Source organism: Lygodium microphyllum, chromosome 13 (assembly GCF_053477565.2).
Source record: "Lygodium microphyllum isolate KBCC chromosome 13, Lygodium_microphyllum_v1.1.10, whole genome shotgun sequence".
Classification (NCBI taxonomy): Eukaryota; Viridiplantae; Streptophyta; class Polypodiopsida; order Schizaeales; family Lygodiaceae; genus Lygodium; species Lygodium microphyllum.
In genome coordinates, this window is record NC_141147.1 from 98,865,674 (window position 1) to 99,154,031 (window position 288,358).

A 288,358-nucleotide genomic window follows, 5' to 3' on the forward strand; every position below is an offset into this window, starting at 1 on the left:
TAGTCACCGCTTTCAGCAAGGGTTATGCAACTCCTTCAAAGTCTACAAAGCCATTGGTAGAGAAACCCATTGACAAGTCTAAGGAAGGGGTTCGTAACCCATCGTCACAACTCTCCAAACCTCAAGATGACAGGCAAATCACTAGAGTCAAAGTTGAGGCCTACGGACAAAAGCTTCAATGGATACCATAACATCAAGGCATGCCATCTAGGAGCAGGCTTCCACAACCCTGCAAGGCTAAGAACTCGCACTCGAAACCTACAAGGCCAAGACAAAACTACCGACCTCAACAAATGGTCTCCAAAACCTTATTGCAAGCTCAAGGCTATTAAGAGGGTAATGCGTGGACATGGATACCTAAATCCAAGATAGCCAAGGGCACTGCTTGAACATCACCCTCAAACTTGTCCACCCAAAGCATCAAGGAAAATGAGGCACACATCCCACAAGAGACTTAGGTTGTGACACTCATAGAACCTCAAAAGCCTAGGCTAGCAGAGCCTAAGCCAAGTTATCAATAAAAACTACTGCCAGCTACTCATCACAAGCTGCCTCAACCTGCTCCCACTTATGCCCTTAAGGCCTCAGATACATATAGTAGCATGACACCCATAGCTCCAACCAAGCCAGTCAAATAAGAGGCCAAACCAAAACCTCCGGAGGAACCTAAGCTATAACAATCACCTACTGAACTATCTAGTTCTGTCAAACCCAACCACCAATCGGCCTTAGACACTCTTATGAGCAAATATCAATTCTAACATTGGCTGCAGACCTAGCAGAGAATAGGGGGGTGACTTGGTTGCTTGCCTTAGACACTTGGATACTACCTTTATGACACTTGCTAAAAGCTATGACAGGTTGTATTTAGGTCTTTGGATGAGCCTATAGCAACAAAAGTGTGTACACTCCCTTGTTCTTGGGAAGAATAAAAATTTGTATTCATTAAGGCGTTTGAAGCAACTCAGGAGCTAATTGGCACTGAGATCCCCAGCAAAGAATGCGCACGAAACCGACATCTCATTATTACCTATCACAAGAGCACTATCCTTGCCACAAACAAAGAAATTGAGGATTTAAAATAGCTCGCTAGCACCAACTCCTCTTTCTTGAGGAAATGGTATGCTCTCCAACTTCAATGGGAGCTAGAGGGCTACCAAATCATGATTAACACTGAGCAATGACGTGTCATCAAAACCTTGGAGTATGACCATACTTATGTAGCTCCAACCTCTTATCGAGTGTTGACCACCATCTATAACCGACCCTTGGAAGAGCACCTCCTAACCCACTCGTATCTAGATCAAATCCTGACTGAGGAAGAATTACACATTTCCAATCGAGTAAACTCCGGTGACTTCCTCATGGATGTTCTCACCTACATCACTCAAGCAAGCATCCATCCTTTTGACATGGACCACTATGTTCATTTAGAATACAATCCAAATTTCTATACTTGGCTTATGTGGAAGTAAAGGCCCAAGAACACACATTGAAGGCCCTTGACCTTTCAACCTCTAATCTTAGGAAGGATTTTTCTCATTCCCAAGGTGGGAGGGGGTAAGATGAAGTAAGGTGAAATCAACAGGTGGAATCAAGAGGTAAAGTCAAACATGTAAGGGGGAATGAAACATGAAAGGGAAAATTTAAGTCTCAATCAATGCCCAAATTAGATGAAAATCAACTCGTGATTAAGGAAAAGTGTCATTAAATTTTGGAAATGAATAGAATTGCTCGAAGGAAAATTTCCTTTTTTATAATTAAGCATGTCCTTCTTTCCATAAAAGCATGATCAACTTGCGTTTATCTTCCAGCAAGACAGTGTCTTAAAAATGCTAATGGTGAACCATGGTTTTATGACAAGAGCTGAAGATGGTAGCACAACAAGATTGTGCCCACTATCTTCCATTCACGGATGAGGAAAGAGCGAAGTATCGGCTCTTCCTTGAAAATCGTGCCTACAACCAGCTGAAGTTTTGAAGCATCCATAACATTGCAAAGGTGGTGGCTAAGGAGGAGGCTGCAAAAAAGGGTCGTGGAGCAATGCAACCTAGCCAAGTACTTCGAGAAGTTTAGCAAGTGTGTGGAATTTTTGAGGATTTACAACCCTGACATGTAATGTGGGATGGTGACTGTGGAGAGGGGAGAAGGAGCTAAGCAAGTTCAAATTTAGCTCATTAAGGACTTGGTGGAGAAGGCCTTGGGTTTGGACTCTAAGGTGGAAAGGAGATAGAAGCGAGATGTATATGCCATGCTGAACATGAGGAAGGAGCAAGTCTTGAAAAATGATGGCATAAGCATTCAGGACATCCCCAACCCAGAAATCAGAATGCAGGTGAAAGTCATGCATTCCCTCTTCTCCAACCAACGATGCATTTTCCTCATGCACAAAATCAGTGTGCCCGTGCTGGAGAGCTTGGTAGCTCACACATTGGGTGGATGAAATAAAACTGGAATGACTACGTGTAGAAAACCATTGATCAATCCGCTAGGGCACTAGCCGTGGGAAGCAAGCCAGTTGTTGGTTGGAAATCCCCGACATCAAAGGGAGGTGAGAGGAAGAAACCATCATACAAAGCCTCATTCATCAAGTATGGGGGAATCTTGATTGCTCTCATCCAGGAAGCTATAAAGGAAGTGCATGATGGAGAGGAAGGAGTTGATGAAACACCTAGAAGGTCATCTTCCCATCATGAACAAGAATAGTCAAGCAAGAGAATGGCTCGCGAGGAGGAGGGAGAGCTAGAAGCCCTATCTAGCAGAAGGAAACCAAAACAGCCTAAGAAAAAGGCGATGCAGGAGAAGTCAGACCTACAGAAGGTAAAGAAGGAGTTAAAGAAAGAGGAAAGAGAAAGAAGAGTCTAAGAGACTAGAAGAATAACTGAGAAAAGCCAAAGAGGAAAGAAAAAGAAAGGCTACTGAAAAGGAGGAGGAATTGAAGAGGAAGGAAGAGGAGGACATCACCCTAGCCACGCGCTTGTCCATCAAACAACAAGGCAAACAAGATGAGCTAGGTGCCTTGAGCCAGCGAAGAGATGAAGGCCCAAGATCGAATGTGCATGTGCCAGAAATGACGCCACCAGTAATGACTGAAGGCAAGGGCAAAGCCCCTATCGACCCCATCCCACCCCTCTTGATACCCACCACCACAATAACAAGCCTACTCAAGGCACCTCGACCACAGTAGATGCCAGTAATGTCATGGCATGGGTGCAGTACTTCGTCAATAAGGAACTCACACAGGGGAGGAGTGTGGAAACCACAACCATTGGGTAGAAGAGACCGATGGTAACAAACACCGAATCAAGACAAGACTTGAAATGACAAAGAATGGAAACCTCCATGACTCCCATCTCTACAACAATGGCGCCAACTACTGACTACGATAAATATGTCAATGAGCTGCTCTTGCTATTAGAAAAAGCTGAGGAGGAGAAGAGAGTAGCAATGGCTGTGTTGGAAGCTAAGAAGGAGTCAATGGCTGTCTTCCCGCTAGAAAAGACCAGACAAGTAGCCATGTGCTAAAAAGAAATATACAAGTTGAGAGAAGCGCTCAGAACAAAGGAAGGAGAAGACGGACAGTGGGAGGCAAGGTTAGCCAAAGAAAAGCAAAGCTTCATGAGGATACAATAAAACGATGTGGATCTGGGAGAGCTATACAAAGAGCTACATGTAGAAATGGCAAATCTTAGGGATGCTACTGCAACATTGGAAGCATATAGACAAGATCAGACCCTCAGATTGCACAAAGAAATAGAAAAATTGAAACATGAGGCTTCATTGGAACAGGAGGAACAATAAAGCCTCAAAAGAGAAATTGAAGATCAAGAGCAGAGGCTCATGGTATTGGCTTGAAGGCAAGGGGAAGGCCGTGAAGAATTGAAGAAGAGAGTTGAAGGCTAGGCAAACCTCAATGGGAAGAGACTCAAAACCTTGGCGCGCCGTTTTGCTTAGGCAAAGAGCGATAAAGTGCTAGCTCAGAGTAAATCAGAGGCCTCCCAAGTACCCTTTGAAACTTAGCAACACACCTTCCTCAACTCCTTGCTGGATAGATAGAGGAAGAAGAGGCTGTGGATGCCATTAAAAAGAAGCTAGGGATTGCGCGCAAAGCCCTATGAGCAAGCCTGTAGATGCCACCGCAACCCCTGGGAGTCAACCTATCCTTGAAGAGCAACGAAGATATCTATTGCAAGCAGGCTTGATACCACAAGAAATAAATGCAATAGGTTTGTAGAGGAAGTAGCCCATGGAGACCAACAAGGAGAAGGGGCTGGACCGAACTTTGGATTGGGACCTCAAAAAGAAGAATTAGTCCCATAGCCCCCTTCCCCCCCATGGCCAGAAGATCAACAAGAAGGAAATGCCTCCACAGAAAGAAAAGCTGCAATCAAAGAAAAGAGGAAGCAGATGGTGGAGGAAGCACAAAGAAGAATGGGTGCTAAATCAGTTGTGGGGCCATCTGCACCAAGTTAGGATGACTTCCCAACAAGCTTCCACGCTGACCTGATAATCTGGGAACAATAGGAGATTGCCAGAAAACCCTTCTATCTTAATTTCCAATTCCTTGCCAACTTGCACAGGATTCTGCCAATCAAAGAGGTGGAAGAAGTGATTAACATTGGAGGGAGACTCAGGGAGAAATGGCTAGCTGAAAGAGAGTAGAACCCCACCATGTGGGGCATAGAAGACGTCGAGTTTTGGCAAAATAAAGGTTTTGATGTGCCTAGATCTGTGCCTGGCTACGAGTGCCAATTCACATGGAGAAGGCAAATCTGTGATGTAAATATGGACACTTGGCAGGCTTTTGTAACACCTTACCTTTTGAGCGGAACAACCCAACCTTCATGGCCGTACCCTTGAAGAGTAGGAATGGATTTTGACCCCTATGTCCATGGTCGATACCACTTCCCTATAATCTACAATGCTAAATGTACTAAGCTTGAAGAGGCCTTTATCTTCACACCCAAAGATTTGGAGGACTCTATAGTTCGCTTTGTAAATGAATTCTCCTCTTGCCTCAACCTTGGTTTCATCACCATATGTAATTACCTTAGACTACTTAGAATACTACTTTAGCAAGATCCCACTCCATAGGAACGCGGCCTTCCAACCCTCTATTTTGATCCCAATGCCATAAACAACTGTGCCATGACTTGATTGATTATGTGAGCTATAGCCTCTTCTCCCTTCATTTTGCTATTCCCTCCTCAAAGATATGAATGATAGCTGCTTTACGCATTGCAATCATCCATTTCTTTCTACAACCACTCTGTAAATCTACCTGAACCTCAAAGGGTACTTGTTGCAAAGTCTGCAATTCTTGAATAAATCTCTTAGGCCCCCATCTACTTGATGCTGCATGAAGATTTGTTGTGCCTGGTGTTCGTTTCTTCATTGTGATCATATGAAACATAATAAACAAGCTTGTTGATGTTACAAGATAGATTTTCTTGCAAGAGAATTTCCTTTTCCTTGGTATTCCTCTTGGGGCTCCATGTTTTTGGTGCGCAGCCGGGGAAACTTGCCATCAACAAGCACCAGAAGAGGCTGAAAATAAAGGAATTGGCATTGCCAAGAAGAGAAGAATTCAATGGATGTTTGTAAAGTTCCTTCTTCCACTGAAGAGTTGGAATTTCTCATAATCAAAGCCACTTTCCACAAGAAGTTCATCCCACAATGGTGGAAACACATCACCATCATGATGCATGCTCTATGTATTGGACAATTCCCTCTTCCTGTTGAAGCAGCAGAAACTTGCATCTTGGTGGCAAACTGTTTGGGAACAAACTGAAGAGCAGAAACAGAGAGAATGACCATACATGGAAGATTTGGCATTCATTGAAAAGTTTTCAGACATCATCAAGTGGGAGATTGTGAAGAAGCTTCAGGAGTCTTGGTCTGTGGAGGTTCACAGCGACAAGAAGGAAAAGAGTTGGAATTTGTTCGTAGATGCTCAACAGCAAGATACGTGGGATGCTTGGTGCACTGATAATCTTCTGTTTGTTCAATTGGCAACCCACTGGAAGTTGGTAGACAGAGTGTTTTTCACAACCTACACTGTTGAAACCATCAGAAGCTGGCATTACTATGATGATGGCACCACCACAATGCTCAGACGTATGCATTTTGACACCTTCAAAACCGAATACCTTCCTCTGTGCAGTGGCATGAAAGTAGAATTCAGGGACGTTGAAAAGAAAGAAGTAGAAGAAATGTTGGCAAGAGAGTCCTCCAGAGACAAAAGCCTTCTGTTAACCCTCTGTGGAGCACTAACAACATAGTGGAACCAACCCCCTGATGAATGACGCAATAAAGAGGCAAGCGTTAGAATGAGTCCAGAGGTACGTGAAAAGAGAGAAAGCAAAAATCAGAGCCGAGAACGAGCTCGCAGCAGAAGCCGCCTTTGACGCCCTTGCGGAACTCTTTACAGAAGTCTCAATGGCACATCAAGCCCTTTCTCCTCCTACTGGAGGTCCACTTCCAAGCCAGATCCATCCTGGAAATATTGATGACAGGCCAGCGAATGTAGTTTCATTGCCAGTTTTTAAGGGAGAGTACAATGAAGACCCCAATCTTCATGTAGCAGAGTTTATGGTAGCATGTGTGGCTAACAATGCCAGAACCCCTGAGCATTGGTTAGCAATATTCCCCGCCACTTTCAAGGGCGCGGCGTTTCAGTGGTATGAGAGACAAGCAACAAGAACTTTTGGCACATGGGACGACCTGAAGTTGGCCTTCCTCACTAAATTCAGGCGTGAAGGTTTTGAAGAGCAGATGGGAGAGGAATTTATGAATTTAAGTCAGTCCTCTGGAGAAAGAGTAGAAGCTTATGTCTCACGAATGGAATCCATCCTGAAGAGATGGACTAACCATAATCTAGATGATGGCATTCAGAAGGGAGTGTTTCTCAAAGGATTACAACCAGAAGTCCGTAAGTTTGTGGAGCTGCAAAGACCAGCCACATTGCAAGCAGCAAACAACAGAAGGTACAAGACTGTACGATGAAGTGGAAGCTAGATTGGCGATGAATCCAGGAAGAGGAGTTCTACCTCCTCTGATGCCAGGAATGATGTATCCACCAAATGCAGTCCCAGGGACTGTCCCCTACCCCTACCAACAGATGCCCCCAGTATCACAGTACAGTGCCCCAAATCCACAGTGGCCACAATCCATGCCTCAAATGATGGTTCAACCACAACAACAATGGTCCCAACCAATTTCCCCAATGCCAAATCAGCAACAACAGTGGAACCCTACCAACTGGAGCCAATAGCCAACAGTTCAAACAGGAGCTCTGAATTAGAATCAGAGCAGAGACCCCTCTGCACCAGCCCAACCTGTTTATGCAGTGATTACAGAGACTCCTCAAAACCCTCCTGCCAATACCTCCGGAGGAGAAAGCTTGAAGGATTACTTATCCAACTCAATTGCAAATATCAAAAAGGAGTTGATGGATGTGATTACAGAGCAGCTACAGATGCTGAAAGTGAATACCGCTAGCATATCCAATGTTGCAGGAGCAGGAAGAGATGTGATGCAGTCAAATACTTGGTGTGGTAAGTGTCATCAAGCAGGCCATTTAGCCACTGAATGTACACGAAAACCAACCATTCCTGGAGCCTTCTGTTCCTACTGTTTGTGGAAGAACCATACAGAGGACATTTGCTCTCTGAAGGAGATGCATGATAGGAGAAGGAAGGAAGAAGACGCACGATTCAACTTGCTGGAATCCAAAATGACAACACAGGATATTGGACCCAAGCCTAGAGAGTTTGATCCTAATTTCAGACCCAGAAGAGTAAAAAGCGCACCATTAAGTGTGAAAGCGCTCCCGAATCCTTGTAAGAGAGTGGCAGGCTCACTCCTGTGCAAATTGTATGCATTAGTTGGGAATAGGATAGACTAGAACAGTGGGAAATGAGAAATGGGTCTAGGCTAATAGCCGGCCATGTAAAAAAGGGAATGACCACCCATGAAAAGTAGGGCATGTATATAAAGTTGAAAAGTGAATGAGAAGCTCATTCTTGTGTGTGGCCAAAGCTTCTTCTTCTTCTTCTCTTGTTTCTTGCCTTCAACGCCATATTGGGGAATATGGGAATTTTCCATAAGTTTGGGACATGTGGTCAAATCTTTGGGTTTGTCATAACTTGAACATTGTAACTCCAAATTGAGCGCTCTATAGCTCAATAGATTCTATTTTTCAAGCACTTTCCAATGATAGGTCACATCATATGGTTTTGAGAAACTTATGGGTATGTTATCCGAGTGTCACCTTTTTAGTACTTAAAGAATGGGATTGGGAGATTTCCAAACTCACTAATATTGTGTTCTTCTTGCGTGTGCTTGAGAGAGGGATTGAGAGAGTGTGAGGGAGTGAGGGAGTGATTGTGTGAGAGTGAGGGATCTTGGAGAAAAAGCTCTTCATCTTCTCTCTTCATCTTCCCCTCTTCTCTTCTCTTCTCTTGTCTCTGCCTCAAGGATCATGGAGCTACCGATGTGCAAGAAAGAGGAGGATACTTAATCGAGCATCAAGGTAAGCTCACTAAACCCGTAAGGTAGGCATTGTGCGTCGACTATGTGAGAGATAGCCATGGCCGCTCGGTTCGAAACACTTGAGCAATAAGTGGTCCATAGGTCTCGGGGTAGAGCTTGTGGCTCCCCTTCATTTTGGTTCCGTTGCCGAGACCGATGGAATCGAGCCTTGAGCGTCACGCGCATCAAATCGAGCATAGAAGTAGGGTTTGCAGCCCGAACCGGTGCTCGAGATAGCTAGGAGATTTAGGAGGTTTTATGAAACAAGTAAGTATTTTGGTTTGTTTGAAGCATTAGTGTAGGACTACCATTCTACATCTCTGTTTTGCATTTTGGCTGCACTAGATTAAGGTTAGATTAGGTTAAGGAAAGAGAAAACCGAGGTTTTGGCTGCTGCTGAAAACAGGGAAACAAGGGACCAGATTCAAATTTCTGGGTAAAATAGGGAAAAGGGGATTGGCTTTAAGGTTTTGTAGTGCTAGGAAAGGACCTTAAGAGGCTTGGGAAGCCAGGACAAACCTCATTTCACTAGTTAGCCTTGTGAGAGAGAGGGAGAGAGAGAGAGAGAGCTTCTGGTTACCGGGAAGAGGGAGCGCTATCACGATTCTGGGTGCCATTGATTCGTGCTGCTCCAGGGATCCTCAAGTTAGGCGCGTCCGATGACTTCAGACAACTAGCTCCATCCCTAACCCCCTAGCCTTTTTTATTTCCCACTCACACGCTTAGGGCACATCAAGGGCAGGACACACCTAGGGAGGTCACACTCGCCTACAATTAGATCTATCTCCCTAAGCCACACCCACTGCACCTCCTCTATGCACAAACTGGGTCCTTAAGTGGGAAACACCAACTAAGCTTGCCTGCAATTCTTGACCCAGCTCCCAATTCCACTCGCACAAGTACAATGCACCACACGGTAAGGTAGACACACCCCTTAGGTAGCAGACTTCTTCTCTTTCAAGTAATGATGGATTGTGCAAACCACCACCATTGGAGGCCCCGCAATCCATGCAACATATTCTCAGCCTCCAACAACACAATCATTTGCCAAGATTCTCACCAATACCCACCCACACAAAGCCCATCATCACCTTGGCCCAACCACCCTTCCAAGCACCAAGCCCTCATCAATAAAGCCCCAGAAGTGCCATGGGACTAGCACTCCTCTAGGAGGGGGGTAATGTTAACCCTAGTTTGAGATGAAAGAAAATTAAGTCAAGAATGCGGATGCAATGGAAGATGCATGATGGAGAATGGCCAAATGCGCAAGGGCGGCCTTAAAAATCAAGTCAAAGGCAAAAACACATTTCTAAATGCAAGGCGCCCCTAAAACTCTTGTAAAAGAGCGCCAAGATCCCTCCTGTGCAAATTGTAAAAGGTAGATGGGCATAAGTAAAGAGAGAAGGCAAATAGGAGGAAATGGAAAAATAAACCTTGTCACAATGGCCAGTCATGTAAAAAAGGGATGATCGTCCAATAGGGATTTAGAGTTATGTATAAAATCCAAAAAGTGAATGAAGAAGCTCATTCTTTGGTGTGTGGCAAAAGTGGACTCATCTTCTTCTCTTCCTCTATTCTCTTTGCTTGCTTGTGTGTGCTTGAGAGAGGGAGTGAGTGTGTGAGGGTGAGGGATCTTGGAGGTGAAGCTCTCCATCTTCTCCTCTCTTCTTCATCTCTTCTCTTGTCTTACACACGACTATGGAGGATGGAGCTTGGAGGTGGAGCCTTGAGGATGCTTGAGCTTGCATCACGAATCATGGAGCTACTGGTGTGCTTGAGGGAGGAGGCAACTCATTCAAGCATTGAGGTGAGCTCACTACACCCCGGTAGGATCGAAGGTGCGCCGACTAGGTGAGAGATAGCCATAGGTGCTCTCTTGAAACGCTTGAAAGAATAAATGGTCCGTGGTTCTTGGCAGTTGAACATGAGCTCCCTATACAGATGTCATGTTGTATTGAGCTTGTCTTGATCAGTTGGCATTTGGCTTTATTCCAATGGGAGTTACTTAACACTTGGCTATTTACATTAAGCTTGGATTCATTATGCAATTGCCTTAAAGATGGGCATCTATGGAATCACAGAAAGAAGAAGAAAGGAGTGCCTATCTGAGTTTTAGGTAAGAAAATATTGCAACAACATGTAATGACATAGTTTCATGAAAGTTTGTGGGTTGGCCATAGAGGCATATGGGGAACCTTTATTAAACTCAAATAAAAATATTGGTGGGCAAAATGAGGGGCAGAACATGTATTGGGACATAGAGCATTTTATTGGAACCTGTTATGTGTGTCATATGTACTCTATGGTTAAGCATCGAGATGGGTTACAACCGACTTATCCCTTGTCTATACATTATAGATGGGTTATTGATCTTGTAACCATGCCTATAGGGATATGGAATATGTGGTATTTAGTGATTGCAAGATAAGATCTAATCAATTAGGTTGAAGGTAGAGCTTTAACAACTAGGACCACTCAAGCTATTTGTCTCTTTTTGCTTGAAGAAATATTTTGCAGATATGGATGTGTCGGCAAAATAATTGTAGATAGAGGAGAGTTGGATGCCGATGAGGCACGCAACTTCTTTGCTCAATTGGGTATTAAGTTGGCTTTGACATTAGCCTATAATCCTGAAGGCAATGGAAAAAGTGAGAGAGGGCAGCTCATCGAGTTATGTATTTGCTCTCTTGATATTTCTTGGATGCAGTTACCTTTTAATGGGTTGATTTGATTTATATCTTGGATGTCGACACTTATCTCTATTGTCATGATGTCAGTGATGTATACATATTGCTTGGCTATATATCGAGCTTGGTTACCCTTGCTCAATTAGTTATGCATTTGGTAGTTCTCTTTTATTCTTCCTAAGACCTACTACATGCATGATGTCTATGCCTACTAGATATGTTGTTTACTTACACATTGAGGCTGTGACAAATCTTGGTGCCATTTGTATGCATCTTCACTGATAATTGCCCTTACATATCTTGTTTGTTGTCGGATATGCCTAGTAGTACGAGCTGGTTTTTCCTTATGGATTGCCCATGGTTTATCTTTGATTTACTATTACATTTATTATAGTAATGCTATAATTGCAATTTTATCCATTATCTATGAGAGCAAATGCTTTGATTTGATAGTTCATTACTAGCAATTAGTGGACAATCTTACACTAGTGTTTTCTTCTATTTGGACTTGGCTATGATTTGGACTTCCGCCACCCATAGTGTACAGGCGTGTGAGTATTATAAGTGTAGTGAATATATGGGTGGCGTAGGCACATGTGCCTTTACCCCCAACAACCTCCCACTTAAAGGCGAATGTGGCTCTAGTGAGGAGAAATTTAAGAAAAAGTAACAAAGTACAAACGTACATTGAGTACAACAGGATGAGAAAAGACATCATCTCATCCTACACCCATCTTCTTTCTAAGGCAAGATATTCTACTTAGAGACTTTTACTGAGCACATCTACAAGATTTTGTTCAATTGAGATATTGACAAGCTCAAGGGACTTGTTCTCAAGTACCTCTTTGATAAAGTGGTAACGCACCTCAATGTGCTTATTCTTTGCACATGGAAGGCTAGATTCTTAGCCAACTGAATAGCACTCATAGATTTTGAATGCAGTATAGAGACCACATCACTAATACCAAGGTCTACCACTAGACGGTCTAACTAGAGAGCCTCCTTGCAGGCCTTAGTGGCTGCAACATACTTTGCCTCTGTCATAGATATGGCCGTGCATTTCTACACCCTTGACATCTAAGAAACATCACCTCCAACAAAGATGAAGACATAGCCAAAGGTGGACTTCCTACTATCTGCATGTTTTCCAAAATTAGAGTTAGTGTATCCCACAACTCCTATCCTAACCACCATAACATATACACATATTTGCATATGGTGTATCACAACTCCCATTGTAAATTCTATGTCAAGATGAGTTGCTATCATGGTTTAATTCAAACTTCTCATTGCAAATGCATAAGGGATCTTAGCCATCTTGGCCTTTTGCTTATCAGATTGCAAACAATCAACTTAACTAATCTTCACTTAAGAAGGTAAAGGACAACTAATGGACTTAACATCCTATAAATGGAACCGCTAAAGGATCTTCTAGATATACTTCTTTTGTGACAAGTAAATGAGCCCCTTAGAGCGATTATGCATGATGTGCATCCCAAGAATATGTGAGGCCTATCCTATTCCTTCATCTCAAAGCTCTTCTTAAAGTAACTTTTCAAGGCATCCAACTCATCATGAGCTCTCCAAGCAATCAACATATCATCCACTTAGAGTACCAGAATCATAAGGCTGCCATCATGGGCCTTCTTCGTGTAAAAAAATAGATCTATATCACTGTAGGTATATTTTTATGAATGCATAAAAGCATCAAACTTGTGGTACCATTCCCTAGGTGCCTGCTTAAGACTATAAAGGCTCTTTCTCAACTCACAGACTAGGTTTTCCCTGCCTTTTTTCTCAAAACCCTTAGGCTACTAGATATAAATCTCATCATGCAAGTCTCGATGTAAGAAAGTCATATTTACATCGATGTGATAAATGTCTAGACCTAATTGCACAACCAAGGCCAAAACCAATTGTAGGATAGTCATTCTAATTACATAAGAGAAGACTTCATCGAAGTTGACACTATGCTCCTACTTAAAATCCTTAGTAACCAATCTAGCCTTATACACTAGCTTGGAGCGTCTATGGGTATTATTCAACTTGTACACCCACTTGCATGCGAAGGATGCTTGCCACTAGGCAAAGGAACCAAATCCCACATATGATTATTTTGCAATGACTCTTACTCTAACTACATGGCCCTTTCCCAATAGTGACTACATCTCTGTGCATGGCCTCATCAAAAGTAAGAGGCTCACCAACATCTATCATCATAGCATAGTCGGTGGAGGACCTAATTACTTAGGAGAACGTTTATCTCTAGTAGAATGTCTCAAAGGAAGTTATGGGACCTATACATCTTGTCTAACATCACGGTCATGGGAAAGGGCTTATGATAGAGCTAAAAGAAGATTAAAAACATGTGTGTCAATGACTTAAGTCCTTAACCTTACCAAGCTCTCTAGTTGAATATATAGGAGCAAGAGGCTCCTCGTGAAATATCACCCTATGTACCTCAACCACCTGCTCAGGTTACTTATGCATTTTCTCATCATGGAAAACAATATAATGGTGGCTACGGATCACCTTCTCAGCCTACAAATCCCATAGGTGATAGCCCATCTCATCTGCATCCCCATAACTAAGAAATATGCATTTTATTAACTTAGGATCCAGCTTATTATGCTTGTCCTTTGAAACATGGCAAAAAACCTCACAATTAAATACACACAAATGAGTATATGATGGAGGTTTTCCAGACCATATATTCTCTGCACCCTTATAACCAATAGCAATACATGGGGATCTATTAATCAAATGTATGGCAGTAGTAACTACCTCAACCCAAAAGTGCTGCAATAAACCTACTTGGCTAAACATACTACACACTCTCTTCCCTAAAGGGTGTCATGCACTTAGCCATATCATTTTGGGGTGGGGTGTACATGGAAATCAATTGATGTTTAATGTGTACATGGCAATCAATTGATGCTTGATGCCTGTTTCATGACAAAACTACTCAAAGGCTTTAGATATATGTTAACCCCCATCAAATCATAGGCATTTCAATCTATACCTAGATTGGTTCTCAACAAGAGCAAGCCAATGCTAGAATGAAGCCAATACCTTCAATTTTTGCTTTATGGGTATGCCTAGATCTTATGTGAGTAATCATCTAGAAAAGTGAAGAAATACTTTGCGCCACCTAATGACTGACAAGGTATAAGTCCACAAACATCAGAATGAATAAGAGCCAAAAACTCACCCATGCGTATAATGCCAAACTTTTTATGTGAACTGCATGTTTGCATGCTACAAAGACAATGATCACGAGAATCAAAATATTTGTAATCAAGAGATGAAAGATATTGTATATAGATAAGCATTTTCATTCCCTTTAATAACATGTGCCCAAGGCAATGATACCATAATGATACACATGATACTGTAGCCATAACCAAAACATGGTCAATAGACCCATATGCAAGTAAGGGGTAAAGAGTGCTAGACTTGGCATCTCAAGTAAGAGTAATATTTCCATGGGTAATCTTCTATGAGGAATCACCAAAAGATATAAAGTAACCTGCATCATCCAATTTTCTAGCAGAGAGTAGGCTTTTTATCAAAGCTAGAACATGGCATGCATCATGCAAAGTAAATATGCTACCTAAAGTAACTACAACCGTACATCTCCAATACCAACAATATCCAATGCCAAGTCATTACCCAATCTAACAGATCATGTCATGCGTAGATAGGAGTGGAACCACCACTCTTGATGAGGGGATAGCATGAAATGCCCCTAAATCAATCAGCCAACACTAAGCATAAGTAAATGGGGCATTGATCAACTGTGAAACATCAAGAGAGGAAGCTGCAAGTATGTAATTGTCATTTGAATCAGTCTCTACACTACATTAATATCGTTAATCATGACATTGGACTTATTAGGGACAATGTTGCAATCAGTATTCTTTCATGCACTTTGTTCTCTTCCTTTTTCTTGCACATGTCATTATGCATTTCGTGGCACTATGGCTGAATATGAGTTGGCTTTCCACAATAATAATAAGTCATTGTGGACTTACAGCCATGAGACTTACTAAGAGACTATCCACATCACTGAGAATGAGACTTCTAAGAGTCTCTCTTGCGGGGCAGTCATTACCACTTTTAGCATTACTATTTGTGACTACCAAAGCAGAGAGCCATGGGAAGCATCAGCTTTTTTAAATTAACTTCTTTATTCAATAATGTACCCTCTACATCCTACAATTTCAGCCTATCAGCAGATATACTTGCACACATAACAATACAGAATGTGTCACATGGTTCAGACAATGTAACTAGTAAGAAAATGGTGGAAATTTCTTCTTAAAGTCAATCCCCTACGAAGACAAATGGCTAAAAATAGAATGAAACCCATTTAAGTGGGCAGACATGAAAGTCCCCTCCTTCATACAAAGATCCATGAGTTACTTTGGCCAATACATCCAAGAGACGGGGCTTCGCTTATCATAGACATTATGGATCTTCTCCCATAACTTCCATGCAATTTGCCCTTTAGTAACAGCATTGTAGAATACCTGCTTAGAGAGTGATAAAATGATTGTAGATCTACATAACTCATCCAATTCATTCAAATCCATTGTATCAAAGTGTTCAGGCTTTACGTCCTTATATCTCAATAGCTTAATTGCAATTTTTGTACAAAAACTTGCCATATCTGTGCCTTCCAATAGTTGTAATTAGTGCCATCCAATTTGTCAATGTTAAATATGACACTTTCATTTCATCCACTAGCCATCATGCCAATTAGTGAAAGTATAGTACAAGAAAACAAAATGCTATAAATGACTGTTAATCAGCCCCAAATCATAGCCAAGTCCAAATAGAAGAAAACACTAGTGTAAGATTGTCCACTAATTGCTAGTAATGAACTATCAAATCAAAGCATTTGCTCTCATAGATAATGGATAAAATTGCAATTATAGCATTACTATAATAAATGTAATAGTAAATCAAAGATAAACCATGGGCAATCCATAAGGAAAAACCAGCTCGTACTACTAGGCATATCCGACAACAAACAAGATATGTAAGGGCAATTATCAGTGAAGATGCATACAAATGGCACCAAGATTTGTCACAGCCTCAATGTGTAAGTAAACAACATATCTAGTAGGCATAGACATCATGCATGTAGTAGGTCTTAGGAAGAATAAAAGAGAACTACCAAATGCATAACTAATTGAGCAAGGGTAACCAAGCTCGATATATAGCCAAGCAATATGTATACATCACTGACATCATGACAATAGAGATAAGTGTCGACATCCAAGATATAAATCAAATCAACCCACTAAAAGGTAACTGCATCCAAGAAATATCAAGAGAGCAAATACATAACTCAATGAGCCCCATTGTCTAAATGAAAGAAGCTCAAGCTCAATTGCATAATGAATCCAAGCTTAATGTAAATAGCCAAGTGTTAAGTAACTCCCATTGGAATAAAGCCAAATGCCAACTGATCAAGACAAGCTCAATACAACATGACATCTGTATAGGGAGCTCATGTTCAACTGCCAAGAACCACGGACCATTTATTCTTTCAAGCGTTTCAAGAGAGCACCTATGGCTATCTCTCACCTAGTCGGCGCACCTTCGATCCTACCGGGGTGTAGTGAGCTCACCTCAATGCTTGAATGAGTTGCCTCCTCCCTCAAGCACACCAGTAGCTCCATGATTCGTGATGCAAGCTCAAGCATCCTCAAGGCTCCACCTCCAAGCTCCATCCTCCATAGTCGTGTGTAAGACAAGAGAAGAGATGAAGAAGAGAGGAGAAGATGGAGAGCTTCACCTCCAAGATCCCTCACCCTCACACACTCACTCCCTCTCTCAAGCACACACAAGCAAGCAAAGAGAATAGAGGAAGAGAAGAAGATGAGTCCACTTTTGCCACACACCAAAGAATGAGCTTCTTCATTCACTTTTTGGATTTTATACATAACTCTAAATCCCTATTGGACGATCATCCCTTTTTTACATGACTGGCCATTGTGACAAGGTTTATTTTTCCATTTCCTCCTATTTGCCTTCTCTCTTTACTTATGCCCATCTACCTTTTACAATTTGCACAGGAGGGATCTTGGCGCTCTTTTACAAGAGTTTTAGGGGCGCCTTGCATTTAGAAATGTGTTTTTGCCTTTGACTTGATTTTTAAGGCCGCCCTTGCGCATTTGGCCATTCTCCATCATGCATCTTCCATTGCATTCGCATTCTTGACTTAATTTTCTTTCATCTCAAACTAGGGTTAACATTACCCCCCTCCTAGAGGAGTGCTAGTCCCATGGCACTTCTGGGGCTTTATTGATGAGGGCTTGGTGCTTGGAAGGGTGGTTGGGCCAAGGTGATGATGGGCTTTGTGTGGGTGGGTATTGGTGAGAATCTTGGCAAATGATTGTGTTGTTGGAGGCTGAGAATATGTTGCATGGATTGCGGGGCCTCCAATGGTGGTGGTTTGCACAATCCATCATTACTTGAAAGAGAATAAGTCTGCTACCTAAGGGGTGTGTCTACCTTACCGTGTGATGCATTGTACTTGTGCGAGTGGAATTGGGAGCTGGGTCAAGAATTGCAGGCAAGCTTAGTTGGTGTTTCCCACTTAAGGACCCAGTTTGTGCATAGAGGAGGTGCAGTGGATGTGGCTTAGGGAGATAGATCTAATTGTAGGCGAGTGTGACCTCCCTAGGTGTGTCCTGCCCTTAATGTGCCCTAAGCGTGTGAGTGGGAAATAAAAAAGGCTAGGGGGTTAGGGATGGAGCTAGTTGTCTGAAGTCACCGGACGCGCCTAACTTGAGGATCCCTGGAGCAGCACGAATCAATGGCACCCAGAATCGTGATAGCGCTCCCTCTTCCCGGTAACCAGAAGCTCTCTCCCTCTCTCTCACAAGGCTAACTAGTGAAATGAGGTTTGTCCTGGCTTCCCAAGCCTCTTAAGGTCCTTTCCTAGCACTACAAAACCTTAAAGCCAGTCCCCTTTCCCCTATTTTACCCAGAAATTTGAATCTGGTCCCTTGTTTCCCTGTTTTCAGCAGCAGCCAAAACCTCGGTTTTCTCTTTTCTTAACCTAATCTAACCTTAATCTAGTGCAGTCAAAATGCAAAACAGAGATGTAGAATGGTAGTCCTACACTAATGCTTCCAACAAACCAAAATACTTACTTGTTTCATAAAACCTCCTAAATCTCCTAGCTATCTCGAGCACCGGTTCGTTGGTTTTCGTGTACATTCAGTGGCTAAATGGCCTGCTTGATGACACTTACCACACCAAGTATTTGACTGCATCAAGATACGTGGGATGCTTGGTGCACTGATAATCTTCTGTTTGTTCAATTGGCAACCCACTGGAAGTTGGTAGACAGAGTGTTTTTCACAACCTACACTGTTGAAACCATTAGAAGCTGGCATTACTATGATGATGGCACCACCACAATACTTGGTGTGGTAAGTGTCATCAAGCAGGCCATTTAGCCACTGAATGTACACGAAAACCAACCATTCCTGGAGCCTTCTGTTCCTACTGTTTGTGGAAGAACCATACAGAGGACATTTGCTCTCTGAAGGAGATGCATGATAGGAGAAGGAAGGAAGAAGACGCACGATTCAACTTGCTGGAATCCAAAATGACAACACAGGATATTGGACCCAAGCCTAGAGAGTTTGATCCTAATTTCAGACCCAGAAGAGTAAAAAGCGCACCATTAAGTGTGAAAGCGCTCCCGAATCCTTGTAAGAGAGTGGCAGGCTCACTCCTGTGCAAATTGTATGCATTAGTTGGGAATAGGATAGACTAGAACAGTGGGAAATGAGAAATGGGTCTAGGCTAATAGCTGGCCATGTAAAAAAGGGAATGACCACCCATGAAAAGTAGGGCATGTATATAAAGTTGAAAAGTGAATGAGAAGCTCATTCTTGTGTGTGGCCAAAGCTTCTTCTTCTTCTTCTCTTGTTTCTTGCCTTCAACGCCATATTGGGGAATATGGGAATTTTCCATAAGTTTGGGACATGTGGTCAAATCTTTGGGTTTGTCATAACTTGAACATTGTAACTCCAAATTGAGCGCTCTATAGCTCAATAGATTCTATTTTTCAAGCACTTTCCAATGATAGGTCACATCGTATGGTTTTGAGAAACTTATGGGTATGTTATCCGAGTGTCACCTTTTTAGTACTTAAAGAATGGGATTGGGAGATTTCCAAACTCACTAATATTGTGTTCTTCTTGCGTGTGCTTGAGAGAGGGATTGAGAGAGTGTGAGGGAGTGAGGGAGTGATTGTGTGAGAGTGAGGGATCTTGGAGAAGAAGCTCTTCATCTTCTCTCTTCATCTTCCCCTCTTCTCTTCTCTTCTCTTGTCTCTGCCTCAAGGATCGTGGAGCTACCGGTGTGCAAGAAAGAGGAGGATACTTAATCGAGCATCAAGGTAAGCTCACTAAACCCGTAAGGTAGGCATTGTGCGTCGACTATGTGAGAGATAGCCATGGCCGCTCGGTTCGAAACACTTGAGCAATAAGTGGTCCATAGGTCTCGGGGTAGAGCTTGTGGCTCCCCTTCATTTTGGTTCCGTTGCCGAGACCGATGGAATCGAGCCTTGAGCGTCACGCGCATCAAATCGAGCATAGAAGTAGGGTTTGCAGCCCGAACCGGTGCTCGAGATAGCTAGGAGATTTAGGAGGTTTTATGAAACAAGTAAGTATTTTGGTTTGTTGGAAGCATTAGTGTAGGACTACCATTCTACATCTCTGTTTTGCATTTTGACTGCACTAGATTAAGGTTAGATTAGGTTAAGAAAAGAGAAAACCGAGGTTTTGGCTGCTGCTGAAAACAGGGAAACAAGGGACCAGATTCAAATTTCTGGGTAAAATAGGGGAAAGGGGACTGGCTTTAAGGTTTTGTAGTGCTAGGAAAGGACCTTAAGAGGCTTGGGAAGCCAGGACAAACCTCATTTCACTAGTTAGCCTTGTGAGAGAGAGGGAGAGAGAGAGAGAGAGCTTCTGGTTACCGGGAAGAGGGAGCGCTATCACGATTCTGGGTGCCATTGATTCGTGCTGCTCCAGGGATCCTCAAGTTAGGCGCGTCCGGTGACTTCAGACAACTAGCTCCATCCCTAACCCCCTAGCCTTTTTTATTTCCCACTCACACGCTTAGGGCACATTAAGGGCAGGACACACTTAGGGAGGTCACACTCGCCTACAATTAGATCTATCTCCCTAAGCCACATCCACTGCACCTCCTCTATGCACAAACTGGGTCCTTAAGTGGGAAACACCAACTAAGCTTGCCTGCAATTCTTGACCCAGCTCCCAATTCCACTCGCACAAGTACAATGCACCACATGGTAAGGTAGACACACCCCTTAGGTAGCAGACTTATTCTCTTTCAAGTAATGATGGATTGTGCAAACCACCACCATTGGAGGCCCCGCAATCCATGCAACATATTCTCAGCCTCCAACAACACAATCATTTGCCAAGATTCTCACCAATACCCACCCACACAAAGCCCATCATCACCTTGGCCCAACCACCCTTCCAAGCACCAAGCCCTCATCAATAAAGCCCCAGAAGTGCCATGGGACTAGCACTCCTCTAGGAGGGGGGTAATGTTAACCCTAGTTTGAGATGAAAGAAAATTAAGTCAAGAATGCGAATGCAATGGAAGATGCATGATGGAGAATGGCCAAATGCGCAAGGGCGGCCTTAAAAATCAAGTCAAAGGCAAAACCACATTTCTAAATGCAAGGCGCCCCTAAAACTCTTGTAAAAGAGCGCCAAGATCCCTCCTGTGCAAATTGTAAAAGGTAGATGGGCATAAGTAAAGAGAGAAGGCAAATAGGAGGAAATGGAAAAATAAACCTTGTCACAATGGCCAGTCATGTAAAAAAGGGATGATCGTCCAATAGGGATTTAGAGTTATGTATAAAATCCAAAAAGTGAATGAAGAAGCTCATTCTTTGGTGTGTGGCAAAAGTGGACTCATCTTCTTCTCTTCCTCTATTCTCTTTGCTTGCTTGTGTGTGCTTGAGAGAGGGAGTGAGTGTGTGAGGGTGAGGGATCTTGGAGGTGAAGCTCTCCATCTTCTCCTCTCTTCTTCATCTCTTCTCTTGTCTTACACACGACTATGGAGGATGGAGCTTGGAGGTGGAGCCTTGAGGATGCTTGAGCTTGCATCACGAATCATGGAGCTACTGGTGTGCTTGAGGGAGGAGGCAACTCATTCAAGCATTGAGGTGAGCTCACTACACCCCGGTAGGATCGAAGGTGCGCCGACTAGGTGAGAGATAGCCATAGGTGCTCTCTTGAAACGCTTGAAAGAATAAATGGTCCGTGGTTCTTGGCAGTTGAACATGAGCTCCCTATACAGATGTCATGTTGTATTGAGCTTGTCTTGATCAGTTGGCATTTGGCTTTATTCCAATGGGAGTTACTTAACACTTGGCTATTTACATTAAGCTTGGATTCATTATGCAATTGAGCTTGAGCTTCTTTCATTTAGACAATGGGGCTCATTGAGTTATGTATTTGCTCTCTTGATATTTCTTGGATGCAGTTACCTTTTAGTGGGTTGATTTGATTTATATCTTGGATGTCGACACTTATCTCTATTGTCATGATGTCAGTGATGTATACATATTGCTTGGCTATATATCGAGCTTGGTTACTCTTGCTCAATTAGTTATGCATTTGGTAGTTCTCTTTTATTCTTCCTAAGACCTACTACATGCATGATGTCTATGCCTACTAGATATGTTGTTTACTTACACATTGAGGCTGTGACAAATCTTGGTGCCATTTGTATGCATCTTCACTGATAATTGCCCTTACATATCTTGTTTGTTGTCGGATATGCCTAGTAGTACGAGCTGGTTTTTCCTTATGGATTGCCCATGGTTTATCTTTGATTTACTATTACATTTATTATAGTAATGCTATAATTGCAATTTTATCCATTATCTATGAGAGCAAATGCTTTGATTTGATAGTTCATTACTAGCAATTAGTGGACAATCTTACACTAGTGTTTTCTTCTATTTGGACTTGGCTATGATTTGGGGCTGATTAACAGTCATTTATAGCATTTTGTTTTCTTGTACTATACTTTCACTAATTGGCATGATGGCTAGTGGATGAAATGAAAGTGTCATATTTAACATTGACAAATTGGATGGCACTAATTACAACTATTGGAAGGCACAGATATGGCATGTTTTTGTACAAAAATTGCAATTAAGCTATTGAGATATAAGGACGTAAAGCCTGAACACTTTGATACAATGGATTTGAATGAATTGGATGAGTTATGTAGATCTACAATCATTTTATCACTCTCTAAGCAGGTATTCTACAATGCTGTTACTAAAGGGCAAATTGCATGGAAGTTATGGGAGAAGATCCATAATGTCTATGATAAGCGAAGCCCTGTCTCTTGGATGTATTGGCCAAAGTAACTCATGGATCTTTGTATGAAGGAGGGGACTTTCATGTCTGCCCACTTAAATGGGTTTCATTCTATTTTTAGCCATTTGTCTTCGTAGGGGATTGACTTTAAGAAGAAATTTCCACCATTTTCTTACTAGTTACATTGTCTGAACCATGTGACACATTCTGTATTGTTATGTGTGCAAGTATATCTGCTGATAGGCTGAAATTGTAGGATGTAGAGGGTACATTATTGAATAAAGAAGTTAATTTAAAAAAGCTGATGCTTCCCATGGCTCTCTGCTTTGGTAGTCACAAATAGTAATGCTAAAAGTGGTAATGACTGCCCCGCAAGAGAGACTCTTAGAAGTCTCATTCTCAGTGATGTGGATAGTCTCTTAGTAAGTCTCATGGCTGTAAGTCCACAATGACTTATTATTATTGTGGAAAGCCAACTCATATTCAGCCATAGTGCCACGAAATGCATAATGACATGTGCAAGAAAAAGGAAGAGAACAAAGTGCATGAAAGAATACTGATTGCAACATTGTCCCTAATAAGTCCAATGTCATGATTAACGATATTAATGTAGTGTAGAGACTGATTCAAATGACAATTACATACTTGCAGCTTCCTCTCTTGATGTTTCACAGTTGATCAATGCCCCATTTACTTATGCTTAGTGTTGGCTGATTGATTTAGGGGCATTTCATGCTATCCCCTCATCAAGAGTGGTGGTTCCACTCCTATCTACGCATGACATGATCTGTTAGATTGGGTAATGACTTGGCATTGGATATTGTTGGTATTGGAGATGTACGGTTGTAGTTACTTTAGGTAGCATATTTACTTTGCATGATGCATGCCATGTTCTAGCTTTGATAAAAAGCCTACTCTCTGCTAGAAAATTGGATGATGCAGGTTACTTTATATCTTTTGGTGATTCCTCATAGAAGATTACCCATGGAAATATTACTCTTACTTGAGATGCCAAGTCTAGCACTCTTTACCCCTTACTTGCATATGGGTCTATTGACCATGTTTTGGTTATGGCTACAGTATCATGTGTATCATTATGGTATCATTGCCTTGGGCACATGTTATTAAAGGGAATGAAAATGCTTATCTATATACAATATCTTTCATCTCTTGATTACAAATATTTTGATTCTCGTGATCATTGTCTTTGTAGCATGCAAACATGCAGTTCACATAAAAAGTTTGGCATTATACGCATGGGTGAGTTTTTGGCTCTTATTCATTCTGATGTTTGTGGACTTATACCTTGTCAGTCATTAGGTGGCGCAAAGTATTTCTTCACTTTTATAGATGATTACTCACATAAGATCTAGGCATACCCATAAAGCAAAAATTGAAGGTATTGGCTTCATTCTAGCATTGGCTTGCTCTTGTTGAGAGCCAATCTAGGTATAGATTGAAATGCCTATGATTTGATGGGGGTTAACATATATCTAAAGCCTTTGAGTAGTTTTGTCATGAGACAGGCATCAAGCATCAATTGATTGCCATGTACACATTAAACATCAATTGATTTCCATGTACACCCCACCCCAAAATGATATGGCTAAGTGCATGACACCCTTTAGGGAAGAGAGTGTGTAGTATGTTTAGCCAAGTAGGTTTATTGCAGCACTTTTGGGTTGAGGTAGTTACTACTGCCATACATTTGATTAATAGATCCCCATGTATTGCTATTGGTTATAAGGGTGCAGAGAATATATGGTCTGGAAAACCTCCATCATATACTCATTTGTGTGTATTTAATTGTGAGGTTTTTTGCCATGTTTCAAAGGACAAGCATAATAAGCTGGATCCTAAGTTAATAAAATGCATATTTCTTAGTTATGGGGATGCAGATGAGATGGGCTATCACCTATGGGATTTGTAGGCTGAGAAGGTGATCCGTAGCCACCATTATATTGTTTTCCATGATGAGAAAATGCATAAGTAACCTGAGCAGGTGGTTGAGGTACATAGGGTGATATTTCACGAGGAGCCTCTTGCTCCTATATATTCAACTAGAGAGCTTGGTAAGGTTAAGGACTTAAGTCATTGACACACATGTTTTTAATCTTCTTTTAGCTCTATCATAAGCCCTTTCCCATGACCGTGATGTTAGACAAGATGTATAGGTCCCATAACTTCCTTTGAGACATTCTACTAGAGATAAACGTTCTCCTAAGTAATTAGGTCCTCCACCGACTATGCTATGATGATAGATGTTGGTGAGCCTCTTACTTTTGATGAGGCCATGCACAGAGATGTAGTCACTATTGGGAAAGGGCCATGTAGTTAGAGTAAGAGTCATTGCAAAATAATCATATGTGGGATTTGGTTCCTTTGCCTAGTGGCAAGCATCCTTCGCATGCAAGTGGGTGTACAAGTTGAATAGTACCCATAGACGCTCCAAGCTAGTGTATAAGGCTAGATTGGTTACTAAGGATTTTAAGTAGGAGCATAGTGTCAACTTCGATGAAGTCTTCTCTTATGTAATTAGAATGACTATCCTACAATTGGTTTTGGTCTTGGTTGTGCAATTAGGTCTAGACATTTATCACATCGATGTAAATATGACTTTCTTACATCGAGACTTGCATGATGAGATTTATATCTAGTAGCCTAAGGGTTTTGAGAAAAAAGGCAGGGAAAACCTAGTCTGTGAGTTGAGAAAGAGCCTTTATAGTCTTAAGCAGGCACCTAGGGAATGGTACCACAAGTTTGATGCTTTTATGCATTCATAAAAATATACCTACAGTGATATAGATCTATTTTTTTACACGAAGAAGGCCCATGATGGCAGCCTTATGATTCTGGTACTCTAAGTGGATGATATGTTGATTGCTTGGAGAGCTCATGATGAGTTGGATACCTTGAAAAGTTACTTTAAGAAGAGCTTTGAGATGAAGGAATAGGATAGGCCTCACATATTCTTGGGATGCACATCATGCATAATCGCTCTAAGGGGCTCATTTACTTGTCACAAAAGAAGTATATCTAGAAGATCCTTTAGCGGTTCCATTTATAGGATGTTAAGTCCATTAGTTGTCCTTTACCTTCTTAAGTGAAGATTAGTTAAGTTGATTGTTTGCAATCTGATGAGCAAAAGGCCAAGATGGCTAAGATCCCTTATGCATTTGCAATGAGAAGTTTGAATTAAACCATGATAGCAACTCATCTTGACATAGAATTTACAATAGGAGTTGTGATACACCATATGCAAATATGTGTATATGTTATGGTGGTTAGGATAGGAGTTGTGGAATACACTAACTCTAATTTTGGAAAACATGCAGATAGTAGGAAGTCCACCTTTGGCTATGTCTTCATCTTTGTTGGAGGTGATGTTTCTTAGATGTCAAGGGTGTAGAAATGCACGGCCATATCTATGACAGAGGCAAAGTATGTTGCAGCCACTAAGGCCTGCAAGGAGGCTCTCTAGTTAGACCGTCTAGTGGTAGACCTTGGTATTAGTGATGTGGTCTCTATACTGCATTCAAAATCTATGAGTGCTATTCAGTTGGCTAAGAATCTAGCCTTCCATGTGCAAAGAATAAGCACATTGAGGTGCGTTACCACTTTATCAAAGAGGTACTTGAGAACAAGTCCCTTGAGCTTGTCAATATCTCAATTGAACAAAATCTTGTAGATGTGCTCAGTAAAAGTCTCTAAGTAGAATATCTTGCCTTAGAAAGAAGATGGGTGTAGGATGAGATGATGTCTTTTCTCATCCTGTTGTACTCAATGTACGTTTGTACTTTGTTACTTTTTCTTAAATTTCTCCTCACTAGAGCCACATTCGCCTTTAAGTGGGAGGTTGTTGGGGGTAAAGGCACATGTGCCTACGCCACCCATATATTCACTACACTTATAATACTCACACGCCTGTACACTATGGGTGGCGGACGCCCATACCCACACACTCGTACATTGCGGGTGGCAGGTACCCATCACCGGCACTTCATTCTTTATTCTTTCAATGATTAATGAATAAAGGAAGGTTCATCACACATTGTAACCATTGGAGTTTCCACACCTTGAGTCTCTCTCTCTTGCTCCATCTGCCATAGCTTGCACCTCCCTTGCTTTCGCTTGCTCATGCTACTAGTCGGGCTTCTCCCTTCAACCATGTAGTGCTTCTGACATCATTGGGGAAGTAAACAAATGGAGGGTAAGCTTATGCTTTTGAATCCATTGTAGCTAATTATATAGGATCTATGATTGAATAACATTTTAGTAGTATAGTTGCACTATTTTATTTGAATAGAAAATGTGAGGTATTGCTGTTGGGCTTCTTTCACATATCAAAATCAAGTAATTTAACACAAAAATCATGTCTCTCCAAAAGCTTGTGCAAGAAAGGAGTTGTTAGATTGGTAGATATTTGGGACAAGGATATTCCTAAGGATAACTAGAGGAACATATGGAATTAGATGGGGAGACTTAGACAAGTGATAAAGAAATGGATTCCAGGGAAAGAAGGAAGATTGGCCACCCTCATCATTGATTGGACTTGATGACTTATGGACGCGTCAAATTAATCATAAATGAAAGCTTATATGCAAGCTAAAGAGAAGAGAGGGCTCTTAAGCCCATTCTATGGACTTCATCATGATCAAGGAATATTGGAAGGTGTCATATCCCCACTCTATAGTGTGCACTTGGAAACCCAAAGTGGTTAATACTTGGTGAACTATGCGATCAAATGCTTTGATTTGACAATTTCTTACTAGCAGTTAGTGGAAGCCATACACTTTGGTCTTTTCTTTGGTTTAAACTTTGTCTTGGTTGTGATTTAGAGTTGATTTGAAGGTCATTTACAACAACCTATGTTCTTGTATTATGCTTTTATTTGTTGGCATGCTGGTGGATCAAATGACAATGCTATCTTTAACATTGACAAATTGGATGGCTCTAATAATAGTTATTGGAAGGCATAGATATGGCAAGTTTTGGTGCAGAAATTGTAGATATAAGCCATTGAGATACAAGGGTGTAAAGCTCGAATACTTTGATGTAGAGGATTGGATTGAATTGGATGAGTTCTGTAAATCTACAATCATTTTGTCACTTTTCAAGCATGTATTCTATAATTTTATCTTTGAAGGGTAGACTATATGGCAATTATGGAAGAAGATCCATGATGGCTATGATAAATGAAGCCTTGTCTCTTAGATGTATTGACTAAAGCAATTCATGGACCTTTGTGTAAAGGAGAGGACTTCTATGTCCACCCACTTAAATGACTTTCATTCTATTTTTAGAGAGGTTTTTGTTTTGTATCAGTTGTTTGGAGCTAAAGAATTTACTAATTCTCCTCTTATCTATTGTGTACTCTCTATCTCTTTCTCAAATTCTGCTTGCTGCGCCGTGTAATTTTTTTTTTACATGGTATCAGAGCCCAGGGAGCTCTAGAGATCAGAGAGTGTGCAAGATGCAAAGGCTTCAACAACAAAGAGAAACTATGTCGACTTCCGGAAGCGGTTCTGGTGCATCAGGAAACAATGCAGGAGGTGGTGTTTCTGTAGCGGCTATTCAAACACTGAGGATTCGTCCACCAACCTTCAGCGAAGGCAAGTTAGATGGTACAAACTACACCTTGTGGAAGCTCAAAATTACAACTATCCTTGATTCTTATGAGCTTCTGGGACTGTGTTGGGGACTGATGCAGAACCACAATCTACCCCCGACCCATCAAATTCTAGTGTGATGATTCCTCCGAATGCAGATCTTCTACGAGCTTGGAAACGAAGGAATGCAGATGCATTGTGTGCCTTAGTTACGAGCTGTTTTGACAGTGTTCTGACTTTGATTCAGCATACAACCAAAGCGTCAGAGGCTTGGAATGTACTAAGGAGTTAGTATGAAACACGAAACCAAACAAGGATTCAAAACTTAGAGGTAAAGGTTGCTAAGATGTTTTACTTGCTCTAATTGAACTCTATATATAAGGCTTTCATGTTGCTACTTTGAGTTCATGCAATTATTGATATATGTTAGAAGGGTAGGAAAAATAGGTTGAACTTTATCATCTTCATGTATATATAAAGTAGATACTATATTTATAATAATGCAACTATAAACGAAAAAGCAAGCATTGATCATAAATGCCATTAGCTTATAATACTAGCAATATGGTTTGATTTTACATATAGTATTGTTATAATGTTTCTCCAGTAACCTAAGATTTCTATATATACTATGGATCAAGAGAAATGCGAGGTAGTTTATACTTTTTCAACAATACAACGATGAAGGAAAAAGCAAGCATGCTAACAATATGATATGATTTATGTAGTGTTGTTATAATATATTGTGAGTAACCTAATTTTTTGTATGTAGTATGGAGTGAGAGAGATGCTAAGGCTAACTTACTGTATATTGACTAAAGAATCATAATGCCACGATTGTGTATATCAACTCAATCAACATCCATAACATCTTGCACAAGAAATGAGTAAATAAGGACGAATATTAAAGAAGTACAATGTCAAATCGGCAACAAAGATGTATGCATATGAGTCTAGGTACAAGCACTTCGAATACGTAGAACATAAAACCATGCTAGCATGGTGGAGAGTTGGCACAATACTCTCTAAGGATTCATAATTATGGGGGAGAGTGCCCTTTCTAGGTTCAACAATAGTATTGTCCTATACTTTTTTGTGTAGTTCTTTTCTATGGTAGAAATTAGGATAAATAACATGAAATTTACCTAAAGTTTTAATGCTTAGTTGTCTACAAATTGGTATCATTTGTATATTGGTTTTCATTCAAAACATAAAGCTTGTTAATATGCATGAAGAATAAATTCAAAATAGTGTAACATTTGAAAAAAGTATAATATAAAGGGCTAGAAAGAAAATGGCCATACTATATATATATATATATATATATATATATATATATGAACCTGGGCCAATGGGTTAATAAAATAAATAGCTTACCACTAGGGTAGCCACTAGATTATGAAAAAGAGCGAGCGAGCTATATACCTATTACGTTAATAAAAAGAGAGAGAGCTATGTAAAGAAAAAGCAACAACCCCCTCTCTATTCTTATTGAATTCGCATTCAGTTCGAAACAACGTCAATAAACAGAATACTTGAAAAATACATTTATTTCGGAAAAATGAGAAAAAAAAGGGGAAAAAAGGATCTTGAGCTGCACGTGTAAAAAATAGAAAATACTTGTAGGCACTAGGAGGGGTCATGTATTACTTCGACCGAGAGCGAGAGATAGAGAGGCCTATCCAACGTTTCTTATACCGTCGCACAACAGCGTCGCGAGATGGTATGTCGATCTTGCTTTAATGGCGTCTGTCGTATTCTGCAACTAGTGTTCTGTTTTGTAGCTAACTTGTTTTGAGGTGCGATAACAAGTAATGTGCCTGCGTTTGACGAAAGCGAGTAATGAATCATTGTTAAGAAGAGAAGCCTTGTGTTGCAAACGACGCATTGCCAAACGCCGAAGTGAAGTAATATTCATGCACTTTCGCTACTGCAAAAATCAGAATTGCCAAAGATGCATTTGCCATGAAATATAGAGCTTTAGTTAAGGATATTACTCACATTTGCTGTGACTACCTATTAACAGTATAAGCATTAAAGAAAACGTGGCAGCTGCAAAGAAGAACTTTTGCAAAAACCATTATTGCAAATCAATCCATGATTGTAGGCTTTCATCCAGTTGATAAAACTAAGCCATGGTGGAAGAAATGGTGATAAGTTAATAGGATAACTGAAGCCTCACAAACTTGGGAGCAAATTAAGAAAGTAGTGAAAGGATAATACTTGTCCCCCTCCTTTGAATCTATCAAAATGAATAAGCTTTATAGCCTATGTGAGCTGAACTTGAGTTGGAAAGGCCATTACTTGAAGTTTGTAAATCTACAAAAGTATATACCATTGATAACGACATCCTAGTAGAGTTGTCATCCTAGTAGAGTGCAAGATATTGCTAAGGACCGAATCACCTTTTTTATATCTATCTTGATGCAATGAGTCCCACAACACTTGAGGATGTCCTCATTCAAGCCAAACCCTTGGCCAAAGAAATCACTAGAAATGGCAAGAGAAATTGTATTGTAATCAACAACTATGAAGGAACTTTTCAAACCAAGGCACCTAAACAAACAATGTCAAGATCAATGGGTGAACCTTTGTAATTATCCAAGAACCAAGAGGGATAGACAATAAGCAATGCTATGAGTATGGAAATTTCGGATAGTGGATTAGTACCGGTCGATTGCCCAAATTGCCTTCAAAATCTTGACCCAGATCAACCAACTTGAAGATGCAAAGGAATTGGAAACAATACTCAAGCCAAGAAAGAGGACAATTGGCCTAAGCATGAGTGAACTCTACTTAGATGAAATAGAGTTGATATCGATGTCATACCTGGCTTGGGATTGTGGGAATAATCAACAAGGTTGTTTCTACAATAAGACTTAATAAGTTCTATTTCTAGTCAAATTGGTCATACTATTGGACTTAAGAAGTTCTATTTCTAGTCAAATTGATCATATCGTGTATGAGAATCCTCGAAATGCATGACTCTAGGGGGATAAGTGCTTTGACAAATATTGTAGAATTGGAGCTATTTTTGTATATATTTGATTGAGGCAAATAGATCTCGTGGATTTCACTGCAATGTTGGAGATATTTTTAGTTGTAGTTCTGGATAATTGGGTTTGTAAGCAATGCTAGTTTTTAAACTCATCGATGCATTTCTTAACAAGCTTAGATGGTTTAACTAGTAGAGCTTGCATGTAGGTAAAATTTTTTCAGGAAGTGTCTTTTCTTCTTTAGTGCAAGAAATTGTCGATTGTAACTAGAGTACTTTTGCTCAATCCAAGTGAGCTTTTTTCTTTACAGGATGTTGGAGGGTCAACTTGCTCGATAGAATGACATTAATTCCAATCTTCTTTATTTTGATCAGGTATAGAAAGTTGACTTATACTAAGTTTAGGTCAAAGAGGAAGATTGTAGGGGTTTGGTTATCTTGCCATAGTGATCCACAAAAGTGTAGTACTCTATATGATCCTAATAAGGAGTGGGCCACTTTAAAATGGGATGGGTGCTCACTCACATTTAAAATTCATAGTGAGCTGTTACTTGGTTATAGTTCCTTATATAACTTAAGACTATAGGGTTATCATGTGAACCAGCCTTAGGGTCAAATATTTAAAGGGTAGTACAATATTAATTTAGTAACAAAAATAAATTTAAATTAGTAAGTCAACAAAGAAAATAGAATCGTGTATGGACCTTTATGACATATCAATAGACAACAACCCATTTTTGGGGTTTGGCCAAGTTGCCATCCACAACCAAATCATCCATGTATCTTTCATTTTATGTGATGGATCGGTCTTTGGCACATCTGGCAGACTTGTAATTCTTTCATTTTTGACTTGACTTCAGGTACTTGCGGTCATGTAGGCCATCTACATGGATTGTTATTATGGCAGATTACTTTCATAGTTTTGGTTGGTTTGATACTTGAAGAGGTGGTTGCTTCATGTCTAGATATCATTCCCATCACCCCTATTGTGCCCACTTCATGATCCTAACGTGGCCTCCCTCTATAGCATGTTGACTTGTGTCTTGCTTGTGTATGATTACTGCTTACATGCCTTCGCCCTTTTTCCTATGGGGTCCTTCGCTTGCGACCATCTTTCGTGTGGCACCTTGCTACGGACCTTCGATGATTGAATGCCCCTTCTCCTGCACCTACTTGCCCACTAGCGTTGTGGCACCTAGCTAAAGGCCTGTGATGTTACCCTTTGGTCTTGCTGTGCCACCCTTTAGCCTTGTTGTCCCACTAGGCTTGTGGCATGTCTCGGTAGCCCCTTCAATGCTTGCTGGCTTGGGTGTAGCCCATTGTTGTGCTTGCATCATCCCCTTCGCCTGTTGTGTACAAGGGATAGGCAGTGTAAGAAAGCGAAAGAGGAAGAACGATATTTTGACAGTTCTTGTTCTCAATGGCATGCGTGAAGATGGATGACATGGATGAGATTGCTAAGGCCTTGGGTCCAAGCATGGACGTGGAAGAAGAGGCAGTGGAAGAAGACATGGTGCCTTGCACTGAGGAGATGGCTCAGCGGCCTCATGATGCTCAGCCCTTTGTCAAACACAACAAGCATCTGTATGAAGAATTCAATGCTTCCCTCGAGGTCCTTGAGGTGGGTGATTCTCCACCTTGCTCATATGCTAAGGTGGCCTTTGTTTTGCAAGATTTGTAGGAATTGAATTGGGAACAGTTGCTTGAGTTTGCAAATATCCTCTTGGAAGAATATGTGGAGCATAACCATCGAGCTATCCTTCCTTGTGCATAGGAGGTTTTGGATACACAAGTGCCCACCCAATAGGTGCTTCATTCCTTTTCAACTTTTCATGAGCGAGGGGTGATTCTCTTCTTCATAGGTCAAAATTCCCATGCTTACCAGGATTCATCAGTGGGGCTGATTGCCATTCTTCAAACTGATTCTGTTGAGGAGATCTTCCTTGGCTTGTGTGGATTTTATGAGGTTAGGCTTCTCTCCGCTTTGGCCTTGGATTTCCTCATCCAAAAGCAATCCCTCTTCTTTGAGAAACAGTTGGTGCATATTGTCTCATGGTGTCCCTTGCTAGAATTTCAATGCTTGTTGAAGCACCAATATCTAGTGTGGGTCGAAGTGGAGAATTGCTTGGTTGTCTATTTGGCCCTTCTCAATGATGCAATGGCTACCAAAGGCCATGTGTTGGCTTTCCCCTGGTCTGAAGGTAGCCAACCAAAACAGACTATGCATGCTGTGGGATACTCCTAGGAAGTGACCTAGTTGGTTGCGCCTCAATTGTATAGGTATGTGGCCTCTTTGGTTCTGGTTCAAATGGGGTACTTTTGTTGGCCATTGTTTCTCTTGTGGTCAATTGGGTCACTTCATGGCCGAATGTCTTGAATACAAGAGTGCCTTGGTGGATTAGCCCATGGACAGTGTGTCAAAAGACGGCGTACTAACGACACAGTAGGGTTTGTGGGGAGGAACATGGAGTGAACTTGGCAAACATTGAGAAGAGAAGAGAAGAGAGAAGAAACTTTGATGAATGGAATGATGAAGATCTGAATCATGGAGTGAATGTGATACAAGGGAACAAGGTTGCCATAGCACAAGGCAGATGATGAAGACAACCACGAACTAGGAACCGCAATGTCCTCTTGAAGAGTGTGAGGGCAGTGGAGAGGTTGGAGAGAAGAGGTGGCGGACTGAATGAATCAACCATGAGAAATGAATGAGAGAGTGGCCTATAAATAGGCATAGTTAGTCTAGGGTGGTTCCCCTTTTTGGGGCTGTAAATCCTAAACGCAAAATGCAGAAACGTAAAAGCGCAAACTGTAGGTGAAGGGTTTCTCAACAGAGTGATCAGCACCCCCCCTTCTTCTCCAGAGCAATAGATTGTTCAGCCTAGTCCATCCAAAAGGCAAGCAAGCTGCTCCTTCTTTAGACTTGGAAACACAAAGATGGATGGAAGCCCTCAACACAATAAAGGAAAAACAAAGGATACCTTAGTCCCTATAGTATCCATAACCCCTCCTTCGCAAGATTCTCTCTGCTCTTATTTGTGTCATCGTGACAAATCCTTAGACGTACCTGCTGCTCGAGTTCCTACCTTTTTGAAGGATCCATTGCTCCCCATGACACAACAACAACAACTATTGACTTGACCATCACCGTGCACCTCTGACCCTTCGACTCAGTTGGCCTTTGATGTTGTTGGTAGTGTCATTACCCCATGGGATCGTAGGTATCTAGGTTCCACTTCTTACTCCGCAAATGTGCCTTCTTCCTCAAGGATTGGCCATCAAAGACCCAATGCCTTTGCAATACTAGGAGACTTCTTTGAAGATGGCGTATTGGAGACATTGGCAGTGAAGGCCGAGGCTTACGCGACAAAGTTCACTCAAACCTCTTGATCATTTGTTTGTCTAGTCCTGAAGTGCCTTTTGCACTCGTCTTTTGTTTTGCTGATCCCATTGTATTTGTTTTCTACTTGATGGCTTACAACCACCTAGCACCTTGTAATCTAGTTATTATGTACATTTTTTTGTAAATTAATACAAATATCCATTATGGGAAAAAAAGAGAGTGAGAGCATGAGATCTTCTTGTCATAGATTCATCTCCTGCCCAAATGTTGGACAACATGGCCAAGAAGATCTAGTTCATGTTGTTCGACATTTGGAGTATTGTGGTGGGACCTTTCCTCGTCTGTTAGATTGGATCTTCGGCAAGGCCAAATATCCTACTCTAACACAATTGCATATGAAAATATTGTTTCATTTTCTTAGATTTTGGGACTGTTGGCACAATTGGGTTACTCGGAATGATTTCATCTTTGATTTTGCTCAAGGGTTCAAAGTCATCTTGCTAGATTGAAAGGTCTTCTTCATTGGCAATAGCTGGATCTTTTTCAGCACGCTAGTCTTCTCCCTAAGGAGGATTTAATCCCTTGGTATACGGTAGTCTCTTCTACTTTTCATGTGATTACTAATATAATTGCTGAAGCCAGCCTTCCTTCTTGGAGAGGGTGGTAAAACCTGATCAAGCACTTAATTACATCAATTACAAAATAAACATAAACTGAAATGCACACATTACCGTGGTAATCTTGGACATTGGACACCTTGTTGGCCCCAAAATTGGCGCCCCTTGTGACATTTCTTTAATTTATATTGCTTTTGGATGGAGTACAACAGCGGAAATTCCTTTGTGGGTCCCAAGGTGGCTGCTAAATCCTAATTTCTGTTGCAAATTAGGGTTTATAGCAGAAATTTGTTTGCTGTCCACCAAATTTGGCTGAACACACCATCAATTGGCTAAGAAATGTTGAGATATTCAGAGAATGAGCTAGAGAAGGTGAGAGAATGCTGAGGAGAGAGAGAAATCATGGTTTATTTGGGAGAAAACCCTCCAATCTGCTTGCTGCCTGCTCCATCCTGCATTAAATGCAGTTGTCTGCTGCCAGACACCTTCAGAATGCTGTTGCCAGCATTTAGCTGCAGTCGCCAGCCCTTGGGAGTCACCAAACTGCTGTTGCTTGATCCCCAATGGTCCTTGGCTGCTATTGCCTGCAGCAGATGGCTGAATTCTGCACAAACAATTGACCAGCAGCTCCTCCCCCCCCGAAACTAAATGCACTGAATGAGTCTCTCCTAGCCCCAAACAGATTTCTCTAACATTGCATGGGCATTTTTGCCAAGTGATAGCCTTCTAATTCTATTTACCATCAAATTTCAGCTAGTTAATCGATTTTCAGAATTAATTAATTTTGAAAATTAATTTTAGTCCTTTTGACCTTGCCCAAAAATAAAAATGCCCATCCACAATTTAATTGGTTAGGCCATTTGCAACCTCAAGTGCCTTCATTGACAGTTAACATTAATTAATTAATTAATTAATACCTAGTCCCTAGTGTCACCATTGACACTTAATGGCCAAATAATAGTCCTAGAGTCAAACTGACACCAGTTGACATCCAAAACCCACGACTCAACTTTTGCCTTTGACACCCATTGTCTCCTTGGGGTCCCTAGCTTGTTACCATGAAATGATTGCCATGTGCATCACATGCGCCTTGCAACCTTGCACATTTGATAATTAAATTAATCAAATCTTACTAGCAAGATTAAAACATTTGAAAAATTTCACGTTCTCGTGGCAATTGCCCATTGAGAGAGAGAGAGAGAGAGAGAGAGAGAGAGAGAGAGAGAGAGAGAGAGGTATTTACATTTTACAAAAAAAACAGGGGTATTTACATGAGACAATTGCCCATGAGACAATTTGGAGTATATCAATGCCTAGTGTCATCTCATAAGTAATGTAAAGATAACAGTAAAATAAGTAGCTTGTGAAACAATGTTTAAAATAAGTGCACAATGAGACAATGCTAGAGTATAAGCATGCCTAGTGTCATCTCATCAGTAGAATAAAAAAAGAAGTCCTAATTTGACACTACTATTTATGGAATTGTAGTGCAAACTACAGGCTATAGCTGATCTTAAGACTTGTGCATGAAGTCAACTATAATGCTGTTCTTGATTGCTCGATTAATGTGCTTGGTGGTGAATCTTTGGTGTCTAGTAATGATGGCTCTAATCAAATTGTGATATAGCCTCCTTGGTTGCAGTCTTGATTATGGGGTCATTATGCTTGGTGAAGTGGAAGGGCTCTATCCAATGTGACTCAGCAGCATGGAATGGGGGATGTCTCGTGGAGTGGCTCTATCTCTACTAGACTAGTAGTGTTTTTAGGATCTTATTAAAAAAAGTCTATCACTATTCTTTGTCTGAATCCCTGTGGGTGAGTTGACCTTTTGTCTCATAACAGTGCTATGCAGTGCCTCTGGAGCTCCAAGAGGAAGAAACCTAGGCATCTTTGGCTCTCATACTCTTCTAACATGGCGAAGAGGTCCAAAACCATCACGAAAAAGATAGCAATATGATCCCCATATGTCATAGTATAATGTACATCTACATATATAGTGCTCCTCCATCTTAGGAGCTCAATCACAAAGTTGGTAAATCCTATCCTCTGTTGGGATATCTACCTATCTTTCTATCTCCATTTGTAGTGTCATGAGGATATCTGGCTTTCGCCCAGGCGACCCGGGTTCAAATCCCGGCAATGGAACCATGAAACCAACTTTCCTCCTCGGATAGGGTGGTAAATCCCTGGTTACAACTTAATTACAGCAGCAAACAATAAATGCAAATCTGAAAATACAAATTTACCTATTGATATTGTATTTATTGTTTGCTGCTGTAATTAAGTTGTAACCAGGGATTTACCACCCTATTCGAGGAAGGTTGGTTTCATGGTTCCATTGAACACCATATCCAAGTGTTTTCTATACTCTGCCTCGTTCCGGTGAGGAAGAAAATAAAGGCTAATAATATGGCACGATTGTCTTTGCAGCACATCTTTAAGTATCCTGGTATGCCAGAGTTGATCATTAGTGATCGAGACTCCCAGATGACCAGTTTATCTTGGAAGGGCTTGTTTGAGAATATGGGTACCACGCTAAAATTCTCATCATCCTTTCATCCGTAGTTAGATGTTCAATCTGAGGAAGCAAATTCCATAGTGTTAGAATTTTTGAGGTGCTATGTTTCAAACCACAAGACACAGTGGGAGCAATATTTGCCCTTGGTTGAGTTTGCTTACAACAACACAGTGCATAGTTTTACGGGCAAAACTCCATTTGAGGTGATTGAGGGTGGCAAGAAGGTACTGCCTATTCTGCAAACTAAGGATAAGATCTTTGAGGCTGATCGTTATGTGGAAAACTTGGATGTAGCCTATGCAAAGATAAAATATGCACTTCAGAGATCGCAAGAAAAGCAAAAGAGGGCAGCTGATCGCAGAGGGTGATTATATATTGTTGCGTTTTGAAAAGGCAAGGCTGAAAAAGATGAAAGGAAGAGAAATATTGTATCTAAAGTTGAGTATGAGATACTATGGGCCCTTCCAGGTGTTGGAGAAGATCAACAATGTGGCATATTGGCTGAAATTGCCTCCACATTGGCGGATACATAATGCCTTTCATGTCAGTTTGTTGAGGCCTTTTCATGATGATGTGCCAGAGGATATGTCTGCTGAAATTCAGCCTCAGGTTGAGGAGCTAGATGAGATTTTGGTTCGTGAGCAGATTTTGGCACATAAGGAAAGAAATATCAAAGGTAAAGTTTCCAGGAGATACTTGGTGAAATTTCAGAATTATTTACCAATGGATGCCAAATGGATGGAAGAGGATGACTTGGCAGACCATTCTCAGTTGTTATAGCTTTGCCTAGATGCCTTTCAGTTAGAGTTGACTTTAGTTCGGGCTCCGTCAAGTTCAGCAGAGTAAGGGTCCGGAGTATTGCTTGATACTCAAAGGAGAGGTAGCACTTTCCCTCCTCTAGTTATGGACAACTCTCGTATGTAGTGGATCTCGGATGTATTCAGTATGCATCCAAGGTACTGTGATGACAGTATGTTTGCCATGAGATCACTACTTAGTGTACTAATCACTGTGAGATGTATGCAGATGAGTATGAGTTTCACCCGGGCACTGGAACTATACTTTTGCATTAGCTTATGATCAATTTAGCATGAATTTTACCTCAATTTTGAGACAAAAATTCTGATAAGTTTTAGCTCAGTTTTTGATCAGCTTGAGAACCATTTATGGTCACTTTTGGGATCAGTTGTGCATCAGTTTTTGCACTAATTGCTGGTCAGTTTTTGACACATCTAAGTTCTCCTGAATTGATTTGTAGGCTTTCGAGTGGCAGGGAAAAGTGATTCAGAAAGGGCATATCACTAGACATCTGGGTTATCCCTTCGGTGTGGATGTGGCACCAAAGCATTTACTGCAGTGGACCTTTAGATAAGCCAAATACCAAGTTTCTCTATTGGAGATCTCAAGCATGGCCCATCCATGTGCATCTCAAAGTGGCGGAGACAATTATGATTCCTACACTTCTTGCCTTTGTCTTGGTCTAAGTGTAATTTGCAGAAAATTGCATGAGCTATTCATTTTATGCTTTGGAAAAAAGATACAATCCAAGATGGTATTACTTGGATCTCTTGGGGCAATGCTTGTACACTGAAAGTCATGGAGGTAATGCTATTTTGGATGTAGAGAGTCATATGGTTGCCCTACATTGGCCATTTTTTCAAGCCCTATGTGCTCTTTGTCAGTGTTGGGTTTTGGTTGCTCATTTTTTCCTTGAAGAGCGGGGTCTGCTCCATGGAAACACTATACTTCAGGCCTCCTGGTGAAGCATGCTTAACATTGATCAGCCAAATTTTCTTCCATGCTCAATTTTGTTGACCCATTTGGTTTGTTCTTGGAAACTTGTGCTTTGAAAGGAGGTTTGGCATTTGCATGAGGATTGGTTGCATGCCATTCTTGCCAAGATGAGCTGTTCGTTGTGTCTAGGCTCCTTTGTTGGGGAACGAAAATAGGATGATCATCCTAGATATGATTGGATGGCTTGTTTGAGATTGGTCGCTATTGTTGATGCCACATTTTCTTCATGATGTTTTCTCATGCCATTCCACACTGTTCGCCAGCTTTTTTGAATCTTGTGGCTATCGTGGCTTTTGGGATATGCTTGGTTTGCATTTGTAGAATTGGCAGCCTTTTCCTAGCTGTGCTATTGATTATCCCTGGTAGGACTCGTGCCTTGCAGGCCAGTTGCAGGCTAGAAGCTCTCTCCAGTTGCATTTGGAGAGAGCGTCTGTCAATCAGATTTATCATGTACTTGTTAACCATGTTTATCATGTACTTGTTAAGAATTTGAAGAGAACTACTATCGACCAGATTTATCATGTACTTGTTAAGGATCATGATTGGCTACCGGATAAGGCTAATTCAATATGGGGCCTCCACCATCTGTCTTGGTGAAAGCAGGCTATAATGGAAGGTTGGATAAATAAAACTCCATTCAAATACAAGGTTTTTCTTTGGTGGAGAGAGAAAGAAAGAAAGAGAGATAAATATAATGCCTCTAAAAGGTCAATGTGGCCTATGAGACCAGAGCAATACATACAATGATAATGTGTTTTTCTTCTGGAATGAGAAAAGATGAAGAAACATGCCTATAAGATTGAAAAGTGAAATAGTGTCCTATAAAAAGAAAACATGTTGATGATCTAAAAGTAAAAGTAGAAAAAGGAAACTCTCCATCAATGAGATGCCCGTTCTCTAAGGAGATGTATCTCTGCATGATTGAGGCGTCTTGGCATCTGTCTCTTGTGGCACTCAATGATGGCTCTAATTTGTTTGTGGTGTGGATATCTAGGCCTTTGTCTCGGGTGGATGTGGGTGCCTAGATGAGCTGAGTGCCATTGCTCTATCCAAAGGGACACCTACAAAAGATGAGGTCCAACGATGATGTACTCCTATAGGTTGTGTGGCAGTAGTAGTGGTATGTGCCATACTTGGTCGTGTAGTAGTGAAAAAGTCAATGACCGCTCTTTGTCTATGTGAGCCGAGTTGTGGGAGCCTCCTCCTCTGTAGAATAGCTGCTTTGTACGTCTAGAGCTCCAAGAGGAATAAACCCAAGCATTTTTGATCCTCAAATTGCATGATTTGTCTCAAGGGTCCAAAATCCTCTCAAAACGGATAGTGGTATTTGCCCCCTATATCATAATATACTGTGCGTTAGTAGATGCAGTGTTCCTGTGTCTTTGGCTCTTTGTCACATAGTAGGCATATGTGTTTCTCTATCTGTATGTCCTCCTATGTACCCATCTCAATCCTCAAATGGTGGGATGAGGTGGGGACTTGACCAATAATTGTGCACAATCCATGAGGCAGTTGTGTATCCATGTAACTGGGTCTAGTGATGAAACCATCCTCAGATACTTGAAGGAAGTGGGTCTGGTAGTGTGCCATCCTTGTGCCATGGGGGGAGGGGGGTTGGATCCAAGTCTTCTCTGTATTTAATCTTAGTATGTTTGCTCTAATCACATGGTTTAGCTTCAAGTGTAGAGCAATCCAAACTATAGTCAAAGGGTGGTGGTAGTTTGTCAAGTTGCAACCCATGTAAACTCACCTATGTACTCATTTGAGCATACCAACAATATCTGTCACCATTTGCTGTTGCTAGGTGTCTAGAAGAGGCCAAGGCTAGCCATGGGTATCTACCTTGGGGAGGCTCTCGTACCTTATGTATGAAAGTCATTGCCTCGACCAAGGCCTCAACTACCATGGGTGATTCTCCTAGCTCACCTCTGACAATCTCATGTGGTGTTAAGCTTTTCGCTTGTATCATATGTGAGATCATCATGACTAGTGGTCTTTCCATATGCTCCCCCACCCGTCATAGTATTTCTTCTTTGGTCCATCTTGGTCTTCCAAAGGTTGTCTCCTCATGTGGAAGAGACTTGGACCCCAAATAGCTGTCCCATATAGAAGTGTGGGTGTAACCAGGGTGTCAAAAAGCCACAGTTTGGTGGGCGGTTCATGAAACTATATGTGAGCACATTGCCTCTTCAATGCACCTAAGGATGCATGTGCTTTTGCAAACGAGCCTTTGATGCGTCTCTCCAAGAGAATTGTGGTTCCTTCAATGTGACCCCAAATAAATATATTGCCTAACCATCTCTACTGGCTCTCCGTTGAAAGTAAACAGGTGCTCAGCTCTTGTGACCCAAGCGGCTGAAGTGTTAAATACCATAACTTAGTCTTCCCAAGGTTCACCTTAAGGTCTATCTTTGCAAAAAGTTGATAATGCATCCAAGTGTCTATTTAGTCCCTTAGGTGAGTAAGATAAAAGTACAATATTGTGTGCATAAAGCAGTAATGTTATCAGCACTCCAACTAGGCTGGCTTTGGTCCCACCAGTTCTGTCCACATATTCTGAAATTTCATCTATGTACAGCCCAAATAGTGTCGATGAAAGTGGGCAGCCTTGCTTCACTCGTATGGTGCTATTGACTGTACTTGAGATGCCCTTAGGTGATTATCACTGTTTCATATAAGGCATAGATACTCCAATGTATCTCTATGGGCACATCAACGTCTTGTATTCTTCTCATGAGCTTGTTGGGTTTGACTGACCCCGCCTATGCTCACAAAGGAGTGTCGGTGATTCGTAGTAGGACATTGGGGCACTTTTTACTCTTCATAAGAGAGGGTTTCCCCCCCCCCCCCCCCCCCCCCCCCCCCCCCCAGCCATACAATTTTCTATTTGTGTGTTTATGCTACACAATTAGGTTACTTACCACACTTTACACACTTTCGGGTGTGAATGCACGTTAAGGCACTTACACAACCCTATGGTCGAAGGCTTGTACTTTGTACTTTCACTTACACACTAGGAATTGAGTCGTGTGTCCAACTATACTATCTACACTCTGTGTTGAACTAATAGCTGCCATCTCCATCTTCAACATTCGGTATGAGAGCTCCAAGGTTTGACAAGCTCCTTGTCAGCCCAGCTTGAGGTTTGTCAAGCTCTCCACCAGCTGGAGCATTAGCCGCCAGCTGCCCCTGACCAGTGCTGCCTGTACAGCAGCGTCTTAGTTGCCTTCTGCCTGTCCTACAGTCGCCTGCAGGTAGCACAGCGTGTCACCCCCGCCTGCTGCCTCTCTATCTCAGCAGCCGCCGTTGCCACCTTGCCCTGTGGCTGCCATTCTGTGCAGTAGACGTCCTATTCGCTAGCAGCTGCCGCCTGCAACATCGACTATACAGCCAGGCTGCCGCCTCCCAGCCTGGGCAGTCTTGTCTGTACTCCCGACAATCACAGCTCAAGTTCGGCTTGTTGTCTCAGAGGTGACAGGTATATTTCATCATTTTATTCGGGAAATCAGAGCTACCGCAAGGACCCTTTTGCAGGAAAGGTGCATTTCTACTCTAGAAAGTGCTTTTGGGCACACATTGCAGAAATTTCTTGGAATTTGGTTTAGAAAATTTGGGGCTTTTGCATGTTTGGCAGACATTGACACATGTACTGAAGATTCAGTCTGAAATTGACTGAAATTTTAAACTGTGGACAGCTAAATTTTGGGGTTTTTGCAGCAGTGTTTGTGCATTGGACAGCGTGCTACTTGCTGAAATCTGTGGAAATTTCAGCCCATTGGATAGTAGTGGTCAAGTGTGATAGTTGTTGATTACAACTTGGTGTTTATTGTAATTTCTAGAAATTTGCAGATTTCTAAGTTAATCCAGCTTTGGTTATTGCTCTTGTGCCTTTTGGAAGAATGACATTTATCATGGCCAATCAAGGACAGAGTGATGTATTCACTTATGTATCTAAAGAGGATAGATTGGATGGCAATAACTATTCTCTGTGGTCCTTAATGATGAAGAATGTGCTCGTTGCTAAAAATCTTTTGGAGTATGTTAGTGGTGAAGAAGTCTTGTCTTGGAGTTGTGGCTCCTGCAACTCCTTGAGGAGGACGTGGTTAGTCACCAACCCTAGCTCAGCCACTTTCCCAAAGAACAGTTGCATAGAAGGCTTGGGACACTTGGGATGCCCAAGCATTGTCACTTATTGCATTGGCAGTTTAGTGATCCATAATCCTGCATATATGATTTGCTACTTCTTTAAGAGTAGCATGGCTTAAACTTGAGCAAATATTTGTTGGAAAAAATGAGACACATATTTTTTTCTTAAAAAAGGAGCTTGAAAATGTGAAGATGGATGAATGTGATGCTATGCAAGGTTATCTTAACAAAATTGAGGACTTGCATGAGCAGTTGATGAATGTAGATGAGTATTATTTTGATGCACAGATGATCTCTATCACTTTGAATTTCTTGCCACCTTATTTGGCCTTTCACATGGCATTGAATCTAATTACTTTGATAGGTACCTTGCTAAATATGGGATTAGAAGATAATTAACTTGGAGCTATACACCACAACAAACTGGTGTAGCAGAAAGGAAAAATAGGTTACTGATGGAATCGGCAAGAGCTATGGTGAATGAGAAGAGTTTACCAAATGGTTATTAGGCTAAAGCAGTAGTGACTGCTATCTATGTGTTGAATAGAACCCCTACAGTAGGGATTCATGATGTAACTCCATATGAGAAGTTATATGGTCATAAGCCAGACATTTCACACTTGAAGGTATTTGGTAGCATTGCATATGTGTATGTTCCTGATGAAAAGAGGAAGAAATTAGATCCTAAAGCTGTCAAGAGTGTGTTCATTGGTTATGCACAAGACCGGAAAGCTTACAAGTGTTATGTACCGTCTAAACTTGCATGCCCAACATTCTGTCCAACACCCTAGCCATGAGCATCTATTGTTGTTGCAGACTGTCGAGCTAGCTGTACGGGAGCTCGTGGCTCCTCCTGAAATATAACCAGGAAGGGCTGAAGTAAAAAATGAATTTTTGCAGCCCCTTCCTGTTGTACCTTGCAAACTGAAATAAACACTCAAAAGAATGCTTCAATACCTTTGAAGGAATGCCTTGAGGATGCCCAAATGGGCCGAGTAGATGCTCAGGAAGTCGAAGGAGTCGGATATGGCTGCCAAGAGTGAGGACCAATGATGTAGGGATTCAAATGAATATTGAAGAAGTCACGGACCAAGCTTGAATACTCAAGAAACCATGATCTAATACCAGTTGAAAGGTGAGAAGGATTGAAGCTTGCACTGGAGAGCTATGGCGGGAGAGCAAGAGCAAGAGAGAGAGAGACTCACAATGTGGGAACTCCAACAGTCAATGTGTGACCGGCCTTCCCTTTATTCATCTGTCACTTAAAGAATAAAGAAAAAAGTGACGATTTTTGGCTTTTATTGCACTTGTGGAAAATCAATCTCACTGTTGGATTAAGACAACGTTTGGACTGAGGGGGAGAATACACGTGTTCTTTGCTGAATAATTTTTTGAAGCAAAAAGGCATTGCGCATTAGTATACTATTGCATATACTCCATATCAGAATGGAGTTGTAGAAAGAAAGAATTGGTCACTCATGGAGATGGCTAGATGTATGTTGAAAGCTAAAAATCTGCCACATGGTTTTTGGATGGAAGTAGTTATGCTTGCTTGTCATGCTTTGAACAGGTGCCCTGCCAAGGCATTGAAAAATGTCATGCCTTTTGAGGCTTGTAATAGCCGTAAACCTTCAGTTAGTCACTTTCGTACTTTTGAGTGTCTTGTATATGCTCATATTTCCAAAGTATTGAGAAAGAAGTTGGACATTAAGGTTGTCGAGTGTATATTTTTGGGGTACAACAATGAGAGCAAAGGGTATAGATTGTATGATCCTCTTTCCAAGAAAGTCTTTGTCAGTAGGGATGTGATTTTTGATAAAAAATCAGAATTACGTGATACAATGGAGTTTGTTATGGTAGCATATACACTTGATGATGAGGAGCTTGATTCTTTTGAGGATGTACAATGGAGTGAGCATTGGATGGCAGCAATGCAAGCTGAAATTGATTCTATCATGGAGAATCAGACATGGGATTCAGGTACACTGCCTGTCGGAAAGAAAGCCATTGGTACTAAATGGGTCTATAAGTTGAAAAGAAAAGCGGATGGATCCATTGATAAGTACAAAGCTAGGCTTGTGGCAAAAGGCTATGTGCAAAAGAAGCGCATTGATTATGAGGAGACATTTATTCCTACATCTCATATGACTACCATTAGGTGTATGGTTGCTTTGGCTGCCCATTATGGTTGGATTGTGCACTAGCTCGATATTAAAATTGCATATTTACATGGGGAACTTTAGGAAGAAGTGTATGTATAGTAGCCCATGGGTTTTGCAGTTGAAGGATCCGAACTCTTGGTATGCAAGCTGAAAAAGGCTTTGTATGGTTTAAAGCAAGCTCCACGAGCTTGGTATGCAAAAATTGATGCCATTTTACTTAGCCAAGGGCTCGTTAACAGATCATTAGAGTCTACTCTTTACGTATGCAAAGAGGGGGGATCCTTACTAGTCGTCTGTCTTTATGTGGATGATTTTCTCTCATAGGGACATATACTAATCAGATTTCAGCATTCAAGATAAAATTGCAGCAAACTTTTGAAATGTTAGATTTAGGGCCTTTGCATTACTATTTGGGCATTGAGTTTATTCATGATGCTAGAGGCATTGGATTGTCATAGTCTAGATATATTGGTAAACTCCTTGAGAGATTTGGCTTACAGGATTGCAAGCCAGTCAGCACACATAGAAATATGCCTCCTCTGATAGTATCTAGTCCATGTTTTAGACTTTTTAAACTATGGATGTGTAAAGTTGTGATGACAAAATGATTGATTCATCAAATATCAAAATTAACTTTTGCTTTTAAAATAAAATATCCAGGAAAGTTATGATAATTAGGAACATTGGTTGAGATGGAGACTGGACTCAAGCTATCTTTGCATGATAACAGTGATTTGTTTGATATCCATACATATGCTCTAGCAGTTGGACATCTTATTTATTTATGCAATACAAGGTCAGCTATTCAATTTGCAGTTTCAGCCCTCAGCAGATATATGCATAGCCCATGCATGTCACATTGGTAAGCAATGAAGCGTGCTTTTTGTTACTTGTAGGGTACTATGACTCTTGGATTACTTTATGCCAAGGGGAACCATTGCAACTACATGCTTACAGTGATTCAAATTGGGCCGGTGATTTTGATTCACGTCACTCTACGAGTGAAAACTGTTTCTTTCTTGGCTCATCTTGCATCTCTTAGCTTAGCAAGAAACAATCCATTGTTGCCACATCGCCTTGTGAAGTTGAATACAAGGCAGCTTTCACTACCATAGTTGAATGTGTATGGGTGAGCCGTTTGTTGGCTAATCTTGATGTATTTATCACGGAGCCTACTCCTTTGTTTATTGACAGTCAGAGTGCCATTGCAATGGCACGGAAACCTAGTATTTCATGCACACATGAAATACATATAGAGATCCACTATCACTTTGTCAAAGAGAGGCTATATGCAAGGGATATCAACCTTGTCTACTTTTCTACCAACAACAATGTGATAGACATATTCACCAAAGTTCTTCCTTGCGACAAATTTGAAGCATTTCACAATGCTTTAAATTTGATCTCCTTTGGTGAATGATCGTTGTATGCTAATCACTTTTCACTCTAGGGTGGTTTGTTGGGTTTGAGTCATGCCTACGCTCACAGAGGAGTGTCGGTGATCCGTAGTAGGATACTAGGGCACTTTTTACTCTCCTTAAGAAAAGTTTTCTCCCCCAGTCACATTATTCTCTATTTGTGTGTTTATGTTACACAATTCGGTCATTTACGACACTTTACACACTTTTGGGTGTGAATGCACCTTAAGGCACTCACACAACCCTAAGGTCTAAAGCTTGTACTTTGTACTCTCACTTACACACTAGGAATTGAATCGTGTGTGAGCTGAGTCTACGGTCTCACTCTCTGTATTGTCTACAGTGTTGAGCTAATAGCTGCCATCTCCATCTCCAACAGAGCCTAGCAGGGGACACTATCAAAAGCCTTGCGGAAGTCCACAGAAGAGTGGTAGATCTTTTTCTTGAAAGCCTTTCTTCTTTGATGATTGCCCTCAATGTAATGATATGGTCTAGAGTTGTATATCCCCTCCTGAAGCCAGCCAGGCCTTTTGATCTCAGGCCATGCATCTTGGCCCATTCACTCAAGGCTTGTTCCACAACAGGGCCATATATTTTGGCCAGCATGTGTCCAATCATCCAAGGTATTCTTCCTAGACAAGATTTGCTCTCTTGCCATGTTGCAGTTTCTTCTGCCCCCCTCTAGCCACTTTTCTTCCTTTGTACTTTGATTTTGATGTCTCAGATTTTATGCATCGCTTAGAGCCATCCTACATCTTGTAATCATGTAATCTTGTACTTTTTTTGTAATTGATACGATTACCTCTTATGGGGAGAGAGAGAGAGAGAGGGAGAGAGAGAGAAAGAGAGGGATGGATGGTGCAAATTAAGCAATATTTTAATTATGTGGCTCAGGACTATTACAAATCCATGGTGCCATCTCAAATGATTGTTGAAAGAGGATCAGATCTTGTCATCATTAATCCAGGTAAATTCTATTCTCAATTGCTGTAAGTCCATTTGTATGCTTTGAGTGAAGAAGCGAGTTTGTTAGCAAGTCTCAGACAGTTAATCAATCAGTCTTTGCAGTCATTTAGCTGATCACCTTCAAGAAATTGTTGTGAATTATTGGATAGTTTTGTTTTTTCAATTGTTTGCCTATCTCTATTTCTGTTACCAGGCTCAGCGAATCTTCGAATTGGGTTGGCATCAAGCCAAGCTCCTTCTGTTGTGCCACATGTTATTGCTTGGCAGAGAACTAATCAGCAAACTGATGCAGGGAAGGGTGCTGCTGGTGAGGAAAAGGTTGAATCCAGTGCTTGCTTCACTAGGATATGGATATAGCTGATAGCGTAATGTGTAAGGAGCTAGACTTGTGCAGAAGGTCACCCTTTTTGAGATCATCACTGCTAGGAGCCTTGTAAACGAGCTAAGCTTGTGCAGAAATGCACCTGTTGCTAGATTGGTTTTTCTTAGACTTATACTGATATCAGTTTTACAATGCAGGAGTAGCGTTTTGCCTTGTACTTATACTGATATCAGCTAACTTAACTTTCAGTTTAGCAGACATACTTTGACAACAGCAAGGAAGAATGAGAGAGAGGATGTGCTTCAGCTGGTGAAGTTCTACTCTGGTTCTTGTTGTTCTATCATACATGATTTGATTATTCAGACTAACCAGTACTTATTCAATACTCTTGTTTTGAAGCTTTGTTGACTATTCAACCTGATCCATTGTCTGGTCTGGTTTTCTTTTATCGAGGTAGTAATCATTTTTATAAACCATTTTACTTCTTACAGATTGAAAGGCAGTTAAGAGTCCCACCTGTTTCAAAGGAAGAAGGAAGAAGCTGGCAAAGAAAGGTGGCCATACTTTCTAGAAATATTGATCAAGTTTCAACTGGATGTTATTGTGGTTGGTTGTTGCATTTTTATTATTGCGTCTGGTCCTATTACTGAAGATTGTTAAGGTGCTGACCCTTTGCATAACACTCACAATTATTATATAAAGTAGAAATATATTGGTGTTTGTAATGTTGCCTCTCTTCGTGCTATGTGGCTTTGTGCATTTTGTGAGAGTGCACAAGGGAAGAGGAACATGAACATGGAGAGAAAAGGAGAAGAGAGAAGACAAAGAAAAATCTGCACTGAGCAAAGAAAGAATGCTGAATACAATGACGGAGACTGATCAGTCCCTGCACGCTGCCCAAAGCATCAGAGAGGGCACCAGATCAGGCTAGAAAATGATGACAGCACTGGAGACTATGATGGAGACAGAGTGTGCAGCCAGCAGCCCTTGCAAATGCCGAATAAGAATGGCCAAGTCGGAGTGTGCACCTACAACAAGAGGAAGAGAAATGATATGCCCCAAAGTGGTCACTAACTATAAATAGCCAAAAGTGGCTAAAACTGGTGGATTAGCAGCTGCATAATAAAATAATGCAGTTGGCATGGTCAAAATTGGCCGACCAGCTGATACAAGAGACAAAAATGCTGATGTGGCAGCTGCTGGGCAAAATCACAGCAGTCTGGGGCTGATCGCAGCCAGGACAGGGTGCTTGAACATTGCACACCGGCTGAACACTGGCTAAAAACACACAGTGTGAACACTCTTGACACTCAGAAGCAAAAATGCATGCTCTAAATGGAGCTGCCTGTGCTGTGAAAGCACGTGATATACATGTCAGAGCTCCTAATATCCTTGTCTGACTTAGAATGTCAGCAACAATGATGAGACCCTCAGATGGACGAAGATCTTGTAGCAAATCTCCTCGTGGAGTCATATGACTTGAGGCACCACTGTCAATAAGCCAAGTCCTCTCGGAAGAAGAAGCACCATTGTCAATAAGCCAAGGCCTCTATGAAGATGAGGCATCAACTGAAGAAGGCTCCTCCAACACGTGGATATGAAGGAACATGGACTCGTGGGAAACAGTTGGTGTGGAGGTAGAGGAAGGCTCAGATGATTTAGCTGCATCCTTCGCTCCTAGCTGAAGGTAAGGGTACCTTTTCCAACATTTCTCCTCAGGATGCATCCCCTCCCCACAGTGTGGCTATCTAGGCTTCTCTGAATCTATGCCAGAACTTGAAGAACTCTTGCGTTTTTTCTTCTTGTGCTTGGCCTTTGATTTCTCTTTCTTCTTCTTCCCCTCTCCCATACTGGTTGTGAAAGTCTTCGTGGAGCTAGATGCATTGGCTCCTACCTCTTTGAGATGCTCGTCATGCTCTAAGACAAGCAAGGTTAGCTCCTCCCATAGAAGAGTTTCTGAGGTTCTTGATGTAAGAAGGCTAGTGTAGAAGATATCGTACATCATTGCCATATCCTCTGAAGATATCATCTTGCCAAGGGATGCAAGCCCATCCCTTGTATCCTCCAACTTGTTGATGCGATCCTTCATGGAAGGAGAGGAGAGTCATTAATACTAAGCATCTGAAGTTTCTTCTCCAAGGTGATCTAGTTGAAAAATGCCTTCTAATAATACACATAAGCAAGTTTTGTCCATACTTCCACTGTTGTCTACAACATGCGTACATGCACTAGGACAGAATCTTGTGGGCTTATGAAGAGGAAGGATTGGGCTTTAGAGTTGAGCTGATCCAATAGGGTTGCATGATTCATTGTTGATTTTGGATCCCCCACAGGACATGGAATAGGGTGGGTAACAAACTCCCAAAGATCAAAGGTGTCAAGAATACACTCCACCTTGCAAGACCAAATCAAATAATTTGATTCATCCAGCCAGTCTTCTTTGGGCAAAGAAGGAAGAATGAGCATCCCAATGAAAAGATCGTAGGTGAGAAGAGGAGTAGTGATGCAATTGAATCAATTCCCATGGATGGATAGCAAGCAGGCTAGAGTAATTATAAGAAGAGGAGGAAGAAAATAAGACAAGATGAGAAAGGAAGAGGAGAAAGAGGTTGTTGTATATGAGCTTGGACAAATAGAACGGAGGCTGATTTTTGAGCTAAATTCTTGGAGTAGTGGCAGAAGTTGGAACATGCAAGTACTTGGTTGAGTTGAGGTCTCTTCCTTGTAGAGCTTCTACACTCTTTATGTATGGTTGAGGTAGTTGTGCCTCCTTATTACTTCAAATTTGTAATTCATTAGTTTGATAAAATATTACTCTCTTATTTGTTAACTATCATACTCAAGGTCTTTTTTGTTGCCCTCTCGTTTTTCATGTGTATGCATTGATGCTGCCATCATAGGCACCCTAGGACCAGCAGGACGGGCCTGATAGGAGACATGAAGAGGGGGGCGGGGTGATCTATGTGACTTGGCAAGAAAGAGTTCCCATGTATAACGGGACTGAGACCTCCGATCTTTGTGATGATCACACCATCTCTCAAAGGGAGTATGAATAGACTCCTCATTTGAGTCATCAAGCCTTGTGAATTGGTGATATTCCATATCTCTAGAGTTGCAAACACACAAAATCTACTACCTTTAGCTGTAGAAGAGCTCGAATGGAGATGATAATCAGCTACGCTTGCAAGAAAACAATTGTAGATGTCTTGCCTTTGTTGAAAGCACTTGTAAAATGCAAAAAATCAGTGTTTTCTGTAGCAAACAGCAGGCTGAAAATTTGCGTTTTCAGCAGTAGGGTGGTCTTCTGTGAAGGAAACCTCCATGTTCTCACTTAGGCTTTGATATCATGTGAGAGTATGCAACGGAAGAGGAACATGAACACAGAGAGAAAAGGAGAAGAGAGAAGACAGCAAGAATGAAAGAGAAATCTGGACTGAACAAAGAAGAATGTTGAATACAATGATGGACTGATCAGTCCTTGCACATGGCCCAAAGTGTTAGTGAGGGCACTGGATCAAGCTGGAAAATGATGACAACATTGGAGATGGTGACGGAGTGTGCAGCCAGCAGTCATCACACAAATGCCCAAGAAGAATGGCCAAGTTGGAGTGTGCACCTGCAAGAGGAAGAAGAGAAATGATCTGCCCTAAAGTGGCCACTAGCTATAAGTAGCCAAAAGTGGCTGAAAGTGGCTGAAACTGGCTGACCGGTAGCTGCATAATGAAATAATGCAGTCGGCCTGGTCAAAACTGGCTGAGTAACCCACATAGGGGATGAAAATGCCGACGTGGCAGCTGCTGGGCAAAATCGCAGCAGTCTGGGGCTGATTGCAGCTAACACAGGGTGCTTGATCACTGCATAGGTTGAATACTAGCTAAACACTCAGTGTGAACACTCTTGACATATAGAAATAGAAATACATCTCTAAATAGAGCTTTCTCTACTGTCAAAGCACATAATAGATATGTTAGAGCTCCTAGTATCCCCGTTTGACTCAAACTGAGGTTCACAGGTAGGAGATGACAGTGCATGACAAACATGATTGCTAACACATTGCACTTCAGAGTCAATAAGATTGCCAATTTTTTGTAGTAAAAACAGCATTAAGGATGGCACAAGAAACACAACAGGTGAGCTCCTAGATTAAAGCTACTTCATCTGACCTGCTTGTTACTGGATTGCTGGCTTCGAACTTCCTATGACCTGGTCCATCCCTTGCTGCCATTGCGCTTGCATGTTCAGCAAACTGAATCCTGCTTAAGCTGCTCACAGACTGAGCAGAATCAGTCCCTTGGCTGTACTTTAAACCCATATTTATTTGGTATAACCTTGGGCAGAGTGGGCCCTCTTGGAAGGTTGTCACACACTAAGACATGGAATAGATATAGTCTTCCTCTCTGATTCTAGAATTGAGAATGGTCAACAGATATTGCATCCTTTTCTTATGTCCAAGTGTCAACAAAAGAGGCAAAGACATGAAATCTAGAACAATCAAGCTTCACCTCTTCTCAGGGGAAAAAGGATCATAGACTAGAATCCAGTCATCATACCCTGTAAATTGCCAATGCATTGTTGCATAAGATCACATTGACAATTCATGGACTTTGGTGAATCTGGCAATTCTCTACCTAAAACTGTGTCCTGATGCAAAGACCAAGGAATTTCCCTGTACTCTTAAGCATGTGTTAATTGAGATATGCAAAGTTAAGAGTTTTTTGGTGATCTCATAGATGATTTCCAGCCGTACTGTAAATCAAGATCCATGTTCTTTTTGGAAAAGGTACAGTTTCAAAGGATGTATCTGTGGCATCTGTCATTATTGCCCTATTTATGGAAATAGCTGCACCTGTCAAAGTTTATAATGCACCTGCAGACAGTGTGGAGGTTTCTGACTAGTATGTTACATGTACCCAAAGGCATCAGAGAATCAACAAGGCTCATCTCCATTGAACTGGTTTAAATATCCTCCTTCACTTACTGCACATATTAGAGTCTGTTTTGTGTACTATTATACAGAATGCTGCAGAGCACATTATCTTGTTACCATTTAGAAATGGATACCTTGCTATTACATATTCTGCGGTGCCTTATTTAGTCATGTAGGTTTTTCAAACAGCATTTCTTGCTGTCTGGCATTTGCTTTTAAAGTGGGTGCACAATTTGTTAAACTTTGCATTTATCCTTCTCAACTTGTAAATTGAAGCTAGATGAGGGTGAATTTGTGCTTGTGATGGTATGTAATTAAAGCTGCACAGCCCGTGATCATTGCAAGTTCTTCTATTTTCTTCCATTGAGCAGGCAGACTCTTTTGAAAATGCCAGGCTAGAACCGGAGACTGAATTCACTTGGACACACGTGGAAGTTGAGAAGGCTCCAAAAGCAACAAGTATTGGGACAAGAGAAGGATTTGAAGTCCATGGCCCAACCGGATACGATGCTTCTATAGGTATGCTTCAACCTTTAAAATTTGGCTTATCATTAGCAAAGATGATAGTATATTAGTTTATGAAGATCCATAGTTTCAATGTACTCTAGTAGTTTGATAGGTTTTTTGTAGTTGAACTTTAATGTATTGGACTGTTTTTTGCAACCTTGATCTTTCTTTTCAAACATTTTTCTCATAAATATCGTTGAATTAAATAATATATAGATGTACAAGTGGCCACATGAAAGTCATATTCATAGCTAATGAAAATCAAAAAGACCACACAGTGTCTAGCAAAACGTGGACATTAAAAGAATCATGGACCATCTATGACAAAAAGTGTGCAGAATAACCTTAAGCCATGAGCACATCATGGCCAACACCACCTGCCCATATCCATGAATTGCAGATGCTAAGTTGAAGATCAAGCACCTCTAGTGCGCTATATTGTGAAAGCCCAATTCAACACAAGGAATGAAACAAATAAAAAAGAGATGCAATATTTACACATAGTGTAGAAGACATAATGGCTACAAACAATCTTGTGTTACTGTATCATGAAGCTAGTAGGAGGCCTCCAATGACAACTCTTTAGAAATGAGATCTTGGCCTTCCATAATTACATCAACTATCATGTTATTTTCTAGGGCTATCACTATATGACCACACCTTATGTAATATACCCGCCTTTCTACTTTAGATGTTTGTTATGTTCCAACACTTATCTTAGCAAAAACTATCAAGAATGTTGCAAGTTTAGTTGCATATGAGCAAGTTTTGTTACATTTGCAAGTAAAAATGTAATAATATAGTGCTTGAAAATAATATTTTCGGGAGCCTAGAGTGGAAAAACCAAGTAAATATCTTACTTAAAGGCAAATCCAAGCCTCATTATTGGCTGAAACCAACTTTCATGCATAAAGCATTGGCTGCACAAATGTTTTAAACAAAATGAAAATGTTTGCAAGTCTCTATTTCAAGTTAATGCTCCCCTATAGAAAATTAAGCTACTTAGTGTTGTGGGTGCAAGCTAGGTGGTGATTGGAGCCCCTCCTAATGTGCAGTGTCCCTCGGAGGAGCGGAAGGGTTGAGTATTTGGTTTGAGGAGGGAAATCATCTAGCATAATGCCTTGCTGTGGCTATGTAGACAACGGATGATAGCAACATCCATCATGTGGATGCCTGTGACACGTCCCATGACACTTGGGACAAATTGGATATCTTATTTGGTGCACAGTCAAAGTCGTCTAAGTATGGTCTATTTATTGAAATTTTCCAACTTGATATGAAGCCTCATACATCCCTGGCATCCCATCTGAACTACATGGAAAGCGTGCTTACTCAACTTGCAAGGATAAAGCTAAAAATGGATGAAGATGTTTGTATTGGTGTGAAGAACTGCTTGGGCATTATTGATTGCTAAGAGACTTTCTTTAAGGAACTCATACTAAGCATGAAATAGAGAACCACATATATTAAATACACAATGGGGTACTAATTAGAGAACTAAAGTATGCCAAGGGAGTATGTTAGAATTGGTCAATTCTAGGCAGTGCCCAATGTTTTAGTGTGTGGTGTGGACACAACTAATTTAATAAGTTGTGTCACTACTTCTAGAGTTATTTTAACTCTAGTTGAGTTAGGGATAGATCTAACTTACTTTCGACCATGTAGAGATGGGTGATGATTCATGCCACCCAATCTCACACATTGAAAAAGTTTTGTTGTCTTTGTACGATGGTTAAACAAAATGTTTGTCAAATGTATTGCATATACCTTCCATCACAAAGAATTTAGTGTGTGTTGGTAGAGCAAGGGAAGTAGGTCAAATTTAATGCAAAGGGCTAATTTGTGGAGGACTTGATTGAAAAGTACAAGTTAGTTATAGAAGGAAGTAGTTTTGGTTGCATGTTAAGCTAAGATGCTTGAATTCTTGCCATAAATGCTACTATGTATATTCAACGCAAAGGTGTGGTTGTTGACATTGGTGTAATATTTTCACATAATTAAAAGTTAGTTGGTTAGTTCGAAAGTTAGTTAGTCAATTAATAAGTTAGTAAGGTTACTAACTAAAGACTAAGGTAAAAACTAACAAACATTAATAACTAACAAATTTTATTTAAATAAAAATATTTATTAAAAAAAATCGAGAGTCGTAAATCGGATATTTTTTCTCGGATTAACAAGGACCATAGCCACCCTTAACGGAAGTTACAACGTGAATGTGAGTTATGAGCCATATTAATCACTAGTGTTAATATGTATAGTATGGATGGTCCAAAAATATTAGATTTTGGGCAAAACTAGCATATTCTAGATATTTTAGATATTATCCTAAAAAGATATGGAGATTTCTAGAATTGGATGTTATTTAAAAGAAAAGACAAGTGATGTTTTAGTTAGTTTTGGAGATTTTATAAAAATGAAAAAATAAAGAGAGTGATTGGTAAAATCGCGCGTGCCGCAATTGTAGTCTACAGGTAGTGAACAACACTTCAAACAGGGAGAGAAAGAAGGAGTGATCTGAAAGCTTTCTAACCAAGTGTCTTGAAGTGTCTTGGGGTTTTACCCCCCTTTTGGAGCCAATGGAACCATCAGATATATGATCTGAGCATCAAATCACTGATTCTTTCAAGAGTCTCTCCACCAAGAACTCTTGTTCTGAGCCACATTCCCTTTTTTCAAATTCATTATAAATATGAGATATGGGGAGGCGCAAGGAGGCAGAAGGAGATCCACAGAGAGAGAGAGAGAGAGAGAGAGAGAGAGAGAGAGAGAGAGAGAATTTTACGAAAAAAAGAGAGAGAGAGAGAAGGTTCTTCCTCCCTTTTTCCCCCTCCTTAGAGGATGGCCACACACATTCTCTCTTTTCCTTTTCCTCGAGATCATCCCCTAATCCGCAAGTTTTTTTTTCCTCAATTTCCCTCCTCGAGCAAGTGACCACTAAAGTCTTGTGCGAGTCGTGTTTAAAAGAGAAGAGGATCATGACCCCCAAGTGGAAAATGTCACGTGTAGATGGCAATCCCTCGACAAGCAACGGAGTCTCGGGCGAGGGCATTACTACCAATCCAATTGTGGTTCCGGTCGTCGTAAGTAATGTATTTCTAAATTGATAGATGCTTGCTTTGATTCTCGCATGAGATACATTAGGCCCATACTATGATGTACGAAAATAGGTCATGGGAAGGGATAGGCCTCTTATCACATATTCGAAAGATGGAGTTCGCAAAGTACATGTATTAAGGGAAGTTAATGGCACTTAGTTGCTTATGGCTTATTAATTGATAGAGCAATTGATCAGGGGTTATGAATAGCATAATCGTAAAAAGAATAACATTAAGAATTGTGCATGTAAGTATTAAGTAAATTTTGCATAGAATTGTACTTTGATCCCAAGGGGGAGAGCAAATATGTGATGGAATTACTATAGCATCTATTCTTGTATTGTTTGGGAAAAATACAATTAGTTTCGTTGGTTGATTAAACAACACCCCAAATGTTTTTTTTACAATCAAGTGATTGTTGCATTATGATTTTGATAAATATTTAAAGTGCTTGTATTTGATAGTAAAAGCATGGCAAAGGTCAGTAAATGACAAGTCACCATGGGGAATAAAGGAATGTTTTCCTAGAAGATGATATTAGGACTGATTGCCTTGATTATGCTTGATTCTTAGTTGGATTAATTAAGGAAGGATATTTTGCACGGGTGGATCATCTCTAAGATCGCACCGCGGATTACCTCGAGAGGGCATTGCTCAATTTACGGGCCGAAGGTCGAGTGGTGAAAAGGCCAACCACGGAAGCTGTGTGTCACTTTTAGGTTGCTTGGAGTCAGTGGAGCTTTGGACACCCCTTACCTAGACCGGAACGGAATTGTAGACTACCGTGAGCCCAACGTCTAGGGCGCTATAAGATCCTATTCTAGATAAAGGATAGAAATTATGGTGCCATGTGATTTGGACCAGGTACTTCTGTTGGACAGAAGGAATACATAATTTCTCTTATATGGACAGGAGACAAAGATTAACTTGAAGATAAATTAAGGAAATTGCTTGTCAAAAGGTCTGCTTGCTCTGTTTTCGTGTTTGTGCTGTAAGTTACGCGAAGGAACCCTGTTTCCTAAAAGGTTTAATTAATGAAGCTGACTTTAAGTGTCGCACATAAATGTGGTAGGACCTAATTAAAAAACTAAAGCTATCAAGGGAAGCAGGTGGGCGGAACCCCGACAGGTCCGTTCTACGGAAGGGTGGTCTTGGAGAGTTGGGAGGCTTCTCACAAAGTTTTACCGATGTTTGACCTTTAGGTATTGTTAGGTTAGAACCCGATTCAGCCGTTTTAGGGGACCGGAATGGGACTACGCCCTATGCGCAGAGAGGTTGAGCGGCGTATCCCTCTTGTTTCCCATTCTCTTTGAACCAAGTGCGATATGGATCTGCTTCAGTTTGGGTATCTCTGCGTAGAGTAGGATGTCTAGAATCCGATGCTAGGATGCTGTCAAGAGGCCTTGTCTACTAGGAACCCAAATTTCAGGTCGATCCTAGTGGGTTCGGCCGTGGACGTTCCGTTGCGAGGCGGACTCGGGAAACCCTAGGTGATAAATCCCGTGACATTTCATGGGAGTGTGGAGCGGCGTCGCTTAGACTCGTCTCTCAATGGACCGCTAAAAACGTGCCTGGACAACCGATAGGCGGGCATGTTACAATTGAAATATGAACTCAATTACTTACAAGGCCTTTTGGAGTCCATATTTCCCATTATTGAGTTCATTTTACCTCTTCTTCATGCAAAGAAGAGGCAGATTGAGGAGATAGTTAACAACTTGCAAGTATATGATAATGCAATAGATGTTCTAGCGGGCATCTCTCCATGCAATGACTAGAGAGCATCTAGTTTGTTCACAAAAAGGAAACACTCTTTAAGTGGTCGATTAGACATTACTTATCATGATACTACTCTTATAGGATGATAGATAGGGAATAGATATGGAGTGCATTTGACTGCAAATAGTTTCTTTTCAAATTTCACTTGATACTTGAGACATGGACTTGCTGCACATTAATTTATCTCATAGGCCAGTTCAGTTTCTAGTACCTTGTAACGCTTGCCAAGTTAAATAATATTTAACTATTTAGATGTATAAGAGACCATCTAGCCAACATGCAAAAGCCATGCTCACCATTATAAAAAACAAGATAAAAAGGTAACATGTATTCTTTCTTCCTTTCTTTGTGTGTCTCTTTGTCTCTCTCCATCACGCATTAATATTTGCTAGATGCCAAATATCGACAAACATGTCTCAAAGGTTCCTTATATATTATTCTTGGTCTTAATGAGATCCATTTAGGGATAGAGATGCATATCTTCTTATTTCACTATAGGGCTAGCTTTACGAGGTGGTGTGAGATGAGTAGGATCAGGTTGGACCAACAGGTTCACCCTACTATCTTTCTTGATAGACTTTTGGACTCTTGGAGTAGATTCAAGGAGACCTTGAGTGTGGTAGCATGTGGGAGATTTGGTACATTTGAGAAGATTTAGAGACATTGTTTGTGGGACTGCCCCAGAGGGTAGGGGTTTTGGAGGAGCACTCATATTTGAACAAAGTTCATCATACCTTCAAAGCTGGATGGAAGAGATCACAAGAAGTATTAAAAAGGAGTCGGGGCAAGAGGCCTTTCTCACAACACATTTGACATAGGCGCCTCGGTTATTTCGCCAGCCCTTTTATTAGGCAATCTCACTTGGGAGTGATCAACTTGGGAGGTGTGTTACCTATGCTTATGCTTGCTTGTATCATTTTAGATTTTGTATCTTTTAATCTTGATGGCTATCATTGAGGGGATTCTTAGTTTAATTCTTTTTTGGAGAAGGAAAAAATTCATGATAGATTTTGCTTATCATGCTGTAACTAAAATTTCATGTAAGAAAATAATGGAGGATTTTGATAATTCCATTTGATCCTCACATCCCACTAAGGTGATTGGAGGATTGGTTTTCTAAAGGGCATCATCAGGAACTCAGAAGTGTCTAGATGGACTTTGAAACGCTCTCTTGTGGATGTCTACGATGTGGTTTCACACTTTGTAAAGATTGATTTTAGATCTCTTTTCATTTTTGGTAATCATGCATTTTGATACTGTGGAGAGGAGGAAGAAGTGAGAAATTTGTCTTGAGGCTTAAACTAGTTATTCACACATGAGTGCGGATTGTTCCTCATGCATTTGGAGCAGAGGTGTGAACAATGCTATCCATTTAAGGTCTTTGAGACCAAAGGTGGAAATGGTAGAGGGTTGAGTTATAGCATGGGTGGTGAGCGACTTGTTTGCCTTTGGTTCCTCATAAAATGCAACCAATTGTCTCTAGCTTCTTTGGTACTTGTATTCAAGTAAGATGTTTGCTTGCTTGTTGCGTAGTGTACATTAGTACATGAATCTATCATGAAATGTCTATGCATCCTTGAAAAGGAATTCAAACATTTCATACCTCTCACTAAGGAAATATTGCAACACAACAAACTTAAGACTCGTTTTAACGTGTTGAATTTCACCACTTGGTTGAACTTCATGCAATAAGTGCTTGAATTTCAGGGACTTTCAGATCTTTGTCATTTGTCTAGAGCCAATGTTAGACCCTTGATTAGCTCACTCTAATCACGTCCATCAATACAAAGCCCGCAATGCTATTGTCAATGTTGAGTTAATGCAAGGGTTGCTTCTTGTGTTCCACTCTTAGTTACAATATTTTCCTCTCGCATTTGAGCATTGGAATCATCTCATTGGCCACTATGCAGCAAGAGATTGCACTTGACATATCTATCGTTTTTTGAGCTTCAAGAGTTTTCCATTAAGGAAGGGGATTATTTGAAAGTCAAGTTAGCCAAATATCGATGGTTACTTACAAAGTTTGCCACTACTAGCTCCCTGATGTCAAACAATGATCAAGTCAAGTTCTTATCGAATAAACTGCTCAACAAATACTTCAATTTTATCCAGCACATTATCTCGCTAACTAGATTGCCAACCTTTTACGAGTTTAAGTGCGAGTTCCTGTGTTATGCAAGGCTGCATGACCAAGTCTATCAGAATTCCTCTATACATACTTATTCCGAAAGGGGGCTGGTTGCATATTCTTTGCAAGCTAAAACTGGCAATGGAAAGAACTTGCAAGATGCGAAGGCAAGCCAAACCAAGTGTGACTCCCCTTCTTCATATGGAACCGAAGAAACAAAACCCATTTGGTAACAACTCTCTTAAAAAAATAGGTTTTGCACACACTGACAGAGATCAGGCCATGTCAATGAGGAGTATTGTACCAAAGCCCAAGGTCTTCCACCTTGAAAACCATAGGAGACCGTTGCAACTGCCTTCACTTTGGCTGGCCTATCCAACGGGGCTACACCTCTCACTGCTGCCCCATCTGCTCCTTTGATCCCTAGAACTACTAGACATGTGGCAGGCGGACAGCCTCCAGAGATAGTCTCTTTCACTCACCTATGTATTTCCAAGTTCCAAGATCCCTCTTGATAGCTAGCAATCAATTATCTAGACAATTCGGAGCTCACAAAGACCAAGCATGCACTTAGGCATAGTCCTATGGTAGCATTTCCTTCATGCATGGTGAGCCATTGGCTCTTGTACATTAAGATGTTTGTGGTCCCATGCCTAGTAAGTCATTAGGTGGTGTGAACTATTTTGTGACATTCATTGGCGACTATTTGCATAAGGTCTAAGCCTATCCCATAAAGCAGAAGTTGGAAGTGTTGCCTACATTTCATCACTTTCTTGCTATGGTTGAGAATGAGCACTTCATTTATGCAGTGAACATTTTGGCTCCTCTCCTTGCTTTTAGGTTCAACATGTCTCTAGTGGAGGGCTTTCCAGACTAGTGGACCATGCATATCATTGTCCCTATAATTAAGTCTAGAGATTCCCTAGATCGTGGTAATTGCAGGACCATCATGGTGGGCCTTACATTGGCTAAGATATATGGGGCAATGATGGAGGTAGAGCTCAATGCATATGGAGAGAGAGGAAGATTTAGGGCAATGGGAGAGGTTGGATCGAGTTGGGGATTCTCTACACTTGACTACATCTTCACCCTAAGGGGCATGGTTGAGCAAGCAAAAGTGAGGAGGAAGAGACTATATTGGTGCTTTGTGGATTTCTGCAAAGCCTTTGATATAATTCCACGAGATAGACTACTACAGAGGCTATAGGCATAGGGGATCCCATTGGACATGATTTGGGGCATCTATGCATTGTATGAGAGGGTGACAGACTGGGTAAGATGCCCAAGAGGACTTTCCAACGCGGTCTCTAGCACCATTGAAATGAAGCATGGATGTCCCCTCTCCCTTACACTCCTTGGACTCTATATCGATGAGATAGAAGGCCACATCAGATGAAGAGGAGGTGTTGGGGTGGAGATGGTAGGTATATTAGCCTCTATTATGTTTATATTGATGATATTGTTTTGGTCTCCGAGTTACAAGGGTGCCTATAGCGACATCTTTGTGCTCTTCATAACCTTTGCACTCAGCATGGATTGATAGTTAATCTTTGGGAAAACCAAGATCTTGATCTTCCACACATCAACTTTAGTGAGGAGGAGTTTAGTCTTCACCCTAGGAGCAGGATAGGTGGAGATTGTGGACTCATATGTCTACTTAGGGGTTTCACATTCATGTTCTTGATGACCTCAACCCATCTTTGTTGTGTGGCCGCAAGCTTGACATCCATCACTTTGTTGATTTCGTCTTTAATGGTGGGGATGGTGTCTTCTTGAATCTCCCTTTCTTCTCGGTCAATATTCTTCAATGTTTCAATCTATTCTTTTCGTTGCTGGGTTCCATCATGACAACTGCTTTTTCATTCCTTCACTCTTGTGCTTCACTAACCATGTGATTAAAAATGCATCCACATGTTAAGTGAGGTTTCAAAAGTACATGTCCTCATGAAACATCCTCTTTGATGCGTAAACGGGCTGCCATATCAAGAGAGATGAAATTTTATTGTGCCCCTGGATCAAGAAAAATCAATGGTTGCTGATCTCTAATTTTGCCCCATGTCCTACAAAGTTCAATACTATCATCGTTTTGCTGATTTGCCACTATATCAAACACTAAACCAGTAGTGGTTTTGTCTTTCTTTTCCCTATCATCATCTTTTTCAGCTTGCTGCGTATTAGGACAGCTCCTTGCCATGTGCCTTTCTTGTTCACAAATAAAACATTTATTTGCAGCCATCAATTCCTTATGTCGTGCTACTGGTCTCGAATAGGCTAGGAGTGAAGGACCCTTTGAGGCCTTGAAAGAAGTAGTGATGGCACGACCAATGTAAGTGTGGAATAGACTTGACCTTTTGACCTATCTATTGAAATATGCTGCTAAGGATCTAAAGTCAAATGGGTTCACGGGGAGTGTTGCCTCCATGTGCATAGGTAAGCTGAATTAGATCTTGGGCACCATTTGGATAACCTTGGTTGGGGTGCGAGTAAGAGCTGTGTAAATGGAGTCCTTAAGGGTACAAATGGGGTGGTGATCTCCAACCAATTTGCCAGCAAGATATGATGCCTAGAGGGGCATCAGTCTTTCCTAAGGGCAAGCTCTATGTCCGTAGGAGAGTAAATCGGTGGGAAGGCATTGGCCGAGGGTGCCTTTTGGAGGGGGGGGGGGTGTCAGAAGTGGTGCAGCAATGGAAAGGTAACCATAAGCTATAATAAATTGCTGAAACACAAGACAAAAGAGAAAGGGAAAGAAAGAACACAATACAGATGAGAACTTAGATGTATGCTTGGGAAATGGAATCCATATACCAAGACATGAGACATTACAAATGCAATGTGAGTCACCGGTTGTGGAGGTACTGTCAGGTGATGAATGAATGAGGAGGAGGGAGCCCGAGAATATAAAGGCAAATTAAATGCCAAAAATATGACTGGTTGGCCAACATTAAATGCTGGCCAACTGGCTGCAAATAATGCCAAAACACAATAAATGTTGGCAAATAAAATGCCTAAAATATATTTGTGCCCAGCCTGATGTACCACATGTACAAACTCAACCATAAATTGACTAATTTGCTAATACCCTCTCTTAGATCATGGGTGATCTCGTACAATACAATATACAATGATAATGTCGCATCATAGTACATACAACAATGTCCACCAGAATAGAACCATGGATACCCAAGGAGTGGGTACGCAAGCCACCACCAAGGTGCCTCGGAGAGAACCTGATGTCGATGTCGATTGTATCAGCTCTTGAAGATAGAGAAGATCATAGCAGCTCTTAATGTTTGTTAACAATGTCTCTGAAATAGCACACGTGACAATCCTGTCACCAATGCTTCAGTGCATAAATGACCATGAATTCTCCTTCTTTGGCCAAATGGCCAAAGTGTCTCCTCATGTGAGCTCCAGACGAAAGCCACCTGCTCTCTGTCAAAGAACCAACCCATCATGAACATGGATGTCAATTCGAGCTCTAGGATTTGTACCTGCTAGACTTCGGTTGATGTGTCAAGGATGTCCCTCCTTGGATTTTGTGCATCTTTATAGAAATATAAACAGGCACATCTGCCCCATCTCACCACCCTCTCACAATTCCTCTCCGGCACTAGAGAGTCGTGAGGGATGATCTCATCACCACCATTAGAAAGCAGCTGAGGAAGGGACCACGAAGCCCTTCCCACGATTGGAAGAAGAAGATTCCTTCCATGCCTTGGACTTTGCCTTGGCCGAAGGAGGTGAGTTGGAATTTGAGGCAGATAATGACTCATCGGAGGAGTCCGCATCTCGCTTCGTCTTGTGCTCCTTTTTCTTCTTGGAAGCTGCTAACTCTTTGCAGTTCTTCCTTAAATGACCTTTCTTGCCACAGTGGTAACATTGGGCCTTTGACTTCTTTGTCTTCAAACCCCTCTTTGAAGCGGCAAGAGCCTCACCTGAACCTCCATAATGTGACAGAAGCCTCCCCTGTAGTCACAAAGTAGCCTCATGCTCAAGTAGCATTGAGGATATATGAAGAAAATTGATAGGAGTCATAGATGTCTGTGCCTGTAAAGCATTCGCCACTCCATCAAACTCCCGAGGAAGCTTGTAGAGTATCGTACCAACAAGATGTGCCTCTGATAGGGCAGACTGTATAGTGCGAAGCAAGTCCTCGAGTTGGGTAACACGAAGTAGGGATGATTGAATCGTATCTTTGGGTTCAAACTTCAGTTGCCGGAGTTGGCCATAGAGAGTAACGGCCCTCATGGTGGAAGGAGCCTCGTACATCAATTGCAACTTCGATCAAACATCTGAAGCTGTCCTACAGGAAGTGACCGTCGCTAGGACTTCTTTGGAAATACACCGAAGTAATGCCGAATAAGCACGGGTATCATCCGAATCCCATGTAAGCACTGCCTCCTCATGGTTGTCTTTATCAAAATTAGATGGAACAGGAAAAGGGTGTTGAGGTCCATAGCTCTGCCAACCACGTATCATAACCACTTTTGGATAAACCAAGCCTTCATCACCGCACTCCATGTGTAATAATCAGGGCCATGGAGCTTGTCATCAATGGATGTGTAGGGAGGAGCCATCTATAGAGGATTTAGAAAAGTAGTAGAGAAAAAAAGGGATTTGGAGAGGGAACACAGCCAAACCACGAGCACAGACTGCAAAAAGCAAGAGTTCACGTATAGTATAACCAAAAATCTAACCAAAATAAGACAAAAGCTACTGTAAAAAGTCAAGGAATCAGTCAAAAACTGCCAAAAAAAGCAAAAACGGCCTTATAATGCAAGCGCCCAGCCAGGAGGAGATGCAGAGTCATCAAAACGTAGGCTGAAATGGACACGCAGGCTGTACGGATGCTGACTACAGCAGAAAACGCAGGTAAAACAAGTCGCTTGGTTGGAGCAGCACTTGCCTGATCAGCAAGGGTGAAAACAGTCCTGAAATCAGCAAGAAAACACAGCAGGAACACAAATCTTGAAATCTGATACCATGTCAGAAGTGATGCAGCAATGAAAGGGTAAACATAAGCTGTAATAAATTGTTGAAACACAATACAAAAGAGAAAGGGAAAGAAAGAACACAATATAGATGAGAACTCAGATGTATGCTCGGGAAATGGAATCCATATATCAAGACATGAGACAATACAGATGTAATGTGAGTCACCGGCTATTGAGGTACTGGCACCTGTTCTATCTCTCCAAGAACTGTCAGGTGATGAATGAATGAGGAGGAGGGAGCCCAAGAATATTAAGGCCAAATAAATGCCAAAAATACGACTGGTCGGCCAGCATTAAATGCTGGCGGACTGGTTGCAAATAATGTCAAAACACAATAAATGTTGGCAAATAAAATGTCTAAAATATCTCTGTGCCCAGCCTGATGTACCGCATGTACAGACTCAACCATGAACTGACTAATCTGCTAGCAGGGGGGGGGGGGGGAACTGCATCGGAGTCCCCTGATGATGGTGGTGGATGCTGCAATCTCACAAGTCTTGCTTGCTCCTTGTGGCTGTGGTGCTGAAGCTTCTTGAGTATCTATGTGAGTCCCCTACTGTGGTGATTCTGACCTGGAAGATAGGAGCGGGGGGAAGAGAGGCACTTAGAGAAAGAAAGTGAAGGAAGGATGCTAGGGTGGAGCTAGTATCGGGACTTGCCCACTGCTTCCTTGTGTAGAGGACAAATATCCTTCTAGTATAACCAATCTATTGTCCCATGTGCTCTATATATATATATATAGTTTCCTTTCATGTTTTTTCTCCTTAAGCATGTGGGTGCTTATGTAGATAGAGAAAGAGAGAATCTTCAAAGGATTTTTTGCTAATAGGATCGTTACTTTTATTTTCTGCAGAAATACTGCAAGTCCAAATAGTCCCAATTATATGAATACAATGAAGAGCATTTACCTAAAAAAGTGAGGATGCAGAGATACAATGAATAGCATTGACCTTAAAAAGTCAGGATCCAGAAAATGGTCTGTTAGTAGTGCTGCTGCTATATGTAATTGTGAGGATTTGACACCGTCATTGAGACCTGAATTCACACAGGCCTCTGTGGCTCGAGGTACGGGTGCTGCAGGAGTTGATGAATCATGGCACCACCAATTAGTGGGATAAGTGTGTTGTACTTGAATAGATCCTGGAGTGAGTAGCCAGGCATCTGCCGCTACTGAGATTGTGGAAATCTGCAGTTTGAGTATTGATCGGTTGTGCAGCAGTGGAGGGCTGCAAAAACACAGCAATCATGTGATGATGGTGTGGCAGGCAGCAAAGCTGCATTTGACACCAGGCATAGCAGCATGACCTCTTGCAGAGCTAGATGCAGTAATCTGGACCATCTGGAAGGCAGCGTAGGCTGTGTTTGACTGCAGGGAAGGTCCAATCAGCAGCATTTGTTGATATGGCAGCAGGTGTGGCAGCTGTGGTAAGTTACAGGGGCAGGAGGGCCCATGCAGAGGCAACAGGCAGCAATGTCTAGACCTGGGTAGCTCATGACAGAGGTAGGTGTTGAAGGCTGGCGATGGTGAAGAAGGATCTAGTAACCAGAGTTTGGTAAATGTAGCACGGATATGGCTTGTCCCTTGGTTCCATCTTATTGGACTTTTTTTTGAGTCAGTTGTCCTTCCAAAACTTCTTGAGCTATAGTTTGCTTTATATTTAATTGGAATCTGTTTTTGGGGCTGTATAAGAGCAAGTAATTTTGCCGAACTTGAGGGTTAATTTTGACATAAATTTTCATAGCTTAAGAGTAGTGCATGATCGATAACAGCTGGGTGGGTGTAGCTAAATGTTTAACACAGTGAATAATACATCTTAGAGTTAAACTTCAACCTTGAGGCACTTTGACCTCATCCTCCTGAAAGGATGCAGATGCAGCATGAAGCTTGTGATTTGGAGACTTGTGACAAACTTTCTAGCTGTTAGGGTTTCATTCATGCTGAACTTGAGTATTTTGTTGCAAATGCCTTTAGTTTAGTTTCTCTATTGGTATTCTAATTTTTTTTTTCTTCTGAGGTGTTGTATTTGTCACATACAAGTTTAGAGCTAAGCTCTAGATTCAAAAATACAAATCTTCACTTTGATTCTGTCAATTTTCAGTTGCAGACGATATACTCCTAAATTTGCACTTGAAATTATATTTAAGCGATGATGAACTACGTTTTTAACCAATGTTACACAGCAGCAGATGGTACTCAAGAAACCAAGGACTTCCGGAAGTTTATTTGTGGTGATGAAGCATTAAGGATCCCTTCAACAAAGGGCTATTACTTAAGGAGACCAGTTTGCCGTGGTCGTCTTAATGCATCAGAACAATATTCCTTGCAGCAGGTTTGTGGCGAGGAGGAGACAGATTATTTAATTTCCTTTCTGAAGAGTTATTGGTTTCTTTAATGTTGACTAGGTTTGTGATGACATCTTTTTGTTGACTAGGTGTGTGATGACCTCTTTGTGATATGGGATTGGGCATTGAAGACTGAGTTGAAATTGAATACAGAAGATCGCAAGCGATTCTCTGTTGTTCTAGTTATTCCAGATACGTTGGATAGTAGAGGTGCACATCCATTCTGTGGCACTCTAATAACTTTCAGTATTGAACAGGGGATTAAATGTGCTATGGAGCATTGCACATTGTTATGCTTTTACACATTTCTAACTGAGTCTAATCCTTTTGGCATTGTAAGACTGAAAATCTTGAATACTCTCATTATGTATGATTGAGTGCTTCTGCTACTTCATATTTTGATTGCTTTTTGTCAAGCACTTCCTTGTACTAAAAAGGCAATCTGGGGAACATTAACTGATAGCCAATTTGTCCTCTGATACTCATCTGTCACAGAGATCAAGGAGTTGCTCACCATAGTTCTGAAAGATCTGCATTTCAGCTCTGCAGTTATTCATCAGGTGCCATAGACTCTTTTAAGCTGGTTGCCTTAAGAGCTGGGTTAGTAAGGAGTATGAGTGCTAAACTGTGGGCACATGATTGCTCCTGCTCTGTTTGACAAATTATTGAAACTTCTGGAACAATGTGAATCTCATGTGGCAGGAAAGTGTTGCTGTCACGTTTGGAAATGGAGTCTCATCAGGATGTGTCGTAAACATAGGTGCTCAAGTGACCATTGTTATCTGTGTAGAGGTAAAAACGTCACACACCATCAGTTAGGGCAACTGCAAGCTAGTCCTATCTTGGCTCTCCTAAAAAATCGGTTAGAGGAATTCCTGAGACGAGAATGACCTGTTTTGTTTTGGCCCCAGGATGGAGTTGCTTTGCCTCTGACAAGGGTGACACTTCCCTTTGGTGGAGAGGTAGGATTTCATGGTTGTTTTAAAACAGAAAGTCCATAATATGCTGTCTGTACTATTGCAAATAGATTTCGTCAAATAAATGTGTGAAGTTTGCTTCATGGTATCAAATATATTTTGGACAATATAGTGAAACCTATGACTATGTTTGGACTCTAGTCAACTATAAACAACATCCAAGCATGACTTAGCAGTGAATAGTGTGTCATGTCAAGAACGCCAAGTCTAAGGTGATGCTTAAATGCGTTTAGCATGTCTCCAATTGGGCCTGATAAGGTCCTCCAAAACTAAAGAGGGAGAGGTTGAAAGATAATTGAACAATAGGGCAAAGGGTCACGTTGCCTGAAACTAGCCTTCCTTCTTGCCAAGGGTGGTGATAAGTTGATTGAACTCAAATTGCAGCAAGCATTAGATACACAAATCTGGAAACACACTTTACCACTTAATATTGGACAGCCAACACCCGATTGGCCCCACCAACTAGTGTCCCTTGTGGTATTTCTTTCTCTTGTATTGCTATAAGGTTGAAGTACACAGAGATACAGGCTGATCTCCTTCAATCTTCAATACAAATATAAGTGGCCACCATTGCTTGGGCACGATTTGCCCCTTGATTGTACAACAATCTGGGTTTAGTTTGGGTCTTCAGTTTCTTGCATGCAGGCCACAATAGTTTGAGAATGGGCTACCCTTTGGATCAATTGCAAAATAGTACATCAATTGCTACACAGAGAATTAGGGTTTCAGCAGCAATTTCTTCAAATTGCTCTTCACCAATGGCTGGAATATGCTGAGAATTGTTGAGGGAATGTCAGAGGATGAGAGAGAAAATCAGCTGGAAGGAGTATCTTTTGAAGGGTAGCTTTGATGGCAATTCTGATGGTGCCAACCCCTTTGAAAGTGGGGTAAAAGTTTAGTATGGCTGGCGAGTCCTTCTCTTCTATCACTACATCTCATTGAGGCAGAGGAGGAAACCTGCTGCCCGTGTTATGGTGCTGTGTGATCAGTTGCTGTTTCTCTCAGAGTTCATCTGGTGGTGCCTCCTTCCTCCTCCAGCCTCTGAATGCTGGAATGATACTTCACCAACCCCCGATAGCCTTCTCTAAGCTTGCATGGGTAATTTTGACAAATAGCAGCCTCTTTTGCTGCTCTGCAGCCTTGTAATTGTAATTTCCAGCTTAATTAACTATTTTGCAGAAAATTTAATGAATTACCCATTGACCTTGCCCAATAACTAGCTAGTGCCCATTCACAATTAATATGCTAACTCCCATGGGACATTAAATATGAGTAGGCTGATCTTGAGTCCACCTTCCCATCATTGCAAGACAAGTCACCCTTGCCAAGTGTGCATGGACATTCCACCCCACCTTTAACTAGGTAGTGCCCATTCACAATTAATATGCTAACTCCTATGGGTCAGTAAATATGAGTAGGCTAATCTTGAGTCCACCTTCCCATCATTGCAAGACAAGTCACCCTTGCTTGTTCAGCAATGGCTTCCTATCCAAGTGGTGCACTTGTGAGGTGCAAGTTAGTTAAGTCATTGTGATGGCCTAAGTAACCCCACTGAAGGGTGGGCAACATTGGCAAAGGTTGTACAAAGTTATGGTGGAAAGGTACTTGTGGGTACCTAGTGTTAGTTTGGGGTCTAGGCCATTAAATGTCTAGTGGTGACATTGTAGGAATAGGCATTAATTATTATATTAATGCTAGTCCAAGACCAATTGAAGAACACTTCCCTATTGATGTCGATGGTTCCCTCTAGGTTTGAAAAACAATAGGCCTTGAAAGTGACAGTGCAATTGATGAAGATATCCCCTCTTGGAATTTAGAGTCCAACTTCTTTAGCATACCACTTGGCATATGATAATGGGCATCACATTCAAACATATAGAGATGAGACACATTAATTAGAATATATGTGAAGGTCTCCTTTCAATAATGTCCTCTAAGGCTGAAATAGGGCAATCTAGACCATAGTATTGACAAAAGTCCTCTACCGAAAAATTGTGATTGAGCTATCTTTCTTGTAGCATAGACTCAACCATTTCCATGATTGCGTGGATCTTATTGTTGGGTGTAAAGTCCCTCGTTTCCGTGTATAAAGTTATATAGGTGTGAACACACCCTTATTGTACCCTAACATATAAATACATTCTTTATTCTTTGTGTACCATCACAGTCTGGTACACCTATCTCTGTGTTTACTCACTCACACTCTCAACGGAGCTGCTCCCACTTCTGTCTCGCACTTCCATGTCGCACTCTCCCCTTCAAATTGGTATCAGGGCTGCGGCTAAGGTGTGTGCGCTTCCCAAAGTCTGTGCAGGTCGGCTCTAGCTCGTCTGTGCGAAGAAACATTAGGTTGTCACTTTTTTCAGGCATGTGTGTGTACTGGACAGACAGTTTCTAGGTCAGCGTGAGTGCAGATGACAGCTATCTGACTAGGTGACAGCTCACGTGATCACACAGCAGTCAATTTTGACCAGTGGGACATAGATGACAGCTCATGATAGCTCACAACAGGTCACAACAGTCAGTTGACAGTCTGTTTGACATTTTTGTGTGACTTGCACATTTATACAAGCCCTGGTTTGTGCGTGGAAGCATAATTAGGATTTTTCAGCAATTTCACTTTTCATGTATCAACGAAATTTTACTCAGCTGAGCTGAATTTACTAACATTGGTGCACATTTGGACCCAAGAAATTTGGGGCTTTTGCAAAATTTTGTGAAATTTCGCTAAATTTGCTTGTTTTATGCTTTGGGGAACATGTATTAATGCAATTGGGGCAGATTGGTCAGTGAAATTTTGGGGTTTTTGCTGAAATTTGTGGATTTTTGCAAAATTGATGTGGGAAATGCACTTTGGGGACATTGCTGAATCAATCGTGCTGTAAGCAATGTAATTTGAGTTTTTTATCTCCCACTTGTGAGATTTTGGAGAGATTGTAGAGAGTTCCTGGTGTTTTTTGTGTATCAGAAGTTGATTTGGGCACATATGTACTATACATGTTAGGCAGCTCCTATTGAGTCGATGTATTGCTGAATATTCTTGGTGCAACAGTCTTAGAGATCATTTGCAGATTTGGGATCGTTGTAGATGTATTTTTGGTGATATTGCTGAAGTGGGAATCACTTGGCAGTGATGTGTGCATGTAAGGTATGCTGAAATTTTAGTTATATTGCTAAAAAGTCATCCTTTCTACTGCTGTACATTATTTGAGCACTGTCAGTAATACAATGACACTAAATCTTGCTCTTATTTCTTGAAAATTTGGGCTGAAATTAGCTGAATATTCAGCTTGTTGTTTGCTGTTATAAATTGCAGCATTGGTTTTTGGTGCATTTTTGACAAACGGCCTCTTATGCTTTTTCTTTTTATGGCTCTCAATTCTGCACCATAGTTCCTAAGTTATTATGTTTTGAAGAATTTTATGCGAATAAGATGTGTTTCCATTTAAACGCACCCTTTGTTCCCCGAAATTGCAGTTTGATGTGATCGCCTTGCTCTTTCCCTTTTCTCGAATAAATTTTCTTTTCACAACCCCTCTTTCTAATGCACGGATTGGCCATTATTTATTTTTGTGTATTTGTAAGTTTATTTCTATGTGATTTTTCTATTTTTTCTATATGAACATGCTCTTTTTTCATCAGAATGGAATTTGGTTTGGATAGCCTGAAGCTATTCATTTCCCCGACACTAGATGCCTCCTTGAATTCGAGAGGTTTGATGGCACTGGCTTTGATATGTGGAAGGACAAGATGCAAGGCATTTTGTTTCTGAAGGATTGTGATGATGCTCTCTTGGAAATTGAATTTGTAGCTGTGGCAGATGAGGATTGGGCTGCTAGACTCAACAAGAAGGCCATTGCATACATTAAAATGGTTTTATCTGATGATGTACTTACAGACATTAAGTGTCTTGATATAGCTTATGATGTATGGAAAAATTTAATGGATACTTATAAAAATACAACTCTAGTGAATCAAGTGCATCTCATGCACAAGCTTGTGAACATGGAGTTGGATGAGTCTAAGCCAGCACTTGAGCATTGTTGGGTATTTTGTATGTGCTTATGTCACACGCTTACAGACACTTATCGTGTTTGGGTGTGAACACCCCCCTACAACCCTAAGGTTTAAGGGTTGTACCTTTGTCTTTTCAGATTACACTCTTTCAGTCTATTGCATTGAGTGTCTTGCTTTACTCTCATACCGTTTATTGCACTCTAAGTTGAGCTTCGATCCTCTCTTCATCTCACATTTAGTATTAGAGCAGAGCTTTGCTCGATTCAACTTTGTTCAGCATTAAGGAGTGCACAGGAGCTCCAGAGGTCTGCAGCTCCACTTGCTCTGCTCTCAGCACTTGCAGAGTGCCGCCAAGTGATGCTCTTTTTAGAGCCTCCCAACCAGTGCCAATAGATCTGTCCGCTCCACTCGCCTAGATTGCATGCTCCACTAGCGACAGCCAGCGCCAGCAAACAGCGCTGCCTACAGTGCTTGTGCGTCAGCGTGGGAGCCCGTCTGCTAGTTTGCCTCCTTGTCTTGGTAGTGCCGCCCGCTAGTCTGCTGTATGCCGCCTCTATGGCCCTGTTCTGGAAGCGCTGCCACTTGTGAGTCAGCGACTTGCTTAGTCCAACTCTAGCTGCCCCGCCAATTGAGCCTGCTTGTCGCCTGTAACCAACGCAACACGTTTGTGTATGAGCTGCCCGCATGTGGCAAGCGCCGTTTGCCTGTGGTCAGCCCCGTCCTTGCAGCCTCAACACCTAGAAGCTCCAGTAGGCCACCGTTCGCCACCTGCTCTGGCTGCCCGTCTGCCAGGTACAAATTGTTTCATTACTTTTTAATTCCAGAATTCATCTCTAGAAAAGGAGGCTTTTGCCCAAGCAAGCACAGAATTGTGAGTATGTGTTTGGGATACGGTTGATACAAATATATCAGAAATTTTGGGGCTTTTGAGTTTTTTAAGGACATTGGCACATGTATTGTAGTCTCAATCAGTGATAGATTGTTTTTGACAAATTTGGGGTAAGAAATTTTGGGGATTTTACTTGTACAGTCTTGTTGAACAGTGAATGCACCTTGGACTGCATGCATTACAGAGAGTTTTGACAGAGTGCACCTCAGTGTACTAATTGCAACAAGTTATTTGCTGCAATTTTTGGAAATTTTAAGATTTCGAGTTTGGTCTAGCTTGGACATTGCTCTTTTGCTTCTTTTGGCATTGATTGTCATGGCAAATCAGGGAGGTGATGTCTTTACTTATGTATCTAAGGAGGACAGATTGGATGGTAACAACTACTCCCTTTGGTCCTTCATGATAAAGAATGTGCTTATGGCGAAAAATCTTTGGGATTATATCAGTGGAGAAGAAGTTAGGCCAGGAGTTGTGGCTCTAGCTACTCCTCCTCTAGGAGGATGTGGATAACGAGCACCTAACCTGCTCCACTTCAGCCACTTTCCCAAAGATCTGTAGCCCAAAAAGCATGGGATACATGGGATGCACAGGCTTTGTTGATTGCATTGGTGTTGAGAAATAGATAAATGATGTATGCTCCAAGAGGAGCTGTCCTGAATCCCATATGCATAGTGAGGAGAGTGGAAACTCAAAGTCTATAAAGCATTGTACTTGACTATGAAATGAACACAATATCATGATGCTTTGTACTTTCAGTTAAGTGTCTTGTCATTGTCAATTCTACACAAGATTGTGTTTATGAGTTCAAGCTAATCTATCTTGGAACCTAATTTACTTGTGTAATAGTTTGTCTCTACTTGTCCATGTCATTATGAACTTGGTTTACATCTTTGATCCACCATAGCTTGTGTCATGTCCTAGATCCACATTGTTTAACATGGTATCAGAGCCCAGTTGGGCATGGCACAGCTCATACTCTGAATCTCTAGTCTCCCTTCACCTTTGGTGATCTCTAACCAGCTCACATTCAGCTCATATCTCCAGTTTCAAGTTCAAATCTCAGTTGGACCTTGTGGCAGCCATAGCTAGACTGCACCTACCCACCTTGGAGCACTTGGATCTCTCTCTACGGGCCATATCTTCAAGTGAATCCTTCTGGAAGTATCTTCCCTTGCTCAAGTCGCTTCAGCCTATCACATCGGACGGCGACATTATCATCCACAGAAGGCAGCATTGCATGATTTGCAGAAACGGCGCAGTCTGCAACAGCGTGACGATTCGTACAGCTGCACGCACAATACACAACGCAATTCATGCAGCCACCATAGGGATTTTGTAGCCCATGAGATAAGCTTCATTGCCATGTAAAAAGTTTTGAGAATGATCAAGTGCGTAATTCACACAGACCAAAAAACCAGGCTGCTACAGAAACCCTAATCCAGAAAGCCATAGCCATCAAGGTCCAAGCTCACTTTTTTCTTCAAATTCTTATTCCCTTCAATTTAGGGGACACACTGCCACTCTTATCTGAGTCTGAACTCAGTTTCCAGCAAGATTAACACTTCAAATCAACAAGCAAGAAGAAGATCAAGCACCGACATTCAATACTAAGCTCAAGAATAGTATCTATTGATACTCAACTAGTGTTAGTTGACACTGATCTCCTTGTGACACTTCACAAATTTCCCTTGCTGGTCTTTTTTCAATAAATTGGAGCTGCTCAACATGGCAGAGCTTGAGCAAATAGCAAAGTTCAATGGAGAAGGCTTCCATGCTTGGAAGGAAAAGACCATGTATCACCTAATGTGGAAAGACTTGTGGGACCTATTTGAAGATGATGCATACAACAAGAAGGAAGATGATGAAGACGGGTTTGTTGAAGAAGACTATTTCAAATCCAAAGAATGGAAGAAGATGAATAATAAGGCACTAGGTATCATTGCATGGGGATTAAGTGATGATGTGCTACATCATATATCTGGCATTAGAAATGCTAGAACCGCCTTGGAGGAACTTGATAGAATGCTTGGTACCTAAGCAAAGAATTCAAAGGTAAAACTTCTCATGCAGTTTTATAAACTGGATATCAAAGACAGTGTTTCCATGACCATACACATTAATAAGTTTAAGAGTTTAAAAACTCAGCTTGCATCTCTTAAAAAGATATTGATGAAGATGAAGCAATAGCCGTACTGCTTGCAAGTGTAAACAAGGATCCATATGAGAACCTTGTGTCCACTCTAAGTAATGTTCCGAGTCTCTCACTCAAAGATATTGAGCACTCACTGCTTGATGAAGAAAGCAAATTTAAAAGCAAAGATGTAAAAGAAACTAGCTCAAGGGAAAACCTCTTATACACTAAAGGAGCTACCGGACCCAAAGGAAGAGGTCGAAACAACTCAAAGTCTATAAAGCATTGTACTTGACTATGAAATGAACACAATATCATGATGCTTTGTACTTTCAGTTAAGTGTCTTGTCATTGTCAATTCTACACAAGATTATGTTTATGAGTCCAAGCTAATCTATCTTGGAACCTAATTCACTTGTGTAATAGTTTGTCTCTACTTGTTGGTTTACATCTTTGATCCACCATAGCTTGTGTCATGTCCTAGATCCACATCGTTTAACAATTGGCAGTTCAGCGGTCCATTATTTCCCACGTTCGTTCGGCAACTTCTTCACGAGAAGCTTGGCTAACTTTAGAGAAGATGTTTGTTGGTAAGAATGAGACTTGCATCTCTTTCTTAAAGAAAGAGCTAGAGACATTGAAGATGGATGAGGGTGATTCTATACAAGATCACTTGAACAAATTCGGGACTTGCGTGAGCAACTTATGAATGTCGATGAATACTATTTAGATGCACAGCTGATATCTACTACATTGAACTCATTACCTCCTTCGTACTTGGCTTTCCACACTGCCCTAAAGCTCACAATGAGGATAGCCCCACAACCTATCTCCTTTCTTCAGTTAGTCAGTTTGCTTCTAGAAGAGGAGTAAACAAGAAGAAATAGTGGTGTGGATGTCATAGCCTTTGCGCAGGCTTTTATGGCTAGATAGAAGGGCAAAGGCAACCAAGTAAAGAATGCTCCGTAGAGCTTTGGGACTTCTGGCACCTCACAGGGAAGTAAAAAACAAGGGGGCATGCAAGCGAAAAAAAGGCAAATGCCATTATTGCAAGAAGCCAGGCCACTACATCACTGAGTGTAGAAAGTGCATCGCCAAGGAGAAGAAAAAGGAGTCAGGAATGCCTGTTTCTGATGCTCCTTCCACTGCTATCTACTGAGTCTGTGTCCTTTGTTGCAGACAAGGACTATTGCTTTTACACATGCAGTTATGACACTTCTTGGGATGATCGAGCATTTAGCTCTATTGAGGATGCAGACACTTGGTTTTCTGACAGTGGTGCTTCTAGGTATATTACATCTCGCAGAGATTTATTTGCTTTTGTTGGTGCAGCTCTAGTTGGTAAGTATGTAGTGTGCCAACAATGCATCATATCCTGTTAGAGGTATTGGCGAGATTGTGCTCACAGCCATTGATGGCTCTATTCTCCATGTATAGGATGCTTTGTTTGTGCTCGGTATAAAGAAGAATCTGCGCTCTATTTCTTCTTTGGCACGTTGTGGTTTGCAAACCACATTTGATGATAACAGATGCATGGTGAGAGACAAAGAACACATGACTTTGGTCTTGACTGGCACTTTATGTCATGGGTTATATGAGTTGGATGCTCTTTCGGTTGATCAGTTAGCAAATTTGGCATCCACTTTTACTCCTGCTATAATACAAGCAGAGTTACGGCATGCTCGCATGGGGCTAGTGAACTTTGGTAGCTTGATGCTCTTACAATGTATACAAATGCTAGATGGATTACCTCTTCTGGAGAGACCATTTGAGCACTTGTGCGAGGGATGTATTTTGGAAAAAATGCATCGGTTTTCGTTTCCCCGTGATGTTGCTTTTAGAGCCACGGCCAGGTTACAGTTAGTGCATTCAGATGTATATGGGCCTATGCAGACAAAGTCTTTGGGAGGATGATACTTTTTTGTGACTTTTATTGATGACTTTACTCGATTCTGCTGGGTCCACTCTTTGGTGAAAAAGTCAGAAGTGTATGATGCATTCTTGGCTTTTGTTGCACTTGTTGAGAACCACTCTGGTTCTAAAATTAAAACTCTCTGAATATATGTCCTCTATGCTGAATTCTTTTTTGAAGCAGAAGGGCATTATCCATCAGTTCACTACTGTTTATACTCCACAGCAGAATGGGTTTGCAGAGAGGAAGAATCGGTCACTCATGGAGATGGCCAGATGTATGCTGAAAGCAAAGACCTTGCCACACAGTTTTTGGATGGAAGATGCTATGTGTGCTTGCCATGTTTTGAACAGATGCCCCACCAAAGCATTAAATAAAATTACACCTTTTGAGGCTTGGAACAGCCGGAAACCTTCTGTTGGACACTTTCGTATCTTTGGATGTCTTGCATATGCACACATTCCCTAGGTACTCAGAAAAAAGTTGGATAACAAGGCTGTCAAATGCATTTTTGTGGGATATAGTAGTGAGAGCGAAGGCTATAGACTCTATGATCCTGTCTCTAAAAAGGTGTTTGTCAGTAGGGATGTACTATTTGATGAAAAATCAGAATTGTCCCTTGCTGGTTCAGACACATTTCAGGCTGCCCATGATGTATTCGAAGGCCTGCTGCCCATTATATTTGGTGATTCAGGTGGAGTTTCAGCAAGTAAACTCAATGTTCAGCCAGCTGCTCCATTGGAAAATGCAGAAAATCAGCCATTGGCTGATCTGAATTAACAGCAAAGTGCTGAAATTGAAATTCAGCAAGAGCTTATGCATAGTCAGGAGGCAAGCTCGTATGCATGATACTGCACATACCATGGAGTTTGTTATGGCAGCAAGCACAGTTGATGATGAGGAGCTTGAATATTTTGAGAATGCACAACAAAGTGTGCATTGGATGGTAGCAATGCAAGCTGAATTGGATTCTATCACTAAGAATCAAACATGGGATTTAATATCTTTTCCCTTTGGGAAGAAAGCCATTGGAACAAAATGGGTCTACAAGCTGAAACGAAATGCAGATGGATCCATTGACAAATATAAGGCAAGGCTTGTAGCTAAAGGCTATGCATAGAAGAAAGGCATTGATTATGAGGAGACATTTGCTCCTACCTCCTGAATGATGACCATTAGGTCTATGGTTGCTTTGGCTACCCATTATGGATTGACTGTGCATTAGTTGGATATTAAAACTACATTTTTACATGGGGGACTTCATGAGGAAGTATATGTACATCAGCCCATTGGTTTTGTTATTGAGGGATTTGAACACTTGGTTTGCAAGCTGAAAAAAGTTTTATATGGTTTGAAACAAGCTCCTAGAGCTTGGTATGCAAAGATAGATGCTTTTTTGCTCAGCGAAGGTTTTATAAACAGCTCATTTGAGTCTACCCTTCACGTATGTAAAGAAGGGGGATCCATGTTGATCATTTGTCTATATGTTGATGATCTCTTGCTTACAGGGACACATGCTGATTAGATTTCAGCATTTAAACAAAATTTGTAGCAAACTTTTAACATGTTAGACTTGGGGTCTCTACATTATTACTTGGGTATTCAATTCATACATGATGCTAGAGGTATTGGTTTAAGTCAATATACATTGGTAAACTTCTTGAGAAGTTTGGCTTACAGAATTGCAAGCTGGTCTCTGTACACCAATGGAACTAAAGCTATTATTACATGATAACAGTGATTTGTTTGATATACACACATATGCTCCAACAGTTGGACGTCTTATTTACCTATGCAACAGTAGACTAGATATACAGTTTGCAGTTTTAGCCCTGAGCAGATATATGCATTAGCCATACATGTCACATTGGCAAGTTGTTAAGCGTGTCTTTCGTTACTTGCAGGGCATTGGATTGTTAGAGATCATAGCCTGTTTGGTGGGCAGGCAGGCCTGCACAGTCGGACCAGCAGGCTGCTGCACAGTCGGACTGTGCAGTCGGACTGCCACGTGGCAGTCCGACTGCCTGCAGCCGACTTATTCCAGGCTGCGCCCTATTTCTGGCGCCCCATTTCAGGCAGTTTTTCGGCTATATATTGCCGACGTTTCCAGCAGTCTGCCCACTCTTCTCTGTCGCAGATTACAGACCGGTGCTGTGCAGTTTTCTGTCTCTGTTCACAGATTTCAGACAGCAGACAGTGCAGACTGCAGCAGACTTCGAGGTGGACAGCAGGTCGTCGTCGAGGTGGAGACACGCAGTCCAGCGCACTGCGTCCGTGTATATCTTTGTATTCAGCATTCTTTATACAGCAGATCTTCATTGTCCACTGTCTCTTTCTCTCCCTTCTCTCTCTACGTTCTCTCACTCTCAGTCCTACGCTTCCGCACCGTTGCACTCTGACATGGTATCAGAGCAGTGTTTGAGGGCTGACTGAGCGCAGAATCAACCTGAAGTGGAGTTTCCATCGCGACACAAATTTGCGTTTTTTTTTGCGTTTAAGGGCAAACTGGAGGGCTGCGCCTTGGAACAAGGCTGAAACGAGTGTGGGCGCACAGGAAAGGAGTACAGGTGGTGGATTTGCTGCTGTTTACTGCTGTTTGACGCGGAGAAAGTTTGAGTTTACAACCTAAAAGTGCAGGTTTTGCTTTTTCATCGCCTTTGGCGGGTGAAGAAGCGTCAGGACGCGGAAGAGCCTTAGCAGGCTGAGTTTACCCAGTCAGAGGGGGCTGCTTTTGCGTTTGAGAAGGCATTGCAGGTGAAGATGTCTACAGAGATGGACTTGGAGTTCGAGGCGATTATGGACCGGAAGGTGCCTGTCTTATCGGCTCTTCCTACAGATCAGAAGCTCGACGGCGACAACTACCGCATTTGGCACGTCATGATGTTGGCCATCCTTGAGTCCTATGATTTGGCGGAGTTGGTACAGGAAGATATTAAACGGCCTTCGGTAAGAGATGAGTCCAAACTCTCTTCCGATGCTCGTGCGGAGTTAGCCAGGGCCCAGTCTCATTGGGACAAACTGAATGCCAGGATTCGATCCTTTCTCTTTCTATCATGCACTACAGCCGTGATCGCTCACATCGAGCACTTGACGGTGGCTCGTGAGATATGGCTGGAGCTTGATCAAATGTACAATCGGATGACCCTGATGATGAGGGTTTCTTTGGAGGTACAGATGCGGACCTTGTCCGTAAATAAGTCTTCTTCGCTAAGGGAACACATTAACAAGCTAAGGCAGCTACAGATGCAGGTTCAGAATGCGGGGAAGCCGATTTCCTCCGAAGACATGGCGATCACACTCTTGTCCCAGTTGCCGCCACGATTCGGTACATTTTACTCTGCCTTTATTGCTTCGGGGCGAGAGTCTACTCTTCGGTGGGAAGAGTTGGTTCCTATGGTCTTGGACCAAGAGGAACAGTTGAAGGGACAGAATGCTTCCAAGACGGAGGCGTTGACAGGTCAAGCCTCTCAGAAGAAGGGGAAGGACCAAAAGAAGAAGAAGGGGGATAACAAGTCCAAGAAGGACAAGGACAAAGACTCCACATGCCATATTTGTGAAAAGACTGGCCATTGGAAGAAGGATTGCCCTGACAAAGACTCGAAGGACACCAAGAAGAAGGAAACCAAGGATTCTGGAGCGGTGGCTGCACCCTCATCAGCTGCATTTCTACATTTAGTTGTCATTGAGGACGCTTCACCGAATGCTTCTGATGCTGCGATGGCGGCTCCCCAAGCTCGAGAGTGGATTGTTGATAGTGGTGCCTCACGGCACATGACTCCTTCATCAGATGGTGTTGCCCAGCTGCGACCTTCGCGTGGGCAGGTTCTCATTGGAGACAGCTCTTCAGTTTCTATTGCAGGTCGGGGTAAGATGCAGCTTATTCCGGATGGACGAGGTGACACCCATACCTCAGAGGTTTTGCATGTACCAGGATTAGGGTACCATCTCCTTTCAGTTCATAAGATTTGCTCCCTTGGTCTTTTGGTGGAGTTTGACAGTTCTACTGTGCGAGTCCTTGATCGTGAATCGAGGAAGGTTCTATCATCTGGATATGAGGAGAACAACATTTACAAACTGAAGTCTTCCACTGCTCTCTCTACTCTTCTTCTTACCTCACAGTCACAGTCTGAATTATGGCATGCTCGGTTTGGTCACTTGAACTATGACTATCTTCGGAGGGCGTCACGTGGACAGCTTGTTCGAGGGTTGCTGGATATAGTGGTGAGCCAGCAGCCATGTGTCTCCTGCATACGGGGGAAGCAGCATAGAGATGCCATTTCCCACACCGCTTCGCGACGGTCTACTTCACCGATGGAGTTAGTATCTATGGATCTATGTGGCCCTATGAGGAATGAGTCCCTGCGTGGGAGTTCGTACTTCATGCTAATCGTGGATGACTACAGCAGGATGACATGGGCCTACTTTTTGGCACTAAAGTCAGAAGCTTTCTCGCACTTCAAGGATTGGCTTCTCTTTGAGGAGAACCGATCAGGCCGGAAGTTGCAGACCTTGCGATCCGACAAGGGAGGTGAATTTGTGTCTAATGAATTTGCTCGGTTTTGTGCAGATAGAGGAATTCACAAGGAGTTTGTCAATACCAATACTCCTCAAGAAAATGGTATTCTAGAACGGAAGAACCGCAGTGTGATCGAGATGGCGCGCACCATGATGGAGCACCGACAGACCTCTCAGGTTCTGTGGGCCGAGGCTGTGGCTACTGCAGACCACATCCTTAATCGATTCCCTACTTCGGCCGTGGAAGGGATGACTCCATTTGAGGCTTATTTTGGGACGAAGCCAAATGTTTCTTACTTTCGGGTCTTTGGGTGTGATGCCTATGTTTACATTCCCAAGGCTCACCGTGATAAATTTGATGTGGCTTCCCGAAAACAGGTATTTGTTGGCTACAGCTCCCAGTCCCAAGGCTACCGACTGTATGATCCCATCAAGCGAGATGTATATACTAGCCGTGATGTGCGGTTTGTGGAGGTTCCGGCTTCTTCCACGGGTGATGAGCATCCCGTTCTTGGAGATCCAGGGGAGAGTTTGGCTCCTTCTACAGTTCCACTGGAGCCTGTGCCTTTTGATTATGATTCTGTTTCTGACACAGAGTCTCCTGTTCCACCGGACCCTTCTGAGGAGTTACCACCGGTGGACATTCCAGAGTCTTCTACTGATGGAGAACGACGAGGGGAGGTTCGGCCTCCTCCTCGTTGGGCCCGTGACACACTCCGTGATTCAGGGATCGAGGGGGTTCCTGAGGAGTGGGGACCGCAGGATGGTCCGCGGCGGTCACGGAGGCACCAGGCGCATTCTTCGGAGCTTGTTTGCTCCAATTATTGTTTGATGTCCTGTGTTATGCAGGATCAAGAGCCCACCCTGTGAAGGAGGCTTTACAGTCCGCCCCATGGAAGAAAGCTATGGAAGCTGAGTTGGAGGCTATTGAGAGGAATGGCACTTGGTCACTTGTGCCACGCCCCCCGAAGAAGAAGGTGATTGGAGTCAAGTGGGTCTTCAAGACCAAATATCTCAGTGATGGTACTTTGGATAAGCACAAGGCTCGCCTTGTTGCTAAGGGTTTTGCCCAGCGCCCAGGGATTGACTGTCATGACACCTTTGCTCCCACCGCTCGTATGGCAACCATTAGCGCTGTTCTTGCTTTGGTTGGCCATAGGGGATGGCCTGTTTATCAGTTGGATGTGAAGTCGGCCTTTCTGAATGGTGATTTGAAGGAGGAGATCTACGTTGAGCAGCCTCCTGGCTTTGGTTCTTCAGATGGGAAAGTCTACAGGTTGAAGAAGGCCCTGTATGGTCTCAAGCAGGCCCCACGAGCTTGGAACGAGAAGATTGATTCGTTCCTCCAGTCTCAGTTGGGATATCGGCGGTCCAAGGCTGATCCGCAGCTGTATGTTCACACTTCCGAGGATGGTTGTGTGCTGTTTGTATTATATGTTGATGATTTGATTGTCATAGGTGATGATGCACAGCAGGTCCAGGAGACAAAGTCAGCTTTACATCGGACGTTCGAGATGATGGATTTGGGGCTACTCCATTTCTTTTTAGGCCATGAGATTTATCAGTCTCAGAGGGGGATCTTTCTCTCCCAACAGAGATATGTACAGGAGCTCTGGGTGTCTTTTGAGATGGAAGATTGTCGGGCCCTCTCTACTCCTATGGATCCGAACTGGAAGGCCACTTCCCATTCAGCTTCTCCTTTGGCGGATGTGTCCCGCTATCGACAGTTGATAGGGTCTTTGATTTGGCTTCTCAACACCAGGGTTGATCTATGTTTTGCTGTTGGGCTCTTGGCAGGGTTCATGAGTGAACCTAAGACGGTGCATTGGCAGGCTGCTCAGAGGATACTTCGGTATCTCAGGGGGACGTCTGATTTGGGGATTCATTACCCCGTAGGGACAGATGGGTCAGATCTTGTACTTGCAGGTTGGAGCGACTCGGATTGGGCCGGTGACGTGGACCACAGGCGGTCTACAACAGGTTACTGCTTTACTTTGGGTGCAGGTGTTATTTCATGGAGTAGCAAGAAGCAGCCCACGGTAGCCCTTTCGTCTACTGAGGCGGAGTATCGGGCCGCGTCTTCCACCACATGCGAGGTTGTGTGGCTTCGGAGATTGTTGGAGGAGCTTGGGTGCCCCCAGACTCGTCCTACATTGCTGCGATGTGACAATGAGAGTTGCATTGCCTTGGCGAGGAACCCTGTTTTTCATACCCGGACGAAGCACATTGAGATTCAGTACCACTTCATCCGAGAAAAGCTTCTGGATGAGACCATCACTGTGGAGTATTGCAAGACGGAGGACAATCTTGCGGATCTGTTTACAAAGGCGCTTCCTCAGGCTCTCCTTCGGCAACATTCCAGATCCCTTAGGCTTCTGCCCTACCCAGGCTCTGAGAGGGGGTGTTAGAGATCATAGCCTGTTTGGTGGGCAGGCAGGCCTGCACAGTCGGACCAGCAGGCTGCTGCACAGTCGGACTGTGCAGTCGGACTGCCACGTGGCAGTCCGACTGCCTGCAGCCGACTTATTCCAGGCTGCGCCCTATTTCTGGCGCCCCATTTCAGGCAGTTTTTCGGCTATATATTGCCGACGTTTCCAGCAGTCTGCCCACTCTTCTCTGTCGCAGATTACAGACCGGTGCTGTGCAGTTTTCAGTCTCTGTTCACAGATTTCAGACAGCAGATAGTGTAGACTGCAGGAGACTTCGAGGTGGACAGCAGGTCGCATCGTCGAGGTGGAGACACGCAGTCCAGCGCACTGCGTCCGTGTATATCTTTGTATTCAGCATTCTTTATACAACAGATCTTCATTGTCCACTGTCTCTTTCTCTCCCTTCTCTCTCTGCGTTCTCTCACTCTCAGACCTACGCTTCCGCACCGCTGCACTTTGACAGGATTGCTTCATGCCAAGGGGGGACCACTGCAGTTACATGCTTATAGTGATTCTGATTGGGCTGGTGATTATGATTCATGTCACTCCACTAGTGGCAATTATTTCTTTCTTGGCTCATGTTGCATATCTTGGCTTAGCAAGAAACAATCCACTATTGCCACATCGTCATGTGAAGCTGAATACAAGGCAGTTTTCACTACCACAGTTAAATGCATATGGATTAGACTCTTGCTAGAGTTGATCTGGATATATCTGTTACGGAGCCTACTTTTTTGTTCACTAACAGTCAGTGTGCCATTGCAGTGGCACAGAACCCAGTGTTTCATGCACGCACGAAACACATTGAGATACATTATTACTTTGTTAGAGAGAGGCTACATGCAGGTGATATCAGCCTTGTCTATTGTCCTACCACTAGTAATGTGGTAGACATCTTCACCAAAGTTTTTCCTCGTGACAAATTTGAAGCATTTTACAATGCCGTAAATTTGATCTCCTTTGGTGGCGGATGATCCTTGCACTTTTGATCACTCTTCACTCTAGGGGGATTTGTTGGGTATTTCACTTGTACTTTCAGATTACACTCTTTTAGTCTATTGCATTGGGTGTCATGCTTCACTTTCACACTGTCTACTGTACTTTGAGTTGAGCTGTGATCCTCTTTTCATCTCACAAGCGTTTGAGTGTTGTCACAGTTGTACCCTGTATCAAGGTTTAACCCTTGAAGTGCGTCTTGCAGGTTTCCTTTTGCGGCGGAAGGCATGGAGGATCATGGAGATTTAGCATGCAAAGACGCTCTGGGCACAAGGCGGGAGCATATGGCACGTGCCTCTCCACCGGAGCGCTATGTGCCCACCATCAAGAGGTATGCCAAGAAGCGAGGCCCTAAGCGACATTGCCCAGGGCGAAGGCCGAAGAATCCTCGAGTCAAGAAAGTTAAGACCCGAAACGCGCAACAGGTGGCAGCACTAGTGGTGTGCACTCCCAGCTCCCGCTCGGGCCCCAGATGCTTTCGTCTAATGATGAGGGCTAGTCTCCTCTCCTCTTTTTACCTAGCCCTCCTAGAAGACATGAATGATAGCTAGTTTACTAGATGCAATTACCCTTTCCTCTCCACCACCTCTGTCCACGTCGGCATGAATCTGAAAGGATACATGCAAAGCTACCAATTTTTGAGCAAATCCATCCGACCCCCTTCCCTTCCTCATTCAAATGAAGAGAATTAGGCCCTGGCTGTCATTTCACTACTGTAACTTTAAAAAAAAAAAAAAAAGAGAAGAGAAGAAAAGAAAAGTAAAAGCGAAGAAAAGAACAGTATGAAAGGAAAAGCACGAAAAACACTCTCCACTGACCAGACAACATAGCCCACTTGCAGAAGCACTTACCACCACATAAAGCACGAGCACTGCACCCAAGGGTTCTCAAGTTAGGCGTGCCTGGTGGCCTCGGTTGGCCGGCTCCACTCCTAACCCCCTAGCCCTTTTGCTCCCCCACTTCACGCTTAGGGCACATCAAGGGCAAGACATACCTAGGGAGGTAATACTCACCTAAGCCACTTGCACCGCACCTCCCTTGGCACAAATGGGGTCCTCAAGTGTGGGACATCACCCAGGCTTGCTTGCGGTTAGACCCACCTCCCCATTCCACTAGCACGGGCACAATGCACTAACACAATGAGGTAGGCACTCCCCTTAGGAACAGCACCGCACCTTCTCCTTTCAGGCATCACAATAAGCAACAAACCACCAACTTCGGAGGCTCCCGTCAACCACGCAATACCCATTTGGCTTCTCCGACAAAAATCATTTCACAGCTTCCACAAGCACCTGAGTCTCCAAGTGGCCCTCACCTTTACACCACTTGGCCAATTGCCTGCCAACCTACAACACAGAAGTGTCATGGGACTGGCACCCGTCTAGGAGGGGGTTAATGTTAAACCAAGTCGAGATGGCGGAAAAAGGAAGGAAAAAGCAGAAAAAAAAAACACGGAAAAAGAGCAAAGACACGCAGGCGACCTCCAAAGCTAAGCCGGGGCAAAAAGCGCAATTTTAAATGAAAGGTGTCTCAAAAAACTTGGAAAACTCTTGTAAAAGTGTGCCAGGCTCCCTCCTGTGCCAATTGTAAAATATTAGACGGGTGTAGGCTAGAGGTATAAGGCTAGAAGAGGGAAATGGAAAAAGGGTCTTGCCACAATGGCCGGTCATGTAAAAAAGGGATGGGCGCCCATGGGGTTTTAGGGTTTGTATATATAAAGTTCAAAAAGTGAATGGAAGCTCATTCTTTGGGGTGTGGCTAACAAGAGCTCTCTTCTTCTTCTCTTCTCCTCATCTTCTTGCTTGTGTGTGCTCTTGAGAGAGGGAGTGTGAGTGTGAGGGAGTGAGTGTGTGAGAGTGAGGGATCAAAAGGGTGAAGCTCTTCACCATCTCCTCTTCTCTTCTTTTCTTCTCTTCTCTTTTCTTACGTGCGCGACTATGGAGGATGGAGCTTGGAGATGGAGGAGGCTTGAGGATGCTTGAGCTCGCATCTAGGATCGTGGAGCTACCGGGGTGTGCGAGAGAGGAGGCAACTCGTATCGGCATCAAGGTAAGCTCACTACACTCATAGGATCGACGGCGCGTCGGCTAGGTGAGAGATAGCCATTAGAGCTCGCTTGAAGCACTTGAAGCAATAAGCGGTCCGTGGGTCTTGGCGGTTGAGCATGAGCTCTCACCACACTCATGCAGGGCAAGACATTCGTGGCATAACTGGTTGGGAATCACCAGTAGATGCATATTCAGTGTTTGCATATTTAGCAAAGGTACAAAACATGGATGTACTTGTGGAAAAAAAACGAAAAAGAGATGAAGATATTGCAGCGACATCTAAAAGAATGACAAGAAGAAGTGTGGATCAGCCTAAAGCTGCAAATCAGCCACCTCCCGAGCATGTTATGGAAGAGGTCAGTGAGAAGCAAAAACAGGATAACAAACAAGAGGGCAAAAAGAAGGGCAAGCAGCCCGGATATAAGTTGCAGTCTGACATTGAGACAGCCACAGATCTTAAGAAGGTTCTTGAAGAACGAATCTTAAAGAGTCGTGTGGAATTCACCTTGGGAGAGGTGCTTGGCATTGCCAAGCGAGAATTTCATGATGAGATCATTGACATAATTAAGAGGAAGCATCAGTTTCTTGGTGATACGACTAGTGCATTGCTGCAATTTGAAGAGGAAACTGGTTTGTTGGGTATTCGGGCTGAATATAAGTATGAAGTAAATATTGGATTATCTATGCAGGATGGTACTAATCAGTGGACAGTATGTGGAAAAGAGAAGAAAGTGGCTGAAAATGTATTGTCTTGTAGTAATATGTATGGTGGAGTAAGGCAGATGCAACAATATAGGGAAGAGACTCTAGGATTTATTCCTCGAAGTCACTACACAAGAAATCATTGGGCTAGGGCTACCACTGAAACGGTAGTGAAAATAGGAGAACGTGAAACTCCTTGTGTTGCTTTACTTGACCATGGGTCTGAGATAAATGTAATTGAGCGTGGATTGTATGAAAATGATGCATGGCCTGCAGATATTGATCATGGTTGGCATATGAGGATTGCAAATAATTCTTCGGGAGAGCTTTATGCTGCATGTCCTAATGTAAAAGTGACAATTGGTGATGTACAAGAAGAGCAACATTTCTTTGTGCAAGATAATTCCTTATATGCAGTGATTTTGGGACAGCCGTATATTATAGGAGTGCATATGGAAACAAAGGTGCTTGATGATGGTTTTGCTTATGCAAGAGTTAGAAGCAAGGATGGGAGGAAAGTAGTCCAATTTCTTATTGTTTGTGTTAATCATCCTAGAAATCGGGATACACTTCGAGAGTCTTCTTTGGCTCCAAATGCAAGGGAATTCAAAGACCTGGATTTTCACTAAGCACTGTTGTGATGCGGGGCTATAATAGTGCTGTTCAGAGGATGTACTCGCCTCTTGATGGAATGAAGCATGTATTTACTATTGGTTATTCTCAGTTTACAGCAAACAGTTCATGTTGGTTTAAGCCTATGGAAGCTATGTGCAGGGCTGAACGCATATCTATGAAATGGGCTACTAAGGAACTGAGAGCATTGGGAGTGTTAGCTGAAAATGAAGGCATTTCAGGCATGTTTTATGGGTTGAATATTGATGACACTGGCTGAAATTTCGGCAACTATACATGCAGAAAATGAGGCTGAAAACAGAGTGTTGTCAGTATGTTCTTTGGATATATATGATGTTATAGAATTGTTTGCTCAGCAGGAAGGATTACAATGGGTTGAAGCACTTGTGGAGACAAAGTATAAGACAGCTGACAAAAAGGTGAAAACAATTGCTTTGCCACTTCTATCAGAGAGTGAGGGTTTGTATGAAAAAGTGTCAAGGCAGCCAAGCTTATGGGATCCTAAAGATATAGGTCATCAATTCACATCTGAAACATTACAGCAAAAGGGTTTCTTTTGCCTGTTGAGAGAGATTGTTTTATGCGGATGTTGGCTAGGCATGGAAATGCATTTGTATTTCAGCCAAGTGAAATAGGTTGTGCGGATGCAAATGTTCTTTCTCCTATGGTTATATTTATTGTGCCGCATGTACCATGGAACTTTAGGCCTATTCCAGTGCCTAAAGCTTACTTGCCAAAGCTGATGGATTTGCTAAATGAAACGATTCCCATGAAGATTTTGGAGCCTTCTTCAGTCCCGTACTCAAATTGTTGGTTTACTGTGCCTAAAAAGAATGGGGCTTTGAGATTTATTCAAGACATGCAATGGGTCAATAAAGTGACCATAAGAAATGTGGGTGCAGGTCTTGTGGTTGATGAATTTGCAGAGGCTTTTGTAGGTAGAGCGATCTATTCTTTGGGTGATCTTTACTCGGGATATGATCAATTTCAGCTTGCAATTGAAAGTAGGGATATCACAACCATGAAGACTCCCTTGGGGTTAGTACGGATGTGTACTCTCCCACAAGGTGCAACAAACTCAGTGGCACACATGACAAATGTTATGAATAGGGTACTGAGGGATTTTATACCACAATTGACTATGCCCTTCTTGGATGATGTTCCAATCAAAGGGTGTGCAGTGGATGAAAAGCATGAAGAGATGGATGCTCATGGATGCAGACAGTTTGTTGCAGACCATATTGTGGATTGTGAGAGGATTTTGATGCGTCTAGAGGAGGTGCATTTAACTCTTTTTGGACAAAAGTCTGTCTTTGGAGTTGAAGAGGTTTTGATTGTTGGGTATATGTGTGGGCCTTATGGGCGAAGACTATCACAAGCAAAAATAGATGGGATTGATAGAATGCAAGATATATGCACGAATGTATCAGAGGTGCGTAGATTCTTGGGAGCATGTGTGTTCTATTTTATATGGATTCCTCACTTTGCACATGTAGCCGATGCTCTTTATCAGCTTCTAAGGAAAGGCCAGAAATTTCATTGGGAAAGGAAGCATCAGAAAGCAATGATGAAATTGAAGCAACTCTTAAAATTTGCTCCTACATTGAGAAAGGCTGACTATTCACATGGAAAGCCTATCATTATTACAGTTGATACAAGCCCAATCGGGATTGGATGGGCAATTGGGCAAGATGATGAGGAAGGGCAAAGATATGTAATACGCTTTGGTGCTAAAGTATTGACTGAACGATAGAGAAGATATCCACAGGTAAAAAGAGAATTATGGGGAATTGTGACAGCCCTTAAATGTGATAAGGAGTATTTTATGGGTGCTCATGTAGTCATTGAGACCGATTGTTTACTGGTATTAGATATGATTACTAGTTGTGCTACCCCGAACATTGCTATGCTCCGGGGGATTGCATACATCAAATCTTTGAACCTTGAATTTCAGCATATTGCAGGAAGAGATAACCTAGTGGCAGACATGTTATCTCGAGCACGCTATGAGAATGAAGATGGGATGATGGATGAGGAGGAAGAAGATGACTTTCTTATGGCTGAAAATGATGTTGAAAGAGTGAATTTAGTAATGCAAGGTGTTGCTACAGCATTAACAGAAGCTTGGACAACAAAGAGAAGACACTTTAGATGTTTTGCATCTTGTGTAGAAGTGTTTCTGGAAGACAAATATGCAGGAGAGTGGCTGAGAATTGGTCAATATCTCAGTACATTAACAAAGAGAGATGAATCATCAGATGAGGAGTTCAATAAAATCAAGAGGAAAGCGTATGGGTTTTTCTTAAAAATGGATACTTATGGAAACATGCTAAAAAGAAACAGGGTATGCCATTGCGAGTTTTGGGTGACAGAGCTTCACAAGTAAATGTTATGCAAGAATTTCATGAAAGCTTGTGGGCTGATCATAGAGGCATTTGGAATACTTTTGCAAAGATCAAAGAAAGATATTGGTGGCAGGGTATATATAAGGATATTGCTCACTTTGTGGAAACATGTACGACATGTCAAATGTATTCATCTGTGAGATATCGTGATGGATTGTAGCCCACATATCCATTGTCTCTTCATTTTAAGTGAGTGGTGGATTTGGTTACAATGCCTACAGGTCTTTGGCAAATGAGGTATCTTGTGCTTACCCGTGAAGACTTGACTAATCAAGTGGAAGGGAAAGCTTTACGTACTAAGACAACAAATACTGTATGTACTTTTCTCTTAGAAGAGATCTTTTGTTGGTATGGCTATGTAGGCAAAATTACAATAGATAGGGGTGAGTTGGATGCAGATGAAGCTTATGATTTCTTTGCACGGTTGGGGATAAAGTTTACTTTAACTTCAGCCTATAACGGTGAAGGAAATGGCAAAAGTGAAAGAGGTCATCTACCTATTGTGAAGGCATTGGCAAAAGCATGTGGAGAGAAGGTAAAAGAGTGGCCATGATTGCTTCCTTATGCTTTGTTGGCAGACAGAACAACTCAGTGTGCTGTTACAGGATATATACATGCAAAATTGATATATGGTAAAAAACCTATCATGCCTATAGAAGAGATGACAGTCACATGGAGTGTGCTACCTTGGGAAGAGGAGTTGAATCGAGAGGAGTTGTTGGCCTTGCACATTAGACAGTTGGAAAGAAAGTCAGAAGACATAGAGATATCAATTGCAAAGTTAGGGGCAGCAAGGATACAGAACAAGAAACGGTTTGATAAAAGACATAGATTGAGTTCAAGAACCATACAAGATGGGGATTGGGTATTGGTTTATGATAGCAGTTTAGACAACCAATATAGTGCCATGCATAAAGTTTCCAAAAGATGGTTTGGACCCTATGTGGTAACACAAGTGTTTGATAATGCTACTTATGCATTAAATGAACTGGATGGGACACCCATAAAACTTCTGGTAGTAGGGAAAAGAATCAAATTATTCAAGAGGCGGGAATCTACTTCCTATGAGTTGCCAGAATTGGAAGGAATGGTGGCCATGATACAGGAGATAGCCAGGAAGATAAAGAAACAAAGGATATGGTTACAGAGGATGGGGAGGACTCAGAATCCGGTGACAACTAGGATTTTGGCACATACTGGAGGATGTGCAAGTTCAGAGGGGGTGGATGCCGTGCCACTATGCGGACACGGTGTGAAAAACTCTGGAATGCATCATCATCCAATTTCTTATTGATCAAGAGAGTCAATGTGATCTGAGTCATTAGTGTTAGTATGAGTTGCATGGATTATAAAAAAATACTAGATTTTTGGATAATTTTAGTCTAATTTTAGTCTAATTTTGATATTATTTATTGTAAAAATCCAAAAAAGTTAGAAAAAGCTTTTAGATTAGGATGGCATGTAAAAAACAAGTTGTTTTTTCAGCCAATTATGGGATTTTCATAAAAAAGATAGATTGGCGAACCGCGCGCATCGCGATCGTTGTAAATAGGCTGAAAACCGCACTTTGAACTGAAAGAAGGAGTGATCTGGGAGATTCGAAAGGATGTTGAAAATAAGCTAATGCATTTTTAGCTCAACAATCCCCTTGAGATCCAAACTGCACACAAGATACAACACAAATCATACCCATGATGTGGGAATAAGGGAATGGACATCATTTTGACTTTTCAAGCCTTAACCCTAGGGTCAATAGCAGATCATGCCATAGTTGTATCACAAGGATTGGTGTCCCATATCACCAACCCATATTGTTCAAGTGTGCATACATGATAGCCATCAAGCCTAGAGTGCAAGTGAAGTGATTAGAATGAATGTGCACAAATGGACCTTGAATCCTAGTGATTTGAATCGACTATTTTAACCCTAAAGTGCACTTAGTTACTCATGATGCAAGGTTGGGACCAATGTTGGGGACACACATCTTGATGTCCAAGGATGTAACATTTCCCTCCTTGTAAACGATTGTCCTCAACAATATCCTCAAGGACCAAGTTGAGAAATAGACTCTTCAATGAGCATAGTGATTGTGGCATAGCTTCCATCTCTGGGCAAGTAATGGGTTTTCTGCTTAATAAATGGTTGGGATAATTGGTCTAATAGGATTGTTCAAGGACCGATTTGGAATCAAGTGGAACTATCGAGCAATATCTTCCAATTGTAGGACTTTCTAAGTTGGGGCAATCAATTCATCTTGTGCTAGTCATTCCTTCAAACGACTAACATGGAACATAGAATGAATTTGTATATGCTAAGGTAAGTTCAATGCTTTGTGAAATTGGATTCAAATGTGGACTGTTATTTTAAGGTTTGGTTTTTGGAAGTGTTCATATGCATTTTTGAATGCTCTACAGTTGGTTGAAAGTCAACATTGAAGGTGATAAGGTTATTGTGCACCTATGGATCAGTTGCATTGGGAGAAATTACATTCATTTTGACTAATATTGAGCATATATTAGTAACTTAAAGAAGTACTGAAAGCCAAGCTTTGGGGCCTATAAAGTGTCACCCATCATGCAAGAGCACTCTAGGTCAAGTTGTGTGGAAATTTTTCTTGTTGAATAAATTGTTATGCTAAATTAAGTGTTTGTTAAAATGTGGTTTACTACCCTTTCAGTCCTAGAAGGTTGGTTTCATGGTTCCATTGCCAGGACATCACTGTTTTTTTGAAGGATGTGAGCTTGTTCATGTGCAGCAAACACATGCATTTTGGCTTGCTGTAATTCAATTACAACAAGGTTTGTTTTCTTGAAAATGATATACAACAAGGGGAAAACATTAAAGGATGTCATAGAATAGTGGTAATAGAACTGAGGAATGTGAATCTCCTTTTGAAAGGCACTCAATACATGGTTTTGAGTCACTGAATACTGAAAATACTTCAAGAGAACGAGCAACAAATGTGATTGGTGAGCATGCAGCTCAATCGCATTCAAGTCCACCGGTAGAAGATGCTCGCGGAGCAGATGCAATGTTCAGGGCATATTTGGCAAGTGTTGCAAACTTTCAATAGTTTATTCAACAATCTAAATTTGCTGAATTTATGCAGTGATTTCCCCATGTTAAAGAGAAAAATGTTGCTTCCCCATGCTGAATTTATACTAAAAATATTGCTGAATAAGTTTTGGACAAGCTCATCACAAAAAACGTGATGTATTCACAACTGGATGGCAAGAAATTCCTCTATTTGTGAGGAATAATGTGGGATTGCATGGGAACTATGTAGGATAGTTGTCAAGGGAAATGCTCAAGGAAATTGGGTTCAAATGCTGGCATTCATTTTAGGTTTGGCAAGCTGAAGTGTTTGTATGTATTTTTAAAATGCATGTTTAGACACTCAATAGTTGGTTGAAGGCTAACGTTGAAGGTGACAAGGTCATTGTGCACCCATGGATTAGTTGTACTATGAGAAATCAGTGAAAATATAGCCCTTTGTAACTAATTTCGAGCATATGTCAATAATTTAAAGAGTACCAAAAGGGATGCCAAAGCTTTGGGGCCAACTAGTGTAATCTGTGGTGCAGGAGCACTCTAGCTCCAATTGTGTGGAATTTATCTTGCTGAATGTATTGTTGTGTTGAATTAAGTGCTTGCTGAAATGTGGTTTACTACGCTTTGGATTTCCGAAGGCTGGTTTCAGTGTCCAATACATACATATCCTAGGGCTATAATGTGAGTGAACTTATTTGTATGACCTAGGTTTGAGTGCATGGATACCTCAATTAGCTAGGGGTTGCATTGACATGTCTTATACCTCAATTAGCTAGGGGTATGGTACGGTAAAATACGTTACTAATTGGTACCTTATGATTTTATAAGGTACCGTACGATATTAGTACAAAAAAAAACACAAACTTAGTTATTTGGGATTATAGATAATAGAACACGTGTTTAGAGCTAAAATAGCAATGTCACTTGAGTTAATAGGATGAATACATGAGGGTAACAAGGTAAAATATCATGCACAACATGCGCAATGCGCTACTAGAAGACATATGGGAGTGTATATGTAATACATTATACAACAAAGCAAAGTGTAGGGTGGATGGACAAAGATGCTCTTTATTCTTGTGTATGAGAGAGAGAGAGAGAGAGAGAGGGAGGGATGCTCTTGAAATTGGATACTCATCTTGGAAGTTGGGAGAGAGAGAGTGAGAGAGACTTGAAATTATGATAATAAACGTAAGGCTTAGTAGTTAAAAGATATTGTGTGGTCTAGTCTTCATAGGCCCAAAATAGCCTGTTTTTGGTATGGATACGTACTGTACGGTACGGTACGAACCGTACAGAACGAACTAGTCCGTGCGTAGTACGAATGCAACTATGTCTGAAGGTGCCTCTCAATCTGAAGCTAATAAGGAGAAAGCAACTTAAAACATGTTTGATGCATTCTATGTATTTCCCTTCAATGGTTCTTGTATAACTAAGATGTCAGAAAAGGAAACTGGTTACATTGCTTATTGTGCAAGTAGCTCCCCAAATGGGTATGTTCCCCATGCTGCAGGGAAGGATTCCTCAGTTTAAACTCATTTATGTTGAGAAACTGATGCTTCCGGGTACCCAAAAAGGAAGGGGGAGAGAGAAAGCCCTTTGGGGGGCTGGGGTGGCTTCGGGGTTTGGGTTGGTGTGTTTGTGGCTTTTGGTCAAAGTTGAAAATGACAATTGAAAAGTTCTTTTTGATGCTGGCAGGTATTTCTTTAGATTTGTGAGTTTGATTAGTTTTGTACTTGTCATTTCTGTAGGATATATCACGGTGCTTGCTATGGCTACAACAACGCCTGAAAACATGGCCTCCCATAGAAGTTGATCCCATACTCAATCCATTGGATCTTCTGTTACTGAATCAAGTGAGAGAAACACATTGCTGTATTGAGGTAAGATCATGCTTTTCTACTGTAATAGTAGTTCAAAGTATGTCCTTAAAAGGTGATGAATTAATGGTCCAACATCTTGTTCCATGTTGAAAAGGTGAGTTGCGTATTGCTTGTCAAGTGATCTTTAAAATGCGTTGCTGGCTTCCTTATCACAACTAGTTACTGATGTGATGCTTTTTGTTTTGCTCACTGAATTAAAGCAAAACTAATTTGGCTCACTGACATAGGTTGACTTTGCAAATAGACCCATCCAACATCTGCTATCTTCCAGATTGGCTTTTTTGTTCCGATTAATATCTAATGTTTTCTGTTTTGAAATTGGCTAATTGGTATGTTTTGTTTCTTATTCCTTACAGGAAGGAGACCATCGTGCAATTGTAGACTTACAATTCCATTCGTTTGGTTCTCAAAGTCAACATTACAGAGTGACAATGTCAGAGCTAAATGTATGAACGTTGTCTGTGAAACTTCAAAGTTTGTTCTTCTGAATTTGAAAAAACATGTGACACTGTAGAGTGTAGAGAGTGAATAAGATAATATTCAGGAACTTTTGTGATGAGAAAGAATATAGTCAGATTCCTGTGGGGAAGGGTTTAATCTGGGCAATATCCATGTAGCCAACTTGTGTTTGTAAGGCCAATATAGAAGACTCTGCATGAATTCCAAGCTTAGCCATTGCTGCTACTATATAATCCAAGTGAATTATATCGGCCTTAGCCATATCTACTTAATAGTAGGGCATGCTGCTTAATGCATGTTGGATGCTCGGTTACAGTTATCAATAGTAAGCATAAAGCCATGTTAGGCTGCAATAATAACAAAAACCATGGAACCAACCTGCAATAATAACAATCCTTAAACATGGCCCATGGATCCCTGATGTCAAATAAAAAACAAATGCATTGCGTGTCCACCTGCCAGTTGTGCCAAACCTAGAAAACGAAAAAGAGAAGGATGCTTTGGCTGTAAAATGGCTGTGGACGGCATCTTGCCCAAAACCCAAAATGGATGATTGTACATTGATGTGTGAATGAAGTCCATACTTGGGATATGAAACCCCATACTTGTCCAGCAATTGGGCAAGAAATAAAAAGATGAGGAGTCACATGACATGTAGTACAGAAGACACATTTTCCATTGGAGAACTTGCCATGGTGTGGCATATCCCCCGTGGGGAGATCCTTGATAAGATGCCTCATTAAAAATTTTCTCCTGGTATGAAGCTTAGATCTTCACAATTGAAGCTTCTTCTCTACCTCTTAAGTCCTCAAGCTCTCAAGCGCTCTTCCCTCAACTTTCAAGCTCTCTACTCCCAAGCTCTATCATATTTCCTGAAGCACCAAATGTTGGAAGTGTATTAATCGAAGTCTCAACATTTGCCTTAAAAACTATATGTATAATTTTTTGCATCGGTCGTATGTCTTAAGATTCTTTAGTCTGATCATAGTTGTTAGGTACGAAAAGTACCGTACGATACGGTACGATAAAATACGGTACTAAATGGTACCTTAAGATTTTATAGGGTATGGTACGATATGAATGATCATACAAATAAGAGGCATGTATGCTTGAGAGAGAGAGAGAGAGAGAGAGAGAGAGAGAGAGAGAGAGAGAGAGAGAGAGAGAGAGAGAGAGAGAGAGAGAGAGAGAGAGAGAGAGAGAGAGAGAGAGAGAGAGAGAGAGAGAGAGAGAGAGAGAGAGAGAGAGAGATGCTGCTCCCGCTCCGTGCCGCCCTGCCATCGCTAGGTCTGGCGTGCCCTGCGGTTGCGTTTACCTGCGCCGCCGCCGCCTGAAGCCCTACCTGTCGGCACCCCCCGTTCGCCTCAGCCTCGTCGTCGTTTCTGTTTGCCGGGCGTTTGCGTGTCATCACCACAATCGAGGGCTGCATCTCTGCCTACTTCTGCCAGTCGCGTCTGCGCCCTGCGCTGCCAGCGGCATCCCTGGTATCGTCTTCCGGACGTCCTGCTCCTGGAGCCGTCGGGAGCAGTCGCCCTGCTCCTGGAGCCGCCAGCGTGTTCTTTTCCGGCCGCCCTGTCCACGCCCAGACGCCCTGTCACTGACGCCCTATCCATGGTAGCATACCCCTGACGCCCTGTTCCCGGACACTGCTGACGGACCCCTGCCCGGCACCCTAGCCTGTCCCATCCTGCTGTGGAGACCGCCCGGCCTGTGTTTCGCCTGTCTGCCCCTGCACGGTGCCAGGTAAACCTCAGTTTTTAGTAGCTCTCCTTGCAGAGTACACCCCTGGACAGTGCCTCTGTACAGAAAAAAGGGAAAGCGAGAGAGCCGGCAAAAGAGAGGGTCAGTCCTCCTTCGAGATCAAATCATCATATACGATGGCTGGTTTGGATCTGGATTTCATAGATCAAACAGTGGCAGCACTGGGCCCGGATTGTGATGCGGAGGAACCTGAGGATATGGTTCCGTGCAACGAAGAGATGCCCCCTGGTCCCGACATCCAGCCTGCGGGTAAACGTACCAAGCATGCTTCGGAAGAGATAGGCGTTTCTTAGGATCGGTCCTATGCTCAGGTTGCTTCGGATTCGGTGGACTCTCAGGAAGTGGACTGGGAACATTTGCTGGAATTTGCAAACACTTTGCTTGGCGATTATGTTCAACATAATCAGGAAGTCTTTTCTGACTCTGCACGTGACGATGTGCTGGACGCCACCGTGGACCCAAAAACTGTCCTACGCTCCTTTTCGGTATTTTATGATCGCGTTGTGATACTTTTCTTCACTGGTCGAATCCCGTTGCTTTCCCGTATTCGCCAGTGGTTGCAACATCTGCTACAAGGGGAATGTGTTGAAGAGATTTTTGTTGGCTCCTGGGGTTTTTTTGAGGTCCTGTTGAAATCAGAGACGCACCGTGCTGCTCTCCTGTCTAAACTGCCTTTGTTTTTTGAACGCCGGTTGGTTCATGTGGTTCCATGGCGTCCAATGGCAGATTTTCAGCGTCTGCTGCAACGTGAATGCCCGGTCTGGGTTGAGGTGGAAAACTGTCCGGCTGTTTATTGGCCACTATTGAAGGATGCTATGGCCACTGTGGGCACTGTTCTGGTCCCTCCCAGTCTCCGGGCTGTGAATCGCAACCGCTTGTGTATGCTATGGGACACTGCAAGAAAAAGGCCTGCCTGGTTACGCCTCAATTGCTCTGGCATGCACCCATTACACTTTCGTTTGAAATGGGGCAATTTTGCAGGGCATTGCTTTTCCTGTGGACAGTTGGGGCATTTTATGGCCGAATGCCCGGAACAACAACACACTTCCCATGATGGCCATGCTGTGCCGCCCATGGAGGATATGGTGTGTGATGCCCCATCGCTGGATGCTACCCATCAGCCCCAAGCTTTGGCCAAAGGTAAACAACAGGTTGCGGGTCTGGATTCTAGCGCCACTAATTGGGTGGAAGTACGTGCAAAAAAAGGCAACAGGGTTGTTGCGGCCATGGAGAACAATGTGCCTACTACCTCACAAGATTCCATGCGTACATATATGCGCAAGAAGGAAATGCAGTCTTCTGAGCGCTCGGCTCCGGCTATGGTTTCCTCTGCCCCCCTTCATCAGCCCGCCAGGAAAATGTCTTCGGATCGTTCAAAGGGTCCCTCTGCTAAGCTGGCATTTGATACCAGAGGTAATGTCATTACCCCGTGGGACCGTCGTTATCCCCGTTCCATCCCAAAGCCAGCAGATATGCCGTCTACTTCCAAATCTGGTCCGCAGAACTCTTTTGCAGTGTTGGCGGATTTCTTGGACGAGGGAGTCCTGGACATTCTCGCTGACAAAGTCAAATCGAGGCAAGCAGTGCCTCGTACCTGATTTTGTTTTGAATATACATGAAAATCGCCACGTGGAATGTGCGTGGAATTTGTTCGCGGCACAAGCAACATGCTATGTGGATTGTATTGCATGAAAATCAGTGGGATGTCCTGTGCGCTGTTGAGTACAAGAGTCACGATGAAGCCGGAAAAGTGGTAGATTGCCATGGCTTTAGATTGTTTTATGCAGGGTCACAGGCCATGCATTATTCGGGTGTGCTCATGATTGTCCATGACAAATATCAGCCTGTTCTAATTAAAAATGATGTTCATGGCCGTTTTTTGGTGATTGAAATTATATTCGAAGGGGAAATCTTATGGCTAGTTGGCCTCTATGCTCCGAATGATTCCTTATCTCGTCGGGCGCTTTGCCAGACTTTGCAGACCTCCTTGTCACTTGGCAGATGGGGCTTCTTCATGGGGGATTTCAATATGTGTGTGGATTCCTCCCAGTCCACATCGGAGCATTTGGTGATGGATACGCCGGAAAGTCGTATGTGGCAGGCGTTGGCTCTTGCCGTTCTTAAGCAAGACCTCTGGTCCTGGCTACACCCGTCTTCTACAGGGTTTACTTTCCATTCTGCCCAGTATGCAACAACATGGTCGAGATTGGATCGTATATATATCATGCAGAATGATGATTTTCTTCCTGAGCTGCTCGAAATAAAAGTGTTGCAGTAATATGCCTTGTCGGACCATTTCCCTCTGCAGCTTGAGCTGCTTACACAACCCATTGCCCCATTCAAGCAATTTCTAGAGAGACTCCCTTTGCGTTTCAATTCATCTTACCTGAAGCATGCAATCTTTCAGGGCTATATGCAGCAATTGATTGACAGATTTCTCTTCGACTTCTCTTCTCAAGGCACTGCGTCATTTGAACGATTGCTCTCTAATGTGTAGCGGGTTGCTCGGCAGTATGGGATCTACCATGCCTCTCTTTGTCGGCAGCATCGCAAGGCAGCCGAGGATATGCTGGCTTTGGTTCGTTCTCTGTTGGTGGACACTCCGGATGATGCATTTCTGCTCGCACTGGCCATGCGAGTGGCGGATCTTATTAAAGAATTCCAATTGAAATCATATCAGCAGGCCAAACTGCAACATCTGACAGAGACGTTGCAAGATAATGCATGTCAAACCCATAAGTTCTTTCGAGCTCTCCACGCCTCTCCTGCTAGGGAGAATATGACCAGACTCGAGGATGCAGAAGGTCACCTTATCATGGATCCGCAGACTATTGTGCATATGTGCAGGAATTATTTCCGTGACCTTCTCGGCACCACTTCTCCACCTTCAGATCAAATCACTCAGGCCCGTTCGGGTTTTTATGACCTGGTCCGCAATCAGCTACCGCAGGACATGCAAGCTACTATGGAGTCCGATATTTGTGAGGCAGAGGTTATGGACGTCTTGTTACATTTGCCCAAGGATAAAAGCCCGGGTTGGGATGGTCTCACCAATGAGTTCTTTGAAGCTTTTGCTACCCAACTGGCGAAACCATTGCAGGCTTTGTTTCAGCAGGTGTGGCAAACCGGGATCATGCCTTCCTCATGGAAAGAAGGCCTTATTAAATTGCTTCCAAAAGTTCCTTTGCCATCTAGGTTGACACAGTGGCGCCCCATTTCCTTGATGGGTTCAATGTACAAAATCTTTTCCAAAATAATGGCGAATCGGCTTCATAAGCATCTCCCGGCCATTGTGCATCCTCTACAGTATGGTTTCATTAAGGGCCGAAATATTCTGCACAATGTATTGAATGCTCAACTAGCTATTGATTATGCAAGGCATTCTAACCAGGAGGTAGTACTGATTCAACTGGACCTGGAAAAGGCTTTTGACTATCTGGATTGGTCTTTCGTTGCTGAACTTCTGTCGGCTATGGGCTTTGGTCCCTGGATGTCTCGTCTAATCTACACCATTAGCGCTGCAGCGTCTTCGCGAGTCATGCTGAACGGAGGTGTTACTGAGCCATTTGTACTTGCCCGCTCTGTCAGACAAGGATGCCCTTTGAGCCCGCTATTCTTTGCCCTCGCGACACATCCAGTTCTTTCCATGTTATCCCATATGGTAGCCTCTTCTCAGTTGGCCGGTGTGTTGCTTCCTTCAGGACAGCACTTCATTAGCCAATCCCTGGCGGATGATACTTTTATGATTTTGCGTGCGGACAAGGACAACCTCAAGCGCGCATTGGATGTTTGGGGCATCTTTGGTCAAGCCTCCGGCCTTCGCATCAATGCGCTCAAATCAGCCATTCTCAGCTGCACGGAGTCGGATTTGCAGTCCTTGGACTGGCAGGGTCTGGTTGTTCCTCGTGGCTCCATTGTCAGGCACCTTGGGTACCCTTTGGGTGTCGACGTTCCACCAAAGCAGCTTCTGCAGTGGATTTCTCAGAAAATGGTGGCTAAGTTTATGTATTGGAAATCTCAAGCCTGGCCCTTCCATATTCGTCTCAAAGTGGCCCAGACAATTATGTTGCCAATGCTCACATATTTTTTGCCATTGTTGCCCTGGACTACTACGACTCTCAATGCTCTTACTCAGTCTATTCGCTTCATGCTATGGAAGGACTCATTGCATGCAGGTATTTCCTGGATTTCTTGGTCGCATGCCTGCACCCCCAAACGCATGGGTGGCGGAGCTATTTTAGATGCCCAAACTCACATGCAGGCTCTCCGTTGGTCTCTCTTCCGCGCCATGTGCTCGGATCATCATCCATGGGTCGATATAGCCCGTTATATCCTTGAGAGCCATGGGCTTCTACATGGCAATACCCAAATCTGGACTTCTTGGTGGCATGTTCTTAATGCTGATTCGAGGTTCTCCAGTTCTTCGTCGCTGCTTAATCATTTGGTTTGTTCCTGGAAACGGGTCCTTCTAAAGGCTCAGTGGCATCCAGCGGAGGATCGCTTGGCTACTAATTCTTTTCAATTGGAATTATTGGCAGTCTCGCGTTTACTTGCATGGGAAGGCAAAAATGAGCTTAGACCACAATTCAACCGGATGGCTCGTTTGGGCTTGTCTTCGGTCGCGGATGCCACCCTTGCTAGTCGCAATGTGCTTATATCTTTTCGTACAGCCAGGAGGCTTTACAGGATGCCGCGGGGATATAGGCCTTTATGGGAACATCTTTTGCGGATGCTCCAGAGCAGACAACCCTTTCCTGCCCTTGCTTCAGATTATCCCTGGCAGGATTGGGACCTACAAGGCCGGCTGACTTTAAGCAAAGCTTCTGCTAATCAAGTTTATCATATTCTGATCAAAGATCAACAATGGTTAGTTACCAAAGCCAATGCTTTATGGGGCTTACGTAAATCCCGGTCATGGTGGAGGGCAACTGTGATGGAGGGCTGGTTGAACAAGACCCCCTTCAAATGTAAAGTCTTTCTTTGGAGAGTGATGATTGGTGGTCTTCCGCTTGCGTCGGCTCTTTCCAAGCGACGAATCTCCAATGGCAACTGTTTCTTTTGCACCACTGGTGTGGAATCAGCCCGCCAGAGATTTATTTCTTGCCCCGTCGCAAAAAAAGTCTGGTTCTTTTTGTCGGCTATTTGGCAAGGAGTGGTTGGATTCACCCTGCGCCCCTTTGATTGGGTTTTCGGGCAGCCCAAATACCCCACTCTTGCACAGCCACATATGAAACTCATGTATCATTTTCTTCGATATTGGGGCTGTTGGCATAACTGGACCATTAGGAATGCTTTTCTTTTTGACTCCGCCTATAATGTTCAGCGACATATTGCGAGGCTTAAGGGCCTTTTGTATTGGCAGTTGGATCTTCTCCGGCATTCTGATTTGCTCTCTAGGGAGGACTTACGTCCCTGGCTTATGGCAATTTCATCTGCCCCCTTGCCATAACTTTGTAACTTGTAGCACTTAGCCCCTTTTCACATGATGGCCTGGATTGGCGTCATGTATCTTGTAATCAAGTCATCTTGTACTTTTTTTCGTAATTAATACAATTACCTTTTACGAAGAGAGAGAGAGAGAGAGAGAGAGAGAGAGAGAGAGAGAGAGAGAGAGAGAGAGAGAGAGAGAGAGAGAGATGATGATGGAGCCCCCGTCCCCGTCGCCTGAGCGCCCGTCGCTGGCCTGTGCCCCCGTCGTCCGCGCCCTCGTCGCCTGAGCCTCTCGGCCCCCGTCGCCTGGGCCCCCGTCGTTCTGGTCTGCATCCCCGTCCGCCGTGCCTTCGTCGCCTGAGCTCCTCAGCCCGCGTCGTCTGGGCCCCCGTCGTCCGTCAGAGGCTCCGTCGTCTGCGCCTCCATCGCTTGAGCTCCCGCCCTCGGCCCGCGTTCCGTCAGTTGCTGTCGACAGCTGCTCGTCTGAGACCACGGCTGTTCTGTCCGCCCCCTGCCCTACGCCTGCTGCCCGTGGGTGTCTGCCCTCTGCATCTTGCGGTGCCGTGACAGGGAAAGGAAACCCTAATCTGGCAGCGCGTGATAGCAACCCTGCTCGCCTCCGAGATCTGATCTGCTCTTGTACAGAGAGAGAGAGTGAGAGAGGGAGAGAGAGAGAGAAGAGAGAGAGAGAGCGAGCCCTCCGGGACTTGCACAGAGCGAAATAGAGAGAGAGTGAGGGAGCGAGCGAAAGCGAGAAGACAGCAGTATGGCTGGCCTGGATGTGGATTTTCTCGACCGGACGGTGGCAGCCCTTGGCCCTGGTTCCGATACAGAGGAGCCGGAGGATATGATGCCATGCACGGAGGAGCCGCCTCCGGGTTCTGAATTGCCGCCTGCAGGCAAACGCTCCAAGCACACTTCAGACGAGCCAGTGGGTCCTCAGGACCGTTCCTATGCGCAGGTTGCCTCCGAGCCGGTGGATTCGCAGGAAATTGACTGGGAACATCTGCTGGACTTTGCCAATACTCTGCTTGGCGATTATGTCCAGCATAACAATGATACTTTCTCTGCTGCGGCTGCGGATGATGTGCTAGAAGCCACGGTGGACCCAAAATCAGTCTTGCGGTCCTTCTCCGTGTTCTACGACCGTGCAGTTATACTTTTTTTCACCGGCAGGATCCCAGTGCTCTCACATATTCGCCAATGGATGCACCATTTACTGCAAGGGGAATGTGTTGAGGAGATATTCCTTGGACCTCGCGGTTTTTATGAGGTGCTGTTGAAATTGGAATCGCATCGAGCGGAGCTCCTGTCCAAGTTGCCACTATTCTTTGATCGCCGCTTAGTCCATGTGGTACCATGGCGCCCTATGGCTGACTTCCAGCGTCTGCTTCAACGAGAATGCCCGGTGTGGGTGGAAGTGGAAAACTGTCCAGCGGTATACTGGCCATTGTTGAAGGACGCGATGGCGGTTGTGGGCACAGTACTGGTTCCCCCGAGCCTCAGGGCCATGAACCGCAACCGTTTATGCATGCTATGGGATACGGCCAGGAAAAGGCCTGCGTGGCTTCGCCTCAATTGTTCAGGCATGCATCCTTTGCATTTTCACCTGAAATGGGGCAATTTTGCCGGACACTGCTTTTCATGTGGTAAACTAGGGCATTTTGTGGCCGAATGCCCGGAACGGCAACCGTCTTCTGAGGAGGCGCAGGTTGTGCAGTCCAAGGATGACATGGTGCTCGATGCCCCGGCACAGGAGACCCTTCAGCCACCTACTGTCATGGATAAAGGCAAACAACAAGTCCGGGGTTTGGATTCTCCTAACACTGACTGGATTGAGGCACGACAAGAAAAAGGTAAACAGTTGGACGCAGGCCTGGCTGATGCTGGGCCTAATGCTTCTCTGGATTCTGTGCGCACGTACATGCGCAGGAAAGATATGGTCACCCCACAGCAGGATGCACGTACTATGGCCCCGTCCGCCCCCCGTTATCCGTCTTCAAGGAAAGGCTATTCAGCAGGCCCCAAGGGCCCACCTGCTAAGCTGGCATTTGATGCAAAAGGTAATGTGATTACACCTTGGGATAGGCGTTATCCCCGCCCTACTCCCAAGGCAGTGGATTTCCCTTCTACCTCTAAAGCAGGTCGCCCGAATTCGTTTGCAGTATTGGCTGATTTTCTGGATGAGGGTGTCCTGGATGCCCTCGCGGAAAAGGTGCAATCGAGGCAACAGGCGCCTCGTTCCTGACTTCCTTTTTTGAAAATATATGAAGATTGCCACGCGGAATGTGCGAGGCATTTGCTCTCGCCATAAGCAACATACCATGTGGTCTGTCTTGCATGAGAACCAGTGGGATGTATTGTGTGCAGTGGAGCACAAAAGTCATGGTGAGGCAGGAAAAGTTGTGGATTGCCATGGATTCCGTTTGTTTTATGCAGGGACACTTGCTAAGCACTACTCGGGTGTGTTGATGATTGTCCATAGAAATACCAGCCTATTCGTGTTAAAAACGATGTGCATGGCCGATTTCTGGTGATTGAAGTCTTATTTGAAGGAGAAATTTTCTGGTTGCTGGGGCTCTATGCTCCGAATGATCCCGCATCCCGACGGGATCTATGGTCGACTTTGCAGGGCTGCATGGCACTTGGTCGCAGGGGATTTTTGATGGGAGATTTCAATATGTGTATTGACTCTTCTCAGTCCACCTCAGGGCATTCGGTTATGGATACGCCAGAAAGCCGGGTGTGGAACTCCTTTGCTTTGCACGTACTTAAGCAAGATCTTTGGTCGTGGCTTCACCCTTCTGTTTCAGGTTTCACTTTTCATTCTGCACAATATACGACCACCTGGTCGCGACTGGACAGAATGTATATCATGCAGGGGGATGATTTTCTTCCCGAGATGCTGGAGATGAAGGTCTTGCAGCAGTATGCGTTGTCAGATCATTTCCCCCTCCAGCTTGAGATGCGGGCTCAACCCATTGCACCTTTTAGGCAGTTGCTGAATAAGCTCCCTTTACGCTTCAATTCCTCTTATTTGAAGCATCCAATTTTTCAGGGTTATATGCAGCAATTGATTGAGAGGTTCTTATTGGACTTCGCCTCTGAGGGCTTGGCTTCGTTCTCACGCCTGCTCTCTAATGTGCAGCGGGTTGCTCGGCAGTATGGGATTCATAATGCCTCTCTTTGTCGCCGTCGTCGACATGCAGCAGAGGACTTATTGGCCTTGGTCCGTTCCTTGCTCTTGAGCTCCCCAGATGATGATTTTCTACTGTCCCTGGAGAGGCGTTTGGCCCATCTTATTCAAGTATTTAGCTTGAAATCTTATCAGCAAGCCAAGCTGCAAAACTTGACTGACACATTGCAAGATAGTGCCTGCCAGTCTCATAAGTTCTTTCGCGCCTTGCATGCTTCTCCGGCCCGCGAAAATATGATGCGACTCCAGGATTCGGAAGGTCGTATGGTCACTGATCCACAGACCATTATCGATATGTGCAGAAATTATTTTATGGATCTTTTTGGTTTCTCTTCCTTGCCGTCCAGCCAGGTTATGCATGCCCGCTCAGTTTTCTACCATCTGGTCCACCAGCAGGTCCCATTTGATATGCAAGCCACTTTGGAGGCGGATATTTGCGAAGAGGAGGTTATGGATGTCTTGTTGCACCTGCCTAAGGATAAAAGTCCTGGTTGGGATGGTCTCACTAATGAATTTTTTGAGCACTCGGCCACGCAGTTGGTAAAGCCTTTGGTGGTCATGTTTCAGCAGGTTTGGGAAACAGGGGTCATGCCTTCTTCATGGAAAGAAGGCCTTATCAAACTGATTCTCAAGGTCCCTTCGCCGTCAAAGCTGCAACACTGGAGACCAATTTCGTTGATGGGCGCGATGTATAAAATCTTTTCCAAAGTACTGGCAAATAGGCTTCACAAGCACCTTCCAGCTATTGTGCACCCTCTCCAGTATGGGTTCATTAAGGGCCGCAATATTTTGCATAATATCTTAAATGTGCAAATGGCTATTGACTATGCGCGGCACTCCAATCAGCAAGTGGTCTTGATTCAATTGGACCTGGAAAAGGCGTTTGATTGTGTGGACTGGTCTTTCCTTGCCGATCTTATGTCTGCTATGGGCTTTGGTATCTGGATGTCTCGATTGATTTACACCATCAGTACCGAGGCTTCTTCAAGAGTTATGCTTAATGGTGGGGTTACAGAGCCATTTGTCCTTGCACGCTCGGTCAGACAGGGTTGCCCTTTGAGCCCTCTCTTCTTTGCCCTCGCGACTCACCCGGTCCTTTCAATGCTATCCTCCATGGCGGCTTCTGCCCAGCTGGCAGGGTTATCTCTTCCTTTGGGGCAGCACTTCATTAGCCAATCTTTGGCTGACGACTCCTTTATGATTTTGCAGGCGGACAGGGACAACATTCGCAAGGCATTAGATGTTTGGACGCTCTTTGGTCAAGCCTCTGGTCTTCACATCAATGCCTTTAAGTTGGCCATTCTCAGTTGCACGGAGCCGGATTTACAGTTGTTAGGCTGGCAGGGCCAGGTGGTTTCCCGTGGCTCCATTGTCAGGCATCTTGGATACCCATTGGGGGTGGATGTACGGCCAAAGGACCTGTTGGAGTGGATTTCACAAAAACTGGCCGCGAAGTTTATGTATTGGAAGTCGCAAGCCTGGCCGTTCCATGTCCGCCTCAAAGTGGCTCAGACAATTATGCTACCAATGCTGACGTATTTCCTGCCATTACTGCCATGGACGCCCACTACTTTGAAGGCTCTCACCCATCCCATTCGTTTCATGCTATGGAAGAAAGATTCACTACAGGCAGGCATTTCTTGGATTTCATGGTCACATGCATGTACCCCTAAGCGCATGGGTGGTGGAGCTATTTTGGATGCAGAAATTCATATGCTGGCTCTTCGTTGGTCTCTTTTTCGTGCCATGTGTGGGGATCATCACCCGTGGACCATCATAGCCCGTTATTTTCTTGAGGATAGCGGCCTCCGCCAGGGCAATACACGGCTTCGGGCCTCATGGTGGCATGTCCTTAATGCTGACTCTCGATTTTCCTGTCCCTCTTCCTCTTTGTTACAGCACTTGGTCGGATCTTGGAAAGTGGTGCTCCAAAAGACCCGTTGGCATCCAGTAGGGGATCGCTTGCAGACTAATTCTTTCCAGCTGGAATTATTGGCAGTATCCAGATTACTTTCATGGGAAGATAAACATGAGCTCAGACCAAGATTTAATCGCATGGCCCGTTTGGGTGTGACTTCGATTGCGGATGCTACCCTTGCTACTCGCCATGTTCTCGCATCGTTTCGGACCGCTAGGAGACTTTTCAGGATCCCGCGCGGATACCGTGATTTATGGGAGAAGCTTTCGTCGGAACTTCAGGGTAGGCAACCCTTTCCTGCCCAGACTATGGATCGCCCTTGGCAGGATTGGGACCTTGCAGGCCGGTTGACTCTGGAAAAGGCCTCTACTAATCAGGTGTATCATCTTCTTATTAAAGATCACCAATGGCTGGGTGAGAAAGCTAATACTGTTTGGGGCGTGCGGAAATCCTTGTCATGGTGGCAGGCAACGCTGATGGAGGGGTGGCAGAATAGGGCACCTTTCAAATGCAAGGTCTTCTTGTGGCGGGTAATGATTGGTGGTCTTCCTCTTGCCTCGGCCCTTTCCAAGCGTCGAATCTCGAATGGCAATTGTTTCTTTTGTACCACTACGGAGGAATCGGCCAGACATCGTTTTCTTTCTTGCCCGCTCGCCAAGAATATCTGGTCTCTCTTGTCCCAAATCTGGCGCACAGTGGTGGGGCCCTCACTGACTCCTTTTGATTGGGTTTTTGTGCGCCCAAAGTATCCCACGCCGCCACAGTTACATATGAAGATCTTATTTCCCTTTTTCAGATACTGGGGATGCTGGCACATTTGGACCACCCGAAATGCTTTTCTCTTTGATTCGGCCTCGAATGTACCGCGACATATTGCAAGGCTTAAAGGGCTCTTGCATTGGCAGCTAGATCTCATCAGGCACTCTGACTTGCTCCCTCGGGAGGATTTGCATTCCTGGCATTTGGCAATTGCCTCTGGGTCCTTGCCATGATTGGTGTAGCTTTTCTAGTATACTAGTTTGGGGATTTCCCACACGTTGGCCTACGGCCCTCGTGTCTCTTGTACTCGTGTAATCATGTAATCTTGTACTTTTTCGTAATTAATACAATTACCTTTTACGAAAGAGAGAGAGAGAGAGAGAGAGAGAGAGAGAGAGAGAGAGAGAGAGAGAGAGAGAGAGAGAGAGAGAGAGAGAGAGAGAGAGAGAGAGAGAGAGAGAGAGAGAGAGAGAGAGAGAGAGAGAGAGAGAGAGAGAGAGAGAGAGAGAGAGAGAGAGAGAGAGAGAGAGAGAAGGATCCTGATGTCGTCGCCTGAGCGCCTCGCCCTGCCGTCGGCCATTTGACCTGCGGGTCCTGGTCGCCGTCGTCACCCGTCCGCCCTGCGTGCTGGGGTCCTTGCCGTCGCCATCAGTCCTGGGCGCCGTCGCCTGTCAGCCGCCTATTAGCTCGCCATAGGTAACAGATCGTGTGCGACAGAACAGGGCCAATTGATTTCTTCTTTGCCTCAGCGAGAGCCAGTATCTAGTGTTTGAGCCTGCGCCCGTGGCTTCTTCTACCTGCGTTCGCACCTGGCACTCACCAACTTGTCTTGCGCCCCGCCTTCTTGTGCTCATGCTGCTTGGTAGCCCGGAGGTAACGGCAGCACGACTCTGTCCCTGCTGATATCAGAGGCTTACTGGCGTGCAACCTTCCTTCCTGCATCGCCCTGCTCTGTGAGAGAGAGAGAGAGAGAGAGAGAGAGAGAGAGAGAGAGAGAGAGAGAGAGAGAGAGAGAGAGAGAGAGAGAGAGAGAGAGAGAGAGAGAGAGAGAGAGAGAGAGAGAGAGAGAGAGAGAGAGAGAGAGAGAGAGAGAGAGAGAGCGTTGCTCTTGGCTGTGCCCCCTGACAGAGAGAGAAGACAGCAGTATGGCTGGCCTGGATATGGATTTTCTAGACTGGACGATGGCCGCCCTTGGCCCTAATTCTGATACAGAGGAGCCGGAGGATATGGTGCTGTGCACGGAGGAGATGCCTCCGGGTTCTGAAGTGCCGCCTGCGGGCAAACGCTCCAAGCATACTTTTGACGAGCCAATGGGTCCTCAGGAACGTTCCTATGCGTAGGTTGCCTCTGATCTTGTGGATTCCCAGGAGATTGACTGGGAGCATTTGTTAGACTTTGCCAATACTCTGCTTGGCGATTATGTCCATCATAATAATGAAACTTTTTCTGATGCGGGAACTGATGACGTGCTGGAAGCCACGGTGGACCCGAAATCAGTCTTGCGGTCTTTTTCGGTGTTTTATGACCGTGCCCTTATACTTTTCTTCACTGGCAGGATCCGAGTGCTTTCACATATTCGCCAGTGGATGCACCATTTATTGCAAGGGGAGTGTGTTGAGGAGATCTTCCTTGGACCTCGCGGCTTTTATGAGGTGCTGTTCAAATCGGAAACATATTGAGCTGAGCTCCTGTCCAAGTTGCCATTATTCTTTGATCGCCGCTTGGTCCATGTTGTACCATGGCGCCCTATGGGAGACTTCCAGCGTCTGCTTCAACGAGAATGCCCGGTGTGGGTGGAAGTGGAAAATTGTCCGGCGGTCTATTGGCCATTGTTGAAGGATGCGATGGCAGTTGTGGGAACAGTGCTGGTTCCCCTAAGCCTCAGGGCTATGAATCGAAACCGTTTATGCATGTTATGGGACACGGCCAAGAAAAGGCCTGCATGGCTTCGCCTCAATTGTTTTGGCATGCATCCTTTGCATTTTCGCTTGAAATGGGGCAACTTTGCAGGACACTGCTTTTCATGTGGTAAATTGGGGCATTTTATGGCCGAATGCCCCGAAAGACAACCGTCTTCCGAGGATGCGCATGTTGTGCTGCCTAAGGATGATATGGTGCTTGATGCCCCGGTACAGGAGGCCCTTCAGCCACCTAATGTCGTGGATAAAGGCAAACAACAGGTCCTGGGTTTGGATTCCCGTAGCACTGATTGGATTGAGGCACGTCAAAAAAAGGTAAAAAGTTGGATGTAGGCCTGGCGGATCCTGGGCCTAATGCTTCACAGGATTCCGTGCGCACGTATATGCGCAGGAAAGAAATGTTCACTTCACAGCATGCTGCGCGTACTATGGCCCCGTCTGCCCCCCGTAATCAGTCTACAAGGAAAGTCTATATAGACGGTCCCAAGGGCCCACCTGCTAAGCTGGCGTTTGATACAAAAGGTAATGTGATTACACCCTGGGATCGACGTTATCCCGGCCCCACTCCCAAGGCAGTGGATTTTCCTTCTACCTCTAAAGCAGGTCGCCAGAATTCGTTTGCAGTATTGGCTGATTTTCTGGATGAGGGTGTCTTGGATGCTCTCGCAGAAAAGGTGAAATCGAGGCAATAGGCGCCTCGTTCCTGACTTCCTTTTTTTGAAGATATATGAAGATAGCCACGTGGAATGTGCGAGGCATTTTCTCTCGCCATAAGCAACATGCCATGTGGACTGTCTTGCATGAGAACCAGTGGGATGTATTGTGTGCAGTTGAGCACAAAAGTCACGGTGAAGCAAGAAAAGTTGTGGATTATCATGGATTCCGTCTGTTTTATGCACGGACACATGCTACGCACTATTCGGGCGTGCTGATGATTGTCCATGAGAAATACCAGCCTGTTCTTGTTAAAAATGATGTGCAGGGCCGCTTTTTGGTAATCGAAGTCTTATTTGAAGGAGAGATTTTATGGTTGTTGGGCCTCTATGCTCCGAATGATTCCGCATCCCGACGGGATCTTTGGTCGACTTTGCAGGGCTCGATGTCACTTGGCCGAAGGGGGTTTTTGATGGGAGATTTCAATATGTGTGTTGACTCTTCTCAGTCCACTTCAGGGCATTCAGTAATGGATGCGCCGGACAGCCGGGTGTGGAATTCCTTTGCTTTGCGCATACTTAAGCAAGATCTTTGGTCGTGGCTTCACCCTTCTTTTTCAGGGTTTACTTTTCATTCCGCACAATATGCAACTACTTGGTCACGGTTGGACCGAATGTATATCAAGCAGGGGGATGATTTTCTTCCCGAGATGCTGGAAATGAAGGTCTTGCAGCAATATGCATTGTCGGACCATTTCCCCCTCTAGCTTGAGATGCGTGCACAACCTATTGCACCTTTTATGCAGTTGCTGGATAGGCTCCCTTTACGTTTCAACTCCTCTTATTTGAAGCATCCAATTTTTCAGGGCTATATGCAGCAATTGATTGAGAGGTTCTTATTGGACTTCGCCTCTGAGGGCTTGGCTTCCTTTGCACGGCTGCTCTCTAATGTGCAGCGGGTTGCTCGGTAGTATGGGATCCATCATGCCTCTCTTTGTCGGCGACGTCGACATGCAGCAGAGGACTTACTGGCTTTGGTCCGTTCGTTGCTCGTGGATACCCCAGATGATGATTTTCTGCTGTCATTGGAGATGCGTTTGGCCCATCTTATTCAAGTGTTTCAGTTGAAATATTATCAGCAGGCCAAGCTGCATAACTTGACTGACACATTGCAAGATAGTGCCTATCAGTCTCATAAGTTCTTTCGCGCCTTGCATGCTTCTCCTGCTCGCAAAAATATGACTAGACTCCAGGATTCGAAAGGTCGCATGGTCACTGATCCGCAGACCATTGTCAATATGTGCAGAAATTATTTTATGGAACTTCTTGGTTCTTCTCCCTCGCCTTCTAGCCAGGTTACGCATGCCCGCTCGGTCTTCTATCATCTGGTCCGCTAGCAGGTTCCACTTGATATGCAAGCCACTTTGGAGGCGGATATTTGCGAGGAGGAGGTTATGGATGTTTTGTTACACCTGCCTAAGGATAAAAGTCCTGGTTGGGATGGTCTCACTAATGAATTCTTTGAGAACTCGGCCACGCAGCTGGTGAAGCCATTGGTGGTTATGTTTCAGCAGGTTTGGGAAACAGGGGTCATACCTTCCTCATGGAAAGAAGGCCTTATCAAACTGATTCCAAAGGTCCCTTCGCCGTCAATGCTGCAACACTGGAGACCAATTTCTTTGATGGGCTCGATATATAAAATCTTCTCCAAAGTGCTGGCGAATCGGCTTCATAAGCACCTTCCATCTATTGTGCATCCTCTCCAATATGGTTTCATTAAGGGCCGCAACATTCTGCATAATATCTTAAATGTGCAAATGGCTATTGACTATGCGTGGCACTCCAATCAGGAAGTGGTATTGATTCAATTGGACTTGGAAAAGGCTTTTGACTATGTGGATTGGTCTTTCATTGCAGATCTCATGCCTGCTATGGGTTTTGGTACTCAGATGTCCCGATTGATCTACACCATTAGTGCTGCGGCTTCTTCAAGAGTTATGCTCAATGGTGGGGTTACAGAGCCATTTGTCCTTGCACGCTCGGTCAGACAGGGTTGCCCTTTGAGTCCTCTCTTCTTTGCCCTGGCGACTCACCCGGTCCTTTCAATGTTATCCTCAATGGCGGCTTCTGCTCAGCTGGCAGGATTGTCTCTTCCTTTGGGGCAGCACTTCATTAGCCAATCTTTGGCTGATGACACCTTTATGATTTTGCTGGCGGACAGGGACAACATTCGAAAGGCATTAGATGTTTGGATGCTCTTTGGTCTGGCCTTTGGTCTTCGCATCAATGCCTTTAAATCAGCCATACTCAGTTGCACGGAGCCTGATTTACAGTCATTAGGGTGGCAGGGCTAGGTGGTTTTCCGTGGCTCCATTGTCAGGCATCTTGGATACCCATTGGGGGTGGATGTACGGCCAAAGGAACTACTGGAGTGGATTTCACAAAAACTGGCGGCGAAGTTTATGTATTGGAAGTCGCAAGCGTGGCCAAAACTGGCCTATGAGACAAACTGTGATACAACTGACGAGGTCCAGCTATCCAGAGTAAGAGTGCTGAATGAAAAGCTAAAAACTGGAAACTGAAAATACGGTGCTGTGAGTGTGCTAAGTGTCGTGTATGTGTATGTGCGTATGTAGCTCTAGTACTCCAGATAATGGCTACAAAAGGGGAACAAATGTCGGCTGTGATAGGGGAACAATTGTCGGCTGTGATAAAGTGGTGCGATGTGTATATGTAACAGATCAGGGAGATATACTATCATGGGATGTAGTAGCAGTCGTCGAAGTCGCTAATAGCAGGTGATCCCTCCTGAATGCAGGATGTGGTACATCGGCGGTGGAGAAAGAGCAAACTGGAGATCTGAGATCCAATGTGTCGAGTGTCGTCGGATCTCAGTCTGTTGTCAATGTAGATCAAGAATCCTCCGGATCTCCTATCGGTGTGGCTGTGGGGTCCGAAACCCACGGATCCTCGTGCGGCGTGGGGTACGCTGGTCCTCAGCCTGCTATAGTGTGAGCCCGGAGGTCTGGCTGGAGGCTGGTACAGTAGCTCTCACTCTGTCTGTCTGAAAGAACTGTGTAATAGTCGTCTGGGTGGGCCCCTCTCTGACTGGGACCCACTGTGTGCTCTGCTCTCTGATGTGCCATGCCTCTCCCAGAAAACGGCCAAATGATCTCTGATCCATATCAGTCATACATCCCTGAAGTGAGCTGTTCAATGTGTATCCAGATCTCAACTCTGAGTATGCTGGGCATCTGAGAACAAAATGCTTCTCACTCTCCACCTCTGATCTGCAAAGGGGGCATATCCTCTCCTCCCGCGGGATGCCACTGGCTCTGCCACTCTCAATCATAAGCTGATGTGATGATACCCTGCGCTGTCCAATAAGAACTCTCAATCGATGTGGCATATCGATCTGCATATATCTCGGAATCTCTATGAATCCTTGCTCTGATATCCTCAAGAACTGTGTATAATAATGTGCCATCTTCGATGGCAGTGGCTGTGCAAGGCTGACCCATGTCCTCTGTATATAAATATGCCATATCTCCTGTCTGATGACTCTGTTCCTCTCAGAGAGAGAGAGGGTGTAAGTGGGAGCTTGAGTATCATATAGAAGAGGTGGGAGTCTATCAATGTCTAGCCCATGTCTGTCAAACCAAGCTCTAGTCTGTGCATACCATGATGTGGTATCCCCCGCTCGAGCCATCTCCTGAGATGCCATATATGCTCTATATGCAATGCGATCTCTGTCCATATCCTGAAATCTGTGTAGGAAGTAGACTGTCTGAAATAATGCCTCGACTAGCATGGGTGGTGTGGCAAGCTCTGCTTGCACAATGTCATGTGGGACTGAGGCCTTGCTGCGAATCAATCTAGATATCATGATCACCTGAGGTCTCTCTATCAATGTCCATACATAATCGGCAAGGCCTGGCCCCCATATAGTTGCTCCATACATCACTGCTGGAGTGACTAGAGTATCAAAGAGCCACCCCTTGGTGCGGGGCTCCTGGAAATGTGCCTGATGACACTGTCGCTCCATAAGAGCCAATGCTGAGTATCCTCTAGTGAGGCGGTCACGAGCTGCCTGTGTCATCGATAAAGTCCCTGAAGCTGCTGTAAAGGTGACTCCCAAATATACATATGATCTAGTGACCTCAATACTCCCTCCTGCTGCCATGAAAATACTCTGTCTGCGTATCTGAGCTGATGTATGGAATATAAGAACCTTGGTTTTACCAAGGTTCACTGTCATGCCTCTCTATATGCAAAAATCATCCAATGCTAATAAATGTTGCTGTAATCCCTGAGCTGAGTCTGAGACCAACACAATGTCATCTGCATATAGTAAGATATGAACTGTGGCTCCACTGAGATCTATATCTCCATCGGCTCGTTGTTGAATAAACTCTGCTATCTCATCAATGTATAGCCCAAATAGAGTCGGTGAGAGTGGGCATCCTTGCTTCACACCAATGGTGCTCACAAGGGGATCTGATATACCTCCCGGACATCTGACTAGAGAGAGAGAGAGAGAGAGAGAGAGAGAGAGAGAGAGAGAGAGAGAGAGTTTGGAGAGGGAGAGAGAGGGAGAAGATAGGTCGCGGAAGGCTATGGAGGAGCTCGATCTGAAGCCGCCTCGCCCCTGTACCTGTTCTGCTGCTATCTGCGTCGCCATCTCTTGGTGCCCCGTCGTCAACGCCTGCTCGTAGCTGTTTGCAGCCGCCGTCTGGCCGTCACCCGCAGGCCCGTCGTCTGTCTTTGAAGCCGCCGTCGCCCGAAGGCCCGTCGACTGCCTCTGAAGCCCGTCGCCTGCCTCTGACGCCGTCGTCGCCTGCGGCTGAGCCCCCCACCCTGCTGCCTGTAGGCCCATCGAATCCGTCCCTCGCCCTGCTATCGCCCGTCTGAGTTGCGGGCTCTGCACCTGCGTTTCGCCCGTTCGCCCTGCGTGTTAGGGTTTCTGCTGGTGAGGCCCCTGCCCTGCGCCCTCGACTATCTCACTCTGCCGTTGACTGCCAGCCCGGTGTTCCGCCCTCAGGCCCCTGCACTGTTAGGGTTCCGCCCTGCCACACGCGTTCTTGGGATAGGCCACGATTGAGGTTGACAGGTAAAGTTCAAGTTTCATCGGCTGTGCTTGTGGAATCCGCCCTTGGACAGCGCCGCTGTACAGAAAGAGAGAGAGAGAGAGAGAGAGAGAGAGAGAGAGAGAGAGAGAGAGAGAGAGAGAGAGAGAGAGAGAGAGAGAGAGAGAGAGAGAGAGAGAGAGAGAGAGAGAGAGAGAGAGAGAGAGAGAGAGAGAGAGCGAGCGAGCGAGCGAGAAAACAGCAGTATGGTTGGCCTGGATATGGATTTTCTTGATCGGACTGTGGCAGCCCTTGGCCCTGATTCCGATGCAGAGGAGCCAGAGGATGTGGTGCCATGCACGGAGGAGCTGCCTCCGGGTTCTAAATTGCCGGGTGCTGAAATGCCGCCTGCTGGCAAACGCTCGAAGCATACTTCTGATGCGCCAATGGGTCCTCAGGAACGTTCCTATGCACAAGTGGCCTCAGATCCTGTGGATTCGCAGGAAATTGACTGGGAGCATTTGCTAGACTTTGCCAATACTCTGTTTGGCGATTATGTCCAGCATAATAATGAATCCTTTTCTGAAGCGGGAACGGATGATGTGCTGGAAGCCACGGTGGACCCCAAATCAGTCTTGCGATCCTTCTCGGTATTTTATGATCATGCAGTTATACTTTTCTTCACTGGCAGGATCCCAGTGCTGTCGCATATTCGCTAGTGGATGCACCATTTATTGCAAGGGGAGTGTGTTGAGGAGATCTTCCTTGGACCTCGCGACTTTTATGAGGTGCTGTTGAAATCGGAAACGCATCGAGCTGAGCTCTTGTCCAAGTTGCCACTATTCTTTGATCGCCGCTTGGTCCATGTGGTACCATGGCGCCCCATGGCCGACTTCTAGCGTCTGCTTCAACGAGAATGCCTGGTGTGGGTGGAAGTGGAAAATTGTCCGGTGGTCTATTGGCCAATGTTGAAGGATGCGATGGCGGTTGTGGGAACAGTGCTGGTTCCCCCAAGCCTCAGGGCAATGAACCGCAACCGTTTATGCATGTTATGGGCCCGCCCCAGGAAGCCCTTCAGTCACCTCATGTCATGGATAAAGGCAAATAACAGGTCCTGGGTTTGGATTCCCGTCGCACTGACTGGATTGAGGCACGTCCAAAAAAAGGTAAAAAGTTGGATGCAGGCCTGGTGGATCTTGGGCCTACTGCTGCCCAGGATTCCGTGCGCAGTATACGTGCAGAAAAGAAATGGTCACTTCACAGCAGGCTGCGCGTACTACGGCCCCATCTGCCCCCCGTAATCAGTCGCCAAGGAAAGTCTATACCGACGGCCCCAAAGGCCCTCCTGCTAAGCTGGCATTTGATACCAAAGGTAATGTGATTACGCCCTGGGATCGGCGTTATCCGCGCCCCACTCCCAAGGCAGTGGATTTCCCTTCTACCTCTAAAGCAGGTCGCTAGAATTCGTTTGCAGTACTGGCTGATTTTCTGGATGAGGGCGTCCTGGATGCTCTCGCGGAAAAGGTGAAATCGAGGCAATAGGCGCCTCGTTCCTGACTTCCTTTTTTGAAGATATATGAAGATAGCCACGTGGAATTTGCGAGGCATTTGCTCTCGCCATAAGCAACATGCCATGTGGACAGTCTTGCATGAGAACCAGTGGGATGTATTGTGTGCAGTTGAACACAAAAGTCACGGTGAAGCAGGAAAAGTTGTGGATTGTCATGGATTCCGTTTGTTTTATGCAGGCACCCATGCTATGCACTATTCAGGCGTGCTGATGATTGTCCATGAGAAATATCAGCCTGTCCTTATTAAAAATGATGTGCAGGGCCGCTTTCTGGTTATCGAAGTCTTATTTGAAGGAGAGATTTTATGGTTATTGGGCCTCTATGCTTCGAATGATCCCGCATCCCGACGGGATCTTTGGTCCACTTTGCAGGCCTCCATGTCCCTTGGCCGAAGGGGGTTTTTGATGGGAGATTTCAATATGTGTGTTCACTCTTCTCAGTCCACTTCAGGGCATTCGGTCATGGATGCGCCGGAAAGCCGTGTGTGGAATTCCTTTGCTTTGCACGTACTTAAGCAGGATCTTTGGTCGTGGCTTCACCCTTCTTTTTCAGGGTTTACTTTTCATTCCGCACAATATGCAACTACTTGGTCGCGGCTGGACAGAATGTATATCATGCAGGGGGACGATTTTCTTCCCGAGATGCTGGAAATGAAGGTCTTGCAGCAGTATGCGTTGTCGGATCATTTCCCCCTTCAGCTGGAGATGCGGGCACAATCTATTGCACCTTTTATGCAGTTGCTGGACAGGCTCCCTTTACGTTTCAACTCCTCTTATTTGAAGCATTCAATTTTTCAGGGCTATATGCAGCAATTGATTGAGAGGTTCTTATTGGACTTCGCCTCTGAGGGCTTGCCTTCATTTGCACGCTTGCTCTCTAATGTACAGCGGGTTGCTCGGCAGTATGGGATCCATCATGCCTCGCTTTGTCGCTGTCGTCGGTCTGCAGCAAAGGAGTTACTGGCTTTGGTCCGTTCCTTGCTCTTGGATTCCCCGGATGATGATTTTCTGCTGTCATTGGAGAGGCGTTTGGCCCATCTTCTTCAAGGATTTCAGTTGAAATCTTATCAGCAGGCCAAGCTGCATAACTTGACTGACACATTGCAAGATAGTGCCTGCCAGTCTCATAAGTTCTTTCACGCCTTCCATACGTCTCCGGCTCGCGACAATATGACCAGACTCCAGGATTCGGAGGGTCGCATGGTCACTGATCCGCAGACCATTGTCGATATGTGCATAAATTATTTTATGGAACTTCTTGGTTCTTCTCCCTTGCCTTCTAGCCATGTTACGCATGCCCGCTCGGTCTTCTATCATCTGGTCCGCCAGCAGGTTCCATTGGATATGCAAGCCACTTTGGAGGCGAATATTTGCGAGGAGGAGGTTATGGATGTTTTGTTGCACCTGCCGACGGATAAAAATCCTGGCTGGGATGGTCTCACTAATGAATTCTTTCAGAGCTCGGCCACGCAGTTGGTGAAGCCATTGGTGGTCATGTTTCAGCAGGTTTGGGAAACAGGGGTCATGCCCTCCTCATGGAAAGACGGCCTTATCAAACTGATTCCAAAGGTCCCTTCGCCGTCAAAGCTGCAACACTGGAGACCAATCTCTTTGATGGGCTCCATGTATAAAATCTACTCCAAAGTGCTGGCGAATCGGCTTCACAAGCACCTTTCCGCTATTGTGCATCCTCTCCAATATGGTTTCATTAAGGGCCGCAACATTCTGCATAATATCTTAAATGTGCAAATGGCTATTGACTATGCGCGACACTCCGGTCAGGAAGTGGTATTGATTCAATTGGACTTGGAAATGGCGTTTGATTATGTGGACTGGTCTTTCATTGCAGATCTCATGTCTGCTATGGGCTTTGGTACCCGGATGTCCCGATTGATCTACACCATTAGTGCTGCGGCTTCATCCAGAGTTATGCTCAATGGTGGGTTTACAGAGCCCTTTGTCCTTGCACGCTCGGTCAGACAGGGTTGTCCTTTGAGTCCTCTTTTCTTTGCCCTGGCGACTCACCCGGTCCTTTCAATGTTATCCTCCATGGCAGATTCTGCTCAGCTGGCAGGGTTGTCTCTTCCTTTGGGCGAGCACTTCATTAGCCAATCTTTGGCTGATGACACCTTTATGATTTTGCAGGCGGACAGGGACAACATTCGCAAGGCATTAGATGTTTGGATGCTTTTTGGTCAGGCCTCTGGGCTTCGCATGAATGCCTTTAAGTCGGCCATTCTCAGTTGCACGGAGCCCGATTTACAGTCATTAGGCTGGCAAGGCCAGGTGGTTTCCTGTGGCTCTATTGTCAGGCATCTTGGATACCCATTGGGGGTGGATGTACGGCCAAAGGACCTGCTGGAGTGGATTTCACAAAAACTGGCGGCGAAGTTTATGTATTGGAAGTAGCAAGCGTGGCCCTTCCATGTCCGCCTCAAAGTGGCTTAGTCAATTATGCTCCCAATGCTAACGTATTTCCTGCCATTGTTGCCATGGACGCCTACTACTTTGAAGGCTCTCACTCATCCCATCCGTTTCATGCTATGGAAGAAGGATTCACTGAAGGCAGGCATTTCATGTGTTTCCTGGTCACATACATGTACCCCTAAGCGCATGGGTGGTGGAGCTCTTTTGGATGCAGAAAATCATATGCTAGCTCTCCGTTGGTCCCTTTTTCGTGCCATGTGTGTGGATCATCACCCGTGGACCATCATAGCCCGTTATTTTCTTGAGGACAGCGGGCTCCGCCATGGTAACACCCGGCTTCGGGCCTCCTGGTGGCATGTCCTTAATGCAGACTCCCATTTTTCCAGTCTCTCTTCCGCTTTGTTACTGCACTTGGTCGGCTCTTGGAAAATGGTGCTCCAAAAGGCCCGTTGGCACCCGATAGGGGACCGCTTGCAGACTAACTCTTTTCAGCTGGAATTGTTGGCAGTATCGCGACTACTTTCATGGGAAGATAAACATCAGCTCAGACTGAGATTTAACCGCATGGCTCGTTTAGGTGTGACGTCGGTTGCGAATGCTACCCTTGCCACTCGCAATGTCCTTGTATCGTTTCGGACTGCTAGACGACTTTTCAAGATCTCGCGCGGATACCGTGATTTATGGGGAAAGCTTTCATCGGAGCTTCAGGGTAGGCAACCCTTTCCTGCCCTGGCTGTGGATCGCCCTTGGCAGGACTGGGACCTTGCAGGCCGGTTGAGTCTGGAAAAGGCCTCTACTAATCAGGTGTATCATCTTCTCATTCAGGATCACCAATGGCTGGGTGACAAAGCTAATACTGTTTGGGGACTGCGGAAATCGCTGACGTGGTGGCAGACAACGCTGATGGAGGGCTGGCTGAATAAGGCACCTTTCAAATGCAAGGTCTTTCGTTGGCGGGTAATGATTGGTAGTCTTCCTCTTGCCTCGGCCCTTGCCAAGCGTCGCATCTCGAATGGCACTTGTTTCTTCTGTACCACAACGGCGGAATCGGCCCGACATCGTTTTCTTTCTTGCCCGCTCGCCAAGAATATCTGGTCACTCTTGTCGCACATTTGGCGCACTGTGGTGGGGTCCTCACTAACTCCTTTCGACTGGGTTTTTGTGCGCCCGAAGTATCCCACCCCGCCACAGTTGCATATGAAGATCTTATTTCACTTTTTCAGATTCTGGGGATGCTGGCACATTTGGACCACGCGCAATGCTTTTCTCTTTGATTCGGCCTCTAATGTACCGCGCCATATTGCCAGGCTTAAAGGCCTCTTGCATTGGCAGCTAGATCTCATCCGACACTCAGACTTGCTCCCTCGGGAGGATTTGCTTCCTTGGCATATGGCAATTGCCTCTGGGTCGTTGCCATGATTAGTGTAACTTTTTAGTGCATTACTACGGGGATTTCCCACACGTTGGCCTAGGGCCCTCGTGCCTCTTGTAATCAGAAAGAGAGAGAGAGAGAGAGCGAGAGAACTTCTTCACCTGATGGCTTAGTGTCATCACTATCTTGTAATCAAGTAATCTTGTATTTTTTCGTAATTAATACAATTACCTTTTACGAAAAAAAAAAGAGAGAGAGATGAAATGACATGAGATGCTTTATTAACTTCTACAAGAGGCCAAAATGACTTGTGAGACCAACAGTTACCAAACAAACCACCAAAGGTTTTGGTAAAAGATTTATGAATTTTGTTATGGTTTTGTTTGGCATTGCTAAGGCTAAAGTAGCTACCGATGGTACATTCACTAATTCGTGTATCCTCAGAAGGTACATTAGGCCAAGCTATCCTCTGGCCTAGTTTTATTAGCAATGTGTACTAAGGCTTTGGGTTGGGTGGTGCAAAATGAGCTGTGAACAAAGGTAAAATCAATAGGATTAAGCTACTTGATGATTCTCAAATGGTGCTGAATTTATTTATTGATGACACTAACATATTGTGAAAAATGATGGGACATCAATTAGAAACGTTTGGAATTGCTTGAATACCTTATGTATGACCTTTGGCTCTAGGATAAATCATAACAAAAGGGCCTTTGGCTCTAGGATAAATCATAACAAAACATGTATGAGGAGTCCAATCAAGCTTCCACCCCCTTTCTTGGTTGGTCGATCAAGGCTACAAAATCACCACCACCACCACCACAACAACAGTCAACAACCCAAGCCACCACCACCACCAACAACCATGCAGCCCCAACCAAAAAAAAGAAAAAAAAGAGAGGCTTTTTTTGGTACGGATTCGTACGAATTCATATGGTACGGTACGGTCTGACCGTATAGTACGAACCAGTTCGTAGTACGTACGAGTGCAACTATGAGTCTGATTAATACCATATTGACATCGAACAATGCTAATTAGATACCATTGGACGTGGCAATCTTGTGAAAGAGGAGCCTAACTTGTTTTGTCTGACTAGCCTAATGATGTTAAGGTAAATGTAGGAATTCTAAGAATCTAGCTTGGTGGTGCATATAGACTTATTGTGTGGAATAAGGAGAAAGTTCCCTCCCGTCGTCGTGTTGCTGTCGCCGCCATCGCGCCCCCCAGCTATCGTTTGCCATCGCTTGCCGTTAGCCCCTTGCCGTCGGCCCCAATGCTGCCCCCTCCCTCCCCCCCCCCCCCCCCCCCCCCCCCAAAACCCTTCCTGCCAGCCCCCTTGTCACCGCTAGCTCCATGTTGCATCCCCCTCCCTCGCCTCTGTTTCCCTTGTCCTGCAGGGCTCCACGTGTTGCCCCTGCCCTTCGCCTATCCCCCCCCTACAGTGAGCTGCGCCCCCCTCCCTCGCCAGAAAACCTAAAATTTTGCCCCCTCCTCGCCACCGCCCCTACCTACTACACGACCTCTTCTCGCTTTCAAGCTCCCCCTCTAACCCCCCTCCCCCCGTTGAGTTGCTCCCTCCATCTGCAGCAACATTCCCCCCTCCGGTAGCACAACAACTTGATCGGTAGGTTCTTAGAAGGGATGCGCAATGGAAACCTCTAGTTAGACGTTGGTGTATTCTGTGAGTGCCCCCTAGTCATATACCTTGCGCATTGTCCTCTTTGAGGAATAGCTCTTAGCCATTTGTGCGACAGAGTTGGAACTGAAAGAAACAAGGATCTTTGGTCAGGTCGTAGGACACTCCCCATCGAGGGCCCAGCTTCGGGATTGATTTCAATCCACGCTATGCATTGGCACAACGCAGATCGCGGAGGCAGTTCTCATGGGTTAAGGGATCTTCATGGTTCAACTCACCTTTGTGGACGCAGCCCGTTAGCTAGTGGGTAGGTCACCTTATGCCTCCACGAAGGGGGTCATCTATATGGTTCCCTGGTATAGTGGCTTCACAGTGAAGGAATTTACGCTCCACAACAGGTTTCTTAGACACTCGGTCACCCTACTATTCCTCGGATTGGTGGTAGAGTATCGTCAGTTAGTGGAGGACTTTGAACGGCTTTTTGGCACAGTTCTTCCTGCTGCCTTTGCGGATGCAGTGACAACCGCAGGAGTCCCAAACGTATGGGTGGCTGTGAAAGATACAAAGAACATACCAAAGTTTCTGGAGATTGAGGCAGACGAACACTTATTCAAGCAGTAGGTTATTGTGACTGGGCAGTCAGGGCAGTGCCTGCGATGCCATGACTTTGGGCATCAGGTAGCAGATTGCATGTGCTTTGGAGCCAAGGCGGCATTGTCGACAGGCCCGTAGGTGGACGCTAACGATGGCAAATTACACTTGCTTTGGAGCCAAGGCGGCACCGTCAACAGGCTTGTAGGTGGACGCTAACGACTTTACATGGGTTCAGCGACAACAGAGAGGGAGATGGTAGGGGAAGTCCCAATCAGCCCCTCAGACATAGCCATGATGGCAGAGAGCAGGAGGGCGAGCGATGGACTCCCGGCAGAGCACCCCGCAACACCCCTCAGCTCGTCCCACCGAGTAGGATCATAGACCTCCACCTCCATAACCCATGGAAGTACCCCATCCGAGATCCCATAGCCCTCACACACACACCCCCCCCCCCCCCCCCCCGCCCTCCCACACCACCTCCTTGAGCCCATAGCCTCTTCCTTCCAGGGCCACTTGCCCTCCCCTTCTCCCCACACCTTCCTCCTACCTCCGATCACCCCACTATCCCTCTATCTTCCTCCTCCCCACCGATCAGTCCCCTTGATCCTCACCCAGTACAGGTGACCACCCCCCTTCCCCACACAGCCACTAGCTCATCTAACCTTGCCGTTCGTCACACTTTTCCGAGATAGGTGCAACTGCTACCATAGAAGTTTTTCTGCAGTGGTCCGTGGTCCTAGCTGAGAGTTTTGGAGAGTGGAGAGTTTCCACTACCTTTGGAGGTGGGGTTCTTTCGTAAGTCAAGGAGCCGCAAGGTTCATTTACTAGCACCACCGGATGGATCAAACTATGCTTTCTTCCTTCAGGCCTCTCATTTAGGAGATTGGATGATGATACAAATAGAGGGGGTGAAGGGCCAGGTGGCAGATCACATCTCCCAGTGGATGGGAGGAGGAGGACTAGCACTCTTTTCGCAGTAGTGGCCAGGTTGCACGATGGGCATTAACTGGTGATGGGCTGGAGCCAAGGTCCCACATCTAAGCATTATTTTTTGAGCCCCTTCACAATGGAGAGCACCAATGGATATGATTGAGTGGCCCCTTGCACAAGCTGCCCATTTCTACCAGTGTACAGAGTCACGCCTCTCAGTCTGGCACTCTTTCCGCAGTAGTGGCCAGGTTGCACGATGGGCATTAACTGGTGGTGGGCTGGAGCCAAGGTCCCACATCTAAGCATTATTTTTTGAGCCCCTCCACAATGGGGAGCACCAATGGATATGATTGAGTGGCCCCTTGCACAAGCTGCCCATTTCTACCAGTGTAGAGAGTCATGCCTCTCAGCCTGGCTGATAGATGCCGTGGTCGCACTACTTGGAGTATCTATTACCCCCATGGTTCGCGTGAGAGCTACCATGGGGGAATGGAGTTCACCTTCCAGGTCTGTGACAAAGTGTATTCGCATGCCCCATAGCTCTTCTTCTTCATCTCATCAGCAACTTCCACATCGAATAGATGCTTGTTCGGTCAGTCACGGGCTTTCCTATGAGTTTACATCTAGAATCCTGGACTGTGAATAGCCTCCACTACTGTGGGGCATGTGGTTCCAGGAAGTTGATTGTTCAGCAAGAGTTGCCGCCTGCCCTTGCCGGACGGATTGACATCTTACAGGAGCAACACAAGCTCAACCTTGCCCAGGCTCATCGGGTAGGGAAGGTACTTCCTGGCAGCTCACACACCTACTAGGAGTACTCCATCGGTGTCCACGGCAAGAGTGGAGGCGTATGTACCTCTATTGGCCTGAGCCTCACTGCCTGTGTATGAGATCAGGGGACGATTGTGGCACGGAGGGTCCTATGGTTCAGATTGGATATAGAGGACTCGTACCTTGGAGTCCTCAATGTTTATGGTTCTACTGAGGTTAGGGCATGCACTAGGACTCCCAAAGGTGGACTTCTGGATTGTTAGAGGAGACCTCAACAAGGCCTTAAAGGACTAGTAGGGCAGAGGCAGATATTACCAGGGTATGGTAGGGGAGGAGTAGGAGGCATGGGGGTTTTTCCTCCTCATAGTAGGAGCATGTGATGCTTGGCGGGACCCAGCTTTCCACAAGAGAGATACGTCGTTGGACTTCTCTTGGGGGATACAGGCAGCTGGGCGGAGCTCTTTTGGAGTGGCTGGACAAGTTCTATGTGGGAGAGTGGGGGTGCTCTCGTGAAGGCAAGTAGGGCGATTGACTGGCACCGCCTTTGCCCGGTTCTCCCCACACTTGATGCTCCACTTTTAGCCCTTGACACAAAGAGGCCAAGTAGGGCAGTTGGCTGGCACCACCTTGTTCAACCACTGCTAGTTCTCCTTACACTTGATACTCCACTATTCAGCCCTTGACACGCGATCTTGTCGGATCCCTGACTCGATTTATACGAGGAAGGATGTGAGGAGACAGATTGAGCAGCTCTGGACTAGGGAGTGGGACACAAGGGACTAGATCGTAGAGGAGGTTGCAGAGGTCCTAGTCGAGTCGAGTAGGATCTGCTAGGAGGTAGCCCTACAGGCTAGGTAGTAGAGCTGGGAGGAGGAGAGAGCGCTCCGGCGAGACCTGGTAGCCACACAAAAACTACTCCAGGAGGCACCACGGGATCCCACTCTCCACGCACAGGACGTGCACGCATGAGCAGCCCTCGTCGGTCTTGAGGACAGACGCTCGGAGTTTTCCTTCCGTACCTTAGCAGCCTTTTGGGCACGGAAGGGGGACGCGATGTGCAATGAGTTTTTTTAGGTGCATCAGCCTCGTGCCTCAAGATATTAGATTCGTAGCCTCCATGAATATGGGAGGATTCACTCTAGCCCAGATGAGGTGATGGAGATTGCCATTGACTATTACAGATACCTTTTTCAGCCGGAGGCTATCTCAGCCATAGGACATTGCTGTAGGCAACAGGTCTAGGACCACATTTCGTCCCTCGTCACAGAGGAGATGGGACGCTCCCTCCTACACCCCTTCACAGAGAAGGAATTAGCAGAGGCTTTCCATGCACAGGACGGGCAGAAATGCTCGGGAGAGGATGGTCTTTCTAAGGCCTTCTTCACTACCTACTAGGAGGTGGTGAAGGATCCCCTATTACTGGTGTTTCAAGAGATCTTCAGCTCCAGACGGATGCCAAGGAGTCTATCGGCAGGTCTTATCAGTCTCCTCCCAAAGGGGGAGACCCGTTGGAGGTATCCCAGTGGGACAGATCACCTTACTGTCATTGGCCTATAAGGCATTGGACAAGATGATCGGTAGGCGACTTCGCCCCGTGCTTCCAAGCATCATTCATGACACAGAAACAATTTTTGTTCAGGATAGGAGCATCCTAGACAATGTTTTCACCTTCTTTGAGACGACGGAGTGGGCCCAACACAGTGGTTAGGGATTGACTGTACTTCTCTTGGACTTCGAGGAAGCCTATGACAAGGTTGATTGGGACTTCCTAGAGGGTACCATGGCGAGGTTGGGCTTCCCCCAAGCATGGATTTGCGGGGTTTTTGCACTTGACAGATCGGCCACTAGTAGGATTCTCATAGGTGGCAAGAGGGGAGAGGTATTTCGGCTGGAGAGATCTGTCCAGTAGGGCTGCCCTCTTGCCCCATATCTATTCTTACCCTTTGCAGAGGCAATGTCCTACTTCCTCCGGTCACGTGTTGAGTGGGCTATGTAGCCTTTGACTTCTAGTGAGGGAGGAGACGGAGCTGCTAGATTCAGAGTATGCAGATGATACCGTCCTTTATATAGAAGTTGATGAGTTGATGTTGGAGAGAGTGAGACTAGCTCTGGAGGTGTTTTGCATTGCAGCTGGAGCGAAAATCAACTGGCGAAAGTCGGTTGGTTTTCTTATAGGCCCAAACTCTAGCACAAAGTGGGGTGTCCACTTGGGGTTCAGATGGGTGTGCAAGGGGCAGACCGTCCGATACCTAGGGACCTAGGTGGGACTCGACATCACTCTTGCCTAGCAGTTTCTTCCAGTTCTTGACTCTATTAGGTGGAAGCTGACCTATTGGAGTACTGTCCGCCTTTCCTTAGCGGGCCGAGCCCTGGTGGTCAACCAGGTCCTTCTAGCGAATGACTTGGTACATTGCCTCGTGTTGGTGCTTCTCGTCTTGTGTAGTTCAGCTTCGCCGGCTAGTGCGGAATTTTCTTTGGGCCAGCTCAGATTGTTCCAGGGATTCTCGGGCCAAGGTGGCGTGGGCGACCATCATCCGACATCGGTCTGAGGGGGGGCTTGGGATCATAGACCTAGAGTTCCAGAGCCTGGTCCTTTTAGGCAAGCTAGTAGTCCGTGGGCTCATACCAGGAGGACATACCTGGAAGGTCCTTTTGCAAGAGGGTCTCTAGGAGTGCAGACAGAGGCTTGGTGGTGGTTGGAGGCCATCCTTGAGATGGATCTTCACGACTGCCCAGATCACGCCATCCAGATCTTCCTTCCTCTGCAACCTACTTCGTGTGTGACAAGGCCTTCGCAAGGCCCTAATTCAGAGGCCCCTAGGATGCGAGGAGGAGATAGACCGCCAGCCAGTGGTGTGGAACCCTCAGGTCAGAGACCGGGACGGGATATAGATTGGAGAGCGTCCCCACATCCAGTGGGCTGGATGGGAGGCTGGCCTTGCTCGTATTATCAGGACGTGGTGGGAGGTGTGTAGGATGGTGGATCAAGAGGTGTTGTAGCGCACATCAGGTTGTGAGCGAGGGGTTGAGGTGAGGAGAAGGGAGATTGATTCAGCGATTCCTCAGGAGTGGCTTGATTCCCGGATCTGAGAGCCGGTGGAGCTTGGTGCTGTGTGGGCCGCTAGATTCTCACTGGCAAGTATCCCCCTATAGGTGACAGGTAGAGTGGGTGGCACCCCCTCCAGGATTTTTTTCACTGTGCAGGATGGGGGGTGTGTGGTGCTTGACAGAGGGCAGCAAGATGAGGAGATCATAGCTCTTGCTTGGAGGAGGATTTGTGTGGTTGGTCTCTGGGGGAAGACTTGGCATCTAGACCCTTATGTGCTTTGGGGGAAGTTTCGAGAGTGGCGCCTTTGGATATGGTAGAGTAGGCCACTTGATGAGCTGGAGTGGGACTCTGGAGAGTGACTATGGCCGGCTACCGCGGTCGCCAAGAAGCCACTGAGGTTCTTGGAGTACACAACTAGGATTGGTAGACATATACTGATGTAGGAGAACATGGATTGGGTGCCTTTGCGTAGCAGGTACTGAGCGGAGCACAGCATCACGGATGCCTTCTGTGGGACTTTCAGGCGCCACCTATGGGACAGCTGGAGGTTGAGGAGGGTGTTGTATTTTCTTTGGCTTTTGGCACATGGAGGTTTGGCAGTTGGGAGTTGGCTAGCCCAGATGTAGCAGGATGGACGTTGTAAGCGCTGCCCATAGCAGCATTTGTAAACCCCAAAGCACTGCCTTTGGTCTTGCAAGGTGGCACAGCTCATATGGAGAGGAGCCTACCGTATTCTCCGTCGTGTGGCACCTAGCCTTGGATGTATCTCATGGGGGGCTTTTTGCTGGCAGACAGTTAGCTAAGGCCGTCACCTTTTGTACGAATCCGGGATGCAGGACACGATTTTCATCATTGAGGCTGGGTCTTGCACAGTGGTCGGCTTGGAGGCTTTACCTAGCTGACAAGTATTGGAGCCCACAACAGACCGCTCAGAGGTATGGGAGATCGTAGGGAGTCTTACAGGATGGCACATCTGGAAGACACGCTATCAGGAGGTTTTTGGTGGGGAGTGCCTTTCAATATAGGTGACTCTGGGAGAGCTTTGGACCTCCATCATCCACTCCCTCCGCGGCCGATGGGACCAGGTGCAGGGCGAGTCTTGAGCTCGCCAGGAGCTCTGTTTTCACTTTTTGTACACTTGGGGCGGCTAGGACCTTTTCTTCATGATGCAAGTAGGCAGCCCCAGATGGCGATACACCCCCCCCTCCATGGCTTCTTGCCCCCATCCCCCCAGACTGCCTTGAGAGGCTTGTATACATGATGTATTTATGATTTGCATCAGCTCTAGCTAGTCTGTTGAGCATGAGCACTCCATTGTAAGCAACCTTCTGAGTAATATATTTATAGACATTTTACTTGCAAAAAAGAAAAAAGTGTGGCAAGGGTGTTGGTGTAGATACATGATGAGGTGGATGAGGGTAAGGTGCCATGGAGCTACATAATTGTGATTGCTCAATGACAATTGCTGTGCATTTGTGGATAAAAATCGACCACACTCTGATGAGGTGAAGGGGAGTATGCTTTAAGGGTTTACCTTGTAATGCTTACTCTCATAAGATTTCATCCCTCCGAAGGGCTGTATTTTACACAAATACAATGCCAATGAAAAGGGTAATGCAAGGTGTCATGCAAGACACATTGAAATGCAAAATGCAATGATTCTACTTGAGTAATGCCCTCATGGAGAATTGTTAACTTGTCCAGTTGCCATTTTATAAGAACATTAACTCAAAAAGCAAGGATTTGGGATGAGATTCAATGCACTCAATAGGCAGAACAACTCAACAAACAAGTCTTCTAATTCATTACACATTAGAGACAAAATCTTGTGGAAAAAATGTGGAGTGCCATCACTGTGGCAAAAAAAGGACAGCCAGCTTGCAAAGAAGAGCAATGTGAAAATAGAAGAGGTTAATGTAGTCACTAATGATACTAATTGATGAGACTCAAAAATTTCAAAGCACAAGGGGTACCACCTCATTGTCGCTCATGTCCGTCACGTAGCAAGCTCCCCCCCATCACGTCTGATCACGCTGCTACGTCAGCTCACCCCCCACGCCTCGACAGCTCGCAACAGCCCGGCACCCCGCCTATCCGTCCTTCCGCCCTTGCCCCCCCCCCCCCCCCCCCCCCCCCCAACTGCCAAAAACAACAGCCTTCCTCCCCCTTGCCATTATTCCCCCCCACCCTCCAGTTGCTCCCTCTCCTACAGCAACTTTCCCCCTCAGGTAGCACTCTGACGTGTTTGGTAGTTTTCTCAGAAGAGTCGCGCAATGGAAACCTCTGGTCAGATGCCCATGCAGTCAGCGAGTGCCCCCTAGTCAAACACCTTGCATGTTGTCCTCTCTGAGGAGCAGCTCTTAGCCGTTCGAGCTAAGGAGTTGGAGCTAAAGGAAACAACGATTTATGGTCAGGTAGTAGGACATTCCCTAGCCAGGGCCTAGCTTCGGGACTGGCTTCACTCCACACTACGTATCGGCATAGCGCAGATCGTGGAGGTGGTCCTAATGGGCCAAGGGATCTTTATGGTCAGGCTCAATTTGGTAGATGTAGCTTGCGAGTTACTTGCCAATTTACCATATGTGTCCATGAAGGGGGTCATATACATGGTCCCTTGGTATAATGGCTTTACTGTGGAGGCATTTGCACTCCACAGGTTTCTTCGGCACTTAGTCACCCTCCTGTTCCCCGGCCCGGCGTTAGAGTATCGCGAGTTGGTGAAAGACTTTGGATGGCTCTTTGGCACTGTCCTTTCCGCGTCTTTTGCGGATGCAGTGACAGCAGTAGGAGTCCCAAAGGTATGGGTGGCAGTGAAAGAGGTCAAGAATATCCCACAGTTCCTAGAGATTGAGGCAGATAGACACTCCTTTAGGCAGTAGGTCATTGTGACAGGGCAGCTAGAGCAGTGCCTGCACTGCCATGACTTTGGGCATCAGGCAGCAGTTTGTACGCATTTTGGAGCCAAGGCGACTCTGCTGACAAGCCCGTAGGTGGACGCTAGCTGCTTCATACGGGTCCAGAGACGACAGTGAGGGAGATAGTAGGGGGGGCGCAGCCAGCTCCTTAGACCTAGCCTCGACAGCAGGGAGTAGGTGGCGACGGCCCCTCGGCAGAGTACTCCATAGCTCCCCCTACCCGCCTCACCCGGCAGGACCGCAGTCCCCCACATCCACTACCCGCGCCACAGAGACAGATGGTGTCTATGATGGCCTTTCATGCTCAGATACCATGGAAAAACTTTCGGTATTACTGAATACTAACAATCAAGAGTTGTCATATGTCTTACGGGTCCATTCTGTGGCGATGTATTGCAAAATTGCTGATTTCATGCTTCAAAAGAATTTGGGTGCCAAGGATTGTCAACAAAAAGTATTCTTTGTTGCATGCTATAAAAAAGTGGCATCATTATTTATATGGCAGCCATTTCAAGGTAAAGAGCAATCACCATGTGCTGAAATACTTTCTTTCCCAACCAAATTTGTCCCCTAAACAAAGAAGGTGGGTGGCTACTCTTCAAAGCTATGATTTTGAAATATCCTACATGGTTGGAAAAGATAATGTTGTGGTGGATGCTTTATCATGGATGTGGGCATGTTCTATCTCTTCAATTTTAATTGTATATAAGAATTGGATTTGGATTTGCGGGGTCTCCACCCTTACAGGGTTCTCATAGGCGGAAGGCGAGGGGAGGAGTTTCGGCTAGAGAGATCGGTTCGACATGGCAGCCCCCTGGCCCCATACCTGTTTCTACTCTTTGCAGAGGGAATCCTAGGAATCCTCGAATTTCTTAGATAGTCTAGGGAGGTGGCGACTCTTGGACATTCTTCACTTTTGTACGATCAACTGAGATTCTCTTAGTTGAAACAATGAATCGTAGGTATTTGATCTTCTTCTTGAAGAACATGTATTTGCTCTACTTTGCATATAGTTTATTTGTCCTCAAGGTATCAAGGACAACTCTGAGGTGGTTTGGATAATCTCCCTCTTCTTTGGAATAGGCCATGATGTCATAAAAAAACACAAGGACGAATTCGTGGGATGCCATCTAAAAATGTCTGGACTAATCTATTAAAGAGATAGATGAGGAGATAGCCGCCCTTTTGTGGAGGAGGATTCGGGTGGTGGGCATTCAAGGGAAGACATGGCGATTGGACCCCTATGTTTTATGGAAGGAGTTCAGGGAGTGATGCCTTTGGATGTGGGAGAGCAGACCACTTGATGAGCTGGAGTGGGATCCAAGAGAGTGGCTATGGCCGGCCATTGTGGTCGCCAAGAAGCCATCCAGGTTCCTGGATTACACTGCTAGGATTGGCAGACACGTATTGATACAGGAGGATATGGATTGGGTGCTGTCACGTAGTAGGCATTGGGTGGTGCACATCATCATGGAGCCTTTTCGATGGACCTTCTGGCGCCGCCTATGAGATAGCTAGAGTTCGAGGAGGGTGCTGTATTTCTTATGGCTAGTGGCACATGGAGGCTTGGCGGTGGGAAGTTGGCTTGCCAAGATGCAGGAGGGAGGTTGTAAGCGCTGCACACAGCAGCCTCTGGAAAACCCAAAGCACTACCTTTGGTCATGTGAGGAGGTGCAGCTCGTGTGGAGGGGAGCATGCTGCATCCTTCGCTGTATAGCACCCAACCTTGGATGTATCTCATGGGGAGCTTTCTATTGGTAGGGAGTTAGCCAGGGTCGTCACCTTCTGAATGAGGCCGGGATGCAGGACACAATATTCATTATCGAGGTAGGGTCGTGAGCAGTGGTCGGTTTGGAGGCTCTATCCATCCGCCAGGTACTGGAGCCCACAACAGACCGCTCGGAGGTATGGGAGATCGTAGGGAGTCTTATTGGATGGCATATCTGGAAGGCGCGATGTCAGGAGGCTTTCGGCAGAGAGAGACTTTCAGTACAGGCGACCTTAGCGGAGCTCTGGACCTCTATCATCCACTCCCTTTGCGGCTGATGGGACCAGGTGCAGGGCGAGTTAGGAGCTCCGTTGTTATTTCATGCGCACTTGGGGCAGCCAAGACCTACTCTTCGTGATGCAGGGAGGCAGCCCTAGTTGGTGATATACCCCACACCCACACCCCTTTGGGATAGCAAATGGAAAATCTGTAAGGGCTCTCGCATTGTTTCCAAGGGGTCCAAAAGTGATACCTTGTATCCTTTGCATGTATCTAGTGTGCGTGACCATGTAGTCGCCATAATTGAGCAGCCAAATGTTTCTTTGTGGCATAGCCGGTTGGGACACATGAATCAATGTGGAATGAAAGCGCTCTCTTGTTTGGGTTATTTACCGTCTTTGAGATAGGCTGATTTTGAACAGTGCGATCATTGTATTTATGGTAAACATTCTCAAACATCACACAAAAATCTTTCTCTAAAGTCTTCACCCTTAGAGTTGGTACATTTAGATGTATGTCAAATGCCAGTATTATCTTTAGATGGGAAAAACTATTTCATTACCTTTGTTGATGATGCCACACACAAAGTATAGGCTTATCCAATCCGTAGGAAAGATGAGGCCTTGGGTAAATTTAAGAAATTCCTGGCACTTGCTGAAAATCAGATGAGCAAGACATTGAAATGCCTTCGCTCTGACAATGGTGGGGAATATATGTCCAAAGCCTTTTAGGACTTTTGTGAGAGCAAAGGGATTAAAAGGGAGCTTACTGCCCCTCATAATTTGCCCCAAAATGGTGTTGCAGAGCATATGAACAGGACCATTCAAGACAAGGTCCATACAATGCTGTCCCATGTTGCTTTACCCCATGGATTTTGGGTAGAGGCTGTTATGACAGCCGTACACTTGATTAGTCGGTCACCAAATAGGTCTTTGGGAGGGGGGGGGGGGGGAAAGTCCCTCAAGAAGAGTGGTCGGGCAAGCCACCTTCGTATGCTCACTTGAGAGTGTTTGCCTGCGAGGCATTTGTGCACTTTCGCAAGGAAGAACATAACAAACTTGAGTGAAAGTCTTGTAAATGTATTTTCCTAGGATATGGTGATGAAGGTCAGATGAGGTATCAATTATGGGATCCTAAGAAAAGAAAAGTAGTATGCAACAATGATGTTATCTTCCGGGAAGATCACATGCAGAAACAACCTGAAAGAAGAGAGGAGGTCAGAAGGGTTGTATTCCGGGAGGATGTACCAATAGGACAGCAAAGAATGCCCGTTAGACAGCAGCAAATACCTGCTTTAAATGTCCCTGAAAATGTAGGGAATGATGCTAGAAATGATTAGCAAGATCTTGCCCATGATTTGTTACAAATTCAGCAAGAACATGTGCCTTTGGAACAACCTGGACCAGTTGTACAACATGTTGAATTTGTAGAACAATAAGCTATTAATGCAGATTCGCAGGCTGAATAGCCAACAAATCTTGACCATTGGGTCCGTAGGTCAACTAGAGTGCAAAAACAGCCAGATAGATTCGTTCTTGGTGTAAACTATGTGGATTGTGGTGAACAGTCATGCTTCTAAGAAGCAATGGACAGACAGGATAGTAAGAAATGGCACAAAGCAATGCTATCAGAGATGGAATCCCTCATGAAGAATGACACTTGTGATTTGGTACATTTGTCAAAAGGACAAAAAATGCTACCCTGCAAATGGGTTTATAAAATGAACATCACTTCTGGTTCGTTGCCAATGTACAAGGCACTCTTGGTCGCTAAAGGGTACAATCAAGAACATAGAATTGATTTTGATGAAATCTTTTCTTCTATAGTCAAAATGACTACTTTGTGAACCGTCTTGGGCTCGGTTGCATCTGAAGACATGGAACTCATATAGATGAATGTAAAAAACACTTTCCTACATGGTGATTTATATGAGGAGATTTATATGCAACAACCTGAAGGTTTCGCTACAAAGGGAAAAGAGCACATGGTATGTAAACCCAACAAGAGTTTGTATGGGCTGAAGTAGGCACCACGAGAATGGTATCACAAATTTGATACATTCATGCAATCTCAAGGATTTCATGGTTCCCAAGTTGATCACTGCTTATAGACCAAGAAGGTAGCAGATGGTAGCCTTATTCTCTTGGTTTTGTATATGGATGATATGCTGATTGCAGGCAAGGATGTGCATGCCTTGGACTCCTTGAAGTAGAGTTTACACAATAGCTTTGATATGAAAGATCTTAGTGAGGCCAATCACATTCTTGACATGCGTATACTCAGAGACCGATCAAAGGGTCTTATTTATTTGTCATAGGAGAAGTATATTACGAAAGTTCAGCAACGTTTGAATATGGAGGGGGGGAAAGCCATTAGTATACCATTGCCTCCATATATGAAACTTAGTGCAGATGACAAACCTACATCTGATGATGGAAAGGCTGAAATGGCCAAGATACCCTATGCTTCAGCTGTTAGTAGGTTGATGTATACTATGGTTGCTACACATTCTAACATTGCATTTGTGGTGGGAGTGGTTAGTAGATATATGGCATATCATGGCAAAAAGCATTGGGAAGCATTGAAGGGTATCATGAGATACCTTAAGGGCACAAAGGATTTGTGTATCTGTTTTGGTAAGCAGAAGTCATCTGTTGTTGGATTCACGGATGTAGACTATGCTAGCCATCCTGATTGCAGGAAGTCTACTTCACGATATGTGTTTATGTTCATAGGAGGAGTGGTCTCTTTGATATCTAGGTTGCAAAAGTGTGTCGCATTGTCTACTATAGAGGCAGAATATGTGGTTGCCACAGAGGCGTGCAAAGAGGCTTTATGGCTTTCACGTCTAGTGAGAGAGCTTGGTATTATAGAGGTTCCTACCCTCCACTGTGACAACCAGAGTGCTATCATGCTAGCATGGAATCTTGTTTTTCAGGCAAAGACAAAGCACATATAGGTGAAGTATCACTTTATCAGGGATGTACTTGACAACAAAGGCATTGAGCTTGTCAAGGTACATATAGATGATAGCCTTGCAGACCTACTCACTAAGGGTCTTTTAGTCGAGCGGTTTGCTCATTGCCGCTTGATGATGGGGGTTGGATAGTATACGTGTCTTTCAACTTTGTACATACATAGACTTAGCTGATTCTTTCCTCACCTTCAAAGGCGTTGCCTTCAGGTGGAAGGTTGTTAAGAATAAAGGTTCATTGTGCCTTTTACAGTGTTTGGGTGTGAATGCACCCTTACACTCTTGTACTTTATATATATTATCAAAACCTAAAAAGTGGTACACTCGTCTTTGTATCGAACATCAAGTGTGTCATGCTCACTCTCCTCTCTATTGCTCTCTACTCTCTGTGTGATATCCGATGTGTTCACCCTCAGCTCACTTAGTCGAGATCCGTTAGGTTCCATCACTTGTGCATACCATGAAGTCTCTTGTCCTTAAGCTAGCTACCTAGAGGCCTCAAAGGCCCTCCTAGATAGTCTATCTGGGTGTATGTCATGTACTTTGGGTACGAAGCTGATGGTTTGAATGAGGGCCTCCATCATCATGGAGGGTGTAGCAAACTCAGCTCTAATAATCTCATGTGGTATTGATGGTTTGCTGTGGATCATCCGCGAGAGCATAATGATCTGTGCTCTCGATCTGTGTCTATAAGTATGTAGCTAGGCTAGTGGTCCAAATAGGTGCCTCATACATTATGGCTGGTGTGACGAGTGTGTCGAATAGCCGTCTCTGTGTGTGAGGCTCCTAGAAGTGTGCTTGGTGGCACCGTCTCTCCATCATGACCAATACTGCATATCCTCATGTGTGGTGTGAGTTAGTCTTTGGCTGCTTGTGCCATCGACCATGGTGAATCTCCCACCAGATGTAGTGAAAGCGATCCCTAAGTAGACGTACGAGGCCAAATCGTGTACTTCTTTGGCTCCTAGGGTGAAGACTGATCTACTCGTCATTGAGACTAATGTGTGGAAGATCGAGATCTTGGTTTTTTCAATATTAACCATTAATCCATACTATGTGTAGAAGTCATAAAGAGGAAGGAGTTGAACAACCACCCTCTCTCTCTTAGGAGCGCACTGATGAGATGATGGTATTTGACAATCACTATCCCTCGTGGGAGTGGATTGTAGAATTGCAAGCTGTGGCCGTGGAAGCCATTGGCAAGGTTGTCTTTGTATGTAGTATAGTGCGATCCATATGGTACCATACCACATGTATTCGTATGATTTAGTATGAAAAACAAACCCTTTTTGGCCACTCTCCCCCAAGCCTACAACTTTCTTTATTTCTTTCTCCTCCCTTTTGTTTTCTTTTTTTCTTTCTTCTTTCTCTCTCCCCTAAGCCTCTCTCTTCTCGTTCAAGCCTACACTTCTCTTATTGGTAGGATCTTTCATGTATGATGTATCTACTTCCATCTATGTACTTGTTTGTTGTAGGTAACGGTAGCACTGGTTGCGCATGTAGCATGAGGTTTCATCACATCACCCTCAAGTATTCATCTTATATATTCTAATAGCATTGCTAGTTAGCCTTTAAACATCTATTCTATTATCTTTAGTCTTTTTTTGTACTAATATTATATTGTACCTTATCAATCTTAAGGTACCATTTAGTATGGTGTTTTATTGTACCATATTGTATTTTACCTTTTGTACTTTCCAAGAGGTCGTGGCAAGCTTGATGATCCTCATTTTTCTTGGAAGGACTTAATGTGCATCGGATGCATCTTATTGCATTGAGTATAATACTTTGATAGCCAATGCAAAATAATCTCTGTGGCCTAGAAGGGGGATGTGGCACAAAGAGTGCTTGGTGGTAGACACACATACTCTGTTGGTGTGGTGAGCAAGGGTCAAAGGCGACAGTCTCTAGTGGTATGACCATTCTTGTTGCAGTAGGAGCACTCCGTAGAGTTTCCATATGTCGAGGGAGAAGCCATGGTACTGGTGTGTTAATTGGGAAAGGGAGGGAGAAGAAGAGAAAGATACCTCCCAATGATACAATAGAAATAAGGGGGAGATCAAAAGATAATGTTGAATCAGTAACTTGTCTTTGTCTTCTCCAATGTGGAGAATGTTTGCAGCTCTCTGAGCGCCTCTTGCTTTGATAGCATGTCAAAAAATGAGGTATGATCTAATAGCACGTTAAGAAAACAGGTATGCTTTGATATCATGTCAAGAAATGAGGTATGGTCTGATACCATATCAAGAAATGACTACTGTGGAAGCAAACCAAAGACAATGGTTTGGAGGGGGAAATACACAGTGTGTATGGCAAACAATCAAAGAGAACAACAACTTGGAAAACACAAAAGAAGAAGATGAAGCATTGAATCATGCTAAGTGAACAAAGCTGATACAACAGAGCCAAAGCTTTGAAGATAATTGCATTGTCGTGTTTGATCAGGTGGCAACACTTGTAGGGAATCTGCACAATGAAGGGAGGGAAACGTAATCTCCGGCAGTAGGATGTCGAAGATGTATATTGAAGATGAAGGGCAGCCATTGAGGGAGTGGAACACCGTCTTGATGTCATCAGATTCAAGGAAGAAGATCAACTACAAATGCGTACTCCACAAGATGAAGATGAATAGGACGGCTTGTGAGATGAGGAAATCCAACCCTTGATGGAATAGGAACTCCAATAACATAGGTATTCAAGAGGTTGACGCCAGTTGGATAGCACTGTTTCTAGTAGAGAGAGGTGATGTGGAAGCAAAAACGTAGGTGCCTACTGACGCCAAATGGAGATAATGGTTGTTTTGTGGAGGAGGAGAATGTGCAGTCAAAAAGTTGGGTACAGTTCGACGCTAGATGGTGGAGATGGTCGCCAAGTGGAGGAAGAGAATTTGCTATCCAAAATGCAACTTGGATAGGTGTAGGAGACAAGGCATCTGGCATAGAGAGGTAAAGACCAGGAATTGCAATGTCCTCCAAGAGGGGTGTGAGAAACAGTGGAGAGGAAGAGAGTGAGAGAATGTTGGAAGGAACGAATGTGGGATGAATGAATGGGGGGTGTCAATGCTGTATATATAGTCATAGACTTTCTAGAGTGTTGCCCATTGAAGTCTTTCGAGTGGCGCCTTGACTCTCTCGAAGGGCGTACAAAAAGCCTTTTTGGGGTTGTAAATGGAAACCAAAAATAGGAATGGAGGGAAAATGTGTTGAATGACTTGGTTTCTCAACACGAATATGTGAAATAATCTATCTTTTGCAAAACAATGTAATCAAAGCATGTGCACGGGTGTCTTGCCAGCTGATTAACGCTGGGGGGTGGAGCAAGGGTTGTAGTGGAAGATCCTCTTGTGATAGTGGATGAACTAGATGAACCTGCAGCATTTTGTGTACTGGGGTCTTCAGGTCTAACATTGGAACTAGATACATTTCCCCAAAGCTATTTGGCAAGCAAAACATGTTTCATTATGTATGCCCACATTAGATAATTTGTGCCATTCAGTTTATCAAAATCCCTGAACATGCTTCACAACACATTGCTTGTGGCGTACAACTTATTTTTCACAATAGCTGCTGCCAAATTTGTACCTGTAGGTGCAGCAGTGTGAAAAAACAAAGAGAAGGCAAAAAAAATTTCAATTGTGCGTACAAATGATGATGTTAAAGAAAAATTTGTAGTTGAAAAGAATCGAATGTCCATGAATGGCAGTATAGAAGGTGTAGTTGGCCCCAATGTCAATGGATTTGAACAAATTTCAGAAAAGCCTCAAATTTATTTGATGAAATTTGGGCTCAAATGTGAAAAGCCCAAATTTTTGGTGTGACATTGGGCTATTTTTGTGCACTGAACACAAAATCTGCAAAATTCTTGTGTAATTTGGGGTTTTTGGAAAAAGTCTCAATTTCTTTGAAGAAATTGGGAGGAAATTGATGTTTGCGTCAAAAATCCCCCAAATTCGTGGCTGTGGAGAGGGTTGCACACGAGCAAAGGCTTGTGTAACTCAAAGGCTGATTAAGGATTGGTATTTAATGTTATTTTATAACTTGGAAGGTATGAGGCTCCGAAGAAAACGTGGCACATGTTGTCAGCTGGTGAGATAGGGACTGTCGGGGCTGAATGAATGTGGCAAGGACAACGTGATTAAACAAATGCAAACTCTTGGGCAGATTTTGCAGAAGTAGGTGTAGATGTGGCTGGGACATTGTCACGTGCGGGACAGGAGTGCTGGCTGTAGGCACAAGGTTAGCAATAGGTCGTGTAGGTAGATCAACATGCAAATGTGATGGGTGGCTCACGAGCCGAGTGGTGGCGACTGAGAAGAGGTATGGCTTTGATACCACTGCTAGGTTAGGATTTAGAAAAATGAACGAAGACAGAAGAGAGTGGTGGAAGGTCACATCCACTATGTGAGAATGATGATGAAAGCACAATCCCTAAGCAACTAAGTACCATGCTCACTAGTGGGTCTTCACACGTGGAAAAAGCCCTTGTCTAGCTAGAAGATAAGAATTGCCCGACACCCATGGATAAGGGAGTGTTCACACCAAAACTATGGAGGAAGACACTAAGTGTAACACCAATAGCCATAGGAAGAGGGATATGTTCCTAGGCCTAAAGATGTGATCTACCCATGTTTATGGTCTGACTGAAAATGCTCTAGGATGCCCTATCTATGCTTATGTGTAGTAGCTATTGGATGTGCTTTGATCCTACTCATCTAAATCCTCCTCCCTAGCTAGCTAGTGTAGCCAAAGAAGGCTACATTAGATGGCTTATCAAGGAATGAATCCCTTCAAGCCTACTCTCATGGATCCCACATTAATCTTTGAAAGGGGTTCCTTTGATAAGACTGGTGTCTCTATCCATGCAACAAGCAAGTGGCTATGTCTAGGTTTATGTACCACCTCCTTTGACAGTGTGCTAGTATTGTGATCCTTTGTCTAGAACATCTTGTGAACTCTGCTTGATCCAAGTCCTTTCATTGGAGGCGACCATCCTCTTCCACCGTGAAAGTGAATATTTTGTCCTTGCTAGTTGCAATGATCCCAATGAGGATGTCTCCTCTAGGGAAGAGATCAATCCAAGTGTGAGAGGTGGTTGTATTTGTCCTCCATTCTAAAGGTACTTCCGTAGGTACAGCCTCTATTGTATTTCTGGTGCCTTTGAGGCCTTGTACTCTTTGCCTCTGGGTCTCCTATGGTAGATCTTGAAATGCATACAATTCTCTAATTGAGGCAGCAACCTATAAAGAGAACCTCTCACCGGATAGGTAAGTGCCTTGTCCAATAGTGTAGCTTGGCTTTGAACACAAATAGTGATTGAAAAGAAGAGAGTACCTCCTCCTCTCTTCGACTATGGTGGGTGGTAGTTGGCGGAGGATGTTGATGCACTTAAATAATGGTTTTACTAAGCCCATATTTAAGTCCCTTTGAACCAGCCCCAAAAAGTAAAAAATGCTTCATTTATTAAATTAAATGCCTTAGTTTTGACAGTAGGTCAAATTCACCCCCACTACTCTATAAATAGGAGCCTCTTCAGTGTAGCCTCTCATCCCAAATCATTCCATGATCCTCAATCAGCTCATGCCCACCTACTCCCCTCATTCTTGCTGCTATCCACACCCCTTTCAGCGGATTGTTAAGTATTGGAGACTTGACAGTGCTGCCATCACTGATTTCTGACATTTTACTGCTGAGGCGACTTGTCTACAAGTGTTGCCTACCAGTTTGGGCATTTCTTGGGCTGCTGGTCATCTTCCACATCTGCATTTATCTATTCAAGTTGATTCTTGTTTGGGTGTGGAGGAATGCCCTATTGCGAAAACTCGAAAACAATCGTACGACAAAGTACAAACTGATAATAGAACACACTTTGGGTTATGGTAACTCGAAGACAATGGACTTAGTGAATAAGAAACTGAATGAATTTGAATAGAGTACAATGCTCATGCAGCAAACATGCTATGCATTGAAGGAAGATTGACCCCTGAACTCATGTGTCTTAAGGATTGGGGTAGAGAGTATGAGCTGGAGAATGTGTTGTACTCTGACAGATCCTGAGACGTAGAGGCAACCCTTAAAGGTGTTTGAGAGTAGCAAATGCAGCTGTGAGCAGAAAGATTAGTGTGACAAGCAGGCAAAGGAGAGAGAAAATCTGGAAATGCAGCAACAAAAGGTTTCTCACAGTCACGGAGGCTGCAATAGAGGTCAAAAGGCAGCCTCCAAGTGGTCCTCCCACTACAGGCAGCAGCTGCACAGGGTAAACACAGCATGGGATGGTGACGCCAGCAGTAGGTAGAGTGTTCTGTGCAGCAAATGCAGCCTGGGGATGGTTTCAAATAGTCGATGGAGAGCAGTACATGCAGCCTGAAAACTGATGCCAAGGGCTAAATGCAAAGTCTAAGCAGTGGTGGATAGTTGGGGATAGTGATAGGAGAGAGAACAGCGAGAAGCAGACTGCAAACATGCGCCAAATGATGGTATGTAGTGTGGCGCAGCTTCAGCTGAGATGTCCTCTGCCTACGGGGTGTGGGGAGTGAAGTTCTAGCACCTGAAATCTTCAAAAACGAGATTGACTGAGTGGGAGGGCAGCTTGTCTATTTATAGAAAGTTTGGGGCCTCCCAAATTAGGGTTTGCATGTGGGACATTGAAACTCTCTAGGACTGCATTTGTTCAAACAGAAAGGTTAAATTCATTAATTAATTTAAGTTTTGGGGCTGTTTAATGAAAGCTAATGAATTGTTAGTTCAACATTGTGTGCTGCCAAGTGCGTGTTTGGACCAAATCTGGCTGCATTTACTATTTCCAGCTGCTGCCAAGCACTCACATCATCACTAGCTGCTGCTGCCATCAGTGCCTGTCCTGCATTTTGCAGCCAGTTGCCATTTCAGGACAGCTGCCACCTGCCAGTTGCACCCACCAGGCTGCCCTGCCTGCCACCCTTTGCACTTAGCTTGCTTTGGACAGGTTCTTCACATTGATCTTTATTTTCTGTTGTGCTGATCATCATTAGAGATTGCTTGCTGCATTTTGGGATTTCTTTGAGGTACGGTACACTCTTGGAGGTGGTATGTTAGTGTCTCTAACTCTTCTAGCTTACCTCATCTCCAGTCCATTCGAGACATGAAGGTTTGATGCCCACTCTATTATACCAATATAGTTAGAGTCATTCACTCATTTAGTCTTCATTGTGAACTCTCTTCTCTTGGAGTTGTACTACTTTTATTGTGTTCCTTTTGTACACTTTGAGTTTTCATTCTTTGTTCAAGCATTTCTTTACCGAGTTGAGATGAAAAGTCTTCGTGTTGTGATGATAGCAGTTGTGAATCTGATCTCGAAACTCCTCATGTCTTTGGTTCTAATCTCTTGGAAAATCTAGTAAATGCTAGGCTCGTAGAATCTTGTGTGTAGGTGTAATAGGTTGAAGCCTCCATGGTAGAAGTTTCTTCCAAGGCTCCTCGATTGGAAGGAGACCCTGATAAAAAGCTTGGCCAATAAGGCTTTGTTCTGAGTATCTTTGTAAATGATCCGAAAGCTTGATCATAGATTTGGGCTATATGATGACATCCCAAGCCACCATTGATTTGTGCTTCACTTGGCCAATGTATGTCCTACATAATGTGCAACAAAAAGTGAATATTTTCGTAAGACTAGGAAAATATTTGCATAAGGTCTTCAGGCTAGTCAAGTGCGACAAAAGACCCATAACAAACACTCATAAAGCCAAAAGGCTATTAAAACACCATTCTATAGGAACAAGAGAGGAGGATCATGAAGAGGGCACAATAGCAGTGGAGCGAAGAGTATCATAGGATCCAATTGTCAAACGTAGTTGTACTAGTACTACATATGAAAGGGTTCATACTATACCGTACTAAAGGTATCATACCTTACGTAGCAGTACCATAAGGTACCATCTTAATGGATACTTTTTAAAAAAATGCTTCTTATACTAATATGATTCCCTTGTAAGATTATGTTGTTTGAGATTCAAACAACTTCTCGACATTTGTTTGTTAAAAAACATCTCAAGGTACCATTTAATACCACATTTTATCATACCATACCATATCGTACTTTTTGTACGTGACAACCTTGCTCTCCAATTCTAAGGCTAGTTGAAACCATGAAAGAAATCTGCCAAAATAGAAAGTCTCAATCCACACGACCATGGATACTCCAGGCTGAATAAGAAATAAAAGCATTGTGAGTCCATCAAATGTGCCAAAGACCAGTCCACTGCATGAACTGAAAGAGGCAAGGATGCTGGCCATGGATGGCATTTTGCCTAAGACCCAAGAATGGATGGGCATTCTTTGATGTGTTAGCAAGATCCACGTTCCAGAGATAAAGTCCCAAGCTTGTTTGGCAATCGGACAATAAAGGAAAAGATGAGTAGGGGTCTCATCACAAGTACTACAAAAAATACATTTGCCATGGGATAATGTGCGAGCCCATAGCACATTGCTAGAGGGAAGACCCTCCTAAGAAGTCTCCATATAAATACTTTTGCTTGATAGGGAAGCTTTGACTTCCATAGATGAAGTAGGTGATTGTGCCAGTTAGCTGTACTGTCCTGAACAGACCAAACTTTATTAGCTTTCTCCATAGTCCATCTCTTATCCTCTACCCTTTTGTGGTAGATCTGATTGGCTGATTGTTTCTGAAAAGCCTCTGGTCTCACAAAGGCCCAATCCAACCATGGGGATAAGGGTTGAGAATGAGGCAAGGGACAATGCCTTCGAAGCCGGTCCTCCAAGGTTGAACAGATCAGCCTAACCTCGAGGTTTCCAAAGTATTGGCTAATACTGTGGAAAGATGAATCCCTGGACTGACCTAGAGCCTAATCATATGTGTTTCTTTCTATCTCTCTTTCTTTCTTTCCTCAACCATTTGAGCAGTGATGTGTAGTACTCTTTGGCCACCTGCTTCCCCCAAAGGGCCCTATGCAATGGATCATTACCCTATCTAGAGTGTTTTGCTCTAGTGGTGTAGAAAAAATCTCCAGTAACCATATTTCCTGATTGAGTCAAGATGAAATGCTTGCTTACGAATCATTTTGTATGTTTTGTATCGTAGGAAACCTGTTTCTATGCAGCATTGGATGCACCTATGTCAAGCCTCCTTGCTTTGGCTGAGGATTCATGGAACTCCTTGGAGCTCCTCTCAATAGAGGGTATAAGCCACACCTCCCTTGCCATTTGTGCAAATGGGTGGTGTGGAAAACTGCTCACTTGGCCTCTATGTATATCATGAAGTCTAGATGGGGACACACATTTGAAATAGATCTGCATTTGTCCTCAAGCTCATTGCAAGTTTTACACTGGTCTAATAGGTTATCCCTATTTTGTTTGGGTGCCTTTTTTTCCAGTATCATTATCCCTTGGCCTATTCAGGGTCTCTGATTGAACAGATCCATATGAATAATTGCGAATTTGCCAGCCTGTTGGCTTTTTGAACCTGTTCTTCTGTGTGGGCACTTGTGTTCTTGTGAGGTCATCTCCCTTCAAGTGCGTCTTGTGCCCAATAAAGCTTTCTAGAAGGAAAAGTAAATAAGTAAAAAAAACCTCATTCCTATTCCCATCCATGGAACAGATTACAGTAACTGATCAGTGCTGAAGGTAGGGAGGCAGAGACTGATAGTAGGAGGGAGGTATTCATGCTTTCAGTAGCTCAGTTTTTGTGAATTTTAATTGGTGCAGGTCCCACCTATGGGCCTTTTTTATCCTGCCTTGCTTACTCCAGAAGAATATGTTCCTTTGACCCGGCCTTGGTAAGTTTCTAGAACTGCAGTGTTTGCAATCGCAGATTTCATCGCAGTATAGAACTTCAAACTTTTGAGAACTTGGTGCAGGTATCACACAGATAGTGAAGAAATAATTCTGGATGATGCCATCCATATGGATATTGGAAAAAGGCCAGATGCAATGGAACCTGGTTTTGTGGTTGGCCATCAGCAAGTATCTACAGTTTTTCCAATATATATGGAAAGCTCTGCATATAGTGGAAATGGCACAGTAAGAAACAGAAATGAAGATCACCTTTTGGGACTTCCTCAGGCGATAGTGAACAGTATTCTTTCAGTAGGCATGTCCTTACTCTCCAAAGCCTACATTAATGACAATCTCCAGATCACTACTGAATGTAATGAATCAGTGACATTGGCACACACATTAGGTTGTTTAGGACTTACTAAGTTTTGTCTGGTTTAATTCAGAGAATCCTCTCTTGCGAGGACAGTAAGCCTTGTTTCATGAATGAATTTTGATGCTGCAAATTGCAAGATGGTCTTGTGCTTTAGGCTGGGTATTAAGATAAGCTGAAAGGGTGTAATTAAGCGACAAATAGGCGAGCTCAGCCATGGTGCTTTTTTGGCATTGTATCAAGTGAACTTTGTCATTGTCATTAGTGCAGCCACCAATTGGTGTCTGATGTCAAAGCACTCACTGGGAGAGATGAGCAGTTTTCCTGCGCCCTTTAAGTTGGTGATTGAGTTGTATAATTTAAGGGCTTGAATCTTATAAACTTGTAATGTAGAACTTAAATCACAAGAAGCCAACCTCCTCTCAAGTATCAGGGTGGGAAGCTCCCTGCCCGTCGCGTCGCGACCGCTGCCCCCACCCCTGCCTGTACCATCGCGGCAACTGGCGCCTGCCTCCACTTGCTCCTGGCTGCAGCCCACCTGCACCCGACCTGCTGCTCCGCCTGCGCCCTGACCTGCTTGCCCCGCTTGTGCCTGACCTACCTGCCCACCCCGGCTGCTCCTGTGCTTGTCCCGCCCACTCTTGCTTCGCCTTCTTTGCCCTTGGCCGCTCGCCCCCACCCCACCTGTTCCCTTACCAATCGCTTCACTTCACGTTGCGCATCAGCATAGCGCAGATCATGGAGGCGGTCCTAATGGGTCAAGGGATCTTCATGGTAGGACTCACCTTGGCCGATGCAACCCGTGAGCTACTTGCCAGTTCACCCTATGCTTCCACGAGGGGGGTCATCTACATGGTTCCCTAGTACAGTGGTTTCACACAGTGGAGGCATTCACGCTCCACAACAAGTTCCTTAGACACCCAGTCACCCTACTCTTCCTGGGACTGGCGATATAGTATCTCTAGTTAGTGGAAGACTTTGGATGGCTCTTCAGCATTGTCCTTCTTGCCTCTTTCACGGATGCAATGACAGCTGCAGGAGTCCCAAAGGTATGGGTGGCAGTGAAGGAGACAAAGAATATACCACAGTTTCTAGAGATTGAGGCAGGTGGTCACTCTTTCAGGTAGTAGGTTATTGTGATTGGGCAGCTAGGGCAGTGCCTGCGTTGCCATGACTTTGGGCATCAGGCAATAGAGTGCACTTGCTTGGGAGCCAAGGCGGCATCGCCGACAGGTCCACAAGTGGATGCGAATGGCTTTACATGGGTCCAGAGATGACAGAGAGGGAGATGGCAGGGGGTGCCGTAGTCAACCACTGCCACGGTAGCAGGGTGCATGAGGGCGAGCACCACGCACACCAACCCCCCTCCCCCCAATCCACGCACACACACACACACACTCGCCTTGTGCATCCGACCACCCCTCCTCATCATTACCCTTGCCGACCACCCCCCCTGATCCCCACCCAATACAGGTGACCCCCACTCCCCTCCCCCACAGCACCAGTTCATCTGTCCATGCTGCTTGTCACACCTTCCCGAGACAGGCGTAGCTGCTACCACATGAGTTCTTTTACAGTGGGCCGTAGTCCTACTTGACAGTTGCGAAGCGCGAAGAATTTCCATTACCCTTGGAAGTGGAATCTTTGTGGTACGCAAGTCGAGGAGTGGCGAGGTCCATCTACTAGCACCACCGGATGGACCAAACTATACTTTCTTCCTTCAAACCTCTCACACAGGAGATTGGACGATGACTTAGAGGAGGTCAAGAGCCAGGTGGTAGACCACATCTCCCAGTGGATGGAGGAGTGACACTTTTTTCTCAGTAGTTGCTAGGTTGCATGATGGACATCAACTGGTGGACTGGGGCCCAAGTCCCACATGTAAGCATTATCTTTCGAGCCCCCCCGCAACGAAGAGCTTCAATGGATGCGATCGAGTGGTCCTTGGCATAGGTGGCCCGTTTCTACTAGTGCATAGAGTCCCGCCTCTCAGCCTAGTTGATAGATACCCTAGTGGTGCCACCAGGCGCATCCATCACTCCCATGGTCCGCCCGAGGGCTACCATGGGGGAATGGAGTTTACCGTCCAGGCCGGCAGCGGAGCGTATTCGCATGCATCACAGCTCCTCTTCTTCGTGAGCAGCTTCCACACCCAACAGATGCTTGTTCGGTCAGTCACAGGTTTCCCTATGAGCTTACAACTCGCATCTTGGAATGTGAATAGTCTCTACTATAGTGGAGCACGTGGTTCCAAGAAGTTGATTGTTCGGCAGGAGCTGTAGCCTGCCCTTTCCAGACAGATCGACATCTTACTGCTACAAGAGCACAAGCTCACTTCCGCCCAGACCTAGCAGGTAGGGAAGGTACTCCCGGGTAGTTCACACACTTATTGGGAGCACTCCCTCAGGGCCCACTGTAGGAGTGGAGGTGTATACACTTTGATTGGCTTGAGCCTCAGCACCTATGTATGGGACCATGGGACGATTGTGGCAGGGAGGGTTCTATGGATTAGGTTGGATATTGGGGACTCGTGTCTTGGAGTCCTCAATGTCTATGCCCCTATTGAGGTTAGGGCACACAGTAGGTTCTGGGTGGAGATTGCAACAAGACTCCTAGAGGTGGACTCATGGATCCGTGACTCGATCCATAGGAGGGAGGAGGTGAAGAGTCAGACTGAGCAGATTTGGATTAGGGAGTGGGGCAGCAAGGAGAGGATCATAGAGGAGGTTGCAGAGGTCCTAGCCTAGTCGAGCAATATTTGCCAAGAGGTAGCCCTATAGGCCAAGGAGCAGAGCTGGGAGGAGGAGAGAGCACTCCAACGGGACCTAGCAGCCACGCAGAGATTACTTCAGGAGGCACAAGGGGATCCCATCCTCCATGCACAGGAGGTGCGCACACGAGCAGCCATTGCCGGCCTAGAGGATAGGTGCTCGGAATTCTCATTCCGCACCTCACGAGCCTTCTAGGCGTGGAAGGGAGACACGATGTGCAGGGAGTTTTTCTAGGCACATCAGCCCCACATCTCAGGAGAGAAAATACGCAGCCTTCGGGATCAGTATGGGAGGATTCACTCTAGCCTAGACGAGGTGATGGAGATTGCCACCGATTACTATAGACGCATTTTCCAGTAGGAGACAGACTCAATCAGAGGACAACGATGCAGAGAGTAGGTCTGGGATCACATCCCGTCCCTTGTCAGAGAGAAGATGGGACGCTCCCTCCTAGACTCCTTCACAGAGAAGGAATTAGAGGAGGCTTTCCATATACAGGATGGGCAGAAATGCTCGGGAGAGGATGGCCTCTCTAAGGCCTTCTTCACCACCTATTGTGGGGTAGTGAAGGACCCCTTACTCTGTTGACTTTCCAGGTGATTTTCAGCTCAAGATGGATGCCAAGGAGTCTATCGGCAGGTCTTATTAGTCTCCTCCCCAAAGGGGGACTCTCGGGCCAAGGTGGCATGGGCGACCATCATCCGGCATCGGTCAGAGGGAGGGCTTGGGATCATAGACCCAGAGTATCAGAGTTTGGTCCTTTTGGGCAAGCTAGTAGTCCGCGGTCTCACACCAGGAGGGCAGACGTAGAAGATCCTACTGCAAGAGGGTCTTGAGGAGTGTAAACTGAGACTGGGCGGTGATTGGAGACCATCCTTGAGATGGATCTCACACCAGGAGGCCAGAGCTGGAAGATCCTACTATAGGAGGGTCTCTAGGAGTGTAAACCGAGGCTGGGCAATGATTGGAGACCGTCCTTGAGATGGATCTTCACGATGGCCCATATCATGCCCTCTAGATTCCCCTTCCTATATCATGCCCTCTAGATCCCCCTTCCTACGCAGCTTACTTCGTGTGTGGCAAGGCCTGCATAAGTCCCTAGTTTAGAGCCTCCGAGGCTGCCGAGAGGATGCATCCAATGTACCCCTAGGTTAGAGATTAGGAGGGGGTACAGATTGGCGAATGCCCCCACATCCAATGGACTGGTTGGAAGGCCGGCCCGGCTCGCACCATCAAGATCTGATAGGGGGTGCACAGGATGGTGGATGAGGAGGTGTTGTAGCGGGCATCAGGTTGCCAGAGAGGAGTTGAGTTGAGGAGAAGGGAGATTGACATAGCAATACCTTAGGAGTGGCTTGGCCCCTTGATACGAGAGCGGATAGAGCCTGGGGAGATATGGGCCGCTAAGTTTTCACTGACAGGTATCCCTCTACAGGTGGCAGGTAGAGTGGGTGGCGCCCCACATGGGACCTTCTTCACCGTACAGGAGGGGGGGCATCTGGCCCTTGATAGAGAGGGCAGCAGGATGAGGGGATAGCTGTCCTTTCGTGGAGGAGAATTCGGTTGGTTGGCCTTTAGGGGAAGACATGGCGGTTGGACCCCTATGTTTTCTGGGAGGAGCTCCAAGAGTGGCGCCTCTGGATTTGGGAGGGCAGGCCACTTGATGAGCTAGACTAGGATCCAGGAGAGTGGCTATGGCTGGCCACTACGGTCACAAAGAAGCCATCGAGGTTCCTGGAGTACACAGCCAGGATTGACAGACACATACTGATGCAAGAGGACATGGATTGGGTGCCATCGCGTAGCAGGTATTGGGCGGAGCACAGCATCATGTATGCCTTTCGACGGACTTTTTGGCGCCGCCTATGGGATAGCTGGAGGCTGGGGAGGGTATCGTATTTCTTATGGCTGGTGGCACATGGAGGCTTGGTAGTGGGGAGTTGGTTAGCCCAGATGCAGAAGGATGGAGGGTGTAAATGTTGCACATAGCAGTTTCTGGAAACTCCAAAGCACTGCCTTTGGTCGTGTGAGGCGGCACAACTTGTGTGGAGAGGAGCATGCCACATCCTCCGCCATATAGCACCCAGCGTTGGATGTATCTCATGGGGAGCTTTTTGCTAGCAAGCAGTCAGCTAGGGCCGTCACCTGCTATATGAGGCTAGGATGCAGGACACGATATTCTTTATTGAGGTTGGGTCGTGCGTAGTGGTTGGCTTGGGGGCCCTACCTATCCGCCAAGTACTGGAGCCCACAACAGACCGCTCTGAGGTCTGGGAGATCGTAGGGAGCCTCACTGGATGGCATATTTGGAAGGTGCGGTGCCAGGAGTTTTTTGGTGGGGAGAGACTTTCTGTATAGGCGACTTTAGTTGAGCTCTGGACCTCCATCATCCACTTCCTTCATGGTCAATGGGACCAGGTGCAGGGCAGTCTTGAGTCAGGAGCTCTGTTTTCATTTTATGCGCACTTGGGACGGCTAGGACCTGTTTTTCATGATGCAGGCAGGCAGCCCCATATGGCGATACACTCCCCCTCCATGGCTTCTTGCCCCCATCCCCCCTAGAACGCCCTAAGAGGCTTGTATACTTGATATATTTGTGACTCTGCATCAGCTCTAGCTAGTTTGTTGAGCATGAGCACTTCTTTGTGTTCAGGTTTTTTTCTGAAGTAATATAATTAGCCACACTTTATTTGCAAGAAAAAGAACTTAATCACAACTGCTATATTATAATCACAATATGCCAAGACAGATTTTAAATTGGGGAAGCCTTTTTGTTTTTTTCCACCAACTTCCATTGTCTGTGTTCATACTGCCAACTCATGATTGACAACTTTGATGCTAAATTGTTGTTTTCAGAATAAGCACCAAGACTCTACAGTGCCAGTACAAGGGAATTAGATGCTATCTTCTGGCATTTATGCTGATTGAGCCCCCTTCTGTCCTTGGCTTGGAATCATCCCCATAGTTCTCCATCTCATATTACTTGTTTTGTCAAATTCATATGAATCCTTTAAATTGTGGAGATTAGATGGCTGATCACTTATCCACTATGGTAGTAGATCCTGTAGGTACAGGATCAAATTCCTGTTGGTGACGAGATTAAGAACAGGGAAAGTGGTTAGCTTAAATTATTACACAGTAGTAGTAGTCTGCAAAACATGCAAACTTGTTGAGTCATCTAGAGTTTGTAGAACAGAGTATAGATGAAATAAAAGAGATTGTGCAAGCAAAAAGCTGATATAGGGCAACACAGTATCAGCCTTGGCTGATAAAATCACTTTTTCAGTGGCTGTCCAAGGGCATTTCCCACCTAAATCTTGAGAAGCATCCATGGCTTAGGCCATGCTTAAGGATTTGCATCCCTCCAGCCTTTTTTTTCAGAGGAGAGAAAAAATTCTATCAATGGGACTGGGAGCTAGCATCCCAAGGTAAAAATGCAAAACTATAAAGCAGCCCTTTAAGGGACTTCCATATCAAAAAATATGTAACAAGAGGAAGTTTATTACAAGGCTTGAATGAATAACTAGTTGGGAACTCTATAATGCTAGACTATATGGGTCTAGAAAATAAAGAAAAAGCCAGAATTCCATGTCTTGAAAAAAGCCTCTCTCCTCCTCATAGGCTCCAAACTGCCTTGTATTCTGTCCCATCTCCCACGTAAAGTATGCACAATCTTTTTTTTCCATAATGAGTATCTATATTAATTACATGAGAAATTCAAGAGTCACAATAGAGAAGAAGAAAGTGCCATATGCCAAACAACCAAGTCCTCCCTAGAGAGAATGCAAGCATGCTGAATAAGATCCAACTGTTAGTGGAGAAGACCCTTCAGCTTAGCAACATGCCTTCCACCCATGGGGCTGAATTGAAGATGAGTCATTCCAAGTGATCCAGTTATACAAACAGCCTTAAAATCTAAGAAAATCAAACAAGATCTTCATGTGTGGCTGCACAGGAGTGGGATATTTTGCCTTGCCAAATGCCAAATTAGATGGGCATATCAAAGGTCTGCCCATAGCTCTCCAAATGTCAAATAGAAGGGACTAGATTTTCCTGTATAATGGACAGGAAATAAGTCTACGGCAGGAACGCTCCACATTGATAGTACAAAAGAAGCAATTGTTGAGCTAAAAATTAATTACCCATTGATTAGCTCTTTAAAACAGCCCCAAAACAGAAAATTACCAAAAGTTTCATTAAACAAGGAGCGGTTCTAGAGAGTTATTGTGTCCCACATGCAAAACCCTAATTTGGGAGGATCCTTCCATGTCTATTAATAGATAGGATGCCCATCATTCAGCTCCATCCTTGTCTTGTAGGTTTCGGCCGTCATTCCTCTTCCACTAGCTATCGAATCCCAATTGCTGCTACATGCTCTATGTTGTCACTTAGCCTTACAGTGTTGTTGGTGATTAGCTATCATCTTCAACAGGTTGCTTTTGTGTTTTCAGCACATCTCAAATAGACGGCACACATTGACGCCTCCCTCAGCTGGTTCCCAGGAGAGCCACAGGTTGGACAACTTTGCCCTTGAGCATTTTGTATTTTCTCTCATTCATTTACATCATTGATTTAGTCACCTTAGACTTCTCTTTGTTGTGTGTTTATACTTGTGTTTTTGCATTTTGCGTTTTGAGTTTCATGTTTTCTGTTTAGGGTTTGAGTTTTGCACGTAACTATGTGAGTCTTTGTGCTTCCATTGTGGTCGTACTTTGTGTTTCCTCAGTGCAAACCCCAGCATATCTTCACATGGTATCAGAGCCAATGCTCTTGTAAAAAGTATCTTGCGGATACTGTGGTGGCTTCGTTTTGTGCAAGATATGGGAATGACATGTAACCGATTCATAATGTCTCAGACACCTTATTCTTGGGATCCCACGATGTTTGATCAAGCTTCTCCATCATTCAAGGCTGTGAGAAGGCAGTATGGACTCAACAAGAAAGACGATGCTTCACCTTCACCTTCCTTTTCTTCTCATATTCTAGATTTTAGTTACATGATAGAGGAGTTTGCAGAGTACTTGCATAGAATGTATAGTCGAGTTTACTAGCTTTGCTACTACATTTGGACCGATTGGTGAGATTGATCACCTCTCCGATCATGGAAGACATATGACATTTAGGATGACGGGCGTCCCATTTTCTTCATCTTAGCCAAGCCAAGTGTCACGTTTATGCTTCCCTTTGAGTCTAATGAATCAGTTCTTTTATTAAAAGAACATGCGGACTGCTTTTCTATTACAATCCACATTTTTTGTATGTCCTCCTTGTTGCATAGTCCGTCCCCTCCTCCTCCTCCTTGAACTCTTCTTGCTCCACCTCATCTTCCTCCATCTCCACCTCATTTGTTCTTTATCTTCCTCCTCCACCTCTTCCACACACTCATCCACCTTTCCCCTACCTTGGACCTCTCACTCGAAGTGAAAATGCTTCCTCACAAGGTTTTTACTCATGAACATCAATTTCTACATTCACTTTAAATTATGTATTGTATGTATGTTAAAGCCTATACGTTTTGATTTGTGAATCATGAATGCTTTTTCTAAATCAATAGGTGAAATGGATGTTTTGGTTTTAGACTTTTAACGTTTGATTCTAGGATCTAGGTGGAATGAACATTTTCATTTTATGGATATGGTTTCTTCCTTTAATAATACTTTATATGGATCGATGTTTATTTCTCTAATATTACTAATATGTAATAATTTTAATTATCATAAATAATATTTTTCGAAACCTCGAAACCTCAAGGTAGCTAACAGAATGAAACACAGAATAAAACCTTGAAACACGAAACAAGATCAAATGTTTTTGGTGACTATGCATGCATGCTTTGTTCGATACCCTAGCTGTTTGAGGTGGGACTCCTTGGGGTAAGGGTTGTCTTGAGCTTTTCTTCCAATCCCTTTTTGGTTCTTGTTTTGGGCTTGAGAAGAGATGTTGAGCTAAAAATTCATTATCCATTGAGTAGCTCTTTAAAACAGCCCCAAACTAGCAAATCACCAAAAGTTTCATCAAACGGGGAGCGGTTCTAGGGAGTTTTTGTGTCCCATATGCAAAATTCCAAATTTGAGAGGATCCTTGCATGTCTATAAATAGATAGGTTGCCCACCATTCAATGCCATCCTTGTTTGGTAGGTTTTGGCCATCAACCCTTTTCACTAGCTGTCCAGTCCCCAACGACTACTGCCATGTGGTCTACATTGTTGTCCAGCCTTCCATTGTTGCCGGTGATGAGTTGTCATCTTGAGCAGGTCATTTTTGTGTTTTCAGCCTTTTTCTTTATCAATCTCTACTCGAACTAGTGGTAATTCCTCTCAAGATCCATCTCCAGTGGATGACACACATCGATGTATCCCTCAGCCTACTCCCACGAGACCCACTAAGGGCTGTTGGACAGATTTGCCCTTGAGCATTTTGTGTATACTCTCATTCATTTACATCATTGATTCATTCACTTCAAGAGTTCTCTTTCTTGTGTTTGTGCAAGGTTTTACTTTTTATGTTTTGAGTTTTCATTTTACGTTTTGTCTCTGAGGTTTGAGTTTTGGATGCCAATGTTTGAGTCTTTGTGTTTTAGTTGTGGCCGTACTTTCTTTGTGTCCTTAGTGCAAACCCTAACATATCTTCACAACAATTGCCATTCGAAATACGATGTTTGGAAAGAGTCGAGGTGAGTGACACCTATCAACATTATCCAAATAAGAATTTTGCATTTGGTATTGATCCATCCTTCCATGATAGTGAATTTCCACCATGTCTTGGTTTTGTGTAGTCCCTATACATCAGTGGCTTTGGTCATGAACCAATGGTGATCTGCAATCTTAAGGTGATATATGTGGTTAATGAAGCAAAGTCCAGACTTAGGCTACATGCAAGGTCCCAATCCTGCTAAGGACGATCAGAATCTAATGTGGGAAAGGGTTGTTGATCTTGTAACTCCATTGAGGTCTTGCCTCATAGAGCATGGTATGCACAAGGATATCAAAAGTTTTTCTAACTATGCAAAAAGATATTAGCACACCTTGAGTTGATAGATTCACATTTGCAACAAGGACCAAAGCTAGACGGGGCAAACAATTGAACTTGGGCCGATCCTCTCGTTTTCCTTTCCAAGAGAGTAGGTGAGACAACCAACGATTCCATTTGCAAGGTATTAAGAGATAACCTATCCTCCATTGGATGCCACTTCACCTTTTGAGGAAGAGCCTTCCATGAACACATCTAATGGTTACTAGAATAGAGGAAGATATTAAATATTTAGAATCAGTATTGAGTATGTCCCACCACGAACCTTGAATTTTAGTATTACCATACAAAAGTCCTCGGTCTTCAAGAGAAATTTGAATAATAGGGACCCAGGAGTATTGACCAACATACATTGTTTGAATAAGTGACCAACGGTGAGAAACCAGGCAAGTCTCAATATCCAAAACAGCCCCATCACCCATGCTTTTTGGGGTACAAACATGATTCGAGGAAACACATGAAATACTAGCATGCATTGAATCTTTTTTCCACAACATGGAGTAGATATGCCTAGTAAGGCCATTCAAAGTAGTCCTAGTCCAAGGAAAAAGTGGCCAAAATTTGGTCAGCATGGGAAATATAATAGTCAATGCTACTTAGAGACGCACAAGAAATGGCCAAGTGTGGGATTTCTAGTAAACTTATCTTTTGTGAGATCCATCGCAGTAATTGTTTAGGCTGACCTTCAACACGCAATGGGTAACCTAGATGTCATGTAGTATCGCCATATGGACCTACCACTCCCTGCCACCCCAATGCGTGCAAATTTGATTTAGTGCAACTGAGAAGAGATGAGTTAGCAATATTAATATGAAGGCTCGAAGCATGCCCAAACAAATCCCAAACATCCAATGTCTTACGGAGCTTATCTTTACTTAGTTTAAATATCATGAAGGTGTCATCGGCCAATACCTACATGGAGAGAACTGGATGTGGTAACATGGAGAGAACTAGGTGGGTAGCGAGGGCAAAGAATAGAGGACACAGAGAGGAGCCATGTTTGATTGACTGTGCAAGAGTAGAAGGTGCCATGACACCACCATTCAGCATGACATGGGAAGAAGGATCAGCACTAATGGTCTATATTAATTGGGACATGCGTGGCCCAGAATCCATCGCTTGCATAAGCTCCGCAAAGAAAGAACATTCCAAGTAATCAAAAGCCTTCTCCAAATCTAGTTGGACAAGAATGTTCCAAGTAATCAAAAGCCTTCTCCAAATCCAGTTGGACAAGAACAACCTCTCAATTAGAGTGCTACGCATAATCTATGCCCATCTTTACATTCGTAATATTATGCAAAATATTCCTACCCTTAATGAATTCATATTGATGAGGATGCACAATACCAAGGAGGTGCTCATAAAGGTGGTTAACCAACATCTTTGAAAAAATATTATACATAATGCCCATGAAAGAAACCAATCTCCAATGTTTGAGCATCGATGGAGAAGGGATTTTGGGTATCAACTTGATAACCCCTTCTTCCCAAGATGCATGCATGAATCCAAAAACCCAAACCTACTAACACATGGCAGCAAAATGTTTTACCAAATGAGTTGCATAGGTCTAAAAAGATTCATTGGTTGGATTATTCCAGCCGGGGCTTTTATCCCTTGGCAAGTGCAGTAAGACATCTGTAACCTCATTTTCACGAATATCTGCTTCCAAGGCAACAAAGATTTGAGGTGAAACTTGATGTGTGACCAAGGCATAAATATTGAGCGGGCATAGGTGATTTGATTAGAAGGCATCTATACCTCAAATCCGAAAGTTCTTGAAAATAAGTTCTACACATATTAACAATGGAGCAAGGGTCTGTGATCATTTGACCATCATCATTTTGCAATCAAGCCATGTTTTCCCATGCATGGTATGCATTCAAGCCACGAAAGAACTTGTGGGACTAGCACTAGTTATTCTCTCGACCTTTATCAAGGCTTTGAGTTTGGCTTGCGAATAAGATCTTAGCTGAAAATGCTTGATAAGATCAGCCAACCTTATGGACAATGGATCCAAGAAAGCACCATGTGGAGACTCAAGTAATAAGGAATGGACCAAAGCCAACATTTCCTCCGTAGCATGCTTATGTTGCAGACAAAGTAAGGGATGGTGAATGAATATTGCCTAGCAACCCTTTGCACATAATGAATGAATTATTCAAAGGAGGCACTCCCCTCACACAAAAATTCAAGTAGAAACTTATCAAGCAGCTATTGCATGTAACCATTGAAGACTACATGACTCAAATATGGGAGGAATTAAAGTGCAAAGCAAGTTTGGCTAGAAACTATGCAAAGGGGCCAATGGGCTGATGCATATTTCTACAATGCTCTCGTTTTCAAAATATCTAGCAAAAAAGCATCATCTTGCTTTATATATATATATATATATATATATATATAGGATCTTTGGCTTTGGCTCTACTCATTGGTCTCGATATATATAGCCAATGCAAAATCATCCCATGCATGACCCCCTAGTGCATCCATCAGTGAGTGCTCCAAGGTAGTCTGCAAAGGGTCAACACACATATTGAGTCCCCCATTAGCAGGCCTAGTCTACCAAGAGAATCATGCTCTCAGGCGATTCCACAAGTCATGATGGTGCAAGGAACTATTCAGTGCATAAATCCCAACCACCCAATAAAACCTTGGCTTCAAACATAATTTCCATTACCAAGAAACTGCCAAACACGTCATTCTTTACAAGCACCGGTTGAAATTTCTCTGAATGAAACACTCATTGAGATGCCTTAGTAGATAATTTCCTAGCAAAAAGGGTTGATGTTTCCTAATCCTTTCTAGCTTTGATCAATAGCACACATGGAAGCTGGAGATCTTCAAAGATGAGCACTCTGTTTGAGGTACCGACCATTTTTCTCGCCACTTTGGGAGCTGCAAATTTACATTTACAGCTGGGTGGCATTATTTTGGTTGGGTGACCTGATTTTCATGTGAACAAAACTACCAACACCTTGCATTTTGGATCAGGGCACATCCTACCAAACTGGGCAACCATAGGCACGGCAGATCCTACCAAGTTGGGTGGCCTATTTTCCCCATTTGTGTGAGAGTAGGAAGAGATCGAAGCTCTGTTAAGAGTATAGTAGACAATGTAGAGTGTGAGAGCACGACACCCAATATAACAATGTGAAGTGTAAGATGCAAGTACAAAGTACAACCCTTAAACCTTAGGGTTGTAAGAGGGTGTTCACACCCGAAGAGTGTGAAACACGATAAGTGCCTAAAATTGTGTAACATAGGCACATAAAGTAAAAGAAATAAATATAGGTGAAAAAACCTCTCATATGGAGAGTAAAAGTGCCCGAGTGTCTTACTGAAGATCACCATCACTCATAGTAATAGGGGATGCCAGCCTTGGGACTCCAGAACGATGTCCCAAGACAAGACGCCTGTGCGGGACATGGAGGTGGAATGGGGGATATCCCCGTTCAGAAGCATCACAAGGGGATGGCCGTCCCCCCGCCCTAGGGACGTGTTGCCTGCCGAGGACGGGACTGTTGGGAGACAGACAATCTCTGTCCCCCGCTTTTGGGCTATCTTCCCTCCAGCAACTCCCATTGGGCCGCCTCGTGCATCTCTCACCTGACTTGCGGCTCCTCCGACACCTGCTCCAGCTTCCACCTTACTGCTCGCCCTACAGCATGCCTTACTACCCGCCTTACTGCAGCCCGGTCCACAGCCCTTCTTCTTTTTCTTTTTCTTCTTTCTCTCTTGTTGTCTCCTCCTCCTTCTCTTCTTCATTACCATCATCATCTTCTCTTCCTTCCTCCTCCTTGCAGCTTGGGCTCCTAGCCTCCCTACATCGGGTACTCGGGTTCCCTAGTGAGCAACTGAGCAATCAGCATGGCTTCTTTATGACCAGCTCGTTGGGTCAGAGGGAGAGGTAGACGCTCCGACACATGGTCACGGTGGGATGAGGTAAATGTTGAACGCCCATCAAGTGGAGGCGGATCACGCCCTTGGTCACGCAAGCTGTGTCCATATCGGCGTATAAGTGGCGCAAATAAAATAAGGGCTCATTTATTGCATGAGCCAAGATTGGAAGAGCAATTTTGTCCCAATGTCACGTCGGAGAAGAGAAGGAAGCTTCTAGATTGTGTGGTTGGACAAGAGGCCCTATTTGCATCGAGGCGTATACGAGTGGCACGGATCCAGCTACACTTGCGGCAGCGGCAGCAGCAGCAGCAGCAGCTGATAGGCCTAGAGCTTCATCTAGAGTAGCGAGTGTGGCAACCACACTACATGGAGTCACTGGATTGAGTCCATATTCACTATCAGTGCCTTCTCCTCGACCATTAGATAACCAAACTACTCTCGAGGGAAGTTGGGATCCAATAAAAAAAAAGAGAAGACAGATTCAGCAGTGGCTCGTTTCTTCTACAACGACCGTATTGCATTTCATACAGCTAGGTTTTGAGTCTTGACAAATTGATATGCTCGAATCTTTACTATTTACATTTTTTTCCTTAAATAATATGATATTTAAATTTATAACTTGGTTATAAGTTATAACTTATATAATATAAACTTATAACTTATTCTAAAATCATGTCATCATGATAGTTATTGTGTTTATTATTTTATGTTCCCAGGGCAGAGTACTTTAGATCTATGTTGAAGAAGGTTGGAGAGTATGGGCCTAATTATGTGCCCCCCTCTTCTGAGACCTTACACACTACCTTACTCGATAAGGAAAAGCTTGTTGTGGAGCAAGCTGCAGCAAACATAAAGAGATTGGGAGAAAAATGGTCACACTTATCGTTGATGGGTGGAGTGATATGAGAAAGAGGTCTATCCATGGCATTGTAGCTTATTCTTGATTTTATGTCATCCCATGATGCTTCAGGGACTGGGAAGTCCATAGATCAGCTTGCAGCAGAGTGGATCTCTGCCATTGAGATTGTTGGATTACATTTGGTGGTCGGTTTTGTGGCTAATGGTGAGCTCACAAATACGGCAGTAAGTGCCATTGTTCAGGGAGTGTATAAGCATATCACATTTTCTTATTGCATGGCACATTGCTTGAATAACCTTTTGAAGGACATTGGTGAGTTTTCATGGGTCCATCCTATGATACATGATGCAAATCAAATGGTTACTTTTATTTTAAATCACCAATATTCGCTATGAGTTTATAAAAAGGTCAAAAAAGATATTGTTGAAGTATTCAGATACACGATTTGCCTACAACTTTTTGATGTTGGGACGCCTCAGAGATTGCATGGGTGCAGTGAGACAGTTGTTTGTCAGTGATGAGTTTAGTACTTCTTCATTGCCAGTCACTCCTGTGGGCATAACATGCAAAGGAAATGCAGAGAGCAATGAATTTTGGAATAATGTAAAAAAAATTGATGCCATGGTTGTGCCTATTGTACAGTTGTTGAGACTCGTTGATGGTATACAGCCATGTATTGGCAAAGTGTACGAGGCAATGGATAGGATGATTGAAAAGTTAAAAGATTTAGTGCAATATGAGGAGATACATGATTTGTGTATTGAGAGGTAAAATGCCTATAACTCACAGCTACATTTGTTTTGAACCTTGAGTTTTAGGGTAAGGATCAAGAAAATGATGCTGAGGTCAATCTCCATTGGAGGCAAATACTTGAGCGCATGGTGCTTGATGTTGATACTAAGCGCAAAATTAGAGATCAACTTACTCTTTATAGGAGAGTAAAAAACTCCTATGGTTGTGGGAATGTCTACATGACCGATGTAGGGTTGGGGCACCTTTGTGGTGGAAGGATTTTGGATTAGATAGGCTAGAGTTGCAGAAGTTGGTTGTTAGTATCTTAAGTCAAGCAGTGAGGTCCTCTTACTCGGAGCAATTATGGAGCACCTATAGTCATATTGCTTCAAAGAAGAGGAATCGCCTTGGAGTAGAAAAAACAAATGATTTGGTCTTTGTTAGTGCCAACTTGAGAATGCTTTGTAGAAGTGTTGCATCACAGGCCGATCCATTTACCTAGTGGGAGATGGAGTAGGAGAAGGAGCATACTCGTTTTATGGAGACTATGCATGTCACCCATGATCATGAGGCTAGCACTTCAAGAGCTACAGATGCGCATTTTGCTGGAGATGATGATGATTTCATCTAGATTTGGCCTTATTCCTTGCTAGAGTTTATTTCGTATGTTGGTTCCACGTTTGGCTGGTTATAGCTTGGTATCCAGCTAGCTACCAGCTGCTTATATGATGTCATGACCTATTGCCACATGGCACAGCTTGTAGATGCTCATTTTGTTGCAGATGATGATAATTTTCTTTAGATTTGGACTAATTCAATGCTAAAGTTCATTTTGTATATTGCTTTATGATTGATTACAACTTAGTAGCCAGCTAGCTGTTGCTGCCTACACCCTAGGGCCTACATGGTGTCATGAATGATAAAGCTACTTTAGTCTTTCGTCTTTTACTACTCAATGTTGACTCTTTTTCTCCTTGAACATTTGTTTTTAGTTCCTATCTTTGAAGTTTGAAGTTTGTAACTCTTAAGCTTTCATGTCACATTAACAATGACAGGTCATAGCGGAGTTTGGACGCATGCTCTTTTGTAAAACATTGATTGTTAAAGTTTATCCATACAGTTTGTATTTGTTATTTGCTCAACTCATGTTCGTTATGCGATATGTTGATAAAATTCAATGAAAAATGATGTTTTTAAATCTCAAACTGTACTTGTTTATATATTTCATTGTAGTAGAGTCCAATGTGATGAGCGGAAAATTGTTTTATACGTGAAAATGCATTTTTTAAAATATGTGATTCCCCCCTTGTCCCCGTTCCTTGGTTTTGGCCGACCGTCGACCCCGTTCCCATCCTCCATCCCTTGTTTCTATGCCATCACTTCTGTGTGAGCATACACATGAGTCGAACCCAACAAACCCCCCATGGAGTGAAGAGTGATCAAAATACAAGGGTCATCCACCAAAGGAGATCAAATTTAAAGCATTGCGAAATGCTTCAGATTTGTCATGAGGAAGAGCTTTGGTGAAGATATCGGCTACGTTATTGGTGGTAGGACAGTAGACAAGGTTGATATCACTTGCATGTAACCTCTCTCTAACATAGTGATAATGGATCTCAATGTGTTTCATGCGTGCATGAAACACTAGGTTCTGTGCCATTGCAATGGCACTTTGACTGTCAGTGAACAAAGGAGTAGGCTCCGTGACAGATACATCCAAATTAGCTAACAAGCGTCTAAGCCATACACATTCAACTATGGTAGTGAAAGCTGTCTTGTATTCAACTTTACATGACAATGTGGCAACAATGGATTGTTTCTTGCTAAGCCAAGAGATGCAAGATGAACCAAGAAAGAAACAATTGCCACTAGTGGAGTGACGAGAATCATAATCACCAGCCCAATCAGAATCACTGTACGCATGTAAGTGCAATGGTCCCCCCTTGGCAAGCTATCAAGCGTGTTTTCCATTACTTGTAGGGTACTAAGACTCTTAGATTGCTTTATGCTGCATCTAAGCCATACACATTAAACTATAGTAGTGAAAGCTGTCTTGTATTTAGCTTCACATGATGATGTGGCAACAGTGGATTGTTTCTTGCTAAGCCAAGAGATGCAAGATGAGCCAAGAAAGAAACAATTGCCACTAGTGGAGTAACGAGAATCATAATCACCAGCCCAATCAGAATCACTGTAAGCATATAAGTGTAGTGGTCCCCCCTTGGCATAAAGCAATCCAAGAGTCTTAGTACCCTACAAGTAATGAAAAACACGCTTTACAGCTTGCCAAAGTGACATGCGTGACTAATGCATATATCTACTCAGGGCTGAAGTTGCAAACTGTATGTCTGGCCTTGTGTTGCATAGGTAGATAAGACTTCCAATTGCTGGAGCATATGTATGGATATCAAGCAAGTCACTATCTTTATGCAATGACAACTTCAGTCAAGGTTCCATTGGTGTACAAATTGACTTGCAATCCTATAAGCCAAACCTCTCAAGAATTTTACCAATGTATCTCGATTGTAACAATCCAATGCCTCAAGCATCATAAATGAACTAAATACCCAAGTAATTGTGCAAAGGCCCTAAATCTGACATCTCAAAAGTTTTCTGCAAATTTTGTTTGAATGCTGAAATCTGATCAGCATGTGTCCCAATAAGCAAAAGATCATCAACATATAGACACATGACCCACAAGGATCCCCCCTCTTTAAATACGTAGAGTTTGATGAGCTGTTTATGAACCCTTAGTTGAGTAAAAAAGCATCAATCTTTGCATACCAAGCTCGAGGAGCTTGTTTCAAACCATATAAATCCTTTTTCAGCTTACAGACCAAGTGTTCGGATCTCTCAACTACAAAACCAATGGGCTGTTGTACATACACTTCTTCTTGAAGTTCCCCATGTAAAAATGCATTGTTTATATCACGTTGATGCACAGTCCATCCATAATGGGCAGCTAAAGCAACCATAGACCGAATGGTAGTCATGCGGGAGGTAGGAGCAAATGTCTCCTCATAGTCAATGCCTTTCTTCTCTGCGTAGCCCTTGGCCACAAGCCTGGCCTTATTTTTGTCAATAGATCCATCTACATTCGTTTTCAGCTTATAGACCCACTTTGTACCAATCTTTCCAACAGGCAAAGACACTAAATCCCATGTTTGATTCTTTATGATGGAATCAAACTCAACTTGCATTGTTGCCATCTGATGCACACTATGTCGTGTATCCTGGAAACATTCAGGCCTCTTATCATCAAATGTATCTGCTGCCATAACAGATTCCATGGTATGTTCACTATCATGCATACGAGCTTGCCTTCTAGTATGATCAGCAATAGGAGCATCCAAATGACTATCTTTCATAGTTTGCAAATACCATGTAGGCATTTGTCTAGCCTCTTGATTGTGTACAAGCTCTTGCTGAATTTCAAATTCAGCACCTTGTTGAATATTCAGATCAGCCATGGGCTGATTTTTTGCATTACTCAATGGAGCAGCTGGCTGAACATTAAGTTCACTTGCTGAAGCTCCAACTGTATCACCAAAAGAAATGGGCAGCAGCCCTTAAAATACATCATTGGTAGCCTGATACGTGTTAAAACCAGCAATGGATAATTCTGTTTTTTATCAAAAACCTTATCCCTACTGACAAATAGCTTTTTAGAGACAGGATCATATAATCCATATCCTTTGCTCTCATTGCTGTACCCCACAAAAATGCATTTAACAGCCTTGTTGTCCAACTTTGGGAATGCGTGCATATGCAAGACACCCAAAAGTACAAAAATGCCCAACAGAAGGTTTTCGACAGTTCCAAGCCTCAAAAGGCATGAAATTCTTCAATACCTTGGCGGGGCACCTATTCAAGACATGCCAAGCTCTTTGCTTTCAGCATACATTTGGCCATCTCCATGAGTGACGGATTCTTCCTCTATGCAACCCCATTTTGCTGTGGAGTATAAGCAGAAGTGTATTGATTAACAATGCCCTTCTGCTTCAAAAAACAATTCAGCATAGAGGACATGTACCCCTCCCCCTCGGTCCGAATGGAGAGTCTTTACCTTGTAGCCAGATTGATTTTCAACCAGTGCTACAAAAGCCAAAAATGCATCATACACTTCTCACTTTTTAACCAAAGAGTGGACCCAATAGAGCGAGTAAAGTCATCAATGAAAGTGACAAAATAGTAGCAACCACCCAATGACTTCGTCTGCATAGGACTAGATACATCTGAGTGCAGAATTTGTAACCTAGCAGTTGCTCTAAAAGCAACATGAAAAACCATGCATTTTGCCCAAAATACTTCCCTTGCATATGTGCTCAAGAGGTCTCTCCAAGAGAGGTGAACCAACAAGCATCTGTGTACGCTGCATAAGCATCGAGCTACCATAGTTTACATGCCCCATGTAAGCATGTCATAACTCCGCTTGTGACATAGCAAGAGTAAGAGTAGATGCTAGATAGACCGATTGATTAAGTGAAAAAGCATCCAACTCATATAAACCATGAAGTAGAGTGCCAGTTAAAATCAAAGTCATGTGTTGCTTATCTCACACCATGCATTTGTCATCATGGAAGGTGACTTGCAAGTCACACCTTGCCAAAGAAGAAATAGATTACAAATTCTTCTTTATGCCTGGCACAAACAAAGCATCCTACAAGCGGAGAATAGGGCCATCAATGGGGCTGTCAACGGTTAGATGCTATTAATACTAATAGTAACTCATTATTTTTAAGTATTGGACCCAATCTCCCCAATACCTCTAGCAAGGTATGATGCATTAGTGGCACACTGTATAGACTTGCCAACTGGGGCTGCAATAACAGAAGCCCGCATCCTTAGTAGAGCTAAATGTTCTATCAGCCCAAGAAGAGTCATAAGTGCATGTGTAAAAACAATAGTCCCTGTTTGCAACAAAGGATGTGGACTCAGTGGTAGTAGAAGGTGCATGAGAAACAGACATCCTTGATTCCTTCTTCTTCCCCTTGGCTATGCGCTTTCTACATTCAGTGATATAGTGTCCTGGCTTCTTGCAGTAATGACACTTGCCCTTCTTGGCTTGCATGTCCCCTATTTTTTATTGCCCTGTGAAGTGCCTAAAGTCCTAAAGCTCTGTGGAGCATTCTTTGCTTGGCTGCCTTGCCCTTTTGTCTTGCCATAAAAGCTTGCTCATAGGCTATGACATCCACACCACTACTCTTTCTTGTTTGCTCCTCTCGTAAGAACAAACTGACCAGCTGAAGGAAAGTAAGCGACTGTGGGAAAATCCTCATGGTGAGGTTCAAGGTTGTATGAAAGGCCAAGTACGAGGGTGGCAATGAATTCAAGTTAGTAGATATCAACTGCTCATTTGAGTAATACTCATCTACATTCATAAGTTGCTCATGCAAGTCCTAAATTTTATTTAGATGATCGTGCATAGAATCACCCTCATCCATCTTTAAAGTTTCAAGCTTTTTCTTGAAGAAAGATATGTGTGTCTCATTCTTTCCAACAAACATTTGCTTTAAGATCAGCCATGGTTCTCATGAAGAAGTTGCAGATTGAATGTGAGGGATGATAGACTGTTGAACTGCCAATGCAATCAGCGACAAAGCCTTTGCATCCCGTGTATCCCATGCCTTTTGTGCTACTAATCTTTGGGCGAAGTGGTTGAGCTAGAGCGGGCTGAATAGGCTGAATTGCCCATTGTCCACGTCCTCTTGGAGAGGAGCAGTAGGAGCAACAACTCCCTTCATTGCTAACATAATTCCAAAGATTCTTCGCAATCAGGACATTCTTCATCATGAAGGACGAGAGGGAATAGTTGTTACCATCTAACCTATCCTCCTTGGATGCGTATGTAAATATATCACCTCCCTAATTTTCGATGATAAATGTTTCTAATCAGAGAGCAAAAGAGCAATATCTCAAGTTGGACCAACCTGGAAATCTCAGAATTTCCAGAAATTACAGCAAGTACGTTGCTGTAATTAGCAAACTTAATCACACTTTGTCAAAACTATCTGAAATGCATGCCGTCCAAGGTCCAATAATTGCTCAGCAACACTGAAAATGCAAAAGCCCCAGAATTTCTTCTCCTAAAATGCACGAAATTAGTCTATTTTAGACTGTCATAGATGTATATGTGTCAATTACAGAGCTGATTGCAAAAGCCCGAAATGTCTGGCCCAAAATGCATAAAATTTCTGCAGTAATTGTGTCCCAGACACGTATTGCGATTGCGAATGCTTGCCTAGGCAACAAGCCTCTTCTAGAGAAGTAAATCTGATTTTAAAAAAATAAATAAATCTCTTTACCCTAATTTTCAAAGTTGACCTGGACTGTTAGGCAACTTCCGGCTGACTTGGCGAGCTGGCTAGTGGTGTAGAGCGGACTGGAGCAAGTGGGTGAACCAGAGTAGACAGGCGGCCTGGATCAGATAGGCGGTGTTGTAGCAGATGGGCGGAGCGAGCATGAGGCAGGTGATAGGTTGGACTAGTTGCGCAGAAGCTGCCAGCTCTTGAGGCGTAGCTGGTGGACGACGTCTGGAGCAGGTGGGCGTGTCAAGACAGGGCGTAGTAGGCGAACATGCCAGGGGCCAAGCAGGGTGGTGCAGTTGGAGACAGGCGCAGCTGAGTTGCTGTGCAGGGAATCAGCGGAGGGGGCAAGCGCCTGTAGCGTTGTTGGTAGGCAGAAGGTGGACGCAACAAAAACGCTGCTTGGGGCAACCGCTGCTGGAGGTTGTTCTGGCGAGGTTGGTAATAGACTTGCTGAACTAGCCAAGGAGGTCAGCTAGAGACGATGGCCGAGAGGTCAATTGAGTTGAGGCTCAGCTCCAACACCAAATGTGAGAGTAGGAAGAGATTGAAGCTCAGTTGAAAGTATAGTAGATAGTGTAGAGTATGAGAGCACGACACCCAATATAATAATCTGAAGTGTAAGATGCAAGTACAAAGTACAACTCTTAAACCTTAGGGTTGTAAGAGGGTGTTCACACCCGGAGAGTGTGAAACACAATAAGTGCCTAAAACTGTGTAACATAGGCACATAAAATAAAAGAAATAAATATGGGGGAAAAAACCTCTCATACGGAGAGTAAAAGTGTCCTATTGAAGATCACCATCACTCATGTGTGAGCGCAGGCGTGGGTCAAACCCAACAATCTATTGGCAACCACAGGACAATCCCATAGATCTAACCTCTGATTGATGTGCTTTCTAGTTTGCCTGTTGAGTACAGAGAAATTGGATGGAGCCAACTCCCTGATGAATGACACAATCAAGAGGCAAGCACTAGAACAAATTGAGAGGTACGTGAGAAGAGAAATGCACCATATGTTGTGTTGCCTGCTTTGAGAGCAAATCCTAGGAACATTGAAGTGGCCATCTTTATATATCAACAAAAGAAAAATTAGGTTCAAGGCTGATCCAGCCATGATTCAACTCTCTTTGCCATTGCCTCAAATACCCCATCATCTAAAAAGTTAGGGAGCATTGTAAATGCATTCTGCCCTTGACGATGAGAATTAGAAGTAGGGGGATTATTTACTGACTTAAGAGCTGATCTTGGATACCAATGATCCTAGGGAGTGATCACCTTGTCTTTTCTATCAAAAGTGAGATGGGCTAGCGGATTGCTAGGGCGATTATTAGTAGGCAATTTAGCGTTTGCTATCCTCTGTTGACCAAATGAAATCACTTCAGAAACCATGAATTGAGAAGAAGGCTTATCCTTCCTTCTCACATATGTATATAAGGGATCTTGAGGACCTATGTGCATGGTGGCTTGCAACTCAACATCAATCATTTTCCTCTTTTTGAATGAACATCCACTCAACCAAGTTCAAATTGATCCGAGTCATACATGGCTGTTTGGCTTTATCTAGATTTCTATACACAAGGGGCTTTTTAGTAGGACCCTCAACCATCATATCCGTAGCATCGAGAGGAGCAACCTTGGCATCCAATTTATTTGGGCAGTTAGCCATTAAATGATTGAATTTCCCACAAGAAAACTAGTGGTCTGCGAAAGTGCTCCATTTAGGGTCCTACTAAAGTGTTTGCAATGGCCTCTTATACGCCCAACATCTCCATCCATTTATCATAAAAGTATGAGGGTCTTGGCCTAAGTACTGAGTCACAACTCTAATCCTCTGTTGAGAGCACCCTACGAAACTTTGACTAATCCAAATCTTCTTATCTAAGTCTTCCATCCATCTCTACAGAGAACGTAAACACACACTCTTTGCTAGTGGCTGTTGTTCCAAGAAGGATCTCTCCTCTAGTAAAGAGCCTAATCTAAGTTTGCAAAGTGTCTCTGCCAATCCTCTATTCTCGCGGTACCAATTCCTTGATGCTCTTTATTATGGCTTTAGTCCCCTAAATGCCTTGAAGTCTTTGTCTCGAAGTCATTGTCTTTGTATATGGATCGGAAACTCAAGAAAGGCAAACCACTTCCCCATTGTAGAAGCTACTTGTGTAGATTAGCTCCCCCAAGATAGAAGGGTCCTCTCTCCAATGGTGTGGCATCTTTCTACAACCCTCATGCCTTTGGCAAAGCAGTGGAATAAGATGCAATTAACACTTTTTTACAAAAGTGCACTAATTTGAATTGTCTATAAAGAACCTCACACAATTTTTGTGAAGTGATGGATGTGTTTAGATGAGCTGGGTGTGTTATTGAGGCAGCTTCTTATTTTCAATGATCAAGTGAGATCACAAAATAGCTTCTTGGGGGTTATTTTTTTTTGAGGTTGATAGTGGTCTTGAAGAATGGTTCATGTTATTCAACCTTCCTTAGGTCCATACGGTTCTTTTCATACACACGTTGTGATGATCTATAAAGAATGAACACAAGAAACTATGCAAGACAACATAAACAGCTCCACAAGAGGTATGGAAAGTAGTAGGTGTAATCATACACTTATTGAAGTACAAAAATCAAATAGACCTCTTGTAACTCGGGAATAGGGTGAGAGCATCAAAATCCCCTATTGATAATGACCTGGTGGACCTAATGTATAAGGCCGAGTCCACCTTTAAAAGCTACTCTTTTAGGAATGTGACACCAATAACACCACAAGAGTATCTAAAAGGAGTGGATAAGACATCAAGGACTGTGGAGACAAACACATCTTTGAGGACATAAATGCCCCCTTGTATTCATAGTCTTCTTTGAGAAGTACTAGTAGAAAGGACACTAGAGAGGCTATATGCAAGGAGACAATAGAGGCAAGTGCGGGTTGCAAAGCCACCCCATGAGGATACTCTCATGAAATGTACGAGGCTTTGGAGGAAAATGTTTTAGGCAAGGTTGGAGCCTGAGATAGGATTTCTATAGAGCATTAGTGGGAGGATTGATTGATTTTTTCATGTTGGAGGTACACCATCTCTTAACTAAGAGGATATTCTAATGGTGTGGGAAGTTATTCCCAAGATAGAACCACACTTACGAGGTAGTAATGGGGGGAGTCACAGAATACCTGCTAGAGTATGTATAGATGTTGGGGAGCAGTAGACACAATTGGTATAGGGTTGGGATAAGGTGGTTCTAGGGAGAGACATGTGGGTCTTTGTGAGAGTGGACACAAGATCATTAGAGGAGATAGCAGGCTGCCTTGGAGGAGCTATTATTTTAGAGTAGAAGTCAAGAGCCATGGTTCATGATAGAGTTTGAAAGATCCACAAGCTCATTTTAGTTCTTTGGGAGGGAAAGGACAACAAGAGCGAGGTTCTTCTCTAGGACCGACACATTTTATGTGGATGACTCGGCATCCAATAGGGGCAGCCTAGTAGGCATCACACCTAGCATGACCCTCTTGGATCAGCCTCCGATGATTAGCTGCTAGCATATTTGGGATTCCACCAACTACTGCATCAAGTACACTACAATTAGGAACATGTGTTTTGGTTTCTAGCACGTTCACTTTTTCCACCTCATGTTAACTATCCACATGTGAATGCTACTCTGCACCATAGTACATCACTAGTGGGAATGCCACTCATTAACATTGTTTCTTACCCCCACTTGCATGTGAGCACATGTGTCTATCGTGGGACGTTTGTGAGGGGTATCCACATCCCTCCCCTTGGACCTTCACCACCCTTTCCATTAGCCGCTTAGATGCAGGGATATCCATCCTTTGCTTATGATACACCTTCACATACTCCATGGATTGCTCGTAGCTAGGGATTTCCATCCTCTGCTTGTCTTGTCCCTATCCCTTTGCCTTGGGTTGCACATGTGGCTACCATGCCCATCCCTAGTCAACACTGAGGGTTGATTCCCAAGTGGACTCCACTCCCCACCCTACCCACCCTACCCCTACTATTTCTCCCTAAGCACCACTACTCCTGGTGCTATGGCCAAGAATGCCTTTACGGATAAGGGTTATTTTAACAGGGTGTGTTTCACTACTTGGTCTAACCTCATGCAACAAGTGCATGCATCACGAGGACATAAAATTTTAAGATACTATAATCTTGTCAGTAATATTTGATTAAAATATTTATCAAATGTGCAAGCTTGTTTAGCACATGTGATGCACATGGTAGTTATTTCATGGTAACAAGCTAAGGATCCCAAAGATGCAATGGGTGTTAAAGGTAAAAGTTGTGATAAGTTATATCTGATAGATACTAGGTGGTACTCGGTGCCAAATTTTGGCCTAGACCTATTTATTGGCCACTAATGTCAATGGAGTAACATTAGAGATTCGGCATTAATTAATAAAGTACTGCCGGTCTAAGTGTTAATAATTGCTTAGGGATACTTGGAAGACAAATTAGCCTAGCCAATTTAATTATTGGCTGGTGCAATAAATTATTTGAGCATTGGAATAATTATTAATTTAATAAGTTGGAAATGCTAGGAAATGAGATTAGAAGGTTGCCACTCGGCAAAACTTGCCCATGCAAGTGGGAAGAACTTTTATTGGGACTGGTGGAAGTCTATTCTAGCCGTTGTGGAAGAGAAGGAGGCGGTTAGAGAGCAAGGAGTGGCTGCTAATGTGATTTGCAACCACTAAGAATTAGTCCTACCGCAAGTGACAACAATTTGGAACCCTCTAGGAGCAAGTGACAGCGGCTGAAGGTCCTTCTGTTGCAAGTGACAGCATACAGGAGGGGCCAGCAACCGTTTTGGTGGTCCTAACCTGTAGGTGATAGCTTCCATGGCAATTTGAGTAGGGCAACAGCAACAGTTTTTTAGCATTTCTCACGATGAAATTGTAAAATTTCTCTCATTACAACATTCTTTCTCATCCGCCAACCATCTCTCAAGTTGTCTCAGTATTTTACAGCAATTTCAACTATTTGAGAAAGAGATGTTAGTCAATCTCTACTGTAAACCATAATTTACAGCATAAATTAGGGTTTTAATTGTTGGGTATGACTAACGTCTACACTCAGAGAGGAGTGTCATTGATCCACGATAGGACACTCCGACACCTTTTACTCTCCTTATGAGAGGTTTTTTCACCAAATTATATTCTCTTTTATTTTATGTGCTTATGTTACACAGTTTGGGCACTTACCGTGTTTTACACCTTTCGGGTGTGAAGGCACATTAATAACCCTAAGGTTTAAGGATTGTACTTTGTACTTGCATTACTCTCTTGGTAATTGCATTGGAAGTCGTGTCTTCAATCTCTCTCTCTTTCCACTGTCAATTATGTGCTCTCAGCTAAGCTTCTATGTTTCCCATCTCACATTTGGTGTCAAAGCAGGGATTCAGCTCATGTTTAATTTAGGCTCTCGCCTTGTTCAATCTTGTATCAGTAGCATCAAGATTTGATGAGCTCTTGGTCAGCTTCAGCTTTGTCAATTGCAACCCCAACTGCTAGCCGTTTAGACTTGCAATCGCCACCATTAGTGTAGCTACCTACACCACTTGCTGGACCACCCCTAGCTTCCACCTACACCTACATTTCCGCCAGCACCTGTAGGACGAGGCCGTAGTCGCTTGCAGTGCCAGTTTCCGCCATTGTCATCACCTACAATGTTGCCTTATCTGCACTGCCCAGCGCACCACCACATGCTCGCTTTGCTTGGTCTGCCTGCCAGTGCCGCCTGCTTCTGCTCCTGTTTTGCCATCAGCGCCAGGTTCACCAACGTGTCCTCCTACAACTCGCTAGCATCCTGGGCTCATATAAAGGAGATAAAAGAGACATTTAAAAGAAATTTGAATTTTAGAAAGGGGCTTCTTGCCTGGGTAATCTCGTGTTTCGGACACATTTTTGGCAGTGATTTCTTCGGCAGCAAGCCAAGAAATTTGGAGCTTTTTAGTTTAGTGTCTGGCACATGTACTTTAGGTTCTGTTTGAAATAGATTGAAATTGTGCATTTTGGATGAGAAAATTTTAGGGCTTTTGCATCGATTGTGTTGCTGAGCACTGTTTGTGCATTGGATGGCATATACATTGGACAGTTTTGACATTGTGACACAGATTTGTCAATGGCAGCATGGTGCATGCTATAATTTGTGAAAATTTCCAGATTTCCAAGTTGTTCCAGCTCTAGCTCTTGCTCTTGTGCTCTTTGAAATAGTGGCATTTACTATGGGCAATCGGGGACAGAGTGATTCAGATATGTATCCAAGGAGGATAGATTGGATGGCAACAACTATTCTCTATGGTCTTTCATGATGACGAATGTGTTGATTGCCAAATATCTTTGGGATTATGTTAGTGATGGTGAAGTCCGTCCTGAAGTTGTGGCTTCTGCAATACCTTCTATAGGAGGAGGTGATCAAAGGTCCACTCTAGCTTAGCCACGTTCCCAAAGATCAGCAACACAAAAGGCTTGGGACACACGAGATGCTTAAGCGTTGTCACTGATTGCATTGGTAGTTCAATGGTCTATAATCCTGCACATAGGGTTTGCAGCTTCTTCACAAGAAGCACGACTTATACTTGAGGAGATATTTGTTGGAAAAAATGAGTCACACATCTCTTGTTTGAAGAAAGAGCTTGAGAATGTGAAGATGGATGAAGGTGATTCCATGTAGGATCATCTTAAGAAAATTTAGGACTTGCGCGAGCAATTAATGAATGTAGATGAGTATTATTTGGATGCACAGTTGATCTCTACTATGAATTCTTTGCCACCCTCTTATTTCGCCTTTCATACGATCCTAAATCTTACCATGAGAATTTCTCTGCAGCCACTACTTTTTTTTAGTTGGCTAGTTTGCTCCTAGAAGAAGAGCAAAGAAGAAATAACAGTGGCTTGGATGTAATAGCCTCTGAACAGACTTTAATGGCAAGGCAGTAGGATAAGGGCAGCTAGTCTATAAATGCTCGACAGAGTTCTGGAAGTTCAAATACTTCACAGAACAACAAGAAAAAAGGGGGCATGCAAGCCAAGAAGGGCAAGTGCCACTATTGTAAGCAGTCAGTTAATTAAATCACAGAATGTAAAAAGCACATCGCCAAGGAGGAGGAGGAGTCAAGAATATTTGCTTCTAATGCACCTTCTACTGCTATAGAGTCTGCGTCTTTTTTTGTAGAGTATGACTACTGTTTTCACACTTGCATTTATGACTCTTCTTGGGCTGATAGAGCATTTAGCTCAATTGAGAATGATAGCACTTGGTTCTTTGATAGTGGTGCTTCTAAGGACATTACATCGCGCAGCGATTTGTTTTCCTTTGTTATTGCCGCTCCTATTGGCAAGTCTGTGCAGTGTGCCAACTATATATCTTACCTTGTTAGAGATATTGGGGAGATTGTCTTGACAGCCATCGGTGGCTCTATTCACCATTTGCATGATGTATTATATGTGCTAGGCATAAAGAAGAATTTGTTGTCCATTTCTTCTTTAGCAAAGTGTGAAATGTAGGTCACATTTGATGATGACAAATGTATAGTGAGGGATAAAGAATTCTTGACTTTGCTTTTGATTGGCACATTATGTCATGGACTCTATGAGTTAGATACTTATTCGATTGATTAGTTGGTCTATTTAGCATCTACTCTTACTCATGCTATGTCATAGGCAAAGTTACGCCATGCTCATATGGGATATGTCAACTATGGACGTTTGATGCTTATGCAGCATACTCAGATGCTAAATGGCTTACCTCTCTTGGAGAGACCTCCTGAGCATATTTGTGAGGGATGCATTTTAGGGAAAATGCATTGATTCTCATTTCCTCGTGATGTTGCTTTTAAGGCAACTACTAGATTATAGATTGTGCATTCGGATGTGATCTATGCAAACAAAGTCATTGGGTGGATGTTATTATTTTGTGACCGTCACCGATGACTTTACTCATTTTTGTTGGGTGTACTCATTGGTGAAAAAGTCAGAGGTGTATGATGTATTTTTGGCTTTTGTTGCACTTGCTGAAAATCAATCTGGTTGTAGCATTAACAATGTACATTTGGACCGAGGGGAGGAATACAATGTTCAGCCAGCTGCTCCATTGAGCAATGCAGAAATTCAGCCTAGGCTGCTTTGAATATTCAGCAAGATGCTGAATTTGAGATTCAGCAAGAGCTTGTACACAGTCATGAAGCTAGGCAAAGGCCTAGATGGTACTTACAGACTATGAAAGATAGTCATTGGGATGCTCCTATTGCTGGTCGTACTAGAAGACAAGCTCGTCTGCATGATCATGCTAATACAATGGAGTTTATTATGGCAGCACACACTTTTTTTTTTTCCCAAGAAAAGAGAATTCTATTAATAATACCTTGAAGAAGAATCCCTGAGGTAAATACAACGTACAAGGAACTCTCTGAAGAGTAACTAGGTACATCAAAGATACAACGGTTGTGTGAACAACTAATTTGGTGGGCTAAAGTGCCAAACCATCTGAGGGGTAGTATGAAAGAAGGTGTCTGAATCCCAAATCCATAGGAAAGCCTCTGTTTTCTTCCTCATCCTCTCAAAGGAGCTGCCCTGCATCCTCTCCCATCTCTCACGAAGAGTGTGGACTATCTTTGTCCAAATTGTCGATAGAGACTCTCCAGTGGGTATGTCCAAAAGATCAATGACCTGGCTACATCTCGCAGTTCATATGTACCAAGCTATAATACTAGAAACCAGCTTCCATCTGTGACAATGTCCCTGAGTCCACTGTGTCTGTGAGTAGTCTAGGGTAGGGGTCCTGCTTAGATTCTGTCCAATGATAAGAAAAGAAATGCTCCCTTGATTGTCCTCATAGCTGCAAGCTGGACCTCTGTCTGTGACCCAAGCTATAGCCCCTCATGTCGCCACCATGGACTCCGTTGTACCATGGAATACTATCCTATGAGCTCTCCTTCAAATCTCCTAGGCTTTGGGATAGTTCCATTGGCAATGTCTCTCTGTCTCCTCTAGCTTACCACATTGTGCACATGCCACTGGGTCCCTGCCGTATCCAAGTAAAGTGCCAACTACTAAACTCCTATAGGCTAGAAGCCATAGAAAGAGAAAGGCATTGACTATGAGAAGACATTTGCTCCTACATCCCGTATGAATACCATTAGGTCTATGGTTGCTTTGGTTGCCCATCATCATGGTTGGACTATGCACTAGCTTGATATTAAGACTACATTTTTAGATGGGGAACTTCAAGAAGAAGTATATGTACAACAGCCCATTCGTTTTGCAGTTGAGGGATTTGAACACTTGGTATGTAAGCTGAGAAAGGCTTTTATGGTTTAAAGCAAGCTCCACGAGCTTGGTATACAAAAATTTTTGCCTTTTTACTCAGCCAAGGGTTCATTAACAACTCATCAAAATTTACTCTTTTCGTATGCAAAGAGGGCGGATCCTTGCTAGTCATATGTCTTTATGTAGATGATCTTCTACTCATAGGGACACATGTTGATTAGATTTCAGCATTCAAGAAAAATTTACAGCAAAGTTGATGGTCATATGCCTCTATGTAGATGATCTTCTGCTAACAGGGACACATTTTGGTTTGATTTCAGCATTTTAAAAAAATACAGCAAACTTTTGAGATGTCAGACTTAGCACCTTTGCACTACTACTTATTGGTAGACTCCTTGAGAGGTTTGGCTTATAGGAATGCAAGCCAGTTTGCACATCGATGAAAATTGGACTCAAGCTATCTTTGCATGATGATAGTGATTTGTTTCATATCCATACATATATTCCAACAATTGGATGTCTTATTTATTTATGCAATAGAAGGCCAGATATTAAATTTGCAGTTTCAACCCTAAGCATATATATGTATAGCCCACGCATATCGCATTTGCAAGTTATTAAGCGTGTTTTTCATTACTTGTAGGGTACTAGAACTCTCGGACTGCTTTATGCCAAGAGGGATCATTGCAACTACTTACTTACAATGATTTAGATTGGGTTGGTGATTTTAATTCACGTCACTCTATGAGTGAAAACTGTTTCTTTCTTGGCTCATCTTGGATCTCTTGGCTTACAAGAAACAATCCACTATTGCCACATTGTCTTGAGAAGCTGAATACAGGGCAGCTTTCACTACCACAATTAAATATGTATATTTGAGACATTTGTTGGCTGATCTTGATATATTTGTCACAGAGCCTACTCCTTTGTTTATTGACAATTTGAGTGCCATTACAGTGGCACAGAACCTAGTGTTTCATGCACACACAAAACACATAGAAATCCACTATCACTTTGTCAGAGAGAGGCTACATGTAGGAGATATCAGCCTTGTCTATTGTCCTACTACTAGTAATGTGGCGGACATCTTTACCAAAGCTCCTTGTTGCGACGAATTTGAAGCATTTTGCAATGCTTTAAATTTGATCTCCTTTGGTGAATGATCCTTGTATGCTGATCACTTTTCACTCTAGGGAGATTTGTTGGATATGACTCACACCTACGCTCACAAAGAAGTGTCGGTGATGTGTGGTAGGACATTGGGGCACTTTTTACTCTCCTTATGAGAGGTTTTTTCCCCCAATTATAATCTCTTTTATTTTGTGTGCTTATGGTACACAGTTTGGACACTTATCATGTTTTACACCTTTTGTGTGTGAATGCACATTAATTTTTCTAAGTTTTAAGGGTTGTACTTTGTACTTGCATTGCTCTCTTGGTAATTGCATTGGGAGTCGTGTCTTCACACTCTCGCTCTCTTCATTGTCAACAGTGTACTTACAACTAAGCTTCGATCTTCACCATCTCACATTAATAGTTACCTCAGGATGCATGCTCAAAATTGAGGGCCTAGGACTTGAATTTCAAGGGTTGAAATTGGGAATTTCAATGAGATTTAAAAGGCTAGCTAGCCAACATTGGGTTTCTGTTGAGTTTGTCTTTCAAGGAGCAAGGTGAAGGCCAATCCCCAAGCAAACCAAGGGGCAGATTGATTCGGAGACTTGCTGGTCCAATTTGATAGCAAGAGACACTTGGATTAGCGGAGGAGATTAGAGGAAACAATGATACTCCTTCTATTTGCAGTATTAGATAAAGAAGTACCACAAGGGGCGCCAGTTTTGGGGCCAACTGGGTGTTGAATGTCTAGGATTAAAGCGGTAAAGTGTGCATTTTCAGTTAATGTAAATTTTGTGCTTGCTGTAATTAGTGCTAAATCAGGTTATTTATCACCCTATCCAAAGAGGAAGGTTGGATTCATGGTTCCATTGTCGTCTGGTCTAGTTAGGATACTTGACTTTCACCTAGGCGACCCGGATTCAAATCCATTGCCACTCACGTTTGGAACATCATACTATTGTATTGGCTCTTTCTTCTGTGCATCTTGCTATCCCGAAGCTCTTGAAGATGACTTTCTCTTTTTGCCTTTACTGCACTCCTTCAAGGGTTCGAAAAGCAAATAAATTGAGGATCATTTGCCAATTGCATAAACATTTAGGTATTGTCCTCAGTTGATGTTTACAGTGGTCTTTAAATTACTCTTTCTCTTGCTGGTCATTAGCTTTAGGAGAGCTAGAAGGATCCACCTCTTGTCCAATTCCCTCATTCTTAGCTTGATGTCCATGCTCCGTGCTTTGTTCAAGATTAGGCATTGCGTTTTCGGCAACACTATGTGAACTTCCAGATGGAGAGGTATCATCATTGCTCGATCCTATCTGACTATCTGAAGACATTCTTGTTGTAATGCTCAGCTACATACAATTTCAGCACTAGAGCAAAGCTTTTGATATTGGGCCAGGTGCCTCACGCCTACCAATTCGAGGGAATTGATGGTATATGCATGGACAATCTGGAAGTGCCAACCCAATGCTTTTTGGACAATAGGACATGCATGCAATTATGGGTCAGCTAGGTCACTTTGATGGTGGCTGTAGTTTTTATGCTATGGTAGGTTAGGGATAGCATAGGAGGATATATGATACAACTCCTTATCATATGTAGCAACCAATGCGTGGTGTACAAGGCCCAATGTATTCGAGTATGGCTGGTAATACGCATAATCCCATGTGTAACAATGTTAGCATGATGGTGGGGCACAAAGTTGCGAGTTTGGCAATGCATATATGCAGCCCATTGTGTTTGGGACTTATGGTATTTATGTTGGTCATGCAAATGCTCAGTATAGTGTTGGTGATGAGGAAAAGTGCTACCAAAATATATGCAATGTACGGGAAAATTTATCTTGGTATGGTTGGTAATATACAAATTTCCATGCACAATCACATTGCAATGGTCCAAAGTATACCCAAAAAAAGGTTTCCTTTTGTATTTAGTGCTCCTAGCATGCCAGGTACACATCAGGGGCTGGTCAATTGGATACAATGTTGCATATTAGTTAAGTTGGAATTGCAACAATGTGAAAGTATAAAGCATTGCAATGCTTAAGGAGAAGAAAGGCCTACAACCTAGTGGAGGCTTGAGGCAAGTAAGAGATAAAGTTTCCATATGCTTATTGGTGAAGCTTCAACATTGTTTCACCAATAGATGCAAAGTGGATGTAGAAGGATGACATGGCAGACCATCCTTAGTTGTTACAACTTTATCGAGATGCTTTTCAGTTAGAGCTGACTTCACTTCTGAGTCAGTCAGGTTTAGTAGAGTAAGGATCTGGAGTTTTACCTGATGCTCAAGGGGGAGGTAGCACTTCCACTCTAGTTGTGGATAGCTCTTGTATGTAGTGGATCTTGGATGTATCTAGCATGCATCCAAGATATTGTACTGATAATATGTTTTCTATGAGGTCATTACTTAGTGTACTAGTCATTGTGAGATGTATGCAAATGAGTATGAGTTTCACTCAGACACTCGAAGTATAATTTTGCATCAGCTTATGATCAGTTTGGCATGAATTATGTCTTAGTTTTGAGACAAAAATTTTGATAAGCTTGAGCTCAGTTTGAGAACCGTTTATGGTCACTTTTGGGATCAGTTTTGCAATAGTTACCGATTAGTTTTCGCAATTAGTTTGCGATGAGTTTGGGGTCACATTTGTATTGGTTTGTGATCAGTTATTAGATTAGCAAGTGATCAATTTATGATCATAGTATGCTCAATTTTCAATGATTTACAACCGGTTCCATGGACAACAGCATATTAGTAAATGCCATTGAGAGTTTCAGCCATGGTTTATGCTGAAAATATGCTTTATTGTGGTTCTGAAGTCAAAACAATTGAGAAACATAAGTTATGGATATATCCAATGGTTTTCTAGTCACAGTTCTAGGCTAATTCTCAGTATTATCTGATATTTATGCTGGTTAGAAATTTTCAACAAGGTTTGGGACATGTGGCATGGTTGGACAACAATGGCTAATGTTGTGACTATGATGCCTGATGAAAATTCCAGTGCAGTATGCTTTTCCTTTGGCACAATGCAATCCAATCGAGGACGATTACAAGATTTCAATGAGGAGGTTTGTCATCACGAAGACGTGAAATTTTGAGATGCTCTAATTTTTCCGGTAATATTTGATTAAGATATTAATCGAATGTGCAAGGTTGTTTAGCACATGTGATGCACATGGCAATTATTTCTTGGTAATGGGCCAAGAATCTGAAGGATGCAATGGGTGTCAAAGGAAAGAGTTGTGATAAGTTATGTCTAACAGGTACTAGATGGTACTTGGTGTCAAATTTTTTCCTAGATCAATTTATTGGCCACTAATGTCAGTGGTAACATTAGACATTCGGTATTAATTAATCAAGTTATACCGGTCTAAAGGCTAATAACTACTCAAGGATATTTAAACTAGCCTAGTCTATTTTATTATTAGTTGGTAAAAGATATTATTTGAGTACTAGAATAATTATTAATTTAATAAGTTGGAAATGCTAGGAGATGGGATTAGGTGGTCGTCACTTAGCGAACCTTGCCCATGCAAGTGGGAAAAACTTTTTTCGGGGTTGGTGGAATTCTATTCTAGCCATCGTGGGAGAGAAGGAGGCGGTTAGAGAGCAAGGAGAGGTTGTTGATGTGATTTGCAGTCACTAGGGATTAGTCCTACCGCAAGTGACAACAATTTGGAACCCTCTAGGAGCAAGTGACAGCGGGTCAACTTGTTGTCCAATGTCCAAGATTAAGGTGGTAAGGTATGCATTTTCAATGTATGTGAATTTTATATTTGTTATAATTAGTGTTTAATCAAGTTATGTAGCACCCTATCGAAGTAGGAAGAGTGGTTTCAGTATGAATCTTAGGGTCTTAGTAGTTGGTTTTGAGTCCATGCAAGGCCCTCGACTGGCCCACCCTGACCACATTCGTCAATGGAGAGCTCACAATGCTACAACAAATATCAAGTTAATGCAGGGGTTACTTCCTGAGTTCCATTCCCAGTTAGAGCACTTTTCCTTAGCATCTTATCATACACCTAACACATCAATCTTGATCATGAATTGTAAGAATTTTTTATTGAGGAAGAGAATGATTTGAAAGTCAAGTTGGCCAAAGATAGATGGTCACTTGTGGAATTTTTCACTACTAGCTCACCAAAGTCAAATGATGATCAATGTACATTTTTCTTAAAGAAGCTACCTTCTAAATACTTTCACTCTATACAATACATCATTTCGTTGCCTCAATTGCTGACCACCTATGAGTTTGAATGCTAGTTCTTGCATTCTGTGAGATTGTGTGACCAAGTCCACAAGAAGATCCCATTTCCCTATTGAGAGGGGGTTTGGTATCCTATTCTCCAACGGGAACATTGGAAGTGTCAAGAATACTCAAGCTGGGAAGGCAAATCAAACCAAGGGTGCCACCCCTTTCTCAAATGGAACTAAAGATACCAAAGAAACCAAACCCATCTGGTAGCAACTCCCCAAAATAGGTTTTGCAAACATTGTTAGAGATTAGGCAATTGAGGTGTATCATACTAAGGCCTAGGGTCTCCTAGCAAAGAAGCCAAAACATGCCACAAATGTCTCTACCTCCCTTGGATAGTTGAGTTGGGCTACGGTTCTGGCCGCCGTTGCCCCCTTTGGGTCCTGCTAGCACACATGCCACTAGACATGTGGCACATGGACGGCTTACTCGCCCTTGCCTTACAATACTCTTGAAGGTTTGGGTGATTGATTTGCTAACACCACTCCATTCATACTCTTTGCCTCCATTCTAGGGTATCCTCTTACATTAGGACCATTTCCCCACCTAGGACCATTTTTCCACCTTGACATGAGTTGCATTGGGAGTGACCTACTGATGACCATGCATAATGATCGCCACACACTTAGGCTAGTACCCTTAGGGTACTCTAGGCTAGTCTAGTTTTACTTTGTTTTTTAGGCTAATGAGTTGAGCCCATAGGCTACTTAGGCTTTAGCATTTTTTCATTTGTGTTCTATTGCATTTGCACTCATTGGCACATCTCTTCAGCTCTTTTTTTCTTTTTTGCGCTTTGAAGCATCTTACTATGACATTCTTGGTTTTTGTAGGTTCTAATCTCTTTTGTAGAGTTTTGTATTTAAGTCTAGGACTAACATTTAGGTTTGCCCAGTCCTTCCTGGCTGGAGACATGGGTAGTTCACCATTTCTTTGTGGTTCCATCTTTCTTGGAGAATCAGCTGGGGTTCTTTATTTCCATCTTCATTCCTTCTCATGGTCCTTGGTGCTACATAAAGATTGACATTAGGCTTCTCTTCCTCCTTTGGCATCAACAATCCATGATTGAGAGGAGGTTCCTACCCTTTCTTCATATTCTACAAGTTTCAGCATTTGTCCTCGCCATTGGCCTCCCTTTCCTGTCATACCTCCCCTTTGCATTGCATGATCATCATCATCTTGTTAAAGGGTGCTTGGGTAAGCAAACAATTTTCCCACAAGGGACATTGTCCATGTGGCACCTTGCTACATACATTATGGAGTATTACTCTATGCATCTCATTGTGTAGAGTACCCTTGAGTGGATCTTGAGTTGTTTCCATTAGCGGTTGCTGTACTTCTTTTACCATGTTACCACCACATCACCATACACATTCGTCTCTTTACCTCTTCACTCTTCTACTTCCTCATTGACACACTTGGTTGGTTAGGTTAGCTTGTCTATTTTTTGATGTGTTGGATCTTACCATCCCTTTTATTCCCCTCAGGGCACAAATTACTTGATAGGATGAAAACCTGATTCATAAACTTTTTTCCCCTAAAAGTTCAATGTGGTTCCACTGGCCTTTGTAGGTCTTGGTAGGCCATTGGACAGTAGATGAGGATCCTTGTCTCATGCGTTTCTAGGGTGATCACTTGGGGACCCTTGGTAAGTTAATAATTGCTTGTATAGGCTTGGTAGGCCACTGGGCAGCTGATCTACACCCTTTGTCAAATGCCTTAGCTTCTTTGGGGTGGGATGCCTTCGGGTAAAAATGGGCTTGAGCTTTTCTTACAATCCCCTTTCTAGTTCGAGTTTTGGGCTTGAGAGGGGGAATTGAGCTAAAAATAGCAATACAAACTGATTAGCTCTTTATTACATGCCCAAAACTCAAACGTTACCAAACTTTCATTAGAAAGAAATACATTTCTAGAGAGTGTCTATGTCCCATGATCCAAACCTTAATCTGGGAGGATCCACTCATCTATAAATAGATAAGCTTCCCACCATTCAGTTCATCCGTTTTCTTGTAGGTCATCACTCTTCATTGCAGATTTCAGCCATCAGCGCACCTTCCACTGGCTGCCCAGTCCCCCCTCGATTGCAGCCCCATAAGGCAACCAGCTCACTACTGCTGCCAGCCACTTCGCAACCCCAAAAGAGGCTGTGTTTGCTGCAAAACTGCCACATCATCAGCTATTGCCTGCATTTTCAGCCTGTGCAGGTAACCCTACATCACTACTTCCTTTCCCAGCTGTTTCCCTCTAAGGATCAGCTGTGAGCATATTCAGGTTTGGGAAGATTCAGCCTCTAGACTTCTGCATTTTGGTTATGAGCTTGCTGCCCCTCCATTTTCAGCATCCCTTCAGCTTCCACTAGTGGTTACAGATCTCAAGATCCATCTCTGATGGATCTCACTCTCTGACAACTCCTATTGCTTTGCTTTTGAGCATCTTGTACACTTTTTTCATAATTCACAGCATTCATTCATTCAGAGTTCTCTGTTTGTGTTTTTGTGTTTTTGCATTATTTTCCGAGTTCTTGTGTTTTTTCCCTAGAAGAGCATAACACAACTTTGAAGTGTGTGGTAAGTCAATGTCCATATGCTGTTTTCGTATTAGCAGACATGACTGCGGACATAACTGATAAAGGGTTTAAGGGTGATCTTGAGGAAACAAGTTCAGCTGCCTTTCAGGCCAGAACATAGAGTTCTATTGCGTGAGGCGTAGATGCATCAATTTCCTTTTTACTCCAAATCAAGAGAGGGAGGTATGTGGAATTGATTGTAGCTATGACGATGGATTCCAAAATTCTGAGCCTTCCATGCAATGGCCACATGGATAAGTTGAAGCTTCCAATATTCCAAAGTTTGCCTAAGTTTCTCAAATACCCAACTTTCTTTAAAATCTCCCACATATGCACACGCACTTGCACACAACTCTTGTATGCATGGCCATGGGTTTTCTTAACAGCTTGACCCTAGATGGCCTCTTACCCCCCTATTGACTGTATAAAGTTTGTGATGGGTCACTCCAATTAGACAATGCATGACTTGCAAAGGCTTAACACAAAAGATTAACATCAATTGGGAAAAGCATAGGTTGGGTTTCCTTGTCTAGGACAACTTCTCAATGCCAAAGGAAACTAACATCCTTTGGTGTTGAAGATCTCTCTATCCTGAATTTAACAAAAGCAATATGTGTGGACCATGATGCCCCATGCTGTGGTACAAGTAAGTTTAGCAGTACAGTATTTGTTGCACTTGCTTCTCTGCGTTGCATGCCCCAGGTTTGATCGACTAGATTTTGACATGTTTTATGTAAAGAGTGTGGACATTTTTTAAAAAGTTGGAAATGAGGGTAGGGAGTTCAAAACCTCACATAGCTTTGGCTTACTCAGCCCTTCAACATTAATATGTTTCTCTATGAGCTAATTAAAATTAGTTGCTTGGACTTGGACTCTCTATCTAGTTTTGAGATGGATTCTGTGGACTAATGTGAATTCTTTTCTTTTGTTGCTGCAATCATAGGCCGGATGGATCTTCAAAGAAAGCTCTTTTCAAGCATACAATTGGTATGTTTTTGTATAGGGAAAGAGTACCTTTTGGAACTTGGATTTGAATTGTTAGTATTAGAACATACAATGTTCTTGTTTATGAAGTATATTTAGTTTGATTATGTGAAAAACAACTGCTTGGATTTTGGATACTGGTTTGCAGGCTGGTGGTACTGCGTCAACACCTGGTCTCATTGATGCTGTTGAAGAAAGGTGAGCATTTTCTTTTCCCTTTCATACCAGAGAAAGTAAGAAAATTGAGATCACAACGTTAGCCAACTACCAGTATAGATGGATTATATTTGAGAGGTACAGTGAGGCTAAGAAATTTGGAAATATGGTTATCTCAAAGGGATGTTCAGTCCTCCCTCGTGAGCCTTATATTGTAACTATGTACCCTCAGTATATGGAACCTGTGTGCTGACTATGTCTCTGTAGATAGTGAGAGTTAGTGATTGACACATGCACTTCACTCATAGATAATCCAAGGTCCTAGATATAATTTTCAGACACTGCCAGTTGATATAGGTAGACATTTTAGATATCCTTGCAGATTATGCTACAAATTTTGAGTTGTGCTCCTGTCTGCCTGCTAGAAGTGTTGCAGATCATGACTTGGGTTCTAGGAGGGTTCAGTATAGAGGCCCTCTGGTCAAGAAGAGCCACAGTACATCTAGATGACTCTGCTATCCTTTCTTAGGGTCTAAAATGTGGAGAATGAATTGTACAGTAGGTGAGAGTCACCATTCTACTTCACTCCAATGATGAATCATGATACTGATTTCTGACACAGAAACCATTCAGCTAGGACAGTGCCAAATATATATGCTAGAATATGTTAGAGCCCCCCTCCCATTGTGACAGGGGATTTCAAATCCTGTTATCGTCCCCATTCCCATCCCCATACTGTCCCAGTGTGTCTCCATATTAGAATCCCCTCTATGGTGACAGGGTATGGGCAATTCCTTTCTTTGCCCCTGTTCCTGTCCCTCTCCCATGCAACTATGCTTTGGTAACATTGATAATGGTGAAAATGAGAGGAATCAAAAGATTTCTGTTCATTTTGTTTTGTTTGTTTTGGGGGGCTTTCTTTCAACCATTCATAGAAATTGACTGTATTCTGTACTATGCTGTTGATGCAGAGTTTTGCAAGCTATTCCAATGCATGAGTCTATAGACACAGTTGAGGTATACTTCCTGATCTTTCTGTAGCAGTGATGGCATTAGGATGATTTATTGAACCGTGATGTTTCAAAGTCCTAATAGTGGAGGTTAATATTGCTTGCAGAATTTGTGACTGTACCTTTCCTTGAATGCACTTGTAAGGGAGCTTAAGTAACGGCTTCTTTAATAAAAGTCACCCTTAGGGCTACATGTTTTTTCCCCTTTTTCTTTTGTTGGGTGAAACCACTTTTCATTTTCCTGGTTGCACTGGTTCTCTGCTGGGGGGCATAACCAATCGTGAAGGATTGCTACATCAATCTCCCTTCTCCTAGTTTTTGGTCATCTCTAACAGCCGGTGGCCTGTTGTAGAACTTCCCAGTCTCGTTGGGTTTGACTCATGCCTACACTCACAGAGGAGTGTCGGTGATCCATAGTAGGACACGGACACTTTTTACTCTCCTTATGAGAGGGTTTTTACCCAAGTTACATTATCTTCTATTTTGTGTGCTTATGTTACACAGTTTGGTAACTTATCATGTTTTACACCTTTCGGGTGTGAATGCACATTAACAACCCTAAGGTTTAAGGGTTGTGCTTTGTACTTTCATCACACTCTTGGTAATTGCATTGGGAGCCGTGCTATGTCTTCACTTTCTCTCACTCTCTATTGTCAACTGTGTACTCTCAGCTGAGAGCTTCTATCTCCATCCCTCACATTTTGTATCAAAGTTGCAGACTCACATACTCCATCTCAAGCTTACAGAGATCTCGGTTAGCTCAAGCCACCAACCGTTGCTGCTTTTGCCACCAGTGCTATTTCTGTTTGCTAGTTGTAGCACCAGCTGCCCTGGTCGAGTCCTCCGTAACCAGCTGCCTTGTCCAGTTGTGCACCAGCGCCACCAGTGTTCAGCAGCACAACCTCCTAGACTACCACTGCCTCCAATTGCTGGCACCTCTAGTTGTTATGGCAACACACACTTGATTATGAGGAGGCTGATTGTTTCAAGGATGCACAATAGAGTGTGCATTGGATGGCAACAATGCAAGCTGAATTTGATTCTATCATAAAGAATCAAACATGGAATCTAGTGACATTGCCTCTTGGAAAGAGAACCGTTGGGATTTGTGCTGTGTCTTTGTACTTTCATTACACTCTTGGTAATTGTATTGGGAGTCGTGCTATGTCTTCACTCTCTCTCACTCTCAGCTCAGAGCTTCCATCTCTATCCCTCACAAATCTTCCATCCTATAGATATCAATTCAAATCATGTTAGAGCAGCTAGGGTCAACCTCCCAACATATTGACTCGACTTGGGAATGCTCTCCTAGCTGTATCTTATCATAATCTGTGATCTACAGGTTTTAGTTGAGATACTATGGGTCAGTCTCCTCTTGGAATGTTAAGGATTGCTGCTCTAGGGCTTTATGCAAACATTGCCAGACCCATCTCAAGTTGCAAAGGAAAGAAGATCTAGGTAGTGTGGTTGGTGTTGTAGTGAAGATCCATCTCGAGTACGGTTCTCTACTCTCTGTCAGCTGAGGTTTGCACTCCTCAAATCCCTCATGGAGGACTCTCCACATCTATTCGCCTGGAGTGAGCCCTTGGGCTGCTAGCTTCCTAGTAGGTCCTAACTTTGATACTTTGGATCACCTTAGAGCAATGATGGATGATGGTCGCTCATGCTGCCTTAGCATGAGAATCACTAGGTCCACACAAGTTGGCCCATTAGAAGTTCTACACTAAGCAGTATGCTATGCCACACATGGCCAAGAGAAACACTAGCGCAATGTAGCAAGCTATTGCCAAAAGAACCTAGTTAACCACTAGAGCCCAACCGACCAAGGAGAGACGGATTGTACTCCAATAGGTTAGCTTTCAGCGGATGGAGTGACGAGTTAAGCAATGGGGCAAACTAGTAGGCTATTGCAGTGTCAAGTCCTAGTTGGAACCTAAGGTACTTGATTGTTTGACCCCTGCTCTTGCCCAATTTGAGATCGATGTCAATGCCCCAATTAGTGCTAGAATCTCAGCTTGTAAGAAAGCCAAGTTTTACCAGTTGATTTTCGCTCGTGCTGTCATGCAGAACACCTCTAGTGCTAGTCTCATTCGCTCCAGCATCGTTTCATCATCATGTAAGAGAACCGTGTCATTTATATACTTTAAAATTCGAATCTAGCAATTTTGTCTCAGCCATCAGTGGTAGCCTAAGGACCTACATGCCACTTAGTCTTGAGCAAAGGAATAAGACATTGCCTCTGCAAAGAGTAAGAAAAGGGGTTGGAGAGTAGCCTTGATGGTTGGAGCTGAGAGATGCTGGAGAAGTGGGAAGGCAGCAAAAACACAGCTTGCAGCTGAGTGTCAGAGCAATGTGTGACCTCCAAGAGCTGTCTAGCAGCAGGCAACTGATCAGGTGTGAAAATGTAACTGTCCACGTGGCTGGAAGAACAAAGCGGGCAGCTGAGAATAGGCTATAGGAGCTGAATCAGTCAAGACAGCTGTCCAACAGGCAGAAGATGATGACCGGCAGGCAGGTGATGGATGTAAACAGTAAAATGCAGCAGTGTGAAGGGCATGGAGCAGCAGAGGAAACTGATGTCAGCAGCTAGGCAGCCTCTTGAAGGGCAGCCAACAACTGTAGATGGCCATGTCAAGGGTGGGAAAGGGTGTTGGCAGCAGCCAATAAAACTGGCAGCCACGTGATGTAGACTGGATGGGGCAGGCTGGAACAAGATGAATGATGCAAGTGACCATGCACATTATCTATTCGTAGATGAGGAACCAACCTGATTGCTGGGGGTTGCTTATGGGACATAGAAACACTTTTAGCATTAAAGTTTGAGTTTTGGGGTTAGTTAAATGAGGTAATTAAGGTTTAATATGTAATTTAACTTTCTTAGCTTAGGGCATTGGTCGATGGGTGCACGTCAACTGTCCATTAGCCAATCAGGACTGCAAAGCAATGCTTATCTTCCATTGGGAGTCTAAAGGGCCACCGTAGGGAGGCGAAGGCATCAAACAAAGTTCTTTGGTATTCGTTGTGGAGTGGCCTAAGAAGACCTATAAATGCAATGTAAAGTCACTTTGAACTTCCTTTTTTCTCTTTTTTTGGCAAATGGAATTGTGCCTATTGTGAAAAGGAATGGTTGGCTCACAAATCACAAAATAGATAATGTGTATACAACTACTTGCAAGGGTGACAATCTTGTGTTAATGACAAAGTAAAGGTTACAAAGGTATGTACAGTTGGTGGAGATTGTCGAAGATCCAAGGAGGGAGTAGTATGCTCTAGTCTTCACGTTGAGATGCATAGAAGAATGCTACTCAATGCAAATGAGAATGCTCATGAATGAAGATGCCACTTGCATAGTGTCCCGGATGGGCAAATTGTTCACTTGCCCAAGTGCCCCCTCTTAACCATGGAGGTTGATGCCGAAGTAGGAAAAGGAGCTTGATGTTGGCCTTTGAGTGGTGTTGAGATACCATGTGAAGAAGGAAGAAGTAGAAGCAAAAGCACTAGTTGCGAGAGTGAGGGAGAAAGAACCACCATGGTAGCATCAAGAGATGCTTGAAGATTGGCCTCAGGAGATGAAGCATCCATGTTAGTAGAAGAACAAGGCTCAAAGGAAACTAGAGCCACAAGGAACGTCTAACAACCCATTTCTTTGGCCTAGCAAGGACCAATGCAACTTTGTAATGTTAGTCCTTAATTGAAATACAAAACCCAACATGTAAATATCAAAAAAGACAAGAACCTACATATCAATGCTTCATATTGAGATGCTTTGGTGCGAAGCAAAGAAGAGTAATGCAAAACTAATCAAAGAGTAGGCTTAAAAAATGAATGGGTATCAAAGTAAAGAAAAATGTGCAATGAAAGTTGAATGAAAATCAAAAAGTTTAGACTAAAGGACAAAGTAGCCTATTTAACCGGCTCATTAGCCTAATAAACTAAGAATAAAAGTAAATACTAAACTAGCCTAAGGATGTACTAGCCCTGTGTATTCTAAGGGACCTAGAAGGGGCTAGCCTAGGTTGTGGCCACCATTGCACACAACAATTAGCAAGTCTCTGTCAAAGAAATTCATGTTCAAGGTGGAGAAGTGGACCTAAGAGGAGTTGGATGGATGTGAAGTCTAATTGAGGTGTGGCAAACCAATCATCCAAATGTCTCCTAAAAGGCAGGGATAGAGGGGGCTATCGATATGCCATGTGTCCAAGGGTGCACCACTGAGGTGGGTGGTAGTAGGAGGAACAAGAATAGTAGGCGCAACTGTTGGAGTACTCACTCTCAATTGTCAAGTGGATTACCACCTATGGGTGCAGTTGCGGTCTACTATGGAGTGGATTTAGGTGAAAGACCCAAAATTGCCAAAAAAAGGAACCAGAGCATATCATAGGACATTGAAGCTAATTGATCCTTAAGAGTGCCCTAGGCCTTGTTATGACACTTGTAGACATGACTCTAGCACTAGCAATGGGTGCAAAATGGATTCCTTTAGGAAGTTGCTACCAAACAGGACTAGATTCTTTGTTTTTGTTGGAAGAAGGGGTGTAGGGAAGGTCTTTTTATGGACTTGGTCATGCACTACACAAGGCTGCATTCGAACTCATAGAAGATTGGCAATCAGAACAACAAGATGACTTGTAGCTCATGATTGAGATTGATATATTGAGTTTGATCTCTTGTGGCATAGCAGTCAATAAGATGACTTCAACAATCGGATGCTAGGGAAAAGTATTGAAACTGAGTGAAACTCAGGTAGTGGTCCTTGGATCAACTTAACATTTGTTGTAGCATTGTGAGCCCTCCAATGATGGATATAATCAAGGTGGGCCAATTGAGGATTTGGCATAGTCTCTAGACCAACTACTAGATTTCAAAGGCCTTGAGACTCAAGCACTAATTGCATGAGGTTTGATCAAGTCAGGAAATTTGGCCTATCAAAATGAGTCTTATTAGTAAGGTATTCTTGGCTGTAGTCATTGGAGTGCACATTCTGAGTGGTAAGTAGGGTGAGTAGGGTGAGGGATTGGAGTACATTTGGAGATCCCAAAGTGCCCAACATGTAGACTAGGCACAAGGGTGGTAAGCGTTTAAGTGGGCCAAGGTGGGGGATAAGCGTAGAAAAAGCAGAGGATGGAAATCTTTCCTTTGGAGTGGCCCATGGGATGTATGAAAGTGCACCATAAGCAGAGGATGGAAATCTTTGTGTTTGAGTGGCTACAGGTGAATTTCCAAGGGGAGTGACGAGGATGGCCAACACAACCATCCTAGGATTGAGAGTGTACTCACTTGTGGGCATGCATAAGGTATGGTTTGCATGGGTGGTTTTCTCGATAACACAGTACTAGGGGATGGAGTGGCATTCACCTATGCGTAGCTAATATGTGAAATAGAAATGAAAATGTACTAGGACCAAATATTCAAGAGCCTAATCCTATAATACTTGATATTGAAGGAATGAAACCTAAGGTGGATGATATAAGTGTAGAATCTAATCCTAAGTTGTTAGAAGCAAAAGAAAGAGAATCTAAGGTATCATGAGAAGAGGGAGGGATGGAAGGGAATTGCGAATGATTAGCACAAAAAACATGCTCAAATGAACCGGAAAGTAATGTAATAGGTATTCTTGTAGACACATGTGCCACTTGAGCCTCCTCTATGGAGATTGGCGTTCTCATATCTGTCATGGTCTCCTACGTAACTTAGATCGGGATCTTGTTGAACACAAGGAGCAATAGAGAAGGGTTTTTGTTCATATGAATCAAGAGGATTATATGAATTAGACATTGGGCCTAGTTGCAAGGAAATAGAGAGTCCGCTAGTTGTTTGGTATGTGATTAATCCTCTTTAAGTGGTGAGGGGGCCAGCCTCACTAATTGACTCTGACTAATGCACAATTATTTTTGGATTGTAGAGATCTGAAAGAGGACTATAGTTGGGCCATCTACTTTGCAAATATTCTATGAATTCTGTGTCCATCGGCATCCGCTCTATATTTGTTGAACATAGAGGAGATGATACATTGTCCTCATTGAGAACACAATTTCTCCTCATGGCCTCAAGTGAAGGAGAAACCTAAGAAGAAACCATAGCTTTCCAAGAGTAAGGTGTCTTAGCCATCGTGAGTTGGTTACGTGAAACCAGTCTTCCTCCTCAAAGAAGGTGGCAATAACCTAATTTAACAATAATTACAAGAAGTAAATAAATCACATAAACTGAAATGCACACTTTATCACTTTAATCTTGGACAATGGATAGCTTGTTGGCCCCAAAACTGACACCCCTTGTGATATTTCTTTATCTTCTATTGCAAATGGATGGAGTACAACTAAGGTTCTCTAATCTTCTTTGCTAAACCAAGTGCCACTTGCTGTCATAAATGACAAGCGAGCCTTAAAACCAATTTTCCCCTTGGTTTGCTTGAGCATTGACCTTCAATATTGCTCGAGGATTGGCCTTCAAGTTGCTCCTTGTGAGACAAATTAAGCCCCAAGCTTTAGATTGACTAGCTGGCCTCTTGAATCTTCATTGTCAACAAGCCTCAAAATTGTAGTTGCCTCCTGTTGCTTGTTGTTGTTAGCTTGTGTAGGGCCTTCTGATACTATCGCTTGCTGTAGATGACCTCTTGGCTAGTTGCAATGGTCCTTTGACTATTGGTGCCTGCTTGGACTGCCTCTCTCTCTCTCTCTCTCTCTCTCTCTCTCTCTCTCTCTCCCACAAGCTTGAAGTCTTTCCCTAGCCTCCAAAAGCCTTCTTTCCACTTGCATAGGTAAGTTTTGCCAAGTGGCAACCTTCTAATCTCATTTTCCAGCATTATCCATCTTGTTAAATTAATTTTCAGATTATTTATTTAGAAAATTAGTTTAATAATTATTTCAATGCCCAAAAATTAATTCTATCAGCCAATAATTAAATTGGCTAGGCCAATTTGTCTTCCAAGTATCCCTAAGTAGTCATTGACCCTTAGACCAACATCAATTAATTAATTAATGACTACTCTCTAATGTCACCACTAACATTAATAGCCAATAAATTGGTCTCGGCCCAACCTTTGGCACAAACTCATATCTCAGGGTCCTAGGTCCCACATTGTGAAACAGCTAACTTGCATCTCACATGTGCAAGTCACATTAGCACATTCAGTTAACTTTTAATTAAATGATAAGCAAAGCAATAAACCATAGGGCAGGCGGCCACCGAGCGAGGGGGGGCAGGCGGCGGATTAGTCGGAGGTGGGGAGCAGCGGTGCGACGTGATGGCGAAAGCTAGCTCTCCATGTTTCTCTTCTAACATCCACAATTCTGGAATGTTCCATCATCCTCTAATAGTCCTGTCCTTATCTTTTGTGGGAAGGTTTTGTCAAATGACAACCTTCTAATTGCATTTTTCAATAATTTTGAGTCCAATTTAATCAATTTTCATAATATAAGTTTTGAAGATTAATTTAAATATTCATTCTTACTTTATAGATTACAATTTGTCATCGAAGTATTCTTGAGTTTTGTTAGTCCCTTAAATGGCATCAATTAATTAATGTCTAATTTCTAATGTCACCATTGACATTAATGGCTAATAAAATTATGTAGGTCAAAATCTATCACCAAGAAACACCACACAGTCAAGGTTGCATTCCATGCATGCAGGAAACATTCCATGTGGTACCGTACTATGTATGGACATTCCGTACAGTACATTGCAGTGTTTTGTGCATTCCAGCTAGTACCAACTGGATTCGACCGTTGCAAACTGCATGCGATTTTCAAATTTTGCTTGTTTGTGCCCGTTTTTTGCCCATTGCATACATGAACGTTGGGCCTTGGCTGATTGGCATTATGTACATTTTGAAAGTTGTTCTCCTCTAGGCTCTTTCTAACTTCTCCTCTCCTCTCCCTCACCTCAGCCCACTAGAAAGGGCAGTCCCCCCCTTCTTACTTGTACATCAAAAAAATCAGCCTCCTCCTTCAATCTTTCCCTCTCAGGCTCAAGCTTGAAGCACCTCCAACACCTTCTATTCCTCGAGTCTTCTACCCTCCCTTGTCCCTATCCCTCTACTTCTTGCTCTCCCTTTCCCTTTCCCTATCCCTTTCCCTCACCTTGTCTTCCTCTCCTCCGTTTCTCTCCCTCTTCTATCCCTATCCCTCTTCCTCTTGCTCTCCCTTCCCCTTACCTTCTCTTTCTCTTCTCTCCCTATCTCTTGCCCTCTCTCTTCCTCTATCTTCATTTGATCCACCTTCCTCTTCATCTCCCTATATCTATCCACAATGTTGAAGCCTCTTCATGAAGGATTTAGTATCTACACCACATATCTTGTGAAGGCCTCATGCAATGCAAATTGCTATCGTTGGACTTGCAAGTTTTGTGGGAAGACTATGACTAGTAGTGTGAGGAGGCTCATTATCTACTTGACCAAGGTGGGTGGTGAATGTGGCCCATGTCCTTTCATCCTCAATCCATAGCAGATGAGATCACGAAGAAGTACACTCCCCTCTCTCGTCAAAGTGGCCATGGGCCATCGAGCATGGTAAAAGCTCAAGAGGAGGTGGTTCCCTCGAACATGAAAACAGATGCTTCCAAAACACCTTTTTCTACACCTTCTCCTAGCCCATGTGCCTCAATGGCCTTGGGCTCTGTCGCCACCATTGGAAGCAGAAGGCCATGTAGACAGGTCTCACTACAAGAAGCTATAGGTGGTGTTTCTGGTTTTTGTCTTTTCTCAAAGAGAGACAAAGGAATGCAGAGATAGAGATTGCATACACTATCATTGAGTGCAATCTTCCATACCACTTGCTTTAAGTGGATAGGTAAAAGAGAATGGCCAAAACCATTGCCGAAGTTGGTCCATGCAAGGGTGGTATGGTGTTAGCTACAATGACATGTAGACCAAGAAACTCGATATGAGAGAGAAAGAGAGAGAGAGAGAGAGAGAGAGAGAGAGAGAGAGAGAGAGAGTATATTAACGTCTCTAAAAGGCCAATGTGGCCTATGAGACCAAAACAGTACATACAATGATGATGGTGTGTTTCTCATCTAGAACGAGAAGAAAGATGAAGAACATGCCTATAAGACTGAAAAGGAAATGAAATGAAATGAAATAGTGTCCCATAAAGGGAAACATGTCAGTGATCTGAAAGTGAGAGTAGAGAAAGGAAAACCCTCCATCAATGATATGTCTGTTCTCTAGGGAAGTGTATCTCTGCATAGCTAAGGCGTCTTGGCATCTGTCTCCTGTGGCGCTCAATGATGGCTTTAATTTGTCTGTAATGTGGATGTCTAGGCCTTCGTCCGGGTGGACGTGGGCGCCTAGACCGGCTAAGTGCCACTGCTCTATCCAAAGGGACACCTACAGAAGATGAGGTCCAATGATGATGTATTCCTGTAGGCTGTGTGGCAGTAGTAGTGGTATCTGCCATATTCTGTCGTGTATCCATGAAAAAGTCAGTGACTGCTCTCTGTCTATGTGAGCCGAGCTGTGGGGGCCTCCTACTCCGTAGAATTGTTGCTCTGCGCCTCTGGAGCTCCAAGAGGAAAAATCCCAAGCATCTCTGATCCTCATACTGCATGATCCGTCTCAGGGGTCCAAAACCCTCTCGAAACAGACAGTGGTATCTACCTCGTATGTCGTAATATACAGTGCATCGGTAGATGTAGTGTTCCTCTGTCTCTGGCTCTCTGTCGCATAGTGGGCATATGCGTTCTTCTGTCTGTATACCCTCCCATCTGCCTCTCTCAATCCTCAGGTGGTGGGATGAGGTGCGGATCTGACCAATAGCTGTGCGTAGTCCATGAGGCAGCTGTGTGTCCATGTAATTGGGTCGGGTGATGAAACCATCCTCAGATACCTGGAGGAAGTGGGCCTGGTAGTGTGCCATCCTCGTGCCATGGGGCGAGGGGGGTCGGATCCAGGTCTTCTCCGTATCTAACTTCAGTATGTCTGCTCTAATCACATGGTTTAGCTCTGATCGGCTTAGGTCAAGTGTAGGGCAATCCAGGCTATAGTCAAAGGGGGGTAGTCTGTCAATCTGCAGACCATGTAGACGCATCCATGTGCTCATCTGAGCATACCAACAGTGTCTGTCACCGTCTACTGCTAGTTGTCTAGAAGAGGCCAGGGCTAGCCGTGGGTATCTATCTTGGGGGAGCTTCCATAGTCTATGTATGAAAGTCACTGCCTGAACCAAGGCCTCAGCCACCATGGGTGATGCCCCCAACTCAGCTCTGATAATCTCATGTGGGGTCGAGCTCTTCGCTCGTATCATGCGTGAGATCATCATGACCAGTGGTCTTTCCATATGCTCCCATCCATCATAGTATTCCTTCTCTGGTCCATCCTGGTCTCCCAAAGGCTGTCTCCTCGTGTGAAACAGACTCGGACCCCAAATAGCTGCCCCATATAGGAGTGTGGGTGTAACCAAGGTGTCAAAAAGCCACAGTTTGGTGCGCGGCTCATGGAATTGTATGTGAGCACATTGCCTCTCCAATGCCCCTAAGGCTGCATATGCTTTTGCCAAACGAGCCTCTGATGTCGGATAGGCAAAGCATGGTTGCACAATACTTTCCGATGGATGGAGCAATCAGAAGAAACGAGGCATCATCAATGTCCTTGTTGCTTCACCTCTTGGCACATTCTTTTTGTGGGCCATGGATGCAGGGCACAAAGAATGAAGAACTACGGCAGCATTCATATACTCACATATTCGCCAAGCTATCATTGAGGTAATCTTTTTTAAGTTTATGATTCAATGATTCATTACTCATTTTATATTTCAATATTCATAAATCATAGTTTATTTGATCACTTCAATGTTCATAAACATCCTATCTCTTCATTCTACCTCTTCATTCTCCATGATGATTCATAAATCACTATCTCCACCATGATTTCATCATAACTCAAACCTATCCCCTCTTTCACTTTTGCCATATAGGTTGGTGTGACCAATGTGGTGCAAGTGGTCACTGAAAATATTTCCAACTGTCGAAGGATGGGCTGCTTGCTTGAAGCGGAGTTTCCATTCATTGTATGGACCCCATGTGCCACCCATTGCATTAATGTCCTCATGGAAGATATAGGGTCATTGAAATGGGTGAGGAAGATTGTTGGGGATACTTGTCTCATGGTAGATTTCATCACCAAGAAGGTAAAGGTCTTGGCTATCTACCATGCCTACAGTGATATAGAGTTAAAGAAGCCCTCCAAATCCTGTTTAGCCACTATGTGGTTGCTTTTAGAGCGACTATATGATGTGCAAAACAAAACTCAGCAAGCCATGAGGCTTTGTTTGAGAGAGGCATTTTGGAATGATGTACAAGTGCTAGTCATTGCTATTACTCCCTTATATAGGGTTCTATGCATGACCAAGAAAGAGGGTGCTACCTTGGGACTTCTCGTGTACTTTATGAGGGAGGTCATTGAAGATCTCAAGGCATACAAAGTACTAGATGTGGAGAATCCAAGGTAACTACGCTTGTTTTTGCATAAGTTAATTGAGTTTAAAGTAAAGAGTTTCAATTTTCAAATTCGAATAACGAAATTAAATGTTAAAAAAATAAATGTAGTATTGATATTTTGGATGCCACGCCAAGGCATGATGATATCCTTTACTTATTGTAGAAAAGATGAAAATCGATGAGAAGACCTATCCACGGATTGGCTGCCCTCTTATATCTTGTTTATAAAGCTCCATCCCTTTTCATGGATCAAGAGTTGGCTTTTTGCTAGCACTCTATGCTAGAAGAGTCTCTTTGGTAAAGCCTCGTTTGGTAGAAATCTTTTGGATATCAGGTACCCACTGTTCAAAAGATTTCCCTTAGAGTGCTTACATAGGTAAGTTGTGAATACCCACTTGTAAGTTGTCACCTAAAGCTAAATTGTTGTGTGATCATTGGATTTGAAATTTGGAAATAATTTGAATTTTTTATCTAATGTAGGATTGTTCGGATGGTGCATGTGAGAGAAACTGGTCAACATCTTCTTTCATTCACACCAAGATCCGAAACAAGCTGAGCACATGGGAATTAGAGCGACTAATTTATTGTCACTCTAACATGTGTATGCTTCGAACTATGCATGAAATGCCCATTGCTAGCCAAATAAGTTAGAACTTAGAAGTAACAAGTCATATTTCACTTATTTTGTATTCTAAATAATATGTTAGATTCTAAATATGCAAATTGTCATTTTATTTCAATTAGGTGAATATCGATGAGATGAAGTTAAGCGGGGCTACCTTGAAAAGTGTCAACAAGGAGAGAAATGAGGAGCAAGAGGCCATCGTCAGGGATCTCTGCATGGAGCTAGAGGAGATTAACTATCGAGTCTAACACACGCATAGAGACCATTGAGTTGTTGCTTGAGTTGTAAGCACTAGTACGGTCCTACACCAACCATCAGGATGTATGTGATGCAAGACTCTAGGAGGTTCTCTACTATATCTGCAATTGTTGTAGAGGATGCTCCAATTAGGGAGCTTGAGTATGATGATGATGGGAATATTGTAAGTGATAGCGACTTTGGTGTGCCATCTGAGGTCTCTTCTAGTGAGGGCCGCCCTCCACCTTCTGATGTGTCTGAGCCTTATGATGAGTCATCCTTATGAGTCTAGACATTTTGTATTTATTCTATTTGTCATTATGCATTTTGAGTCCTTTCATGAGCATTTGCAATTGACGTATCTTTTTGGAGCACTCAATACTACATCACTCTAGTTTCAACTCTTTAGACCTATACGGCATTGCAATTGTTTTCTAAACTCTAGTCTCTAATTCATGAGACTTTGTGATGATTGATCTATCTTTAAGTTGCATATATATATATATATATAATGTACAAAACAATATATTTTATTTTTGAAGTTTTTGTGTACGTTATGTACCACACTAGCTCACGTACGAATTGTATTGTACTAAATGTACAAAACCACCTTGCACCTAGTACTTGCCTAATATAACTTATTACAGCATTTGCCTTTAATAGCCATTGATATATCTGAAGGTCCTTGGCTTGTTATCGTGACCTATCTATCTTGTAAAACACACATGCATCTCACATTTGCGCACATCTCATTAACAACTAAATCAAATACTTAAACAAAGCATCGAAATTTCACATCCCTATGACAAAATCGACTTCAATGCATTGCAATTTGTCAAAAGCATTCGTTGTCACTCTTGAAAACACGTTGGTATCATAGTCAAACAACATGTGTACCTATTGCTTAACCGTGCTCATGTCGTTTGCATGTCTGAAATTCCAGCCGCTCAAACTAATTATGATCCACACACATGAATCATAACCACCATTACAAGGAATACATCCACATGCCAAATCCCAACACTATTCTAACCACCAAGGCAAAGTAATGCATAAACTAACGATAATCGATGCATGATGGCAATGATGTACCACATGATAATCATGTAAAGTATACATAAGTTGCAAACCACATGTAACTTAGGCAAATGTAATTCCCTTGCATGACTTACAAATGGACATTGCATACCATGCATGTGGGCCAAATGTGCCATGCAAATGTATGTCACCTCTAAATGTACATTTCATGTACTCTATACATAATAGTGGTCTTGCAAATGTATAGTTTCAAAGCCTAGATGCAAACCATACACATCACCATGCCTACTCAAAGTGACCAGTACACTGAATATTAATCCCAATGGTAGAAATATTGTTAGCATATAGTACTCTGAGATCCACTATATAGCTAGGTTGTCCATCCAGTAGGGGATTGGAGGTGCAATGTTCCCCTTGAGCATCAAGGAGTACTCTACATCCTCTTACGCTTTGTTGAACCTAAATGAGCTTGATCCAAAATGGGACAACTATCAAGGTAAAGTGCATCACTAAGGATGCTCTATGAGGTCATCCTCCATGCATTCATATCTTTCCATAGATGAAACAATCCTAGAATTTCACCTAGTACATGGGAATCTTGCCTCTAACTTCACTTGCTCCAGAATTGCACTAAGTTTAAGGCATTTTTCCCTTTGGATCACACAAATCATTCGGACTTTCACATTGCTACCGAAAATGGTACATTGGGTGCATTTGCCTTATGACCGGCAGCACTATACGAAGCATTTGCATGACCAATATTGACAACATGAGTTTCAAGTACAATGAGTTAGCAAATGCATGATCAAACATTCCACTTTGTATCCCAACATCATATCACCATTGCTACACATTGCGTTTTTCATTCTACTTGCCATACTTGGATACATTGGGCATTGCATACCATGCAGAGGTAGCGGCATATCAAATACATTTGGTCCTTGCATCCCCATGACTAAAGCATTACCAACCATTGCTTGAAAAACCAAACCAGTACCTAAGTGCTTTAGCTGACCGTATGCATCAAGTGTCCCACTAGCATTATTTGCTTATGTTCATTATCCACATTTGGAACATAATGTTGCTATATTGGCTCTTCCTTTATTATGTATTGTTGTCCTAAAGCTCTTGAAGACGATTTCTTCTTTCTGCCTTTGTTGCCCTCCTTGTGGGGAGTTGAAAAACTACGTAAAATGAGGATCATTTGCCAATCGCACAGACATTTCAGCTGCTATCCTTAGTTGATCCTTAAATTGGTCATCAAATTTCTCTTCCTCTTGTTGCTCATTACCTTTAGAGGCCTAGAAGGACCCACATTTTAGTCTAAACCAACATTAACTCCCTACTACCCATTCTAAGTACCTTATCCATGATTAGGCAATGCATTTCCCCTACATTTTGTGAATCTTCAGAATTGAGAGGATTATCATTGCTTGATCTCGCGATGGCTTGGTACATTGCCTCATGTTGGTGCTTCTCCTCGTCTTGTGTGGTTCAGCTTCGTTGCCTAGTGCCGAATTTTCTCTGGGTTGGCTAAGACGGTTCCAGGGATTCTCGAGCCAAGGTGGGGTGGGCGACCATCATCCGACATCGGTTTGAGGGAGGGCTTGGGATCATAGACCTAGAGTTCCAGAGCCTGGCCCTTTTGGGCAAGCTAGTAGTTCATGGGCTCATACCAAGAGGGCAGACCTAGAAGGTCTTTTTACAAGAGGGTCTCCAGGAGTGCAAACCGAGGCTTGGTGGAGGTTGGAGACCATCCTTGAGATGGATCTTCCCTACTGCCCAGATCACTCCACCCAGATCTTCCTTCCTCTGCAACCTACTTCATGTGTACCGGGGCCTCCATAAGGCCTTAATTCAGAGGCCCCCGGGATGCTAGGAGGAGATAGACCACCAGTTGGTGGTCTGGAACCCCCAGGTCAGAGATTTGGACGGGATACAGATTGGTGAGTGCCCCCACATCCAATGGGTTGGATGGGAGGCTTGCCCTGCCCGTCCTATTAGGACATGGTGAGAGGTGTACAGGATGGTGCATCAGGAGGTGTTGCAACGGTTATCATCGAGGAGTTGAGGTGAGGAGAAGGGAGATTGACTCATCAATCCCTCAAGAGTGGCTTGACCCCTCAATCCGAGAGCCGGTGGTGCTTAGTGAGATGTGGGCCGCTAGATTCTCATTGGTAGGTATCCCCCTACAGGTGACAGGTAGAGTGGGCAATACCTCTTACGGGATTTTCTTCACCGTGCCGGATGGTGGGCATTTGGTCCTTGACAAAGGGCAGCAAGATGAGGAGATCGTTGTTCTTCCTTGAAGGAGGATTCGTATGGTTGGTCTCCAGGGGAAGACCTGGCGTCTGGACCCTTATGTGCTCTGGGAGGATTGCCAAGTGTGGCGCCCCTGGATATGGGAGAGCGGGTCACTTGATGAGCTAGAGTGGGACCCTAGAGAGTGGTTATGGCCGGCCACTGTGGTCACCAAGGAGCCACAGACTCTTGGAGTGCATAGCCAGGATTGGTAGACATATACTGATACAGGAGGACATGGATTGGGCGCCTTCGCATAGCAGATACTGGGCGGAGCACAACATCACAGATGCCTTCCGTTGGACTTTTTGGCGTCGCCTTTGGGATAGTTGAAGGCCGAGGAGAGTGTCGTTTTTCCTTTGGCTTTTGGCACATGGAGGTCTAGCGCTTGGGAGTCGGCTGGCCCAAATGCAGCAGGATGGAGGGTGTAAACGCTGCCCACAGTAGCACTTGGAAACCCCAAAGCACTGCCTTTGGTCGTGCGAGGCAGCACAACTTGTATGGAGAGGAGCTTGTCGTATTCTCCGTAGTGTGGCACCCAGCCTTGGATGTATCTCATGGGGGGCCTTTTGCTAGCAAGCAGTCAGCCAGGGCCGTCACCTTTTGTATGAGGCCGAGATGTAGGACACGATTTTCATCATTGAGGCTGGGTCTTACACAGTGGTTGGCTTGGAGACTTTACCAGCCACCAAGTACTGAAGAGCCCATAGTAGACTACTCAGAGGTATGGAAGATTGTATGGAGTTTTACAGGATGGCACATCTGGAAGACACATTGTCAAGAGGTTTTTGGTGGGGAGTGCTTTTCAGTACAGGCGACTTTGGCAGATCTTTGGACTTCCATCATCCACTACCTCCGTGGCTAGTGGGGACGAGGTGCAGGGTGAGTCTCAAGCTCATCAAGAGCTCCATTTTCACTTTCGGCGCACCTGGGCACTTTGCAAAGGCTTGATAGGTTCTTGGAGAGACCACCCGGGGCATGCCTTCTCTTTCGAGGGATGGCATCTAGCTGGAAAAGAAATACTAAGGAAGGTTGGAGTGAAAACAAAAGTGAGTGAAAAAGAAAAATATTTAAGTATCGCCTCGCGAGAGCTTGGTAGGTTCTTGGGTACCAAGTTAGGACCCTCCATGGCTTCTTGCCCCCATCCCCCCTAGACCTCCTTGAGAGACTTGTATACATGATGTATTTGTGATTTGCATCAGCTCCAGCTAGCCTGTTGAGCATGAGCACCCCGTTGTAATCAAGCTTCTAAGTAATATATTTAGCCACATTTTACTCACAAAAAGAAATAAAAAATCATTGCTTGATCCCATCCCTCTCTATGTTGATAGGATTGATGTAATGTACTTAACTAATCACAATTCCAGCAAGAATGCAACTTCTCTAGATTACACATAAGTCCCTTTGCGACCCACAAACTCAAGGGAGTTTATGAATTCCAGCAATGAAACTATGAAATCAACCTTCCTCCTCTGCAAGGGTGGTAAATAATTTGGTTAAGCACTAAGTATTGCAGGCATGAAATTCACATAAACTCAAACACAAATTTTTGCAATCAATCTTGGACATTGGACACCTAGTTGGCCCCAAAACTAGCATCCCTTGTGGTATTTCTTTAAATGGTATTGCTAAAGGTTGAAGAACGCTAGGGTCTAGCCTGATCTCCTTCAAATCTTTAATACATCTTGTTCTCCATGTCAACTAGCAAGCCTTCAATTTCCTCCTTCGAAGACAAATTCTACCCCAAATTTAACGTTGATATACTGGCCTCTTGAAATTTTATGAAATCCCCAAATTTCAGCTACTGAATTTCAAGTACTAGTCCCTAATTTCAGAGAACTCTTTCGAGGGTAGTAGGCAACACAAATTCTTCAAATGCACCCTCTTGGGACCAAATTTGGCTGAGATGTCTGAGGGAAGGTGTAAATTGGCTCAATAGAGAGAAATCTAGAGAGAGAAATTTTAGAGTTCACTCGCTAATATCAGCTAAAATTTAATGTTCCCCTATTGTGAATGGTTGATTGACACATCCTACAATCAATAGGTGCCCCACATGCAATGGCCTACCCTTGTGGGCCCCAAAATTGTTGCCACTTGTTTGTAGATAATTTACAAGGACTATCACTTGCCTCCAATGGCCTCCTGATCAGCTTGGGGCAGCTCTTTGATATCCTCCATTGTCTGGTTGGGCCATAGAAAAATGATCAAGTACTTTGCTGATGTACTTTTTTTGTGAGAGAAATACGAGTTGTTGCTCTCTATCTCTTGTCACACACATGCCCAAAATGTATTCAGCTGCATCCAAGTCCATTGAAAAGGCTGAATTCAGCTGTCTTTTAAGTGCATTAACCTAGCTTTTATGCTTACCAACAATAAGCATATCATCCACATAAAGCACAAGTATTATAAGGCTTCCATCAGCAGTTTTGTGATGAGGAGGGTATTAAGCATTAGTTAACTGCCCCTTATACCCCTCCCCTCACCCTCATTTGTGAGTAAAATGAGGCGAGGGGGAGGGGGGGTGGTGGGGGTTTGTGTGGGGCTCGCCCTAATGAAAGGTAGAAGAACCTTAGGCAAGGAAATTGGTATGTGTCCTAAAAAGGACTTACTGCATCTAGGAATTGGTGGTTGTGAGAATAAAGTTATTAAAGTATTCTTCCATAGTGCAAATCACCTAAGTGCTCTAGATGACTTTTGCACGATAGAGAGACCTATGTAAGAGTGCAAGGTGTAGTATGTGTGTTGTGCCCTATTATGCTAAGAGTGCCCTAGAATGACTATGTGCAACGTGCCTAGGTCAATATATGGAAGATATGTGCTTTAGTTTTATATTTGGAATGGTAATATGTACTAAGGCTAAGTGGTGTATGCCTAGATACTCATGTGCTTGAGTGTCCACCCTAAAAATGTACACTAGTGGTCCAAAGAGGGATCAAACCTTTATATAGGTCTCTTGATATGTGTAGACCTTCTCACCCAATGATGTATGTTATCAGGTAATGGATCCACATCCAAAGGAATGTCAATGACCTCATTATTTGGCTGTTGAACTGCATTTTCAGGTTGCTATAATACATTTTTAGGTTGTTGTATTTGATTTTCAGGCTGCTGTAATTCATTTTCAGCATGCTGATTTTGTTGCCTAAGCTGATTTTCAGCATCCTTTTACTGCCCATTGTCATCTAGCTCAATGATGATACACTGATTATCATAACCAGCATTAAATGGAGCTGAATTTTTAGGTGCTGATGGCTGTTCAAGTGGCTGATCATGCTGAAGTTTTACTTTCTTTTTATCCAAATCACTAGATGTGGCATTTTTCAGCAACTTGGACTCATTAAATACCACATCTCGGTTGCGTAGCACCTTTTTCATGCTTGGAACCCAAACACTATAGCCCATTTCATGTTCGTCTCCATAACCCATGAAGGTGCCTCTATGGGATTTCATGTCAAGTTTGGTTCTGCTATCAACAGGTGCATGTATATAGCATTCGCAACCAAAGACCCTTAAGTGGTCATATGAAGCAGGTTTACTAGACCAAACCTCTTCAGAGATGCCATTGTCAAGTGCACGATGTGGAGATCAGTTGCAAATATGCACTGCGGTTTTAAGTGTCTCTCCCCAAAATGATTGTAGGAGATTAGATGTGGGTAGCATGCACCAAATCTTCTCGCATAAAGTGCGATTCATTCGCTCAACCACACCAGTAGATAACAAATTATAAGGAGCTGTAAGCTCCCGTTTAATCCCATTGTTATCACAAAACTTATTGAATTCTTTAGATACAAATGCCTCACGTTTCTGCTTAAGCAAGTAAACCCATAGCTTTCTAGAATGATCATCAATAAAAGACACAAAATAATAGAAACCACTATGAGTTTTTATTGGCATGGTACATACATCAGAATGAACTAAATCCAAAATACATGCCTTCCTAGAGGCTCCATGAGAGTATGAACTCTTAATATATTTTCCTAAACTACAGTCATCACAAAAGTCAAGCTTTGAGTTTTTCACATCAACTCTTCTAAGTGAAAAAAGTGCCTGTAAACCCTTTTGGCCCATGTGTCCAAGACACTTATGCCATAACTCTATGTGTGATTGCACTTCTACAACTGCAACAAACTTTCCAAGAAGTGCCTTGTACTGAAGATTAAGATAGAGTTTCCTCTTCATCGCCTCTAGAGTAGCATGGATCCTTTCTCTATCTTCCATATTCCACCACCAAAGGTAGTGAAGTAACCCCTGTTGTCTAGGTGTCCAACAGAAAGCAAGGTCTTCTTAGTGTACATACCTAACATCATGAAGAATCAAATTTTGACCATTTTCAAGAGCCAAGTGTATCACCCACTCAGCAATGAATCTGTTGTAATTTCACTGTCAAAGCAGAAGTTGGCTCAAAATGCATCATAGATGCGAAAAGCCCCAAAAATTTTGCATTAAATCTGCCCCAATTGCATTAATACATTATCTTGAGTGAAATATGGGCAAATGTTGTAGAAATTTCACAAATTTTGCAAAAGTCCCAAATTTTGGGGTCCAAATGTTCACAAATCACAGTGGAATTGGCTCAGTTGAGAAAAATTTCACTTGTATAAGAAAAGCCCCAAATTTTTGAAGCAAATGCACACAATGTCTGCAATTTTTGGGTCAAATGTCACTGTTCAGCATGACCAGCATCAAATCTGGGAAAAGCCCCAAATCTTCAGACATAAATCTGCATAGGTCTGGGCATTGTGCTTACGCACGCGAACCCCCGTCAGTGAGCAGGGGGCCTGTTTGCTGAAAATAATTTTTAAGTGTCAAAGAAGGCTGAAAAAGTGTTGAGAAGCCCAGTCGTTGACCTATTGACTGCCTGCCAGCTGTCACTTGCTTAAACGTTGGCCCAGGGTGCTGCGCTTGGTTGCCGCTGACCTGTTCGTGCCCTGCGACTGCTGTTGCAGACCTGTTTGTCACCTGCCTTTCTGTTGCCTATTGCTTGTTTGCCTATAGCCTACAACAAACACGACCTGCACTTCATGCCAGCTACTGTCTGGTCAAATTGACCACCAATTGATCTTGACTGCCTATCGGCTCACACAAAAGAATGTATTTATACTTAGGGTACCGTACACTTACACCCGCAAGGGTGTGTTCACATGTATAAGTAAATATATACTCGAGAGTAGCAAAAGGGCCTTTACACCCAATTGTCAAAAGCATACATTGCCCGTATTGGAAATACATATTGGCATCATAGTCAAACAACATGTGTATCTATTGGTTAACCATGCTCGTGCTCTTTGCATGTCTCAATTTCTAACCACTCAAACTAGTTATGATCCACATACATGAATCATAACCACTGTCAGGACTCAGAACCACAAGGGATACATCCACATGCCAAATTCCAATATTATTCTGACCATCAAGCAAGGTAATGCCTAAACTAAGCATAATAAGTGCCTCGTAGCAATGATGTACCACATGACATTCATGTAAAGCATACATCAACTGCAAACCACATGTAACTTACGCAATGTAGTGCTCTCGTATGACCTACAAGTGTGCATTGCATTACCATCTATGTATTCTATGCGTGCTTGCAAATGCACGTCACATCTAAATATATATTCTATGTGCTCCGTACATACTGGTGACCTTGTAAATGTTTAATTTTAGAGCCTAGGTGCAAACCATACACATATGCATATCAACTCACGGTGACTAGTATACTAAATAGTGATCCCAATGGTAGAAATACTATTAGCATATAGTACCCTGCATGCAAACTAAGTATATCCAAGAACGACAATATATAGTATCTTGGATGCAAACCAAGTACTAAGAGCATATAGTATCCTGGATGCAAACCAAGTACATCTAAGATCCACTACATAGCTAAGTTATCCATCACTAGGAGAGTAGAGGTACAACCTTTCCCTTTAGCATCAAGCAATACTCTAGACCCTTTATGCTCTGCTAAACCTGAATGAGCTCGATCCAAAGTCAGCTCTAAGTATCAAAGTAAAGTGTATCACTAAGAATGATTTGCCAGGTCATCCTCCATCCATTTGCATTCTTTCATGGATGAAAATTTCTAAAATTTCACCAGTAGCACATGGAAACTTTACCTGTAACTTCCCTTGCCTTAAAATCCCAACTAACTTCAAGGCATTTTTCTCTTTGGATCACACTGATCCTTGGAACTCTCGCATTGCTACCAAAAATGGTACATTAGCTATACGCACCGCACTTCCCTTATGCACAAACTAAGTCCTCACGTGAGCGACAACGCCCAAGCTTGCCCACTAGTATGTGCACAATGCACCACATGACAATGGAACACACCCCCCCAGGTAGTGCACCTTCCTTTCTTTTCAGGAACAAACAAAGGCCCCGACCACCAACCCTAGAGACCCCATCATCCATGCAATGCACTCCCCATCTTATGCGACAATGTCACCATGCTGGCGAAACAAAGTAGGGGCACACTGAGGCAGTCCCAATGAAAAAGTGAATGAAGCTCATTTGAAATAGCGCAAGAGAAGTCAACCGCGGAGGGCCAAGCGACGGATCCATCTAACACCATATTCAATTTTAAAGATGGATCCACCCATCAGTCTCTCTTCCCACCCGGATCCATCCAACACCATCATCAATTTCAAAGGCATAAATCCCTCCAGCACACCCTCCCCAAGGCTTGTATACGGGCCCTCCAAGTCCATAAATCCCTCCAGCATCAGGGATCATATCCAACGCAAGGGCCTTTCAGTTCCAAAAATCCCTCCAATAGGTCCATCAATCCCTCCAAGACCAGGGCTCATTCCAAACTCAAGGGCCTTTCAATTCCAAAAATCCCTCCGATAGATCTATAAATCCCTCCAGCACCAGGGATCATATCCATCGCAAGGGCCTTTTAGTTCCAAAAATCCCTCCAATAGATCCATAAATCCCTCAATAGGAGTGTAAGCAACTTGTATTCAACATAGCAAAAACATATTTCAATTCAGCCTTGAAATCTACAATTTTATGCTATTTTGATCTAGTGACCAATATATCATCTACATATAGAATGATAACCAGCAAATCCCCCCCTTCATTCTTAATGTAGAGAGTGGATGTAGTTGGACTATTTGTGAAGCCAATGTTGGCCAAATAAGCATCAATCTTCTTCTACCATGCACGAGGGCCTTGTTTTAGCCCATAAAGTGCTTTATGAACCATGTGCTCTTTGCCTTTCACCACAAAGCCTAGAGGTTGTGGCATATAAACATCCTCATGTAGGTCACCATTCAAGAATGTTGTCTTGATGTCCAACTGATATACTTCAAATACATCACCCGAGTCATAGCTCGCTGGCATTTCAAATTGATGATGCAAAAAGGCTACATTTTGAGCAAAAATTACATCTCTATTGACAAACACTTTCTTTGTGCATGGATTATACAAGCAATAGCCTTTGCTTTTCGACCTATAGCCAATAGAAATGCATTTTAAGGCCTTGTCATTGAGCTTGCTACGAAGCTCCTTCAACACATGTGCATAGGCTATGCATCGAAACACTGGAAAGTAGTCAACCTTTGGTTTCTTTCCATGCCAAGCCTCAAAAGGTGTGATAGTCTTTAGTGCCTTTGTCGGTACAATATTTAAGACATGATTAGCATAGTGAAGTCTCTCTAGCCAAAACTTATGTGGCAAACCTTTGTGCTTAAGCATGCATCTAGTCATTTCCATGAGGGTTTAATTCTTTCTTTCAGCAATGCCATTTTGCTAAGGGGTCATTTTCACAATGGCTTGAGCATGATACTTGTTTCTAGTAGAAATGTCTCAAAAGCGCGAGAGATATTCCCCCACTCTATCCATGCGAAGTATCTGCACTTTCAAACCAATTTTTGCTTCAAGCTTAGCAACCAAATATTTAAAGTACATGGATACATCAAATCTTGCTTTCAACCTGTACAACCAAGTATATTGCGAGTAGTCATCTATAAAAGTGACAAAATAGAGATGACCTCTAACTACTCACGTCCTCATGGGACCACACACATCAAAGTGTATCAGTTGCAATTTTACAACATGCACAGCACCATCCTTTTTGAAAGCAGACCGATGTATTTTACCCAAGATACATCCTTCACATGCATGAGGAGGTGGAGTCTCCATAGAAGGTAAGATATCCACCATCTAACAATGTTGAAATGCATTAGATTGCAAAAACTTATATGATCGAATGGGGCATGCCAGAGCTCTGCATTTTGCATAGTGGGCATAAGAGTGCTAATTGCCAAAGCATCATGAGAGGTTCTTTCATATGTATCCAACAAGAAAAGTCCCTTAAATAAGATGTTTGACAATTAAAGAGCGTAATCAAGCTCTATGTCTTTGACAATACACTTGTCATCCTCAAAGATGATGTCCTGCTTATTGAAAGTTGAAATGGACAAGAGATTCTTTGTGATACTAGGCACAAACAAGACATCTAGAAGCATAAAATTTGAGCCATTTGCTGCAATAATCAGCACTGAACCAATTACAAACAGCATAACTATTGTTATTAGCACATGTAACATGCTTCCTTCTTGCAAGGGCTGAATGCAAAGATGTGAACAAACACTTCCATGAAGCGATATGCTTGGATGTCCCACTATCAAAATACCCAGTATGCTGCGTTTCAGCAGCATTAAATGCAAAATCGGCCATGGAAGTGTCATAACTGCATGTCAAGAATGCATAGTCCTCATCTATAAAATTGGTTGTAGCATTGTCATCCCAAGACCAAATGGCAGATGTCCCCTCCATAGCCTGGAAAATGCACTAGTTATGAAGGAGAGAGAAATGATAGAGTGAGCAATAGACAATGTGAGCTGAAAATGATAGTGTACTTGTTGAACTAGGGAGTGATAGAATAAAAGTATATCTTGAGGTCTAAGGTACGCCTAAACCCTAACTCAACTTAAGTCAACTAACTCTAGTACTAACTCTAAATGTGGTGACACAAGTTAATTGTGTTTACACTGCAAACTAACTAGAACATTGGGCACTACTCATGAAATTGGCAAACTCTAGTAGGTTTCTCATTCCACTTGCCATACTTGGATACACTGGTCCTTGCATGCCATGGATAGGTGGTTGTATACCACATACATTTGGTCTTTCCGTCCCCAAGGCTAGAGCATTACCATCCATTGCTTGGAAAACCAACCCAGTACCAAAGTACCCCAGGTGACCCACATTAGCATGCATTCCTTGCTGTCCCAAAAGTATTGTATTGGCACACTTCCAAGTTGGCCTTGTATATGCATCAATTGGCCCACTGGCATTGCTACATCTTACTATTTGGAAGTTCTTGAAGACAATTTTTTGTTTTTGCCTTTGTTGTGCTGTGGGGAGTTCAAAAAGTGCATAAACTAAAGGTCATTCTAATTGCACAAACATTTGAGTCCTCAGCTCATGCTTAAATTGATGATCAAGTTCCTCTTTCTCTTGTTCACCATCAGCTTTAAGAGGCCTAAAAGGAACCCCTTCTTGGTGTAAACCAACATTAACCACTTACTACCCATACCGAGTGCCTTGTCTAGTATCAATGGCAGCCTTCTAATTGCATTTTTCAGCAATTTTGAGCCCAATCCGATTGTTTGGAATATTAATAATGAGAATTAATTTAATTATTAAGTTTTGCTCATAAGAATAATTGTATCAACCAACCAATAAATTGGCTAGGCCAATTTGTTATCCAAGTATTCTTGAGCTTTTACTATCCCCTTGAATTGGAATTAATTGATCAAAGCCTAGTTCCTATGTCACCCACTCACATTAATGGCTAATAAAATGATCTAGATCAACATTTGTCACGAGGCACCCACCTAGTACCTGACTAACATAACTTTTTACAACTTCATCCTTTGACACCCACTCTTTTCTTAGAATCCTTGGCTTGTCATTGTGACTAAATTGTCTTGGGCAACACAAGTGCACCTCACATTTGTTGATTTGATTAATAACTAAATCAAATGCTAATTAAAGCGTCAAAAATTCAGGTCCCCATGACAGTCTGAATGGCACTAGTTATTTACCACAAAACTGATGCAGTGCAGTTCATGTAGGATCTCAAATATGCAAGACTCTTTGACTTGACTCACACTTGTGTAATGAAAGGGAAGATGACGGTGGGATGCAAACAAGTATAGATGGATCACGGTGTTAACCTGGAAGGATCGAGTGCATTAACTTCTAACCTAGGGAATGATTGACGACGTATGTTTCAGGTACTGCCTCCGCGGATTGAAACCAGTATGGTCGCTTGGAAAGGAGGCGCGGTAAACGTTCTGCAAACCCTTTTCTTCTCTGTTTCCTGGCTCCAGGGACTGCAGGAAGTTTCATATTCTGGATTTCGATAATTGAGAGTTTTTGTCAACAGATATTGGGAATTTTGGACTTCACACGGGACACATGGGTGCAACGCGAGGACTGGGTAGAAGGGGGGATACGTGTTGGCGGAGGAAGGAAATACAAGGATTCATTTTTCCTACAGACTCACACGTTTTGGTATACCAGCTCTTGAAGGAAGAGGCTTTGGCTCACATTCCTTCACTGTTGTGGCTACCATCCAACACTCTCCAAGGTTGTGAAGAATGTAGAGATAATAGTACATGCTTGCCTTTGTATGTTTTGCTTGGGCTGTTGCATGTGGTGGCAACCTAGACCCTGAAGCAGCCGACCAGCCAATGTGGACGATCCTGTCCCAACCTATGTGATGAAGAAGCCGAGCAGTTTTCATGGTCTTATGCAATAGAAGGAAGATTTGTGCTCAGTATTTCATATGTTTGGGCGGATTAAGCTTTAGACAATGGAGGCTGAGTTTAGAGCCATGTTGCACAAGGTACGTTAAACGAGTTCAGTGGGGATCTCCCAAGTTTTGGTGTAATGATTGTGGCCGGATTGATCATCTCATTGATGCCACACATAGTAATTCACCACATTGAGGGTATATGTAACACATTGAGAATATGCACAATGTCTCTTTGACACTTTAAAAACAAGGGTGCACTATCGCATGCAAGAGCTTTGCCCTTTTGAGAGAGAGAGAGAGAGAGAGAGAGAGAGAGAGGATCCCCTTTTGAAATTTTATGTAATGTTTAGTGAAGTAATGTAAACCTCTCAAATGAATGATTCACAAGCTTGGACAAGCAATCAAGTAGCACATGGGTGTAACCATGTGGGTGTAACCATGTGCATTATGTTTCTGAGGTCCTTGTTAAAACCATTGCATATTCAATTTTCACACGCTTGTTTTATCCAGCCTAATGATTGTTCTAGGTGAGTAGTACTCGTGATATGTAATTGAATGGACATAAAACCAAATTGTGCTTATCTTGGAGAATAAGCTTTGCAGTTAAGCTAGTTACTCCATAGCTCAATTAGCAATCATGTAACTTGATCAAGTTTTTCCTTTTTGTTGTGCTTGTCCAATGCCTCAATTTTTTGGAGGCTACTCAATTCTATCCATTATATTTTGTTTTGTTCTTCATTGGTCAACAGTTGATCTCCATATTTGCAAGCATGTATATTTATGATGGTTATAGATGATAGTTATGATGTCTCGATCAAAGCCAACATACATCAGAATGAAACTATTAAAAGATGATTAAGATAGTAGTTTACTTGACATAACTAAAATGTAGGTTGTGTGCTACATTTAGAGGAATGGATTTCATACTCATTGCATAGGCCGTTGGTAAGATTTTACTTTTGTACCTTGTAAAAGATGTGCATTATTTTGTAGATATGACCAAGGTTACTTCAATGATAATAGAGAGAACGTTCACTTATGCGAATGCTGTATCCCATATAATATAGATAGTATAGAATGGATTCTCCAATCATTTATAAACAGAGTATGTGCCTTACCTTCACAAGGTGGAGGTATGTGTTATTGGATATGGCAACATGAAGACTATAGTAAGAGGGAAAGAAATGACAAGGATATGCAAAGATAAATGTTGAAGGAAGACGCCACCTATCAAACATAGCATCTATTGAATGTGGCAATTCAAGTGTCAACTTGGAGTTGAGAAATAACCTATCAAAGTTTTTGAATAAATTTTAGGCTTTGCACTGCAAAAATGGAAATCCACAAATTTAAGTGTATGTTATTGCAATTTTGAGAGAAAAAACCCATGGGCATGTGAATACCTATGTGCATTCTCAATGGACATTAGGATTGGTGGAATAGGAAAAGCACTAAAGCTCAAATATTATGCACTAAAAGTTCAAATTAAATAAAAAGAATATATTCTTGTGTACAACCTTTGTAATGTGTCTCACTCCTCTTGCTTATTCTCTTTACACACACACACACTGTGTGTGTGTGTGTGTTATAGGAATCCATCCGTCATTCATGAACTATCATTCTCTCTTGTTTGTGGGGGAGCTTTGTAGGAGAATTGAGCACTTAGAGCACACAAGTATCATTGGAGGTCATGTTGAGATTGGATCTTCATCTAATTACTCTTCAACAAATAGACTTCAATAATAAAAGAAAGTGCATCTATGATATTTCTGTCATGCACTTAGGTTATCTTCTTTTAGATTATGTTAAAACTTGATGCACTAAGGGGGATCTTATCATTCACACAAGGAGGAATAAGTTGGAGGAGAAAAGAAGGAAAAGGGATAATGATTTGAAAGATGAGAAACAAAAAGTGATTTATAAAGTGCAAGAAAGGAGATTAGATTATGGTGTTGTCATGTGCTAAACATCAAGCACAGGCTAACAAACCAATCGAAGAACCCATTAGGGTTCAAGCCAATTGCATTGGTGAAGGGGAGAAGCCTTGACTCATGTTCATAGTCAACGACCTAATCGACAATGAGGAGGAACCTTGCGAGTCTCTTAAAAGAGTTATTGAACATGTTAATTGATAGCAGTATTCAAAGTTGTCGACCCTAGCATCATCTTGCATAATATCTTAATGGTCCCTAATACCACACTAGTCAAGTAGAGATTGTACACCACGAATCCCAATTGTGCACATGTTAAAGAAGGGATCAATAAACACTTAAATGTTGTGCTCATCTATGAAATTGAGTACACTCACTAAGTATCTCTTATAGTGATAGAACTCGAAAAATAAAAAGATCAAAGTGTATGTCAACTATAAAACGGTCAATGCCATGATTAAGAGAGACAACTATCCCCTACTATAGATCAAGCACATGGTTGAAAGAGTGGTAGGAAAGGAGGCTTATAGCTTCCTTAACAAATTCTCAAGATATAATCAGGTGCCACCTACACGATAGGCAAGGAGGGAGGATATAGTAGGTTTACACAAAGAATAGGCACAAGACAATATTAGCGATTTAGTGGGGAGTGTTCATTTATATAGTCATGGCTTTCGGCCTAGCTGGTGTCTCTTCTAGCTTTTAGGAACTCATATGTGATTTTCAAGGACATGTTATAAAAGTGTCTTGAAGTGTTTGTCAAGAATCTTTATGTTCATATCATTTGGGCAAACACTTAAGAGTAACTCTAGATAGTCTTCGAAAGATGCCAACATTATGGTCTCTCCCTAAACCCATTAAAATGAGAGTTCTTGTAAAAAGAGAGCATACTCTTGATGCTCTTATTAATACGGAAACTGTAATGCATGATGCTTGGATGACCTCAAATTGATCCTAGCAATTGCCAAATTAGCCCATATGGAGGTAAACTATATACCCTACTAGGAAATGTATGGTAATGTTTTGCATCAAGACTGAAACCCTCCACATAATTTTTAATGTGTTGCTAAATGCAAAGGGAATTTAAAATGAAGCCCTGTTGGAAAAACATTTAAATGACTAGCCAAGTATAGTGTCAAATATGACACTTAGTGTACCTTAAAAGAACCCCTTTAGAGATGCTAGAGATGGATGAGCCAAAAGAATTCAAAGTACTTGTTGAGGAGTTAAAATCCACACAAGTTAATGTTGATATTTCCATTGCATTTGACTTCATGATTCCACAAAAACTCAAAAGATTACTTCCCATCTCCACCATTCATAGGCTCATCACAACAAAGACTTTTACAACTGGGAAATGGTTTGATCAAATAGACAAAGAAGCATTTGTCAAAGGCAAGTATGATAGATCTTGGAGAGTGAAATGTGTAGTTGGAAGCTTACGAAATCCAACTAGCACATGGCGATACAATATATCTTAGGGTCGAACTAACTACCAAGTGAGAGCTCATCATTGATGCTCTCATTGATGAAGGTTCAAGTTACAACATTTTGACTTATGATATATGGATTGTGATTGTTCAATGTGAACTCATCCCAACAAATGAAGCTATCAAACCATATGGAGGGAAGGAAAATGCAAAATTCTTGCTACTTTAGAGACTAAATGCACGACCATCATTTTCTATGTGCTTTCAAATTAAGAGAATATGGGGAAGAAAGTCATGCTTGGAAGATCTTTCAAGCATGCAACATGATGCAAAGTTGGCTATGTAGCACATTGAAAACATTTGAGCTTTTCAAGTATCAAGTTAATTAGTGCTTTCATTAAAGGCAGTCTTGTCTCTTCTCAAGGGACAAGCAAGTCACATGTCTATGCGTCAAAACAAAATCCTACTGAAGAAGGCCACTAAGTTTGAGGATAACAAAGAACCACTCAATTTGAATCCTCCTAGATCAAGAGAGAATACCAAGGTTGCTAGGAATTAAAAAACTATTGTCAAGAAAATGACTATATCCAAAAGAAAGAGGAGACCTAGGACTTATAGTTGGAAGTTTTAATGGAGAGTTAGCACCAAGCCACAATGGGTTTCCAAATCACCATTATGTGCTCAAGGGTATTTTGTAGAAAATTGCTCGATTTGGTTGTCGAAACCACCCACACAACCACCTCCATTGACTCCATCCCATGTCTCATTAATATCAAAGAGAGACAAAAACACCTAGATGTAGATCTAGGTCAAGGATAAAGATAATTGAGTAGACAAAACAAGATACAATCAAGGCCGAGAAGCTAGTTCTAGAAAAGCCACTTCTTGTCTCTCAAGAGAAAAATTATGAGCCTATAATCGTTGGAGAATGACAGCTTAATGTAGTTGTCACTCCATCACAAACACCTATGGTGTCTGAAAAGTCATCAACCTAAGAGAACACAAAGTACGCATGTGCCACTCAAGATAAATGAGAAAGTCCAAGGAAGGTCATGATAGAGCTCTCTAGTACTCACAAGCAATTGCTGGAGATAGTTGTTGGTCTTTCCAAACGGTCAAAGTCTCCAAAGAACAAAGAACCTACATTATCTAAGCCCAAGCAGAAAATCCAATAATAGTAGCCTTGTGTAGCCGCTCAATCATAGAACAAAGATCCCAAGGAACAATAAGAAAACATCAAAGGATCAACAATCTCTCTTTAAGAGTGTATCAAGAACACAACTAGAATATCTAAGACTAAGGCTACTTCCAATAGCCTAAGGATCCAATTGCATTGTCATCTTTGACTACTAAGATTGATCAATCCATTGAATCAAATGCTCCTACTTCCAATTCTAAAGTGGAACCCACACATTCATAGCCTTTGGTCGTGACCAAGACTGTCATTTCAGCTATGGGAATGCCATTTTAGCTAAGGAAAAAGCCTCTTGTGCTTCTGCCTCACAAAAGGACACAAACTCTATCACTGAAAGTACAATGAATCTATTGATTCAAAAGTCATGTTCTTCTTAACCTAAACCCCCTAGTACATTTGAAGCCTAAGTGGGTAAAACGGTGCAACAAGAAGATTAATCAAACGATAAGAGCCTAGGGAACTAGATGAAATATTGACTTTCCTTGCTCAATCATACTGACATTGGAGTCTCTACTAAAAGACCATAAGAAGCTCTTAGAGAGACCATCGATGCAAGTAGAACAAGAATTCATTTTCTTGCATTATCCAACAATCACAGCAGATGGCATGAAGCCCAATCCAAAGCTAAACAAAAGTATATTTCCTTGATTCCCTCATTCTACACTAGCCATTGTGAAACCACATACACTAGCCATTGTATTCTAGTTGTTATCTACTGGCTAGAATTGGTTGTCGCCTCATGACTATTACCAAGCAAAGAAAGGCTCTATGGGCTTCAATCCATGATCAAATAAATGTAGCTCCTACTTCTCTCAAAGTGCTTGCAATTGTACAAAATTTTAAGCTACATGAATCAGTCCAAGGCCAGTCTCTAAATAAACTTCTCACAAAGGACAAACTACATTTTGCAAGTAGAATAGCTCAAGAGAATATTATAAATTGAAGAAAGAACATTAACTCTTGTATATAACTTACCCTATTTTACCTTGTACATATTTTATTATTTTGCTTAATGTGTTACACTGGTAAGAGCCAAAGTCCCTCCAACATTTGAAACAATGCTACATTTTATGTGAGGGTAAGATTAGAGGTACGAGCTCTAAACTTTTATTTTAGGTACAATATGAAAGAAAAGCAAAGTTATCAATCATCACCTTTTTCTATATTTTTCATTGCATGGTACTCTCAAAATGTCACCAAGTGAATGTATGAACATGATAGGCCTAAAGTCCCAAAAGTATCCCTTTGGCACATCATCAAAACTTCAAGCTACCAAGATCATTTGAGAGACTCCAACAAGAGACAAAGACATCAGATACCCAACCACAATGAGGTCCTCAATTTCTTCAATGAAGACATCCCTTGATTGCAACATACAATAACCATCCACTTTCTAAGGAGAAGCTGCAATTATTTCATCAACACTACAAATCTTCCTCAATCAATATAGGTTCTTCTTAACAACTACTATATTGACAACAAGACATTGTGCTTCATAGTTCCAATCGTAGTCTTCAATCTTCACATGTGCACCTTAGTGCAAAACTCTATTCTTTATTCTAGGATTACCTACTACCATCAGCCTTCAAATCTCTCATACTTCCACTTTGATTTTGTAAGGCTGTTAGGCCAAGTTGTCCAACATGGTATTAATCAAGAAAGAGAAAAAAGATAGAAGCAAAAGGGGGGGGGGGGGGAGATGAAAAAGCAAGAGAGGGAAATAGAGAAAGAAAACCCACTTACGCTCCTCAATCTTTCCTCTACACTCTAATGATAGGAGCTCCACATCAATCAAAGAATTTAGTTGTTGAGGCTAGCAATCTCTCTACTTAATGAGAGGATATACCACTTTTGTGATGATTGGTGGTCCATCATCGTCATCTTGATGTCAAGCCCATGTAATCCATTTGATTTATATGAGCCAAGAAACCTCTTTGTTTCTCATTTTGTTATGCATGATGTGATTTCTTGTAAGTTAAAATGGAGACCAACATCAACATCAATATGTTAAGGTTAATGGAGGAGTCTCTAGAGGTAGAAGTGTGTCTTCAGGTATGCCTATACATCACCTCTTGTTTCATGTGAGCATATTTATTGGTGCTTCTTATTCTCAATTCCCTCTCATACCTCCCTTTCAAATGATCATTTAAGTTTTCTTGCTTATGCTTTCAATAGCTTGAGATTAGATTCCACACTTACATTATCTACATTAGTTTCTATTCATTCTATGTCAAATATATTATGCTTAGGAACTTTTTTATCTTCTCCTAGTTTGTTTTCTTTTCCACACTTTAGCTGAGCTATGTCATATCTCAGTGTTAGGTCTTCACTAGGATTTCTTTTTACTCATAGGTGCATACTAATTTTCACCCTAGTACTTCATTGTTAGGATCCCACCCATGCACATCATACCTCTTAGCTTCCCACAAGTAAGAAAATCTACTTATCATGGCATGGTTGTGTGGGGTATCCCCACATTATGTCCCCCTAGACCTAAACATTGTGTGGGGTATCCTTCTCATGCTTACAATGGACCTATTCATCTTCATTGGGCTACGTACTTTGTGTTCATGCATATGTTTAGTTAGCCTAGTCACACATTTGGATCCACTTTCCATTGCAACTGAAGCAAGAGGTAAAATTAATGATTGAAATGTATGTGGACCTTGGAGAAGGTTTCGGTTCTATGAATATCTTCAAACTCAACAAAACAAATAATTAATCATTATGATCAAGGGTAAGGAGGGGGTTTGAGCACAGATGATGTGTCCATGGCAAAAGCATTTGTGAGACACCTTTCAAGCATTACATGTGCTATACACCTATTGTAGAGATCCTACACATCACATCATAAGCATCCATTAGGATTCCAACAAGGCCATGAGATGTCCTCTTTTTTATTTTTAAACCATAAAACAAAGGTTATCCTCCTCAAATCTGAACAATGGAAGAGCAATGTGATAAGCTTTCACTTAATTAATTCATGTAAGAAATTCATTCACTAGCTGGCTTGTGGGAAGAGGCATCTAAGATTTTGTTAATGCTTGCATGCGACAAGGTTCCATGCTTAGCTTTTTGAATGAAGGTTGCAACAAGCTTCTTGTGCAAAGTTGATGATCAAAGATAATACACGTCAATGAAGGCCACTTTCCCTGTCAGATGTCTCCTATAAAATGACAGGAACATATATTGCCCCAAGGGTTAATTTTTTTGCTTTCTAAGATTTTTCAAATTGCTCGATATGGATTTTTGTATGATCAAAAAATCCATTCTTCTATCCTAAACTTGATAGTCTCTATAGAGTTAGGAATGAAGAGGGGAGGTTAGTTTGTTCTCGTGAACTTGGATCTATGATAGGATCATATAGGTCCTTATGATTGCCAACATTAATATACATAATATTCTATGTATAACAGATGGCTATCTATTAGTGTGCATAAGACACACTCAATTCCCTTGCATGTGACCCATGTCTCTTTCATGAGTTTTCAAGTAAGGATCCAATAATTTAGCACATCTAAGAATCTTCAAAGCTAAGAAAAAGTCATAACTACCTACATAAGAGAGCCAAACAAACATGTCAATTACACTCACACTAATTGTGCTCTAAAAAATGCATGAAGCAAAACTGCATGTGTATAATAATGGTAGTAAGCTACATCTACATAATAATGGCAAAACTTGAAATCATGAATAATGCTCACATCAATGAGTGGTAGCTCAAATGGTTAAGCTCGCACACTACTAATGCATGTACAATCTAATCAATGAGCTATCTATCTATTTGTTTTGATTTGCTTTCAGAGATTTGTTGTTGCTCAAACATCTAGAATGGGCAAAGATTCACCCTCATGCCACTTCAAAGGTGTCAAGTTCCACACACGGCAAACAAGGATCAAGCTAATCCTTATGAAGAAAGGTATGTAGTCAATAACCAGCCACCATGAGAAGAAGCCCAAAGATGTTGCTCTTGTAGTATTATGGCAAAAGAATGATGACAAAGCCCAAGCAATCATCAAGATTGAGGTTGATGACAGTTATATCCACCATGTAAACACATGTGATACATCTCGTGCCACTTGGGAATAGTTGGATACACTGTTTGGTGCCCAATCTAAATCTTCAAAATATAGATTGTTGATTGATTTTTTTAGGCTAGATATGAAGGTACATCCCTTGCAGCTCACCTTAATTATATGGAAAGTCTACTAACTCAACTTGCAGGAATTAACTAAAAAATAGGCACATTAATTAATATGCCAAATCCATAGATGGTAGACATCCAAGCATCACTCCTTGAAGAATAAAAGAAACTCAAAGGTAAAGAGGAAGCAAGCAATTCAAAAGAAGAACATGTGCTCTATGTCAAAAAGTACAAAGGGAAGTTTGTGACTTTTGTAAAAGAACTAGGTACATTGAAAATTTTTATTGTGTCAGGAAAATATTACAAAAGGCCTACCTTACAACTATCAAAGACAAAGAAGACCATGAAGAAAAAGAAGAAGAAGGCACTCAAGAGTAGAAGGACAAGCCTCATCAGTCCTTCTACTCGCACTATTCAGACCAACTTTTTTAAGCCTTGTATGTACTTGCATTAATAATCCAATCATAAACTTTGTAACCCTCATGTAACCTATGCACTACGGCCTCTACACACTTAGTGAGGCCTTGTGACAACCTCTAGCTTTATATGGTTAGTTTTTCCATGTCTACGCTTAGCAAAGTTCTATTCATAACATCCTCTATATACTTAGTTTTTTTCATAGTTGTGATTGAGGAGGGGTGTGGAGAACTATGCAAGCACACTCCTATGATAGCCTCTTTGTATGGAGCAGTATGGCAAGGAACATGCAATAGCCTAGAAGAACTACCTTGTATCCCATAGGCACAATGAGGAAAACTGGTACCATCTTGAAGCTATAAAGCAATGTATTGAATGCAATGCTATTGTACTTTGTACTTTCAATCTTGTCCATGTCTACTAAAGATTGTGTTTATGAGTCCAAGATAATCTATCTTGGACCCTAGTTCACTTGAGTAAGAGTGTTGTCCAGTCATTAGTCATCATGCTTTTGTCATTGACTTCCAACCTTCATAGCTAACCTTGCTCAAGATCTATGTTTCTCAACAAACTTTCCTTATTTTTAGCATCATGCTTGTGTCGTCTTCTCCCTTCTCACCTCTTCTTCTGCATCTTTTGTTGTAGTATCAATCTCCTCCTCCACTTTCCTTCTCTTCTTTCCTCATTCTACAAAATCCAACTATGTTGACCTTGCCCTCCTACACCTTGTTCTTTATCCTATTATGTGGTAGTGGTTGTTGTGGTAGTAATATTTATACTTCCTTTAGGGGGACTAAATTCTACACTTACTATTAGGCTTGCTATGAGTATCATTGCAACAAATACCTCCAAGGTGCATAGCAATCGGTTGAGTGCATACCCATATATTATCATGCAAAATCCAATATCCACACTTGTTAGTGTTGTTGGAGGCTTTTTAAGTGCTTCCCTAGCCCTTGTAAGTGATTCCACAACATTGTTAAGCCAATAGTGGGGTTAAGAGTTTGCTTGGTGATACTCCCAGACAATAATGTCTTCCATGAGTCCCTTTGGAATCCTACTGCAGTTGATACATCGAGTTTACAATAATTGAATATAGAATGGAATCCCTAGCTATGGATCTTAAGGTTTCATCTTGAATTGTGTTGAATAGCACTTTGTCGTTATTCAACCATGTGTGTTCATTCCACCTAGTGCTTATTACCAATGTTGCTTTCTTTGTTGGATCATATCTTTCTTCTTTCCTCTTTAGGCCTAAGGAAAGCTCCACAAATTCCGGTGTAAATGCCCACATGATAGAATTTTCTTCTAGCTTCTTCTCCAAAATTGATCATGCCAGTGTGAAGGTTGTTGGATGATGGTCCAGCATCTCGATAATTGTGCCAGTCCACACATTGCCTTGACATGGTGAGTCCACAGTCTGATATGAGTTCTTAGCTATACCACTTCTTTCAATTACTTTATCTAAATTACCTAAAAGGTGAAACATCATCTCCCAGAAGTAGCTGGTGAAGACTAAAGAGAAAACTGAGTGATAGCGATAGTAGTGAGCTATGAAGAGACATTGTAGTGGCTCTGGTGCCTCTTCACATCAGACATACCTCTTGGGAGGTGCATCCACGACCTAAGAAGGATTATTGAGAGTCATTATGAGAGTATTGTAGTGAGGAGATGATGTACTATTGATAGAGAGAGAGAGAGAGAGAGAGAGAGAGAGAGCCAAAGATAGCCAATTTTATCAAAACAGTGTAACTGTATATGAGAGATTGAAAGAGAGAACTATGAAGACATTGAAGATGAATACTATGTGATTGATTTCCATTCAAAAATGGTGCATTCCTTTATATTCATTGTTCTATTGATGGATTCTATGAATATGTTGAAGATTATGGTTGATTCTATCAAATCCGTGGGAGATATCTACTATGATGCTGCGTGAAGATTTGTTGTTTTCTTTGTTTTGGTCATCAAAAGAATGAAATAAAAGCTTGTTGATGTTACAATATAGATTTTCTTGCAGTAGAATCCCCTTTTCCTTAGTGTTTCTCTTGGGGCTCCATTCCATAAATCCCCATATAAATGCCTCCAACACCAGCGATTCTATCCAATGCAAGGGCCTTCCAGATCCATGAATCCCTCCAACACCAGGGCTCATATCCAACTCAAGGGCCTTCCAGCTCCATAAATCCCTCCAACACACCTTCCAACTCGACTTGTATACAAACTCAAAAAGCCACTTGGCTACCCCCGCAACACCGTCTGACTCGCAGTGCCATGGGACTGGCCCTCAACTAGGAGGGGATAATGTTTACTACAAAGCGAAGAAAGAAAAAAATGAGGCATTAAGAGGAAAAGCACAAGGTGGAAAAAAGGAAAATGCACCCTACAAGGAGAGTAGGCCCACCAGGAGTACAAGACGCAACCATGGAAGCCACAAGAAGCCAAAAGCAAGAAGGCACACCTTTAAATATAAAGGCACAGCCAAAACCTATGTAAAAGAGTGCTAGGATCCCTCCTATGCAATTTATAACAATAAACGGGGGTAGAACTAAGCTAAAAAGAAAGGAGGACAATGGAAAAAAGGGCTGGTCATGTAAGAAAAATGGGATAAGGGGATGACTGCCCAAAAGGGATTTAGGGTTTTGTATATAAAGTTCAAAAAGTGAATGAAAGCTCATTCTTTGGTGTGTGGCAAAGTGGACTCTTCTTCTCTCTTCTTCTCTTCCCTTGCTTGCTTATGAGTGCTTGAGGGAGGGAGTGTGAGTGTGTGAGGGTGAGGGTGAGGGATCTTGGAGGTGAAGCCCTACTCCATCTCCTCTCTTCTTCTTCTCTTCTCTTCTCTTGCCTCACATGTGGCTATGGAGGATGGAGCTTCAAAGAAGATGCTTGAGGATGCTTGAGCTTGCATCACAAATCATGGAACTATAGCAGTGCTTGAGTGAGGAAGCAACTCAATCGAGCATCAAGGTAAGCTCACTACACTCATAGAGAGGGATACGCATCGGCTATGTGAGAGGTAGCCATTAGTGCTCGCTTGAAACACTTGAACAATAAGCGATCCATGGGTCTTGCCTCTGCAATTTTGTTACAATGGCCACACCCCAACCTACCATCGATCCTCGTGATAGTGTGACTTGGATTTGACATCTGTATGGGATTAGATGAATGCTAGAGCCCACTATTTTCTCTTATTGAGTTGTACAAATTTTGTGCTCATGCATGTTAGACATATCTGCACCACTGTAGAGATTTAGAGAAGATTGGTATCTCTCTTTCGGACCCAAACCTTTGGGCATTGCTTATCTCTTGAGTTGAAGTTATGACAACTCTTTGTCTTGAAAATTACACTATGAGGAGGGATGACATCCATAGGATGGCAGAGATTCAGGATGAGCTCTCATTCCTTGGTGTGGACATTTCTTCAAAGGACCTAGCTATGACACTTCTTTCACATCTTCTATTACCGACATATGATGTCTTCTACACACCAGTCTTCTCACTTCTCGTAGATTATGGGAGAACCTCATTTGGGAGGAGCTAGTTTCATTGGTGCTTGAGTAGGATGCGCATCACAATGAGCCAGTTTCTTGCAAAGCCTGTGAACATGGCCATGCTTATATGATTTTCTCTACAGGTATATGACAAGTCAAGTAGAAGAAAGGGAAGAGGAAGAAGTTGGAGTCATCTTCTGACTCTTATACGACTTTTGTGGAGAAGCCTAGAGGATATCCCATGTGTTCTCATTGTGGGAAGACCTCACACCTTGAGGAGAAGTGCCAGTGGATATAACAGGTGCGAAGGCTGGATCTACATTGGAGCCTTCGTCTACCACTCTGAGCCCGCTATTACCACCAACTCCATGTTTCTACACATTTATCAGGTGGAGGATCCTTTTTCAATTGTCTCGTCTTCCAAGAAGCCTTTGCTTTTTGACAATGGTGCATTGAGTCTTATGACACCTCGAGGTGATTTTTTATAGGGTCTCTATCTATCAGAGGATTTTTTCATGCTAGTGGCATTTCTTTGGTACCTATTAGTGGTGTTGGCACCTTGCCTCTATTATTTAACCATCCATTGAGCTCCATTTTAGAGGCCTTGACTTGGGCTTCCCTATTCTCTCAATTCATGGCCTTTTTAGCCTTAGGGCCAATGTTTTCTTCACCGAGTAGGCCATCTTTGTTGAGGATTCTTCTATTGGAGCCATGTTCCTAATAGGTTGGCAGAAGAGGAGGCTACTACCTATGCTCCATTCCCCTTCCTTTGTGCAGGGCCCTCTGAGGCATCTTTCTACAATCGCACCCATTCCCGATTGTGCGCCATTAATCCCACAAGTCTATCCCATCCCCCATCATCTCCTCTGGTGGCTCCCTCATAACTCTCATCCCTTCAGAGGGGGATGGCATTGATGATGCTACTATAGATTTCTTGGCCCTTTGTGTTTTAGAGGGGCTTCCCACAATCGTGAGAGGAGTGGCTTCAGGATTTCTAGTCTACTTTAGGCCTTTTTTTAATGCAGCTACCCCTTTTCTTTGTCACTGAGCCACCATTCCCTACCACTTGGCCCTTGGTCCATGGTGTTTATATGTAGCTTATGGCACCTTTGATAGTTCCTTGCTATTGTCTCATAGTTGGGTTAGAGGCTTGGCTCACCCATCCTTGACTAGAGTTTTCAAGCATGATCCATTTGAGGCCTCTCCATTTCCATTACCCTTTGGTGGCCGTCCATTTGATCATATTTTTATATGGAGAGGGAGTCTTGCTCCTTGACTGACTTTCTTCATCGATAGACTACATTGGTACTCTTCTTGTCACCCTTGAATCTATATCTCCTTTGGCCTTTTGTTACATCCAGGATCTGAGAGGGGGTGTTAGCAGTCATGTGTGCCTTATATAGTAATCTCCTACATGTGAAACTCAATCTAAGTCAGATGAGGACATTAGGAGCTCTCAGATTGTATTTGTCTATCCTTTTATATGTTTCAAACACTTTAGATGGAGGGCACATTAGTGCATTTCTTTTTGTGCAGTTTTGGCTATTTTTTAGGGGTTTGACCACATTTAGGGTTTTCCCTCTTCTGTGCCCATATATAGGCAACATGTCCTCCCACTTTCATTTTCCATTGTCCATCACTGATGCTTCATGATCAGTTAGCACTCCTCATTCTCTCATCCCCCTGCTACTATTTGGCACCCACACTCATATTTAGAGCTGCATGTTGGGGTTGATTGTTATAGCCTTGTACCTTCAGTTATTATAGTCATATTGTTCCTTCTCTCTTCTGTGTTCTCTTTGTGTCTCCTTCTTCTCTTTGCGTTCACTTCCCTCTTTCCATTGCGCACTCTCATACCAGCAAGGGCATTCAACAAACCCTAAATACAAAACCTCTCACATGTATCAAATCTAGGTAGAAAGATTTGGAGAGAAGCAATGCATGTAGACACAGGAATTGCTTCACCTCTTAGCATCACCGAAAGCCAATGATAACAAGGTAAGTCCCTCTAATAATGTTGTTACCTCTCGTGCCACCCCTCAAGAGGCGCACCAACCTCTTGTCATGAAGTTCAACTCTAACTTCATCCCTATAGCCACTCATCCCATGGCCTCAATGCAACCAATTAGTTATATGAACTAAGTCGCTCACACAAAACACAATCCACCTTCTAGCCTAAGGCTCTTTACAAAATACCATCCATTTTAGAATTAGCTATAACATCATAAAAAAGTGAAGATATCATCATGAGCATTTGAAAGCTAGATAACGCATTCACCTTGTTTGCTTGTAGCTACGAGCGGTTAGACCTCGATCTCTTAGATGAAAACATAGCTAAAGCTTTGAGATCTCTACCATGCTCTTGGAAGAAATTCAAACTCATCTTCACCAAAACTTCCTCCATTCCTAAATAATTGATCACCAAATCATATATCACAAGATGAAGCCCTTTTCAAGAATGCCTCATCACCTCCTTTAAATGCAGTTTCCTAGCAACCACATTGAAATCTCTCTCATCTAGATAGACTTATGAAATCAAATTTCAAGTTCTTGCAACAACGATTCACTATGTGTACCTAGTGCAAGTGCATTAGTTGTTAGATTATGACCAATGCCAAACAAGGTCATGCGGTTTAAAACCTTTGAAAATGATCCAACTTATGTCGCTTCTACATCATTTCAAATCCTTGGTTGATCCATAACAAGCCAATTGAGGAAAAAATTGATAAGTTTCTCAGTGAGAAAGAGCTTCATACTTGCTTCATATTGCTAGCCAAATAGGTTTTGGAAATTTCTTAACAAATGTCCTAACATATATAATGTATGTCGACATCTACCCATATAATGCCAATCATTATGTAACATTTGAATATAACTCTCACTTGTATGACTAGTTTCTACAAAACTTATTGTGTGAAAAACAAATCCCCATTGCTCACCTTGCAATCCTAAGAAGTATTGTACACCCTTAGGTAGGAGAGAAACTAGAAAGATGCAACTGAAAAGACACAAAAATAAAACAAATTCATGTAGCATTCAACCTAAAGTGAAAGCTCGATACTAAAGTTGATTTTGAAAGTGCTAGAGATAGTTATATTTTCTATAACAAATTTCAAATTTTAAATTAAAAATTTCTACTTAATCAAAAGGCCTTCACACTAAGTAGCTTCCCTATGCAGATAGTAGCCCAAGCACCATAGGAAAGAGTCAAGGTCATTAGGGAAACCAAGTATTAATAAAAGAATAACATTTTCACCGTGGAATAGTAACAATTATTTGGCTCTCTACAGAAGGTCTATAGAATAGTATAGTACAGTACCAGAGCAGTTATAGAGCAAAGACAAAGCAGAGACAGAGGCTCTACAGAAGGTTTACAAAGGGTTACATAAGGTCATCAGAACCTCATAACTCATACTAAAACCATTCCAAACTATCAAAAACTTTTCAATAAGCTTTCAAAATATTTCAATCTTCATCAATCATCAATCCATGCTTCATACAGAAGAAAATAAGAATAAAACAGAAGTTATATAGAAGGTATACATAACCAATCAGAACCTCAACAGAACCTATCAGAACATCACAGAGCTTCATATCTCTACTAAAAATCATTATGATCTTCCAAAACATAATCAATATCATTGAAAACACTCTTAAACACTTCCATTAACAACCATACATCACTCTAAATCCATCAAAAATCAATCATTCAGACTTCAAAAACAACAAAAATCTGTCAAAAATTCAGTCCTTTTCTACTCTCAACATATCCCCATACTTAGAAAGGAAGTGTCCTCGCGACCTAAGGAAAAGAAGAATATAAGTTCATTAAAGAGCTCAATTTTATCTTCCGTAGGATCTTCAACAATCTTGCCAAACCACGACCCCAACTTATCACCTGTATTTCTAGAAAAAACTACTAAATGAAAACTTCGTTATTCAGTAACTCATCTGATAAATCAATTGGAAGTCATAACAAATTTGTAAAGGATATAAGAGGTTCTTCTTCAACTTTCCATCATAGGCTTTCCATCCACCATCACCATCAATAGTTTGAAAAGAGCTCTCGAATAAATTATTCTCAATCGAACTCATCACATACAATTATTACAATACCCACACTAACACTAACACAACCATCTGAATGACACCTCCAAAAAGAGAGATATATATCATTAAAAATCATCCAAAATACATTGCAAAGGCATCAATGAAGGTGATCCCTTTTGAAGGCTTGGTGGTTTCGAAAATGATCCATGGAGAAGGACTCATCCACAAATGTCTTTGGAGGATTTTGAAAGAACTGCAGGCAACACATCCTTTCTAGCAAAACAAGGTATCTGCTAGGGAGACATAGGGTATGAAAATAGAGGACATCCAACTGTTGGGAATCAATGTTCACATTGACATTCATACAAAGCTTTGGAATGGCCTTTTGATCGTTATGGGAATGCCTATGCATGTATGCTAGATACCAAGCAAAATGAGTTGTCAATCTCACTGAAGGATCTAGAGATTGTGAATATTGGTGAGAAAAATGGATGTAATTCTAGTATGCTTGACTAGCAGTTGTCCAATTGCCTGGAATTATTGGCCAGTCAATCTGTGGTCCTGTGAGAGAATCAGTCGAGCTCCATCCTCTTCTTCTTGGAATATGCTGATCATATCCATCATACTCACTAACCAACTGAGGGGGTTGAGAAATAGAAGTGGCAAGAGATGGAAGTGGAATAAGTAAAAGAGGATGAAGAGATGGGTAGGCAAAATCATAAAAGGAGGAATAAGATAAAGAAGGAGTGGCTGAAAACTTAAGTGAATCAGTTAGGAAATGTGTCAATTGATAAGCAGGAAAAGTAGAAGGTATATGGATAGATGGAGAAGGGCATGGTGGAGAAGGGGAAAAAACTCGATCTTCGATGAAAGAACAATAGGTAAATATAGGAATTTGAGGAAAACCCTGAGGTTGGAAAAGAAGAGGTAAGATAGCTGCTGAGTTGGTTTGATAAAGGGAAAGATAAGTATCATAGCGATGAGCCATTTACTGGTAGTATAATAGGCTAGGAATAGAGGGACCTAAGACAGATCTTCTTTGGTAGGCATCAAAAAAGGATGAATCAAATGGATGGTTTTTGGAAAGATAAGCTAGGAGATCCACCCTCAGTTGGTTAGTGCTCTACACGTAAGTAGAAGTTGTATTCTGACATTGATTCAGGACCACAGAATCAATCATTGAATGCCATGAATTGTCAGGGCAAGTAGCCACTTTTGAGGAATAACACTGGAACATGTCATCTATCCTCAACTCCAAATAGTTGACATACAAAACACCTTGTAAAACCACATTCCCCACATACCAGGTCAAATCTACATCATCTGAAATCAACAAATCACCTCGTAGATACATGTAAGACAGCAACATGGTATCCGACGTCACAGAATCTTCAAACACCATACGAACTACTTCTGTCAATAAATCAGGAGACCATGCCTCACTCCAAACATCCTCTGGAAGAGGAAGATCCATCATTAAAAGCTTCATATAAAGGGCCAACTTTTGCAACTGATAGTGGACAAAGAAAGAATGGTCCGGAGGAACATACTCCTAAAAGTGCTCAAATATCGACCATAACAAATCCATCCTGGACTGCAATCTTTCCACTTTATCTTGAAACAAGGGACACAATGTGGCATGTCTCTGGAGAACTGGCAAGTCCTGCTTAGAGATAGAAGGAATAATAGGAACATTGCGGCTTGGAGGAATGGACCGTGCTTGCGTTAGTTGGTCCTGCAACTGCTTTATCTGGGAAGCTTGTGATTCCACTGTGTTATGAGCAGTCTGTAAAGCTGACAATTTTGTATCTAAAAGAGTCTGAAACTCTTGAGCTTCTTTGGACATCCTCTCTTTCTCCTTTGAGACTCTAGTGACCTCTGACTGAGCTTCTATCAACTGAATCTTCAAAGAAGATATTTCTTCTCTCTGGGTCTCAATCATTTGGATTTGCTGCTCCATCTGCTTAAACAAATCTGCAAGTGTGTCTTTAGCAGAGGCTAACTTTTAGGTTGCCTTATACAACTGGTCTTTGGACTGCATCAGTTCTTCATAGAAAGAAGCATACAACTGTTGAAAACAAGCTGTCACTGAAAGTTCAATGGAACTCTAGATGTCATTACAAAGGAATGAAATAGCATCTTCTGACACTAAACTATTTAGTGAAGGGACTGATATTTCCAAAGAACCCTCTCTATGTGCCCTGAATAAATTGTTGTATGTGAGGTAGGCAGGGAGGTCACTGCCAGATGTAGCAGGAATTGTGACTGAAGTACTGAGGGAGTTTTATCTGCCACACGCTTCAAGCGCTTCCGCTGAATGACCAATGGAGGAGGGGAATCAATATCCTCTATGTCAATAGATTCTGACTCTTCTGAAGGTGGAGGGGGAGGAACTGAATCACATGGAGGAGGTGGAGGCACACCCTTCTTAAGGCTTGAGTATGTCAAAAAAGCATATAAGTAGGAACCATAAGTGACATTTGTGACATTCCCTCTGGTTACTTTGACAAAATGTTGGTCCATCTTCATAAGCATGTAAGTACTCCAATCAATGGCCATCCCTTTTAACACCATCCTAGAAGCTGTGAAAAGTTCTTTGGATAAATAACAGGATGGTGTTTTGGCAGGCATAAACCTATCTTGGAGGAACTGGCAGACTAACTTCCAAAGAGGATCAGTGATCATGAAAAAAGATACTCCTGAAGTGTTTATCACTTTCTTGACATCCAGAATCTCTTTGGTCTGCTTCTGTAACAGCTTGAAAATCTCATCATTGGAGAATAATTGTCTAGCTGTAACAAAGGGCTCTCCTTTGTAGGGAAGAGACAAAGCCTTCCCTAACCCTCGGGGTGTCAATACCATGGAAGCACCACGAACCAGACCCGACTTCTAACTGTATGATGCAAGAAATTCATCACACAAGGATGGATCATCTGGAATCAATGGGAGTGAAGCAGTCACAAAAGTCGCAAGTCCTCCTTTCGCTATAGGCTCAAAAGCCAATAGGGAAGAATAATCCCTATTGATCAACGGGACATACTGGATAGGAGGAGGAGCATGAGGTGCCATTCAGATGGAAAACACACACACCACAAACACAGACAGTCACAAAGAATGCCTGCAAAATAACCAAAATAGCTATAAAAAAGAAATCAAGCAAGAGAAGGACACGCACATAGACATAATTACCCAATTTACCACCCCAAACAACCCACATCCTACAAAAAATTCGGCATGAACTCTACACATATGCGACCGAAAAATTCATACGATGCAACAAGCAAGCACCCAAAACCCCATATCAGGCAAGAAAGAAAGAAAAACTTCAAATCGCACTCGTAATCATAGCACATAAGCAAACCATAATACCATAAAAATCTAAATCAAGACCTGACCATAACTTTGACCAACAATTTCAGCTAAGAGGACTTTACGTGCCCATCCCACGAAGCGTGTTTATTGAAAGGGGTAAAAAGTGCAGTGATTGAAAATTGTTTTAATGAAGGGTTCATTTTAAGAAATTATTAACAATGGGTGACATTTTTTTAGGTTATAAATCTTAATAAAAAAATGGTGGTGCCTTCTTAAAATTTGAATTACAATTTATTAGGGTGAAACAGTGATTTAACGAAACCTGAACTACGATTCCCAGACTGGGGTCTCTAACTGTAAATTTATTAATTAAAAATTAATAGTGATGTGGAGGGTTTTTTTACCAGCACGTGCTTTTTTGTGACGGCTGGTTCATTTTTGTAAAAAATTAAGGTGCCTCTTAAGCGTACGTAGAACGTGTAAAGTGAATGGTTGGTTCATTTTTAAATTATTAGAAATTGTGTTTAGCACGAATGCACGTGAAAAAGTGGGTGAATATAGTTTATTTTAGCAACTAATTGTGGTTAAGGGATGATGAAAATGAATAAAGCTCAAAAAGTAAATACCTGGTAGGGGTGTATATGCAATAGACTGAAGGCGCACTGAGTAGTCTCAAATGCAAGGAATCCAGTAAAAAAAACAAACACCACTAATGACTGTAAAAAATAAAGCACCTTAGTGTTTTTGTTTGATTTTATTTTATTTTTATTTTTTATATTTTTTGTGGTTTTTTTAAATAAATTATATTTTAGGCGTGTTTGTATTTTGTATATTATGTGTGTGTGTTTTTTTTTGTTTTTTCTTCTCTTTTCTGTTTTTTTAAAATTAAAACGAGATATAGGACACATGAATATGTTGTGAAGTGTAAGGGTGGAATTTCAGTAATCCAACAAGTGTCAACAATGTGTTGTAATTTATCCATGATTTTACAACTAATTTTTTAAATTTAAAATGAATTTTCATGAAATGAAGTATTAAATTTAGGGTTTTGGCTTCAAATAATACTTTGGCCATTTATGGAAGCATTTCTAATTGAGAAATTATTGGCAAAATGAGCAAGGGGATTTGTGGAATTTTTTGATTTTTTTTTGAAAATATTTCTGAATTTTTGCCAATTTTTAATGAATTTTACTCATTTTACATGTATTTTTGAAGAAATTTTCAAATTTTGAATTTTTTGCAATTTATTTTCTTGAATTTTCACTTTCAAAAATATAGTGCAAATAATTTCAACAATGTTGAAAATTTTTAGGAATTTTTCTGTAATTTATTCTGAATTTTAATGAATTTTTGAAATTTTTAGGTGTTTTATGTTTATTTTTATGTGTTTTTATGTATTTTGCGGGTTTGAAAATAAAAGGCGGTACCCGCGCTGCATGTGAACAACTAAGGATAACTGTGTGTGAACGGCTGACTACAACACTCCACCGCACGGACGAATCGGAAGCGCGTCCTTGCGCGTGAATGCCCGCTAGCACACCCATATACCGAGAGCGGCCACATGGCGTGGGAACAACGGAGGGAGAAGGGAGAAGGGGCATAAACGGGGGCTGTAGGCAATTGGGTTAGGTTAATGGGGTTTGTTAAGTTGAGTAAGTTAGGTGAGACTAGTAAGTTGATTAAGGTAGTTTTAGTCTGTTAAGTTGGTGAGGTTAGGTTAGTTTGTTAAGTTATGTTAGTTAGGTTAGTCTATAAAGTGAATTAAGTTAGGTTAATCTGTAAAGTGAATTAAGTTAGGTTAGTCTAGTTAGGTTAATTAGGTTAGTGCAAACTAGTTAGATTAATTAGGTTAGTGTAAACTAACCAGAAGAAGATGGGAGGAGGTGTGGGGGTGGCGCGATCGGCGGAGGAGAGCAGCGAGGAGGGAGATGGCGGATGGAGGCGACGTGGCATAGGCAGGGCTGACGGGGAGGAGGAGAGGAGCGAGGAGGGAGATGGTGGATGGCGATGACGTGGCACAGGCGGGGTTGGCGGCGAGAGAAGAGGAGCGAGGAGGGAGATGCCGGATGGAGGGGCGGGCGAAGATGAAGGAGCAAGGAGGAGAGGGCGGATGGCGGGGCGGGCGGAGATGAAGGAGCGAGGAGGAAAGGGCGGATGGTGGGGCGGCTGTCAGCGGCGGGGAGCGAGGGAAGTTGCGACTGAAGAGGGAGATGGAGGAGGAGCAAGGGAGGTTGAGATGGAGGAGCCGGCAAGAGCCGACGGGCGACGAAGGAGAGGAGGAGCGAGTGGAGGAGGGCAGACGAGAGAGAGGAGGAACGTGTGGAGGAGGGCAGACGAAGGAGAGGTGGAACGTGTGGAGGAGGGCAAACGCTGACAACGACGAGAAGGAGCAGGGGAGGGTCGAGGGAGAAGGCAGGTAAGCGATTTTTTTTTATTTTTTTTTAATTGTTTTGGTGAAAAAGTGTGTTTTGTGTTGTCTTTTAAGTGAATTTGTTTGTTTTCCAAAAAGTTTGTGTGTTCTATAATTAGTTTTGTTTTGTGTGTGTTTTATTATTATTATTATTATTATTTTGTTTTTTTAAGGTATTGGATTATTAATGGGGTTTTTTTTTTCTTGGCCCTTTGTTTGTCTATGTGTGTGTTTGTTTTTCGTTTGTATTTAGTATTGATAGTATTGTTGTTTTCTTGTTATTTTTTAAATTAAAAATGTAGGTTGTGTGGTTGTTATGTGTGTTTGATTTTTTGTTGTTGCTTTTTTTTTGTTTTGGTTTTTTTAATAAAAATAATTTGGGTATGGGTGTGTAAAAGGAACGCACCCCATGCGCGGGGCGGGGGTAAAAAAATTTGCAATAACAGGAGCAAACGGATCAGGGACGGCAATGCGCAAACCACAGACACCACGGGAGCGTCCCAAGGTGCGTAAAACCAAAAATAGGTGCGTTCGCGCACGACACAAGAAACACAGTCACACGGCAAAAAGTAATAAAATTTAATAAAACGTAAACCGTACGTCGGATTGAAAATCCGTAAAAAGGAAAAATGTGTTGGGAGACGAGGGAAAAATAATGGAAAAATGCAACACCGGGTCTGGGACAAAATCAAGGTGTTCACATGGAAAAAACACAAAAACAGGCCCGAAAACACATACGTGTATTAATATCGAAAAATCTGCTCGTCGGAATGAAGTGCGGAAAGAAGAAAAATTATGCAGAACAATGTGTCCCACAACCCTATCATGAAAAAACACAGTTCCAAGCAAGATAGGATGCGTTCACATGGGAAAACCCCAAAAAATGGGCTCGAAAATAGACTCAAAAATTAATACGGAAAGAACCGTGCACCGGAATAGAGGATAGTAAAATGGAAAAATGTCCGAAAGAAAGGGATACATAGGGTTGGTGCATCAAAACTTAGTTTGGGGGGAATTGGAAAGGGTTCACTTGGAAAAAACACAAAAAACATATCTGAAAACACTCGAAAAAATTAATAACTAAAAATCCGACAGTCGAAAGAGGGGGGAGGAAAAAGGGAAAAGTGGGGGAAAGACTGGCAAGACACGAATGTCAAGCTAAACTGGAATTTCGATGAAAATAGGGCAGGTTCACATAGAAAAATGTGACAAATAGGCACAAAAAGGGCCCACAACCTCGTAAAAATTAATAACGGATCAACCGTGCATCAAAATGTCAGGGGGAAGGGTTAGGACAAGGCTGGCACAGCAGATCAAGGTTCCAAAGCAATAAAGACGCATGCACATGGAAAACAGTCCAATTTACGGGAATTGCTTCAAAAATTAAGAACTTGAAAACCGATTGTCAGAACAGGGGTTGGTATGAAGGAAAAATGGGCAGTTCGCAGGGACGAACATGGCTATAAGGTAGGATGTGAGTCTCAATGAACGTAGGGTCCGTTTGTATGAAAGAGCGTGAAAACAAAGGACAAAAAGAAATAGAGAAGGAACAATCCCAAGGGAGAGGGGGAAAGTAGATGGGGGGTGGCTAAGGGACCCCATCAGGGTAAAATGAAGTCATGCCAAATATGCATGATCATAGCAGGGTATAGGCATGGGGGTATGCAACATAGACGCGCAGGGACGCGTCCCCACACTTAAAACCTTAGCATGAAGGGTAAACCGAATAACAAGGACCTAAGACCACACAGTAGACCAACCACGAACATCCTCACACTTAAGACATAACCGTTACTGAAAAACAGAATGTGTAGGGTTAGAAAAACTTGGCCCATATTGCCGAGGAGAAATGTTGAGGTTGTGTCTTGTATCGTTGTTGGCTATAGGAGGTACCAAGGTATCTTCACAGCACACGTCCAACGTCCTTCATGGCAGGGACCATGCGGTAACACCCAAGGAGGTAGCTAATTGAAGGAATCGCAGGAAAGTCATTGATGACGAGGGATATTGCACTCAACTCACGATCACGCAAATGGAATGAAAGAGCAGTCACTCGCCCCATTACTAACATCACTCGAGGACATAATGATGAAAACCCAGAGCTCACACCTAGTTGATAAATCAACAAGGGGGTGGTGTAGAAAGAGTATGCCAGGGTGTACAATTAATGGTGCATTAATGCGTCCAACCCCGTCTAGCATAGGTGCAAGCAGGAAGCCTAGGGAGCCTTGCAGTGCATTGTACAGAACAAAGTGACGTGTCCTGTGCTGATGGCAGAGACCCATCCCATGGGTGCATAGGGAAACGGGAATATACCTGACTCTAATGGTGGTAACGTCCCTCAATCCTCACCTCTCGATAATTGATTGGAGAAACACCAGTCACACTTAACCCACCCTCTGTCTCACACTCTATTGAAAGATACAAAGGATAGCCCATTTCTGAAACCCATTGATATAATCCTCACTATCACTTGTGCAGAGGTTGTATACCTTGTGCGCATTTGATGGTGCAACTGTGCATCCCACCCTGTGCTGGCATACAGTGTAAGAAGGAAGGCCAGGGAGCCTTATGGTGTAGTGCACAGGAACAGATCGTGCATTGTGTATTGAGAGGCCCATCCTGTGCATGCAACACTTCGTTCACACATCTCACCTCTCATTTGATTTGAAGGGAAAGACTGGTCACTCACCCCACCCTCTGTCTCATGCTCACTGATAGATACAGAGGACAACCCATATTCACATCCCCATCCTGTTAGGATGAAACCTCACATCACTCAAGGGGTTGGTGATGAAGATCCATAAATATCAAGCAAAGAAGCTCAACAAGGGCATATGATAGCACCAGTAGCAAAAGATCCAAGATCAAGCGTCAATAAGACCTCATGAGCATATAGGCCGTGTAGCATCCGTACATAGCATCCATAGACATCAAGTACATCCAAACTATAACTCTAGCAAGGCGAGAAATATCCAAAGTAAGATCTAGGCAATCAAATGTCAAGCCAAAGCAAGGCTTAGTAGCATCCAACTCCAAACAATGTAACTAGCATGTAATAGTGGCATAGGCCAAGCATGTCAAGACCGGTTAGACATAAGCAAATTACATACCATAAGTACATCAGAGATGAAGTTCTAAATGCTATGCGAAGTGAGCTCAAGCTCAACCAATGATTCGAGAGCAAATCCAAGCTCTATGTCGATCCCTGAGAGTCACTACATCAATGTATACGTCTAAGACATAGCCCGAATGCAATAGGCATATTCAAACATAAGCAAAAGAGATTCAGCCCGAAATATTCCAGTAGCAAATAAATGTCCAAAACTAAGAAAAAAAATGGCTCAATCCACCATAGGCATACTTTCCCATATGTATAGGCACCAACTGGGCATAATCGGGCATCAAATGACTATGTAGCAGGAGCATAAAGTGGAATGACAGAGGGCTGCCCTGTTTTTGGCTGCCTATGGACTGTGTAAAATAGTCAATGACTAAGTAAATTCAGCCCCAAAAGCATCTCACATCATAGGTATACATTCCCCTAGCATTCGGGGCACATTCGGGACCCAACCGAGCAACCAATGTCAATGCCAACAAAGCATAAACATAAAGTGCTGATGTAACACTATTTTGGCTACCTGTGGACTGTGAAAAATAGTCTTGGACTAAGGTAAATCAGTCCACAAATCAATGCCAATGATAACCACCAATGCCGAGCATCAAGGGGGTGTTTCCAAGTGCCAAATGAAGTGTTTTCAAGTTGCCAATGAGTGCCAAAGGAGGGCTGAAGTAAAAAAAGAATTTTTTGTAGGTCTTCAAGATGGCCCAAACTAATCTGGGGCCTGTGGAAGGGGTGGGCATGGTCAAGGCAAGGTTGGGGGAGTAGTCAAGGACCCCCAAGAGCTCCCTCTTAAAGGGAAAAGTCACTAGTAAGACAGTAGGCATCACAAGAAGCAAGAGAACATGGCTGCCCTACGTCACAAAACCTATGGACTGAAGTAAAATAACAAAAGAGAGCTCCAATACCTATGAAGGAATGCCCTGAGGGTGCCCCAATGGGTCGGGTAGGTGCCGAGAAGCCGGGGAGTGACAAGAGCTCGGGAGAGTCGACTATGGCTGCCAGGAAAGGAGACCCAATCAGTGTAGGAATCGATAAGAAGCTGAAGGAGTCACAAACTGTTTCCTTGGCAGAGCCTTGCTACTGGACATACACGATGCTAGCCACCTTCTTCGACTTGCATGTCTCTAGGTCCTTTCGAATACCCTAGGTCAGTCTAGCATTCATTTTTCACACTCTTAGAGTCGAGCTCATAGGATTCATTATCCTTAGTTTTTCCATTTTTTTGTCTTCCGCTGCATTTACTCATAAAGACACCTATCGATATTGCAATATACTCTATGCCAAGGGAAAAATTGATCTTAGTATTGATCATCCACTTGTATGTGGATGATTTTTTTCACAACGTGCTCTGATTGTGCTAGATGAAGCTAAAATTTGTACTTTCAAAGTTGTTTTTGTACTCTTTTATGTTGAGATATTAAACTTGAATTTGCTTCACACTGCTTGATCTTTCAATTTACATAGCATAAGAATAACATTTCTATCTGAATCATCTTGACTTTATGTACTTTTGATGGTACTTGGTGGGCAACATCATTAGCTATGAGTTCATGGTCATTTTGCCTTGGTTTTGGTGGTATTTTGGTGGTTTACAGCAAAAAACAACAAGCAATCTTGAACTGTATGTACCATTTTGGACTGTAGTATGGCATATTCTTCCAGTGATAGTGCTATCTTCAACATCACTAAGCTTGATGGTATGAATTATGCTGATTGGAAGAGCCAAGTTTGGTAGATATTGGTGCAAAAATCTCAGATCAAGCCAGAAGGATGCATGGCGAGTAGCTTGAAACTATGACTGATGACGAATGGGATGAGCTTGATGAGTTATGCAAGTCCACCCTCATCTTGTCTCTCACTGAATAGATGCATTACAATGTGGTTGAGCAAGCACAGAGTGCTTTGTAGCTTTGGGATAAAATTAAGAACCTCTATGACAAGAAAAGTCCTACAAGTCAAATGTATTGGCTGAAGTAACTTATGGACCCGTGCATGAAGGGGAATATGACGATGTCTTCTTATTTGAGCCATCTCCATGCTATTCTCAAGAACTTAACTTCGTAACGCATTACCTTCAATGATGAGATTACTCCATTTTTTTGCTTGGGACTCTGAGTCATGGGATGTATTCCACACTGCCTTATGTGCTCCTGCTACTTTTGAACTTGCCTGATGTAGAGAGTGCTCTTCTGCAGGAAGAGATCAACCGTAAGAACTTGGATGCCTCTTGTGTGTCGCATGCTTTGACTGTTAGAGGCAGAGATGCTAATGGAAAGAATGGCTATGGGTATGGATGTGGTAGAGACTTGTAGAAGTCTAGGTCTAAGTCGTGTGGTAAGTCGTGCAACAAGTCTCGTGGAAGAAATGCTAATGTGAGATGTCATCATTACGACAAGAAGGGTCACACAATTTCACGAGTTGTGCAATGAGAAGCGCAAAGAGAAGGAAAAAGACAAAGTACAAGAAAAGTCCTCTGACCTTGCAGCATTATGCGTGCGAAATCTAGTGTGAAAATTGAGAAGATAGATGTCATGCAGACTGATGACTCCGATGGGGAGTACATACTTGTAGCTAGTTCTTATGATGCTAGACCTCGCAGCATTATGCCTGCAAAGTACAAGAAAAGTCCTCTAACCTGGCAGCATTATGCCTTCAAAATCTAGTGTGAAAATTGAGAAGATAGATGTCATGCAGACTGATGACTCTGATGGGGAGTACATACTTGCAGCTAGTTCTTATGATGCTAGACCGTTGACCAAGATTCACTCTATGTATGCGCACTGCTAGCTTTTAGATTCTGGTGCTTCATTTCATGTTACACCATGCCGTGAGAGTGGTTCCATTCCTACTATACTATCTTTGGTTCAGTTCACTTGGGTGATGACATGTCACTTGCTATTGTTGGCATTAGGGATGTACGGCTGTAGTTCTCTACTAGCAGTACTTTTCTAATATAGGATGTACGTCATGTACCGTGCTTATACGTAGTCTTATGTCTGTAGGAGGGCAGCTTAATGATCACCCGTGGTAGACTTGTGCTTGCTAGAGGTGCCAAGGTTGGCATCCTCTATCCTCTTGTAGTTAATAGGTCCTCTGTTGACCATGTTTTGTCAGTTAGTTCCATCCCACATGTATCTCTTTGGCATGCTTGTTTGGGCCACATGTCCTTGAAGGGAATGAAAATGCTTTCTGGTTTGCAGTACTTATCGCCTCTTGACTATGCACGTTTTGATTCATGTGAGCATTGTCTTTATGGTAGACAAACTAGGAATATGCATAAGAAGTCTGGTAGGACATACATGAGTGAGCCCCTGGCATTGGTACATTCCAATGTTTGTGGGCCCATGCCCTGTCAGTCTATGTGTAGTGCAAAGTATTTTGTGATGTTCATTGACGATTTTTCACGTAAAGTTTGGGCTTACCCCATTAAGCTTAAGTTAAATGTCTTGGATGTGTTTCAGAGATGGCTTGCATTGGTTGAGAACCAGATTGGGCATAGGCTGAAGTGCCTTAGGACTGACAATGGGGGACAATATGTATCACGTGCCTTTGAGCGGCTATGTGATGAGAGAAGTGTATGAATAGAACCATCTAGGAGCGTGCATGGAGTATGCTTATCCATGCAGGCATACCATAGAGCGTTTGGGTTGAGGCAGTCAATACAAATGTGAATGTCATCAATAGATCACCTTCTAGTGGTTTGGATTTCTAGGTTGCAGAGGAGGTATGGACTAGGAAACCTTTGTCTTATGCACATCTATGTGTCTTTGGATGTGAGGCATTTTGCAATGTGCCCAAGGACAAGCGGACTAAGTTGGATCCTAAGAGTGTCAAATGTATTTTCCTTGGCTATGGAGATGCAGGCGAGGATGGGTTACCGCCTTTGGGATCCACAAACATGGAAAGTCATCCGCAGCCATGATGTAGTCTTCCATGAAGACACGATGCATAGGCAGCTTGAAAAGGTGGTAGAGATATGCAGGGTTATATTCCAAGAGGAGCCACGTGCTCGTGCACAACCAGTTGGACAATCTGTAGAGCAGTAGTTGGTACACATGGCCAAGGTGTTGAACAGGATGCTAGACATGCAGTAGAGCCTACAATGAGATAGTCTACTAAAGCTAGACGTCCACCTGATAGATTTGAGTCCTCAATGCATTATGTATTGGTGACAAATGTAGGAGACCCTTTCACCTATGATGAGGCTATGCACAGGGGTGACAGTCACTCCTAGGAGAGGGCTATGCATTCTGAGATGGACTCCTGCATTAGAATATGAATTGGGATTTGGTTGCATTGCTTAATGGCAAGAAGGCTTTGCAATGCAAATGGACGTACAAGCTGAAAAGTACCCATGGGCATCCCAAGCCAGCTTATAAGGTAAGACTTGTTGCTAGGGGTTTTAAGTAGGAGCATGGAGTTGACTTTGATGAAGTTTTTTCTCCTGTGGTCAAGATGACCACCCTATGCTTGGTTTTGGCCTTAGTCGTGCAGCTTGACTTGGACATGTATCAGATGGATGTCAAGGCAGCATTCTTGCATGTGGATTTGCATGATGGGATATACATGGAGCAACCTAAGGGCTTTGCAGAACCTGGTAGGGAGCACCTAGTGTGCAAGTTGAATGAAAGTCTTTATGGCTTGAAGCAGACACCTAAGGGGTGCTATCATAAGTTTGATGCCTTTATGCAGTCATAGGACTATAGCAGAAGTGCTATGGATTTGTGTACGAAGACAGCCCGTGATGGCTCATTGCTTATTTTGGTACTTTATGTGGATAATATGGTGATAGTAGGATGCTCTTAAATATCATCTAAAGAAGAGCTTTGAGATGAAGGATTTGGGAGAGGCCTCTCACATTCTTGGTATGCGCATTGAGCGTGATAGGCATCAAGGACTACTCTACCTTTCATAGAGGGAGTACATTCATAAAGTCCTTGAGCATTTTCGCATATGCAGGACGTGAAGCCTATTAGCTATCCATTACCTTCGTATGTGAAGGTCTCATGGGCCGATTGTCCGTAGGCAGATGAGCAGAGGGCCGAGATGGCCAAGATCCCTTATGCGTCAACCATGGACAGTTGGATGTATGCCATGATAGCCACTTGTCTAGATATTGCCTTTGCAGTTGGTGTTGTGGCACATTATATGGTTATACCTAGAAGAGCCAACCCTTGCTCCACCACCACCAAACATTTCTCTTGAACATTTATTGGCTCCTCAATCAGCTCTTCTTCCCTATATGTGATAGTAATAACTTGTGGAGTTCTATCTTCATCACTCTCCTCCTCTATGGGTGTATCCAATGCAAGGACGTGAATTGCCAATGCAGAATTATGCTCCATGAGCTCCAAAGGTGTTTTACCTACTGTATTGTCCATGGGAACAGTGCATACGCTGTGCAAAGGATCCACATGGGCCAAACACCTATTCACAACTTTTTGATGGTTCTTCATTGCTTGAAATACCAAGAGGTGTTCTATAGATACCCAAGTCATGTTAGATTTGTCAATGAAGTATGTGCAGGTGGTGACGGTGGTCACAAAGTCTTCTAAGACCTGAAGGAGGGGATCCAATGGTGAGAGCACATGTTTAAGCTTAAAGTTCTTTGAGAAGACCTCAAAGATCTCATCAACCTAGTTGGTATAGAGAGTCTCATGGAACCATCTGTCAAAGTGTACATAAGCATCCATCGCAATAGTAAGGAGAAGGGATGTGTTGGATGTAGAGAGATGAAGAGAGAATGTGTGAAATGAAACAAATAAATAAGAACTAAAGAAGTTCCTCCTTAAAATCCTAAGTTTTAAACCATTAAAGCAGCGTTCACATATGATGTGTAGTTATGTCTTTACTTAACGTATATCTAAAGTTCACATGCATATGTGAATGTATCAATGTAGCAATTGCATGTTGTATCAGCTATGATTTAGAAGGAGCCCCTCCCGCTCCCACAATTACGTATGTGTGTGTGTATATATCATATGCCAAAATAAAAGGGTATTATATATGTTCATTTTTTTTGGTAAATTCCAAGAATGCACACGTACTCTATCAATTAACATGAAAATGGAGGCACCTTCATCCTCGAGTGGATGCTTGGATGTATACATCTTATCTCGATAAAGAAGAAATGTATATGTGTTTAAAACAATCAAGGTTAGGGTAGGTGTTTCTCTCCTCTCGTGTGCAATCGGGCACATGCATCTTATCTCAAAATTTAAAGTACATGTACACATACACATGTTCAAATAGTTTTGAATATAATTACACAAATATATGACAAATTAGAAGATAACAAAAATTTAAAATATTACAAGTGTATGCTTTTGCAAAGTGATAATATTCCATTAGCCAAAAAAAAATCTAAAAGTTTTATAAGTGTTGGATATTACAAATTGTGGAGTTGGAAATTTAAGGATAGTCTACAAATTTTAAAGTATGTGCAGCCACACACTTTTCATTGGAAATAGGACCCTCAACTCAGCTTCGAATCTTGCTACCATCCAATTTAAAATAGAAGGTAGTAGGTGGATTCTCCATTAATATTTTTATTTCTTAGCATATTATTCTCAAGGTCCAATCATCATCCATCTGCAACACTTAGGGCTTGTGGCCCTCACTGATGAAAGTAGCATCCAGAGTTGTGCTTTGACATGTGCCTTAATCAAGGCATAACCATTCACCCTTGAGCATCCTCTATCTATGATTCTTAAACATTAGGGATAAAGTTTGTCTTGTGACATACTACTTGCAATTGGAAAGAAAAGTTAGTCAATCCACCCCAAAGTAATAAAATGGTAAAAAAAGAGAGTAAAATTTTACCTAAAAGCCATGTCCCTTGTTATGACTTGACACTCTATCGTGTTAGGACTATGAGTGATTTTTGGTATCCAAGTTTTTCTTAGAATCCTTCAATGCACTTTTCATGATGTACACGCTTTTGGTATAACTCAAAGCCTCACATTCCTTAGACATATTTGCAAAATTTTACAATTGGTATGAACCAACTTAGATGTATGTTCTTTGAGCCATTGCTAAGATTCATAGAGTTCAATATGTTTGCCAAAACCTTTATGCTATATACGTGTGCAAAATCCCATTACTACACAATGGCCATTCAATGCTATTGAGATTCGATGTGTGTATAGACTCAATAGTTCCATATTTTCGATTCCCTATGGGCAATATGTACTTGGAGTAGTAGAAAAATACAAGGTTCTCTATGAGCTACTTGACTGTATATCCCTCAAAGAGCAGTTTACCAATTGTGAGGTGGGTAACACTTAAAAGAACCTATAAAACTTTGAACATTTTGCCACTTATTACAATCTGAAGGGTATACTTTTGTAAATACAAAATAATTAGTTACATAAATATCATGAAATTGCTCATTCTCAATGTGCTGTAAAGTCTTATTGTTTGAAATATTTCATTGAATGGTTACATTGGGTGTAATAAGTATTTGCTTTCGCATGAATATATGTTATACAAATACCTCTATTACAAGGTGGGAATCAACCTTTCTTTGTTTAAGAGCTAAATTTTTACCCTTCTAGTGCTTTGATATATTTACAATTGTAGATGCTTTCACTCTGAAAGCTTCCTTTATACTTGGATGCATTCGTACTAAAGATAAGAAATGATACATATCCATGATCCAATTGCCTTCTCCATCTTTCCTGTTGCATACTTCTATCAAGAGAATGCTTGTTCATCTCTTAGACATTATAACCCATGCAATAGATGTAATGAAGTGGGTGTTAAGCCCTAAACAGTAAGTATATTAGGTCCAACGAGTAATCACCAATATGTTGTATGGATCAATATGGCATTAAGAGATGTTTATCCTTTTGTAAACATATACAAACATTGATATTGAAATGCATATAGGTATATACATTGACACAAAGTAAGTATTCAATTTCAAGACATTACTTTAATCATACCATTTACATGAAATAGAATGGAAAGAGTAATATAATAATACTAAGATAATTTCATTTTAAAAAATTATATTTTAATGAATAGGAGTCTGATTTGATTCAATACATTGCATAAAAATGTAAATATTAAAGAGTAGTTGATAAAAGGATGGCTGCCACATGATATAAGAGTTTCATGGATCATAGCCAATTGGCATGGAGATCCAAATGGACATGTAGGATCAACAAATAAAAGGATTTAAGGATTTTTGAGCCTAGACTTCCAATAGATCCATATTGTCTAGTCCAAAGGAATTACTTACCACAGCAAAATAGTTGATTAAGAGGTTTGTGCTTCACCTAAACCTTGTACAATACCTACATATCATAGAAACATAGTACTTCAATAGCAACCAAAATAACTAATTATTCACGAGTTCTTGCAATATAAAAGAGAGAATTTACGTATAGTGTAGAATATCTACACTATTTTATTGATTGCAGTAACAATAATAGATTTGAAACTCATGATTATCAAAATCTATTTAAATCATAGATATGAGAAAATTGGGACTAGATTATTCGATTGATGAATCCCTTTTAACGAAAAATATCTAGATAGTTGCATGAATAAAAGTAACACAAAATTAGGAAAATTTATCTGTAAATTGATCTACTCAAGATAAGATTGAATTGTTGTTGATCAAAACCTAAAGCTACAAAATCTTTGTTCTACCTTGTGCTTAAGTGCTGCAATAATAATTGATCCAAAAGTTAGAACTAGCATCAAACCCTATTGTAAAGATAGCAAAAAAAAAAAAAAAGGAAGAAAGAGAGTGTGTGAGTGAATGGGAGAGAGAAAGCAATGAGCATCTATCCAATCTTACCCAAATTGATGTTTGCAAAAAGACAATAGAAGATCTAGTATTTACATGAAGATATAGCGAAAAAAGAATAGAAAATAGAAAAAAGAGCACGCACACACACACACACACACACACACGAGGCACTTTGCAAACTCACCCAAAATGATATTTGCAATAAAACAATAAGGATTAGAACCAACGTTATACTATATTGAGCAGATAGCATCAAAGCAAATTCACAAAATGAGAGAGAGAGAGAGAGAGAGAGAGAGAGAGAGAGAGAGAGAGAGAGAGAGAGAGAGGAGCACTCGTGCCTCATTCCCAAAATAACCATTGCAACAAAACAACAATAATAATAAGAAACAATATTAAACCCTCCCGAAAGAACAATAAACAAGAGACTATGCAAAGAGAGAGGAGCACATGTGTTTTACCCAAATTTTGGAGCTACAAGGAGAAGAATGTGGAGAGGTAAGTAGAACACTCAAAACCCTAAATACTCTCACCAAAGAGCGCTTCAATGGTGACAAAAATTTACCAGAATGAAAAAGAGAGGGAGAGTAGTATATTGGTAAACTTTTGGATCAAATTGATTTCGTGAGATGAGAAAAAACAAAATTAAAAAATCATTAAAAAAGGCGGGGAAGGGAATTTGAGGTAGGGGAAACCCAAATTTTGTGTACTATTCATTCACCTCCTTTTTAAATTCTCCACTACCCCTTTTTTAAATAAAAAACCGAAGATTTGGAGAGAGAAGATTTATCCTCCATGGATGTTAACATTTAAGCTTCCTATTGGACAATCCAAAAGGCCCACATCTTAAACTATATTATTTTTAAGGACCCATTTTTCAGTCTAATTTTTTTCTAAGGCTTATCAAACAGTGTCATTTAAAAAAAAAAGAAGATAATATTCAATTATCAAAAGGTAAACCATGTACAAGTATAGTAATACTATGCATTAGGGCTTGGCCAAAACCTCTTTATAAATAGTTTGAAGACCCACCGTACTTTTTCAAGCCTAGCTATAAAAGTGCTTATAGACTACTTTAGCTCTCTTTTCTTATCCAAAATGGAGACTAAAACACTCTTATCTTGGTGTGCAAATCGGATGCTAGATGTGTACGTAACGAGTGCCAGAAGGTCCCTAAGAACAAAAGAACTCTACTAAAGCTCATAAAACAAGAAAGAAGATTTGCACAACATGAAGAAAAGAGACAAATTGGGTTCAATCTCCCTCCATGCCTTGTGTGAGCACTTCACAAGGCATGTATTTATAAATTTATTCATCTTAAAGCTAAAAAATAGCCCAATTTTACAATTAGCATGCTTTGACTTTTGTGTTTATTAAAGAATAAAGCGGTTGAGTAGCCCAAAAGTCGAGATGTGCCCAAATACAATGTCCAATATTACAAAGTCCAATTGTTGGGAAATCCAAGGTTAGTAAAGGTAAACAAAAAGTCTCTCTCAAAAAACAAGCTTAATTGTTGCTTGTTCATAGAAATTACTATGTTGCTAGCAATCAATGTAATGGAAGAAACTTTTGAAGATTATAGAATAGGCTATAGATATCAAAAGATAAAACGTCATCACATGAAATGTTAGAGGCTTATGTTCGAGAAAGAGGAAGAGTGTTCTCTACTCTATCATCAAGAGGAGAGAGCCACATGCCCTAGCATTACAAGAAATCAAGTTGGGGTCCAAGAGGCCAATAGCATGACAATTTTTGGTTTCACAACACTTGCCAACGGTTGCCTCAAAGGGTGTGAAGGCACCATATTATTGATTGACTTCGATCCCAATTTGGAATGGGCTATGGAGGACTAATCTATCATCGTCGCTTCTATTAAAATAGCAAGAAGATAGTATTAGTGTTAATGTACGCTAAAAATACCTCTATAATAGGCTTACCTGAAATCTCAGCTTGGAAATGAGTCCACAATGTTAATGGGGAACTAGAACATGATAGTGGACCCTAGGGTTAGATCCCATGATGAAGAACTTCCATAGGACAAGAGAGAGAGAGAGTCTTGGAGTGACTTGCGGGTTGCACATGGATTGCAAGATCTTGTTATTGTGGCCAAGAATAATCAATCTTTGGCCTACACATGGCATAATCACCAAACAGGGGAGCATTGGAGGGTAGTGAGATTTAGATAGTTTCTATGTGAACTATGAAGGGTGGTGGTGTTCTCCTAACTATAAGATCCACATTACCCTTGAGATACTTGTGCTAGACCACTACCCTCTGGTGTGTACCTCTACAATTCTCGAATGTGTGAAATCATCAAAGGGACCTCCCATATTCAAATTCAATACATCCTTCTTGGATGATCCTTACTTTGTGATGAAGGCCCGCCACATGTGGAATGAAGCTAAAAAGGGAGTGTTGGGCCCTACAAAGACATGAAGTGCATGTATGTAGGCAATAACCAAGCTAATGAAGAGGCATGGCAAAAATATTGCTTATTCAAGGGAAATTAATATGGCTACTCCTGCCCAAATTAGAGGTGATTTTCTTTTGATTCTAGCAGTGATGTTTATCTTCTTCAACTCCTACGAGAATGTGAAGATTACATGAATCAAGAAGAGCATCTTAGAGTGCAAGCTACAAAGGTTCAATTAAAGGTAAGATGGGCAGTAGATGGTGAAGCTCCCATGTTCTTTTATTTCAATGCGCTTAAGAAAAAGAAAGCGAGGGAGACAATGATCTACATTGACAAAAATAAAGGTGTCTTCCACACAAACACAAAACATTCTGGCTATGTTCCACAATCATTTAGCAAATATTATTGGAATGGAGATGCTAGCTAAAGTCTTCAAAGCTATTTGGGAGGATTGTGGAGCAGATATCAATATATTTATTAACCATTGTTTCAAGAAGGGAGATTCCTAAGGGAAGCCAATGCTAGCCTAATCAAGGTCATCTCCAAATATGTATCAAGAATAAAGGTAACCCAATGGCATCCTTTGACTATGTTAAACATGACTTGCAAGCTAGCAGTCAAACACCTAGCTCTAAGGATCAATTTTTTGCTTTCCAAGGTTATTCATCCATGATAGTATGGGTTCATACATGAGAGGATGATTCAATATACAATTTTGAATATTACCACAGCAATACACTAGGCATTAGCTAGCGGGGGAAGGAATCTATACTAGTGAGCATGGACTTTGACAAGGCATATGATCGAGTCTCTTGGAAATTGATCATCCTAACCTAGAAGAAATGGGGTTCTAGAAGAAATTTTCAAACATAATCGAGAATCTATTTTCAAAAGCAGAATCCCAATTCTACATTAATAAAGTGCTTTCAATATGTCTATTTTGGAATAGTGATAGATCCCTTATTAAGAGGGATAGATTGGTTGATTCAAAAGGGATACTTGAAATTTCTAACAATGCTAGATGGTCAGCAATTTGTAGGCTAAGTCTTTGCCCCAATGACAACTTCAACATAGTTGAAGCTATGGAGAACCAACTCGAGAAATTGATGGAAACATTTCGTTTGTTTTCACATCTCTCAAGTTCCAAAATCAGCAAACCAAAGATACAGATACTCTACTTTAATATATGATCCCGTTGAGATTGGTTAAGAAGTTATGAAATGAACATCATTAACAAAGGGAGATTTTCATTTATTCAAGATGCCTGCTAGGGGCTAGGTATCTCTCCAAGTTAGCACTACACATGCTTCAAGAATAAAATCACTACCAAGATGCAAAGATGGAGGTCTAAGATACTCACACTAGCAAGAAAACTAATTGTTCTCAACTCCATGCTATTTGCTACTTCTATTTTTGTTATAAGCATGTTTGCTTTTAGCTGATATTCTTGGAATGACCTAGAGAAAGAGGATTCCTCTAGTCCAAAAAGGAAGGACAAGTAAGAAAGAAGGAAGTCTAGGACTAGAACCTCTAAAGGGTGTCATAAATTTTGTAGGGTGTCATAATAACTAATAAGAAAGAAGGAAGTCTAGGACTATAACCTCTAAAGGGTAAAGCAAACATGATGTTACTGAAGCTAGTAAAAAAGGATGAATTCCAATCAATAGTGGATGAAGATAAGCAAGCATGTAACAACCCCATCTAAGGTCATTAGCAAGGTTGTTAAGATCAAAATTAAAACCTCAAAAGTAAGTGGCAATATTGTTAAGATATGGTGATCAATGGTGAAAGAAGCAAGCCGGTTCCTTGCCAAGGATGGTACAGGAGACACTTCCCTATTTTAATCTATCTAGCTATGTAATAAAGCATATGAGCATAAGAAAGAGGTAGAGATGGATAGATAACTCCTAAAGAAGCAGCACAATGATGGTCGTTGAACAACAAGGAGTCAAAGTGGCTGCAAATCATTTTTTAGAGGAAGAAGGAACTATGACATACCTCCCATATCATGAAGAATGTTCCCCTTCTTAAGTGCTTGCAATGAGAAACAAGCAAGATAATAGTAGCCTACAAAAAGAGGGGTGATTTTTAGGATTACCAAGGAAGAATTTTGATCAAAACAATGGAGTATTGGAGAAAGAAGTTTCTTAGAATAAAGATGAGGACTAGAGAAGAAGGTTGAGAAAGGTGTGGAGATTGACACCATCTAACAACCTACATATGGTACTTTAGAAGGTGTTGACTAACAAGTTTTTGACAAGGAATAGTCTACAAAAAAGCATGAGCATTTCACCTTTGTGTTTAGTGTGCTAGAGAGAAGAAGAAACAATCTTCCACATGGTATAGGAAGTTGTAGAAGCAATAAGGGTATGGAAGAACATTCGAAGTTGGATTGAAGCTATAGGATTCCATACTAGTTTCACTGCAAACCCAAAGAGCACCCTTTTTGGGGTAGATCCATGCCTCAATTAGATGTCTTTGCAAGCATTTATAATGCAAACACTTAAGGCACTAAGCTATGTTAGTTAACAAAAATCCATTGGACCAAAATATTTTGTGTTCATTAATCTAATTTCAAGTGCACTTTAAGCGTGGGATTGATCATTTGAACTGTTGGTCTTTGTTTTAGCTTACATGAGCATATCACCAAGATGATTTGATTAAGTAGCTAACTTTCAAAAGAGTTTTTGTGAATATCATTGCAAAATTTAAAAGCAACAAACAAAGCTTCAATAGTCCTTCTATGATGTTTTGGTAGCTTATCAAACTATATGCACATATTTGCATGTGAACATTGATAGCTTCCATTTTTTCATGGGTTAAGCATATTGTCATTTTCCTCCTTTTAGGATTCTTAAGCTCCTCTTTAAGTCCAATACACATCCAAGTAGGTAAGCACACATGTTTGGATGTGTGTGGGTGTGTGTGTGTGTGTCTATGTGTGTATGCATGGACATGGGTGTGTGCACATGTGCATGCATGGGCATATATACCCACATATGCATTTGACTCAAACAATAAGGGCATTTTAAAAATGAGAGTGAGATTCCTAATTGACACACATTATTATCTTGCATGCAATCTTGGCTCTCTTCCATTAGTTAAAAGTCTATTGTGTAGCCATAGGCATAAAAAGGAATATTGACACTAATGTGTAGTGTGGATGTAAACAAGTTTGATTGGGCCATATATATGTGAATTTTGAACAAGGAAATGAAGGGATGTAAGACATGCAAGAAAACATGCATTGAGAAGGGGACAATGATATCCTTTGCTTTTTCACGTTTGAAGTGGAAAGAACTTGAAGGGAGATACCTCTCTTCTTTATCTATTGGGTTTGTTTTTTTCCTTTGTCCACCATTTGTTACAATACCACAAGTCCAATTTTCAATATCCTTTCTTTTTTTGGATAAGCCAATGATGGAAGGGCACATTTACAAGAGAGGATTCAAGGACAGATGCACACAGATACACACACAAAATAGATTCCTCCCAAAATTGTAAGGAGATGTACATGTTTTCAACACATCCACAACCCATTTTCATGTGCTAGATCAAGAATAAATCTTGTCTTTGACACAACAAGCAAGGACAACATGATAAATGGCATCAAATCTACAAGGGGATTTTGCAAACGATTGTTACTACATGACCATTTCAAGATATCTCTATGTGATAGACAATAGGGGATTAACTATTTTGGATGATAAGGTCAATCAAATGATGAGATTCACTCCCATAGTGACTTAATTGGTGATTGTTTGGTTTTGTGCATTATTATGCACATGTCATATGCACCTTTCCTCCTCAACAATTCATTATGTATCTATAGATTCGAGAAGTCAGTTGCAAATATTATCTAAACTATAGTTTATCACATAAACTAATGTATATCCACACACACACACACACACACACACACACACACACACACACACACACACACACACACACACACACACACACACACGATACAAATACATATATTCTTTGACCAACTTAATAAGACCTTGAGTAAGTAGCCCCATTATAAAGTAAGATGTCAATAAAAATATATTTAAGAGAGCACCTAGTACATACTATTGAGGCCTCAAAATCAAAGTATGATCTTCGCGTGTCCCCCATTGAATGACTTAAATAATCGAGGCCTCAAAATCGAAGTATGATCTTCACGTGTGTCCCATTGAATGACTTAAATATAACCTATTGGCCTCCTCTATGCCCCTCTTCAAGTTTCGTGCTTTACATTGTATAAATACCTTTGCATAAAGAGCAAAAGACACAACTCAAGTAAGCACATGTAAACACACATGTATCCACATCCACATGATATATCATTGAGAGATCTACCAAACTTGATAGCTATCTTGCATCATGACTTTCATTGAATTATTATTGACCTAGCAAATTTTTGCATATTTAAAAGAAAGAAAATTACCCTCTCAAAGCACACTTCTTCCACAAGCTATAATTGTACCATATTGTGTGTGTGTGTGTGTGTGTGTGTGTGTGTGTGTGTGTGTGTGTGTGTGTGTGTGTTCACTAGCTATAAATGGACAATGCACACACACACACACACATCTCTCTCTCTCTCTCTCTCTCTCTCTCTCTCTCTCTCTCTCTCTCTCAAAGATCTTATTAATTACGCATGTATTATATTTTCTTTCTTGCACTTAGATTGAGATTGCTTTAATATTTGCTTTGAGCATTTAAAAGTAAGGCGAATCTCCTCCTATGATTGTCTACTTTTGTGAATCTCCTTTGAGCAACTACGTGACAGCACAATTGCTTCCCTTTGCTCTCAAAAATAGGAAGCGAGTGAGACATAGGCTATGAAGCTTTGCAATAACCCCAACTATACAAAGAGCAATTAGTGGGCCATGACAATTTTACCAACCAAGTCAACCAGTTGTACATGATGTTATAGCACCCACCTATATTGACTATGTTGCATATCTTAGATACACTTTTTGAGTTTATACATATCTTTCCTCCAAAACATGAGGCACAATGGATTCTACAAGACTTAACTTGTAATTGAGAAAACTTGGAAGGTACAAATATATGCTGATGATTTTTGGAACTAAAAACAACCTTGATTCCAACCTCCTCTTGCACAAGAACCATAAGGGCCATAGTGTGAAAAATGATCGCCCTCATTTGATGCATTAAATCCCGTATCAGTCTGCCCATGTGTGGAATTATAGATGCTCCTTCCATATTGAATATCTTGCCTCTACAACAAAATACAATATTAATTTGATCACAGGCTCATTACTTATGACCATCATTCCTCAATAAACTTTTGTTGGAACCTTCGTAAAACCCTCAATGCAAGTTGGTATGAATCTACCAAGAGAAATGCAAATGGAAATAAAAAAGAATGCAATGCAATACCAAGGTCTTAAGGGTTCAATTGGCATGAATCACAATTATTTGTTTTTAAACTTTTCTCCTTTAAAAGAAAAATGTAATCACTATTCATTTTGCAAATTTTCATTCCAAAATAGATATATGGGAAGAGGAAAACCTTGGGTGTAAATGTAAGTGATAATTTGACCTCCCCATGAAATTTACCATGCTTTGTAACTACACCGTAAGATTGAGTTGGAACATTTCCAACTTGAAGAACATTTGCCAAAGAGATTCTACAAACATCACCCAATGCACCAATTTTCAAAGGAACTTTGCAATTACACGTAAATCCAATCAAATCTCCTTTAAAACCTAAAACGGACCATTTTAATAAAGCAAGTTTATAATCAAGGATGAGAATTAGATGGGAAACCTTCTTCACAGATATCCCTTGGAGAGATCTGCATTACAAAAATTCCACCACATATAATCTAGATATGGTAAGTAGTTAGACTAGTGCCTCATCAATACCCATTCATGCTCGGCCTTATAGTTTTTTTCAATCAAACTTGTTAGATTAGATGCTGATGATGGTGAGGTAAGATTCAGCCAAAAAAAAAAAAAAAAGAATGTGCCGAGGTGGTATAATTTAAGATTGCACGTTCGTGTTCTTTACACATATGTGGTATGTGTGCAAGTAAACAAGGCCTAGGGATCTCTTGCCTGACAGTCCCAAGCTCGTCATCAGCGGTAAAGAAATCCTGGTCCATGATTCTGAGGGTGAGCTCCGAGACTCCCTCCGCAAGCGAGAACACAAATCTCTGGTTCCATGTGGGGTTGCTGCCTTGATCTGCGCATAACATATACAGCGCAGGAGAAGAAGTAATTACACAGAGGAAACAATCTCTCTCTCTCTCTCTCTCTCTCTCTCTCTCTCTCTCTCTCTCTCTCTCTCACAGACACTGCTCTGCCAGAAGAAAGCCATGAAGCCTCCCATCAAACGAATGAGAGAGAGAGAGAGAGAGAGAGAGAGAGAGAGAGAGCCTACTTCTGGCGACGTTGCTCTTCTGGCTCTGACTCCCGCACTTCACAATGGCGTAAGCGTCTGTTTTGGCTGCCCAAACAGGCCACAAAGAAAACAAAGAAAAAGGAGAAAGGAAACAGCAGTGAATATCAATGGTTTAGGTTTTACTCAATAAGGTAACATGTACAGGATTATCGCATGAAGAGCTTACAGAAGAAATCTCCACGCTTGAGACCACGAGCGCTCACCAAATGGACTTCAAGGGTGCCTGCAGGCATGATCAAAAGCCTCTCTCTCAGAGGCTCTCTCTCTCTCTCTCTCTGTCAACTCGAAGAAATCTCTCTCTCTCTCTCAGAGGCTCTCTGTCTCTATCAACTCGAAGAAACTCTCTCAAGCAGGTAGTCGGCCTGAATAGTCTATAATAAGAATAATTCAGTCGTTAGCTTGCACGCCTCTTACAAGCCTCTTACAAGGTACATCTCCTGACTAAGAGACTTCCGGAACCACCCCCTGGTCGGCCACAATCATTAATGATTTTTCTAGTCGCTCACACGGTCTATACTGTACTATGGTCGCGTAGACTGTCGTCCAAGTTAAGACCTACCTTGGTTGCCTCCATCCTAGGGATTTTGAACGAGGAACTCCTATTTTCTCCCCTTGCCTTGATTGGAATTAAAGTTTGCATCTCCCCACTATGATACCACATGGTTCCCCATTTCATTAAACTATGGCTCTCAAACAATATCATGTTCTATATCTCCAACATATACTACAAGGAGAGCACATTTCGTAACTCCAAAATTGAACACTACTATAAATTCTATATGACTACCTATGAATTCTGTTCAAAGTACGTTAGTATCCTTAATTCAAACGAAAGCTAATAATTGTCCTTGAGCATTATCCCTTTGCAAGTTTTCTTTTGACTAGATACCTATTATTCGCACTTAATGCAAGACTCGCAAGAAACACACAATAGTAGAGCAAGTGTAGAAGCAAAATAAACTCTATTATTCAAATGAGTTTATAAAGGCATTGCAAGGTGAGAAGGATCAAAGCTTACTTGGAAGAGCTATGGCGGGAGAGCAAGAGCAAGAAAGAGAGAGACACAAATCGGAACTCTAACAATCACAATGTGTGATTGGGCTTTCCTTTATTCAAATTGTCACTAAAAGAATAAAGAATAAAGTGACAGTGATGGGCATCCGCCACCTGCAGTGTGCTATGGCAAGTACTATCAATGTAGTAATACACGGGCGGCTAGACAAAGGTGCCTTTACTCCCAACAACCTCTCACACTTAAAGGCGAATCTGCCCCAGTTAGGAGTGAAAAGAAAAAGAAAAGGCAATGCAATGTACAGATGTACAAAAGGATGAGGAAAAATGTCATCTCATCCAATGCACATCAATCTCCTAAGAAAGGCAAAGCACTCAGTGGTTAGGCTTTTCGTGAGTAGATCTGTAGAATTTTCGTTAGTGGAGATCTTGACAAGGTCAACAGACTAGTCCTCCATGACCCCACGTATGAAATGATACCTCACCTCAATGTGTTTCGTCTTCACATGGAAGACCAGATTCTTGGCTAGCTGAATAGCACTCATAGAATCCGAATGCAGTGTAGGTATAGCATCAATTCCAAGGTCATGAACCAAACAGCCCAACCATATGGCCTCCTTGCAGGCCTCAGTGGATGCAACATACTCGGCCTTAGTGGTAGAAAGAGTCGTACACTTCTGAACCTTGGACATCCAAGAGCCAGCACCTCTAGTATAGGTGAATAGCCAGAAGTGGACTTCCTACTATCTGCATGTCCTGCATAATCAGAGTCTATATACCCCATAATTCCTATATCATGGTTGCCATAGCAAATACACATATCTGATGTGCCCTTCAAGTATCTCATGATACCCTTCACGACATCCCAATGCTTCTTGCCAGGTGTAGCCATATAGTGTGCCACAACACCAATTGCAAAGGCAATATCTAGACGAGTGGCTATCATGGTATACATCAAACAGCCCATGGATGATGCATAAGGGATCTTGGCCATCTCGGCCCTCTACTCATCTGTCTGCGGACAATCGGCCTATGAAACTTTCACATAAGAAGCTAATGGGCAGCCAATAGGCTTCACGTACTGCATGTGGAAATGCTTAAGGACTTTATGAATGTACTCCCTCAGTGAGAACTAGAGTAGTCCTTGATGCCTGTCGCACTTAATATGCATACCAAGAATGTGAGAGGCCTGTCCCAAATCCTTCATCTCAAAGCTCTTCTTCAACTGAGATTTAAGAGTATCCGGCTCATCATGAGCTGTCCCTACTATCATAAGCAATGAGCCATCACAGACTTTCTTTGTGTAAAGACATGGATCCATAGCACTCCTATTGTTGCCCTATGACTCCATAAAGGCATCAAACTTATGATACCACTCCCTAGGTGCTTGCTTTAAGCCATAAAAACTTTTCTTCAACTTGCACACTAGGTGCTCCCTGCCAGGTTTTGCAAAGTCCTTACGCTGCTCCATGTAAATCTCATCATGCAAGTCCCCATGTAAGAAAACCATCTTGACATCCATCTGGTACAAGTCCAAGTCAAGATGTGCAGCCAAAGCCAAGACTAAGCGTAAGGTGGTCATCTTAACCACAGGAGAGGAGACCTCATCAAAGTCAACACCATGCTCCTGCTTAAAACCCTTTGCTACTAATCTAGCCTTGTATGCCGGCTTGGGGTGTCTAGGTGTACTTTTTAGCTTGTATCTCCACTTGCATGGCAGAGCCTTCTTGCCCTTAGGCAATGCAACCGAATCCCAAGTCATATGTCACCCCTGCGCATAGCCTCATCATAAGTGAGAGGCTCTCCTACATTTGTAACCAAGACATAATGCATCAAGGGCTCAAATCGATCAGGTGGAAGTCTATCTCTAGTAGACCATCTCACGGCAGGCTTTACTGCTTGTCCAACACCCTGGCCATGTGTACCAACTGCTACTGTAGGCTGTCCAACTCACTGTGCAGGAGCACGTGGCTCCTCTTGGAATATAACCCAGTGTATCTCTACCACCTTCTCAAGCTCCCTATGCATCTTGTCTTCATGGAAGACTACATCATGGCTGTGGATGGCTTTCCGCGCCTGCGGATCCCAGAGGCGGTAACCCATCTCGCATGTATCTCCATAGCTAAGAAAAATGCATTTGACACTCTTAGGATCTAGCTTACTACTCTTGTCCTTGGGCACATTGCAGTATGCCTCACATCCAAAGACACATAGATGTGCATAAGACGAAGGTTTCCTAGTCCATACCTCCTCTGCAACCTGAAGATCTAAACCACTGGAAGGTGATCTGTTTATGATATGCACAGTTCTATTGGTTGCCTCAGCCCAAAAGCCTTGTGGTAGACCTGCATGGCTAAGCATACTACGTACACGCTCCCAGATGGTTCTATTCATCTGCTCAGCCAAACCATTTTGGGGTGGGGTATAGGGGGCGGTCAACTGACGCTTAATATCCCTCTTCTCACATAGCTCTTGAAAGACACATGACACATATTCTCCCCACTTGTCAGTCCTAAGGCATTTCAGTCTATGCCCAGTTTGCTTCTCAACGAATGTAATCCATCTCCAAAATACATCAAAGACATCTAACTTAAGCTTAATGGGATAAGCCCAAACGTTACGCGAAAAATCGTCAATAAACATCACAAAATACTTTGCACCACCCATACACTGACAGGGCATGGGTCCACAAACATCCGAATGTACCAATGCTAAGGGCTCACTCATACATGTCCTACCAGACTTCTTATGTGTATTCCTAGTATGTTTGCCATAAAGACAATGCTCACATGAATCAAAATATGCATAGTCAAGGTTCGATAAGTACTACAAACCGAAAAGAATTTTCATTCCCTTCAAGGACATATGGCCAAAACGGGCATGCCAAAGAGATACATGTGGGATAGAACCCACTGACAAAACATGGTCAACAGAGGACCCATCAACTACAAGAGGATATAAGATGCCAGCTTTGGCACCTCTAGTAAGCACAAGTCTGCCATGGGTGATCTTCCAGGCAGAATCCCCAAATGAAACATGAAACCAAACATCATCAAGCTGCCCTATAGACATAAGATTGTGTGTAAGTGCAGGTACATGGCATACATCCTGTAAACAGAAAAGTACTACCAGTAGAGAATCGCTGTCGTACATCCCTAATGCCAACAATAGCAAGTGACATGTCATCACCCAAGCGAACAGGACTAGAGATGGTGTAGTAGGAGTGGAACCACTCATGGCATGGTGTAACATGAAATGAAGCACCAGAATCCAAAAGCCACCACTACGCATATATAGAGTGAACCTAGGTCAACGGCATAGCATCACAAGAACTAGCTGCAAGTATGTACTGCCCATCAGAGTCATTAGTCTGTATGACATTTATTTCCTCGATTTTCACACTGGATTTTGCAGGTACCATGTTGCGATCGGAGGACTTTTCTTGTACTTTGTCTTTCCCCTTCTCTTTGCACTTCTCATTGCACAACTCATGATATTGTGGGCTTATATGACCCTTCTTGCCGCAATGATGACATATCACATTAGCATTTCTTCCGTGAGACTTGATGCGCATTGCTACGCAACTTACCATGCGACTTAAACCTAGACTTCCACAAGTCTCTACCACATTGATACCCACGGTCATTCTTTCCATTACCATCTCTACCTCTAACAATCAAAGCATGCGACACACGAGAGGCATCCAAGTCCTTACAGTTGATCTCTTCCTGTAGAAGAGCACTCTCTACATCATGCAAGTTTAAAATAGTAGCGGGAGCACATAAGGCACATAAGTCCCAAGAAAAAACAATGGAGTAACCTCATCATTAAAAGTAATACCCTGTGAAGTCAAGTTCTTGAGAATAGCATGGAACTGGCTCAAAGGAGCGGACATCATCATATTCTCCTTCATGTGCGAGTCCATAAGTTGCTTCAACCAATACATCTGGCTTGCTAGACTTTTCTCGTCATAGAGATTCTTGATTTTATCCCAAAGCTGCCAAGCACTCTGTGCTTCCTCAACCACATTGTAATGCACATGTTCAGTGAGAGACAAGATGAGGGTGGACTTGCATAACTCATCAAGCTCATCCCATTCGTCATCAGTCATAGTTTCAAGCTACTCACCATGCATCCTTAGTGGCTTTATCTGCGAATTTTGTACCAATACCTACCAAACTTGGCTCTTCCAATGGGCATAATTTGTACCATCAAGCTTAGTGATATTGAAGATAGCACTGTCAATGGAAGAAGATGCCATACTGTAGTTCAAAATGGTGCAAACAGTTCAAAACCTGCTTGTTGTAAACTACAAAAATGACAAAAAACCACCAAAACCAAGGCAAAATGGCAAGAAATAAGTATTTAATGATGCTTCTCACCAAGTACCATCAAAAGTACATCAAACCACGATGATTCAGCATGAAAAATATATGACAGTCTGGAGATATATGCTTGCTGTAATTTATGACAGCAGTGTACAATGAGAGCTGACAGTAGGAAAAATCTAATATTCAAAATCAATCACTGATTGTCAATGCAAAACCAACATCAAATGGGTATAAACAAGCATGTAACAATCAAACTAACATGAGCCAACAACCAACCATATCAGACAAGGTCCATTAGTAAAGTTCATACACCCCCAATCAACAGGGCAAAATGTACATACCATTGCTAAGACCTGACACAAGTTGGTGTTTGCTCAATGATTACAAAGCCGAATCAGCCCAAGTACATCTACACAGACCAAGGTATATCAACCATACATCATCCACGAGAGGAGATCCTAGTCTCAAAGATCTAAAAGCTCAATATGCATAACCTGCACTGCTCAATGTCTAATAAGCGTACAAAGACACTCCCACTAGCACAAAAGCCATAAGTGTCAAGCAAATAAGCTCAAACAAAGCATGTAAGAGCACAAGTGTGACGCAGTATCCAAGATCATATATCAGTATAAGAAATCCAGAGCATATGAGCAATCAAGTATCCAATGGTAGCATCCAATATCATGAAGACAACCCCAATCAATCTCTGATGAGCCAAAGCAAGACCAAAATAAGCTCCAAAATATCCAAAGTCAAGGCCAAACGAAGTTATAATAGCATTCAAGTCCAAACAATGTAACTAGCATGTGTAGGTAACATAAGCATCAAGCATGTACCAACAGGTCCTACATAGACCATAGGTATAACCTCTATCATAAAGCATGCCAGTGTAGACCAATGTCAAGTAAATGCCATCTTCATTTGCATCCCAATAGTCATATGAAACACCCGGGAAGCACCTGTGTGACCAATAGGCAGAGCATAAAGTGACTAAACAAGCTTCAGCCCTAGAGTGTACAACAGTGATTTATTGTGTAAAACTAAGTATTTCAAGCCACTAAATCAGCTCCAAATGATGGCCAATCAATAGGCGTACATTTCCCAAACATTTGGGGACCACTCGGGACCAACCGTAATCGGGCATCAAATGACCGTGTAGCATAAGTATAAAGTGTAATGACAGGGGGCTGCCTTGTTTTGGGTTGCATGTGGACTGTGTAAAACAGTCAATGGCTAAGCAAATTCAACCCAAAAGCATCTCACATCATAGGCATACATTTCCCTAGCATTCGAGGAGCATTCGGGATCCAACTGGGCATCAAATGTCAATGCCAACCAAGCATAAACATAAAGTGCTGGTGGTTATCATTTGTGGCTGCCTATGGACTTTGGAAAATAGTCATGGACTGAGGTAAATCAGTTCACAAACCAATGCCAATGATAACCACCAATGCTGAGCATCAAGAGGGTGTTCCTAAGTGCCAAATGAAGTGTTTTCAAGCTTCCAATGAGTGCCAAGGGAGGGCTGAAGTAAAAAATGATTTTATTTTATTTTATTGTCCCTTCTTGTTGTACCCTACAAACTGAAAAAAACACTCAAAAGAATGCTTCAATACCTCTAAAGGAATACCCTGAGGGCGCTCAAATGGGTCGGGTAGGTGCTCGAGAAGCCAAGGAGTACCCGTGTACTTTTTTCCTTTAACCACAAACCATGGGGGTTGTGAAATATAAACATCCTCATGTAGATCCCTATTCAAAAATGTTGTCTTTATGTCCAACTAATGTACTTTCTAGCCATAATTTGTAGCCATAGCAATGACACATCTCACTATACTCATATGGGATGTAGGAGCAAAGGTTTCCTCATAATCTATACCATTCTTCTATGCATGGCCTTTTGCTACCAATCGTGCCTTGTACCTCTATTAATAAGGCCATCACCCTTTACGTTTGAGTTTGAAAATCCTTTTTGTGCCAATAGTATTTTTACCAGGTGGTAAATCCACAAGATCCCACGTAGAGTTAGTGGCAATAGAGTCTACCTCTTCTTGCATGGCTATCCAATGTACATCTTGCTAAGCTTCATCTAAGGAAGTAAGCTCATCATCATCTACATGCGAGTTTATGAACATATGCTCATCACAAACTTCAACTACTTCCAAAAAATCAACCAAATGGTCCCCCCTTATGTGTTGTATGTCTAGCAACCCTCCTAATGCACTGAGGTAAGGGAGCATCCATTCTACTCTCTTGGAGAGTTTGCAACAATCATTTAGGGATTGTTTTAGCTATATTTGTAGTAGTTCTTTCATGCTCTACTGAATCTTCCATTGCATTATAAGACAATCCAATATCAAGTGCTTGCTATTCAAGAGCATGCGGTATGGCAATAGCTTGCTGCAATATGTATGTTCAACCATTTACAACAAGTGTGAACCCCAAGAAAAGTGGTAGAAAACCCTCAAAGACATCACCTATGTCATGGGCAGCTGGCACCCCAACCTAATCATGTGAGAATGATGCATTTTGAGAGAATATAACATCCCGACTGGCAACCACTTTTTTTATGCATGGATCATACAACGGAGAGCTCCTGATCTCTAAACTACAACCAATAAAAATACATTTTACAGCCTTGTCATCCTACTTTCCATGAATTTATTTGGGAATGTATGCATAGGCTATGCATCCAAACACCTAAAAGTAAGTAATAAACCTTGAATTTCTTGCGATGCCAAGCTTCAAATGGAGTGATCATCTTTAGTGCTTTGGTGGATGCACGATTTAGGACATGGTTTGCATAGCGAAGACCCTCAAGCTAAAAATTTTGTGGTAACCCTTTGCTCTTAAGCATACAATAAGTCATTTCCAAGTATTTGAATTTTCCTTTCAACAAAACCATTTCGTTGAGGTGTTGTTCTAATAGTGGCTTGATGCATGATGCCATTTTCAAACAAAAATGACTCAAAAGCACAAGACATGTACTCCCCTCGTCTATCCATGTGAAGTGTCAGTACCTTCAACCCATTTTCAACCTCAAAATTTGCAACAAGATGTTTAAAATGCATAAATACAACATCACGTATATTTTGAGTATTCATTAATAAAAATAACAAAGTAAAGATGAGCTCCAAGTGCATGTGTCCTCATGGAACCACAAACATCAAAGTGTATTAGTTGCATTTTCTAGACAACATCCATGGCACCGCCCTTTTTCAAGGCACACTTGTGCATTTTTTCCAAAATACATACTTCACATGCATGGGGAGATGGGTCTCCACTGAAGGCAATGCATCTACCATCTAACACTACTAAAGGGTCATCAAACTACCAAAACTTATACGTCCATAGCAGGCATACCAAATCTATGCATTCTACATTGCGAGCAAAAGAGTACCAACTACCAAAGCATCATGAGACCATCTATCATATCTATCCAACAAAAAGAGACCCTTACTACATGGTATTGGATAACCTAAGGGCATAATCCATCTCTCTATCTTTGACAATGCATTTGCCATCTTCAAAAATAACCTAAGTAGGATGTCGATTTAGTCAAAATTTCCAAATGTCGAGTGCATCCAGATGTGTGCATAGACTTCGGATTGCACTGATAAAAGTTTGGTATGTAGAGTGGCATTGTACAACAATCGGGCAGTTGGGGGTTTAGATGGTTGCATTGGCAGTAGAGGCAAAGCAAGGAGCAAGGAGTTGTGGGAGGTGGCAATGTCACGATTAGCGAAGGAGGTGGCTAGTAGTGGTTCTAGTGCATGCAAGATAGGCGGTGTTGCCAAATAGACAACAGGCAGTGTAGGCAGCAGGGGAGGCATAGGAGAAGGGGAAACACATGCAACAACTAACAAAATAGGCACATCAACTGACACATTGGAGGTGTAGGGTGTAGGAGGCCACCTAGACAGGCTAATATCACTACTTTAATGTTCTAAGACACTAAGTGTACACACACTACATTAACACTTTAATAAGTGTCCACACCACATGAGGTATATTAGGTGCCACCCAGAGTTGGCAATTTCTAATAGAATTATGAAGAGGAATAAGGCAACCACCCCTATTGGGGATGTCTAGACCCTTTATTGACCCTACCCCGAACCTCTCACAAACAAGATTAAAGGGACTCAACCAATGTAATACATGTGAGAACACTTGGAACCCTAGCACCTCGCTCACCAAAAGCGAGCATTAGATCAAGGGATAAAGGATCATCACAGCAAGATAGGAAAGGCAATCTCACTATGGAGGCAAGACAACAGCAAGTCTTCAACTCCAATTGGGTGAAAACATTAAGGCCTCTAATGAGTAACCTCATGCCACCTTCAAGGATAGTATCATTGAATGATGTACACAAACTAAACAAAGAAGAACCTTTCCACTCAACCATGAGATAGAGATCGCTAAGAGGATGAAGAAGTTATGTCTTGAACTGTGAGAGTATTAGAGGACCCATTGAATGCAAGAGAGGCAAGAGCTTTAAATATGAGTTCATAAGCCTAATGAAGACTCAAAGCTATGAGAAGAAGTCGACAAAAAGAAGACTTAGAAAACAATTGAAAGAAGATCTTAGATTATCCAAACTAGGGGCTTTACAAAACCTATCCCAAAAGCTTGGCAACTTCTCACATGGACGTTAGCTCTTCAACCATTCATGGCTTGTAGGCATTGAAACCTGCTCCACCAATGCTACGCTTCGACATCTAATCCAAGTTTGTATTGAAGAAGAAAAGCACCTTACCTCATACCATGAGGAAAACAACACCATGTCAAAAAGCAAAGAGAAAAGAAGAAGACAAAGAAAGACCCAACCTTGCAACACTAAAGTGTGTAGGAGCCACAAGCAACCAAGATAGAAAGTTCATTGCTACCCTTTAAAGCAAGATCTCTGACAAATAAATGAGGTCAACCCAAGGTACCACGAGTATAGCACCATATGCGCATGTCATGACTACCCTCAACATCATGTGAATCCCATGATACTTATATAGCATTTTAATATAATCCCCACTATTATATTTTACTTTTTCAAACAACCAAGTAACACTATAATATAGCCAATCATTTGTATACAAATAAATAATTTTCCATATGGTTGTATATAAATAAGTCTACAAATAGAAAATGGATGCACATGATAAGAACCCAACCCCTAAAATGCTTGGAAGCACTACAATATTTTTGTGTGGGGAATGGAATGAGCTACAAATATCATTAATGAATCAAGGTACTTGTAATGTGGTGACACTCTAATTCGTGTCAAAAAAGTTTTGATTTTTGGAGCTAGAATCAACTACACATACTCTCAAGTTATATCAAGTGAATGTAGGACAAAACAAGTGACAAGAGTGCACTCAAATGCATGACAAAACAAGTGACAAGGAGTGTGCTCAAGTTTTATCAAGTGAATGTAGGACAAAATAGTTACCAAGGAGTGTGCTCAAATATAAGGAAAACACCAATGGGTTTGGCAAAGAAAACAATTCTAGAAAGAGCTTGAGAGCACGAAAATACTAAAGACATCAAGGCAAATAATTCTTAGAAGATCTTGAGCAAGAAAATATTAAAGACATCAAAGCATTTTGAAGCCTCTACTACCCTTATGGTATATAAGGAACCATTAACATCAAGGCCCTAAATACTACACAAAAGATATACATTGACCTCTATCTCAAGAGCCTTTACTTAAGGGATGTGTGAATTGCTCCAAGAACTCACATCACCATCAATATTCATGGTTCTTCAGCCACAACAATCGTTCCAACATCAAGGCTTATGCTTCAATCATCTTAGCTCAAGATTCATCCCCGATACACAACTATACAAAAGAAATAAGAACCATGATCAAGCCTCCAACCCTCAAGGTTCCATTCATTCTCATGATGCTAGAAGCCTTGATGTGTGGCACTTATGTATTTCTTCAACAAAAAAGGAGAAAAAGAAACAAGTATACATGTACAATCACTACACAGGGCTTGTATGCTTTAAAAGAGATTTTGGTACATGCTTTTAATGTCTACAAGCACAAGGCTTGCAGGTATATAGCAGAGAAAATGTTTACGAACCATGCTACTTATATGAATGCTCCATGAGGTTGTTTTTTAGGAAAACAACCTACTTTAATGAATTTTGAGGCATGGGGCTATTCTTCTATTTTTATCATATTTTTTTGTCTCTAGAAGCTATGGGTGTCTATTGAAAACCCATTTATACAACCTTTGGATATAGGCTAACTGAGGTAGAACTAATTTCACACTACAGAAATGAGATATATATATTTTGGAGATTATTTTGCTTGAGATTAATAGTCAATAAATTTCAAAAAAGAGTTTACAATTATGGTGAGCACTTGGTTTTTTTAATTTTTTGATTTTATAGTTCAAGGTATCTTAGTTTCTTGGTGTGTTTTTGTCTCAATTTTGGGCTATTAATGCTATATTTGTAGATGTTCAACTTTGTGAGGCACTCAAATTATAGTCAATTGGTCTTCTTTGGACCTACAATCGGGTATATCTTGGCATTTTGGTATGTATGACATACTGGAATTATTATGGCTTCCTCATTTGATTTTTAAAAACATTATTAAACATTGAACATTTGTATGGCACTGATTTTTTTTATTGGAATGAGAAAATCTACAATATATTGATTCAAAAGAAGCAAGTAAAGCCAATCAAATGCAATGATGTTAAGCTTGAGGATATGGATGTAGAGGTATGGAAAGAAATGGCTAATCATGTTCCACTTTCATGTTGACACTCTTAATGTCCATTTGCTAGTTCAATGTAAAGAACACCACACGCGGTGCATATGGTATGTAAAAGAAACTATGTGATCCATATAATAAAAAAAGTGTCCCTTTGTTAAGTATATTGGTTAGAGAAACTCCTTGATGTCCAAATGGAGGAGAGAACTTCTATGTCCAACCGTCATAATGAGTTTAATACCATTTTTAACCCATTGACATCATAGAAGATCACTTTTCATGATTTGGTTAAGACTATGTTCTTGCTAATCATCTTGCTTGAGAGTTGGATACCTTCAGGATAACTATTAACCATTAGCAACTCTATAATTACAAGTGATCTTATTAGTAGGAATATTGGGAGCAGTCTCCTCATTGAGGAGGTGAATAGAAAGAACAATGCAAGATCAAATAACTATAGTGTATTCATTATGAAAGGAATGTCAAATGCCAAGGAGGATGTCAGATACTTTGTTTGTAATAAGAAGAGATATATAAAGAAGGATTGCTACAAGTGAAAGAACAAGAAAAAGAGAAAAAACCAAGCTTAAGCATTTCGGAGCTGACAATGGTGATGAATACATTTCTCGTGCCTTTACAAACTTTTGTACAAGTCATGATATCAAAAGAGGGCTAAAAGCTCTTGAGAATCCATCTCAAAATATTGTGGCTAAGAATATGAATAGGATCATTAAGGAAAGGGTCAATGGTATTCTTTGTAACATTGGTCACATTAATAGGTTTTGGGTTGAAGCTATAAAGATAGCAATGAACTTGATTAATACGTCTTCTAGTAAGCCAGTATATGGCAAAATTCTAAAGGAGCAAAGGCCTATAGAAAGAGGCCTAATTACGATCACTTACATGTCTTTAACTGTGAAGCATTTATGCACGTATCTAAAAACAAGAATAGTACACTTGATCCTATGTTAAGAAGTGTATCTTTCTAGGATCTTGGGAATCAAGAGGCTATCACTTATGGAATCCTAATTCTAAGAAGGTAGTACATAGCCATGATGTTATTTTTAATGAGGATATGATGCATATGTAGCCCATTAGAACACTTGAGATCCACAAGATAGTGTTGTAAAAGGATAGAAAGCCATCACATGAGAAATATTTATGGCTTGTTCCACATAAAGCATGGCTTAAAAAGCCAACTAATGCTAAGGTGGGAGTGCCATAGGTAGGTGGACAGCCTCATGTTTTACAAGATAGATAGGTGAGGTAGCTAGAGGCTCCTACTAAGCCAGGGTTTACAAGGATTTCTAGACTGCCAAATAGATACACTCCATGTCTAAACTATGTTATGGTTATGGATTGTGGTGAACCTTCATGTTATATGGATTCTATGACTAGGGATAGTTATAAGTGCAATAGGAGAAAAATGAGCTCAAAAATGGGCTTTTTAGTCTCCCCTCCTGTCCTCCTTAAAACAAGGAAAAGTGGAGAGAAGAATATTAAAATAATCCTCCTCTCTCCACTTTTGTAATATTATTTTGTCTTTTTTACATTATCCACACAAAGGATTTGCTTAAATTCCCTCTCTCTCCTCATTCAAGAACCGTTTTTCAACCAAATTTTATATTAAAAAAAGAGTAGTTACAAAAGTGTGGTGCTTGGTTTTCAATGCAAAATGATTAGTAGATACGAAGATATTCATTTTAAAAGAAAAAATAAGAAAAAAAAATCAAGAGTTCCTTTTAAGATATTTGGATATTTTTTATCTTTTCACTTTGGTCAACAAACAAACCTATTTGTCAATTTTTCTATTTTTTACAAATGTTTTTGGAAGTAAATTTGAATTTTCTAAAATCTAGAAACTTTAGGGCATTCCTTATTTCTAAGCTATTCTTCTCCATTTCAATACTTTCTCATAGCTCTACCATGAGCTTTTCTCTATGTTTATCCAACCTATCTTGACAAAGTAAACTACCTTGATCTCTTCTACTCACCATACATCCAACCAAATTGTGTAATCTAGTTCACTTTCTTCATGACAATGAAGTTCACCAAGAACTAGACATGGAATTTTAATCGTTGAATATTTGAAGACTCCAAATGGTCTCATTTTAGTATCATTGGCCAATACCACATTAAGATGAGTAGTCTATGTCGAGGGATTACCCCAATGTCACATTAAAATGAGTATACTAAGCAATATCTCAATATCTCTATATGTCTATTTTATTTATCATTTTAGTATCTCAATATGTCTACCAAGTGATTGCCCCAAGCAAGTTGCATGTTGAGATACAGCTTGAATATGCTCCATTATTCAAAAGAATAGAGCGTATCAATGTTAACTCTCAAGCTTTAAAAAGTTACAAGCATATGGGATTAAAGCTTGTGGAATTGTGGGTTGATGGAAAAATCTATCCAATTGATCCCCTAACTAGTAAACCTCCAGTTTTCTCAAGAATTAGAAACTTGGCAAAATATATGTGTGAGGGTGAAAATTGATTGCTTGGTTGCATTGGTTTATATAACTATAAAGTGAAAGCATGTATTCATAACTTGCCAAGAAATTGCAAAAAATTATCATGATGTCATCACTACACATTGACTTTAAAATACAATGGCTAATAAGATGAGAGCAATCGAATGAAATTATAACTCAAAAAAGTAATCACATTAGCATGATGTAGAGTACTATGCATGACATCAATATCTTGTATGAGAAGATAAAAGTATAAATTGGGCAACCTAAAGAAGATCAAGAGTAAGTTGATACAAGAGTGCAAATGAAAGAAAAGCCCAATTAATGAGTTGATTGTGAACTTTGATCATAGTTGTAGATGATGCTCAACTCTTGCAAAAGAAAGCAAATGAAAATACTAATAAATTGGTTGTAGATATTATCGAATCAAACCATATGTCACTAAAAGAGCACATTATGATGTATCAAGAGTGGGGATAAAGGCACATGTGCCTACATCACCTTGTATTTACTTCACACACCATGACCACACACTTGTATACTACAAGCAGTGGGCACCCATCATTATCACTTTCTCTTTATTCTTTCAGTGACTATTGAACAAGAGAAGGCCAATCACACAGTATAACTATTGGAGTTCCCACATATGGTGTCTCTCTCCCTTGCTCCATTTGCCATAGCTCTTACTTCCACTTGTGTGCTTCTACTTAAGCTCTATCTTTCAATTGGTATCAAAGCAAACCATTTGAGAAGTTTCTTCTTCCTTTTCTTCAACCTGGATTCAAAGCTTCAACTCAAGGTTTCATGGCAACCATTGTTTCTTCCTCTCGAGATATGCATTAAGTCTTTCCTTCTCTTGACCTATCCTAGCTTGCTCTTGACTTATTGAGGAGCTTTTTAGGGCTTAGTTGAGCCTTGTTGAGTCCTTATTGAGCTTAGAAGTAGCCATTCTATCCATTTTGAATGGATACAGAGCATTCTGCAAAAGTCATAAACAGTTATAGCAACTCAATAGCACTTTCATATTTTGGCCATAACTTTTACACATGCTATCAGATTCATGTGTTCTATAGCTAGAAAGAAAGATCCAATGAGAGCTACAAATTTGAGCACTCAAAGAGTTTATTCTATGTGGTTTTCAATTCTTTGTTTTACATAGAACAAAATAGTTCTAGTTTGGATAGTACATAGTGAGCTTCATTATGCATATTTAATGCCTTGATTATGCTATTTTGGTGACCATATGTTATAATTATGATTTGGAATGCTCTTTAGATTGATTACATCTTTATTAACTCAATTTTGTAAAATTTCATTGTTATGATAACACTTTGGAAAGCAAGCTATTAGCAGTAACTTTATGCCTATTGAGGCTTGATGCTATTTGGGCATACCACTTACATGCATTGATGTCTAAGAAGCTTGTGGACCTTCCCATGAACGAGGCTACATCTATATCCACTCATTTTAATGAGTAGATATATTAGCTGAAGAAGCTTGTGGACCTTTGCATGAAGGAGGCTACGTCTACATCTACTCATTTTAATGAGTTTCATTCCATTTTCAGCTAGCTTGTATTACATAGGGCGTTTAGTTTGAAGATAATATCAAGTCTTTGTTCTTACTTCTTACACTGCCTGAGTCATGGGACACCTTTGATACTACTATGGGTGATCATCCCCCTAAGGGTGGTTCTAAATGTAAATGTAGAGAGTGCTCTACTCATAGAAGAGATAAATAGGAATAACATTGATGTAGCTTGTACTTCTCATGCATTGATTGTTAGAGGAAAAAATGGTGGTAATGGTAATAATAATTGTGATGGAGACTCACAGCCATAACAAGGACAAGTCTCAGTTTTGTGGAGAATCTCATAGCAAATAAAGTGGGCGTAAGTCCTATTTGACATGTCATTATTGTGGGCAACATGATCATATTAGGCCATAAAATGGGTAATGATAGGCACAATGAGAAAGGCAAAGGAAAAGTGCGTGATAATACAAAATTAGATGATCATAGGATTGTCCCTACTAAGTCTAGCATGAAGATCGATGCTTCATTAACTTATTCTTAGTGTTGGTTGCTTGATTTGGGGGCTTCTTTTCATATTACCCCACATCAAGATTGGTTTCATACCTATCACAACATTATGAGTTTTATGAGACTAGAAAATGATACTGCATTTGGATACCATTAGCATTGGGGATGCTAGTGAAAAGTCTTCTCTCTATTGGACAGTTGGATGATGTAGGCTATCATGCCTATTTTGGTGATTTTTCATGGAAGATTACTTGTGGTTGCCTTGTTTTTCCTTGAGGTACCAGGGTTGGTAGCCTCTATCCTTTGTTTGTATATGGGTCTGTTGACCATGTATTGATTACGACCAATTAACCGCATGCATCTTTATGGGATTGTTGCCTTGGACATATGTCTAGTACTTACTCATTTTTAGTACCTTTCGCCTCTTGATTACTTGCATTTTGATTCATGTGATCATTGTCTTTATGGCAGGTAGTTACATAATGCTCACAAAAATTCTAGCTCTGCGCTCATGGGTGAGCCTTTGGCTCTTGTGCATTCCAATGTATGTGGCTCCATTTCTTGTCAATCATTGGGTGGTGCAAAGTACTTTGTGACATTTATTGATGATTATTTGCGTAAGGTCTGGTCTTATCATATTAAGCAAAAATCGCTACATTTCAACACTTTGTTGCTCTTGTTGAGAATCGGTATGGGTATAGGAGGTTGAAATACCTAACATTGGACAATGGAAGTGAATATGTCTATAAGGAATTTGAATAGCTTTGCGATGAATGGGGGGGGTATATCAATTCACCGCCCCATATACCCCACCCTCGAATGGTATTGTTGCAGAGCACATGAACATGACTATTCAAGAAAATGTTTGTAGTATGCTCAGTTAGGCAAACTTACCATTGTATTTTTGGGTTGAGGCAATTATTACTAATGTGCATCTCATTAATAGATTCCCATGTACTGCTCTTGGTTGTCATGTTGCAAAGAAGATATGGTTTGGGAAACCTCCATCATATGCTCATTTGAGGGTCTTTGGATATGAGGCTTTTTGCCATGTTCCCAAGGACAAGCGCAATAAGATAGATATGAAGTCTGTCAAATGCATCTTTCTTAAAAATGGGTATGCAGGTGAGATGGGCTGTCGTCTTTGGGATCTGCAGGCTCAAAAGGTTGTGTAGCCATGATGTGATTTTCCATGAGGAGAAGATGCATAAGTAGCTTGAGAAAGTAGTTGAGGTACACAAGAGGGTGGTCAAGAGGGGACTCCTATTACCATACAGCTAGCTCCAGTGAGATAGCTTGTTGCAGTTGATGATGTAGTGGCCCACGATTTGCCTATTATGTAGGATTACACTATTAGAGAGGGTATGCCATACAAGCCCACAACTAGATTTCAAGTGCTCTACTAGAGCTTCATGTCCTCTTGATCGTTATGAGCCCTCTATAGATTATATCATGGTCATGGTGATAGACATTACTAAGCCACTTACCAATGAGAAGGCTATGCATAGAGGTGATTCTCATTCTTAGGAGAGGGCTATGTAGTCTAAATTTGATTCATTGCACAAATTGTACATGGGACTTCGTTTTCCTACCTAATGGGAAGTGTGCATTGCTTTACAAGTGGATGTACATATGTAGTGGGAAGTTTGATATATGCCATGATAGCCACTAACCTTCACATGAGAAACTACCCACACATGCATGGTATATGAAACACCATGGTATACCTTTATGGAAATCCCCCAAATGGGAGAGAGGGGACTCCATGGGGGGGGGGGGGGGGGGGGGGGGGGGTAAGTATATATTTCCCTGTGCTACGAGATAATGAGGTGTGGAGGAGGAACACCATGATGTAGTCGGTAGTTTCATATACATCCGTAGTGGGTAGGCCTCACACACGGTATGTGCATTATGCGCAATCACTCTAAGAGACTTCTCTACTTGTCAGAGAAGGAGTACATCCACAAAGTACTTGGGTGATTCCATATACAATATGGTAAGCCTATTGTCTATCCTTTACCTTCTCATGTGAAGGTTAGTCAGGCCATCATGGTAGTTTTGTATACATTCATACTGGGAAGTTTGATATATGCCATAATAGCCACTCCTCTTAACATAACATTTGCAATGGGAGTTGTGGCATGCTATATGGCTACACTTGGGCATGCGACACTGGGACATCATAAAGGGTATCATGAGATACCTAAAAGTCACAACAGATATGTGCATTTTCTATGGTAACCCAGGATACATGAGTCACAAGTTATGTTAACTCTGATAATGTAGGACATGCAAACAATAGGAAGTCCACCTCTAGGTTTGTCTTTACATATGCTAGAGGTGCTATCTCTTGGATGTCTAGCACACAAATATGCTTGACCTTGTTTACTACCCAAGCTGAGTACATTGTAACTAATGAGGCTTGCAAGGAGGCCCTATGGTTAGGCCATTTGGTTGCTGATCTTGGCATGAATAGAACTCCTATACTGTATTCAAATTTGACAAGTGTCATTTAGTTGGCCCATAATCTGATCATGTGAAGACAAAGTAGATTGAGGTGCACTATTAATTCATTAGAGAGGTGATAGAGGATAAGTCCATTGAGCTGTCAAGATACCTGCGGATACGAATCCTATAGATTTTCTCACTAAAAGTCTCCCAGTTGAATGATAGGCCTTACTTAGGAGGTTAATAGGTGTAGGATGAGATGATCACTTTCCTCATCATGTTGTACTCTATGTACATATTGTACTTTTCTCCCTTTTCTTTTGCTTCTAATTAAGGCACATTCACATTTAAGTGGGAGGTTATTGGGGGTAAAGGTACCTATGCCTATTCGCCCACATTTAATCACTATGCAGTATACCCACATACTTGTACACTATAGGTGGTCGAAACCCATCACTATAAATTTATTCTTTATCCTTTTAGTGACTATTTAATGAGAAAAGGCTATTCACACATTGTGACTCTTGGAGTTCCTATGTACGGTTTTACGTACGGTGCCTCTCTATATTGTTCTCTGCTCCATCTGCCATAGGCTCTTGCTTTTCTCTTACTTTTGCTTGTGTGCTTCCACTCGAGATCTACCTTTCATCTAGATGCCACATAGGATCAAGGTTAGAATTGGAAAATCCTTCAATTATAATAGCACATCATCATTACCTACAAAACTCTATCTGCAAGAGATCTCCATCAACTAGTATGTACCACATCATTTACAAATAAACTTATTGAGTTTATTTGCAAGATTTTCCATGTTGTTATTGAGTTTTCACATGCAAAGCTTGCTGAGTGAGTGAGTTCCAAGCAATGCCACAAAAGTAGCCCCTTCCTACCACATAGTAGCCCCAAATAGCCACGTTTAGTTGTCTTATTACCATGCTAGTGATTCATAATTAGTGCCGCCTACACATCATTATTCAACTCCAAATGCATGCCACATCATTATTCACAAGTTATGTAACTTGTATTACTTGATTGAAGTAGGATAGGCAATTTGTATCAAGGCCATGATACATCTTAATACATTTTCTTCCATATTTGCTTCAAAGTAACATCATCTTCCAAGACATGTTTACCATATATGGGACTCGAAACAAATGTCTTGAAGTTCTATAACACTACTCATACAATTATCATCATTAAGTCCTCATAAGGTTGATGCTAAGAAAGGAGAAACTAAGTTGACATAACTAAGAGATCTTTTTCCATACAACATTAGAGAAGAAGCCTAGAGTATACATTGTAGCTTTGAATCACAATCTAGGAAATGTAGCCATGATCATTGAGGAAGAAGTCAATTTATTAACAAATGTGTCCTTTAATCTTCACTGAAGACGTGAAAATCTACATAGAGAAAAACGTCAAGCAATGTAATCAGGATCTTGCACCTTATCAGTAAGTACTACCATTGCAATCAAGTCATCACTCTAGCACAAAAAATGTAGCTCCTCATTTGAAGCACAAATGGTAAACCTTTCTATGGAACTTCTCTTTGATAGGTCTATTGGACAAATCCACATGTCTAGAACTAGGTGATCAAGCCATGTAGCCATGTTTGGTTGCTCAAGGGGCATCACAACTACTATTGCGTGCGTATATGTTATTTTACAAAGAGTATAAGTTTTTGTCTCTCCCATGTGTGCTCATTTTATATATACCAATTGGACTAGTAGCACCAAAGAGATCATAAGAGTTTGCTCTTCAAAATCCAAAGGAAAGGGCAAACAAATGCTTTAAAATTGTATCTCCAATTAGATATGACAAGCCACTTGAGAGTGGCATTTGTTAAATTTTTCATCATTGGTTCCCTTGAAGTCCCTAGCTTGTAATCCTCCTTTAATACTCTTTGAAGTTGTCTTGAAGATAAGACAAATCAAACTGTGAACACTCATGTGTCTACCAAGTTCACTTGCAAAACAAACCAAAGAAAACAATGGAACTATAAAAGAGAGAGGGATGATCATTTTCTTGGTGTACTACTACAGTCATGCCAATCTATTTGAGGAGGGCAAAAACACTAACAACTAGTCACCATGATTTGCAGAGGTCATGAGGTTGTAAAATCTATCTGAAGGGGTGGCTTCTTTCATTTGTTGTGCATTGAGGGCATGGCAAGTAGAGCAATATGCCACCATCCACTCCTATCTCTCCACTTGCAAATACCCCAGGCACCCCCTCCCCTGTGCATTAGCACAGCCCACAGGCACCCCGCCACTATGCAGGTCACATTGCCAAAAAATACCTCCCATTCCCCTATCTATAGCTACCATTGAATATATATATATATATATATATATATATATAATTGTCCTCTACAATGAATTCTATCTGTCTCTTTTGTTTGCCCTTCTCAACATGTTGATCAAGCCCTCCTCACCAACAATAACATCAACAGAAACATTAGCTATCAATGATGCTCCTTAAGCTTGCAACTCATGTCATGATGTAGTTCCTCCTCCATCTCCCAATGTTTTTCCTCCTCTACATTGCAAATTCAATAGCTAGAAGGATCAACAAGCTTTGTGGCTAGTAGTCCATGTGTTAGCTTGCAATACAAACAAAAATGATTCATGGAGGAACTCCATGATGGAAGTGAAATGTAGAACCTGAGTGGAAGCACACAAGGAAAAGCAAGAGCTATGGCTGATGGAGGAGGAGAGAGAGGCACCATATGTGGGAACTGCAATAGGCACAATGTGTGATCGGTCTTCCTTTATACAAATGTCATTGAAAGAATAAAGAAGTGACACCATAGACACCTACCACTTGCAGTGTATAAATGTGCGGGTACTACCAATGTATTGAATACATAGGCAATTAGGCACATGCACCTTTAACCCCAACACGAAGCAGAATGGCTAGATACGTCAATAGGCTTTATAGCTATGAGTCCTTATGCCTATGGAAAATTAGAGTGAAGAAGCATTGAGATGTGCACAAGAGGGCGAGAAGAGCTCAAAAGTACAAGAACAAGTCTTTCTTATTGAGTTACTCATGAAAGTACAACTTGGGTCACTCTCACTCATCACTTGATGTAGACCCATGGGCTGTTTATATAGCCCTAGATGGCTAGGGTTAGAGTTTCCCTTTCCCCTTAGGACCATTCACACTCAGCTAGCCTTATCCACTCTCGCATACATAGGATTCACATGCCTATCTCTCAACACCCCCTCAATGCTAGAGTGGCATTGGACTACAAGACATGTTAATGCCCCCCCCTTAAACAAAGTGGGATGCCTTTATAAATTAGGCTACAAGAGTGCTTATAGGTAGAGGATTTATATATTTAGAAAAGTCAATCATCACGTGGGTTGGAGACAAAGTTAGCCTCCAATGCTTTTTGTATTCTAGGGTTGGTAGGACATTTATTGGTAATATGCACTACCTTCTTAAATTTGTTACACTTCATTTTGTCATGATATTTTTCCAACAGTTGCTAACAAGATGTCCCTTTTTATTGCAAAAGGAGCATTTAGTGGATGCAGTATGAACCAAGACTTGGTCAGGGGTTGTTGAAGAGGATGCCTAACTATTGCTACCTTCTTTCTTATTTCTTTTCTCCTCATCTAAACAAGATTGGATGGTGCTTTCCAAAGTTGGATTAGGGATATTTGTAAGAGTAGTTACAAGGGTTGGAAATACCTTCTTTACAACCTTCAAGAGAATTGCAATGGCGTCTTCATCATGAATTGGAGCTTCAACTGAGGATAGTTGTGATCCCCTTCATGTGAGAAATGGAATTACCTAGGTCTTCTTCTTGTTTATACTCCAGACTAAAAAAATTGATATTGAGGAATATTTAATAGTTCTTTCTTGTAGCACCATAAAGCTTTTCAAGCTCATCCCATTTCTCCTTGGCAATGGAGAGTTGGTCAATGTGATGGATTAATGATTCATCTAGATGAAGCATTATTATGACTTGGGCTCTTTCATCATCTTCTACATTAAGTGGGTTTGATGGATCAATAACCTTGGTTCCTTTGATGAAGGGCCAGTAGCCTCGTCCCATCATTTTATACTTCACTAGCACCTGCCATGGATGAAAGTCTTTTCCATTAAACTTAGGGATTTGAGGTCGAAAATCGGCACAAGCCATGGCCATGATAGGAAGGTCTTACCGATTGCTCTAGGCAATGGCAATGTCTAGTCCTTTACACAATGGCCAATAAGTGCAAAGCAAATGAAGGAAATGATTTATGTGTTCATAGATGCCACATAGCCTCACAACTATGTAGACTTATAACTGCAAGGATGAGAAATGTTGAAAGTCATATATGTGGAGTACTTCAAAATAAGACTTTGTTCCTTTCCTTTGGACAACCCTTTGTTTAGGTTTGATTGTCTTCCTAGGCTTTAATGAAGTGAACTTTGATTGAACTTCTAGCTCCTCCCAATCCTGTGGTATAGTGGATGAGTGTTTGGTTGAACAAGGTCAATTGAGAACTTCAATACTTGTAGAGGAGTCCAAGGAGATTTCAATTACATTCATATTTCTATTTTATCATAAAAAAGCAACAACTAATGACAACTAAATGCATTTTAGTGCTAAGAAGCACTCATCTCAAAGTTAAGATCACTTGAGATGATAAGTATCCATCTTGGCAAGCTTAGTGATGCCCAACAAATGATGAATCATCATTGAAATGAAGACCACAGATCATTAACTGACTCTAGAGGCAGTGACTCAGTGATTAAAATCACTATTAATGACAAAAAAATGTGAAAAAACCAAGAAAGTCAAGCTTTCAAGCTTGTGGCTATGGCTACCACTATGATCCATAGTTAAGGTTTTGTCTATCGCAGCCAATATAGGAGGATAATTAAGCCAGGCTCTTTTAGGGGGAGAAGGCCCACTAGGGGGGCTAACAAAGCCCCACCGTAGTTGCTGGGATTGCATTGCTTGCTACTCGTGGTTTAGCTCGAAGTAGGTTGCTGCGTGAAATTGCACCAAACCTGCATCAGAGCTGCAATGCCGTGCTCCTACGACCACAATGTCAAGGTTTATGTGCCATGCTGCTACACCTTGAGATGCATAAGAGATCTTCACGAGAGGTCTTGAGCTAAAATGCTCTCTTTTTCTCTCCCCAGGTCCTCCAACAGAGGTGGGTATGGCTGGCAACTATGGAAGTGAAGAGTTTGATGAAGAAGATGAAGACTCATGTGCACTTAGTGATAGATGGTGCAAGAGGAAGCTGAGGAGATCAGAGATGGCTTTGATACCATGTGGAAAATCAGAGTGAAGCAGCATTGAGACATGCACAAGAGGGAGAGAAGAGCTCAAAAGTACAAGAACAAGTCTTGCTTATTGAGTTGCTCATGAAAGTACAACTTGGGTCACTCTCACTCATCAGTTGATGTAGACCCATGGGATGTTTATATAGCCCCAGGTGGCTAGGGTTAGGGTTTCCCCTTCCCCTCAGGAGCATTCATACTAGCTACCCTTATCCACCCTTGCATACATAGGGTTCACATGCCTATCTCTCAACAACGCCAACCTGCAACATAGATGAAAAAGACACAATTGGATCTAGATTTCTTACATGAAAATGAAATTCTACATATGCATCACTTGGGAATATGCTCAAGAAAAACATTAATTAGCCATTGCATACAATTGTACCTCTCTTAGCCTCTATTGTTGCAGCCTATAGATCATTTGTGTAAGTGATCTATAAAACTTGTAACATGCCTATCTAAAACGAATATCGATCACACACATTTTAGTAGCCCATGAAGAAGTAATCAAGACTTCGCCTCAACCCCACAATGATAGACTTGAAAAGAGGAACCTGATTTAAATGCTATAGTTTGTTATCAGCCATCTAGCGCTAGCTTCTAAAGTAACTGCATTTGCTATCATCCCTCAAGTTGAAGCGAACCATTACCGCACTTGGTTCAAAGAGAGTGAGAAATGAGGGGGAACGATATAGGTCGACCTCTCTAAAAGGGTAAAGTATCAATGATGTTTGGCCTTTCTTAGACTTATCTAATCTAATGCTTGAGTTGTGTTGAAAGCCTCTTTGTGAAGCGAGACCACTTTTCCATTGAAAAGACCCTTCTAATCACCCTCTTTTCTCAAAGGTTTTCTTTAATTTTCTAATTATTTCTAGCACTATTTAATTAGATATTTAGAAATCAACTTCATTAATTAGTCCTTTAAAATAAAGTTAATTCATGTAAATTGGGTATGAACATGAATACAAAGAAAAGTAATCTTTCCAAAAAGAAAACATTTATTCAATCTTTATTGTCTTTATTTCAATAATTGTTCAAGCCCATGTTTAGACTCTGCTCGAAGGCCAATATAAATCACCAAGTCCATCCACAGAATAGGGTCTTCCAAGAGATCCACTTAGACTTGCAAGCGATATGCTAGTCCTAGAATTGCTAAGGAATTATGGCCAACGCCCCTTGGCTCCTTGGCCCCTCCTATCCTATGACGAATCCCTATGGAGATACCTTTAGTGCCACTTGTAGGCAGTCCAAAGCAGTAAGTTATCTCCTTTGGTCTAAAGCCAGTGCAACTATCGTTTAGGGAGGCCCACTGCACTCAATCATAGGTTCAAGTTGTATTTAATTTTTCCTTTTTTGGAAATCACAAGCATTTTTCAAACAATCTTTCAATGTAATAAGCAAATGCTCTTGTGCATAAGTACCCGTATATATGCCCTGAGTTAACAAACACAAGATCCATAACTTCAAGTCATGAATTTAAGGCCTCCTAATCAAGTTAGCCACATCTAGGCAACATTGATGCCTCAATTTGAGTATCAAGGTTTTCTCCTAGAGGATCAATCCATAGGTTTTTAGCCCTAGCAAGGTATATATACTAGTAAGTCAGGTTATAATCTCCCTTAAGGCCTTTTAGGAAGTGGTTAGATTATATATTAAATATCCTATAGTCCATCACTAATAAGAAAAAAAATGAGTTATTTAAACCTATAAACATTTCTACTGAGACAAAGTATCCAATTTATTTGGGGACTAGGTGTGCAGACTAGGTACCATCACATGAGGATAATTCTAGTCGAATTTCCTCCTAAGATCCTAGTGTTTTTATCCTTCTACTTGGCGTCTTGGGTATCACAAGAATCCTGGATTTCCCAAAAGTTTACAATTTTATTTCTTCTAACCATTTTTAACTAGACCACTACAAAAATACAAAGGAATAACCTAGACTTGGGGTTGTGGAAGGGGGCGTCGCTCACACATGCTACTTCACATCCAACTCCCATGCTTCTTAGCTTAGGGGCCATCTTTGTCAACACATTCCTGGCTTCCTTCTTCTCCATCTTTGTCAGTCTTGAGCCTTGAACCAAGGTTCGTTGAAGTAGGAGAATAAGTATGAAGGAAGTGTAGGTGGGGTTTAAGTAGCGTGATATTTGGCTTAGGAGGGTAGGCTTGGTGATGAGGTTATGATGGATCTTCAAAAGGATTTCAGATGTATTTTGTGGATAGAGAATAAGGGAAACAACAAAAGCAAAGTGATGATGACAAGGAATGGAGATAAAGGGATACAATTGGCTTTAGAGTAGATGGATGGTGAATAAAGAGAGTGATAAGGTGCAATTCAATGTCAATCCTTGATTCAAGTTTCTCTCTCAGACAATTTTCCCCTATCACTCTCACTACTCTCCTCCTCCTCCTCCTCCTCCTCCTCCTCCTCCTCCTCCTCCTCCTCCTCCTCCTCCTCCTCCTCCTCCTCCTCCTCCTCCTCCTCCTCCTCCTCCTCCTCCTCCTCCTCCTCCTTCTTCTTCTTCTTCTTCTTCTTCTTCTTCTTTTGCAACTTTCAGCGAACAAGAGCATGAGGATGGCCATGATGACAATGGAGAGGATGACCATGATGATGATGTCATGTGGTGACAATTGGTTTCCCTTTTTTTCTTTGCTATTTCTTTAAAGTTTAGTATGAAGGCCATTACAAAACTTCACCTTTTCATTCATGGTTCCTTTCTGAAATACCTTGTGGGAAGGTCCCCTTACACTCATAGCCCAAAGACTGCTAGCCTTCCCTCTTGCATATTCTAATGAGAAACCAAAAATTTGACTTGAGATATATTGAGGAGAGTTAAACTCAACCCACCTCTCTCTCTCTCTCTCTCTCTCTCACTCACTCACTCACACACACACACACACACACTCTCTCTCTCTCTCTCTCTCTCTCTCTCTCTCTCTCTCTCTCTCTCTCTCTCTCTCTCTCTCTCTCTCTCTCTCTCTCTCTCTCTCTCTCTCTCTCTCTCTCTCTCTCTCTCTCTCTCTCTCTCTCTCTCATGTAGCTTGCCTACAAGGCCACTGCCTCTTGTGACTACAATGAAAGGAGGGGGAGGTTATGTGCCGTTGACTCCCATGAAGCAAGGGGGAAAGATTTTGTGTGTGTGTGTGTGTGCGCACGCGTGCACACATGCATTTGTGCATGGCCCATGAGGTTTGCAGACTGCATTCTTGATGAAGAGGAGGAGATAGTATATCCTCTTTCTCTCAGGACCTGCTTACCAAGCCGTTGGCTTGTAGCTTCCATGAAAAAGGAAGGGGAGTGAGGGTGTGTTATAGACCTTCATGGAACTTCAAGTAATAACCTATCACAAGGCACAAAAGTGGCATAGTAGAGAGGGTCACATAATATATCAATAAGGAATCCTTGTATTCATGAAATAAAAAGGTATAATATATAGGCACACCTCTGGACTATATCCTTGTGACACTACACATGTGAGGGTTCACCATTGAGTATAGGGAATCAAATGTAGAGTATATCCCAAGCAAAGCTTGAGTGACTACTACTCCCTATATAGGTGCATTCATAGGCAACACCGTGGTATACCTCTAACTCCCCAAATGGTAGAGAGGGGACTTCAATAGGGGGGAGGATGGTAAGTATATATAGCCCTAGGTTGCTAGATGATGAAGTGCAGAAGAGGAACCATCGAAGGAGGAAGAAGGGTAGGTTAAAAGAACCTAGAGTGGTCACACCAGGGGGGGGGGGAGAGAGAGGGGAGATTAGATCTCTCAACAACCTAAAGACTACCACCCTCCTCCATCATCCCTGTCTTATCCTTACTAATTTCCTTATCTTCCTTTCTTTTCAAATTTAATCATCATCATCATCATCATTGTTATTAGCATTGTTATTATGATTTATTAAAAACTACCTTACTATTGGTTGAGTAACCTACTCTACTTAGACTAACTTTGACCATCTAGCCCACTAATAAACTTAAATAGCTTAAGTTACAACTAAGCACTAGCTATTCTAACTTAATTAATTGTATGGACTAACCTTAGTTACTTTCAATAACTGATCCCTTAAAACTTGTTATATCCTTTAACCTTAGTCTTACATATTAACCAAATTACTAATCAACCTTAACTACTCTACTAATTATGGGATGACTTTCAACCTGAGGTTGACATGTTTTCAAAAACTAGTGGTGTGCTTTTGATTGATGGTGGCCAAAAAGCATTTGACTAATTTGTTTTGCTTCAATGTAGACTCGCATGTGAGCAAGTATATGAATAGTCTCGCTTCAAAACAATTGAAAGCTATGAAGAGGGTCTTTTGATACTTGACATGCACATAATGTTATGCTTTATTCTATCCACATGGTGTTGATCATTGGCAAGCTATGAAGAGGAACTTTTGATACTTGAATGGCACATAATATTATGTTTTATTCTATCCATAAGGTGTTGATCCACATTTTTGTGCTTTCTGTGACTTTGAATTGATAAGTCATTATGACACTAGAATGTCCATTTTTAGTTTTTACTTTCTTCTTACTGTTGCATGCATATCATGATTGAGCAAAAAGTAGCATACTGTGGCCACTTTTGCCTTGAAATTGAGTATAGGGTGGCCTTCACAACTTTAGTCAATTGGGTGTGCTGCTCACTTGGTATCGACTTGGGTGTTGATAAGTCATCTTCTACCACCAAAGACAAAGCATTTTGGGACTTGCTCGAATCTAGTCTCCAAGTGTGCAAATTCATTATAAATCACAAGAATGTTTTTGTAATTACAAGAATTCTAGTTCCTAAGAATTAAGTGTATTGAGATTATATACAAGAGAGACTTCCAAATATTGATGAGATCAGGTTGGTGTATGTGCCTTCACAAGATAACTTAGCAAAATCTATTGAAAAGCACCCTTTCTCAAGAGAAGTTTAAAGCTTTTTAATTACTTTTGAATAGTTTTCCTTCACACAATGATCCTGCCTATCCTAGCTTTTTAACATCACTCCTAGGGGGATTTGTGGCATATACTATGGAAATGTTGTGTGCAGACACACTAAATATCGCATGAAATTCACTCCTTGAGATGAGTGTTTCCTTAGACTTACTACATCTCACATTCATCCATTTAGGGTTTTGTAGATCATTTAAACCTTCCTTATCATTCT

The 288,358-nt window shown here is 42.3% G+C and overlaps 2 protein-coding genes across 6 annotated transcripts; one reads left to right on the forward strand and one right to left on the reverse strand.

Moving 5' to 3' along the window:
• Positions 1 to 42,508: 42,508 nt before the first annotated feature.
• ARP9 (actin-related protein 9) lies at positions 42,509 to 216,171 on the forward strand. 4 transcript variants are annotated; one of them, XM_087691493.1, is made up of 20 exons: positions 42,509 to 42,975; positions 48,118 to 48,190; positions 48,383 to 48,507; positions 48,761 to 48,820; positions 49,003 to 49,065; positions 53,810 to 53,957; positions 68,123 to 68,271; positions 68,374 to 68,494; positions 68,780 to 68,844; positions 68,987 to 69,076; positions 69,196 to 69,246; positions 96,741 to 96,872; positions 97,229 to 97,318; positions 147,955 to 148,025; positions 148,107 to 148,339; positions 188,157 to 188,200; positions 188,346 to 188,395; positions 189,325 to 189,370; positions 215,251 to 215,301; positions 215,403 to 216,171. In XM_087691493.1, exons 2-20 carry the CDS (start codon positions 48,133 to 48,135, stop codon positions 215,544 to 215,546), a joined length of 1,791 nt encoding a protein of 596 aa, XP_087547619.1. In that variant the 5' UTR covers positions 42,509 to 42,975; positions 48,118 to 48,132; the 3' UTR covers positions 215,547 to 216,171. The 4 variants fall into 4 exon arrangements, with proteins under 4 accessions (XP_087547619.1, XP_087547621.1, XP_087547622.1 ...); XM_087691495.1 differs by having other exon boundaries at positions 68,126 to 68,271; XM_087691496.1 differs by having other exon boundaries at positions 68,129 to 68,271.
• A 41,190-nt stretch (positions 216,172 to 257,361) lies between these two features.
• LOC148026956 (elicitor-responsive protein 3-like) lies at positions 257,362 to 259,356 on the reverse strand. 2 transcript variants are annotated; one of them, XM_087691497.1, is made up of 5 exons: positions 259,043 to 259,356; positions 258,856 to 258,921; positions 258,531 to 258,657; positions 257,983 to 258,268; positions 257,362 to 257,688 (listed from the first exon to the last, which is right to left on the reverse strand). In XM_087691497.1, the coding sequence occupies exons 1-5, from the start codon at positions 259,107 to 259,109 to the stop codon at positions 257,536 to 257,538; spliced, it is 699 nt and encodes a 232-aa protein (XP_087547623.1). In that variant the 5' UTR covers positions 259,110 to 259,356; the 3' UTR covers positions 257,362 to 257,535. The 2 variants fall into 2 exon arrangements, with proteins under 2 accessions (XP_087547623.1, XP_087547625.1); XM_087691499.1 differs by having other exon boundaries at positions 257,983 to 258,100; positions 259,043 to 259,342.
• Between the last annotated feature and the right edge of the window lie 29,002 nt (positions 259,357 to 288,358).

Bases quoted from the DNA above. Each gene is read 5' to 3' on its own strand.
- LOC148026956 (XM_087691497.1), bottom strand. From the start codon at position 259,109: ATGCCTGCAGGCACCCTTGAAGTCCATTTGGTGAGCGCTCGTGGTCTC. The intron at 258,922-259,042 runs GTAAGCTCTTCA...CTGTTTGGGCAG, and splicing joins CAAGCGTGGAGATTTCTTCT to CCAAAACAGACGCTTACGCC. The intron at 258,658-258,855 runs GTAGGCTCTCTC...TGTTATGCGCAG, and splicing joins GAAGAGCAACGTCGCCAGAA to ATCAAGGCAGCAACCCCACA.
- ARP9 (XM_087691493.1), top strand. From the start codon at position 48,133: ATGGTGCCATCTCAAATGATTGTTGAAAGAGGATCAGATCTTGTCATC. The intron at 48,191-48,382 runs GTAAATTCTATT...TTCTGTTACCAG, and splicing joins TCTTGTCATCATTAATCCAG to GCTCAGCGAATCTTCGAATT. The intron at 69,077-69,195 runs GTAAAAACGTCA...TTTTGGCCCCAG, and splicing joins CCATTGTTATCTGTGTAGAG to GATGGAGTTGCTTTGCCTCT.